We start from the raw sequence: 288,358 nt of genomic DNA, 5'->3' as shown, positions 1-288,358 counted from the left end.
CCAGTTGTCTGTTAAATCTGGGATCTGCGAAATATGGTCGACTCACATTCCATTCCATGTTTCAAGTTTACATGTTTCTATAAATGTTGATCTGGCTGCCGCTAAGGCAGAGGAAGCAGAAACTTCTGGTGAATCAGGGCCTATCTGGCTGAGGTTTATGGAGGGGCTCTTTCAGCCTTGCATTTAAATCCCTCCCTGCCTTCCTGTAGCACAAGTTGTAAAGTGCTTCGTAACCTCGTGACCAGGAGAAATGAGAGGCTCTGCTGAGACTGTAATCTCACTCTAAACAGGTCTCCGGCGAGGGCTGGTGAGTGGTGATACATCACACGGCTCTCTCCTCTAAAGGCGCCCAGTGTCACCTCTACGGTGCTCCCGCTCGGGCTGGAAGATAGGAGAGCTTCCAGGGAGCGTCGGATTGAGGTCTCCCGCGTGTAGCGGGCACAGCGCATTAGCTGCTGAGCAATAGGCCTGGCCCGCAGCCTAATTATTAACATTTGAAAGTCGGCTGCTGGGCAACTGCAGGAATAGCTTCTATGACATTTAAAAGTATAGATTTTTCTCTTCCTTCTTACTGGACAGGCCTATTGCATATTAGTTTCTGGATATATTGTCAGTGGGATTGAAGAAGCCGACTCCACCATGGCTACTGTGACTATTGATCACAGCAAGGATGAGTTCTTTCAGGGACAATCATCACTAAGCACGTATTGGAAAATGAGTAAAAGAAATACTCGTATGACTATCATTATTTAATACGAATACTAATACAATATTTATTTAAGCATGTGGAGGCTAGGTTTTATAAAGGCAAAACCCTACCAAGACCCTGTCACTACAGATGCCACCCCTGCCCACAGGACATTTTATATTCTGATTGGGTAAGGCGGACGGATGTATTAGAACTGTATCCCACACGTTCAATCAATAGGCCATAATGATTCATCAATAGAGAGAAAGAGTTCACTTAAAAGTATGACCTTCCAGCCTCTTCAAAAGCGTTTGTAGTTCCAAGGATTGGCTAATATGCATTTAAGAGAGTATTTCAGGCTGGACATAGCACTGAACGCTGGAGAATGTGGGTTACCTTTCAGAAAAAGACATTTTCTCCAGGCCCTGTTCGATAAATGAACCTCGACTGAATGTGGCTCCGGGGAGAGGGAAAGGGTGACTTATGCTAGATCCGATATTTTCCTGCAGTCACTGGCAGATTCTGAGATAAGTCACATCCTGAGTACGGTGAGCGCTGTTGTGTGGCTCCGCTCTTGAGGGAAGCCAGGGACCAACGCGTCCAGCGAGTGCTCAGCAGATCACGGGAGGGAAGCATCTGTTACAGTGATGTGCCCAGTGAGAAGGTTTGGAACCTCTCTTCTTGACCCCAGATAATCTTCTCATTAAGGGCAGGTGTTTGCCTGAGCGCTAGCTCACTGATTTGGGTCACTTTGTACCGGGGCTGTGAGGGGAAAATATACATGCTTGAAGCTCTTTACTTCATTATCCCATGTCTCAGCCATTTCACCTAAAAAGCTACAAGAATAAGAATACCCAGCACAAGGTAGCTGGAGAAAGTAATGAGCACAAATATTCACAAAGCACTTTTAAGTAGTAATAATAAAAATACTGATTTACATCTATAGAATAATTTATAACTAGGTAAGGCTTTGTAAATCACTTTGCATACATTATACAGGACATTTAAATCTCAAAGCCAACCTACAAAGTGTACAAATACTTTATAAATACTAAATAACTAAGACCAAGAGCAAATTAGCTTAAAAATTAACTTTACAGATGACATTATTTTAAATGAATGGAAAATCATTCTTTTAGTAATTTAACATTGGCACCAATACCCCAGAAAGATAGACGATTTGACCTCGGCTTTAAAGTTGTCTCCATTGTTAATTTCCATAAAAACCTTAACATTTGTCTAATTATAGGGTTCTGCATTCATTGATCTCACTAATTCAACTGTTTTATCTGAGTGCCTCTCCTGAATTGATAAATCTAAATTGCACATTTTCTAAACTGCTAAGCTCAGGAGAAATCTCGAAGGTGGCCCAAATGACTGTTGGAATCTTTTGCACCCGTCTAGCACCATCTACTGTAACTTTGTAATAATGGATTTATCGTCCTTTTCTCGAAACCGCGATGTTCAGATTCCTTTGCTTGGTCCAGGCATTACTCATTCCACCAAAGGTATGTATTCACGGTGAAACTACAAACCAAGCAATTTTGGCGGCAAACCATATAAAACGGAATCTAACCTCCATGGCGTTGTTCAATTTAATCATCAAGGAATGGGTTTCTCAGATATACTGGCTTATCTTGAAGTCCGTGTTGCATAAGCTATATTTCTGCTAGAGACCTTTCTAAAAGGAATGAGTAGTTACATGTGAAAACACTGTGAAGCCCTTGCAATTGCTTCCTTTGTCCTAGAAGAATGTGTGTTCACATGATTCACACAACTTATTGTTTTATCATTTATCTGCCTCCCTGGAAATAACAGGACATAAAGAGAATGAAATCAATATTCTTTTCTACTTGCCTAGCACAAATGGATACTTACTTAGGGGTCAATAGTCCTTTTTGAGGGTTTTATGTAATATTCAAAACTACCTTTACTCCAGGTAGGGAGAAGCCAGAGAATGGAATGATGAGGGAAACATAGAGTTAGCTGGAGTTATGACCAAGGTCCAGGCTTTTGTTTGGGGCTATGGATTTTGCAGGTGATTATTACATTATTCAAACTAACCAAATAAACAGAAAGAAAAATGAATTGAAGTAGGCCACGAATGGACCAATGATAGAGTCTATCATGGACCAAGGATTATGATAAATCTAATCCCTTGATCCTACACAATCTAATGTTGAAGGAAAAAAAGAGAGAGAGAAGATAATCCTACTTTGGCTTGGATATTGGAAACCAAAGACTTTCTGCCTAGGGAGTTCTTGACCAGTGAGGTAACATCCTGCGCCAAGCCTCAACACTAGTTAGGAGTGCCTAAGTAGTTTCCTGATCTTCAGAAGAGTTTCCTTGTCACTAGTCTCTCTGCAAGCTATTCCATCCTCATGTGTTACTGCAATGCTGCAAACCCTGAGAGATAGTATATGCATCAAGAGACAGGTTCAAGAAGGTTCCCAGTGGCACTGTTCATGATCACCCCAAACCAGACACAATCCAAATATTTGTCAACAGTAAATAGATATATGTGGTACAGTCACACAAAAGCATACTCTAGAGCGACCACAGCACATGGACGAAACCCACAAATACAACACCAAATGTGAGAAGCCAGACAAACAAAAGAATGTCTAATACATTATCATATTTATGTAAAGCTCAGAAAACAAGCAAAATTGAACTGTGTTTAAGGAGTCATGCCTGGATGTATACAATGGAATATTCCTCAGCCATTAGAAACGACAAATACCCACCATTTGCTTCAACGTGGATGGAACTGGAGGGTATTATGCTGAGTGAAGTAAGTCAATGAGAGAAGGACAAACAGTGTATGTTCTCATTCATTTGGGGAATATGAATAATAGTGAAGGGGAATATAAGGGAAGGGAGAAGAAATGTGTGGGAGATATCAGAAAGGGACACAGAACATAAAGACTTCTAACTCTGGGAAATGAACTAGGGGTGGTGGAAGGGGAGGAGGGCGGGGGGTGGGGGTGAATGGGTGACGGGCACGGAGGGGGACACTTGACGGGATGAGCACTGGGTGTTATTCTGTATGTTGGTAAATTGAACACCAATAAAAATTAATTTATAAAAAAAAAAGGAGTCATGCCTGGATGGTAAAACTATAAAGAAAAACAATGATGTCATTGTCATAAAAGTCAGATTAGTGGTTACCTTTGAGGGGGTGATAGAGTGACTAGGAGGACACATGAAGAGTGGGCCTCTGAAGCACGGGCAGTGTTCTGTTGGGTGGTAGGTCCATAGGTGTTTGCTTTATGTACACTTATGTTTGCCTAGCTGTACACTTACAATTTATATACTTCTTAGGATTTCCGGTATATTTCAGAGTTATAAAAACAGTTTACAGACAAATGCTGAAACCCTGCTATGTGACTCCATTGGCCATCCAACCCCCCATCTTGTCAATGAGAGCTCCCCACATCTGCTTCCAGCTCCTGGTCTTGTCTGGTTCCCTCTTCTCCCCATCATGTACACTGTGTTCTGATCATATTATTCTCTTCGGTGACTTTGTATTGCTCCACATCCATGCCTAAACACCTACCCCCTTCTCTCAGCCCCATTTACACATTTGAATTCACATCCCTCTTTCAAGGCCTAGCCAAACCAAGACTTCTTCCACGAAGTCATCCCTGAGCTCCTTTGGTCAAAGTTATATCTTCTAACTCTGAATTCTCATTTCCATTTGAGCCTCTTTTACAGCAGCTATTATATTCTCCTTGGTCAGGTGTGTGTGTGTGTGTGTGTGTGTGTGTGTGTGTGTGTGCGCACGCGCGCACGCACGCACGCGCATGCCCTTTTTGTCCATAGACAAAACACAGTTTTGAGCACAGTAGGTACTCAATAAATGTAGAATAAATTCATTCTTCAATAGATGAATGAGAATTTGGCTGTTTGGGACTTAAAATACATTTGCAAAGGCTTGACCACAGAAAAAGGGTCTTTGCTTATTAGGGGCACACTGAGGAATAACTCAACCCAGGCAGTAGAGTTTACTGGTTGTTATAAGAGTTGTGTTGGGCTATTCTGGGAACTAGCCTGCAGCCTCGAGCTAGGTCACTCTATGCTGCTGGTCCTGGGGTTGTGACCCAAATCAGTTTTGTGGAACATATCTGGAAGGCTCTAGAAGCTACTGGGTAATTCATAATACATATATGAAGATGCTCCACATGTGAGTAAACATTGATAGAGATCATATATATAGTCACCATTTTGTGAGCATGTGTATGAGTGTGTGTGTTGGTGGGGATGGGCAGCAGCATGTGTAACTACTTTGTAATTTACTTTGTAAATCCACAACTTACAAATGTACATGTTATCTGGTGGAGTTCAGAATACCTCACTCTCTGCTTCCCAAAGTCTGTGGGTCAATCTAAGTAGAGAATGAGATGAGGAAATAGACAAGACTCTTAGGGCTACTGACAAAGTAGTTGATACCATCACTTGTTAGCTGTTTGTTTACATAAGGCCATTCATAAGTTAGGCGTGCCCGAGTCACAAAGTACCTACATTGTGAGTATGCATGTTTGTGTGTATGCGTTATGGCCTATATTTGGGAGCCTGTTCATTAGCAAATGATTAGCTCTATTTTGGTTGACTTCACAGAACCATGCAAAAATAACTGAAGTGTCACCAGATTTTGAAGGAGGGATTATAGTGATACAAATGTTGACTTAGGTAGGAGCTAAACAGAAAAAAAATGAACCATTTAGAGAAGATTCTGGAGAACTTTGATTGGGTGACTTTGAAAGGCACAGAACATATCTTTGGGTGAAGAGCCTGTTAATCTGTTTACCTCAAGTCAGAAGTAATTGTACAGAATGGGGGGGGGTGGTGACCTTAGTGGTTATTGGGCAAGGCCATTAGTAGAGTTATAGGATCACAAATAAGTTGGTTTTGCATGTGGACTCTAAAATGCATTATACACATATGAAGTATTAGATGCAAAGTGTAGTTAATGGCTAACAAATGTTTGAAATCCAAAGCTATTCCAGGAAAGAAGGAATGAAATGTGTCCATGTTATATTCATTAGGCTAATCGTCTCCAACATTTGATATGTTACCCAAACATTCTGTGAATTGCTAGCTTTAACATGTTGCAATTTTCTTGGTGAAAAAAATATCAAGAAAAGTCAGTAGAAGTCATTGAAATGATGGTCTAACAATGATCTGTGAAGAAGTATTTTTAATTTAGGAATAGGAGAACACTCCCTATTTCTGAAGGCCCTAGATGAAGTATAATCCAGGAAATGAAGTCATGTGATTAGAAAATATCATTAACTTCCTTCATTATTATGTCATGATCATTTTTTATGGTTTGGATAGTTTCTTTACAAGTCCCTTATGCAAGCTCTAAACTCAAATTGTTGTCTCTGTTTGGGAAAAATTTGGAACTGTCAGTGAATTTTATCTAGTTGTCCATAAGGAGATGCAGCAAAAAAATAGGTGGCTGTTTGGTTCTACCCTTGAATTTGCTAGCTTAAAAGTACTGCAGCTGCATTTTTCACTGGGGTTCTCTGAAGAAATGTGGAGTTTTGATTTTGAATGTCAAGGCACTTTTTTTAGCATTGTCATTGGAGGTTTACAAGTGTTTTTCAGTTGTGGATGCTGGAGAAAATGAAATAAACCATAATAAAAATAATTTTGTCCAGGTGGTACATAAATCAGTTGAGGAAATACAGTTCTTTGTGGCAAATAAAAAACATATGTATTACCAAGTGCACTGAAATGTTATTATTCATCAAATGAATGTTATAGATGTGTTAGGGTTTAGAGATGTGAGGAAGAAGAATATTAAAGTAGAACTAGAACATAGCAATATTGCATATTTTTGCCTAATTGTGGAATAATTGGAAACAAATACATGAGGACTCTTGCATGAATTCAGAAGAGTTGAAGTCCATTTCTGGGGTATCTGGGGATCTCCCCATTAGGAAGACTATCTGCTATTTTCTTTTAGTTCACCATTTGTTGAATACTGCTGATTTACTCTCCAACTCCAACTAGAGAATTGGGAAATAGAGGGGCAGTTGGATAAGCAGTTGGTTTTGGCTCAGTTTGTGATCTTGGGGTCATGGGATAGAGCCCCTTGTTGGTCTCCATATTCATCTCAGAGTCTGCTTGGGATTCTCTGTCCCTCGCCCACTGCCCCTCGCCCCACGCACACTCAATAAGTAGATAAATAAATAAATAAATAAATAAATAAATAAATAAAATCTTTTTTTAAAACTTAGGAAATAGAAATCACAGTGGATACGGTGTTAGCTAGAAAAATAGCTGGTTGCAGTGTAAACTGAAAGCAACAGGCACGTTCAATGATGTGTATGTGTGTGTCTGTGTGGATATTTAGAGTATATGTGTATTCATCTTTTTGTTATTTGATTAACCACTAGAGTTTGTAAATTCTTCTTCTAACCCGAAATCAGACACTTCCATCTATGTCTTTTCTGCATATATGTATGCAGATTATGCTATATTATTTCATTCATCCTCACTCATGTGTTATTTTATAATTTTCAGATCATTTTCTGTGTATTGCTTTGCAATTTAATTGCAACTTAGAAACGGTTTGTAATTGCTTTTGTGACCCCCCTTTCAACAGTTCCCATAAAGTGCTTAATACACAAGATATACAGGTACTTAAAATTGCTTTTAAACAAATGAATGAATTTATTTATTCACTATTCTCTATCATTGAGTTATTTCAAGAGATTAGGCTGAGAGTTCAAGGAATTGATGTGGGATATAAAACAACTGTAGAATGTTATACTTTCTTGGCTTTAGTAATAGTAAGCATTTTCATAGTTTAATATTTTCTTCCATTCCTTATATGTACCTTCTATTTTCATGCCAATTTTGCACCAAAACCTAGGAGTTTCAGGCTGAAGGGAAATGAAAACATAACTTTGCTCCTTTTCTATGACATTTACTAAGTAGGAATTAGCTATTTCAATCTTAATTTTTAAAATACTTTTGATGCAAGGGCGCTTGGCTGGCTCAGTCAGTGGAGTGAGTGACTCTTCATCTTGGGTTGTAAGTTTGAGCCCCTGTTGGGTATAAAGATTGCCTAAAAATAAAATCTTAAAAAAATACTTTTGATGCATTATTTTTGTACTCAAACAACTCTTTGACTTAACCAGAATCATTATAGCCTATCACAATGTCTGGCATTTGATAGCAACATTTTTAAAATGGAAATTTCTAGTTATGTTTCTCTTAAACTCAAACCTATATATTATTGGTGATTAATTTTATATAGATTAGATGAATACTACCAGCATTTACTTCTTTAATGAACTTGATACATTTATCACTTAAAGTGGAGGTTTGACCTAATTCATTTGTTGGCTAAATGCACATTTGTTATGCACAAATTATTTCTTCTTTGATAATAAATTCAGTCTCTTTAAATTTCTTTCTCTTCCTCCTCCTCCTCCTTCTTGACCTGCAAATCATAAAGAGGGCAGAGGCAATAGACATAAATTATCAGAAGATTATGAACATTTTGAAAAAATAGTATGAGTTAGAAAAGATCTGTGTGAATGATGACCTAAAACAAAACCAGGATGTTCTTTCTCAGGTAAGAGTGTTTTACATTAAGACATACGTTTATTCATCGCCACACATGGGCAGACTATGGTTAAAAAAAAATCCCACGATTTAATGCAATCAATTTACACAAATTAAAATTGTCACAAAAATCCTATCTTACAGCTTCAGAGCTCTTGATAGGAACCTACCATGATGTTAAGGTTCAGATTTAAGGAACACATGTAGCTCCCATGGTTTGCCTGAACCCGTGAATGTGTCACATGGTCAAATATCAAATGGGGACTTGATTGAAATGGTTGCCCTTGACATGTCATGTAGTCAAATTTTATTTAATACTGGGTTTTAAAAGTGAAACCAACTGGTGATTAGGATATGTTGGCAGGAGTGCTGATCCTGAACCTAGCTTAGCACTTAGAATGGGCAAACATGCTGAATTAATGAGTTAATGTTTGGATGAGGCATGAATCATTTTTTGAAGAATTGAGGTTGTCCTGTTGCCTTTCCCAATTCCGGGTCCCCGTTTATAAAGAGAGGATAAAATTGATTTTGGAAGTGCTTTAGGAAGTCTTCAGTCACATTTGGTACAGATTTTGTGGGATATGTCTGGACAGGGCACCTTCTCCATTCCATTTACATTTGGGACCCAAAAGGCAGTGACAAGTGCTTCGAGGAACTTGGGAAATCAAAGAGCTGAGAGCTTCTTGGTGGGTCTGGGCACTCAGGTCTTACAACATTTTTGACATCCACTAGTTAAACACGAGAAATGTCACTGGTGAACAGTAGTTCACCAATCTTGTGTCCTCTGTGAGAAGGTAATACCACTCCTTTGTAAGGATGTGGAAACTTGCATCCATGACATCATCTTCAGAAGTTAGGGATGTAACTTGAACCTGCCTAATTTGCCCTTACTGAAGTGCTGAGGTTCTATGATCCATGAATTGATCCAAATTCTCCCTGAGCACATTCACCTTCTCATCCTTCCCAGCTTTGTGGGTGTAATGAATCCCATGTGTGTACTAGACACTGCATAAACAAATTCTTCATGTTTGTTCTAAAACCATGGCCCATACATTTTAGGGTACACTGGACATTCTAGAGTTATTTTCAATAAGCTCATGTGCATGTTGGCCATACCTTCTTGGTGTCTTACATTGTTGATCCTATCCCCTCTATCTTAGGGGAGGATCGTTGTACAGAGGAATTAAGTTATTTCAATACCTTCACACCTAAGCCCAAATAAAATACTCCCATGTTTTTAAAATTCTGAAAATTCTTTCAGAATGAAAGTTTTTCAGTGTTAGAGTCTGGAAACTCCCAACTCTCTTCAACAGATTGGTTCTATGACAAAGAAAAAGATTTGGTATGCAAACACTCCTAGCCAGAGCACATACAGACTTTCATAATTCACTCAGATATACCAGTCTAACCCTCAATATGTGATAAAAATTGATTATCCATTTAAACTTGTTTCATGGTCCATGCATGTGTTTCCACTGGTGTTTTAAGTGGCTTTACACAGAGTGAAATAGCATTACTTAAACAGTAAAGTATAAACATAATATGGCTCGTTTATTAAGGTCCCAATGCTGCAGCTGGAAGGCATCCCAGGCAGTCCTGATACATAGAAACTGTCAGTGTCCTTGGCTTCATAAGCTGCTGAGACAATTGAGACACCTCGATGTGGACTATGATGATCCTCTCTCTTTCCTCTTTAGCAATAGATGAGACACTGTGCTTTTATCTTTCCTCCTGATCCAACCATCTCTTGTCAGTTGTTCATTGTTCACATGAGTTGTTTGGTAATAAGTGTTGCAGCTGAAATTTTAGAGTGGATTGGAATCCATTTCAATGTAAAAGGTTGGAGTTGTCATCTTTGTTGATGGTTGTCAAAGGAGTGTAGTCAACAAGGTCATGGAACAAAAGGTAAAAAAAAAAAAAACCCTACTGAGTTTTGCATAAAATCCTAGTGAGTCTTCCCAAATCTGGTCTCTTTTGAGCCCTGACTGTGTCCAAAACACCAGGGATGCTTGTTGCAGCAGACAGTGTTAGTGCCCACCTGTATCTCCTGGACATACCCCATCTTTGTGCAAGCCAACCAGATGGCCTCCAGCTGACCACATCTGCCGATCTTTGCCTTTGGGCTTTCTCTGGTTGCCAGAGCTCCCTTGGTTTATCTGTAAATCAGGCTGACGGTGCCCGGGAGTTAACAAATGCAAGTTGATATATGCCCCAGCTTATCTGTACCTTGGATGAAATATTTCTAAGATCTCATCTTTACTGTCCCCACAGTCTTCTAGTGGAATTAAGCCATGGTTTCTCACTGTGGTAACCTGCTCAATAACATGCCTTATTGGACATTTCCCCTTCCTTACACCCCTATCATTACTTTCTGGAATTATCTCCCAAATAAACTTGCTCTCACGTTTTTGTCTCAAGGTCTGATTCTGAAAGAGTCCAGCATTAAATGATTTTTTAAAAACTATATGTTCCCTGGCTCAACCTCAGATTAACTGAATCAGTACCTCAGGTGGATAAGGCCCAGGAAACAGATTTTTCACACATGCAAGTGATCCTCATGTGTGACTGGTTGGGAGACACTGAGAACCACTTCACCACAATCCTTCTCTCCCCACAGACTTCAACAGTAAGAGGAGGAGGCAGGAACAGCTTCTAGAACATGTTGGCGGCGAGTGAGGTGGGACTCACAGTGTTTAAGCATGGTTTCCATCGCTTTCTTGCTGGAAATCCCACAAACTCAAGGAAATTGTATTTGGAGTTTGGATTAGGGCAAACTTCCCTCATCCTTTTAGACTTTTGGGAGGTCATTCTGTTTGTTTAATTCCCCTCTCGGATGCCATGGATTAAGCAGAAAGTTCTGAGTTGCCTACAGACCCAAATCACTGGGATGTACTTAAAACCAGACTGCATGTTTAGAATTTCCTCCGGTTGATCCCAAGCAAAAGGATCATCTTTTACTATGTCTTTCAAGACAAAAGCCCCTAGTTCTTAACAATGAAGAGTAAATTTAGGGACAAGACCCTCATTGTGCTTATTAATAATGCCTTTTAGTAGCTAGAAGGAAAGACTCTCCAAAGCCAACCCCACACCCTTGCCAAACCTGAAGTAATGAACCATCAGTGATTCAGAGCATGATTTTGAGAAGTCAAAACAAAATTCCCTTGAAACCTAAAGAATGAAAATACATTTTCTGGGGAACCGAGTAGAAGGAAGTGTGTGTATTTAATCTGGAGAAGATACTACTAATGGGGGTAAGAATACATTGTCGTTGGACTGGGTCTTGAAGAATCAGTAGGCTTGTTTGAAGCATATGTTTTAGTTATTTTTCTATTTTTTTATTTAAGTATGTATTTAAAATAGTTTCATTTATTTAATACAACCCATGTCTTTTTGTTTCTATTTTTTTAAGATTTTATTTATTTATTCATGAGAAGCACAGAGAGAGAGGCAGAGACACAGGCAGAGGGAGAAGCAGGCTCCCCATAGGGAGCCAGATGAGGGATTTGATTCCAGGACCCCAGGATCACGACCTGAGCCGAAGGCAGACACTCAACGGCTGAGCCACCCAGGCGTCCCTGTCTTTGCATTTCTAACACCAGCCAGGTGCTATGCTGGGCACAGGGGTTCCAAAGGTGAGTCAGGTGCAGCCCTAGCTTCTCATAAACTCCCTGTCATGGAGGTTTTCTGGGAACTGATAGAGCGCTACAATCCTGTAATGAATAGAGTGTGATATAGCTACAGAGGAGAGAGTGGCTAATTGGGATAACGTATGTAAGAAGAGGTATGCGTAATTGCTTTTAAGCTGGAAAGTGATGCAGAAATGCTATTATTCTTGAGAACAGCTGTACCTGGGGAATGGTGAAGGAGGTGGTCCAGGAAGATTTCAGAGAGCAAGTATCTTCTGTCCTGGGCCTGGAAGACCAGAAGGCTTCCACCAGGCAAGGTAAGGAGCAGAGGCAGTATGGGCAGAGGGCCCCAGGTGGATGGAGCCTGGAAGCTGATATTTGGAGCCGTTTGCTCAGATTCTGCGCTGGCCAAACCTTTCCCGTTCTCCCCAAGGCCACCACGGCCGTCCTGCTTCCATCTACCTGTCCTCAACATCACAGACCTCTCTGTGAACTTGTGGGCTTCTCTTTCTCAGCACCTCAACATCCCTGGGGCTTTTTCCACCTTTCCCTCAAACCATAAATCCAGCCCACCTGCTGACACCTCTGAGCCAGATCCTCTGCTCCTAGACCAGCCCCTTCCTCAGTCCATGACCTCCTCCACCCCTGGTCTTTGTGAGTTTGGAGCACTCCCTTGACCTTTCTCTGTCATCTCAAGTCTCTTCCTACTCCATTGATTTTTTTTTTTTGCTTTTTCTTGAATTGGACACTCACGTTTCCTGTATCTTTGACAATCCCCCTCTGTACCCTTCCCTTTACCTCCCTTCTCCAATGAAACGCTAGCTCATCTCCTTTCCTTTCTTCCTCAGTCTTCTAGAAGGCTTTATCTATATGGGCTGCTTATGCTTCAACCCAGTCCCTCTATAATTTCTTAGAAGACACTTCTAATCTTTCCCTACTCACCCCCCCCCCAGGCTGCATGCACTTGGAGCTCTACCAGGGACCTGCCAGGGGTTTTGCAGCCTCCATGCCAAGGGCCATTGCGTGCATCTCTGTGCTTTCTCCCTCAGTTTGGAGGGGGCAGGACTCACTCCTTCATTCACTAAACATCTGTGTTGTGCCCCATCCCGCTTCTCTGCTGGGTGCTGCTCTGGGCATATACTAATGAGGCCCATCTTTCCCTTCAGATGCTCACCCTCAGATGCCAACGCTCATGTCTATGTGTTGGGATGACAGTGTGTGCCCAGGACTCCTGGAATGCGGAATAGGGGGTCTCGGGGTGGAAGGAGCTTTGGGGATGACCCCAAAGGCAGTTGTAGCCTAAATAAATGGAAGTATAGGCAGTCTTGCCATTAGCAGAAGTCTGGAAGGCAGGAGAGGGAACTAAGATGTGGGCAATGAGCCCCGATCTGTCTGTACTGAGTGGGAGAAGGCAGCTAGGTCATCCAGATGGTTGAGCCAGTCCACTCCACATGAAGATACAGACCAAAGAGGTTTGGAAGTCACGCGCCAATGGGGGTGACAGCAGGAGGGCTCCCCGGGAGCTGAGGCCAGAGAAAAAGCAGAGAACCAGGGGCAGAGCTTTGCAGTGAAGGCAGAAGCAAAGCTAGAGATTCCCTGGAGGAGGGCTTCTCTCCTGCCCCCTCCTCCACGTCATCCTGTGTCTGCTGCGTTTGAAGCACACATCTGTCTGACCACGCCCTTGCTCAGAAACCCTCCGTGGCTCCCATATTGCACAAGATGAAACAGAAGATACCATCTCTGTAGCACAAGGCCTTTCGGGGTCCAAGCCTTGTGTAGCTTACTTTGTCTAGCACCCCTTCCCGCCAAGGGCCGCCCTGTGACCCAGCGGGGCTGGATCTTGACCACACAGCAGCACCACGTGGGGGACTTGTTAACATACGGGTGGCCAGGCCCCACCCCCGAACTTTCTAAGGGAAAAATAGGCCTCATTTGTATCTATACGCCTGGAACAGGCACCCAGCAGAGCAGTAGTTCTGGGGTCGCACCTGAGAGCTCGCTGTTCCTAACAGTTTTCTCGGGGATGCACCTCTGCTGGCAGGACCGCATCCAAGGACCACGGCTTTAAACCCTGCAGGCTCCCCTGACCAGGACAGGGGTCTCTGCCTTTGTGTCTTTGTGGATGATATTCCACGCCTGTAATTCCACCCTCTTTTTGTTGCTCAGGGCCGTGTTCTAGAAAACTTCCTGGACCAATTCTCCTCAGTGGCTGCGCACCAAGATTCTCTTCTCCCTCCTGCTAATAGGTATTCTGCGCCTCTGAAGCGGCAGGGACTCTGCTAGATTTGATTTGCCAAGGCAATTCCGAGAGCAATACTACAGACCCTGGTCCCCGCTGGATGGGGCCAGTCTTGGTATGTTGACGTGCTGCCTGCCCCGGTCAGGACTCTGGGTGGTCCCAAGGCTTGCAGGGTGGGGGAGAGGAGAGGGGCCAGCAGCTCTAACTGGGAGGCGCTGAAGAAAGAACAATTCAGGGGCCGATGTTGGCAGTACCGTGCATGTCTTTTGTCCCCCTCTAGAACACAGATTTCTTGAATGCCAGAGTAGAACTCTCTTTGTATTCTGTGCTGCCTGCAACTGCCGCATACACAAGAGGTGCTTCTTCTTGAATGAATGAAATGAGAAGCAGTGGCATGTCCAATTTGTTATTTGCTTCTAAGTTTATTTAAACAGAAGAGGCCATGACAGATGACATCTGTGCCATATACATTTGTCACATTTATGTCACATTTATGTTAACATGCAGCTTTTGAAAGTACATTTCATACTATCTCCATTATCTTCTGTTATCCTCCCGTTTTTATCTGATCAATTAGGAGGTAGCTTTTGACCAGCTGGCCATTAGGCAAAGAGACATCTATTTGCCTATTTGATAGAGCCTAGGAGACTTGAACAATGCAAAATAGGGCATTTCTAAACAATGATGGAAAAAATTAAGATATTAACCTCGTATAGAACTTTGTTTTCCAAAAATAAACATTCTTTTTTTTTTTTTTTAAAGGACAGCTCAGTGGATTCGGATTTTGGGGGAGACTTTTTTCCAGGCTATTTCGGGTCCCAGCACAGTAACATAGCACCATTTTGCCATCTAGTGCTGTGGGGCGGTATTACCCGGGATGGAAGCGCCCTGCAGTTTTCATGAGCCTTTAGTAAAGCTTGCAAGGACGTCTGCGGGAGTTAATACATCTTAGGATCCCAAGGATCCCAATTTCTTAAAAGTCAGGCTTCTTTTTCATCCTTCCTTTTTCAAAGCCTCTGGTAAACCACCGAACTGAGCTAAATTCAGAACATATTGCACATGCATCTGCTGGGAGATTTCCCTCTGGGTGGAAGTGGATGGTAGAGAGGACAGCATCCTTAGAAGTGAGTCCAAGTCGCTCAGCTGCAGCAGCCAGAGAATTGAGTGTGGCTTCAGAAGCAAACCTCAGTTCACGAGGAAGCGTAGGTTAAGGTTACAGAGACGGCGTCCGGGGCAGTTACCACCAGGGTTCTTCAAATCCTGGTTCTGCCATTCACAGCTGTGGGTCATTGGGGAAGTCACTTGGCCTCTCTGTACCTCAATTCCCTCATCTGTTAAATGAGGATGATGATACCACCCACTGGTATGGTTGTGCTTAATATGAGTTCATAAATATAAAGCACGCATGCTGTTGACTGTACGATATTTGCTTGAATCCTTGGCCTATATTGAGTACTTCTGCAAATTAAAAAAAAATTTCTTACCTTTGAGCCTCAGTCTCATTATCTGTGAGGGTAAACTTCTTGGTCATAAGTGGTCGCATCCCTAGTGTGTTTGCCACCCAGAGCAAGTAATTTTTAACCCTTTCTTCCCCCATATGACAAAATCTTTTCCAGGAATAATCACAAAAGGAAACAAAGGATTTTGATCGTCAGCAAAGAAACAGTGAAAAATTTCCTTTTCCTGAACTTCCATTCTAGTAAAAATATAAAAGTAGTGTCATCCTAGCAAAGAAGAAAAAGACATTGGATTAATAGGTTTTTATCTGTATTCATACACTTTAAAGAATATTTATTTATTTATTTATTTATTTATTTATTTATTATTTATTTATTTGAAAGAAAGAGGGAGAGAGCATGAGCAGGGGAATGGGGCAGAGGGAGAAGGAGAAGCAGTACCCCCGCTGAGCAGAAAGCCTGACGTGGGGCTGGATCCCAGAACCCCGGGATCATGACCTGAGCTGAAGGCAGATGCTTAACCTACCGAATGAGCTATCCAGGCGCCCCCGGATTCATATACTTTTTAAAGCTAGGGAAACCCCATAAAGAAACACACCCGCCAGAGTGAATGCCACATGGTTCAAAGAAGGATTTGAACCTAGAACAGCAGATTGGGGCATTTCAAGTTCTGCTTGTTTTTGCCGCCACTGTGTTAGCTGTGCGTGACCGACCTACCATCTGAAAGCAGGAATATGTAGTGCCACCAGAACTAGGGACACAAGCTGCACCCAAGGGAGCACAAATGATGTGCAATCAATGTGAACTTACTGTTGAAGAGAATGTGTGTGGCTGAGTCCACATGTGCCAGCAGTCTACTATGTACTTGAGGGCCCTCTGCACTGTCTTCCATGCAGAAAATAATCTTTATTAAAGGGTAAGTAATGACATGCGCTCATTGGAAGCTCACATATATAGCATTTAAAACTCAACAGTGGGGGCTCCTGGGTGGCTCAGTGGTTAAGCGTCTGCCTTCGGCTCAGAATATGATCCCCGGGTCCTGGGATTGAGTCTTATTACATCGGGCTCTCCACAGGGAGCCTGCTTCTCCCTCTGCCTATGTCTCTGCCTCTCTCTCTCTCTCTCTCATGGATAAATAAAATCTTAAAAAAAAAACTCAATAGTGACCTTGGCAATTTTAGAACTGAGCCCCATAAGATATTTGGGAGGGGGGTGGTGAGAGGAAGAGTATTATCACTGACCTTGTTTCAAATTACTTGTACATGTCTATAATAAAAGGTACCAATTTGTAGTAGGTTTTATTATTGTGTTAAATTTGCCCACCAACAGTGCAGGCCCCCATTGCCTGCACCTGGGGCCCACTGCGCCCACCACCCTGCCCTGGGTACACAATGCCTGCAAGAATTCAATGAGAAAGGCTGCCAGGGAAATTCATTCAATAGTAAAGATATGACGTATCCAATGTTCTTTCTTGAGTTATCTCCTCCATTCTCCTGCTCCTACCAACCTGAAGCCTGGCTCTCCATCCTCCACTCTGCCCAAAGAAATGATCTGGAGCTTTCAGGTGACTAGTGAATGACAAGCTAACCAACAAATCCTGTGTTCTATGTTGGTTGCTGATAACAGCTTAGACCTTCATTGGGAAACGTGAGTTTTCTCTGGCTTCCCTCTCAAGACATCTCTCAACACCAGAAGACTAGAGTTGGTCTGAGGTGTCTTGGCAGTCGGGTGTGGAGGTAGCACTGGGGGGTTTGGCCCACAAGCCTGTCATTTGCCTCTCTGCTCTCAGATCTGTTCCCAGCCCTACGTCTCCTCCATTCTGTGTGACAAAGCACTCCATTCCCCCCGGCTTCTGGGCAGGTTAGGCCAATAGGGGGCCCAGACAGAGACCAGAGGAGAGAGGTCTGGCCTCACTGCCTCCAGCAGTGCCCACAATAGCTCTGTCTCTTCCACTGAGACGTTTCCTGAGGAGTTAATGAAGCTTAAGCCCCAGGGCCTCTCACTTACACAGGCTCTTTCTCATGCCCTGTGTGTATAATTTGTTAACAGCTTTTTTTGAAAGATAATTTACAAACCATAAAAATCACCCATTGTAAGTGCATCAATGGTTTTTAGTAAATGTATTGAGTTGTGCACCTATCACCACAGTCCAGTTCTAGAACGTTTCCATCGGCCCCCCAAAGTTCCCTCATGTCTTTTCAGTCAGTCTTGGCTCTCAAGCCCAGGGCTGGTAACCACAAATCTACTCTCCATCTCCATGAATTTGCCAATCCTGGACATTTCAGATCGATGGAATCGTGTGGCAAGTGGTTCTTTGAGATAAGTTTCCTTCACTGAGTGCCATGTTTCTTGAGGTTTACCCACACTGTAGCGTATCAAGAGTTCTTTCCTTTCTTATTGCCAAATAGGATTCTATTGTACAGGTAGTCCTCGTTTCTTTTGTCCATTCACCAGCTGCTAGACCTGAGTGTGATTTTGTTTTTTGTTTTTTTACATCTGAGTGTGATTTTGTATCTGCAATTTTGCATTGTTTATCTTAAGAAGGGTTCCCCAGATTGTCTAAGCTTTTGGGACCCCCCAACCTAGAGCTGCCTCTGTCTCTGTGGCTATAATCTTGTGGCTGGTGGCCTCTAAGAAGGCCCCCCCACGATCCATCTTCCTGGTATTCCAGCCCTTGGTAGTCCTTTTTTCTTGAGTGTGGGCTGTCCCAAGTGGCTCCCTTCCAACGAATAGAATATGGCTAAAGTATTGGGATGTTACTTCCAAGATTAGGTCAGAAAAAGACCATCACTTCCATCCTGCTCTCCTTTTCTCATCTGCTCTTTTCTCTCTCTCTCTCTCAGAGCCCTTCTTGCCCTACAGGGAGAGAGCTCCATATTGCAAATGGCCCTATGGGGAGGCCCACTTTGCAAGTAACTGCTGTCTTCACCCAACAACCAGTGAAGACTGGAGGCCAGTCAACATCTGCTTGAAAGCAGAGATCCTTTCCAGTCGAGCCTTGAGATGACCATAGCCCCAACTGACACCTTGATCACAGCCTCCGTGGGAGACCCTGAACTAGAGCCTTCCAATAGCTGCTCTCAACTTCTTGAGCTGCAGAAACTGTAAGAGAATCAATTTGTTGTTTATCACTGCTAAGTTTGGGGGCTGACCTGTAAGTCACCTATAGACATCCGGCTGCCTTCAGCTTGTCTCTAGCTCCTGCCCCACGAGCATAGCTTCTGGGGTCTGGCAACACCACCTCCTCCCACAGCCCCCTAGTCCTACGGGTAGTGGCACCTTCCTACTGTGGCTAATGTCTGTGTTGCCTGCAGGCCTTTCCTCGCCTTCCTACCCTCTGACCCATGTATCCAGCTGCTGGTGTTAACCCCCCTGTGTTTTAAATACCTAGAGTGGTTTCTGTTTCCAGCATTGCAGGGTAAAGCAGTTCATCTTCTGTGACACGTAGCCTCACTTGAGCCTTCACGAGTCTGTTTAGAGAAAGAAAAAAATTAGCGTGGGACCGACCAAGAGTCTTGTAGGTCCTAGAATCAGTCTTCAGAAATAAAATAGGCCAAGACAGAAAGCCACCCACTGAGCTACCAGGTCGCACACCACAGTTCCGAAAGGCGATGACAGGGTGACGGAGCGGCCCTCCTCACCACTCCGGTCCACTGCGAGCATTTGGAGCAGGAGGAAAAGGTGGGTGAGCGTGAGTGGGCATTCTCCCACGGCAGCGGCCGTCCTGGGGATCCTCTTTGTGCGGTCTCCCCGGCGCCACAGCAGCAGGAGGGGCCTCTAAGGCCGACCCGGGGCCACACGTGATCTGGAGCTGAGGGCCAAGCTCACCTCCTCTGGGGCTCAGGCAGTCTCACCTAGGGGGGCTCCCCACTGCTTACGTCAGGGCCTGGTTGCTCTGGGAATGGAGCGCAGCCCTCAGCATGGTGAAGAAGTTTCTAGACTGCTGGAGGGCTGGTGCACCAGCAGACACCGTGCATCCTTTCCCCAGCTGGACGAAGAAGTGGCTCTTTCCCAGCCCGACCTGGGAAAAGAGAAAAGGAGCCTCTGGGCTTGGATCCTCATCTTTCGATCTCTTGCTTGGTTGGGAGCAGGGGCTGTTGGCTGGGGAGCTGTTTTCCTCAGAAACTCCGTCTGCTTCCAGCCCCCAGCCCTGTGATTGCCTCTTGCGCGTGGGGCCAGAGAGGGAACCGAGCCCGAGATTAGCCTCTGGCATCTTTTGGCCCCTTAGGAGCGTACTGTCCTGTGCAACCAGCCATCATTCTTCATTCCCCCTCTAGCCTGCGATTCCCTCTCCCCTGCTTCTGGCACCTTCTCCCTTCCTCCTGTGTTATTTCATGGACCAGCACCTCCAAACCCACCCCCGGCTCTGACGGAGGAATTGGCAGGTTCCTCTGACACAGGCGGGCTCCGCAGCAGTCCGCGCTCCGAGAGGTGATGAATTGCCTCGGAGTGACCGTGCCCCCCTCAGCAGCGCGGACACCCAGCTGACAGAGGGACGGAGAGGACGCTGGCAAGAGGCAGGCCTGCTGTCAGGAGCCCTCCGCGGAGTTGGTTTCCGAGCGCCCAGTCTGAGCAGAGAGAGGGGTGGGCAAACGAGGGAAATTAGGAATGAAATGGCTAGGAGGATTAGAAGATTGATTTCACTCGAGCTGCGACTGTCAGCTGTTCGGGGAATCTGGGCCAAGGCCTCAGCCAGAGCTGGAGAGAAGTTCAAGAACAATGGCTCGTAAGAAAGACAGTTCCCCTCTACAGACCGCTGCTGCTTTCTCTTGCTGCAAGAGATTTCACCAAGCAGCTCGGTACTGACGCTCATCGTCTACATCTTCATTAAATATTAATTTGATACCCTGTAATTGTTCATTACTTTTCAATCTGGGCTGGATTCTGTGAGGCGCTGTGCCGCTTTGCTCTCCTCGTGTTCGGGCTCCCAGTCTCTTTGGGATGTCATCACCAAAGGCGGTGGGCTACCGGGCTTGGATCCAGGGCAGGGTACAAGCTCCGAAGCAAGGGAGTCACTCATTGCCCACAGTGTGTTTGATGGTTATTACTCGTGTGATGATGGGGAGGAACGTACATTATGCAGCCTCTCAGGGCTCTGCTGGTGAATTACAGATCACTTTGTCCTTTAGCCTGTTAGCACATCCATAAATTACAGCCCAGCCTGGGCAGGACTCCCGTGGAAAACTAGCATTAAAAAAAAAATCTTTGCTAGTGCCTTTAATTTGGGGACTGCAAATCAATTAGGTTACCAGTCGCCATAAACACTCAGTGGGTTCAGAAACAGGAACAGGAACCACGTCCATCTTGTGGATGACGACGATCTGAGGACAAGTAGTGAGTGGATGTTGAAATGGGCTTGGGGCGGGGAGGCGGTGGGGGGGTCCGCTCCCCCCACTGGGAACTCATTGTCGGACATTTTATCAGGTAGGTTAAAGGAAAACTGAGTTTCACATCTACTGAGATGGTTGCAAAGGAGAGAGCTCCCTCAGTATATGGGCTGTGATGCTTTGGGCTGCATGGAACGAGATACCCAATGAGCGTTGCTTCGCTATCGGGCTACTTCTCATTTAATATGCCAAACCAAAAACAAATCTAGAGGTGGGAGGTGTCGGGGTCAGTTGGGTGGTTCCATGGTATCACTAAGGATCCAGATCCCCTCCATCTTTCTGCTCTGCCCTCCTCAGGGTGTTAGCTAGGCACTTAGGCCAGTACCCGTTCTACCCAACCCCTCCATGGTTGCAAAGTGGCTGTCACGGTCCCAGGCATTGAATGGAGACACAGCGATGTCCAACTGGAGCAACAAAGCTGTTTCTACCCATGACGGATGTCTTGTAAGGGAGGAAGGTTTCCCCAGCAGCCCCTTCCTCAGTTCTCAGTGGCCAGAATCAGGTCACATGTCCATGACTTTGCTGTGAGGTGAAATGCTGCCATTTTCAGTGTCTGGGACGGGAGGTTCTCTGCCATCAAGAAAGGAGGCAGGAGCACCTGGGTGGCTCAGTGGTTGAGCATCTACCTTTAGCTCAGGTTGTGATCCCGGGGTCCTGGGATCGAGTCCCACATCACGCTCCTCACAGGGAGCCTGCTTCTCCCTCTACCTATGTCTATGCCTCTCATGAATAAATAAATTAAAAATCTTGAAAAAGAAAAAAGAAAAAAAAGAAAGGAGGTAGAAATGGCCTTTTTGCTTGTAATCAGTGGTATCTTCCACACCTAGATTCAAGAACTACTGAGTTCTTCGCATAAGTTTAGCACTCTGTGAGGCACCTTCATGTGCATTACATTATGTACCCAGTGAAGCCGTCATAAAGTTAGAATTCTCAGTAAATCACCTGGGGTCCATAGAAGCCACTTGTTCATCTGCCCACCTCTGCAGCCCTCGAGCTGTTCATTGGCAAAGAAGACTTTGACCCAAACTGACTCTCCTAATCAAGTGGACTGGAAGTTGGTATTAAAAAGAAAGACTGATGGGACACCGAGGTGGCTCAGTGGTTGAGCATCTGCCTTTAGCTCAGGGCGTGACCCTGGGATCCAGGATCGAGTCCCACATCGGGCTTCCTGTGAGGCGCCTGCTTCTCCATCTTCCTGTGTCTCTGCCTCTCTCTCTCTCTCTCTCTCTCTCTGTGTGTGTGTGTGTGTGTCTCATGAATGAATAAATAAATAAATAAATCTTTTTAAAAAAGACTGAAAAATCCTATCAACATGGGTTCAAACCATCTGGATTGTTGAGACTTGGATTTCCTTTGTTTCTGGCGGAGAGTTAACAAGGACACTGAATGCACCACTCCGAGCATCCAGGGTAAAAGGCACACGCTAAAAAGTCTTAATCCTTGTTCTTTCAAGTGATGCAAGAACCAACATTGGCCGTAGATCCAGACTCAGTATAAGAGATGGCTCAGAAAGAAGGGCCCCAATACTGCTGTGTTCCAGTTTATTAGCTGAGGTCAACCCCATTGGCTGAGCTTATTCAATGGAGCCCCCTGAGAATACATCTCCATTCACCTGTGTTTTGCATTGGAGTTTCTGTCAACAAGTAATCAAGTCTCTCCAGATGTTTCACTTGCTGTAACAAAGCTCCTGTCACAAACAATAATGCACAGATGTTCCCTTTGAAAAGCAGATTAAAAATGTTTTTGTTAATGTTTTTGAATTATCAAATGAATTGTGAAGAATATGAATGCAAAATTGGTTTTAGGAATATCTACTTGAAACTGGATTTTTAAAAAATTAATTATCTGTAACCTCTTTGGGTAAGATTAATCAAACTTCAATAAATAAAGTAGGAAAATAAATAAAGTAGAAGAATAAACTTGAGTGCTTTTTGGGCAAGATTCAAGTGGCTAGAGATTATGAAATTTGCTTTTCATACAAGGATTTTATTCCTGTTTGTTCAGTTTTCTTTTTCTGTCCTCGACTTCCCTTACTGCACTTCACATGGAGTGTGTTCGCTCTCATGTTACTTTGAGTCTTTGTTTCTGACATGGTATTTTCTTTATTTGCTAATTCTCCCCTAAATCCCGAAAGCTCTTTGAACACCCTCCTGTCGCTTAGCCAAAGCATTTCAGAGCTTTGCCGTTTCTGATTTATGCTGTTCTTTGATAGCCTGCTAGTTTTTTAATTTTCTTTTAACCTTATTTTGTATTATTACATACTAGGTTTCATTGTTTTTTTGGTTTTTTTTTTTTTTGGTTTCTTTTTTTTGTTTGTTTCATTGTTTTTCTGCTGTGCCTTCATTATCTGTTGGTATGTTATTTGATTCATCCCACTCTTTCCTGAGACCACCATTGTAGAGGGTTTGCTCACAATCTGATTCTATTGCCCATGTTTAAATGAGGCAGGTTGTCCTGTGCTTTTACGAGAAGGGTCCTGCCTAGGGTGGGGGCAAACCAGAGCTGCTTGCCTGCTCCAGGGCTCCTTCTCTGCTCTGCAAGGCTGGCTTCATGGGTGTGAACCTCTTGTTACACGGGGTCCTGCTTGGGCCTTCACGCTCTGCTCTCACCTTGAAGTTTTTAGTGGTTTATGAATAAGGGGCCCTGGGTTTTCAATCTGCACTGTGGGGTGCACAAGATGTTGTTGGTCCTGCCGAGGAGTATTAAAGACACGGCATCTCTGGGTAGCCACCTGCAGAGTTCTGAAGAGCCTCTGGACCTCTCCTGCCCACTGTGTGAAACTTCTCTCTCCCTCCAGAGTTTCTAGCTTGCTCAGTTTGGATTCCACTGCCAACAAGATTTTGTTCTCGGGAAGGGTCTCCGTTCTTCAGGATGGGGAATATTATTGGGTATTTCTTTTTTTTAAGATTTTATTTATTTATTCATGAGAGACAGAGAGAGGCAGAGACACAGGCAGAGGGAGAAGCAGACTCCCTGTGGGGAGCCTGATGCAGGGCTCAATCCCAGGACCCTGGGATCATGACCTGAGCCAAAGGCAGACGCTCAACCACTGAGCCACCCAGATGCCTCTATTATTGAGTCTTTCTGAGGTTCCTGCAGGCTTACATCACCTCAGTACCCTGTGACTTTCCTGCAGCCTCCTGGTGGGGACTTGTGGTCCTTTCCGGAAGCAATGAAGACATCACTCAGGGGTGTTCTTACATCTGCTTGCTGAACATTTCTACTCAAAGTAGAATACCTCTTTTGGAAGCATTTCTTGGCAATTTTTGTGTCCTTAGTCTCAGGATAATTAGAATGCCCCCTTATCCTGCCTCTATTTCCTTGCACAGCTACTAAAACCCATTGGGGTCCTGCTGCTGTCAGTATTTGGGCTCCCTGCACCCACATTCTGGAGTTCCTGGGCATGCTGTCAGTCACTTTTGTTGAAGATGTTGTCCATGGTTTGTAGCTTTTGCTATCCTACCTGTTATGAGAGGATTTGGAGAGATGAAAAAGTATGTTGCCATCGTGATCTTGTCCCAAGTAGAAGCTGCATAAGAACTTTTAGATTTGATGCACTTATTATAGGACCATTAACCATGAGCTAAGTACTACATGAGATTTTCAAAGGCCACTTTCTATAACCGTTCTTATCCAGACACATATTATCTCAGAGGCTGAAGCACAAAATAGGAAGAGAATTGATGTCATTGTCATCAGCAGGGCACATGGGGTCTCGTTTAAGCACTAAATATTAAAAAATAAATTTAAAATTTGGCTTAAAAAGTGAAAACCTTCACAAAATGAATAAAGCTCTTGTTAGCTCTTGAGTCTTGTTAGCTGGGAACGTAAATATGTCCATTACAGCCTTCGAATCTCATAAGGTAGAAAACCCTGTGATGACTAGAGCAGATGAGAACCACCCAATCAACACCTGGAAAAAAGACACACCATTGTTTTGTTTGTTTTTCTTAAATCATTTGTCTTGTAAATAAAATGAGGCAGTAATGTTCACTCGGTGTATGCAGCATTGTTTTGGCAGACAAGACACAGTAGCAGAGCACGTAGCAAAAGTGTTTAGAATAATAATACATGGTGCTCCAGCAAAGTCCTTCTACAACTCAAGTGCACCTGCCATTCGTTCATTCACCAGGTATATGTGAAATCTACCAGGTCCCAGAGGTGTCTAGATGAGACGACTGAGCCCCTATTTGTGGGAAACTAGGCAGGCAGCCTCATCAGGTCTCAGGAAATGTGATGGGTACTCAAACAAGAACCAGAAGAGAGAAACCTGTGTCAGTTTAGGAGGCCACAGAGGGCTCGGTCCCACACTCTGACTCTGGCTCCTGCTGTTTTCCGAAGGCAGGCCGCCCTCCTAACTGAACTGAATCATTTTGTCAAGTCATTATGATTCTACATATCAGTGAAGCCTTGCCTCCTGAATACCATTTTATACTGGCATTTTTTTTCTAATTCTGAAGTCCATCCCACATGGTCTCATATTTGTCTCTATATTATTGTAGGGTCATTTTACATTGTTTTGTCTTTAAGGACCTATTTCTTTACTGCTTTTCTCTTGCTGAATTTTAAGCTTTTCATGATAGCAGCCATATCTTCGATTGCCTTTTATCTTCTGAAAGATCTTTTTTTAAAAAAAGATTATATATATTTATTCATGAGAGACACACACAGAGAGAGGCAGAGACATAGAGGGAGATGCAGGCTCCCTGTGGAGATCCCAATGCGGGACTCCATCCCAGGTCCCCGGGATCATGACCTGAGCCAAAGGCAGACACTCAACCACCAAGCCACCCAGGTGCCCCTCTTCTTTAAGATCTTATGTGATACTGGGCACACAGTGGATCACAAATGTTTGCTACAGAAGGGAACAAAGTTAAAAAAGTTATAGATCCCATTTGCTGCCAACGAAAACATAAGACATGTTTATGCTCAGTTTGCTACACGAAATTCGATAAAACTGGTATATCCGCCCATAGCTGACGGAGCTGCTTTGGAGACTCCAATGATACAACTATATTGGCTATCTTTTGCAAGGTAGATAAGGATTCTGTTGCTGATGCACACGGTAACTTTAAGTGACTTAAGCTCTTAGTTCAAAGTACACAGTTTGCAGAACATGGAGTGGAATTGTGGTGGGAAGAACACAAGCTTTGGGATAAGCGACAGCTAGAGTCAAATGCTGAGCTATCATTCACCAGCTGAGTGGCCCTGAAGAGATGAACAAGCATCACCCAATCTGCATGTCTCCACATGTATTGTGCGTAGAATTACAGGTCTACATTCTTCTTGATATATGCTCAACTTGGCCCAATAGTATACGGTCACGAGTCTCAACATTGTGTTATCAATTGATACAATAAGCTTTGCACTGGTGTTCTAAAATTCCGTCAGTGTTCCCAAAGCTTCTACAGTTATAGGACAGATTTAGAGACTAAGTCTTTAGCTTCCTGTCGCATGGGCAAGATCTTTTTCATCCCAAGCCCTCGTCATGTACAATTAGGATATTGTTTGGAAATTATAACATCTGAAACTTAAGAAAAAAACAGACCCAATTCTTCCACTTGTCATACATGCAAGGCAGTAATAATAGGCTTGGGAACTACAGATTTTTGTACTGAGCTTGATGAAAGAAGGAAGAAAAACAAAGACATCTTTCTACCATGCCAGTGGAGCATCTCAGACTATGATTAGAGAAAGAGGTCAGACTCAATTCATTATTTGTTTGCCACCATTCTGCCAATACAAGTTCTCTTCTGCTGTCAGGTTCACAGGACTAAGGTCACGGGAATGTTTAATAAAGCAGTGAGGCTCTATATTTCAGCTATTTTCTTGTAAGTCTGCAAAACTCATGAGAATGTTTAAATATGTTCGCCAGAAAGGGAAAAAAATCTTTCTAAGAACTCTTATTCTGTCTACTGCCCTAGATTTCATCCTTTCCACCAAAACCTCAGGTGGAGCTCACAAATTCCATTCATAGATGTGGAGAACAAACATCACCAATTAAATATTGCCCTTCTGACGGACAGCTCAATAACACAATGAAAAATAGCACACGTGGATGATGAAATCATAGGAGACAGAATCTCCAGCAAACAGGAAAAATGACCTTTATTTCTTTTTAGGAAGCTTTCACTCTTCATTTGTTCTCCAAAGATGTGTGCATTTGGTAAGTTCACACACACACGTGAGTAAACACTAAGTCAAATGATAGATGATGTCAGGCAGCGAAATGATTTCTAGATTGTCATTTTTGCCTGGTAGTGAGGTATTATTTGAAATTGTTAAGGCATTTTTATAATTATGTATGGAGTCAGTTTTTGTATGTGTTCTTAGGTGTTGTTGAGAAAAATATCTATATACAGGTTGTTGGACTCAGTTCTATACATTCCATTAAGTCCAGCTTGTGAGTCGTGTTGTTCGATTCCTCTACACACGTACTAACTTTTCCTCTTCTTGATCTATGTCTTTCTGAAAGAGTTGTGTCAGAATTCCCACTAATTATGGACTTTTAGATTGGTCTATGCAGTATTATTGACTTTTTGCCTTATATATTTTAAAGATGTATTTTTGGATACATAGTAGTTTATGACTATTATATATTCCAGTTCTATTATTTTACTATGTTATAACCTATTTAATCTCAAATAATGCCTTTTTGCCTTGAAGATTATTTCATTTACATATATATTGCTATGTCTGGCTTCTTTTTGTTATTCTTTGGTTAGCATGTCTTTCTTCTTCATCCCTCTATTTTTAGCCCCTTTCTGTCTTCACGTTTAAGGAGTTTTTCTGGGTTAAAAAGAATCCATGGCAAGAAACTATTTTAGAACTTTTGAGTTGAATTCATACATATTCTTGTAGTTACTAATGTATTTTTATTTATTTCCAACAGCTGATTTTGCATTTCCCTTGCACCATGCCTTCTCTTGGTTTCCTGGGGTTTTTTGTTTTTGTTTTTGAATCAATCTTTTAAAAATTGCTTTCTCAAAATAAATAAATAAAATAAATAAATATAAAAATTGCTTTCTCTGTTTTCATTTTCTGGTTTGGAAGTTATTATTCCATTTCTGTTCTTTCATTGGGCACCCTTAAACACTTAATATCCACATTTGACCTAAAAAGTTGGTATCGCCACCCTGTTCCTGAACAAGATAAGACCTCTGAACACAAACTCCAAGCATAACCCTTCCATCTTCCATGTTTTTGTTGTCTGGTATTTAGTGGCCCTTTGTTTTAAATTTTCTATCACTTACCATCATTGTTATCGGTCTATAGCTAACATTTATCTAGATTTGACTGCCATGTGGAGCAATCACCACTCACCTTGCCTCTTACATCCTGCTTCTTCCTTCTGGGTTTTTTCCTTATTAAAGTATATTCTCCAGAGCTTTTTCAACAAGAGTCCATAAGTGGTCAAATTTCTCCTGCTTGTTCTTCTAAAAATGTCTTTTTTTTGACTAGATCTGGAATACAAATCTAGCTGAGAATAGAATTGAGGTTCATGATTGAAAATAGTGTTCAGTTGTCTTCTGACATTATTGTTATTGATGAATGGTCTGTTTTCAGTCTAATTTTTGTTCCTTGGTCTTTTTCCCCTGATTATAACTTCCTCCTTGTTTTCTGTATTCTGCAGTTTCACTGTGATGATCTTTACCTCATTCTCTCTAATATCACCTTCTGGAACTCTTAAATTTCTTTGTTTTTAAAGATTTATTTACTTATTTTATATTATTTTTATTTATTTACTTATTCAACTTATTCGTGAGAGACACATAGAGAGTCAGAGACATAGGCAGAGGGAGAACCAGGCTCCCTACCAGGACCCTGATGCAGGACTCGATCTCAGGACCCTGGCATCATGATGCTCAACCACTGAGCCACCCAAGTGCCCTATTTACCTATTTTACAGAGAGAGAGAGAGAGAGAGAGAGAGAGAGAGGAGGGAGGCTGAGAGGGAGAGAATCTCAAGCAAACTACTCCTCCCTCCTGTCCTGAGCACAGAGCCCAATGCAGGGCCCAATCCCATCATCCTGAGATCATGACCTGAACTGAAGCCAAAAGTCGGACACTCAACTGACTGAGCCACCCAGGTGCCCCTGGAACTCTTGTTAGAGATACACTGGATCTTCTCATTCTTGCCTCCACATTTCTTAAATTCTCTGTCCTGTTTTCCACCTCTCCATCTCTCTGCTGAATTATGAATCATTTGCAGAGGTTTGTTTCCAGCTGGAAATAACATAGGCACTGAGTTTTTAGTTTTAATGATTCTGTTTTTCATTTTCTTTTTTAAAATACTCTTCCCTTTTCGGAGTGTCTTTTTCTTTCATTATGGCTTTGACTCCTCCTTTTATCATTTTAAAGTGTCTCATTTGAAGACTCATTGTATTCATAAAGCTTACAAATCAAAATAACGTATTCCTCCCTCACCAAGTAACTTCATGTATTAGTTTCCTGTATATCCACACCATGTTTCTTCATATGAAATAAGGATTTTTGAATATATATTCTGATTTTATCCCTTTCTTAGCATAAAATAGCATCCTATACTATATAGATAGTGTCCGGTTTTACCTTTTGCAGTGAAAAACGTAACCTTATTCTTTTTTTGTGATGGCATAGAATTCCATTGTGTGAGTACCATGGTTAATTTAACTAGTACCCTGCACTTGGGTTGTCTAGCCTTTTACTCTTATACATAACACTGGAGTGGATACCTTGTCACTTTGCATGCACTCAGGCATATATATGGGACTGAGTCACAGAATAGGATCGCTGGGTCAAAGGGTAACTACATTTGTAATCTAGGTAGATGTAACCCAATTGTTCTGCATAGAGGTTAGAACATTTTGTGCCCCACCAACAATGTATGAAACCACCTGATTCTCTACAGTCTCATTAACAAAGTGTATGTCAAACTTCTTTAATATTGTTAACACAACTGACATAGTCTCTTTCAGAGTATTTCATTCTTTCCGGTTCTCAGTATCCCCCTCCATGTTGTCTGTGGCCTTTTCCCTCATGGAGGATCATTTCTTCTCATGTTTAGAATTTGCCTTAGTGAGCATTTCTTCACCAGAGATTTACCTCCCCCTTCTTCTGATTAGCCATTGCTACCAACAGATGATTCCAAAGCCCAGTGGCTTAAAATGACTATTTTATGTCGCTCACAATTCTGCATGTCAGAAATTCTGGAAGGGCTTGACTGGGCAAGTTCTTGCTTGATTTCTTTCATGTTGTTGCAATTAGATGCCACCTGGGCCTAGAGTCATCTGAAGGCTCAACTGGGCTAGGCATCCAAGATGGTTCTGGCTGTCAGCCCAAGAGCTCAGCTGATGTGTAGGTGGCAACACCTACATGTGAACTCTCCAGCATGGCAACCTCAGCATGGTGACACCTCTTTATGTGGAGGTTTTGGGCTTCAGAATGTTTCAACAGACAAGGTGGTAACTTCAAGGCCTCTTAAAGCCTAGCCTCAGAAATCATGTAGCATCTCTTCAGCTATATTCTGTTGATCGAAGTAATCAGAAGCCTTCCTGGATTAAGTGAAAAAGCATAGACCCCACCCTTCAGTGCAATATCAAGGATATTTTTTAAACCATCACATTTCTGAAGACCCAAGGGTGCTGGACTGTAGAAGGATCCCTACAGGATGTGTTTCCATCTCCCTCAGCCAGGTGGCTCAGAGGTTTTGTTGGTCTAAAACCAGTTTTTATATTAATTTCTCAGCTTAGAGATTCTCATACCATATGGGTAGTGAAAATTCATACTCCCATCCACTTGCGGCACAAAGCTGTGGTTTAATTTTCTTACAAAGAACTTTTTTTTATAAAGGTTTTATTTACTTATTTGAGAGAGATAGAGCACAAGCAAGGGAAGGGCAGCAGGAGAGGGAAGCCTGCTCCCTGCTCAGCAGGGAGCGGGACACCATGCCCAATCCCAGGACTTGGATCATGACCCAAGCCGAAGGCAGACACTTATCAGCTGAGCCACCCAGGAGCCCCCAAGAAACTTTTTTAAAAAATCCATTTAGAGTTATGGGCAGATGACATGTCATTCTTGTTAAGTCTTTGGGCCAATCAGGAGAGTTTTCTAGTCTACCTTCACTGAGGGGACAGCTCTTTTGGAACTCTAGCTTTATGAAATGAAGTAAATTCTAACTTGTCTTGTATGGCCACATCTTTTGTGGACATTAAAACCCAATACTTGGCCATGAGGCCCTATATCTGGGTCTGATGCTGCACCCTATCCCCACCCCAAACCCATGGGACCTTGCTTTTAATTTCCTCTTAATTTTGCACTTGTAGGGATTTGCTTTCCTTTATTTTGAATGAAGCTATATATTTAAAAGTTATTGTTGATATAGTCTATCCAGCATCTTTATGCATTTGTAGGAAGGATTATCTATAGTAACTCAGTCCAAGATAGTCCCAGAAGTCCTCAGTTCTCAAACAACTTTTGAGGGTAAAAAAAGAATTTTTGAGTGACTGCCTTTGAAGGTACATTTAGGGGGCCATTATTAGTGAGCAAGAATAAATGTTTTCCCTTCACTGGCATGCTTTCCTGTAAGGGCATCTCTTTCGTATTCTCTGATCTAGATCCATGGGCAGCTGCCATTTTAGCCAACCTCCAATGGCAGCTGAAGCATGTGTAGTCACTGCCTTTTTGCCATCCCGCACAGCTATTCTTCTTGTCGTAGATTTGGCAGGATAATCAATAGGACCCAAATGGCAATCAATTTCATGTGATTGCACTTGGTTTCCCATCGATTTCAATGCTGACTCTATGGCAGAATAATGAGGGAAAGCTGATGCCAATCATTGCCTGTGAATGCCACTGCACATCTTTCTAGGTGACTGAACAGCATCAAAGAGATAGGGAGAGAGAGACGTGCTGGCAAAAAGACAGAGGGAGGACAGAGCGAGCTTCAATGATGAAGATGAAGAAAACGATGTTAATAGAGTTGTGAAGAGGAAAGCTTGAATTATGACAGTCCTCTGATCCAGAACACCACTGAAAAACCGGGGGTTCGTACAGCAGAGGATAAAAATCAGCCTCGGGGCCATTAAGCTGGAAGAAGATTCCAAGGTATGTTTCCCTAACAATCATGATGTGTAACAGCTTCATCGTAGTGAGGAAATCATAGTTGTAGGTTCGCACTTGGAAATGATTAGTCTAATCACTGTTTGATCATCAGATGTCATTTTCTCGAAGCCAAGAACCACATTTTTATTTACCCACCAAGTACTCAACCATCCTCCACCATATGGATCCTCAATGAATAATTGATGGAAATATAGATTGTACCTTTTATGGATATCTTCTTCTAATCTGTGGACCTAATAATGTATTGTTAGTATTCTCCAGCGTTCGCTCAATGTTGACATCCTAGTTTGACATATGACAGAGCCATCACACCAAGCGAATGATTGCAGTACGGGCTAATTAAGAAGGCAAAGTTAACAATACAGAAAACCACATTGGACTTAGATTTCTTCTAAGGCATAAGCTCTACTTCACTCTTGTGTTATTTATCTCTGCCTTTGGCAAAAGTTTTCTGTAGAGTATATTTTTACATTTTATTTCTATTTTTTTTTTTTTGAGAAGGAAGTATATTTCTAGTAGCCAAAAGTTAAAGTAAAATGGAAAGACATCGGCAACCCGGGTGGCTCAGCAGTTTAGCGCCGCCTTCAGCCCAGGGTATGATCCTGGGGACCCGGGATCGAGTCCCACGTCGGGCTCCCTGCATGGATCCTGCTTCTCCCTCTGCCTGTGTCTCTGTCTCTGTGTCTCTTGTGAATAAATAAATAAAATCTTTTAAAAAAAATGGAAAGACATATATTGAGGCATATCCCTCTTACTTCTTTCTCCATCCACTTCTATTTCTCCTGTCTTGCTTTGGTAATTAGTCATCATAGTTTTGGGGGCTCCAGTGCTTCCTTACACAAATAGAAGAAAATATGAATAATTATTCTTATGGTTCCCATTTCTTAGGCAAAATGAGGCGTCCCACAGATGATGTTCGGCACCCTTTTCTACCGAGTGCACCCTAGTGCTTTTTTCCACATTGGTACCTAGGGAAGAACAGCTCCATTCCATCTTGGCAGCTGCATAGTATTCCGTCGTGTGGCTATGGCAGGGCTCGTTTGTTCTATTAACGGACAATCGAGTCGCGCCCAATCGTTTGCAATTGCAAACAGTGCTGCAATGAATAATCATGAACATATGTCATTTCTGATATATGTGCAGGTGCATCTGGGCAATAGGTTCGAAAGGTAAACACACTTGTAGTTCTGACAGCGTCAGTTTGCCCTCCATACAGGTTATAACATTTGCATTTCCACAGGTAGCTAGGAGAGCGTCTTCCGCCCCACACTCTACCAAGAGAACATGCTGTGATGTGTTTAGATTCTGGCCAATCTGAGGTGCGAAATAATACCTCGGTGTAATTTTAACTTGCGCTGCTCTAATTATAACTGAGGCTGGGTATATTTTTACATGTCTTGGGGGCCGTTGATGTTGTTTTTGTGTGTGCGCGTGAACTGTGTATATTCTTTGCCTGTTCACCCATGTTCTTTGAAATGCTTTTACGGTTTCTTTCTTACATTTAAATCTCTGGTTCATTTGGATCTTGTTCTAGGGTACCGTCACACAATTTGAGGTATGGATTCCACTTTGTATTTTTTCAGATCACCACCTGGTTGTTTAAAGCGTTCATGAGCCTCCCAATCAGAGAGGCCATCTTTTATCATATATTAACATCATGTACTTGGCATCATTTCTGGACTTTCTAGTCTCTTCCAGGGGTCTCATTCATTATTCAAGTTCCTTTTCAATTGCCAAGCCATCCCTGTATGTTTTCTTTTCTGAGAGGGTCAGCGTCCTTGTATTGTTTTCCTTTTTCAGAATTTCACTGGCAACTCTTGCTTATTTTGTACAGAATATCTCTTAGAGTTTTGTTTGTAATCATTTGATCTTGGGTGTGAGGACATGAAGGCTATGTTACAGGAACTTCTTCCTATAGATGGTTTTTCCTCTTCTTATGAAAACTGAAACTTAATGAAATCACCAAGTTTAGATGGAGGGGTTGCTTGTGAATCTGAGATGGACGTTGCATGGGTCAGCATAACCCAGAAGCATCTTGCTCTGGAGAATTACCTTATCTCACCAAGTAAAATAAAGTAGGTGAGCTCACAGCCCCGTCCTCCCAGGTTCTAGGATGAACCAAGCCAGTAAAGCATAAGCCGCTGGCTTCAGATCTAGCAGCCTTAAGGGAAAGCGTCCAGGAAGCTGCTATTTGGCTCTGGTGGATGAAAGCTGGGAGAGGTGCCATGACATTTGTGAGTGAACCCTGCACCCAGACTGGGGCAGGTGTTACACGTATCCCATACCCTACATTAAACCACTCCTTCCTTAGATTGGAAAGTGGTGGCCCAAGCCAGGAGGAGCCATTCACAGCACATCAGCGGAACCACAGGTGTTCATCCCAGGGAACAGCACTCCTGGGCATACCTGTCTGGAAGGGGCTGGGGTTTGGGGAGGTCAGGAAAGAAATCTGACAGGGAGGTGCACTTGAATTAGATCTTGTAGGAAAGCAGGGCGTTTTCTGCTAGATGAGTTTGGAAGGGGCATTTCCAAGAGAGGGAACAGCATGGAAGCCCAGAAGCTCAGGGATGCATGGTGCATTCTGGGAAGAGCAAGGGTTTGCTGGGGCTGTAACCAAGGCACACCGGGGCATGGGCAGTGCCCATGTGGACAGATCCTTCAGCGTTCTCTAGGTCAATACCTGGATTCGAACTCGCACTGCTTTCTCTCTCGTCTGTGGGAAGTCACCAAAGGATTCTTTATGTAGCCTGTTTTTTATCACAAAAATCCTACCATCACATAATAAAAATTTAAATGGCACACATAAGTCTTTTTGCCCCCACTTCTCTCCTCCAGAAAGACCACTGCTACAGTTTCTTACACATGTTTTCAGAATTTTCTCTCCAGAAACATGTAATTATTATGGGTCTTTGTCCTTTTTAAATGGCGTTTGTACTACATTGTACTGCAACTTGGATTTTTTTTCATTCAATTACCAATCATTTTTAGAACTGCTCTTGAAAAGCCACACCACTGCGTGTGTGGGGACATTACATTCTTTTGGATTGGCAAAATGACTTTTCCTCTGCAAAACGTACTAAACAGCTGCACTATCATGAGAATTTTGACACTACGTTTTCAGGCAAAGACATACTGATTTCCTTGATTAGTGGTTTCTAGTCAGAGATTATCATACAGAACTCATTTGAACTGTGCACCATGTTTGAATGAAGCCCAAGTGTTTTGTTTTGCATACGCAGACCAAGCAAGAGCAATGAAGTCTTAGCACCCTCCACGCACCTTCAGCCTGTAGTTCACAGTGCTATTTCCACTCAGTTTACTTTACTTTACCCCCACGATGTTCTTCTATGCTAGAACTTAATTTTCAAGAGCAGTTTCAGGGCAAGATAACCACGAGCCCACATAAAAGTGAAGAAAATGGCCCAGAAAGCAGAATTCACCTTCCAAGGAGCAATTCTCTTGCACCCCATTCCACCACCCACCATCCACTATTAAATCTCTTCTCCTTTGGGCAGGAGCACCGGACCATCATTATGTGCATACTTGGAAACTGATGTTTGTCACTTACTTCAACTTGTTTTCATCATTCGACTGATTTCTTTTTCTATCTGCAAAACATTGTGGAGTATTTGAGATTGGATTAGAGCACGACACAATTTTCCCGGTGAAATGGACGTACGTAGTTTTTCATGAAACAGCTCTTTGCTTAGTGGCTAGGCTTTCAGGAGCAAGTCAGAGTCTTAAGGGAGGATGTAGAAGGTCTCTCAGGGTACAGATAATGGCCACGGCCACCCTAGCACACCCCAATCTCCACCATTCAGTTTATGACTTCCCAGTGTTGAGTGTCTAGATACCACAGTGGCTCTAACCAGACATCTCTTACCAGATGGTCTTGAGTTAGTTTGTTAAAAAAAAAGGGGGGGGGGCGGCTGGGGGAAAGAAAAATCAACACCAAAAATACTGAGATGGAGACCCATCTATACACATCTTGAAACACTTTCGCAAGCATATCTGTAGGACAAATTTCCAGGAGTGAAATTGCTGGGTCAAAGGAGTTTATGCATTTACAACGTGAAAGCGAGTGCCAAATTGTCCTTCCCAGAAGACCTACCAATTTACACTGCCATTAACATTGGACAGGAGGCCCTACAACCTCATCAACAGAGGACCATGGCGAACATTATCGAATGTGAACAGCAGTCATTTATCTGTTTTTATATGTATTTCTTTAAATGTTAGTGAAGTCTGAGAGTGAAGGAGAGCATTTTTCATGTACTTATGGCTATTTGCAATTCTTTTTCCTTGAACCGCCTCTTCGTGCTCTTTGCCCATTTTTCCATTAACTTGTTACCCTTTCTTTTATTGAATTGTAAGATTTAAGGGTTTTAAATAAGGGTGAGATACACTCACATTTCAGAAAATTCTTTTGCTATCTAGTGCCACATTGATATTACCGTTTATTCCCTTGACTAATGTGCCCATATTTTAGTGATTTCTGACGAATCTGGACATAAGTGTCTCTGACGCTCTCAGGAGGAGCAGAGCTACTGTGAAAGTGTGAAGCTTATAGAATCTCATAGGCTAAGTCTCACTGAGGAAGAGTTTTATTCTTTCCTGAAGTTTGTGGGTTAGGCAGAAAATGACATTGCCAGGAAATTTGACAACAGAAAAAGAGCAGATAGATTATATCTTCCGAAAATAAAATAAACATTGGATTTTTCAGACTATTTCAAAATTAGGAAATAAAAGATAAACCAGCATTGTATTAGTTTCTCTAAAATGCTGCTTTCATTTCTCTCTGAAGGTCGGAAACATTTCTTCTCACTCCTCTTTGGAGAATTCACACTTGGTTAATGAAGGCAATCCTTTTCCAGCACTGAACTTCCCATTTTCCCTTATACACACTCTGAACTCCCCAAGTGGGCATTCATGCCCTTTCAGACCTGGCTATGACCTACCTTTCCAGGAAGATTTGTCCGTGTTCTAAAATGCGACATCGCTGCTCTATCCTCAGTAGACATTAGCCTGTCCTCTTCTTGGGCTTTGTGGTCACATCCTCATTCCTTGGAGAGTTCCCCACCATGGCCCGTCTGGCCCCCAAGGTCAGCCAGGTCCTATTTCTCTTTGAAGTCTTGATTCCTTCACTCCCACAGGGTATCCTAGATCCCACCCTCCCCAGCTGTTTGCCTTTTCTTTAGGCTTTTATTTAACCTCTTTTATGAGTGAATTTTGTTTCCCCAATTGGTTAGAAGGCTCTTGAGGTCAAGAGTCCTGTAGTAGAGTTCTTGTGCCCCCCCCCCGCCATAGCATAGCTAAGCACCCCCATATTTACTAACTGAACGACATGAATAGGACATTGGGATGCTTCCAGTACGTGATGTGAGGTCCTTCTCAAAACTTTCTACTACAAGGTGCTTGCTTCTGGCCATTCCTTCTCTGCCCCAGCCTGGTGACCCATATCTTCCATCTATCCTTCAACGCTGGGGTACTCCAACCGCTCAGTCCTTCCCCTTCTGCTCTGGAAAAGTCTCCTCCATCCCTTATTGTCTGCCATCAGTTACTTAAGAGTGTAGCCTGAACAACCTCTGAAGCCAAACCCAGGCTCACCTGGCTGATATTCATATGTCCTTCAGGCATCTGCACCTACATGTCTCTGAGACAGCCAGACTTAACCTCTCATACTTATTGCTGTCTGCCAGCCCTGTTCCTGTTCATGTGTCTTCCATCTCCATGGTGGCCCCACCACCCTCCCTGTCATTCAAGCTAGAAATCTAAGAGTCGACCTTGATACCTTGTTTGGCCCCCTTTCCTACATCCAATCAATTGCCAGACTCCACCAAGTGTGACCCTCTTCCATGACAACTATCATTGCCTTAGCTAAGGTTTGCATCATGCCCAGATAATCGTAGCCACTTTTTCCTTTGTCTCTCTGGCCTTAATCTCCTGACCCTCAAATCCTTCTGGAATGATTACTTTCCCCTACTCAAACGGTTGTCCAGCTCCTTGTTCGCTACAGGGCAAGGTCCCTGATTCTTAGCCTGGTGTATAAGGCCCATGGAGCTCAGTCCCTGTCTCAGCTCCTCCTGCTGTGTCTTACAACTCTCACTGAACACGGCAGCAACACAGCGCCACTTATGCTACCTGCCCACCACCCACCCCAGCACCATCCTATTCTTGTCTCCTTGCCTTTTACTCCAAATGTCTGCCTTGGCTCTAACATTCTTCTACCTTTTCTCTGCCTGGCTGCCTGTATTCATCCTTTAACACTAGACTCAGGGTGCCTTTCCCCAGGAAGCAAAGCATTCTCTGATATTTGATTCCCCCCATTGTGGTTCCCACTCTCAGCCTAAGCAATACCCCTTCCAAATCACTGCTTTCACACAGAATGTAATATTCTATTTATTTATGATATTTTTCCTTTCTTGTATTGGGCTTCCCACTTGATTGAGAGCTCTATGAGGACAGGGTTCATATTTTATGCATCTTTAATCTGACACATATTAAATGCCCAGTTTGTTGAATGAAACAACATAAGTGTTTATTTCTCCTCCGTGTATAGACAATCATAGTGATATATGAATGGAATTGTTGAGGGTATTTCACAATCCAGCTTCTAGTGTGTACTCTACAGAAGCTGGTACGTAGTGTGTACGTCTTTGTGCCTTTGCGTGGGGTAAGAGTTTCAGAAATTGGTATGAATGCCATGATTTATTACACACATTTGATACTTGTTTATTCGTTCCTTTGCAACTTGGCTAAACATCAACCTGGTATTACAGAGCCGAAAAAGCAAACTCAATCCTGCTGTGACATGACTAGAAGAGATTGAGTGTGTGTGGCAATGGGTGGCCTTATAAAACCAGACTTGTTTGGATATCACTTCTGGGATCCCAGAGACCAAGAGCTGCCCCATGATGAGGTAACCACAAGCATAAGCCAGAGTAAACCAAGCAGCAACAAGGGTGCAGGAGCCAGTAAGGCTGGAGCTGGAGGGGAACAGAAAAGGAATCGGGATTGCAGTGTACTTGTGCAGCTGCTACCTTTGGCACCTGCGGAAATATTTCTTACCAAATGGTGACCGAAGCATCAGAACAGATGCACAAGAAAAACTGGGCAATTTCATCTTGGTTTCCGGTTCTTGGTAAGGAAAAATGATAAACTCAAATTCCGGTGAACATGTAGGAGGCAATTATCTGCAGTCTATCTCGAGTCGCGGCAGGGGTGAGTGGGTTCTCAGGGTAACCTGGGGGTCAGCTGGTCTGCTTCTGTCCCCTAGCGGTTGCCTCAGAATCGTTGATACACCTTAACCTTGCGCAGTGCTTGGCTTTCTGTACAGGAAAGGGGAGACCATGGTCTCTAAAAACGAAGAAGAGGGAGTATCTTTGCATGCTGGCCCGCACCTTGTAAAATTGGAGCTTCCAGAGTGTCTTTCATTTCTCGTGTAGCTACCTAGTAACTACCTAGAGGCTGACCTATAAAGAACTTCACCAACTCTTACTTTGCTTAAGTCTGGCCATGCCCTCAAAAAATATCGTGGCTTCTTTATTCTGGTAAGAATGATTGACACATTGATTTTATTACCTTCATCCTGTTTAGAATTATTAATAGTTCGTTGTTCCGCTTGATCTTCCTTCCCTGTTAATCTTTGTGAGATTTGTGGTTTGTAATCGTTTTGTAGCCGGCATTCTCAAATAATGTAGTTTTCGTTTTACATTAATCTGAGATGGAATGTTATTGGGCAAAATACCCCTTAGGAGTATAATGAAAAGGACCTATTAATTTTCAGGCCAAGAGGGCTAATTACTCCCCTCCCCCTTAAGTCTGTATTAATTGCTAATAACTTTTTATAGAATTGAGTACATGAAGCTAATTTTGATTTCTTCTTTCCAATGTATAGCATATCTGAAATACTTGGCCGGAACAAGAAAAGGAGCTTTAGAAGGTCAGGTGCTTAATAAATATGCTTTATGATATTGCAGTTTGTAAATGAGTCAAAACTGAAAGAAATTGGGGGCTCCGAGAGGGAATGCTCATGGTTTTAATTAAAGCGGACTGCAGTTGGGAGGCCTGAACATTTTATGGACCCTCACATGGGCAATACTTTATGGGAGATACTTTGTAACACCATTATGGAAAAATTTTAAAAGAGGCAGTGTTCAAGAGGTGATTTTTTTAAAAAAATATGACAATTTATTATTTTTTTATAATTCTGTGGATTAAGAATTGAAGTAAGGGTCAGCTGCATGGTTTCTGTTCCCATAAAGTTGGCTGGAGTGGTCCATGTAGCTGTGTTCATCCGGGATCTTTGCTGGGGCTAGCCAGTACAAGATAGCCTCTCAACTACAGAGCTTCTCTTTTGTGGTTTCTAATCATTCAGTTATCTTTCCTGGGCATTGTGACAGCCTGATAACTGGGATCCGAGAATGCAAAAACAGAAGCCACCAGGATTTCTGTAAGGTTTAGGTCTAAAACAGAGACGTCACTTGGACCACATTATACTGGTTGGACCAGTGTAAAGTAAGGCTCATTTAAGAAAATATAGAATGGGGCAGCCCGGGTGGCTCAGCAGTTTAGCGATGCCTTCAGTCCAGGGCGTGATCCTGGAGACCTGGGATTGAGTCCCATGTCGGGGTCCCTGCATGGGGCCTGCTTCTCCCTCTGCCTGTGTCTCTGCCTCTCTCTCTCTCTCTCTCTCTGCGTGTGTGTCTCCATGAATAAATAAATAAAATCTTAAAAAAAGAAAATATAGAATGTAATGATCACTATAAAGTTATTCAGGTAACACAGAAATATATTTATTTATTTTTAGCTTCCCCCCACTCCTGCAAATAGAGGCCACATAGTGTGGTAGAGGTGGTTAAGTGTGTAGCCCTGGGCTCAGTCCCATTCAGTGATAATCCCAGCTCCACTGGTGTGACCTTGGGAAAGTTGCTTAAACTTCTTGTTGCTCAGTTTATTAATCTGTAAAATGAGGATAATGAGAGTGCTTCCTAATTCATACTGTTCCTGGGAAGATTAAATGAGATCATGTCCGTAAAGCCTTTAGAACAATGCCTGACATTCATGTCATAAATGTCTGCTATTTTTAGTATTAAAAGAAATTCTCATATTTGCACCCCTGTTCATAGCAGCCTTATTCACAGTAGCCAAGACACGGAGGCAATCCAAATGTCCACCTTCAGATGAGCAGCTCCACGGAATGTGATATATCCAGACGCTGGAACGTTATTCAGCCTTGGAAAAAAAGGAAGGAGATTCTGAACGTGTCACAACATGGACAAAGCTTGAGGACATCATGCGGAGTGACATAAGCCAGTCACAAAGAGACAAAAAAATCTTGTATGATTCCACTTACATGAAGTATCTAAAGTAATCACACTCAGAAAGAGAAATGAAACAAAAACAAAGTCAGAATGGTTATCAGGGGCTGCCAGCAGGTTGAGAGAGAGAGTTGATTTAATGGGCAGAGAGTTCCAGATCCGCAAGAAGGAAAAGTTCTGGAGATTGAAAGCACAACAACGCGAATATACTTAGCACTACTGAACCATGTACTTGCCAACAGTTAACATGATAAGTTTTTTTTTTTAAAGATTTTATTTATTTAAGAGAGACACACACAGAGAGAGGCAGAGACACAGGCAGAGGGAGAAGCAGGCCCCATGCAGGGAGTCCAATGCGGGACTCGATCCCGGGTCTCCAGGATCAGGCCCTGGGCCGAAAGAGGCTCTAAACCGCTGAGCCACCCAGGGATCCCAACATGATAAGTTTTATGTTATTTTCCTTACCATAGTTAGAAAAAAAAAAAAGACGTTCTCTTCTGAACGTGAGGGAGTTTCTAGGGCGCTGGGAACATTCTATATCTTGATCTGGGTGCTAGTGATATGAGTAGGCTTAGTTTGAGAAAATCCATCAAAGCCATGTTTATGATCCGAGCACTTTCTGTGTGTCTCTTACACTTTAACAAAAAAGTTTAGAAACAGAGATACTCCCTTCCTTCGGTGACTTGGCGCTTGCAATCGCAGTGCCAGGAAAAGCACACGATTGCTTATAGTAACAAAATCTTAAAACGTTAGCATATACAGAGATGACTATTCCGTCAAAGGGAAATGACTCTTAAGCCACAGCGGGTGTGTTAAGAATTCAAGGAATTCAAACACCCTTCATACCATGTCACGACCTGAATAAACTTTATTTTTTTATTTTTTATTTTTTTATAAATTAATTTTTATTGGTGTTCAATTTACCAACATACAGAATAACACCCAGTGCTCATCCCGTCAAGTGTCCCCCTCCGTGCCCGTCACCCATTCACCCCCACCCCCCGCCCTCCTCCCCTTCCACCACCCCTAGTTCATTTCCCAGAGTTAGGAGTCTTTATGTTCTGTGTCCCTTTCTGATATCTCCCACACATTTCTTCTCCCTTCCCTTATATTCCCCTTCTGAATAAACTTTATGTAGGAAAACGTGACACAGTTCCTGCTAACCTGCACAAGAACTTTCTTCACTTTTTAAATCAATCATCATGCTTTGGGGTAGACTCGGAAGAACTCAGTGACACAAAATATACCTTTTATTTATTTATTTTTGCATTCTTGACATTTTTTTCCTTTTTTTTTTACATATTTTTTAAATTGGAATTCAATTTGCCAACATGTAGCGTAACACCCAGTGGTCATCCCATCGAGTGCCCCCGTCAGTGTCCATCACCCAGTCATCCCCACCCCTGCCCACCTCCCTTTCCACCACCCCTAGTTTGTTTCCCAGAGTTAGGAGTCTCTCATGTTCTGTCCCCCTCTCTGATATTTCCCACTCATTTTCTCTCCTTTCCCCTTTATTCCCTTTCACTATTTTTTCAAAATATACCTTTTAAAGAATAATGAACAAAAAATGGTGGACATAAAGATTTTTATAACAGCTTGAGATATAATTCACTTCCTACAATTCACTTATTTAAATGGACAATTCAGTGATTTCAGTATATTTGCAGAGCTGTGCAACCGATTCTAGAACATTTTTATCATCCTCCAAAAGAAACCCTGCACCCATTAGTAGTCACGCCTTATTTCTCCACAATATCCACACATTCTCCCCAATCCCGAGGGAACCAGTAATCTACCTTCTGTGTCTATACATGGGGCTCTTACTTATATTCATGGAAGTAGAATCATACCAACGTATGATCTATTCTGACCGGCTGTTTTCACTTAGCATGTTTTTCAAGCTCATCCATGTTGTAGCATGTGCCAGCACTTTCCTTTTGTTGTCCAATAATATTCTATTGTACAGACATACCACATTTTCTTTATCCATTCATCACTAGATGGACCTTGGGGTTGCTTCTACTTTGGGGCTATTATGAGTAATGCTGCTGTGAACCTTTGAACACAATTTTCTATAGAACAGATATTTTCCTGTCTCCCCCGAATGGAACTGATGGGTCTGTACATACATTCGGGACACAATACATTGCAGATATTCAAAATGCACAACTTGATAACTTTTGACATAAGCTACACCAGGGAAACCATCAGCACCATTGTGATCATGAACAAAGCACCCCCACCCCAAAATTTTGTGTCCCTTTGCCCCCTCCCTTCTGCTCCACCTTATCCCCACCCCTGGCCCCAGGCCATACTGATCTCATTACTGCCACATGGTGGAGCTTGTATTTTCCAGAATTTTCTATAAATGTATCACACAGTACATGTTTTCCTTTGGTCTGGATTTATTTCACTCAGCATTTTGAGGTTCATCCATGTTAGTGTGTGTGTGTGTGTGTGTGTGTGTGTGAATAGTTCATCCCAATTTGTTTATCCATTCACCTGTTGATAGACATTTGTGTCATTTATAATTTTTGGCTATTACAAATAAAGCTATTGTAGCCATTCATGAACAAATATCTGTAGGGACCCATGCTTTCATTTCTCTTGGGTAAATAAATACCTAGGAATTTAATGGATAGATCATATGATAAATGTTTCTTGAACATTTTTTAAAGATTTATTTATTCATGAGAGACACAGAGAGAGAGGCAGAGACATAGGCAGAGGGAGAAGCAGGCTCCATGCAGGGAGCCCGACATGGGACTCGATCCCGGGACTCCAGGATCATGACCTGAGCACTCAACCTCTGAGCCACCCAGGTGCCCCTGTTTCTTGAACATTTTAAAAAATTGACAAAATATTTTCCAAAGTGGTTGTGCCGTTTTGCATTCCTGCCTGCAGCGTATGAACGTTCCAGTTAGTGTGGTCAATCAACACCTAGTATGAGTAGATTAGTTTAATTTTAGATTTTGCAACTGGTAAATGGCGATAGCTCATTGTGGTTTGAATTTCCATTTCCCTAATGACTAATGATATTGATCTTATTATCATGTACTTTGCTGTCTGTATATCTTCTTTGGTAAACGTCTGTTCAAATATTTTGCTCATTTTTTGGGGGAGGTGTTTTCTTACTGAGTTTTGTGAATTTTTAATACATCTGGTATACAAGTCCTTTATCAGATTCATGGTTAGTAAAGGTTCTCTTCCAGTCTACAGCTTGTCATGGTATTTTCTTTTCAATGGCTTATCTAAGAAATAACCCAACCTAAAGCAAATATTTTCTCCTGTTTTTTTTTTCTTTAACTTTTATGGGTTTACATTTTATATTAGGTCTGTGATGAATTTTGAATTAATCTCTCTGTGCAAGATGTGAATAGAAGTTCAGTTTTTTGCATGTGGATATCCAAGTGTTCCAGCACCATTTGAGGCAAAGGCTGTCTTTCCTTTATTCTATTGTTTTTGAGCCTTTGTGAAAAATCAATCGTCCATGTATGCATGGATCTATTTCTGGACTTTCTGTTCTACTCTGCTCATCTCTTTAACTGCCTAACTTCAATACCACACTGTTTTGATTACTGATGCTTTTATAATATCTCTTGAAATCAAATAGTGTTAACCCCCCAACTTTCTTCTTTTTCAGTTATTTTGGCATTTTCATATGAATTTTAGAATCAGCATGTCCTTTTCTAAAAAAAATAACAACAACAACAACAAAAAAAAAACAAAAAGCCTGTCAGGATTTTGATTAGGACGGTACTGAACTGATCAGTTTGAGGGGAACTGACATCACTGTTGAGTTTCTGAACCATTAATGAGATCTCTCTTATTTGGCTCTTCCTTAATTTCTCTTAGCCATGTGTTTTTAGTTTTTAATATATGGACCTGATACATATTTGATAAAATTTATCACCAAGTATTTCATATTTTTGATGTTGTAAATGGTATTTTTCAATTTTTAATCTCTGATTATTCATTGATGGCTCATTGATTCACTTTTCATTTTTGAAATTCCATCAGATTTTTTACATCAAAAATCTGTGAATAAAGGCATTTTATTTCTTCCTTTCCAGGCTAGAAGCATTTTATTTCTTTGTCTTGTCCAATTGTCCTGGCTAGAACTTTCAGTATAAGGTAGAAGAAAAGATGCTAATTCCTGAGATAAAACCTATGTATTAAAACTTGTTATTGTTTTTATATATTGCTGGGCTTCATTTGCTGCCATTTTGTTTAGCATGTGTCTATCTGTTCATTCTACGAATATAATGCGGTTTATTCATTATGCTGTTGATGGATATTTGAGTTGCTTCTGCTTTCGGGCTATTGTGAATAAAGCTGCTATGGATATTCTTGCTGGACCTTTTAGTGAACATATGCACTCAATATCTTGAGACATATACCTAGGAAGAGCATATTATGAACCATATCTGAGTGCTCTTAACATATCCATTTTAACAGTGTTGGTGATTAATTTTTGCCCTTCTAATCCCCAGGGCGTTATCCTAGCTACCACTAAGCAGAGGATGCCTTTCATGGCCTCCTTTTCTTTTCCTCAGGGAGAGTCCCTTCCCCTCCAAAGGCCATCAGAAATGAGGATCACTTGCAGCAGGAGGGCCCTTGCACACGTTCCAAAGCTCCCTTGGAGGGTTTCAAATGGGGCCCTGGTCATCCTTCCCCTGAGCAGGGTGGTGGTACATCAGGGGATCCTCAGAATATGCCATGGGAAAAAGCAGACTTGTCTTCCTATGGAGAAAGTCGGGAAAAAAGGAATGTTTGATCTTCTTCAGCTGAACTGGTGATGGAGAAACCCCAAATTAGGCAAAAGGCAAGAAACCCATCAAAGTGATTGCTTTTTTTCTCTCTAGCGAGAGCACCTTTCGCAAAATAGGCAGATGGATTTAAGGAGCTCTGGCCTCCTGGCTGTGGTGGTTTTTCTACATGAAGATACAAAACCCCCAGGTGAGCTCCCTTCAGTCTGTGCCACAACCTTTATACACTCAGCAGAAGATATCACTGCATTAGGATAGATGTCCCCGTGATCGCCAATAACTTCCATAATAATCCGTACCTTTTTATGAAAAAAGCTGCAGACTGTTTGCCTGAAGGGCAGCAGATGTGACAGCCTCGCACCTTCTTGCCTGTCCAGATTCATTTTAATTTATAGTTGTTTTGAACTTTAAATAATAGCTGCCACAAATCTCATGAGACTCTGTGAAAGGACACATTTATCCACATGGCTGGCCCTTGCCTGCGAAGTTATTGAAGACCCTTCCTCTTTTTCCCATGAAACTCTGTCGGAGTTAGTCTGTGCTAGGTCGCTGGCTTGAAAGGCAGGGGACAGCCTGTGAGTAAGTTTGGAAGAGATGTGGCGGTTACCCTTGGGCTTTCCTGGGGGAATGGTACTTTTCTTAGAATGTAATTTTTAGGAGACTACAGAGGTAAGCATGGTAAGGTTGCATGGAAGTCAACTCACTACCAGCCTTTAGGCTGACAGCTCAGACTTGATCCCTGTGTTTCAGCTGTGATCTAGAAACCAAGCTGTGGCGAACAGCAGTCCAGAGAAATGCCCTGGCCCCAAGAATCTTCCTCCCAACATAGCCCAAAGTCATAAACACCTCTTTGAGGTTGCCAGTGGGACTTGACTTCCGTCAGACTCAGGAGAAAAAGCTACAGGTGGCCTGGAACATGTGATCTGAGAGAGCACTACGTAAAGGGAATTTTTAAAAATCTGGTTTTCTCATTGGTTTATATTATGATTTCCAAGACATAGTGACTTCATTTTTGGAAATTTTCTATTGGCAGTGATGCCCAGTACTTTAGCTTTATGTCTCTTTCTACTCTTAGTCACAACTGCCCATCACAGGAAAATTGTTACATTAAAGAATCTCTCTTTTGAAAGTTTCAACATTTCTTACGATTTATTTTTTGGAGGGCACCTGGGTGGTTCAGTGGTTGAGTGTCTGCCTTTGGCTCAGGAAGTGATCCCAGGGTCCTTGGGATTAAGTCCCACATCTGGCTGCCCACGGGGAGCCTGCTTCTCCCTCTGCCTATGTCTCTGCCTCTCATGAATAAATAAAATCTATTTTAAAAGCCCTATTTTTTTGTCTCAGCATTTTAAATTGATGTATAATTAAAATAGTGTGATATTAACTTCAGGTATACAACCTAACATTTCAACAATTCTAAACGTTATTCAATGCTCACCACAATAAATGTAGTCACCAGTAAGCCTTGCAATTTATTTTTAAATTTAAAATTTGAACAAGGCTAGAGATTGCCTAGCCTTAATACCTACCTTTGTAGTCAGGTTCCATACCCCCAAAGCACCTCTGGCCCCCAAATATCTTCCCATTTCTTGCACTCAGAATTCAGAAGTGAACATTTGAAAGATTAATAAGCAATGTTGACTCCCAAAGATCTACATGGTTAACATAAAATTATTTCGGGGGGGGGTATTGTGATAAAGGTCATTGATTATCTGAATCCTTGTTTTAGTTGATACAACAACGATGTTACTGTCTCTCCCCTTCCACCATCTTGACTCCTATGGGAGCATGTCTTCCTTACAACAGTGAAGGCATAGAGACACTAGAATCAGGAAGATAAACAGAAATTAGAGAATCCTCAAACCAAATACTGATTTCCCATGTAACAACAATCTTATGGCAGACAGACATTTAAACTCGTAAAAGCTTAAAGTAGGGTGGTGGTTTCCAAGGGCTAGGGAGCGAGGGAAATGGAGAATTGCTGTTCAATGGATATAAAGTTTCAGTTAAGCAAGATGGGTAAGTTCTAGAGATATCTGTACCTCGTCATGCTTATACACAACAATACTGTACTGTTAGCTTATAATTTGTTAGGAAGGCCGATCTCATGTTATATGTTCTTGCCACAGTAAAAACAGAATGAAGATTGCTGAGAAGATTAAAATCCTTAATTCAGAACAATTTCATGGACTAAGGGTTGTTCTGGAGCAAACAGCCAGGTTTGACAGATTTCCTGTCTCTTTCCTTGTATGAATGCCCAGCACAAACCTCTAACAAAGAAAGATCAGAGTCTCTTTTGAAATGAAATGCTATTATGTCAAAGGAACTGGGTGGATATAGAATCACTTGTAGGAATTTATTTCCAAGTGGACTAGCTACTCTGAATTTAACCATTGATCATATGTGCACCGGTAGATAGGCAATGGGTATTTCCGTGATGAATTTTTTTTAAGATTTTATTTATTCATGAAGACACAGAGACATAGGCAGAGGGAGAAGCAGACTCCCTGCAAGGAGCCCAATGCGGGACTTGATCCCAGGACTCCAGGATCTGACCTGAGCTGAAGGCAGGCAGATGCTCAACCGCTGAGCCACCCAGGTGCCCCTCCATGATGAATGTGTGTGAAATGGTACTCGTATCTGGAGTAGGAATGCGAGCTTTGCAATGTAAGCACACTCTGGTATTTTCATCTGTCATGGACACTGGGTTTGGAAGATCACGACTCTTGGAACCCTTAGTACCTTCATCTACTAAACAAAAAGAATTACCTACCTCCCAAAGGTACCGGCTTAGATTTCTTGCACGTTCCAATGGGCCAGCATGTGTGTCCCACAACCAAAAGCTCAGTGTAGCCTGCTTCTTGAGCAAGAAAACAGAACTTCACACACATCTTCTCTTAGCTTACTGCCACTTGTTCTGCTAAAGCAATTGTGGAACCACAAGAATTGAATTCACTGGAATTTAAAGAACAGAGCCTGTGCTCGCTCGTTTCCGTGATTCAGTTTTCATCTTTCAAAAATCAGAAATGCCTAATGCAGATTGAATCTGCATATTTCTGGGTGACAGACGAGGGTGAAAGGAAGAAGTGCCCCCCTCCCCGCCAAGGTATCCTCTTCTGAATGTTCGGGCACCTTCTCTCCCCTCTGTCAACAATCCCCTGCTATTTGCTTTATGACTTAACAAACGCATAAGGCCATTCTGTTTACTGCCTTCAGCGGTTTGAGCGATCCATGTGGCTTCCTCCCCTGGAGGAATCTCACAGATAAATTATTGCATACAATTACATAAAATAAATTTAAACTGGATAGGGTGAGTAGCAGGCAGGCTAGTCTTTCTGAGTGTTTCTACTGAGTTAATCCCTGGTGAAGAGGGAAAATCGCTGCATATAAATGAGATCTTGCTGCTGTCTCAACCAGCTGATAAATGATACCATCTGCTGGAAAGGAATTCTCAATGCCCTCGCCACTCCCCCCCCACCCCCCACTTACAGGAATAGCCATTCTCCATTCATTATGTACTGGCTTCCAAGGAGGATGTTGGGCTGGGGTGCAGTGAAAGGTTGTCACCTTACCCCAGTGGTAGAGGGTTCTAGCTGACTGAGTTACACTATAAACCTGGTTCTCCAGGTGGCCAAACAGCCCACATTTTCAGGACACTGAGCATTCTTAGGGTTCAGTCTGTGGCCTACATCAGTGTTCTCAAACTTGGCTGCGCATCAGAATCCTCTGGGGAGCTTTCACTCAGGTGATTCCAAAGCACAGCCAAGTTTGGAAACCAGTGGCCTAAATTAGTACCTCTCAAATTTTTGTGAATATGAATTCCCTGGAGATCCTGTTAAAATGCCGATTCCGATTCCAATTGGGGGCAGGGCCTAAGATCCTGCATGTGTACCAAGCTCCCAGCGAAGCCCTCCACTGCTGACCTGGGCCACATTTTGTGCAGCTGATTCTTCTCAGGAGATCCTGGTCTAACCCGGTGATTTTCAAACTTTCTTCTTAAAGGTATGAAGCCCTTTCTTCAAATCCAATCTCACAGGAAAGGCACAACATGTCGGGCTGGTGTGGTTCTGCAGGGGGAGGACCAGAGCTAGTCCACAAAGCTAATCAACCATGCTTTTAGCATGCATGCTCCTTGATGTGCGTGCGCACACACACACGCTACGTCTTCTTTGTAAGTTCAAGTTAACTCTTCTTTGTCAGGCGAGAACTTTGATTAGACAATAATTGAATTTCTGGAAGTGTCTTTAGGGTTCTTATTTGGGGGAGGTTTTCAGCCTTGTTTACATAACCATAAACGAATGGTTTCCATACATATACACAGCCACCTGGCAGACACTGCCCAACCTAAAGCTCCAGGGGGACTTCAGCCCACAACTAAATTAACTCAGGGGAGATGGTGTGAGAGCTTGACTGCCCAGACTCAGAAACAAATTCAAACAGATAGCAAAAGCTGGACTGTTTAAGGCCATCAACAATGCCCACTTGCATTTTCTTTCCAAAATATATCACTAATTTTATTCATTCATACATTTTTTTTCACCTGTCTGCTTCCATCAAAATGTAAGTTGCATGAAGGCAAAGTCCTGCTCTGTCACCACTGTTATCCTATATTCAGAACTGTGCCTGGCACATCGTAGGTGCTCATTAAATATCTATGAAATTATTGGATACATAAAGTCCACCCCAAATTCTCATTTCTCTTAATCCAAACCAGACTGATCCAGACAGTCCCTTGATTTGCTGTCCAAGTCAGCCTCACCACTGCCACTACTCTGGGCTTCTCATCTTTCGGCCCTGTGGTGGTTGACAGAGGAATTGTACAGATCTGTAGCTCCAAAGATATATGTGAGCTGGCTAAATGAAGCTGGAAGTCACTCGCATATACATGGCAGCTGAAGCCAACAGGGATGGATAAAACCGCCCAGGAGGAGAGTGTGCAGATGGCTCAGGCTTGAGTTCTCATGAACTCAATCTTTAAAAAAAGAACATTTTTTCCCATACCTTCCCAACATGTCCTACTCCCCTACACACAAACCCGCACAACTGACTATCACAAATTCCTTCAACCCTGACATGATTTCTAGATGCTTACTATTCTGGAGAGCACTTTGGACACATTCATTTATCAGTTTATCAACGTCCTCTTAAAAATGTAATCTTTTGGTTACCAAAAAAATTACAAATAGAACCAGTATAACCCCACCACCCCTGTACCACCACCACTTACCTGTAGCAAGTATCATTTAAAAGAATCCTTGTAACAGGTAACAGAAGAAAGGGCTGAAAGTCAAATACCAAGCCATTTATTGTTAATGACTCCTCTTCAGGGTTATTTTCCAAGAGGTGTGTGGCAGTACAGAAATGAGATAATTACTAGATTTTTTTTTCAAAAGAGAGTAGACACACACAAATTAGAAAATCTTCCAAGAGAATGAAACATAGTTCTAATATTTGGAAACTTGCAGCATTTGATGCTGCTAACCATCAGAAATTCTAACTCCTATATGAAAATATTTGAGGAAGTGGTGACAAACAAAAAATCACAAGCTTTGGACAGTCATGAAAAAAATGAATGACAAACACGAAGCTCAATGACAGTGGCACATAAGTCTCCCTGTACAAAAGTCCTCTTCCTTAGTTTAGTTACTATTATGTTAACTGTGTGTGTCATTCAGGAAGTCCCAAAGGGAGGCGAATCCAGTTGTGGCAGGCAGCCTCAAAGATGGCTCCCAATGATCAGAGCCTGCTGGTATTCGCACCTTCTAGTAATCCCTTCCCTTTCTGCATGGACTGGACTTATTCACTGACTTCTAACAAATAGAGTTTTATTTTATTTATTTATCCATGAGAGACACACAGAGAGAGGCAGAGACATAGGCAGAAGGAGAGAAGCAGGCTCCCTGCGGGGAGCCTGATGTGGGACTCGATCCCAGGACCCCAGGATCATGTCCTGAGCCGAAGGCAGATGCTCAACTGCTGATCCACCCAGGCGCCCCACAAATAGAGTTTTAGAGAAGTGATGGCATGTCACTTCTGAGGTTAGGTTATAAGAAAGTAGCTTCTGTCTTAAACATTCTCTTACTCCCTCTTCTCTTGGACCTCTCTCTCATCCCGGGGCAAATCAGCTGCCAAGTTCCCCTATGGAGGGACAGGGCAGCCGTGTGGAAAGGCCCCTGTGGTGAGGTACTAAGGCCTGCCAACAATCACCTGAATGAGGCCAGAAGTTGATTTCCCTCCCTCAAGCTGAGCCTTTAAAGGAGACCACAGCCCCAACCAATAGCTTAACTGCAATTTTATTTATGAAAGACCTTGAGAACCAGAGGCACCCAGCTAAGCCACACCTGGATTCCTGAGCCACAGAAACTGTGATAATAAATGTTTGTTATTTTAAATTGCTAAGTGATGGGGTAATTTTTCATAAAGCAATAGGTGACTAATACATCTGTATTCAGAGATGTTATATTGACCTTTTCACAATCAACTGTACAAACCTAAATTATTCCAGTAATAAGATTAGTAGCTTGCATGATCTGCTATAAACGTGGAGATTAATCAACACTGCTTGAAAACATTTTCTTCTTCACATGTCCCATGGTCTAAATCCAGTAGGTCTCCTATTGATTTTCTTTGAATTAAATTCTATTATTCCATGGAAACATCATACAATGGATCAAAAAAAATCCAAGAACAGATAAAGGAATTCCTCCAAGCCCTGGCAGCTCTCTGCAGCAAACAGTACTGAGTAATAGGTCAAATTTTCTGTGCGTATGTTGAGTGTTTATTAGCCTATTTATACAGATTATCTTGAAGGTTCTATTAGGTGACAGAGGCCATCACTTCTCCTCTAAGAAACAAAAATCACAGGATTCTAACTATAAGTCTAACTAAGAATCCAGGTTGGATCATACCAGTACTACTCAAGACGTGAAGAGTTATTTATATTGAGGACAGTGAGAGAAACTATGACAAATCCAGGAGATAAAAATAGTAATACATTAAACGGAAAACAAGACAGGAGGCAAAAATAGAATGCCATAGAATTCTAGAGATAAAACAACAAATAGGACTCAAGCAACAACTAAAACAAACTAAGAAAACATATGTACCTAAAATCAGTTAAGCTCCTGGCACATGGTTTAAGGACTTAGAGTTCATTTACTCATTATTTATGAAGTCATCTGAGAGCCTAAAACGTCTTTCTTCTTTGCCAGTTACTGTGGGGACATACAGACAATATTGACATTGTCCTTGCCCTCAAGAGCACTATTACAATATCCTAACCAACTGTGAGTGCAATTATTTACACATGAAACAATTAGAGAACAAGGAGGCAACATGTAATGCATTGCAAATAATAGAATATAGGTCATGGCAACATGAAGAGCAGAACAACAAATGAAGCCATACACAGTAGGCAGAACCTCAAAGAGTGGATAAAAGTATGTGGAAGAATTATCTAAAGATGTATCACTAAGAGAAAGATGAATCACCAAGAGAAACAAAGAAACTTAAAGCTAGAGCAACAGAATCATGGGTTGTGTTCCATCAATGATTGGGGTAGAGGGGGTGGTGGGATATTGGACCTAGTATACTCTTCAATGCCTTGAGAGTTAACCCCTACAAAGGGTCAAGAGACAATTCTTGGGCTCACACTGAGTAATGATCTGTATCTGTATCTCATGACCCTTCATAAATCCAGTGAAGGGGAAAGTAGAAAAAAACATACAGAAATAACAAGCATGTACAGGTGTGGAGTTGAAATTTATACCACCTATGTTGTGTATGATTCCTCAAGCTGAGAAGCTAATATAAAATCTGGTTCTGGATCAACAAAACTTCTGGGTGCCTGGCTAACCGAATGCAAAATTTCTCTGCAGGGACAATTCTATAACCCAAACAGCATGGTACTACAGAAAAAACAATCCGTTCTCTAAATGTAACATAGTATTATCCAGGATTGGATCCTAGAGCAGAAGAAAGACACTGGAGGAAAAACTAGTGAACTCTAAATAAGATCTGGAATTCAGTTAAGAGTAACATACCAGTGTTGGTTTCTTAGTTTTGACAAATGTAGAAGGGTAATATATGGTGTTAACATTAGGGGGGCTGGCAGGAAATCTCTGTATTGTCATTGCAACTTCTGCATCAATCTAAAATTCATCCAAAACAAGAAGGTGTTTTAAAAAATCCTCACTGGAGAGAAGCTGACTTACAAAAACTAAAAATACAAGAAAACAACCTACCATGAGTGACAGTCAGCAAATGCAATGTCCAAGAGAACCAACACCAACAAATTTTAGGTATTAGACTATCTGAAAGAAAGGATAAAGACAGTTGAGGACTGGTACAGACAAGATGATAAGTTAGTGAAAGAAAAGGCCACTAAAGAAAAAGGACAAAAGATTTTTAAAAAGAAAATGAAAAATAACTTACAGGATATTAAAAATAATTAGACAAAATTGAGAAAAGAACTGGAAGACATAACTGAGGAAATTATCCAGGACTCTCTATAAGAAATAGAGACATGGAAAAAATGAAAGGCTCCAAGAGACATAGAAGATAGAAAGTCCATTATATATGGAAGAGAATCATCAAAGGCAAAGAGAAAGTCTTACAGTGCTTTAGTGAGTTGTTTTCTCATAAATATTTAGAAGAAAATTTGACAATTAGAGTGAAAGTATTAAAACACTCAATCTGAGAGCACTGGACTAGACCACTATATTGTATTAGGCTTAAGATGTGCATCATTTCCTTCCAGCTGCTTTATATGCAGTTATGGCCAGGGCTATCTGGTATTAACCATGATTCAGCTATCCAGGGGAGGTCAGCATGTAATTATCCTTTCCAACATCTATTAAAAGAACAAGCCCTCGTCCTAGGAGGTGGAGGAAATGGGGAGATGTTGGTCAAAGAGTACAAATTCTCATTTATAAATTCCAGGGATTTACCATACAGCATGATGACTATAGTTGAAAATATGTATTGTATACTTGAGAGTTGCAATGAAAGTAGATCTTTAACGCTCTCATCGTGACAATAACAAAATTGGGAATTATGCAAAGTGAAAGATGTGTTAACCAACCTTATTGTAGTAGACATTTCACAATGTATATATGTATCACAGTGTACATCTTGAACTTACACAAAGTCATAGGTCAATTACATCTCAATAAAGCTGGGGAAAAAAGGGACAGTCTTAAAAGGCGACTGGGGGAAAATGACATTACAAGGACCCAAAAATGCACAATTAGACTTATTATTAATAATAGTAAAAGGCCAGAAACACCTTCAACTACCAAGCTAGAATTTTAGCCCTAGTTAATTCAAAGATTGAGATGATTTAGCACATATAAACCCCTTAATGAAATAACAAACCATACATTTCAAAAAACCACAAACTGAACGCCAATGGATAAGATGCAAGACACGATGTTTAAAAAAAAAACAAAACAGGGATCCCTGGGTGGCGCAGCGGTTTGGCGTCTGCCTTTGGCCCAGGGCGTGATCCTGGAGACCCAGGATCGAATCCCACATCGGGCTCCCGGTGCATGGAGCCTGCTTCTCCCTCTGCCTATGTCTCTGCCTCTCTCTCTCTCTGTGACTATCATAAATAAATAAAAAAATTAAAAACAAAACAAAACAAAAAACTGGTACATATGTAGGTAAATCTAAATAGACTATAAAAACAGTGACAGGATTCATTTCAAGAGATAGTAGAAATACAGCATCTGGGAACAAAAGCATGGAAGTTAAGTGAGAGGTGCTTGGAGTTAAAACACCCCAAGGCCTTTGTATTATTTTGGGAGAAGATGGAGATTCTAACTTTCCATTTCAAGTATGCACGGTAAGAGAGTAAGATTAACCACTGAAAGAATAAGCATATAACACATAAATTTAAAAAAAAAGCAGAGAAGAAAAACAAGAAAAAGTAGACAAAAAAACTGTGCTAGAAATAAAACCACATATATTAGTAATATATAAGTGGACTAAACTTTTCAGTAAAGACTTTCTCAGATTGAGCTAAAAAAGAAAAAAAATGAAGCCATATGCTGTTTAAGAGACACATCTAAAATATTACATAGAGAGGCTGAAAGCAGAGGGATCTGGAACAATACCCTTGGCAAATACTCATCAGAAGAAAAGTACTTGTTACAACTATAATATCAGACAAAATGAAGGTTAAAAGAAAAATCATAATTAGGGATAATCATGGGTCAGTCCATAATGCCAAAGGAAATAATTCATCAATGAGACACAATCTTGAACCTGCACGTCCCTAACAATATAGCTTAAAAATACACAAAGCAAAAACTGACAGAATCTAGTCCCGTGAGGATTTCAGGCAGCATTCTCAGAACCAGACAAGTCAAACGGACAAAATATTCCCAAGAACACAGACAATTTGAACAAAGTCCTAAAATTTACCATTTGGATATATTTACAAACTTGTTCTCACCCTCGTCTATCTTTAGAAAATACTCCTACCTCTCAAACACACACAGCACCAACACAGACCACATACTAGGGCACAAAGCAAGTATCAAAAAAAAAAAAAAAAGAAGCTTTATCTTACAAACCAAGTTTTCTTGAACAAAAATGCAGCCTCAAATTCTACACATTTGGAAATTACACACACACACACACACACACACACACACACTCACATGCCCAATTCCTATTTGGTTTGGTGCATCAATTCTAAAGAAAACTGCAAAATGTCTGGAACAAAGGACAATAAAAATTGCAAACCAAAACTGAAATGCAGCTAATAGCACCACTTTTTTTTTAAAAGCACAGATTAATGAACTAAGAATGCAACACAAAAAGTTAGAGAAAAACCCAAGGAAACTCCAAGAAAGATCTCCTTAATTCTCTAAAAATGTTGACCCTTTGAGGAGGAACTGTCTGAAGTCGTGGGGCAATGCCTTTTGTGGACAGCATGCAGTGTTCAGACTCATACATGTATATGGTTAGAAGGCCATCTCCATCCTAATTATAGCCTGTTCTACAGAGAAGAGGGAGCTCTTTAGATTCACTTATTTGGGAACAGATCAATATATGCTTTCACGAGTTTTTTTTTTAAGGTGACTCATTAAGAAGGAAAATGCAGATCGCAAATAATCTATCCTGCACCTATTGCTAAAATGCTTAAAGCAAGCCTAAGGATTCCATACTTTAGTACAAACCAGGGCATGGGTCCGACTGCCTGGTCTGATGTCATCTCTTCTCTGGACCGAGTTTCTTCAATCCAGACAAGAAAGAAGGAAGGGAAGGATACATGCTCATTAGAAATAGTGAAAGAAAGAATAGATGCTCATTTCCCTGTTTTTTTTTTTTTTTTTTTTTTTGTAAATGACATTCACACTTCAGAAAACTTTGCTGAAATCTTTCTGCTGCTAGTGTGAGATAATATGAAGCTTCTATTTTTGTAGCCAACAATACATTCTGTTCACAATAAATGATTCAACTTTCTGAAATGTCCATAAAAACGTCTAACCCTTGGGCTTCTGCACTGCCTGAGGCTATTTCAGTGGGGTGGAAACATGCACACAGGGATGTGCCAGCCTGTGAGGTGGTCCACTTCCAATCCCCCGTGGAACAAGATGAAGTAGAAATAGGAGTTTAGAAGCTTGCACAATAACCAAAGAACAAAACACAACAATTTGTAATGATTCTATTTATTAATACATGTATCACAAATGTTCACAATATCAATGCATTCCTGTTGGCATGCTAGACAGAGGCATTGTTTCTTAAGACCTTCTAAAAATATTTTGACTTTTGTTCCCCCTTCACACTCGTTTTTAAATTGATTTGATGAGGTCCTCGATGTCTGTAATGTCGATGCAAAGAAAAAAAAGTACATAAAGAAGTAAAATAATGCAACAGCAATTAATTGGGGAAGAACAGAAGTAATATTATTTCCTTCACAGGAGGCAACAATACAGCTTGGTAACAGGATTATACAGGTTTCAACTGCGTGGGGGGGGCATGGGGGCACTAAACTGTCTATACACGCCCAGGCACGAAACAATAATGAGCAAGGAGGCCACCTAACCCTCAACAATTTCCTTCATGCATGACACAGGCTTTCTCTTCTCACTGGTGATTACTGCTATGTCTCTTTACATATCCTAGGCAGCCTGAAGAAGGTAGGAAAGAGCCTTAGTAAAGGGAAAACCAAACTGAAGGAGATTAAGCCAAAAGAACAGATCGCTATCAGCTTATCTACACCAAGGGGCAAGGCATTTACCGATCATGACGAAGGGCTTGCAGGAGCCTTCCACGCTACATGCAGGGCCCAGCGGGGCCAGGGACGGTGCGCTAACCAGTCATCTACAAGGAGCTAGAGTCGGATCGAGTACAGATGGAGGGGCCGGCACGCATGGGGCCTCAGGAGGGGTCCACTAGGACTGGATGCAGGGAACCCGGGTACACTCTGCATGACGGGGCTTCACCAAATGGAACGCTACACAGGATGCGGGCTGGAAGGTGGAGCAGAGACCGTGTGGGCGGGTCAGTTGCACGCTGGCTGGGGGTTAGGGAGCGTGGGGCAGGTGTGTTATGGACTGTGCTCTATCATCCTCGGGAAGTCTCTCAAAGATTGCTGTGGTTCCTTTCGAAAGCAGGTCTCTTATTCCATCGTTCTTGAAAGACTGAGAGAGAAATTAAAACCTGTAAGTGAGTGACCCGTCACCAGGACTTAAAAATAAGGTAACAAGCTAAAAGGAGCATTCTATACACTTTGCACAGCGAGGACCACACCTCCTCCCCAGCACCACAGAAATGAGGTTTCTGCACGGGCACAGGTGCCACTGAGATCGAGTGAGTTTAGTGGCCAGGTGGTACCCTCACCCCAAGGGAGGACCCCGAAATCAAACGTTGCCCACATCCACTCACCTGCCTTACACCATCTCATACTGGTTGGCCGTGATGAATCGGGACAGACAGCAGGCCAGCAGCATGCCGATCAGCTGTTGCCAGAAGGAGAAACGAAGACCACAATCTTAAGTCACTGAACTACACACTTCTTTGACCCCTGAAGATGTAGTTTTTAACAACTGAGGGCTTTTGTATGCAAATAAGATAAAGGGCACTGGAGAAAAAGATCAAACGGGATTTCAGGGGTGAGATATGAGACTGCTAGGACAGGACAACTGAAGCTTCTAGAACTGGCCCTAAGGTTCCACTCTAGCCTGCTCTGGCAGCTTCAAAACAACTTTTGACACGTAAGCTTTTTGAAAATTTATTCATTTTTTTAATATTTTATGAGAGTGGTGAAAAAATGGAAGCAGCAGAGAACTAGCAAGGTATGTACCAAAAGGCCAAACATACACATTGGGAATATACCTCAATATGGTGTGATCCCTCAGCCATACACGGCCGACAGGGTAATAGTTCTTTCCTTGAGGCAAAGAGACACACTATTTCTTGACTACGTGAGTTTGCCAGTTGAAGTAAGAAAGTCATGGCTTGTGAGAGGTAGGTGTTGGGGAGGGAGAAGGGGAAATCAGGGCCTTACTTTCTCTCTGTCTCTCACCATGCAGACACTGTAGGCCTAAACTTTGGTTTCCACCTCAGTTGGGTGGAATCCAATGCTCTGAGGGGTGGGCCCAGCACTGGGGTTTTAACAAGCCTTCTAGGTGAGAGAAGCACTCATGTGGCCCACATGGTTGCCCTTATCTTTCAGGTGGGACACTTGCAGCCACACCAGGTCCCACTCATTGTTGGTTGGGGCAGCCCCTGAACTCAGTTCACCTGGCTTTCTACCCGCCCATTCGGATACCAAGTCCCTGGCTACCTTTCTTGCTGAAATCCCAGATTGTTCTCTTCCTTTTTAAAAGTAAAACTATGCTGTGACATATAAAAACTGTAAGTTCTGTCAGGTGAGGAAAAATCACCACGTTATTGGACTCAGCCTATCTCCTACTAAGGCTCTGGCCAACATCATTTTGTGCCACAAAATACATAGTATCATGCCCATACCACCAAATCACCAAAGGAGCTATGGCTGTAACTGCCACAATTCTCTACCAAATGACACGAATTATAATCCCCTCCTGACTATAAGGACTATGAACCCTGTAGCTTGTCCCTTTTCATTAGAACTGCCATTTCCTAGGAACAACATATACCAGAACATACTTGATATTCTTTTTTTTTTTTTGAGAGAGAGCGAGTGAGCAGGTAGGAAGGGAAAAGGAGGAAAGGGAGAGAGAGAGAGAGAGGAGAGAGAGTGAGAGAGGGAGAGAGAGAGAGAGAGAGAGAGAGAGAGAGAGAGAGAGAGAGAGAGAATATCTCAAGCAGGCTCCACACCCAGCACAGAACCTGATGTGGGGCTCAGTCTCACGATTCTGGGATCATGACCTGAGCCAAAATCAAGAGTTAGATGCTCAACCAACTGAACAACCCAGGCACCCCCAGAACACACTTGATATTCTTAAAAATCAGATTTTGGCCACCAAACAGGCAAGCATTAGAGGTATAACATATTCAAGTGTATCAAGTTATTTAACCCTTACCACATCCCTGTATAATATTACCATTCTGACCTTCCAAATAAGAAAATGGGCTCAGGGGAGGTTAAAGAATTTTCCCTCAAACCACACAGGTAGCTCACACAGAACTTAAGATTCCATCCTCTTCCCCTAGCAGAGGACAGCCTCTTTCCTTGCCTCCCACCCCTACAGCTCAGCCTAGACCCTGTCCTTTCCAGAATCACTCCTCTGTCTCACACCATCAGGGGTTCCTTTCCTGCCTTATACTGCAAACTTTAGAGGGAGGGTTTTCAGTGGGCAACTCTTCATCTGATCTCGAGTTCCTAAACTCTTTTTTCTTTGTAAAGCTGATCAGTTTAGTGTCTCCTTGTTGGGCTCACATGTGCTTAAAGCACGTACGCTAGTTAGCATTCCATTTCATGGTTTGCCACACTGCTATAATTCAGTGCTTGCCGATGCTCCTGGCCTCCGTGGCAATTCACAAGCCACACAGCCAGAAGATTCTTTAGAATGCCTATTTCTTGTTTCTAAAACTTCTGCTTTCAGGGAAATATAGCATGTGCCTCCACTTTTTTTTTTAAACAGGAACAGCATCATTCTTAAGCACTGGGCATACTTTGTCACAGAAACAATAACTTCTAAAAATATCGGTATAAATAAAAGCTACTTGATTTGAAACTTACTATATTTTATCCTGAAACTAATAATACAGTACATGTTAACTAAATTGAATTTAAGTAAAAATTTTTTTAAAAAGATGATTTCAAAAAAAAAACACAACAACCAAAAACCTTACTGTATTTTATATTTCTGGGGCAAAATCATACCTTCTGTTTGCCCATGGAAAAAGATATATTTTTTTAAATTAATTTTCAACATCTACTAAGAAATTTGCTTTCCTTAAAAAAAAAAACAATGCATCCTGAACTAAGGTTTATACAAACTACGTGAAAACAATCTTTTGTACATACTTGCTTTTATTTTAGTTAATTCTACTATAAGAAAACTAGGATTTGGGGTATAGTAGGTATTTTGGATTATTCACAGGGTTATGGATTTCAAATCTGCTATGGTGTTTTTACCATGTTTGAAGGAAAACTTTGACTTCTACCCTCCATAAGTACCAAGTCAATGGAAAGCCAGGGGTTATGTGTGTGTGTGGGGAGCATCCTATACTTCATAGCAGCTGTTACCAGGTGATTTCTGGGTATATAACAGGAGCCTGTTCAGCCAATGCCAGAGCCTCTGCCTCAGTGTGAGTCAGGACAAACACTTGCTTGCCACTAGACTCAGTTCATCTGTACACAGAAAAGTCCATCCTTCTGTAAACAAAACCTTGTTCCAGCCTAACTATAAGTAAAAAGCACTCTAGGAGCGGAGGTATGTGCTGGGCCCTGAGAAGCACACTGCTGATACGTGTCCTGGCTTCAGTAAATAGGCCCTGGAACTTCTGCTTTAAGCCCTGGATGGAGAGAGCTAAAGGAGAGCTGGTCTCTCATGCTGGAAACCCCTCAGGATGGAGACCCCCAGAACCACCAGTTGCCATTCCATGGCCGGTGAAAGGCCTGGTGCTGTCGGGCCTCTGGCCTCTGGTGTTTTAGATCAGATTATTTATATTTGGTTGACTAAGACTTTATAATTAGTCTTCATCTGTTTTGTTTTTTTTGAGGCATTTTTACCACTGTCTGCCTTGACAGTACTACATTCTGCTTTCTTTTGGGTCATGGAAATCTCAGGGATGCTCTGTTGCTTCAAGAATTGAGAAGCTAGAAAGGGCCTCTAGAAGGCTGACTCTGGGCCCTCCCGCAGAGACAGCCTGAGAGGTCTGAGCGCCATGAAGCTCTAGTGAGTGACATGGGCTGTATCGCTGGGGCTCTGTCAATCTCCGGGATAGGGTGGATGCCAAGAGGTGGGAGAGAGGGGCTCAAGAGAGGTGGAGGCCAAGGTCAGCAAAGACAAGACATGCAAGGGCAATAGGCTGAGGGCATCCTCCCTGCCATCACCATGGGAGGCAGATGTAGCCCAATCCCTGGTTCCTGAGGGGCACAGAGAGGACAGCAAAGTCATAAAGGCAACTTTCTTAACCAGCCAGCGACAAGCAATAGGTCAAAAGCTTAGGTCCTTATAATGCCTGTGGAGATGGTATAGCTAATGACTGAAGTGGTAAACTAAATAAAACTTCCATGTCTTTGGGAAAGTGCTGAGGAATCTGGTTTGATATAAAACTGCATAAATGCTCTTAGGGACCATCTCAGGCCCTGCAGAGACCAGGGAAATAAGTAAGTAGTTCCGTTAGCCTTCTTTGGCCATGTCTCATCAAGGCTAGAAACAGCTTTGTCCTGTCCTTTGTACAGAAAAGGTAAACAAGTCCCAGAAGAATTCCTGGTTCATAATAAAGCATCCCAGCAGCCTGTGGGCACTGGGGGAGGTCCCACAGGGGTGAGGGTCAGGGGATGGATGTGTAGTAGGAAGACCTGTGTTTTTTGATGAGTACCTTTCTCCTTTCAATTTCATAGACTCAAACCCTTTCATTATAAAAGCACAAGATGAATTCCCTGTAGTTGCTATGTGAGGCAAGAATGAGGGTGATTTCTGGCCCAAAAGTTTAAAACAGCAGGCCAGGCGGGGAGGTCAGAATTGTAAGCCTGGATCTAGAATAGCAGCCCACCCTTAAGCAAACCACTCAACTCTCCTCCCTCTTCTAGAAAACAGCTCTACCACCCCCACTCAGGACTATAACATTCTGTGGTGTGGAGGGTTAATCCATCCTAATGCATTCCAAGTGTAGCAAAGCCCTGACTGTTTGCATTGGATACAGAAGTGTTTCTACTCCCAGCCTGCAACACAGAGCAGAGAGCCAACCAAGGTGAGAGGCGATGTCACAAATGGAGTAAGTGTCCAGACTCAGACACCCTCAGCTTTGGCCTTCAGGCCATGTTAGGGGCAGGGTAGTCCACATTCCCATTCTCATTCCCTCCCTGCCTCTCCCTCTCATGCACACATGTGGGCACACACACACACATACTCTAACTCCGCTTGGGTTTATGTCTATCTCCAAGCTCTCTTGAGTAAAAGAGTAGCTGCCAAAGATGCAGGGAGGTACACTATCAAAGCACACTCAACTTTCTGCTATGAATTTATAGGGGAGCAGGACCTGTCCATCGAGTCCAGACAAATGGGCTCTCCCTTGACAGGGCCTAGGCAATGGGGGTTTGTGAAGAGAAGCATTAAAGGCCTGCCCAAATCCTGCTGCCCCCAAAGAGAACTCAAGGGCTTTACCTTGGCTGCATTAGCTAACTTGGGACAACGTTTTTGCACAGTCTATGAAGAGGCTAGACGCGGCTTAGTTTTCCTTGTACATTACATCACCTTTAGTTTCTGACACAACAAAAGTACAAGGGAGTTAGTCCCACAGATGACAGCATGGATGTGGATGTCACAAGAGCAGGCGAGGGAAAGGGCAAGGAGCAGATGGAGGGCGGGTAAGGAAAGGGGAGGAGAGAGAGCAAAAGAGAGAGAGAGTGAGAGCGAGTGCTCTGTTCTTTCCTACCTCCTTTGGCCTCTACTCAGTAGAACCTGCTTTAGTATAGGAAGGCCAAGACAAACCAACATGATTGATTCCCCTAAATCAGCCAACATTCTCTAAGTTTTACTCTGACACTGGTCCTAAAAAATTTGAACATGTGCAGCTAAAGCTTTGGTTCTGGGCCACTGACCAGGATCAGTATGGCTAGTTCTTCTTCAATAGGATCTGGTAAGTCACCACCACCGTCCTGGAGAAGCCTTGGCTCTATTGGTATCTGGAAGCCAACTTCAGCTTCCAGGAACCCCAAGGCTGCTGGCACCATTAAAAGCCGCAGCTCCTAACACATCACGCTAGTAAAAGCCAGCTACGGCTCTTTTTCTCCCTGCCTCAAGCTGAGCATGCCAGGTCTCAAGTCTCTGCCCCACTGCACCCGTCTGCTCATGTGGGTGAATGGTATTGGCTAGGCGATGGCATTGGGCTTTGCGTTTTGTTGTCTTATCCCGACCACTATGTGGTACCTTGATGAGACCTACAATCTCTGCAGAGAGTTTCTGTTCGGAAGTTCCCTCCAGGGCTTTGGCTCCTCTCTCAGTGCCCCAGAGGGCCACAGAGCAAACTCAACAATCCCCATGTCGGGGATTTCTTTCAAGGTTAGCACAGATTAATGCTCATCAGGCATTTTGTCTAAAGCCTAAATCCTTGCATCCACCCCCCTTCCTAGGGAAGCAGGAGAGAGAAGCGAAGAGAGATCTTAATCAGATGCTTTATGACTTGTTTTACTCCACTAATGAAAATGGGAGAATCCTCCATGCCCCTCATGGCCGGACAAGGAACGTTCTTGGATGATAACATGCTTTATCCATGAGATTCTGGGCTCTGCAAGGCCCTCTTCTCCCCATGGAGAGTATTGGCATCATGTCCCTTTACAGTTCTAGGAGAGCCAGAAGGGGAGACCTTCACCTATATTCCTTCCCCCAAGGGGACAGTCATCCTTAGCCACCAAGCACGAGTATGGCCTGTCAGTGTCATTAACCTGACATTGCCATCTTGTACACAGCTGTATCGGACATGAGTCCCGGATCCTCTAAAATGTTTCCAGGCCATCACAGACATGTCACTGAAGTGTTACTACTTAAGTGTGATAGCAATTGAAAGAAAGTTTGGGGCAGCAACCTTTTGCAAAACGTCTCTGGAGATGAACTGGCACTGTCTGTGGTGCGATTGGGGTTTGTGTGTTGGTGTGTTGCGGGTTTAAAGTCACTTCATGAGTTGCAAAGAAATGAAGCAGCATGGCAAAAGAATGTTGAAACTGCCCCAAGGAGCATGCACTCCTGTGGGATGAGTCCACATGCTCTTGTGAGATGAAATGTCACCGTGGGTTTCTGTAACTACTGAATAAGCAGTTTGTCAACTGACCTGGGGCTACACCCTCTCTTTGCAAAAAAAAAACAAACAAAAAAAACTACCAGGGCAATGTTCTAGTCTTTGATCCAGGTACAGATTACATAGGTATGTTCATGCTGTGCTGATCTATTAGGTTGTGTGTTTATAATTTATGTACTTTTCTGGATATGCCATATTTCAGTGAAAAAAGTTTTAAGAATGAACTTGGCTACAAGGAAAGTGTGTCTATATTGCTAGGCAGGCAGGAAAGAGGTGTGGGGGTGGGTGGCAGGGAAAAGGTAAGGATAGTCTAAGAGAACAAATAGAGAATTCAGGCCAGGAAAAATTAGAGGACTAGAAACATTACTGCAAGAATGTTAATTGGGCTTTGTTGGAAAACCAATCTGTTGGTCAGAAAAATTCAGAGTTAAACATACATCAAGTTTTCATTTGGTTGTTAAATATACATGCCAATCCTCTCTCCCACAGCAATATCAGAGCAATAATATTATCATTTGGCTGGGAGCTCAGAGGCTTGTGGGACACTGCACTGCCCGGTGAGGGTGGGCTAAATTTGAGAGTTAGCTTGATCTTGCTCTACCCTTGAGTACGTGGGGCTCACTTCGTTTGCAGAATTACTTCTCCCGTTCTTTTATAGAGGCTGGGTGGAGATAAAGGGATATAAGATTTAACATACCAAAAATTAAGTTTCCTCTTAAGGAACACTCATTAAACTTAGGATTCAAATAATGATCGTGAGATGGTGTTTGCTAAGTGTAGGCTTTCTGTGGAAGGAGACCCCTCATGCAGAATCGACAGGAACTTAAGCACAAAACAGGGCCAGGCCAGCCAGGGAAAAAAGCCTCCCCCAAATCCAGACCAGCCGGTTGATGTTTGGAGTTGTTTCTGCTCCAATTAAGCCGGCACTTTGTTCAGTTAACCTCCATTTGACCTACAGAGAAGCAAGTTGTTTTCTGGAGCTAGTCATTAGGTGAACTGTAACCAATATTCCCTTGATGGCAAAACTTCATTTAAGTTGAAAAAGGAAAATCAATAAACAGATGACCTGAGGACTAATGAGCAAGGAGCCCTGACCCCATCTATCAGCCTCTCCCAAGGCCCAGGGGGGCAGGTGGGGAATCCAGAGGCCAGGGAGGGAAGCTAGGCCAGGCCTGACCACACAACTACACAGTCTACCTGGGAGAATGCGATTCCAAAAGCCACTCCAGCGATGATCCCCATGTTGGTCTCCATGAAACTGGTCACCAGATCGTAACAACCCTGCAAACAGAGAGAGAGAAAGAGAGAGAGAGAGAGAGAGAGCCAGCCTCAGAGACGTGTATTACTCCCAGGCCAGACTGGGCTGTGTTACCTTACAACACTCCCAACATACAGTCCCACTCCCAGTCAGCAAATGCAACTGTGACTCACCCTAGGAACTCGCTAGCATGCTTTTCAAACTGAAAAAAAAGAAAAATTTTGAACATACAAAAAGGTATAGAGAGTAGTACGGTGAACCCCCAAGTGACTCGTTCTCTAAGCTCACAGTGAACACGTGGCCGATCTTGTTTCATTGAAATCTGCTCAACTCTCCTCCCCTGGCTAGATTATTTTAAAGCAAGTCCCAGATATATACTTTCAACCAGAAATGTTTCAGTGGTAGGATTAAGGGTAGCAGGAGATCTGTCAGACCTAGGAAGTGAACCTATAGAGGTACAGAAGGAGACTCCAACCATACAAAGGCATTCCACATCCTTGCACAGAAAGACTCGGGATCATAAACATAGTTACTAGCATTTTGACAACAAAGATACAATCTTAGAAAAATAAAGTGAAATCATCAGGTTAGAGGAGGGTGTTTGAATGCCTGCCACCTTTACAGTGTTTGAGGGTTCTTCCTAAGGAGACCAGTAAGTTAATTTTTTAATAGGGAAAAACCTATGTTTTCAAGTCATCTTTTCCACAAATTTACTATGTATAAGTCACTTCTCCTTTCTAGATATCAATGACTTCATCCATAAAATGAAATGAATTTCCCTTCAACATACTATGAAATCTCCAAATGTTGTGATTAAAACCAACATCGATTTTACCAATTTCAATGTTAGTTTAATACTGATAAAATGAATCTCCTTTATTTAAAATAAATAATCTGGCTGGAGTTCAACAAGGATGATAAACAAGTGTTTTTACTGTTGTTATCCAGGATTACATTTTATCACCCTAATCCAGGGAGGAAACATCAAATTTTGCATATCATCCATAATACAAAGGCAAAGGCCGATTCTTCTTGCTAAATGCCTGACAGGTCGAACTGTGTGTGTGTGTGTGTGTGTGTGTGTGTGTGACTGTGAGTGTGGGTCTGTCTGTCTGTGTGTTTAGATGTATTATTTATTTGAAACCAGGCCAAGTGAGCCTAGATTTCTGAACTGACTTCTACAGTCTCAGAAAACATGGTCTTTTTCCAGTTTTCTGAAAAAGGGCTTCTACTTGAATGTATGAAGTCTGCAGAAATCAAGACATTAATTTCATAAGCAGGGTTAAAAAGGATTCTTGTTTATCAAGGCATACTAAATTGCAATAATATCTGAAGAACACAAAAAACCACGTCTCCCATATTTAAATTCGAAATTTAGCAATTTAATGTTTCTCAGAGCTTATGAAAATTCTACCAGCACTGTACCTTCTAATAAGTGATATTTTATGCGTCTGCAGTCTGTCTACAGAGGAGAAATGCATTAACTTAGCAGCAGTGCTTTGACACGTGTTTTCAATGCAATGGGCCAACTATACTCCTTGGTTAGCTGATGCAAATTTGAAGGCTGGGGGCGGGTGGGAAAGGAAATATGTTTCTGCTCATGAGGAATTTTGAAATTTGATTCTCTCTTTGTAGTAGAAGACTGCTTGCTGATTTCATTTTTACTAGGGAAAGTATATATTACACTACTTTTCAAAAGGTAGTGGAAGGGTGAGCAGGTTGGGTTAGGAAGATTTCAAGGTAAGAAGAGAAGAGAGAAGGGACGGATATTCAAACACTTTTCCGATGTGTAGCAGCTATGACCTCATTTTGCCGAGGTGGCCATCATGACCGTATCTCTCCCCCCACCCATGATGGTTGGGCAGAGGAATGAAGTTCAGCCCAACACCAGTGGTAGGTCACCTCAAGCTATGGAATCCCAAACCCAACAATAGAAACCAGAGAGAAGTGAGGTGGGTGATTTTTTTTTACTCTGCAATATATTTTGGCATAAATATTTTTTCTATGAACTTTAATTCTGCATGTAAGTGGAATATATTTTTCTGACATATGATCTCTGTTCCATTGTAGGAGATTCCAGAATCAACTACATTTTTAATAAGCCCACTCCAGCCAGCAAGAGAAACCAGAAGAATGAGGTCCCCACTGTTAGTACAACTGTGACAAAATCATTTTAAAACTTGCTCCTCAAAATAGGCTTTTCCCAGGGCAGCATCAGCAGCACCTGAGAGTTTTCGAGAAATGCAGCAACTGAGGTCTCCATCCAGACTTCCTCCATCAGAATCTGCCAAATCCCTGGGTTATTCATTTTTAATGAATTTTAATGAATATGTCCAGTATCTCTAGATGTTTCAGCTGCCCATTAAAACTTGAGGAGCCCCCTTCTAGAAGAAAAGTTCTCCCATGGTTTTTCACTCCAAAGAAGAAAGCAAATTAATGAATCCTATCTAGTAGGGGAGGTTACTTAAAATGAGAAGATAAAAGTAATTTCACTTCTTTGTTGTTATCTAAACAGTAGATGAGCAAGGGTGAGTTAAATGCTTTCCATCTCCGGATTCTTCTCTGTCACTCACCAGGCCGCCCTGCAAGCCCATTCTCCAGGTCTCAGCACAGATCTGCACACAGCAGGGCCATGTTTGCATTCTACCTCATGTTCCCTCCTATATCGTGATCTGATCTGCCTACAACGATCTCCTTTCCTTTCCTCAGATGAAAGCCTGGTGGTCAGGTGTGAGATAAACTTAAGGAGACCTGCTAAGTAGCCTAGGAAATATCCAGAAACAGAGCCGGTCCTTTGCTCACCCTCTCAGCATGTCGAAATGAAGACAGTTACCAACAGGAAACATCTGTAAGCAGTGGACTTAGAACCCTAGGAGTAGACAGCTAGTCCCAGTTGGGTTCTGGGAAGAGGTGTCTCAGTGGCTGCCAACCAGAATAACCATCTCTCTCCCTCTTGCCCTTGCACTTAAAGAATGTCAAGGATTCCAATGGAGTCAGGGGCTCGGTCGGTGCTGTCAGCCATGTGAACTTGCAGATATTTCACCATCCTGCCGGCAAAGCCAAAATAAATTCCATCCCTTGAACAAGACAATAAACATCCTGTGTAACTAGTCTCACCCTCCAGCCGGCTCTCTCCCAGTGACTTGCACAGGGCAGGGTTCTCTGGCTGCCACGTGGGAGCCAAGTGTCCTCTTTCTGTGCTCTTAAGTCATAGGATTTATTTTTTTTTATTTTTTTTTAAATTTTTTTTTTATTTATTTATGATAGTCATCACACACACACACACACACAGAGAGAGAGAGAGAGAGAGAGAGAGAGAGAGAGAGAGAGAGAGAGGCAGAGACACAGGCAGAGGGAGAAGCAGGCTCCATGCACCGGGAGCCCGATGTGGGATTCGATCCCGGGTCTCCAGGATCGCGCCCTGGGCCAAAGGCAGGCGCTAAACCGCTGCGCCACCCAGGGATCCCAAGTCATAGGATTTAAGACACAAAAAGATCTACAGGGATTTTAGAATGTGTGTAGATAGATAATAGGATTCTGCAGAACTACTGTGTGGCTGTAGTCAAGCCTCCTGGACAAGGGAGTTAGGAGAGAGGGTGTTAACACAGATGAAAAAAAAACACAGATGAGATTCTACTCTTAGCATATTCACCACAGCTCTCTCTCCTGCCTTGTACAGGGGAGGCATCTGAGACTCAGACCCTGGACCTCATTTGTCTCAGAGGTTCGTATGGGCATGAAATGGGAATATCTGATGGGACTCACTAGACAAATTTCAGTCTTTACTCACTTTTTCTCTATGGATCAAGCCAGGTTGGAGATATTAAGTAACTTTCCCAGGGCTTTGAAGGGCCCAGGAAAATGTTAAGCAGGATGGCAAGGCGATAGCGTAGTGGGTGGAGGAAGGCAGTAAGGTAAATTTGTAGATTATCAATGACATGAAAAAAAAAATGCCATCCTATCTTTTTTTCTGGAAATAATTCTAAGGATCATAGAGATACACTATGGGATAGGACTCTAAACTTGCTTTTGAAGACTAACAAAGATCCTCCTTCCAAGAACCTGCCACACCATTCCTCATAAAGGACGCAGTGTGGTGTAGTGGAGGACGAGCGTCACCGTCATCCTGCTGCTGTTTACATTGCAGTTAACACTGCACATCACAGGTAACGTTTCTCTTGTCCTTACTTGGGGCCAGGCACTGCGTGTTAGATACCTGAATCTCACTCAGGCCTCATATTGATCCTGAGAGGCAGGAGCGATCATCTCCCTTTTATAGCTGAGAAAAATAAGACCAAGAAAGCTTAAGTGACTTGATCAGGGCTGTACCACCAGTGAGCAGCTGAGTTGGAATTTAAACTGCAGGTGGATGCCAGAGCCCACACTCCTGACTTCTAGATCCCCAACTTTCAGAAAAGGAAGTTTAGGAGTAAAAAAAAAAAAAATACTGCATCCAAGTTGATGGTTACTGCTTCTACAAACAACCCTCTGAGGCTTTGTCATGCCAAGACCTCACTGCCGTGATGTGCTTCTTGTCTTTATAGATAGGAGTGTCCATGGGATCCGGGACTGCCTGGTGCTTCATAAAATGGCAGCATACAATGGAATATTCCTCAGCCATTAGAAACGACAAATACCCACAATTTACTTCGACGTGGATGGAACTGGAGGGTATTATGCTGAGTGAAATGAGTCAATCGGAGAAGGACAAACATTATATGGTCTCATTCATTTGGGGAATGTAAAAAATAGTGAAAGGGAATAAAAGGGAAAGGAGAGAAAATGAGTGGGAAATATCAGAGAGGGAGACAGAACATGAGAGACTCCTAACTCTGGGAAACGAACAAGGGGTGGGGGAAGGGGAGTTGGGCAGGGGGTGGGGGTGACTGGGTGACGGGCACTGAGGGGGGCACTTGACGGGATGAGCACTGGGTGTTATGCTATATGTTGGCAAATTGAACACCAATGGGAAAAAAACAAACAAATAAATATGCAAACTACAGTAGTCATTCCACCTAAAAAATAAAAATAAAAATAAAAAAATAAAATGGCAGCATAATGACACCTCTGGGGGCTCAGTGGGGAGGTCCATGAAGAAACCAGAAGTCACCTTACTGACGAGAGGCAAAAGAAGCCTCAAACGTGGAGTTCATAAGAAAGTTCTGAGAGGTACAGATGTCATCTTAGGTAGGACAAGAAGCAGTCAGTACTGAACATCTTACCTTGCCACACCAATAACAAGTAATAAGCCCAGAATGACAAAATGAGCTTCTAGAATGGCAACAGTGCCCTGCAGCATTTATGCTACAAATACCGACAATAAATGGGCAAAACATAGAAACCATCTCTTAACATTCTAATTTTGAGAGTATGAATTATTCAGTAGTTGGCCCAGATCACATCAAGTTTTGAAGACCTTGGAAGAACAGAATTTTGTCTGAGTAAGAAAAGAATATTTACCTGATGGCTGCCTAACAGAAGTTAAAGTCAACAGTAGGGTTGTTTTTTTGTTTTTTTTTTTCCTCCCTTCTGTTTTACCAAAACGTATTTTCTATGTGGCATTTCTCTAAATGTTTAAGGATACAGACAGCCTTCATACACGTTTTATCACACCTCCATCATATTCTCTGTGAAGTGGAATACAGAATTGGTCTTCCTTCTGACGACTGAAATTTTATTCTCATTTTCACTAGAATGTACTACCTTTCACATTTCTTTTAGCCAGTTCTCTCTCTCTCTCTCTCTCTCTCTCTCTCTCTGATTTCTTTGGGAGTCAGGATGCTGACAGTGAGATGAGGTGGAGTTGTTGATTTATTTTCCTAGAGCAGAGAACACCCTAAAATAAAGGCCACCCTCCTGGCAGAAGCAGATGCTGTCTGTCAATTGTCGTCCCCTTCCTGTTGTGAATCATTCCATGTTTAGAAGGGAGATTAGGCAGCAGAAAGAAAAAAGGCAATATTCCCTATCTGACATCAGTACCAGGTGAACAGGAACAGGTGCTAAACCTCCCTAACTGTGTCTGGAAGCTTCTTGCTGAGTCATGGCTACTCCTTCAGAGGTGGACAGCCTTGGGTGCCTGTCCCAGGCAATAAAGGGCCACGGGGAAAGATTCTGCACTCTCTCTTAGACCACCACTCCTGACCCATTTGTCACAGTTTCACAGAAAGAGACAAACAGCCCCCTCAAACATTCACCACGGATCTCATCAGGGCTGAGAGGAAGCCTACCTTCTGGTTCACTTTGGTGGCCGCCACAGTCAGATTGTGCAGATCCTGGGGATTGCAGTCGGTTTCATTCATGCAGCAACTCGGGGGGATGCCATGCTCCAGGAAGTAGGGGCTGGTGCTCCAGTTCGTGTAGTTCTGCACACCACAGCAGCTCAGCTGTTAAGGGGGAAAGGGAAAGAACCAACGTGTGTAGATCAAAGACACTGTGGTCTCTTCCCTCACTACCCTGAGGCATTTAGAGAAACACAGGCCAAGGCCTCAGGTCAACAGGCACAGCTTTGGTGAGTAAAGGTAAGCAGAGGCTCTACTATCCATTATACTCACTGGGAGAAGGAAGAACTGAGAGAAGGAAGTTAGTCCTAGATCACATGTTGTGTCGCCCTTCTTACCACTTTCATAAAGGGAAGCGGTGGTTCTCTGGCCTGGCTCAGCATCAAAACCACCTGCGTGGCCTGGGTGCTGTTAAAGGTACAGATCAACAAAACTGGGCTTGTTGATGGGGAAGGTGAGACAAAAATGGCTTCAAAAAGATCTTTTTTTTAAAAAAAAATGATCTTTTAAAATCTTATAGATCACAGGATCTCTACCAATAAGTAAATGGCTTGGGGGGTAGGTGCAGGGGCGTGGGGGGAGAAGAGAAAGGAGAGAAGAAGAAGAGACAGCTGGTGTTGGTAAACTATAGCCCCCCTCCCCAGCTTTCTGCTTTTGTAAATCAAGTTTTGGGGGGACACAGCCAAGCCTGTCCCTTTACATACTATGCCTGCTTTTGTGCCACAAGAGTAGAGCGGTGTAGTTGTGACAGAGACTGATTGCATGGTCCTCAAAGCCCAAAATGGTTACTGTTTGACCCTTTCCAGAAAAGGTGTGCCAACCCCTGACATAGAGAGTAGTAGAGGAAATGGGGCAAAAGTAGAAATGAATTAGTGAGTCTGGGTAAAAGGTATACAGCCCCTTATGCTCTTCTTGCAACTTTTCTGGTGAGTCTGAAATGTGATCAAAATACCAGGAAAAATAAAGATAAAAAATACTCCTTCTTAAGTAAAAAAACAAAACATTGAAAAAAACACCCTCCCACCCCAAACCAGGAAGCTACCCAGGTGACCCAGATGGGCCCTGAGGCTTGAGCCCCAGCACTAATCCCCCTGAGCACCCCCAGGCAGCTACTTCTCTCAATCTCCTCTGCAAAGCACCGGCCGCCTAGGGCAGTCTCACTCCTGCCAGACCCTCAGCTTTTCCTAGGCCCGCTGCCCACCCCCACTATGCTTCCCAAGCCGGTAGACACGGCTCACTGGTGCTCTCCACTAAAGACACTACTTCCAGAATGCCAGCCATTTGGAGCCAATGCTAAAAACTAAGCAAGGCTGCCATACATTCACTGCCTCCTTTCCAAGGCTTCGGATTTTAAGGGCAAGCTAGCTTTCCTTGGGATGCTCATAATCCATACTGATGAAAAGCAAGCTGCAGGAACTGGTCCTTCTTGACGCTAATTACCTGGATAACTGGACCCTGGACAAGTACTAGGTATAAACTTGAGGAAATGGAACTGGAGGCCAGGAATCAATAGCAAATTCTGATGGTCCAACACCCCCAGTGGCCCTCAGGTCTGAGGCCTGACGTCACAGGCAGTGACCAGCCCAGTCTCCTTCACTGGAACTTACACTGCGCTGCACATGATCCACAGCCCGGCTCCTCTCGTCATTGCCGTTGTAATTCTGCATGGCGTCCGTGTAAGTCCTCAGGAAGGTGTCCTTGATCTGTAGAGGCAGGTAGGAATGTGGTCCCGGTCCACCACCACCCAAATGGACTCAGATTCATACTGACTTCTACTCCCAAATGGCTCTTCTGAAAATCTCTGAATAAATGTAGGCCAGGGAGCGAATGGCCCTGTTTTCTGAGACAAAAGATCTCAGAAAGTTTGCTGAGGGATTTATTAGCTCAGGAATGTAAAAAAGGAAAATGTTTTCCTCCTCCTCAATCCAGAGGAAGAAGCCTGCCTTGTGAAATGACCCACTGATGTAGCCAGTTTCTGCAAGAGCTGGGAGAGTGAGCCCCAACATCAGGCCTGGCTTTTCTACTTATTTTCTTCACATTGATTGATGGCCTTCTTCTGTCTCTAACTTTTACTGCCCTTGCTCTGAAGAATAGCAAAGGGCAGGTCACTGGAGGGCAGGAAGATGGATGTTGCCCTGGCCAGGAAGAGACCCCTATTCTAGCATGCAGAAGTAGGGCAAAACCAACCTGCACTGACCTGTCTTCATCGAGGCCAAAAAGAGAGGTGAAAGGACATGAACTTTCCTTGTTGCTAAGTAATTCACAAAACCCTTTCTGCTCCTCTGTGAGTACATTCAGCTGTGGGTTAACTTTCAAGCTCTGTTCCCCTGGAAACCTGCTGAAGGTGGGGTGTCAGGTGTGTTACCAGGCAACTCCCCACATATGGTAGGACTGCCCCCGGTTGCCAAAATGACTCTGGAGTGGGAGGACAGCCAATGACACTAATTGCCTGGTGGGAAGCTTGGGGCGAAGTGTGGTGACTCTCTTACATAGGCATGCTCCTTGCTGAAATACTGGGTGCTCTGCCCATGGACTGCTTACAAGAGATAAATGGACATTACTCACACGGAGCTTCTAAGCCATGGTGGGTGCTCCACTTGGCTGTTCATTTCGTTTCATTGCACCTGCACTGTCTCTGCAGGGTGGGCAGGTGCACATGGAAGAGACCCTGGACCATGTTGAAGATTTCCACTGAAGAAACAAGCCCCTTGCTGGTGGGCCATGGGTGGTGTTGTAAGCCCCACCCACCACTCCTCTAAGAGTTTCAGATGCACAGAGGTGAGGTAGATAAGGGTGTCCAGGCCCTGACTATCAGGAACCATGGACTGATTCCTCCCCACCTCCCCCCGGGGACCCCAGTCATGGCAGCACGTGGGAGGAAAGTGGGCAAGGGCTCAGCTGCATCTGGAGTTCACACATGTGCACACACACACTGGGGGCACCTCCAGGGCTGTGGAAGCCAGGACTTCATCAGGTTTTACCTGAGAAGAAGAATGTGGAACCTAATTCCAGACGCAGCACCCATACAAAATGGGCTCTAGAAGTCGGCCTTGACACCTGCACTTGTAGCTCTGGTAAGGGGAGAACCAGAGCAATGGGGAAGGGGGGCAGAAAGCACATGTGCAAGCTCCCCGGGAACGCAACGTGGCCAAGCACAGAAGCGGGGTCTGGGGCAGATCATGGCCAACTGTCCACAGCCTATCTATCAGATAGCCTATGTCTATCTGGTTAGGAATTTGTATTCCTTTCTAACATATGCGTATCTAGTTCTGGCTTTACCGTGATTTATAGGGTACGATAACAGGCTGTGGGGGAGTTAGGGTCAGTACTTCATTGTAGTGCACACTCTGACCTATCACCACTGTACACATCTGACAGGGGCCACCATGGTAGCTACAGACAGCATGAGGACGTCTCGTCTCTGCCTGAGTGTCTACTCATTGTCTAAACAGAGCAGCCACAGGGACAGTGCAAGGGAAGAGGGTCACACATGATCTGAGACAGCCAGCAATGTCCTTGAAACCACAGTTATGATCACAAAACTATTCAGAATTCTTTTTCTCCAGCTTCCTAAGTCTCAACTATTACATGTCAATTAGAAACAAAGTGCTGTAGGGGTTTCAGATCATGATGGCCTTCTCTCTCTCCCCCTCACCACCACATAGAGCAGCAGGGCCCCTCACTCCTTGGGCTTGGCTTCTACCCCCCAGTTGGTGGGGGGTGGGGTGGGGGCAGCCCCCAGGGCTCTGGGGAGGAGACAGGGGAGGGCAGGCTTTTTGGGAGTAATCAAGCAGTCACAGAAATCTTATTATATAGACATCCACTTGTGCCTTGCTAAAGCTGTGATTTTTTTTAAAGATATTATTTATTTGAGAGAGAGTGAGAGACAGCACGAACAGAGGGTGGGGGTGGCAGAGGGAGATGCAGGCTCCCCACCAAGCAGGGAGCCCAACACAGGGCTTGATCCCAGGACCCCGGGATCAGGACCTGAGCCGAAGGCAGATGCTTCACCGACTGAGCCAGCCAGGTGCCCTGAAGCTGTATTTTAAAAGGAATATTTAATCTACATCGAAGGTCACTGCTTTAAGACAAGGTGGAAAACCTTTCATGCAGGAGCCATCTCAAGGAAGAAAATGAGGATCAACAACTAAGGTGTTAAGTTTGGTGAAATTCCTGCATTTAGATTTTTCTGGGCATTTCAGCCCATATGAAAGGACGTTTCGAAAACAGCCATACCATTGGAAATGCCAGACAGCCTACATGTGGCCCCTTGTACATTTGAAGAGGTTTCAAAAATCCTCCTCCCAAAGACCCTCTGAGTTCTCTGCTTTGTGTATACCCACCTCATGACGAAACACAAAGCCTGAAATGCCAGCGACCAGCTCAGCCAGGAACACCAGGGACAGAAACATGGCATACTGAAAATTAAGCACATAGGGACAAAGGAGGGCACGTTAGGATCAGAAGGAGTGCTCCTCTAGGGGAGGTTACTTCTCATCACAGGGAATCACACAAATGCTCATATCCCCCAGACAAAGTTGAGAAAAAGTTTAAAAATACTCTTGTCCAGATTTCCCCACAGGAGCCTCAATATAGAAATGTGTCTATTTAATATGCATAAACGTTCTGGGCCACACATGCTGAGGAGAGCTCATCCGGAGACTCAGCTCAACCAGGAGAAATCTGGAAGGGCTTTTTATAACTCAGGTAGCCCCTATTTTTGATGTTAGAATGGTTGAGCCAGAAAGCACTCTGGGGAAAGAAAAGGATTCTGGAGGTCACAGGTCTGCCTTGGCTGCGAATCCTTCATATGACCTCCTTCATGATGGTCAACTGGCATCTGCGTGCACCCTTCATGTGGTTTCTGCAAGCCTAGACTAGTTCCTCCACCTTCGTACCCCTAGTGGCCCATTCAGTTTTCAAATTGTTCCCGTTGCTGGAAAGCCTTCCTTTCTCTTGGCCACAGTTGGTCTACTTGTAACTTCCACTCCTTGGTGCTGGAACTGCTTTCAGGAGATCCAGCCTTGCTCCTATGCAATGGTCCTTCATATGCATGAACACAGCTATGATGTGAACCTGCTGCTTCTCTTCATTTGGGTAAATCCCTCCAGTTTTCTTGAGCACATCTCCTAAAATGGCTTCAAACCCCATTCCTTTGCAACTGTATCAAGCCCATGCTGACAGAAAGACCACAATGCACACAGGTCAACACGCTTCCTCAATATGGTGATTGGGCTTGGATGTAGCACTTAATTAAGGCAAGGGCCAGTAGGCTACTTATCTCTCTTGTTTCACACAGTGTGTAGAGTTGATAGCCTTTAAAAAGCAAGCAAGCTACACTACTAACATTGTTTGTAAGTCTCGAAAACCCTTATTGCTTCTTACTCATTTCATGCTTCCTATACTTCCCAAGTGTGTGCATGTGTGCATGCACACGCGGGTGTGCACCCGTGCCTAAGTTCAGGGATAAATTACACGGTACTTAGAAGACATTAAGGGTTTCCATTTTTGTGGCTTTGAAAAGAAGATAAAAGGAAAGAGAAGTGATTCTTTTCCGACAAAGCATATGTCTTACAATCTGTTTCTTCACATCTCAAAATGAAACACAACAGTCCTGAATGTTTGGAAGGGTCCTAGGTGATGCTATAGAATTTGGATAGACTATACATGGTCGTGTTAGTTACTTATAAGTGTACATATGTGCATAGGATCATAAATTATTTTTCTTGGTTAGTGGCACATATGTTAAAAGGAGGAAATACTCACCTAAAAGGCCAGTTTTGTTTGCGATATTAACAAAAGTCTCTACATGCACTTAAAGCACAGCCACTAAGCAAATGCGGTTGTGAGTAGAATGCCCCACGTACATGACATCTGTCTCTCAACTTGGTTGACATTCTGTCAACTCAACAGAATGCAGTGAGAAGCACATTTGACTCTAGGGAGAGTCTCACACCAGGCCTAGAATCCAGCAGAACATCCTAGGGGGAGTAAGTGTCAGGAGGCAGGTGGGAGCAAAGACATTTGACTATGTGTGGTCAGAAGGCCTCCTATGTTGGAATCCTCACTTTGTTGTGGGCTCCTAAAGAAGAGGCAGCCACTCTGGGCCTCCATGAAATGGCAGTAGTTATTTTCAGTTGTTTTGCAACTAATGAGGTTAAATGAGAACCATAAAATTCTAGAATGAGAGTTAATCAAGTGACTTCCGCTCTTGTCGGCCAGATCAGCAGTTTCCTGTCTCTGGGAAGTTCCCTGTTTCCAGGAGCTTCCAGAGAACAGCTGCTTCTCCTTCAGAAGGCCTTGGCCAAAAGCCTAGGGGGGAAAGCTTGTACTAAATACAGGTGGTAGGGGTCGAGATTTCTCCACATGAAAAGACTGTAGTAGAACTAGTCTTGGCTTTGGAAGGAGACATCTAGGGGTTCTAACCCTAATTCTCCACACACCAGTCATGTGAAGCTGGGCAGGTTATGCACCCAGTACAGCATCTAGCACATAAAAGGAACTGATGGGTTTTTAAAAGACCAAGACAAAAACTAAACAAAACCCCCAGCAATCCTCCCCAAAGGCTCACCTGCTAGTGAGCTCCCAAGTGTTAGGGGGAGATGGCAGAGTGGTCGGAAACCAGCTTCAGCAGAGCCACAGAGAACTGTTCCAGTGTTGTAGCCCCTCTGCCATCCCCCTTTAGGTGGAGCATTTGGGCTGGAAGAAACCTTGCTGAGTTAGTCCAATGCTATTCTTTCATAAATGGGGACAGTGGCCCAAAGAGGTTACATCCCTGCCGCTAAAGACCTAAGCCAGGCCTCCTCCCTTCTTGTTTGGACACAGGGATTCTTAGCCATCTTTCTTTTCTATGCCTCTGAAGTAAATTCTCCCCTTGCCACTCAGTGAACTAAACGGGAGGTTCTCAACCCCTGCTGTACAATCGAATCCCGTAGAGAGCCTTTGGAGAGTGTGATGCCAGGGCCCAGCAGCCACGGATTCTGGTTCAGCCAGCTGGAGGTGGGACCCTGGCAAAGGAGTTTTTAAAAAGCTGCCCAGGTGATTTAAGCAGGCATGCAGAGTTGAGGACTAGACCAAAAGAAATCCTAAGTCTTGTAAGAAGTCCTGGAAGGGCAGACTCCGGGTGCTAGCATCGAGTGGCAGGTGACAGCAGCAGAAATGCCTCCATGTGGCTTCACTATGGCTTTTACATCAACCCAGAAGAATCAGTGCTGGCCAGAGCATTGACCTCCTGCATGGTCTGCAGGACAGAAGTGGCCAGATCAAACACTCCCTCCATGAAGTTGTCAAGAGACTCATCAGTGCCACTTTGGAAGGTGGTTCCTTTGGAGTGAGTCACCTGCACACTTGTATCAGTCACTCGAGGGGAGTAAATGTCACCCTAACCTAGGGCTAAACCAGGAAGTAGAGGCAACACAGCACTGAGGGACCCTCCACTCTCCCCTTTCACAAAATGAGGCCTCTGAAAGAAATCTCTTTAAACAGAATGTTCTTTTGAGGAGAGGTCCTTGCTACATCTATAAAATCTTTCAATGTTAATGCTCATTAAAGAAGAGCATGAGCAATGAGTGGACAATTAGGCAATGAGTCTACCAAAAATTAAGAATTGTGGTAACAGCCTTGCAACAGCCTGCCCCTTACCCTTTGGGAAACATCACGCCATGTGTGCTCTATTACAGTAAAGGTGCCAAGCACTGGGCCCAGTAGCCACCATTTGGCACTACATCAACCCTCCCTTGAGTGAGGGAGCTCTGGCTTAGCTCAACTCCCATAGCACTGAGCCAGGGTGTGCAGGTTCAGAGCAGAGTGTGCCCACACAGCCAAGCATGGCCAAGTTCAAGGAGGCAGAAAGTATTTCTCCAGTGGGAACTGGAAGCTGAAAGGCTGCTTATGGTCAGGATGCTGCCTTGCCCACCAAAGCTGTGTATTACATACCTGAAGAGCTTTCTAAGAAAGAATTCAAAACTGGGCCAAGGCATCTTGCCATGAAGATACAGATGGCTTCTTGCAACCACAGGCCACTGCTTTGTCACTACCTACCCCAAGGGACCAGAACTGGATTTTTTGTGCCAGGCTGTGTTTGGGGTTGTTTAGCCCTCTAAAGGATTAAAAGGTGGATTAGGCAAGAGTCTGGACTAAAATTAGAGTCAAGGCATATTGACTTGTGTGGGGCTTTTGGAAGGACCATGTTGCTTTCATGTGATCTATATTTTTTTTCAAAAAGTAGTTGAAAGAGCAGTATTGTGTTGTGACAGACTCACCAGTTTCAGCATCCACGGGCTACCACGGCAGGTTGCGAAGCATCCAAATAGGCCAAAGACCACAATGGTGGTGCCAGTTCCAATGAGCACATAGGGAGCATTTGTGGAGTTCTCAGCAATCAGGGAGATGTAGGTGCCCAGAGTAAGTTTGCCCCAGACTCCAACGGCCAGCAGGATCACCCCAGTGATCTGAAAAGGGATGGAGGGGGAGAAGGAACAGTGAAACTGTGAAGGTGAGAATCGATATTGTGATGTGGCCTGGATCTGAAGACTCATGTTCCCGTGGGCAAGTAGCACTTGCTGCAGGAGTCCCGAAGCTGCGGGGAGTGGCAGAGGCCAGTCATTCAAGCCATCAGAGGGTAAAGACACTTTGGTTTTGTACAATTAGATCTGGCCCTTATGCAAAACCATATGTGGCTATCATATGGATTGAAAGTCTAGCCGACAACAAGGAACCTTTTTTTTTTAAAGCTGTCTTTTTAAAAATGCATGTTAATACAGGTCTGAGAGCCCTCCCAGGCCCGGTCAGAGAGCTGCTGCCCAATGTTGAGCTGGGCATAATGCCAATAAGAATGTCGGCTGTCCTCTTCAATGCCACGTGTGGATACAGTACATTTTAAGGATGTTCTGCATGATAGTTTATGGAACAGGATGATTTCCTTTCACTATTATAACAAAAATCTCTACAAAAGCAAAAATTCAAAATATCTTTGAATCCCTATCAATATACTACCTTATTTACAGTGCTTTATTCAATATAAAACAACAGAAGAATCTGAATCACTCCTGGAATTAGCCGTAATGCGATTTGGCAAATCCTGCTGATAGGTCCAAAGGAAATCCCCACAGCATGTCTAAACTTCAGACCCTTGCATCAGTCAGACCCTGACTTTAGGGGACAGACTTGGGGCTACAAGCTATGCCTTGCCCTCCATCCCATGCAGGCTACATGACCCAGCGGCAGACTTTGGTCTCTACTTCCCTGGCTGGTCCCTCTTTCAGTTTGCCAATAGCTTAGCAACTCATTCAAATGGACATCCCTCTAACTGCCACCTCTTCTGACATCTCATGAGTCTTGAAAGAAGCCTGGATGTCCAAGGGAGCCCTTCCGCAGCTCTGCCCCACCCTATGGCCCAATGTCCTATCCCAGATGCCTCAGCTTCCTGTTCAGCCTGGCTATCCAAATGAGGAGGCATAATGAGAAATAGGAGCAAAACAAGATGATACACATCAATATTCACCCTTGCCAAGGTCTCCCCTGTCCATCAACACACTGTTCTAAATATGTCCTACAAGAGGAACCAAATGGCAGGGCCAGTGAAGATGCCTGGGCCTCTCTCCTGTACACTCTGAAAAGCCCCGCAGTCTGGAGCCACCAAGCTCCACCATCAGACTGTTTCTCTGTGCAGGGCGCTCCACCCATGTGGAGGAAGGGATCAGTGGGAAAAGCAAGAGCTTGTTGATATTCCCCTGACCCCACCCCAGTTACCTCTCTACTCTGTAGGGCCATCTGCGAAAGATACAATTAAAGCTTTACATCAAGGATGCCTGGGTGGCTCAGTGGTTGAGCATCTGCCTTTGGCTCAGGGTGTGATCCTGGGATCCTGGGATCGAGTCCCACATAGGGCTCCCCACAGGGAGCCTGCTTCTCCCTCTGCCTATGTCTCTGCCTGTCTCTGTGTCTTATGAATAAACAAATTTTAAAAAAAAGCTTTACATCAGAAAAAGATTGAGGGACCAGTGCTAGTTTCATAAGGGGAAGGTGAATGAATGTGATACAATCTTGAGGAGATAGCATTTGACCCTAATATTTGGGAGAAGGTGGCCCAGTGGAGGTCTGCCTGCCTTTGAAAAGTTCCTATGGGGGTTGGCCTCAGTGAGTTAAGAAAACCAGCCACTCTGGAAAACTGTGTGGAGGTTCCTCAAAGAGTTAAAAATAGACCTGCCCTACGACCCAGCAATCGCACTGTTAGGGATTTACCCTAAAGATTCAGATGCAATGAAACGCTGGGACACCTGCACCCCGATGTTTATAGCAGCAATGTCCACAAGAGCCAAACTGTGGAAGGAGCCTCGGTGTCCATCGAAAGATGAATGGATAAAGAAGCTGTGGTCTATGTATACAATGGAATATTCCTCAGCCATTAGAAACGACAAATACCCACCATTTGCTTCAACGTGGATGGAACTGGAGGGTATTATGCTGAGTGAAGTAAGTCAATTGGAGAAGGACAAACAGTGTATGTTCTCATTCATTTGGGGAATATGAATAATAGTGAAAGGGAATATAAGGGAAGGGAGAAGAAATGTGTGGGAAATATCAGAAAGGGAGACAGAACATAAAGACTCCTAACTCTGGGAAATGAACTAGGGGTGGTGGAAGGGGAGGAGGGCGGGGGGTGGGGGTGAATGGGTGACGGGCACTGAGGGGGACACCTGACGGGATGAGCACTGGGTGTTATTCTGTATGTTGGTAAATTGAACACCAATAAAAATTAATTTATTTAAAAAAAAAAAAGGAAAACCAAGACCTGGATGCTGCCAAGAGTTTCAAGTCCTCTGCTGCCACCATGTGGCTGCTCAAGAAAAGTAGCTCCCTTGAACAGCCTCTCTTGCCATATGGAAGCATAAAATGGAAACATAACATGCCTTTCATCCATCAGAAGCAAAATAGAAGATTCAACTCTCCACTCATTAGGGGTAGGAACACAGTGAACACTGGGGAGGAAGGAGAGTGCCTGGGCTATCTTTTATGACTCAATGCGTAGCATGGTGCCAGGCACAGAGGAAACATTAAATGGGCACCAATGAACATACATTTCACTTCTCTGGGTCTTTGAACCTCTACCTCATTAAAAGAGTCCTTCAAATGTCATATGCTTAAAAAACTTCTTCATTGGGTGGATGTTGTGAGGGGCCCTAAAATGGAACCAAAGAAAAACTTCTTCCCCTACTTCCCACTTCTACCATTATCTGCCTAATGCTATAATGTCACAAGGTCAACGTACTGAACAAAACCAAGAATTCAATTAAGCCAAGCACTGTTTAGGCTGAATATACATCTCATCTACAGACTTGCTCTTTCAGGTGACTAACTCCCCCGTCCCCTACCTTGCTCGCCCAGAGACTCAGTAACACTTAGGACATACACTGAGTAGCTGTATTGCACACACTGATGCCAGCTGTCATTGGGATGCAGTGGCTTTAGTGACCCAAAATAAGAGTCTGACGGCTTAGGTTTCTGTGACCAGTCATTTCATAAAGTTCACTTACCACCATAACAAATATTATGTGCAGTATGTTCAAAGTTAACACACATCCAGATTTTAAGGCTAATGTGTATTGACATTTTGATTCCCATTTCCTCCTTTCAAAAAGTCATTTCTCTGAACACCACCATTGCTTTGCATAGCACAGCCCTCTCATGCAAAGCACAAAACCTGTAACATCCACTTTTTAAAATGTTCATAAAATGTAAATTACACTAAAATTAGAATACTATTTTTGCAGACCTTAAAGGTGCCTCTTAAAGCTTGCCAGCAGAAGCAAAGAAACACAACACTGTGGATACCACATTGTATGGGAGAAAAGCCATCCAGTATCTTGGTCTTGACCAAGCCAAGTCAGCCTCTAAGGAACTATTTCTCCTAATGATGTGGAGACTGGACCCCATCTAGAACCTATCTGCTGGGAATCTAAGAACAGCCCAGAGAGAAAAGGCCTTCTCCAATGCTGCTCTTCTCACATTCAGAGATCCCTGATGGACCAACTCTGCATTTGGAAGCCTGAACCCCACATATGCAAGGCATTTTGCACACATTGAACCCACCTCTGCAGCCTCATCTCTCTCCCCCTCTTTATGCACTCTATGTAGTTCCAGTAAAACCAGGCTGTTCTCTGTATTTCCTGTGCTATCTTACTTCTCAGCCTTTGCTCACGACGATCCCAGCTAGACTTCTTCCCCTTCCTATCACTACCTGTCTATATCCTAAACTCGTACGGCATACCATACCCACTCCTCACAGCCTCCTTACACAGAACTTACTCTGTAGTATGCCCTTGTCATGCAGCGCCCTATCCCCATCCCATGCACCTCCAGGACTGCAACCCCCTTGAGGGCAGGAGCTGTGCATCATGCACATGGTCAATGTCCAGTACATGTCTGCTGAGTGTAATGAATAAACACCTGATTGTAGATGTGAGAAGGAGAAAGAATTTTCTTATCAGCTATCTATCTGCTATACTCCCTGAATCTCTGTGAGGAACCTGCCAATCCAAGCAGGCATTGTAGTCTGGGGAAATCACGATGCTAAGGACAAAGACAAAGAACTGATCGGGACAAGGGAAAGGAGGTTGGGCTGCAGTGCGCCCTATGGTGATAGAAACCACAGTGGGTGGTGGTAGTGGTGGTAGACTTGGGGCAAGTACTGGATGGAACTGCCAGGCAGTTGAAGGAAAAAAAAACCCCACAAGCTAAGGGCTGAAATCCATAAAACAAGCTCGTGCTTTCTCTCATTTTGTCTACTATAATAACACTTTTCAGCAAAGGTAAGAAACATACAAAGATCAGCCAAAGTCAAAAGTCACTGTTAGGGCAGCCTGGGTGGCTCAGCGGTTTAGGGCCGCCTTCAGCCCAGGGCATGATCCTGGAGACCCAGGACTGAGTACCACATCGGGCTCCCTGCATGGGGCCTGCTTCTCCCTCTGCCTGTGTCTCTGCCTCTCTCTCTCTCTCTCTCTCTCTCTCTCTCTCTCTGTTTCTCATGAATAAATAAATAAAATATTTTCTTAAAAAAGTCATTGTTATCTGTGTGATTTTCTTCTTGGTTCCTTCCAACATGCATGTGCACACACATGCTCACCCCTACGTGTACCTTTACAAGCACCCACAGGGTGACAAGCAAGGCACGGGTCCCTTTGACACATCTCTTCTGCTTTTGGTCACAATGAGGAGGCTCAGGGCTCACCAAAGCAATTTTGTGTCTGAGCTCCTCAGAGCCCTGCAATTTCTAAACCATTCGGTGTGGTCACTGGGTTTAGCTTTCTCATGGAAGTTTTGCTTCTTTCCCAGAAGGCTCCATTAACAAGCAGCAAACAGTGTGGCTGAAGACGGGACAAAGCAGAGCTTACAGTTCAGAGCCCACATGAGTGGCCTAGGTAAGGTGCCGCTCTCATGTCAACCACAAGCTGGGAGCGCAGGCCCGCCAGCAGTAGGTAGGCTGAGGCTCAGTCTCATCGCATTCCCGGCCACTCGACATTTTCTGTGTGCTTCCTCTGCAGCTCAGAATACATGGGCAGCAGAGTGCCTCCGGCTACTTCTAATTTGGGCTTGGTGAGGAGGCTGAAAAAGCTATAATGGTAGCATCAGAACAAGTAGATCAGAACTAGAAAATGAGATGGCTCACATTACCTTAAAATCACATTGAAAGGCTCTACAGGTAGGATGGGGGCCAATATACCACGGGGTGTCCAAAATGTCTTGGAAGAGACATCCTGAGGTTTGTTTTCATCCTGAAGTGAATACTGGGGAAGCAGGAGCTAAGATCAGTACTGTCCTTTGCCCCCCTGCCAACCAGGTCAACACAGCTAATGCTGGGAAAGCTCTCTACCGTCCCTGCAGCATCCTGGTCCTCAGCGAGGAGCCAGAGAGATGGTGCTTCTATCTTTCCCACATGCCTGTGGGCATTTCACTGGAACCCACTGCCTCCTCTGCACAGAGACCACAGCAGCAGCTCCTCTCATGCCCATGAAAGGCTGTCCCAGGTTTGGGTCTGACAGAGCCAAATCCATGTATTCTTTATTTCCTTAATTGCATAAGATATGAAGTATGCACCTGTGTCACCATTGGCATAATGTGTATCTGTTCTTATAGGCGGGGCTGATGAACCCACGTATTATGCAATTAAAGGAAAAAAAAAAGACCATGAAAAGCTGAATTATAGAAACACAAGCTCTCTCGAAGGCACCCCATCCTAAGAAGCCATAGGGGATAGAAGGCACAGGAACTAAAACCAGCCTAAAGAAACACACAGAAAAAACTATAGGCCAAAATCTCAGCCAGATGGCATGGTAGGTGAAGCCACAGATCAATCATCCCAGAGGCTTCCAGGTTCATTCACCCCTGGTGACTCCACGCAGAGGCACTATGAAAAGTTCTTCCTCAACTCCAATTCTCTAACTCAGAAAAGGCACAGGACACAGAAACTCCATACATATCATAATTAAAATAAGTACAATTAAATAATTAAAGTAGTCATGAAAGCATTAAAATAGGGGGTCCTCAGCAGTCAGATTTTAAGCAGCAGCCAGCAAACTATGCTTTCTGCCCACTCTTACTCGAAGTGTGATGCTGAGGAGACTGCGGGGCAGGGTGCTTTGCCCAGTGCTCTGACCTGATTTTGTACACAGGGATAATAAGGCAACCATAAAGGCAGACAAACCAGCAAGCTTCCACCATGTTGAGGTTTTCTCTTTGAAGTTGAAGAAGTAACAGTGTGAATCTGTTACATTTACAACTTAAGATCTTATTATAATTTTTTGTGAAAATACTGCACTGGACTAAGAGGCAGAATTTATTGGGGTTTTCTAGTAATCCTGAGAACCCACTCCAGATGAGGAGCAGGAGGGGAGCCAGTATTTTTAAAAGGTAGGTGAAGGGAAGAGCTCTGGGCTGGGAGTTAGAATCCTAGGGCTTCAGTTGCAGTTTATCACAAATTAGCTGTGTGACTCTGGGCAGATCACCTAACCCTTCTGGGCCTCTGTTCCCTCTTCTGTAAGATCAGCAGGTGGAAAACACTGATTTCCAGTGCCTCCCTCCAGCTCTAACATTCTGATACACCAAATCAGAATCTCCAACTTGACATGCTTATTCACTCTGAAATCTATTTAGGGATGTGCCCACTGGGAAAATAAGCACTAGAAAGTTTATTAGGTCCTTCCTGTGACTGACAAACTGTCAGCAGTGGGAGTAGGAAAGTCGGCTCGGCTCTGGACTCACTGCCCACTGTTCTGCCAGCTTCCTGAGGTGACAACTGGCTGCTGGGAAAGAGAAGGAAAGAAATGCCCAGGGGGTCAGGCATTGCAGTTTTACACAGATGCTCAAAAATTCGTTAGGTCACTAGCTTAACAACAAGCTTTACTTCTTATACGAAGATGACATGTCATCTTAAGAGCAATAAGACATATGCTTTGAGCTGCTTCTTTCTAGGAGACTATGTTAGCCAACCCAACCTTTTTGCTCTCTTGCTTTTGTGGCTATGGAAGAGAGCACATGTTATAGGACAGGGAGATTAGCGTGATCATTAAAAGGGGACATGGAAATTGAGAAGAGGGAGAGAATTGATATGATCTTAAACACAGATTGTCTAAAACTGAGTTTGAGGGCACCTGGGTGGCTCAGGGGTTGAGTGTCTGCTTTTGGCTCAGGTCATGATCCCAAGGTCCTGGGATCAAGTCCTGCATTGGGCTCCCTGTGGGGAGCCTGCTTCTCCTTCTGCCTGCATCTCTGCCTCTCTCTGTGTGTCTCATGAATAGAAAGATAGAATCTTAAAAAAAAAAAAAAAGAAACAACTGAGTTTGAGAACTATTAGGAAACCCAGAGACTGTCTGGTCCTGGCCCTGTTTTCTATTGTGTTTCACATGACCAAAGGCACTCAGAAGGGAACATTCAGAAGGTGCTCATGGATGTGAGGCCACAGTTTGGGAATGAGTCAGAGATGCAGGTGAGGGCTGAGGCCGGAAGTGACAGTCAAGGGAAAGAGGTGTCTCAGGAAACAGAAGCAGAGGATGGTGGGAAGGACAGGGCTAAGGCTTGAGGAAGATAGTCACTAGAATGGCGGGGGATGATGCTGGAATTTGGGGAACAGTGAGGAGATGCGGCAGAACCGAGTGGACAAGTCTATGAAGGTGGCTGCCAACAGGAGAAGTAGGAGACACACAAAGAAAGAGACTTGTTTTTCTCCTAAAGACTTACTGGAAACAAAAGGCCAGTGCAGTTGGGCTCCAGGTATGCCAATGGGCAGACAGGGTACTCTTTATTTATATACCCAGTAAAGCCCACTACAACTGTGTTTTACATTTGAATATTATTCATCCCGCAGCCAATTCATAGAATTCAAATTCCAGGAGCTACGGCATGAGCCCAGAGTGATTTGTCAAAAACTCTAGCTTCTATTTGGATTTTACCAGTGAGCGGCCAGGATCTGATGTGCACTGTCTAACAGATCATACATAGATGCTTCTGAAAATATGAAAAGGGCTTTGAACAGCACTATGAAAAGCTAAGGAATTCCAGCTCCTGCTGTGGGCTCACCACAGGCCTTTCTTCACATGTGTAGTAGAGCAGCTGACCGTGTCATAGGAAACGGCTCCAGGGATGCTTTAAGTCTATCAAACAACGCTTCCGTCCTCCCAGATGTCTTAAATATGCAACCACCAGCTTGCGCCCATCATGTTGCAGATGTGCCTTCGTTCCTCATCTATGAAATGACAGGCCTGGCCCCATAACATCTATAGGAGACCTTCCTGTGCTCAAGTTTTTATGTGTTTCTTTGAGTTTCCCAGTGGTCCTCAGAGGGGCCAAGATCAAGCCCAACTGTTCCCTAGGATGCAGACCTAGGCGTTCACCAAGAGCCTGTGCTGGCTGGGCTTTGTACTCAGCCTGGGGGAGTCTATCTGGGGAGGGGCTCAAGCGGTGGCTGGTTGGACGCTGAATCATCTCTAATGTCCTAAAGGCCCAAGAAGCAGTAGAAATTGATCAATATGTTGGCAGTACTTCCTGAATCAAAAACTGGGTCTGAACATGGTGGAGACATTGGAAATAGACCTCTCACAGAAAGTCAGAGCTACACAGCTGCTCAAATCATAATCAAGACCACTTTACACAAATAGCCTTTCACTACTTGAATTACTAAATGCCTTCAAACGAGCCCAATCGGTTCTACCTTCTACTTAATTCCATTATTCAACAAAGGGTCACAGGAAATTTCCAAATATGTTATTAGGGACTCTGCATATCCTACTAGGAAACGAGAAAGAATGGGCAGCCTTGAATTGGTTTTGCATTTCCTGTATATCACCCTAAAAGATTCTGGACTTTGGGTCTCCTCCCTCTTAAATAAAGTCCATAAAGAAAGGTCCCCAGAAGCAAAAGAGAATTTCAGCCTGTGTTTATTAGGACATTGAAAAATGTCCCATTATATCCAGGAGAAAATTTTAAGGGCAGCTTATTCTGAGTTTCTCAGCATTACTTTTCATCTAAGTATTGCTGAGTTCTGCTTGAGAAGGTTCAAAATAGGACTTAGGTTTTTGATTTACACCAACAGGGAGTGTTGTTATAATTTCAAGCCTCTAAGAGCATGTAAAAGAAAGAAGTGAACAAACCAGAGGTTAAGACTGTTGGGCCATAGTTCACACTTCTGGTTTCTCTGATGACCCAGATATATAAATAGATGGCATAAAGGTGAATGCCTACTAAGAATTGGGGCAGCAAAGCCACTTATGGGGAGATTTGGGTACTTAGAAATCAGGACCAGCTGTAGCGGCTACAGTGACAGGAGCTTAATGTCTGGGGGATTCCCTCTATGCCACATGTCTTCCATGGAACCCCCAAGTTGATTTCACTCATATTTTTAAGATCTTTTGGCCCGGCTGACACACACGCAAAGTCAGGTGAGTGCCAGGAGCACCAACAAACAGCCTTATCACTTTCGTTAGCAGGTGGCCAAGCAACTGAAGGAAGTGCCTTGGGGAGAAACCACTTCCTTGGCTTCCCCTCCTCAGGTGACCTAGGAGCGGACCAGTGCTGTGAAAAGATGTATCAGATTCCACACTAATAAGAAGAGCTATTTTAAAAGGAGATCGTGTCAGGGTAAGCTTATAAACAAGAGCTACGACCGTATTATTAATGCCCATTGACAGAAGGTTTCTGCTGACTGCACGTTTATCCTGCCCTGCATTGTTAATTGTGAGCATATCAAGATTTGAAGAGTCTTGTGGGAAGAAAGAAGGTCCTTTATCTCCTCCGTATCCACCAAAGCCTCACCTGAATCCTGTGCCCGATCTTCCAAGACAACAGGTCATTCAGAAATTCCGTCCTGAAGCGCATTTAATAGAATCACTGCTTGTCTGAGTATGATTCTCAATTTTCAATTTGAAAGCCACTCACTGTGCCCATGATGAGCACAGGGTGGGAGCTCATAATGCACAGTGAATCTTACTGGCAATCTCTCGTCTTCAAATTCAGCTCCCTTCCAGTAGCCATGTTCTTGGGGGCTACAGGATAGGAATGAATGTGGATAAACTAGTCCTATTAGTGATTCCATACATGTGAACTGAAATGCCAATCTGTGACTGAATAGCACATGTCTCCCATGATTATGTTGTTGAACAGATTTAGCTTTCCAGGGGTTCCATTATTTGCAAAAGGGAAAACTTTCTTTGCATCATTTCTATATACAACCATCATCTTCAAAATACCAAAAACAAGCCCATCATCCTCCACGTATACTTATACCTCATACAAACATGCATAAACAGGATGAGATTAGAACATAGTGAGGTGATCCCTGAAGGCCTGTGCTCGATCTGGCTATGTGTTGATGAGGGCTGAAGGGGTGGGATGTTTAGGGGAGCTCATGTCTCTTTTCAGATGAACTTGGCATTGATTAGGGATAAAAAGAGGGCCTATAATTAGATGAGTAAAACAACCTGTGGAGGAAACACACAAGCAGCACTGAATAACCAGATTCTTACACAAATAGTAAGGTGGTCTTCTTTCAGTGATCCTAAATTTATCCTGAGATCATTTGAGGGGGGAAAAAAACCCTCACTTCTATTAGCGATTTTTTAAAAAAGATTTTATTTATTTATTCATGAGAGACAGAGAGAGAAAGGCAGAGACACAGAGAGAAAAGCAGGCTCCATGCAGGGAGACCTATGCGGGACTCAATCCTGGGACCCCAGGATCACGCCCTGGGCCGAAGGCAGATGCCCAACTGCTGAGCCACCCAGGCTTCCCTTCTATTAGTGATTTAATTAACTTTCCTTTCAATATTCAAATATCCATATCACACACATATGTGATACCACCACCAAATAAAAACACAGGGACAATTCAGATGTCTAATATGGACAGGGTATTGCAGGAAAAAAAATTAACTTTAAGTAATAACACATGTTCTTGGCCAAAAAATAAATGTTATTTCAGAACAGCACAGAGGGTACTTCACCATCTCGACCACTACCACTTGGGCCAAGCCATCATCCGTGGCCTCTCTCCCTGCCTCTACCTTTACCCCCATGCTCTGTTCTCAACCCTGCAGCCAGGACGATCTCATTTAAACCAGAGTCCAATAATATTACTCGTTGGCTCAAAACCCTTCTACACATCCCACCTCACAGCGCAGGAGCCAGTGTTCTCAACCCTGGCCCGCAAGGCCCCACTTGCCCTGAACTCCACCACCCAGTTCCTCCCATGTGACCTCCAGTGGCACCCTCCTTGGTTACTGGGCTCCAGCCCTCATGGGCCTTTTGGCTGCGCCCCAAGCGCTCCCTGCCTGGTTCCTGCCCCAGGGACTTTGCAATTGCTCTTTCCTCTGCCTGGACTTCAGAGACCCCTCGTTTTTTCAAGTCTCTGCTCCTCAATGAGCCCTTCCCTCATGACCCCATTTCCAACTAGAACCCTGCCCCTCCAGCATTCCTTATTCCCTTTCACAGCCTGTTTTTCTCTACTGCACTTACCATCTGCAAACACTATTTGATTTACTTGTTTCGTCTATCTCCCCAAGTGAATTTCAAGCTCCATGAGGTCAGGGGATTTTGCCTATTTTATTGATGTATCCTCAAAGCCAAGACAAATTCCTGCCCATAGTAAGTGCTCAGTAAATATTTGTTAAGTGATGGGATACAAGAGGACAGGCTGGTAGGTAAGTGGGAGCGTTGGAGGCCAGGAGATCTACTACGGTCATGGGCACTGCACTAAGGAAGCCAAACAATGGACTTGACTCTCCTAAGGTCAGGCAGTTGCACTCATAAAAACCTCTTCTCTGGCCAATTTGCTTCTAATCCAGCACTTGGTTCATAAATGTCTGCTTTTGACCACAAGGGGGACTAAATGAAAAAGCGCGGGAACAGGCTAGGTCTAATCCACTAATGGAAATGTAATGCGAAGCTCTAACATCCTATAACTCCATGAGGTCCATAATTAATGGTTAGGAGTCAAGAGAATGAGCAGTGCTTATACCAGCAAGCTTTCTGTCTTGAAACATGTACAACAGTGTGGGGTAGAGGTGGGGAGGTCTGGAGGGGGTGCTTACTGTGTGCTGGGCACTATGCTAAGTGCTTTAATGCTTTGTCTAGCTCAATCTCCTAATAATCCTATAAAACCTGCCTGAGGTCATCACCACTAAGCGGCAGAATAGGCACTCAAAGCACTGGCCCTCAATCACTGCCTTTCCTTAATGTCATCCCAGGTAGCCTGCCCTGGAGAAGGTTCTTTTTCCCTAACCCTCTGCCCCTGCTTCCTCTGTTAAGAGAAACCCAGAAGCCAGCATCGTCCATCCTGGAAATTATGCCAGGTTGATTCTCAACTCTGAGAATTTGGCTGCCACAATTAAAAATAAATAAAACCCCAGGGCGTGGTGCTGATTTATTTAAAAACGCTGTCCAGTATTTCTCCCCTTCCAAGCAGGAAAACCTAGAGAAATGGAAATATGTCCTGTTCTAAGCTACAGCTTGATACTTTAAATGAACCAGGATGGGGAATAAATATCCTGATGTACATGCGGGGATGAGCCAGAAATGTTAAGTATCACAAACATCACACCCAAGTTGACATGAGGACCAATCTGAAGCATCAGTACAGCTTGGCATGCACACCGAAAACTAGCACATTCTGGGAAAAGTTTAGGAAACTAAAGCACTCCAGGTCTCAACCTGAGAAAACAGCTAAGTGTGTAGCTGAAATACATATGAGGGGAGTCCACTCTGTAGCTGGGACGGCTGGAGCAGCTCTGACCCAAAGTGATGGGCTGAGTTGCCAGCTAAGGTGGTGGCGACATAATCTGCCTGCCGCACAGCCTGGCAGGGGAATGTGACCCGTCCATCACAAACTAAGGGCATAGTCCAGAAACAGTTACCTGTGTGCACGCCTGTGATAAGTGGTATTTATTGAGTGGTACTGTGCTCCTTACATGCCTCATCACATTTATCCTTCATTTCTGTTCTGCAGATGAAAAATACACCTTTAAAAACTGAGGCTTTTGTAGGGCACCTGGGTGGCTCAGTCAGTTAAGCATCTGACTCTTGATTTCGGCTCAGATCTTGATCTCAGGGTCATGAGGTAGAGCCTTGTGTTGGGCTCCCCACTAGGCGAGGAGTCTGCTTGAGATTCTCTCTCTCCCTCTCCTTCTGCCTCTTTCTCCCCTCCGCCCCCCCCATCAAAAAAATTAATTAAAAAATTAAAACTGAGTCTTTGAAAGGCTTGGCAATTTGCTCGAAGTCACAAAGCTAATAAGGGGTACCGTCCAGAGTTAAATTCACTTCTGTCCAACTCTAAGGCAGCTCTCCCCCACCCTACCATGACTCTGCATTCTGCGGCAGTGTAAGCAATATGGGCCAGCTCCCAGGGCCTGAGGTCCAGAAAAGGCAGTGATGTAGCAGGAAGTCCAGCTTTCTCTACACTGTCTAGGTAACTCTTTAGGATGGGTTTTGAGGAAACCAGCATTCTGAACCAATTTCCACAAGTTTCTTGGGCAGTTTCTAGTTGTCAACATGTAGAAAACATGGGGAAGGGCAAGGGCATGAATGGATGGACTCTACAGCCTGACCCTGTGAGCACCAGTCTTCTCTCATCTCCTTTGCTGGCACATGCCTCCCGTCTCCATGACCGGGCATATGCCCACTTATGAATGGCGTTGTGTTCCAGAGGATTATTTATACATTACTTGTTTGGAACTCTGAATGCATTTTCTTTTGGAAGCAGTGTTTGATGTGGTGCCTGTGTTTCTAGGTCAGTCCTCAAGTCTATATTTAAGCCAGTATTGGGGAAAGTTATAGAGAAACAGATTTCTGTCTCAATACAGGGAAGAACTTCTAATAATAGGCCTTGTCCAAAATGGAGTGGGTTGCCTTGGGAAGTGTGACAACAGAAGGTAAACAGCTTTCTGGGCACTCCCACAGAATCTCCAGAGGCAACCGTGGGACAAAAGTCCTGTGGATGGGAAGCCAGCAGGAAAGGCACAATTGCCTGAAAAGTCATCCTGTTCCTGACTATTATCCTGGAAGCTCTGTGCATTTCCCAGCCAATGATTTCCCTGGATTTTCAAACATGAACGAAGAGGAGCATTAGCAACACAGGAACCAGGGAAACCATTTTCCCAGACTCCAAGTTACGTTGCCTTTAATCTCCAAAAGGAAGTAATAGGTCACATAATTTTGCCACATGAAGAGCAACAGAAATCCCTGTTTAGCGTAATGAGGTTGCAACTCAAATGAGCCATGTTCTTGAAAAGGGGATATGGCACTTGAAGGAACACTTGCTTCAATATTACGATACCTTTATTTTCCTGAGGCAAACACGCTCTCGACCTTGTCTCACCTAGTCAGAAATCCTAGCTGACTTGGAAGAATCAGGGACACTGGTTAAAGATAAATTTATAAAAGCTGTAGAGGCAGCCTTCCTGCTCTTTCACATATAGACGATTCTGTCAGAAACCTGACGTATGCTGGAAGTAAAAAAAGAAAGTATCTAAAAAGCTGCTGTAAGTAATGGTACATGCACCAGAAATCTGTTCGCTATCAAACAATTCCATAGCTCCTTAGAAAAGCTAGATAATTAGCCCTTGGTCCTGGTTATGGGGGCAAATACAGCTCTACTTTGTACCCATGAGGGGACATGGCTGCCACTGGCAAGCTCTCTCCTGAGTGGCATGTGCTGGTTCCATATGCTCTGCCCTCCTGCCCCACGGCCACCTGGCCAGGTCCTACCCACCCTTGCAAGCATAACTCAAATGTCCTTTCCACCAAGAGGCCTTTACCGACGCTCCAAGACAGTGATCATTTCATCCTCCCATGAACGTGTTATGGATTTTCCATGGTGCTCTTATAAACAGCATTTTACCTTGCGCTCTAACCTTTGGTGGACACCTTGCTGCATCCCCATAAGCCACGCCCCAGCAACAGAGGAGTGCTTCGCGGGGCTATGTTGTTAACTGTGTACATCCTCTGGTACCTCGTGCTCAGTTTGCATAACTACATGTGATCAAAGGGAGTCCTCCCGAAGCAAATAGGGACACATCTAGGACACATCAACGGGCTTTGGACCTTGAGGTTGCGGAGAGGGCACAGGATGGGAGAGGCAAACAGGACTGGAGAGAAGCCACCAGTCAAGTGTGGCAGCAGCATTTCAGACTGCCACACTGCTTCCGTTTCTTGCTTAGAAAGGAATAGGGCTGCTGTGGTCTAAAGCAAGTGAGCACTTTGGAAGAGTAGGACTTGGTAATTGGGTGCCCCCGACTCACAGGTCACAAACGGAAGCCCCTCCTCTCCTTAAAAGTCACCATCAGCAACTTATTTTAGAAAGCTAGGCTTCTCGGGGCACCTAGGTGACTCAGTGGTTGAGCGTCCTCCGCCTTTGGCTCAGGTCGTGATCCCGGGGTCCCGGGATTGAGTCCTGCATTGGGCTCCCCAGAGGGAGCCTGCTTCTCCCTCTGCCTATGTCTCTGCCTCTCTCTTCTCTCATGAATAAATGAATAAAATCTTTTACAAAAAAGAAAGAAAACGAAGCTTCTTGGAGAAAAGCAGCAATTATTCCTCACTGGTGGATGGTGTTTGGTCAAAGTGGCCAGCCCACTGACCACTCCTCTTAAGGAACCTCTCAGGAATCATAACTGAGAAGCCCTCCCTGTACTGCACACAAGCTAAGGACTAAGGACACTTCTTCCCACCATGGGGGAAGCCACCGGATCTTATCACATGCTTGCACTCAAAGCCAAGGGTCATCCGAAGGCCTGGAACATGCTGTTTGTGACTGTGACCATGGGACTACATTGACTTGCTGACAGCATGGACCAGCAGGCACCAGGGTATATTCTGACCCCTGAAATCGATGGGTATTGTCTTCTTTGCTCGACTGTTCTTCCAACCCATTTTGCCTTAGGTTGTTCAATCAGAAAGTATTGTAACTGTGGGCTGTGTGGCTTTAGGGAAAAGGTTGGCTGGGCCATCCCTGAGCAAAAATGGGGTGCTTCCTGAGGGCTGCAGGTGTCTTAACGGGCAGCAGGTGGCTGGTAACTCCGAGGATAGGAGCCAGGAAAGTTACTCTTTCCCGCCCCCACAGTAAGGGCTCTGGGATGTTCTTCTCTTGCACACCGACCACATCCCTCTCCTTCTGTGCAGTGTAGCTCTCTCTACACAGTGATAAGAGCATCCCATTTGAGCACCTCCCATTAGAGCATCTCTCAATTCACATATCCAACAGAGACTGACAAGCAGCCCTGGGTACTGATCACCAATTCGTGGAGGATGGAATCTGATGGGCTGATCTTGGGTCAGGTGACTTTGCTGATGCAATCAGCCATGACAGGGCCTGGACCACATCCCCATGCCCCATCTTGTCAGCAAGAGCTAGGAGAACAGATGCTCAGAAAAAGCTTGGGGGAGGGTGACCCACTGATTACCCTGACGGCCACTGAGAGGCTGGGCCATCCCTCTCTTCCTGGAATAAGGAAGAGACTGTGAAGCCTCAGTTAAACACTCTAGTCTATGTGGCACTGGGGGGTTCTGATGAAAGACCAAGTCAAGGAGCCAGAACCAGTTTCTATGAGAAAGCCCTGACCACTTAGTTAGGGTGACCTGGGAGTGGGTGTAGCACTTGGCAACTCCCTGGGAGGCCAGATCCTTCCCTCAGTTCCTCCCCTAAATGTGGCTCAGGTCTTTGACCACAGGTGGGCCTTGATGCCAAGTGACTTCAAGTAAACGAAGACACTCTCCTTAAGCAAGTTGCCTCTTGTAGAACTCACTCTACTTTATGGACCATTCAAAGTAGTTCTCTCTCAAAATCCAATGCAGGGGTCACCTGGGTGGCTCAGTGGTTGAGTGTCTGCCTTCGGCTCAGGTCATAATCCCGGGGTTCTGGGATCAAATTCTGCATCAGGCTCTCTGCAGAGAGCCTGCTTCTCCCTCTGCTTATGTCTCTGCCTCTCTCTCTGTCTCTCATGAATAAATAAGTAAAATCTTTAATAAAAAATCCAATGGAGTTGGCTGGATCCTTGGAATACCCTCATGCCTACACTGAGCATCTGTCACATTTGGTTAAATACCAGCCTTCTTCTGACTTGCCAGCTCAGCCAATGGTGGCTTCCAGTACCGCAGCAGGGACTCCAACAACCCTAGAATGAGGGCCTGGCTCTTGGGAGAGAAGTGGGAAAATCTGGATAATACAACAGAGGAAGAGTTGTCATACTGTGTCAACTTGTCAACATATTCATTTGGGGAGTAGAAAAAGTCTGAGGATCAAACACATATGAAACAAACATCTTCCACAATGCTAGGTGGTAGTCGTAAAAAGTTTTTAAATGATATAGAAAATTAAAAGAGCAAGTCTGGGATTACACCAGAGTCCCTCCTTACACAGTAGGAATAATGTAACATTGGCATGTGTTGATTCTTAATTCATTTAAACTGCAAAAACCTAAACTAACCTAGAGTGAGAGAAATCATGAGTGACTATCCATGGAGGGGATGAGACTGATGGGAGGAGCAAGGGGGTGGGTAACGGAGGTGACTCTCACCTTTCACTGAGGTGTGTTTTCAGGGAAGACCTCAAAACACAAGCAGGAAAGAATGAAGAAATGTTATTATATAACCATGAGACAGCAGGAGGAAGAAAATGGTGCCTGAGTTTTATGTAACAAGCAAGATTAAAATATCATCACATCTGTAATGTGCTTTACAGGGTTGTTTTTTTTATAAAGTATTTTCATTCATAGAATCTACTGAATACTTGTAAGAACCTCAGTAGGGCCACATGATCAGCATGCCCCCTTGCAAGATGAAGCAGCAGATTCAGAGAAAATTGCTAACCTGAGTCCCACAGTCTCTAAGTGACCAAGACAGAACTAAAACCCAGTGCACTGACTCACAGGCCAAGTCCTTTGGACTATACCAAACCACAAACTTGTATCAGCTAGCTCTCCTTGGTTTAATTCATTTTATTTTGTGTATCTGACTTGTGCCTGACCTGGTACTCTAAACTGTGAAGTTCCCCAGAAAAATGACTTTATTAACATCATCCATATGTAGAGGAATCAGAGTGGGCAATCTGCCACCAACCACAGGAGTCTATGGGTGCCTAACATCCAGTGTCTAGAGCTCTTTTGTATTCATACCCTGAGAGCAAAGAGTGAAAACCAGAGTTAAAATCAAACCAAACCATCAATACTGCTACAATTTTATCACTTTGCAGACTGTAGTCTCCAAGTGTCTTGCACTTCACAGGTATCCATCTTGTCATCTTGATAGCACACAATCAGGTCAGGTTGGGAACCGAGCTACTGTGTTTTATATTTCCAGAGGCACCCACTGTGGTGCCCGATTTAGCACACCAACTCAAGAAATGCTTATTTTCTCACTCAATTTGGTACTTTCTAGAAATTAATAGTGTTAAAAACTGAATCATGTGACACAAAAATCTGTATCACAGAAATATATTTCAGTAAAATTCAGGACAAATTTAGTGTAATGGTTTATGTATTAACCACGTGTGTTCTCTTCCCCTTAATCCACGTGGGGGAATAATTTACAGAGCTTAACTAAAGGATGCCAGCTCGCAAAACTGACCCACAGCAACTTCTGTCAGACTAGAGAGGCAAGGATAATTTTTTAAGTGTTCGCATTTCTAAGAAGAAAATCTAGAGCCAGCCCTTTCCAAACTTCGATGTGTACCTACTGCCCCAGAGCACCCTTAATTCTCCCCAAAGGCTAGTTTTTATCTGCAAGATAACAAGAACTGTTCTTTCTAAGTGGAACACAGGGGACTGTGAGCACTGACCTCAGTGAAGGACCATGAATTGAAACAATCTGTTCTCTCAAATGGCCACCATTTACTGGCAACCTGAAGGTACAAATATCCCAGAAGTAAAGATAAAAGCAAGCAAGTTGCTCCACTGCGCATGTGCTTTTGCTCTCTCAAAGGCAGAACTTTCAAAATTGAATTGACACCCAATCATTTTAACACAATTTTTTAAAATTTAGGGGCATTTCCATTCACATGAACGCATATAATTATAGCATAGAAATCACACACCATTATGCAATGGAACGGTGAAGTCACTAGAGCTGCTTACTTTTTTTTAAGATTTTATTTATTTAAGAGATACAGAGAGAGAGAGCACACACACAAGAGGGGGGAGGAGAACAAGGAGAAGCAGACTCCCTCCGCTCAGTGGGGAGCCCTACATGGGAGGGGCTCTATCCCAGGACCCTGGGATCATGAATTGAGCTAAAGGCAGATGCTTCACTGACTGAGCCACACAGGCGTCTCTAGAGCTCCTTACCTTGAAACTTATGCTCCTTCCAGTCAGTACAGAAAAGCCCTCCTTTAAGATTACACGGAATTTAAAAAACTTTTTCAAGCAATGGTCATTGTGAACACACTTTCTCTAAAAACACCCACCTCTTTTGTGTCTGACATCCCCTGTGGAGAACCCCTGTTTGACATGAAACCAGCCCTCTCAATATGGCTCCTCAATTCCACTGCCACCCTCCAGGGAAAGAATAAAAACAAATGCCATCTCCACAGATTCCCATTGCTAGCTGTGTTAATTTGCATGAGTCAAATTGCCAAACAAAATTCACTACTCGAAGCCACAGCCAACAACCCACTGGCCCCCCAGATTCCGCGGCTCTTCCTTTCTTTAGTGAATGTGTGATGCAAATGGCTTTGGAGAAGAAGCTCTGTGGTACCATCTATATTCTTTATAAGAAGACTTCTCCCTTATATCTTTACAGGCTCCACTAGAAAGTGCACCAACTAGGGACACCAGGGTGGGTCAGTCGGTTGAGTGTCCAACTCCTGGTTTTGCCTCAGGTCATGACCTTGGGATTGTGAGATCGAGCTCTGAGTTGGGCTCCCCAGTGGGCATGGATTCTGCTTAGGATTCTCTCTCTCCCTCTCCCCCTCCTCTCCAACCCTCACTTGCATGTTCTCTGTTGTAAAAAAAAAAAAAAAAAGGTGTACCAACTATTAGCAGGTTAAAAACCAGAGTTTTAAGATTTTTTGACCAATTAAAGTCTGGAACTTGCCAGTGCTTGCCAGTAACTCACTGCCAAGTGATTGACAAGAACTACTCTAAATTTCACATAAGTTGGGCAGACACCAAGAAAACAATCCTTCACTTCCAGGTTCTTCGTGTGTATGATGGCTCTACTTGTACTCTTCATAGGGTTGATGAGTGGTTTAAATAGATAATATGTCTTACATTCTCAGCAGTCATTCAGGTCTGGTAAGCAGAAAATGTTAAACAAAAACTGCGGTTACCCCCATTGCTATTTTATGATTAATACTGTTATTATTAAGCCTGTCCAAATATTTCCACAGACATGAATGCTACCAAGATTCCTCACTTCCTAGGATCCTTTTAAGTTCTGAAATGCCTCTTGGGAGAGTCTGTGATTCTGTTAAGCATCTAGATGGTTATGAATCCAGATGTCTGCTCTGGCTTTTAGGAAAATAAACCATACTATTTTGCAGCTAGAAGATATCCATCTCCCTACTTTCTGCATGGCCATTTCTGCCTTCTTGAGAAGGGTGTTTTCATTCATTTTTAAATCCATGATAACAAGTTGTTTTAAACTGAGCTCTTGGAAGGGCATGAAGTTTCTCAGCTCCTTCATCGGCAGCTCTGCCTCAGAATGTGAGACCCAGCCAGGCAGACATGAGCTCACAGAGCAGCAGGACTAGAAGCTCCTGGGAGCCAGAGAAGGCTCCTGTGTGTGCCCTCCCTGCCCCACCTCTCCAGCCATCTCAGGAGATTCCACACATTATAGGAGTGATGCACGGCCTGAGTGGGGAGTGGAGCCCACCTGGAATTGTCAGAGTATGAATACAGATGAGTGGGCTGACTTCACTGGAAACACTGAGGTCATGACATGTCCTAAACCACCACTGGAGAGTGTATCAGAAGTCACCCACTGTCGGGCAGCCCCGGTGGCACAGCGGTTTAGCGCCGCCTGCAGCCCAGGGCGTGATCCTGGAGACCCTGGATCGAGTCCCACGTCGGGCTCTCTGCATGGGGCCTGCTTCTCCCTCTGCCTATGTCTCTGCTTCTCTCTCTGTGTGTGTCTCTATGAATAAATAAATAAAAATCTTTAAAATAAAAAAAAAGTCACCCACTGTCAGTGGAGAGAGCTAGAGGCAGGAGTCAGTGGAGCCCCCGAGAACAAGGTACACCTGGGTTAGAATAATGGTGTCTATGGCACTTACCACCTGCGAGACATTTGGCAAGTTACCTGAGTGCCTTCCCTCATCTGCAAAATGGGGTCAGTGATGACAGTACCCACCCGCCCTGACAGGGCTGGTGGGAGGGTTGGTGGAGTGGACATCGATGAAATCCTTGGAATGCTGCCTGGTGCCTCAGGAACATTCAGCCCATATTAGCTACTGTCTTCATTGGCATCGTTACCTAGCTCCAGAACATCCTTTCCTGGAAGTGTTTGAGCTGCCAGGTCAACACCAGCGCTTACCAGGTACCATGGGGGGCACAACGCATGTCATTCATTGACATTGGTTAGCTTCAGCCTCTGAGGAGGAGCTGGTTCTGCGCATGCACCTGGGAAATGCTTACTTCTCAGCCAGATCTAGTCCGGAGGGGTCTACCGCTTCCACTTACCCTGGTCTTTAACAATTGGTAAAGTTCTCATTACTTTCTACCACCTTTGCAAGTCTTTGGAAATCCTTCCTGCCAATGAAAACCTTTGCTCCTGGCATTGGCCTTTCAACTAGATTGAATCTGCCCTCTCTCTGCCATCCTCGGTCCCCCAGAAACTGCACTGTCAGTAGCATAGATAGTAACCACCACAGGCCTGCCAGCCTTCACCACAGCAAACCAGGCCAGCTGTCTGCCACTCACGTCCCCTTCATCTCCCAGGGCCGGGCCCCATGCAGGATCAGCAACCCACAGTGGTGGCACAACCTCTCACCCCCAGGAGTCAAAGAAATGGGAAATAGTGGGTTAAATGCCACTGAGTCCGAATCTGAGAGTAGATCATTGGCAGACATGTCTTTCAGGTGATCCTCAACTACCTCAGGTGTGAAGGCCCTAAATGAAGCTGACTGTTACTCCCAGGAACATCCGAGGTGGTTCGGATAAATCTTGCTGATAACTTATAACAAACTCCTACATTCACATTTGCGGGGATAGCTTGGGTTTGTTTTTGTTCTGTTTTTAACCTTTTCCCCAATTTCCCATTAGAACAGTTCCTATCAATGAATTTCATTTTTCGCTGGGTGCCACCTTCCCAGGGCAGGTAGCCACTGGCTTTTGTTCCCTTCCTACAATACCTTTATGGTATTAAGACCTTTCTTTGGGGATCCCTGGGTGGCTCAGTGGTTTAGTGCCTGCCTTTGGCCCAAGGTGTGATCCTGGAGTCCCGGGATCAAGTCCCGCGTCGGGCTCCCGACATGGAGCCTGCTTCTCCCTCTGCCTGTGTCTCTGCCTCTCTCTCTATCATGAATGAATAAATAAAAATCTTTTTAAAAAGGCCTTTCTTTGTACACTACGTTGAATCTGTGTTTTCAGTTTTTCAAATAAATATTTCAATCTGGCAAAAAAATTTTTTATACAGTTTTACACATAAGAAGACCGAGGCCCAGGGAAGCAGAATATTTGCCTGAGAGCACACAGCTGGTCAGAGGCAGAGCCAGCACTAGAATCCAAGTCATTCATTCATTCATTCACACAGACTCCTTCAAAGTGTCCCCTTGAAAGGTCTCAAAACAATTTCTATTAGAGGAGGGTGTAAGAGTTTCTGGGGGACATGGATAGATTTATCAGGACTGTTTAGAGAGACAGTATGTAATTCATTCTGAAATTTGAAAATTATTAAGGAAATGCAAAAGATACACATCAAAAGGGACACTTGTTAAATTACTGAAAAACCATGACACAGTATATGTACTGTATGAAGATTTATTTGGGGGGGCACTTGGCTGGCTCAGTCTGTAGAGCATGCAATTCTTGACCTTGGGGTTAAGTTCAAGCTCCATGTTGGGTGTAGAGATCACTTAAAAAATAAAATCATCCCCCCAAAAAGACTTATTTGGATATTAATGTGCCTTCTCCCCATTCCCAATCACTGTCATCTGGTCATACAAGGTTGGAATAAAGAGTTAATACCACAGAAGGCCACCAGAACAACACTGCTACTGTTTCTTAAACTCAAGGTCAGAAGCATCAGCACTTCTCAGCAAAATGGTCCTCAAAATAGGTGACTCAGAATAATTTTTAGCCTATACATCACCCTATTGAATCAAAATCTCTCTCCTGTGCATAGTTCACTGAGGTCAGCACAGTTTGGGAAGAACAGGAGTTTGGGCTTCACTAATTTTATCACACTCACTGGAGTGATCCATCGTATGGTGAGAGCACAATTCACACCACTGGAGTCAGAGCAGGACAGAGCATTCATGGGGTGCTATGAACTCCAGTGGGTTAGCTTATTGGGTTTTTTTTTAAGGGCAAAGATCCCAGCCTTTCTGCCTGTCCTCATCATCTTGCATTCACTACCACCAAAGCAAAACTGGTCTACATTCCCCAGTTTCCCTCCCTAACCTATGTTTCTTTCGTCTCCTTGTCACTGATTTCTTTCCTCTCACGTCCAGCTCCATCCCGACATTTTTCCTTTCCTTAGTAAAATCAGGCAAACTCCAGCTTATTTCAGGCTAACTCTCAATTCCATGTTTTAGTATGAGGACCTTTCCTCCAAGTCATAGCAACCAACCACATTGCTGAAAATGACCCCCTTGTGACCTTTTTTGCATACTCTTGTATAGCTGTCTGAACAAACAGCCTTAATTCTGTACCACTGCTCAGACAGTTCTCTCCAATCTGAAAAGCACTCCTTCAGATCCTATCCTGGGTCTATCCATCCCTTCCAGTCCAACTTGGGTCATATTTTCTCCTGGATTGCAACCCCCTACACTCGAATCTGCTGTTGCTACAACACCTACCTTGCTGTAGCTCCCTATAGCCCATCAGGCCATTTTATGTCTACTCATCGTCTGCCTGGACATCTTAGGGACATTTTCAAGACCCTGTGGTGAGGACCTATTGCACAACTTGTGCTGACCTCCACCCTGTCCTCTTCCAGCACATGTTTCTTCCCCACCACTTACAGAGCATTGCCATGTGCCAGAACTCATGCATATGTGCGCATGGACTTAGCCCATCCTCATAACAGTCTTACCTCCCATGAGGTAGATACTGTTATTATTACCCACTTTGTAGATAAGAAAATGGAGGTAAGCATGCTGAAACAGGCTGTCCAAGGTCACACAATCAGTAAGTGGCAGAGCCAAGATTTGAACCCAAGCCATATCATTGCAGTCTACGTTTTTAACCACTGCCCTACAGCTGCCTACTCTTGTATCCATTTCCATTACATGATTACACTATATTTTAATCATTTACATGTGCACCTTCTTCATAGAGAGAGGCTTCCTCAGATCATAGGGGGTATCTTCTTGAACCTATTTTCTTCTCAGCCTTGCTGCACAAAAGCTGGTTCCCCTGAACACCCAACATCACAGAGGCCACTCTGCACTTACAGTGAGATGCTTACTCTTGCCTTATTTGTTGAAGGTTTTAGGTCTTAGCTCTGCAAAGAGATTGTAGCTGGAAGGTAGAGGAAACCTGGCCTTTTCTGGGTCTGCCAGAGACCCCAGCAAGCAGTGAGCACAGTGTAGCTCTCAAATGAATGCCCACTAGAAGATCGGGTGGCTTGTCCCCCCATGGTGGTATGGTCCACTTGCCCTATTCAACATCATTTTGCTGACTTCTATTACCTGCGGCCACCCTGAGTTTAGTCCTGAGACAGCCTAGCCTTGGCTGTCCAATTTAATGGTCCCTTGAACCTGGAGATGTGTTTCTGTTAAGCCCTAGGAATCAATGCAGGCAGGACTGAAGACAAGTTACAAATTCACTCTTGCAAAACAAATGCACACACCAGGGCATGCCCGAGATAGAACAGAAGACACTGCTAACAGCTTTCAGGGGGAAAAAGTGTCAAATATCTACTCTAACAAGTGGAGGACTCATCAGACCTACTGGAAATTCATATTTTATGCTTCGTGAGGAAAATTAAGTGGTAGCAGCAGCAAGAGGTGGCAGCTACTGTGGGCTGACCTTACAAATCCCAGGATAAAATGGTAAGAGGGCTTTCCAAAGATCAGAAGGAGATGATTTAGGGAAAAAGCATTTCATTTCTGTCTCTTCCCTTTTTCACCTCTCCTTTTACATCCTACCTCTGACACTTTGGGTCTGAGCCTTGACCTCCAACCTGCTAAATGAAGGCAGTATCTGTGCCATGCGGACAAAATGGCAAACCCTCTGGAACAAAGTGGGCTGCCATCTCCTTCACAGAGGGGTTTTGGCCGCCTCTTCCCATCGCTAACTGCCAACATCATCATGAAGATAAAAATTCAGCCGGGATATGGGTTCGGCAAGTTGAGAAGGAAGCTTGTGCTTTCACAGGGACAGTTGTGCTGCTAGTTTCATATAATTCTCCATGTCCTTCCACTCTGAGCAAACATCTTGAAGGAACAAACCTTCGCTTGAGAAGGTTCAAAGCCTTTCTTCAGCAAGAGCAGGGACTGCACTCTGAGTATCGATCATGCTGCAAACATTATATGCAACCTCTCACCAGGAGGTTGTGTCTGGTCTCCAAGGCCAAGAATTCACACACCAATCCTCTAGCACCAATTTTGATGCAGGACTTGATCCCAACACATGAAACTTGGCTCATTGGACTACCTAACCTTGGGTGTGACCTTGGGCAAAGCCTCCCTTACTTATCTCACGTGCCAAATGGGGATAACACACTTACCTCGGGGAGGTATGGTCAGGATTAGGTGAAATATAACTAAAATGTTTCATTTTAGTGCCTCACACTTGGAAAGTGCTCCATAAATTATCGTTCACTGCTGCTACTTAACCTCTGAAGCAGGTCCAGCCTCAACTCACGGACACGTCTCCTGCTTCAGGTAACTTGAGAAGAATGAGATGTGATCTCACTCCCATCCTGCCTTCCCATATAAATGTCAGAGTCTCTGAAATTTCACTTTAAAAAGCATACTTTATGGTTAAATTTTAACGTTTTAAAAGAGAAAAATACCCTTAACAGGCAATAAAATAGCAATTCATCTCAAAGTGTAAGTGATTTAATCAAATCAGCCTTGACAAAAGGAGGGGAGAGCTTGTTCAGGAGACACTCATCAAAAGAGTGGCTCTCTTATCCCACGTAGAAAATTCTAGGGCTTCCCCTTGAACAACAAGTGCTGCTGACAAAGAGCTCTGGGGGCATGGTGGGCCTGGGTTCTCATCCAACCTTTATCAGACAGGGAGTGTTATAACTTTGAGCACCACCTCCCTGAGCCTGTTTTTCTATCTGTAATAACAGTGATGAGCTGCAATCTTGGGAACTGCCCATTTGTTCCCATCTTTTGCCATTATGTTATTTATGAGGGTTTTTTTTAAAGATTATTTGAGAGAGTGAGTGAGAGAGCAAGAGCACTAGTGGGAGGAGGAGAAGAGGGAAAGGGAGAAGGAGACTCCCCACTGAGCAGGGAGCCCAGTGTGGCACCCAATCCCAGGATCCTGGGATCATGAACAGAGCTGAAGGCAGACACATAACTGACTGAGCCACCCAGGTGCCCCATATTTATGAATTTTCAAAGGGGTTGCAGAGGAAGCCAGGAGTAGAAACATGTTGAATGCAGAGCGCAGCACAGAGCAAGTGCTCAAGAAATAGTAGTTTCCTTCCCCTGCAAGGAAGGCACCCTAGACATCCAATCTTGGTCAAACCAAGTATCAATTTCCTTCAGACTTTCAAAATGCAAGAAAACCCAATTTTGATACCAGCAGGTTTTAAACCTATTCCTCCTGGCTTCCTGTCTGTCCCCTTTCAAAACTCATGAAGGTGTGTAACAGCAAAAAATGTAACAGATATTTTTTTTAAGATTTATTTATTCATGAGAGAGAGGGGGGGGCAGGCAGAGACACAGGCAGAGGGAGAAGCAGGCTCCTCGAAGGGAACCCGATGCAGGACTTGATCCCAGATCCTGGGATTACGACCTGAGCTGAAGGCAAGCACCCAACTGCCGTACCACCCAGGCATCCCTGGAACAGATAGTTTGTCAAATAAAAGCTGCCATTTTTGCTTGTGTACATATCTTCAAAAAGCCTATCCTGTTCATGGCTGAAGGTTCTGAAAGAGTCACACTGGCAAATACAGTCACAATCAGAAAATAAGTGATTCTCATATAATATTACTTCACAGTGATTACTATGAGGGTGAAGGAAAATATTCTTGCTCCTCCAGGACAAGAATCATTGCTCAGAGATGAGGGAAAGGTTGAGACTGAACTTGAAATTGCCAAAGCTGACCCCACTGGCAAAGAGACTGTACCCCCTCACCAAAACCAAAGGAGTACCAAGAGAGGGGCTCCTGGGTGGCTCAGTCAGTTGAGCATCTGACTCTTGGTTTTGGTCATGTTCTCAGGGTCATGAGATTGAGCCCCCACGTTGGGCTCCATGCTCAGTGTGGAGTCTGCTTGAGATTCTCTCCCTCCCTCTGCTTCCCCTGCTCAGTTTGCATTCACACACACACTCTCTCTCTAAGTAAATTAATCTTAAAAAAAAAAACTAGCAAGAGAACCATCCATCAAAAAGTACAATGCAAGAACAGGTAATATTGACATCTGACAACAATAAACCAATATGCAGCTGAATGTGACCTGCCACAGAGGGCCAATCATGTGCCACATGAGTACAGAGACCAGGAAATCACTTCTCACCAGGAGAAGCAAAGAAGATTTCCAGGAAGTCAACATTCAGTCTAGGAGCCTGCCAGATGGAATGGATTCTCATGGCTCAGAATGGATAGGAGATAACACTCCAGGCAGGAGGGGATATACAATTCCCTAATGAAACAATGTGGTAGGTGAGCGCCGGCTCATGGTGTGGACTTATTGGTATCCCTTCTCCATCACTCAGTTATGTGACCTTGGCTAAGTTACTTAACTTCCTTAACACCAGTTTTCTTCTCTGTAAAAGGAGGATGATGACAGCCACCTGAGAGAATAAGCAGGAGGAGATAAACTATAATCCATTAGTCTCATGCCTTCTAACCAGTGCCCAATAAACTGGAGCTGCTACCATTCTCAGCTCATTCCCCTTCTAAAGACTAAATATGCTTTTAAGGAGACTTTGTAGATATGGCTTAGAAGAGCTTTCTAGAACAATTCCTTCCTCATGCCATAAGTCAGGGGCAAAGGGTGTTGTGTAGATAGCTAAATGCATTCTCCATGCATACTGGGAGTCCCTACCTACTAAAGCCTGAAAATGCTAGCTACCAAAGCCTACCCTTTCAACCTTCAGAAGGCCTCTGCTTGTTGTCCACTCTTAACTCCTGGATCTAGGGAGAAGCATGGATGAACCAAAATGCTTTCCAAGTGTTATGCTGGGGTCCAGTATGTTTTCTTGGTAATGGAGAATTACTACAAAACCCATTTGTTTTAATTCAGAAGGAAATCTTAAGTCCATGAGTATATCCCTTTGCTTTAGAAAGTGCAGTGTCGTCATAATTTAATCCATCTTTGATGGTTAAGGACTTAGCAGTGCCCCAGGTCCACCATATAATTAGGGAGTGTTCCTCACCACTGAGGCTCAGCAGAGCAGGAGTTGGGCCAATTGCAGAAGCAAGCTGATGGGAGTGGGAGGCGATGTGAGACATAAGACAGGACATGGGGACCGCTAAGTCAGGGGCTTCATACTTGAACACCATCCATCTACAGGGTTTATACTGAGACCCTGTAAACATAACGTAAATGATGGCTTCCCAAAGCAATGCTCGCCCTCACTGCAAGCACACAGGCTGATCATTTTCTCCTTTGATGAGAACTCTTTGTATAGGTAGCACTTAGGTTGCATCTAGAGAGCCTGCTTTGTGTTTTTGGGAAAGCACCACACATAGAGAGGTGGAGATAATTAATATAAGTTCAATTAAAAAATGTATGTGGGGGTTAAAGGCTATAGCATTTTGCCAGAATTGGGGAGTTAGCAGGGAGGGAGGTATATAGTACCTAAAGTTGCAGCTCTAGAGAGCTACCTCTTCTTCACCCCCTCAGAGTTAGCCAGGGACCCATGCCATGCCCAGTAGAGTCAGGGCACATAGTGGGGGAATCCTTAACCTTTTCCTTCAACAAGCCAGTCCAGGGTGAGTGGCTGTAAGGGACTCTCTGTTGCCTCTAGGTCTGATGTAACAGTCAGCCAGCCCTCCCAGGGTCGAGGCAATCCATTACTTCTTGAGGGGCCTACAGTATACCCTCATCTTGACACATCCTGTGCTTCACAATGAGCCAAAAATGGATCCAATGTGGAACTTTTGTTTTGTTTTTACATCACTCAAGTGCCACAAATGTCTCTGGGAACCCCAAGCACACCAGGGGCACCTCTCTGCAAAGAAGCTTCTATCAATGAGGAGCCTACTGTGTCGCAGGCCACCTGGGTGGCACAGCAGTGTCACCCAGGGAAACTAAACTCGCAACTAGAGAAAACTATTGGCAGCCATCCATGCTGGCAAATTGCTGCGTACATGTACACACGGAAAAATTTCCTATCAGCAGGGGCTTGCTCTCCTGTGAGGAAAGATGGCTGTGTTTCAAGAGGTGCTGGGAAGGAAAACTGAGTTCAGCATCCCCAAAGGTAACTCAGCAGCACAGGAAGGAAAGCAAGTTCTGCTGAACGAGGCCACTCAAAGGACCTAGTGTGGAAGGAAGCAATGACCGCCATGACATTTCTGAGACTAGGATCAAAGACACAAGATTATCTCTCTCATAGATATGTACATGACCTTGAATATGTAAAATGGAAGTCAACCAGGGAAGGATTCTTACAGGAAGCCAATATATGCCATGGTGCACAAGGCTAAAGCAACATCAGAATAACTGTATTCACAGGAATTCACAGGTCATATGAATTAAAAACAGTGCTTTTGGAATTTTACAGGAAGGAAATCTGCTCATGGGAATACCCAAAGGCCAATTTGCAAAATACCAAAAGCAGTGGTAAGCTGAAATCCTAGGAGGACAGGGGGAACTTCCAGCATGGCCAGCAAAGGCAAAACCTCCCAGAAAGTCAAGATGCCATAATAAACCTGGATTATGAAGGGGTACATTCTTTTTTTTTTATGATAGTCACAGAGAGAGAGGGAGAAGCAGAGACACAGGCAGAGGGAGAAGCAGGCTCCATGCACCGGGAGCCCGATGTGGGACTCGATCCCGGGTCTCCAGGATCGCGCCCTGGGCCAAAGGCAGGCGCCAAACCGCTGCGCCACCCAGGGATCCCGAAGGGGTACATTCTTAAAGCCATGTGCTTTGTGATACTTGGCAATTTGCCTGTGATGTCACTTCAGTAGGACAATAGTTTTAGTAGAGAAAAGTACTGGGAAAAAGTCCCTGCCTGGTCCTCCTACTGACTGTTGGTCACAATGGGCAAAGAAAGGCCTATGGTTCCCTGGCTTGGCCCATCCCACCAGGTGCCTCCGAACTGTCTTCTGTTGTGGGTGTCATCTTTCACTTCTGCTCCTCATGATGGTATTGGGGTTGAGACCCTACTTTTTCCCTGATCTACTCTTTGTGCTGATTCTCCTCCAAAAACTATGTGGGGAACTTGCCTAATGCCTCACTGTTCCAGAGTGCAAGAAACTTGACTGTAAACAGGGACAACTGTTTATAACAGAGGGTAATATGCAATTTTAAATGTTTCTCTATGAGAAAAGAATGAATAAGGTCTTTTACTCAAAGTCAGGGTAATGGTCAAGAAGCAATTTGAGCAAAAGAAAAGAAAAATAATAAAAGAAACACTAAGTATCCTACTGCCAAGTGGTTTAGCTTACTAGAGAGTAGAGAGGGTAAGTATACTTAATGATTCTAATAAATATTAAGAGGTTTTTGCACTTTTTGACTCAAATGTAGCCTGTCTTAAAGCTGGAGTACAACCCACTTAAGTCTTTGCAAAAAGCATTTTCCCCTAATTAGCAAGTGCATATGAATTAGTGGGGCTGCCAGTAAGGAATTTCAAGTTTTGTCTAAAAATGAGTAACTGAGGGGCACCTGAGTGACTCAATGGTTGAGTGTCTGCCTCTGGCTCAGGGAATGATCCCAGAGTCCTGGGATCGAGTTCCACATCAGGCTCCCTGGGGGAGCCTGCTTCTCCCTCTGCCTATGTCTCCGCCTCTGTCTCTCTCATGAATAAATAAATAAAATATTTAAAAATAAATAAAAATGAGTAATTGAATCCTCTGCCAGAAATAGGAAGTCTGCAATGATCTTCATAGGGTACTATTCATAAACTCAGTCCTATCTGGCAACCTCTGGAGTTTGCAATGGGGTGGGTCACACTGATTGACCCACAGCCCATCTCCCCTGGAAGGGCCCACACAGCTAGTCTAAGTTTTAGAAAAGGGGATACAGTTCCACTCTGTGATTTACTGATGTGGGACTTTGGGTAACTTACACTTCCTCTGCTTCAGTTTCCTTATCTGTTAAATGAAGGTGATATTACTATCTTTTTCACAAGATTGTACTAAGGACTAAATGAAGTAACACACAGTGTGGGGCATATAGTAAGTGTTCAATAAACATTTAAGTATCAGCATCCGTATTTTAGATTATTCCAAAGCCTGCTTTCTTTTTCTTCTCTTTCTGGCAAGGACTTTTCTAGAAATGGAATATTAGACTTCACCAAGAAAGAATGGGAAATGGTGACTATTTCATAAGCAATTTAACCAAATGCCTATATCATATTCCTCAGGAAATGGAAATAGTATAGAAGACCCTTTTAGGGTATTGTCTCTGCCTTTGAAAGTCTTGGCAAAATGTAACATAAGAGTCATTCCATTCTTCCTTCAGAGGCATCTCAGCCTCTACTAGAAAACCCCTTCACTCAAGTTAAAGTAGGAAATTCAAACTAGGCCTTAGGGTGTGTTTCCCTTAACATTAATTTAAAATTGATTTCATTGACTGGATTAATTAGCTCCTTTCTCTTCCAACCTTCAGAGTTCCAGATGAAGATGTCATTGACTTTCATGGAGGAAAGTCACAAGGCATAGAAGTACCTTCAGATGCCTGCCTGTATAAGGCTGCTAGCAAACAAGGAGAGGAAGGAGAATCTGAAATGCCAGTAATAAGAGTCTGCATAGCGTCCAGTCAGCAGATACTGAAGTTCCAGGAAGAGGCAGAGTTCACCACCTGGAAGTTCACCATGGAGTCAGAACCAGGGCTTACCACCCTGCCTGGTGGACCAAATGCTGCTTCTCTTGTGGCCTTTGTCCTAGATAAGTGTCCTCACATCTGTTCACGGGGGAAGGGCTCATTTCCTGGATCCCTCCTGACCATGGCTTCTTATCAGCTTATGCACAAAGGCAGCAGAGAGGTTTAGCAACATCGGACAGCTGAGGTTCAAGTGCTAATTCTTGCACCTCTCAATTTTCTCATGTCCTGAGCCTTCTATAGAAAATTTTATGAGGACCCTCTGGATGCTTATGAAGAGCTGTGGCAATAAATGTGAGATCCCTCATGAAGGAAAGGGGAAAGTGGGGAAAAACATCTGGATGCTGAGAATAAAGTCCCTAAGAAGATGGAGGAATTGGTAAGGCTGCTACCATGACAGCTCCCTCCTGATTACTTCTAGAACTCAGCTGATCTGAGAGAGAGAGAGAGAGAGAGAGAGAGAGAGAGAGAGAGAGAAAGTAGAGCCAGGGGCTGTGTCAGATGAACTGGATGGTGATCTATTGGGTGAAACATAGAAACAGGGGAGTCACAGCCCTAATAGGGGAACAAAGCAAGTGCCAAGTCCCAAAAACATTGGCTCTGTTTTAAATCATCTTCAAGAAAGAGCTTCAAAATGATGTGGACAAATTTTTTCCAAACTCCTACAATTAGTCACATATGCACATGAGTTGTGGAATGATAGAGAAGTCCTTTGATGGTGGTTATTTTCTAAAGCCTTATGCTTTAAAAACAGGTCCATTGGAGCTTTTGGATTCTAAGGGCATGTGCCAATTTACCTTTTCCTTACCCCCAACTCTTCAAATACCCCAGGAACCTTTGTGATCAGCTACCTGGTTTCAAGGGGTTTTCTGTCAGTTACTTCTTTGCATTAGGAACATCTCTATATATTTTTAGTAGGCAAATCAATTTGATTTAAAAGCGACAATGACTGATTCTAAATATTTTCATTTATATACTTTCAAGTATTAATGACAAGGAACTAGGATAATAGTGTATCTTACATCAATCTTTCAAATGATATAACAAATGATGGTTATGAGGTGGACCACAAAACCAATACACTCATAGATGGTAATAAATTTAATTTTTAAAGGTACCTCACCTCTAGTTAACTTTTTCAGCCAAATAACATTACATCAGAAATATTTAGTGTTGATTGAGGTAGAACTATACAGTTACTTTCCCAAGTAAATCAGTCTAACTGGTTAACTTAACATACACATTCACAGAGAAAGTACTTTGTACTTTTCTACTTCATAACCATCTTTTGTATACATAGCTTCTATTAGTGAACTACTCTCCTTTTTTTTTAATTACAGAGAGGGGGTGGGCAGAGGGAGAGAGAGAATCTTAAGCAGTCTCCACGCCCAGCACGAGCCCGATGCAGGGCTCGATCTCACGACCCTGAGATCATGACCTGAGCAGAAATTAATAGACACTTAACTGACTGTACCACCCAGGCGACCCTGGACTATTCTTGAGGCCAAATCCAGGCATTACTTAACTTTATAAGGCCTTATTCAAAATATATACTCAATAGCTATCTGATGGTTGAATGAATTAAGAGAACCAGCTTCTTGGTTTAAAAACAAAAAAACCAAACTAGAATCTTCTCCTTAACAAATAGCTTAATCAAGTTGACTTGAGCATCCAGAAAACATGATAAATGCCTTTAAAAATATTAAGGTTTAGCATGCATCAGTACAAATAGACTTATTTTGCTTTGTTCCCCAAAGCAAAGCCATGACCAAAAGGATATGTTTTAAGAAGGCATATTTAAGAAAACTTTGTACATAAACCTATACCACATTGCCTTGGACTACTTGGTGGGGTCTATGCTCCCCATTTCTAGAGGTTGGATACTCCTTGATTCAGGGAATGGCAACAGGACTTCTGTAGTCAAAAACAAAAACAAGAACAAAAACACCCCAAAACTAGACCAAATGACCTCTAATCTTCTTTCCCTATATGGCTGCATATCATCCCAAGGTTTACCCTCAAAGGATCATCTCTCTTCCTCCTCATCAGTTAATGCTCTGGTTTGTATTCTGAAGTACTAGGAGAAAAAATTCTTCTCATTAATAGTGATGACAATAATGAAATCATCACTCAATATTCAAGCCTTAAAGTGTTCCTCTCTGATAAAAGCCATTTTGTAGATAGTCACATTTGTAACACTTGCAAGAGATACCTTCCTGACAGTATAATGCTGATGAATGATAGTGAATATTACAGCATTAAGTCCTGAAATCAAACTGGACTTCAACTTTTTCTGAGATTAATTAAATGCCAGAAGGCCAACCATTTCAAACCTTCACTTCCATTTGCCTGCTGGCAACCAGAAAGGAACTCTTGATGGTACGGTAGCTCAACAGAATTAGAAGCTGAAATTAACTCTGGTTCCACTTATTAACACAATTCTCTTTGCCCCAGCTCAAACTAAATATTTTAATGATTCTACTTTTTAGAGTATCTTTGTTCGAAACAAAAAATTTTCTAAAAAAGGTTAATAGCCACTGATTTTGGAGGTGGGTATAAGAGAGTTTTATGCAGACCGAACAAATAAATAACTAACTCAGAATCCTACAACTCTGTCCAGTGGAATTTTACCAATTAGTATCATAAATGCTACAGATAAAAAATTAAGTCCAATTGTCTGGAGGCAACTTCAGAATGCCACACTGTTGAAATCTTAATGGCATTAGCACAATTAGAAAGTGAGCAGTTTATACCAATTAAGACAAGTACAATTTTAGAACCAATCCACTAGAGAATGTTCTCTAAATGATGTGTCTTCTCCGGAGTTTAACACAGTCACAAGACCTACAAACATAATTGCATAAGATATAACAAAGATCTACCAGAGGTTAAAAAAAAAAAGGCTTTTTAAGTTTTGAAAAGTGTTGAAAGTACTGCCTTGGAGAAGTAATGTCACAGCATGAAAGCTGAGAATTTAAGTGAGTATATTCAATTTTACACTAAGGTATAATAAATCATAGAGCGAAGTAACTGCTCTTTCTTCAATCCACATCTCCCAAATTAGGGGAGAAATAGAGGTCTTGAAACTGTAGCAATTACTCCATCTTAAGCCTGGGATTCTGGAAACACATCAGAACAACACATCAAAACAGAGTGAGGCAATGCTATTCAAATGATCTCTATGCAAAGAGATGGGGAACTGAAATTCCCAAAAGGATAGCCATTTAAAGACCCGTCCGTGACACCAGTTTGTTCTCTGTACTTATGAGCTGTTTGTTTTTGTTTGTGTTTGTTTGTTTTGTTTTTCAGATTCCACATATAAGTGAAATCATATGGTATTTGTGTTTCTTTGACTTATTTCATTTAGCACAATACCCACTAGGTCCATCCATGTTGTCGCGAATGGCAAGATCCCATCCTTTTTTGTGGCTGAGTAACTTGCCAGTGTGTGTGTGTGTGTGTGTGTGTGTGTGTGTGTGTTTGTATGCCCGTATGTACATCACAGGGTTCTGGGATGGGCAAAATAGGTGAAGGAAATTAAGATGTACAAACTTCCAGCTATAAAATAAATAAGTCACAGGGATGAAAAGCAGCATAAGGAATATAGTCAATAATTTTGTGATAACTTTGTTGTGGTGACAGGTGATAACTACTGTGGTGAACATTCATAAGGTATACAATTGTTGAATCACTATGTAGTGTACCTGAAACTACTATAGCAATGTATATTAACTACACTTCAATAAAAAAACACATATCCATGACAATTATCACCAGTTTTCCTTTAAGTTGCTCCCAAACTGGGGCACCTGGGTGGCTCAGTGGTTAAGTGCCTGCTTTTGGCTCGGGTTGTGACCCCGGAGTCCTGGGATCGAGTCCCGCATTGGGCTCCCCACAGGGAGCCTGCTTCTCCCTCTGCCTCTGTCTCTGCCTGTGTGTCTCTCATAAATAAATAAATAAAATGTTTTTTAAAAAGTCTGCTCCCAAACTCTCTGCCATAAAATGCATTGAGACCACCACTATTAGGATGCCAGAATAAAAAGAAAATTCATAACTGATGTCTAAAGAATTGGATGGAAACTATTTATTTTTAAGCTTGGTGGATTAAAGAAATTAAAGAAAATAAAAGCAGTTCATGTTCCAAAACTTACTACACCTATAAATAATGAAGAATTCTAGCAAACCAGTCATTTATTACCCAACTTAGAGAGAAAAAAAAAAAAACCTATGTTCTGTCACACTTTGTCCCCAGAGAAATGTGTAAGTAAGTGAGCAGCACAGGCTAAAAGGCTATTCCAGAACCATCCAGTTCTTGGCATTCAATTTCTGCTCTTGCTCTGTGCAGATGTGAATGCGACCAATGCTCACTTGTCATCACAGATGGGGCATGTTTGCACAACTGCGGTGCTGTGTTGCAGGAGTCTTCTCAAGGTCACTTGAAAGTAAAAACAGAGTATGTAGAATCTATCCTAGACCACCAAAAAGACAGCTGTAAAAGTTGAAAGAAGAAATAAGTAGGATGAAAAAAGAAAGAGATGAGGGTGCCTGGGTGGCTCAGTTGGTTAAATGTCTGCCTTCAGCTCAGGTCATGATCCTAGGGTCCTGGGATCGAACCCGCATCAGAAAATCTGCTTCTCCCTCTCCCTCTGCTCCTCCTATCATCCCACTTGGGCATGCTCTCTCGCATACGCACACACTCTCAAATAAATAAATAAAATCTTAAAAAAAAGAGAAAGATATTCTGCCCCCCACCGACAATGATCTAAAATTGTACTGTACACATAGGACATCATTACATCAGAATAGAAGAGATATACACAAAAACTACCCCATGTATGTTTGGTCCCCATTTGTAAACATGTTTGGATTTTAAGTCATATTAAATGGAGGATATTGCTATATCCATAAAGAGTCTTTATCTGGGCGTACCAAGGTGACATAGTCCACTATTAGATCCAACTTTTGAGTCTAGATGAAGCTAAATCTGGTCCTATCATGAGAAATAGAAACTGAAAAAAAAACCCTTTTAGAATAATATTTATTAGGAGAGGCCTATGCATTTACCATTCTTGAAACTCGTGGCTCCAAAAATCATAAATATGAAGATAGCTACAGACCAGAGAGGTATACCCAACGCATATTTTCTCCTCAAAATTTGTACACATTTGGAAATATATCAAAATCATAAATGTAACAGTGCATGGGAATACTTTTGAGACTATGTGAAGGGCACAACCATTTTCTAAATTGACTTGGACATTTTGGATCATAAAGAGGCATAAAATACATGGAAATGGGTAAATTAAAATGATCATTTGGTGTTCTGTCTTCCTTTGCAATGTTCTAAATTTTGAAAATGCTCCATTATTCTTCTTCAGCATGACCATAAGAATCCTAAACCTTCCATAGTACAATACTGTGGGCTGGAAAGCAAACTCATTCTGGCTGCAGTTACACAATCAGGCCAATTCCAGAGTCACTCCTCCCTCTCCCTGTGCAAAAAGAAAAAAAAAAAAAAAGCCCACACCATTTAGATGAGAATGGCCTGGTTTCCAGAGTTTGTAGACAAGGTGGTAAAAGCACTCTATCATCATTGGACGACAAATGCTAAATTAAGTAAGGACCTAAAGATGAAATAAGTCTATGGGAAACAAGACAGTGAGAAGGCCACATTTCTCAAAGTCCTACAAACACGTGCCATACTGGCCACACTTCAGGGCACCAGAGGCCTTTGGGTCATATAGCATTAAGCTGCAACAAAGCTCTAATGTTCTTAGCCCTGAGCATCGCACCTGCTCTTTTCCATAAGCAGAACAGACGGAAGCAGCAAGTCTTGAATCATGCATATGCAGCCACATGGACACTGTCCTAACATCACAGTCAGGCGAAATGTTTCTGCTCAGCTGTGCTATTCTCAGGCTCTTCCGGAAACAGCAATGGTTCTCCACAAGTTCTCCAATGCTATTCAAAACTCAAGGTGCTGAAGGGTAATCAAATGAATGATGTGGTAACTGTGGATGCAATCTAAGCCCTTCAAATGTATTGCCCCAAATTTAATCAGAATGCTGCTGTAGGGGCACCTGGGTGGCTTAGTTGGTGAAGTGTCTGCCTTCAGCTCAGGTCATGATCCCAGGGCCCTGGAATCAAGCCCCACATCGGGCTCCCTGCTCAGTGTGGACTCTGCTTCTCTCTCTCCCTCTGCGTGACCCTCCCCAACATTCGTGCTCACTCACTCTCAAATAAATAAAATCTTTTAAAATTTTCCTCAAAAATGCTGCTATTAACAACAACCACAATAAGGAACTGTGGCAGAGGATTCTCCACACCGTATCACATCACCTCCTTAATGCTGTAGGTCTGTGCTCTGCATTACGATAACCGCTAGCTACAGTGGCCACTGAGCACTTGAACTTGGCTAGTGCAAACTGAGATGTGCTGTAAGTGTAAAGTGCACACTGGATTTCAAAGATTTGGTGCGATACATAAAAAAACGCAAACTATTTCACTCATTTTCCCTCTTTCTTTTTACTTTTTAATGGGGGCACCAGAAAATTAAAATAACATCAGGCAGGCTCACATTATGTGTCTATTGAACAAAACTGTTGCAGGATTTCTTTAGAAAGTAAAGGAAAATATCAAAGGAAAAAGTATTTGAAACACATGGCCTAGTTCTTTGCTCTATCTATTCTACTTTAGCCCAAACCCAAAGACTATCTAAGACTGAAAAATTATTGGCCATTAAAAATAGCTATCAAAATGCAAACCATCCTGCACTGCACTAATTTCCTTAGGTCAGAGGTTCATGTCTTTACTTGGCAATATGCAGGAGGTAGTCTTGATATCTTTTTCTCAATGTAAGTCCCTTTCCTGCAGCTAGCCCCACATCTCAAGAAAGCCACTAGGCAGGCAGAGAGAGGCAGCAGTTAGGGTACAGATTGAGGAAGGAGAAGAAATGCTGGGCCTAAGTCAGAGCTAGCCCCAACAAGAGGAGGCAGGGACAACGCTTCAGTGTCTCACTAGAGCTGTGATCATTGTTCCCAACCCCTCGGGACACTGAAATGACAGTCCCCACCCTGATTGTGATAAATCCTGCTCCAGGCACCAAAGCTCAGTGGCAGAGGCATTTCCTTAAACAAATAGGCAAAGAACTGGCTGGTTATACTTTCTGAGCTTCTGAAACTGCCAAGTTTCCGTAATATATCTGTGTTCATGTAAATCCCTAAACAAGTTGGCCTCTGGTCAAAATTTAAAACCTCACAGAAGAAATCTACATTGTCAGTGCTGGGCCAGGACTAAGCTACATTACAGATTGCTAAAATAAATGGGCAGTGATTTCTGATTACAGATCTCAGGTTTTTTTTTGACATTTCCCATATGTCAGTTTTACAAAACAAACCTAAATATACCCTACTGAAGGGAGCTTTCTTAATGATGGTGCCATCAAATGCCAAACAAACAAACAAACAAAACACAAAGCAAAATGAAAACCAAATACTGCATAAATGTAAAGTGAGAATCAAGTTAATACATTGACAAATATAATGCTTGAAATAGCCCAGCATTCCAAATCCATCAGGGAATGATTAAGAGGGCAGAGGTGTTAAAAACAATCAGAACAGTTAGCTGACAGCTGAATATAAAATGAGAAGCTTTGACATTCAGCCCTAATATTGACCTGAGCTGAAACAGAGCAATATGGCAGATAATAAAACCTTGCATGCAAAGATTTTTATTGTGCTACTGAAGTCAAGATGCATGACATTCATCTGGAAGCCTCCACAGATGGACACCATGTACCTGGGCCACACCAGGTACATGGTAAGGGCTATTTCCCTGTTCAGTAAAAGATTGCAGATTTTTTTTATAAACAGAATTTCCACTGCAAGTGCTTCCAGAATAAAAAGCTCATGTTTGCTGCAGTCCCTCTGTAGTCACAGATGGGTCCTCATAGATGTGACCAGGATCACACCAGAGTCATTTGTATAACTGGCTTGGGAACTGCAGGACACTTACCAACACAGTCCCCCTGACCCATGGTGGGCACCAGGGAAGGGCACAAGAAGAACAGAATTTGGGATTAATGCCAATGGACCCCTATTTCTGGACACTGCCCAGGAGGAGGTAAAATGGTCTAGACTAGGCTTGTTTTTCCAGATTCCTGCCCAGAGGGCTCTGAGCAGGTTCTCTGAAAGAGCTATAAAGTCCTATTGTGGCCCCTAGAGGATGTAGCAGGGGCTCGGTGGAGGGCATTGCTCTCTAGAGGAGCCATGCATTATTACTGATTCAGGGTCTGTATTCTTCTGTGCCACCTGGTATCAGTCATCCATGCCATCCATCCAAAAGGCAAAGGTTACTCGGTTTGATAGTCTCCTAGGGATAAAGGAAAAATATATTTTTTCCCTTTAGCAGACCTGTGGATGGGGTCACTAAAGAGTTGGTGGGAGCTTGAGACATCTATATAGACTTTACATGGTAATCTGGCCCCAGCATTCCTCTGTGGCTTGGAGGATCTTGGCTGGGCTTATTCATGTGCTGGGGGCTAGCTAGCTGTCAACAGATTATGCACATCTACCCTCACATCTTAAGTTGGTCATTTACAAAATGTTTTCCAATGTATGACCTCATTGTAATCTTAATCTGAAAAATGCTAACATCCCCATTTATATACGGAGAAACCAAGGCTAAGAGGGTATGTGGATCACACTCTTCCTGAGAGAGTTTATATTTTCTACCTCAATCCATCAGAGACCTACTGGAACCAATGCATCTACTAGCCATATGCCATACCTCCTTTACCTACAAGTCATCCTTGCTCATCCCTAGTTATAACCCTTCTAGTCAGTCTCTTCAATTCCTCTCTATATCTATTTTCCCAAAGTGTGGCAGATTGCATAAACAGTCCTGTTTTTTTTTTTATCTCTCTTCAAATCCTTACCCTTTGCCCTATGACTTTATGACTTACTCTGAGCTTAGCTCTGTGACTTACTTGGACCAGTAAGACGTTAGTAAATATGACCCAAGCAGAGACTTGAAAAACACTTGAACACAATTGTGCTTGCTCTTGTTCTTGTCTGCTGTCACTATGATAAAGCAATGCTCAGGGTAGTCTACTGGTCCCAGAAGGAAGATAAGAGATATACAGAACATAGCCAAGTTACCCCATCATAGATCAGCTGATAGCCAACTAACCCCCAGACATATGAGTAAGCCCAACCAAGATCATTAGAGCCACCTCAGTGATTACCATCCGACTCTAGAAACATGTGCAGTAAATACATACCACTCACAGCCATGAAGTTTGTTAGTACTTTTCTCATGACCCAATCCCACTTCCAGACCACTGCCCTTCTACTCACAAATGGTCATCCCTTCTCCCCTGATGCTCAGGCAATCTGGCTATTCCACATACTGCACTGTACCTCTTCCTATTAAAGCACCAATCCCTTTGTAGTCTTGAAGATTGAGAGCTAGTTGATGGTTTTACTCTACACCATGCCCTATAGCCCAGAGTGACTTCATGTCTTTAGCATCTCAGTCTTGAGGTTCCCCCAATGTCAATGATCTTCACCTCCATTCCATGGATACCACCTACTCCCCTGACCACCATGTAAAATTTGTCAGCACCTGCAAACAAACTACCTCTAGAATAGTAAATTGAAAATCCTACTCTCTGCCCATACCTTCCCATTTTTCCAGCTCTCACTGTAGTGTCACCGTATTTATTCTTTGACTATTTATTTAAAATCTGCCATGTCCCAGGCACAATGCTGAGCACTGAAGAAATAGCAGTGAACAAGAAACATAATTTTCACACTGACAAAGTCACATGATTTCCATCCTTAATGAATTCTTTTTTTTTAATTTTTTATTTATGATAGTCACAGAGAGAGAGAGAGAGAGAGAGAGAGAGAGAGAGAGAGGCGGAGACATAGGCAGAGGGAGAAGCAGGCTCCATGCACCAGGAGCCCGACGTGGGATCCAATCCTGGGTCTCCAGGATCGTGCCCTGGGCCAAAGGCAGGCGCTAAACTGCTGCGCCACCCAGGGATCCCCCTTAATGAATTCTTGATGCTAACCGCTACTACCTCCCTCGTATTTCTTTCCCACTCTTCACAGGGCTTTTTCAAACATTATCTCCTCAAACCACCTACCCACCCTCAAGAAGTTCCCAGAGATGAGTTATCCCTTATACATCACAAAGAAAATTGAAGCCATCAGAAAAAAAGCATCTTCCTAACTCCCTGCCATATTTTGAAATGCGCCAGCCCCCACACTTGCTGCTGCTTCTTTCCCAACTGTCAAAACCAAAGACGTGTCCTTTGACTTGTTCAAGACTAACGCTTCCACTTGTGCTCTGGATCCCACACCCCAGGAACTCTACACCATTATTTACTCCCCTCTCCACTTAATCTCCAGCCTTTCCCTTTCTACTGAGTCATGAATGCACAGTAGCTATCTTCGAGTAGGACTGACTAGCTGCTCAAACACATAAATACCAGATCGCTCCCTTGATGCCATTTTTCTTGTTGATGTAGAATTATACTGTGGCTGTGTGGCAGGTGGCATCCAAAGATGGTCTTCACTCATAGCCAGGCAATGGGGAAAGAATGGAGGATGATCTGGGGAGTCCAGGCATTGAAGTGACTGATGTTACTTCCACTTTCATTGCATGGACTAGAACCCAGTTACACACCACAGCTAACTTTGAGGGAGGCCATGAAAGGTAGTCTAGCTGTGTGCCTCGCAAGAAGATGAAATGGGTTTTGATGGATCCTAATAGGCTTTGCCCTTTGTCCGTAAACAAAGGAATTTGGGGGTCAGAAAGATCAGGGTTCAAATCTCAGGCCTGCAACTTACTGGCTAGGTGATGGTGAGCTGGTCTCCAGGTTTAGATACATTGAGAGTGACACTAATGAGACTCCTACACTGAACAGGGTATGAAACATATCTGTTCCATGTCCTGTTAACTAGCTACATATGTGTAGCTTAGTGGTCTAGATTTTGGAAACGGATAATGTTTAAAGGCAAAAGGGCACTGTTGTTCATTTTCATGTCTTCCACAAATAAGTAAAAGATAGGGAAAATTCCAAGGAAGTTCTTGTCTCTTCCAGAAAACAAAGCAAAAAAAAAATTGGGACAGAGGTCTGTGAAGTATTTTCAAGTCCCTACTATAAGAATTCTCAACCCTTGGCTGCACATTAGAACCATCTGGGGAGCTTTGCAAAATCCCAATGCCCATGCCATACCCAAAACCAATGAAATCAGAATCTCTGGGAGTGAGACAAGGCATCAGGATTCTTTATGTACCCCAGGTGATACCAACATGCAGTCAAAGTTGAGAACCACTACCTTAGAAGACTGGGTGCTCAATATTCTATTTTTTCTTTTTATGTAAGAAACAGAAATATTAAATATACTACTTATAATCAGGCAAGAGCATTCTGCCTTGATCATTTGTTTCTCTTGCCTTCATCTTTAGGCTCTGGGAACTATTTCTAAGAACGGTTTCTTAGTATACAGAATAACTAAAACTGAAACCTACTTCTAAGGACCTATGACCTTACTAAGCCCTATTAAGGCCATCTTAAGTCAACACTTATTAGTCAAAAAGCAGAGAAGTTACCCCACTCCTAGCATGAAAAATTTGATAACTGAAAAATAAATATAGTAATTTGCCCTTCCATGACACCTTTATCATGAATTTGGCTTTACACATCTCAAGAGATGTGCATGGTCAGAACCAATCTGGCAGCAACGTTTCCTCTAGCTGGTAGGCTTCATGCAGCTCTATGACTCAACATTTTTAATAACAGCACTCTTGAGGGCTGAGTATTGTGGCTGACTGGGTAGAAACCAGAAATGCTGAATGGAAAATCACGGCTAATATATTATTTGCTCATACCTCTAGCCTAGAGCCAGCTTGGGCTATCTCATCTTTATAAAAAATTATGTTGCATGGCTCTCCAAAGACAACAAAACAAACAAAAACAAAACAACACAACACACCAAAGCTCAAAACAAAACAACACACCAAAGCTCTCTCTTGGCCAAGAGAACAAGAATCCATGAAACCTGGCAGTGACACTTTGGGCCTATATCCCCAGCTTGAAAATAAAGTGGATGACCACGTATTTCAGTGCTAACAGATGCTTATTTCTCCTTTATGTGACTCGACCACAGGCACTTGGTAGGGAGGAGGAAGAGCTTGGAGATGTAGCTAGAACATAATTTGGGAAAGAAAGGAGTGAGTGGGTGCTTAAGGATGAGTGCAGCTGTAGGTGGAACTGGTTGTTTTCTTTGAGAGGAGGAGATCAGTTCAGACTGGGGATATTCTGATTGGAGATATCTATGTAGACAAAACTGTGGGATAGGAGTTTGGAAATCAAGAGAAAAGTCCGGGAGTTTTCAGGATTTCGGTGGTATTTAAAAAGTCATTAGGTGGGATGAGGTCACCAAAAGAGTGAGTACAGAGAAAGAGGAAGAACTAGTATAAAGGGAGCAGAGAAAACCAGTGAGTTGTAAGGAAAACCAAGTGAATGTGGTGCTCCGGAAGCCAAATCAAGAAAAAATTCCTAGAACACATGACGAGCTTCAAAACCCTCAGCAACTGAAATTCAATCCTCTTCATGCTTAACTGGAAGAAGGGAAGCTGAGATCCAGAAAGGTCTTTGATCTTACTTACCACATGGCATTCGCTTCAGCAGCTTGTCTCCTCACGCCAGGGAGAGCCAAGTTTCTCAGAAATCATAGGGTCTGCCAGTAACGCTTACAAATGGGAATAAATAAAACTGAGGATGATCACACTTCCATGTTTACCAAGTGCTGTCTTACACATGGGCTCTCCTTGCATAGAACTCTACAGCTTCCCTATGACAGGAGGGGGTGGCTTCGACAGTGCAGATTTAAAAACCCTACAACTCAACTAGCACTTGCTCAGAGCCAGTCATCTAAGACTGTAGAGGAGCTAGCAGAGAATGTGGCTCTTTGGACCTCAATTCTTTGCTGTCTTCCACACCCTATCACTTATTATGTGAATGAGGAGAAAACCAGCTTCTTACCCTCAGTAGACAAGGTTATCCCAAACACAGGGAAATAGGTGCCACTAAGATCTGCACACCGCTTTGTGGATCACACCATTATACACTCTTCATTAGGGAAAGAAAGAAAACCCAGTCTGAACTGAACAAGTTACAGACACCCAAATCACAGGCTGATGAAATAGGCCTGTTTTTCTTTGCCTCGCCACTGCCTTACCCTACACTCTACTGAAAGTGAACCTGCCAACATGGTTCTCGATCCCTTCACCTTTCAAGGAGCACTCTGACCTGATCTAATGCAAGATACCACATACCAGTCCAGTCAGAGTCTTAAGCAAAGTTATAGCTTTTCTTTTAGAACAAAGGAAATTCAGGCCCCAGGCAAATCAAAGGAAGCTTAGATACGAGACCTAAGCATGAAAAATTTCAAATCTTTTAAAGAATGAATCTTAAAACCAATAATCACTATACTGAAGTCTTGCCAAAGCCTGGCAACCTGAAAATTTTCAGAATCACTTTAGAAAGGATCCAAAAGCAGAGTACTATATTATATTAATTATTTTGCCTTTATAAATTACAAATGTATGGACTATATGCTATACAAAACCACAGAGTAGACTGTGGATGCAGAAGTTTCTTCTCTATATAGCATAGCCTGGGGTAAAATTCTGTATCTGCATCTGTTTGTGAAGTAAGCCCGGTTGGAAAGTAATTACATCAACAAAATCAAGTGGGATTGGCCAGCAAAACCACCATCAGAGCTTGGCTGCTAGGTTTCCAAGAGTCAAATGATGCAGCAGTTATTCCCTTTTCCTCAGCAGAAAGCTACCATGTTTTGTTTTTAACGGATTTTTGAAAGATCATAAATAAATGTAATACAAAAATTTAAATGACACAAAAGGATTATATGGTGAAAAGAATCTGCCGTTTACCCAGAACCCCTAAGCTCCTCGCTCCCTTTACTGGAGCCAATCACCATTATTAGTTTGTGCACAGGAGGACTGTTTGAAATACATATTTTTGAAAGATTTTATTTATTTGAGAGAGAGAGCAAGAGAGCAAGCACACAAGCATGTGTGGAAGAGGGAGGGACAAAGGGAGAGGGAGAATCTCAAGCAGACTCCCCACTGAGTGTGAAGCCCGATGTGGGGCTTGATCCCAGGACCCTGAGATCATGACCTGATCTGAAGTCAAGAGTCAGACTCTCAACTGACTGAGCCAAGCAGCACACCCCTGTTTGAAATAGTTTGATGAGAAATCCTCTGACCTTCTACTCTTTTGCTTATCATTTTAGATCTAATTACTTTAATCTTTCTGTCCTTTCTCTGGCTGTGTTTCTATTTTGTTATTCATTTAAGATATAGCATTCAAAATAACAGCATGAAAAGCTAGGGTCTACCAATTCTTCCTATCTAGCTGTAATGACAGACATTATCTTATTCAGAGGCTCAGGTTTGGTTTACTGGGGTCATTTTCTAAAACTTAAAAAAGACTACCAATGACAGAATAACCAGGTATATCTGCCCAGGATTTTTATTTTTATTTTTTTTAAGATTTATTTATTTATTTATTCATGAGAATGACACAGAGAGAGAGAGAGAGAGAGGCAGAGACACAGGCAGAGGGAGAAGCAGGCTCCACGCAGGGAACCTGACGTGGGACTCGATCCCGGGTCTCCAGGATCAGGCCCTGGGCCGAAGGTGGCGCTAAACCGCTGAGCCACTGGGGCTGCCCTGCCCAGGATTTTTAAAACTACTGTGTCAAGTGAAGGTTTAAAGAAAAGTGTTATCTTTAAAAATAAAAAGTAAAATTCTATAGGAAGGCTTGATCTTGCTTAAAACCAGTGAAGTAGTAGGTCCTAAGGGTAAATTAAAACGTCTAAATGTCTTTTGAAACCTACGCAATCCTTGCTGATAGCCAACCCTTTTATGTTAAGCCTTCTTGCATCAGACTTGTCTGTTTCTTAGAATATAGCCGGTAATTTTTTGGTGATGAACTGCCACAGAATCCAACACCCTTGGTTGCCCATGTCATGCCTCTGATATCTATAGGCTGTCCCAATCTATCCAGAAAGCAAGCCTCCCTAATTCTGGCAGGCTTTAAGTACCTATCCCCTGGGCTTCTATGTGTCAGGCATCATGCTTAATTTGGGGAAGAGAGTGATGAAAAGCACACGCCCTGCCCTCCATGAGTCAGCAGTTTCAGGACACCACCGGGCAGAGACCAGTCACAAGTTTTCCCACACTCTTCATTATTTACCAAATGTCATGTCAAGACATACTCAGACCCATCTTCCCCCTGTCTAGTGCTCTGCCTGCTGGTGGGTTTCTTCTGCTCTGAGAGCTTGTGGATTGCAGACTTCGGGGGGGCTTCTTGGAAGACTGACAACACACAGTGGAGGAGCTGCCCACACCTCAGAGCCAAGTCTTTACAGGCCACTTCGAGAGCTGAGGAGGAAGGCTTCTGATCCTTCTCACAACTTTTCTGTAGACAGACATGGTAGGTCCACAGCGACAACTTCCTTGCTTCATTGGCAACACAGGATTAAGAAGAATCTGGTTGTCAGTGTCAAACAAAAAAGGCAAGCAATTTCTAAACCAAAGGCTCTAAGAAGGGGCCTCTGAAATGCCATAGTATCCTGTATTGCAGATTCAGGGCCTATCTCCCAGGAAAGAACTCAGAGACTACAGCAGGGCCTTGCCTGACGCCAAAAAGCAAGAGTTAGGTCCAGCTGTGCCATGTGTTTCCATGAAGAGGAAAATGCTTTTATACTTGGTGGTGGTCAGGGTAGTGAGACCCAGCAAGAGGGTTTTCCTGATGGCCTGCCATCACGAACGGGCTTGAGTTGCAACTGAAGAGAGAATGTCAGAACTGTGTTCTTACTGAAATTAGCCTACCCTGCTCTTGGCTCCACTACCTGCCTTTCCTCCGTGTCCCATCATTTCTCTCCTAAAACATGGCTTTCACCTTGCTACACAAGCTGGCAGGTCCATCCACGCCTGCCATGTCCCTCGGGAACTTCCAAACGGGTCCGTGAAAGGATAAATACATCATGCTCATTTCTGTAGCACAGAAGATAATGGTCTCAGAGAAAAGAATGGGAAAATATATCATCTTTAAATTAGGAAAGTCTGAATGGCTTCATGTTGGGTTTGGAGAGCTCACCACTTTAGAGATTTTTCCTTTTCATGTCATCTCCCAATGTAGGTTTTTTTTTAATTTTTTTTAATTTTTATTTATTTATTTATGATAGTCACAGAGAGAGAGACAGAGAGAGACAGAGAGAGAGAGGCAGAGACACAAGCAGGCTCCATGCACCAGGAGCCCGACGTGGGATTCGATTCCGGGTCTCCAGGATCGCGCCCTGGGCCAAAGGCAGGCGCCAAACCGCTGCGCCACCCAGGGATCCCCCCAATGTAGGTTTTTAAAACTTCTGTATTTATGACTATCTACAACCGCCTCCCCTTCAATAAAATTATGTATACAATACAAGAAAGCATTCCCAACAATCCTGAAATTCCATTCTTAAATTGTACAGAATTTTGCAGTTTAGTTTCAGAATGCTCTCTGTTGGCAACCCACGAATACAAAATAGAGCATGTCGATACTGTGGAAGTCACAGTGCTGCTCAGATTTCTAGTCTAAATTAGGAACTCCGGGTTATAAATCTAAAATGACAATATGTTCTGCCTGAAAGCAGGCTCCTGCCTCTCACCCAGCTATCAGCCCCCTTAAGGCTCCTGTGGGTAACTCTAAAAAAATAAGTGGCAAAGGATCATTTCAGAAATGATATGAAGGGCACCTGGGTGACTCAGTGGTTGAGCGTCTGCCTTTGGCTCAGATCATGCTCTCGGGCTTCTGGGATCGAGTCCTGCATTGGGCTCCCCACAGGGAGCCTGCTTCTCCCTTTGCCTCCGTCTCTGCCTCTTTCTGTGTGTCTCTCATGAATAAATAAATAAAATCTTTTTTTTAAAAAAAAAGAAATTATATGAAGACCTTTTTAGCTAGCTTTCTGAGAGGGACTCCAGCCTGAGGCTCGGCCTTAGCTAATCAACACTGGTGACCTTTCTCATCTCAGGTGCCCGTAAGAGTGTAAACAAGGGGAGGGCAGGAGGAATGGTTCCTGCAAGAAGAGAACAGCATGCCATTGCTGGATTCTTTTGGAGAGGCACCAAGCACTCCAGGCTGAGTGAACACAGCAGGGGCTGGGCAGGCATGTGAGATTCACGTTCAGGCAAGGCAGACGCTGGTGTTAGGTCTCTGGTGTTAGTGAGACTCCAACAGCTGCCACGGCTGCTGCCACCTCTGCCTCCTGCTCCAGCAGGACACCCGGGATATCTCAGGGGCAGCAGTGACTGCCTCCCGGACCTTCTTTTCATTTCGGCTCTTGACACTGGCAGAAAACTGCATTTCTGAGCTGCCTAAGATTTCAGAATAAGAGGTGACTTGACCATGCTGGCCAGACAGGCAAATTCTGAGATAGAATCACAGAGTGAAGACAAGATAGGGATGGAATCTTCAGTAAGACACAGATGTCAAAGGAGCACATGTGCTCAAGGCCAGCATTTCAAAGCCAGGAAGCGAAGCCACCCAGCTTCCAGTATAATACAACTATTTGCGGAGTCTGTGCCGCCAGACATGCCTCCCCATCTATCAGGATCCACAGGAGACAACAGACTACCCACCCCCAATTCCACACGGCCAGGATCTGTGTCCAGTGTCACCTGAAGCCCCTGGACCTACCTAGCTCAGCATCTTTTAGGGAATTACATGATGGAAAAATGTCTTTCCTTTAAACTGTGGGACTCGCTGAGCAAGGGCATTCAAAGGGACTCTCCCACTAGCATGAAACAGTACCATTTTCAAGGCAGCCCTGTGATTAGGGGTACAGTCTAAGCTGGAACTCTTCAAGTGAAAGACCTGGGGGGACTGAAACCTCCTTATATTCCCACCCTCTCAGACACAAAGGACAGCAAATCAGAAGGAAATTATGTTCCAACCACCTTGACTTGATGGTAATTTCCAGAAACCTTGTATCAAGGACACCCACCCATCTATCCCCTTTATTTTTTCACATAGACAGAAAACCTAGTAAAAAGGAAGTCAGTTGGCTGACACCCTGGAGCTTTTCTGAACTTCCTCATCCTCTGGAAATGCACAAGCCAGGTTCGCTATTCTGTCCAGGGAGGAACAGCATTTGATAGAGCAGAACAGCTGTTGGCAGTTAAAGATCTGCAAAAAAGTGAATGCATAATGGATTGCCAACTTAATGAGTTTTGACTTCCCTAATGTGCTTATTGAGATCTCTGTGCTCCTGATGTTTAACATTCAGGCTTTTCTGCTTTCCCAGTCTATGCCTACCTGACTGTCCTTCCTGGGCTGGCTTGATTCTCCCTTCCTCCCCTTTTGTAAGATCACATGGAGAGCTTTCAAAGTTCCTTTATCCTCTGTTGCAGACACCCGTTCCTTAGTTCACATAAACTACTTTTATGCTCCATTTGGGCTAAATCTCCCCAACATCCCTTTGGTCCTTCTCCCTGATGTGAGCAAACAAATGGTAAAAATAGAAAATGAGAATGAGTTTTTCCCAATATCCAATCTCCCCCTCTCTCCACCACTCTCTACAACAGAGAAACTACTTGTCACCCGGCTGATCAAGTGGATGGGTGAACCTCACAGGGCGAGGGTTGGTTTCCCTACATCAGGAGAGAAGCACTAAGCAGGAAGGAGTATTCCAGAAAAAAGAAGAGCACACAGACTAATAGACTTGCATATGGTGTTCCTCAAAGTGCAGCAGGAGGCCTTCTTGCTTGACCCAAGTTTGGTAGATCTGTTCAAAATGCAGATTTCTGAGTATGACATCAGACCTATGGAACCAGTCTCTTGGGGGCATATAAAATATGTGTTTCAGAGGAAAACTCTGCATTGTCTACAAATAACACAACCCTCCAGATTATCAGCCTCCTCACTTTCCTTGCCTTTGAGCGATTTTACCGCTGAGTTGTAGGTGACTGAGTGACAAAAAAAAATTCTGTCACTGTCCAGTTTTGACGGATTTCCCTCCTCCTGATAGAAAAAAAAAATCCAGTTTGTCTCCATTTGTAATTCAATTTCTTTACTCAAGGTAAATTTATGCTTTTTTGCCTTTTCCCCTTTGCATTGCCTAAAGCATCTGCCGGCTTCCCTCCTATGAGTAAAAGAAAATCATTCCCATGTGTTCATTTTTATAGGCACGTGAAAGAAACGACTTTACCTTTTTCTGACTATTATCTTTTAATGGTGGTAGCGCCCAGGATCTTTACTTAAAAAGGTATACCCGAGGTGATTCTTTAGCACTGCGAAGTGGGAAAGCCAGCATTCTGTGACAGAGTTGACAAAAGACAAACAGCCGGCTTCTTTTTGTTAATGAAGTTTTTAGGGGGTTTTTTTGGAGCACAGCCACACCCATCCATTTATGTCTTGCCTGTGGCCACTTTTGACCTGTGAGGAAGAAGTTGTGACAGAAACTCTGTGGCCTGCAAAGTCTAAACTATTTACTATCTGGCCCTTACTCTGCCAACTCCTACTCTAGGGGAATCGCTTCCAAAGATGGGTACTTACCAAGCAAAATTTTCAGTCATTTTAAGGCAGTTAGGTTCCAGGCTGGTTGTGGAGGTCAACCATGCTGTGGAAAGCTTACAAGAAAGACTGACAGAGGGTTTGGCACCAGTACCCCCAAGGTCAGAGGAAGAGCATAGTTGCTCAGGGAAATTGAGCAGGCTGGCTCTGAAGAACAAGTTTTGTGCAGCAAGAGTGGCCCACCTCAGTCTGTTTGAGAGGTTTCTTCATGAACTCATTCGGCCAAGACTTACAAAGCACCTATGACCGCACATGGCATGCAACGGCTGCCATGAAGATGAATGAGACAGCAATTCTTCCTGACAGATGACCACAATTCAACATATTTTCAGCAGCCACTGTGCAGCAGTTAAGACAGAGGCTCTGGAGTCAGACAGCCTGAGTTGAAAGTCTGACTCCACCACTTAACTAGCTGTATAACTTTCTGTGCCTCAGTTTTCACATCTGTAAAATGGGGCTATTGATAGAGTACCTAACTTAGAAGGTTGCTATTAAGAGTTAATACACAGGGCAGCCCGGGTGGCCCAGTGGTTTAGCGCCACCTTCGGTCCAGGGCGTGATCCTGGAGACCCGGGATCAAGTCCCACGTCAGGCTCCCTGCATGGAGCCTGCTTCTGTCTCTGCCTCTCTCTCTCTCTCTCTCATAAATAAATTTTTTAAAAAATTAAAAAAAAGAGTTAGCACACATAAAACCCTGAGAACAGAGGCTAGCAGGAAGTCAACGCTGTAAGTTCATACTGTATCATAACTAGAGCCCCTAGTGATACCCCAGTTGCAGCAGCGTGTCCCCCCATGTGTGCTCTCTCTAAACCTTACAAGAACCACGCAGGTTGGGATTTATCCCCATTTTACTGAAGCAGAAACAAGTCCAGAAAGGTCAAACGGTGTTTCCAAGAATGCAAGGTGCGCACAGAATTGAAACCTACATCCAACTCCAAAGTCCAGGCTTTTTCCAGTATTTTCCCCCTCCCACAAGGTCTAAAGGGGTGATGACCTTGGGACTGCAGGTCTATGTTGATAAGGTTTTCTGAACTTCTCTTTGAGCTCAAAATCTGGCTCTGGTATAGCAGATTTTTCTGATATGAGACACCTAAATATTTTCCCTTCGGTAATAAGATTGAAAGAGACCATATTCCCATGATGAAAACTGTTACAAATAAAATAGAAGGTAAAGCCCTTTATTTCTTTCAAATAAAATACTCAAGGCATATGTTACCCATCATCTTCTCTCCTAGGTAAAGATCTAATTAAATATGAAAGCCAATACTGCAAGCAGTTTACAGAGTGTCCTTAGCATAGTCTTTTCTTTAGAACTTGGGGGAACAGAAAAAGGCCCCGAATGTGCATTTTAAAGCAGCTGAAACAGCTCCAGCACTCTTTAAATCCCTTTAAATGAAAAGGGTTCTCTCTAGAGAGACTAAAAATAATTTGGCTCAAAACACTATATTCCAATGGAAGCCTAGCTAATTTCAAGGGTTCATAGGCAGAGGCAGGCTGATACTACTTTGCACTTTTAGAAATCTTATTTTCAGTTATTCGTAAGTGGTTTATATTACATTCTTCTAAGCAAAGGACTAGCCACAGTTATGGGCATGAATATAAACAGAATCTTATTCTTAACAAGCAAGCAGCCATGCTTAGAAAGCTCGTTGAAGCTGAAACCTATTATAAGAATGATAACACTCTCCACATTCAGGGCGAAAAAGGTCTCATTGTTTACCAATATTTCCCATCCTCAAATATTCAAATCTCCCTAGTGCATACTTAAGGCTATAGACAACTTTTTAAGTTTGAAGCATAATTTTTTTTTTTGGTCTGTAATATGGTCTGAAAAATTCGGTCAGAAAAAAAGGTTTGCAAAATATCATCATCATAATTAAATCAGTAAAGCCTCTAAAGCTCCCATTTATGGCTATATTTATTTTGCAAATCAATGGCTACATAATACTGCAGCAAAAAAGCAAAAATTTCAATAGGGAAATGAAATGCTGGTGCTCACTACAGTGAATGGACGAGGAGATACCTAGCTTTGTGGCCATATAGAAAATAAGTCCTTCATTCCAACACTGTCTGGCCAGTAGGACATACATTCTACTGGGTGGGCTAGAGAACCATGCATGCTTTGTTCCATGGACAGCCGACGGCCGCTGTGAATGACCTTCAGCCACACACCAAGCTAGCAGGGAGGCGGGAGACGCTGCAGCTGGGGAAAGCAGGTGCTTCTCACGCTTTGTGGGTGCCCCATTCAGTTTTCAAAAGCCCAAGCAAGGTTACTCAACCCAATATATGCCAGAATATTTTTTTCTCCTTCAAAGTCCAATTAACTCAGAGATCCTCATAGAATTCAGAGGCATTAGTTCAAATCAGCTCCTGGTCTAAAGGAAAGCACTGGGTGTGTTAAAAACTTTCACAGGGTTTCAAAACCCAGACCTTGGACTGGATTCACGTGCCAGCACTGCCACTTTTAAGCAGTGACCTTGGGTGCACTGCTTATCTGAGTGTCAGTTTTGTCTTTGGTAAGCTAAGGATAACATCCGTTCCTGCTTGCATGTCTACACAGGCAAAGGATTCACCAGCACCTGGCACAAAGGTGTTCTGATAAATGGCCAGAAACTGTGATGTGGAGAAAAAAGGCAAAAGCAATGTATATAAAATTAAATGTCCTTATAACCTGCAGCCCATTGACAAATACTTGGGGCTAATGGAGTAGGACATTCTTCCAGGCACTCCCAATCTTAATGTCAATACCTTGTTGGGGTGGGGGGAAGCCCACAAAACCTTAGCTTGACAATAGCAAGCCCTCCAGTGTCCCAGGAGTCTTCTCTAGAATATGAAAATCCTTTTGTTATCTTCCCAACTCTTAACCTTCCCCAACTCCATAGTATATAATTAGTTGCTCCTCACAACCCCAGGACAGCAGCTCTTTCTGCTCATGGATCCTGTCCCCATGCTTTAATAAAAATACCTTTTGGCACCGCAGACATCTCAAGAATTCTTTTCTTGGCTGTCAGCTCCAAACCCCAACAATTCCACATCACCTTGTTACTGGACTTGGCCTTTGGCTTCAAATAGTCAAAAAATGTGTTGGATCCAATAACGTTAAAAAAAGAAAAGAAAAGAAAAGAAAAGAAAAGAAAAGAAAAGAAAAGAAAAGAAAAGAAAAGAAAAGAAAAGAAGTTCCCGCTTCCAGGTAAGCTGGTGGACTAAACACGTGAATATCATTGCACTGTCTTGTAATCCACAAAGATCACCAAGGAATTGGTTTCTTAAAAGACAAACTCGGGAGAAAAGGAGACAGGGTAACAGCAAGAAAGCTTTAGAAGCCGCAAAACAGATGAGAGTAACCAACTCCACAGGTGGCAGGCGAGGTGGAGGGGAACTGATCTCAAACCAGCAGGGAGGAAAGCTGACAAGAGGCCTCAGGCTCCTCTGGAAGGCGGGAGTTGGGGGGAGGCAGATAAAGCAGATGGTGGAAAGAAAACAGTCTTAGAAGTTGCTCCTACTAGCTCCTTGCTCCATTCCACTGTCCTTTATCCACTCAGGTAAACATCCAGGGGATTAGGTCCTGAAGAGGTGAAAACAGGGCATGTGGCTTGGGAGGCATAGTTGGGCCATGGGGTTCTCCGGGGCAAGTGGGGGCATTAAGTGACACCAGATAAAGGGGCACCGAGCCCTGGATGCAGAAACAGCCCCCACCCCAGGGCTCTTCCCCCAGGAGCCACTGGGCTAAACAGCAGACCACCCCTTACAGCAGGAGACCCGGAAGGCTTCTGGGGGCATCTAAGCAACTCAAGGGGGAAGACTTCAAGATATCAGGCATTCCCCCAAATGCCCAACCTAGATCTCTATCCACCTAAGCAGAACTCCATGACAACTTTCTCCTCCTCCAAACAACCCAGGATTACCAGACATCTGTGAAAAGATTCTACCAAAGGCAACCCAGAGATGAAAACAAGCAAGTATAACTTGGTGGGAATAGAGATTTCCAAGCTCACAGAAAACTCAGGCAAATATCTATCAGTGATATCCTTGGAGAGGTAACATACTATGTCCATGAAATAAGATAAAAAACAACCCCCACCCCATGAAGAAGCCCAAACATTCTCGGAATCCAAAAAACATCAATGGGACATTAAGAATAGCAGAAGTGTTAGAAGGTATCGTCCACAGGTGTGAGCTGTGCAAGGAGAAGAGGAAAATGGGGAGATGAAAGGAATATTCAAGAAACATTTCCCCAACTGAAGGAGCTGAGGTATCCGAGAGAGATGGCACATAGCATGGCCCGAACCACCTGGCAGAGTGGATGAAAACAAATCCTTGTCCTGGCCCATTAGTGGGACATCGCAGGTCCTCCGGGACAAAAAAGACTTCATAAGCTTCCAAGTGAAAAAAAAAATCAGGTCACCGGCAGCCTATCAGGAATTGGGATGGCTTCACACTTCCTGACAGCAAGTGCGGTAAAATTGAGGACAAGGGAGCAACATGTTAATTCAGAACTTTGATTTCTAACTTGGAATTCTATGCCTAAACTGTCAGTCAAGCAGGATGATGGAATAGACATTTTCGGGCAGCAAGGTCTCAAAAAATTATTTGCCATGGAGCCTTTTGCACAAAGTTGCTGGGGGGTGTGCATCACCAAAATAGGAGAAGAGGAAGGCACAGGAGAGAGGTCAAGGAATGTACTGGAGGAGGCTGAAGGGCAACCCCAGGATGAGGGCTGGGCACCAAAAGAAGATGGCAATTAATTGGGGCTGGAGTGAGGGGTCTGTAGAGATGGGCACAGTGCGGACTGTCATCACAAGCTGCCGGCTGCCACTGACCTGCTGGACAGGACTGCCAGGAAAGCAGGACCCAAACCCCTCCTGTGTTGCTCTTCCCGATCGTGGGCTACTGGCAGTTCTACCTACCATGCTCTGCTGCCTCTGTGGGCAGTGGACTCTCATTTCACTCCACGGAAGCACGCTACATTCACCTGTTTCTGAGAGCTAGAGGTGGGCAATGAAGAGTCACCCTCACCTCCTGGCCGTCTTCCTGCTGGGTCTCTAGTACCTGACACTACCCTACAGCACCATCGCATGCCCTGATGGTGGAGGGCCCCGTTCTCTGGTGGACTTACTCGTGCCCTTGCCCCCGACTTCTCCAGAATAACCTCAGGGGACCTGAGGCCAGACTTCTCCCAGAGACTTGGCTTAGATTACTTTCTCTTGGGACCTTCGCTGAACAGAAGCAATGTCTCCCCTTCCTTACACAGCTAGCTTTGCACTAGAGCAAATATACTGCTTAGGGATGCACACATCCATGAGGACACTTAAAAAGAAGAAAAAATGGCCAACTGAATGCAGAGTAGTGGTTATCCCTGGAGGTAAGGAGTTTCCTGCAAATGGAGGAAGGTGCAGGGGAAAAGTCTTTTGGGAGCTAATGTCCTATTTCTTAAACTGGACACTGGACACATAGGTGTTTTTCATATTCTTCATGCTGTATTATAAGTACAAAACATTCTTCTGTATTTTGGATATGTTTTGCAATGAAAAAAATTATTTGGGTCACAGATTACATCACAAATTCCATAGAAGCTGTACCATTTGTGTCTATTGTCCTCCAAAACAGCAGTCGCCAAGAGTCTATTCCAATCATCACATTCCTTTTATGTGCCCCAAGATAGCAGTCACAGAAATGCAATTGTACAAGACACTTTACAACAGGAACGAACAGGAATGGGACCCTCCATAATTAGCTTTCATGTACAGCCATAATGAGAAATGCCCTAGTGCTCCTCTACCAGTGGGATTCCCACCCCTGGCAAGCTTCTGAGACAAACTGAAGTGTCAAGTCAGAAGAGATTGTGTTCACCATTTCCCCGACATGTTCTAGTCTTCTTTGGACAGATGGGCAATTTCAAAATAAATACCCTAAACAACTGATTCACTTTCTCAGCATGATGCAGAAGAAACAGGAAATATGCTTACCATTAACTACTAACCCATGTTTGGTAGATTTCCTTAAATGCTACGTAGCTGTGCTCAGGATGCCATGACTACAAATCATTTTTCTTGAAAGGCCTCCCTTCCCTACTGTCAATGATTTTCTGTCACCTCTTGTGGGGTTCACCTGGACGTGCAAGGGTACAGGATCAATGCCAACTGCACTCTGACTTGGGCAAGGGCATCTATTCCACTTATCCAAGCAATAAAATAAAACATGGTGAAATGGTGAAATGATATTAACACAAATGGATACACAGCCCCAATTTTTCTAAAATATTGTTAGAACCAGAATCTTCAGACAGAATCTCTTTTCCTCCCACTTAAACTGCTTCCACTGGAGACAAGAGTGATCCTTTACAAGTAATTTCACCTCTTAGAAGACTCAATGAAGTGAATCAAGACATGGCACAGTGCTCTTTTTCATCAATGTTTCTGATCAAGTAATGGCCATCAGTAATGTACTTCTTCTGTATCAGAGCTTCTCAACCTTGGCTGCACACTGGAATCACCTGGGCAGCTTTCAAAACTTCTGCTATCTGGGTCTTACTGATTTACTGGGCCTGGGGTGTGGCCAGGGCTATGAGAGCCTAAAGAGCTTTCCCAAGTGATTCTGATGTGCAGCCAAGGGTGAGAACTCTGGTCTATCACAGAATAATGGTGACCGGTTCCTTCTTGTCAAAAATGTAAGTTAACCTTTCCTAAAACTCATTGTTGCTATGACAAAGTGTGTATGCTTATATATACCAGGCAGAACAGTGAAGTGATTAAGAGCTCAGAGTCTTGAGTCAGGCTGCCTGAGTTTGACCACCAGCTTTGTCACTCACTGGCTGAGTACTAGACAATTTATATAACTGATCTGTGCCCCAGTTTCTTCACTTGCAAAATGGGCTCATATTAGTACCCATACCTTACAGGATGGGGGGATGTTAAATCAGTTGATACTTATCAAATGCTTATAACAATGGCTATGACACAGAACATGCCTTAGAAATGTTTGTTAAATGAAACAGTGAACCAGTTTTATTAAAGATCCAAAGAGAAACTAAAAAAGAAACTGGCAATTGTATTAACTACAATAATTCAGAATCAGATAAAACTTTCTTCAGGATGCCAATTGTACATTTTTGGGATGGACATCCCTCAAATTTTCTGCACTACCTTTTATTTTTATAATGGAACTTTATCCAGCTCTGGCAAAAGGGGCATTTTTGAGGTCCAAGAGGGAAATTTAACATAACATAGCAACATTCTTTTTTGCTGTGTTCCACCCTTCTCTCCATCATTTCAGACATCCGTGTCTTTGTTAACCTGGTGTGAAATCTGAGGGCTGTTTTGCAGGAATTGGCAAGAACGGCTTTAGAATTCCAAGTTTTTCCTTTCAAAGGAATACGTCCCTGCCTCCACTCAGAAGATAAAGGAGTATATTTTTCAAAGGGTTCTCTGTACTGTTGTAGGAAACAGAGGTCCCTGAATTTTTCTGACTTTAATTTAAAAAAAAAAAAAGCTGTATGCCAAGTACCATGCACAGAAATCCATTAATTCTAAAAGATATTTAAAACGGAAGATCAAAACTGAATATAGTCTTGAAATGTACGTGTGAACAGATATTTGGCTGTATGAGCTTTTCAACTGTAAGAATAAACATAAAATAGCATTTGAGGAAAGATATTTTCATACATGCAGCTCCTAAATACAGTTGTGTCGAGAGAGCTCTAAATAATATTCACTAGCAACACTTCAAATATGTTCAGCTTGCTAATGCTTTCATTCAAAAACCAACACTTAAATTCTCTAACGCCATGAAATAGCCTCTTAGAAAGAATAAAAACTCATTTTGAAACATGCAGATTACTAATCAGACACCGCTGAGAGAGTGTGTAAACAGGCCCAACATCTCTCCATGGGTATCAAAAGCATTCACAGAGTGTTATATCCTCTGATCCAGGATTCTGCATCTAAGGACTTATTCTTGGAAATTAACTGGACACACATGCAAAAACATGCACACAAGAAAGGTCATCACATTGTTTAAAGGCAAAAGAAGAGAACAAAAGTATCAGGGAGCATTGGTTACCTAAAAGATGGTATATTCATGAAATGGAGTCCTATGGCATGTATTGAGTGAAATGGAAAAGTATCTGCAATAAAGTTAGTGGGAGAAAAAAGGTGGTTAAATTATTTGGGTAGCAGGACTCCATCTGTGTAGAAAATAAAGATACTAATACTAGAAAAATGCACGCAAGGCTATATTAAGTTAAAGGAAGTTATCTCTAACAGGATTGTGGGGATTTTTCTCTGGGGGAGTAATGTCTAATTATTTAAGTATGTATGGCAGATACAATTAAAATAATGAACCAAAAATTAAAAAATTCAAAACTAAAATGCAATAAAGACATAGTAAATAATAAAATATATATATTAAAAAAAAGAGAGCAGACCACTTTTTAACTTTCCCCCCCATTTCTTGAAAGCTGTATGTAACAAGCCTCAGGAGTTAACACCTAGGAAAGGAAACTATCACACAGCTCTTTATCCACTAAGAAATGGCCAGAAAACAAGGGCAATAGGACGGACCATTTAAAAACCAAATACTGTCTTCTCAAATGAGGGATGCCCATCCTTGATCCTGCTGTCACAGTGGCCGGGAGTCAAGTTATTTTGGAATGGTAGATTCTCAAGACCCTACTTTGTTCTCTCTAAATGGCATCTCAATAACTTTCCTGGAAATGTGAACTGACTATAAGGGACAAATGTTTAAAGGAACTAAGAGCTTAGTGTCCCGAATTTACTTGGACTTATTTCTTACAACTCTCTGCCCTCTTCATCTTTCCTCCTGTTGCTTTATTCTTCCAGTTCTCCTGAATTTCCTAAAGGCTGGGATCCTTCCCCACCAGGGACAGGCAGGCTAAGTCAGTGAAGATTCAAGGGATGCCAGAGGTTGGGAATACTTGGGAAGCCAAAAGATTGAGCTTTGAAGCAATTTGAGACTCACTTGGTAATCTTTGTTCCAATTCAGATTTGGCTTCTCTTCCCTGCCTTTTTCTCTCAAAACTAAAATGAGAGCAAAAACCTGTCCTTCTGTAGACACTAAACATGGCTATGATCTGGTTTTTGCAAGGAGAGTCAGGAAGAAAGTAAGTCCCTAAAGACTCGCAATTCGGGGTTCACTGTTCACTTCTGGTTCCAAGTATATGCCTCAGATGTCAGAACATGAAATCACAGAATTGCAGAATATTAGAGTTGAAAGTGGCTTTCTAAGTTTTAAAGATGAAATGCTACTAACAGTGTGGTTGCTCAGGGGCATTGCATGGGTGCTTGCTGGAAATGCAAATTCTCTGGCCCCCGCGTGCACATACTGAATCAGAAGCTCTAGGGGTGAGGTCCCGGTATCTGGAGTTTTATGAGCTCTCCAGGCATGTAAGGCCAACAATCTAAGTGAAAACTACTACATAGAGTAAGAAACTAAAGTACGCGAGAGTCTAACTTTTGTCTTCACAAAACTAGAGGGAAAAAGCAGTTACTCTAAGTGAAACATCTAAATAAAGCTACCTTATTTTCTCCTGTTTCAAGATCTGCAATATTGTACCTTCAGGTCTCTGGATTATCTTTCATTCCTAGCTGTTTTTTCCTTTTTACATCACTACACTTGGAGAAACTGTGGCAACCAATACAGAACAACCTAATACAGTCTCTGGAGCATGAAGAAGGGTTTAACTCAGACTCTTTTTACAAATCACTGGATTAATGAAATTCATCACACACGAGAGTCCTGAGAGGTCGACTGCATGCAAATCACGTTTAACAAGCTAAAGTGCAGACTTCAACCTTAGCTACCAGAACATTGAGACAGCAAACACTGGAATAGGAATTTGACTATGCATGAATCTACAAGAGGAACTGGAGCTCCTTATCTTATTTTCTCAGGCTGTCTTTACCTATATCCACACCAAGACTCAGAGAGGAACTCTGAACTGTAGGTAGTTCTATCTCACACACATACAAAAAAAGCTGGCTTCCCAAAAGATTACTTTTAAATTATTTATTTGAAACCTGGACACATTTCCTCATACAATGTTATAAATGGTCTTAGCTGTCTATCGCAATAGATTTACAATAAAACTGATAGTATAAAAGTGTAATAATTTAAAATTTTCACTCATATGTGGAATTTAAGAAACAAAACAAATGAGCATAGGGGCAGTAAAGGAAAAATAAAAATGGAGAGGGAGGCAAATCATAAGAGACTCTTAACTCTAGGGAACAAACTAAGAATCACTGGAGGGGAGGTAGGCAGGGGAGTGGGGTAACTGGGTGTTGGGCATTAAGGAGGGCACTTGATGGAATGAGCACTGGGTGTTATATGCAACTGATGAATCACTAAATTTCACCCCTGAAACTCATAATACAGTATATGTTAATTAAATTGAATTTAAATAAAAAAATGCTGCCACTAGGCAAACATATTCCAAGTTCTGATTTCAGTGAATCTTCACAAATGGGTCTTCTCTTGTGACAATGGCTCCCCTGGGTAGGGGTGGAGGTGGGTCACAGCAGTAGCTTCTGGTGAGAGAGACATGTTGGGGGCAGATTTTTTTCTGCATTCATCACCTCTAGGTTGTAAACTACCTATATCATGGACTTTGGATTCAAGATTCCTGGTCTAAAACTCCAAACTAATTCCTTGCAGAAGGCTGCAGCTCTGGTTCTTATAGGTACCAAGACAACTACCATCCCCCTCTTCAGCTGAGCTAGGTGCTGCCTCTTTAGATTTCTATCCTCCATTTATCACTGATTTTTCTACAACATTCCTATTTATATTTCCTTTTTAAAAAGATTTATTAAATGCATAAGATATGGATGTTTTTAAAGCAATATTAAAGAAACCCCCTCCCCTTAGCTGTTGCTCCCAAATCTCCCCATTCCCCCAACTCTAGGCAAACACTAATCTACATTCTGTCTCTATAGATTTGCCTGTTTTGGACATCTTATATAAATGGAATCATAAAATATATGATCTTTTACAACTGGCTTTATTCACTTAGCATTATGTTTTCAAGGTTCATCTGTGTTGTACCACGAATCAATACTTCATGCCTTTTAAATAATATTCCATAGTATGCATAGATCACATTTTATTTATCCATTCAACAATCGATAAACATTGGGGTTATTTCCACTATTTGACTATTATGAATAATGCTGCTGTGAATGTTCTTGCACAAGTTTTTGTGTGGAAGAATGTTTTCTTGTGTTATTTATTTATTTGTTTGTTTTTAGAAAGAGAGAAAAGAGAGTGCAAGCACAGAGAGAGGCAGAGGGAGAGAATCTTTCAAGCAGACTCCTTGCTGTACTAGGAGCCCCACATGAGGCTGGATCCCATAACCCATGAGATCATGACCTCAGTCAAAACCAAGAGTTGGACACTTAACCAACTGAGCCACCCAGGTGCCCTGGAAGTACATTTTCATTTCTCTCGGGTATATGTATATAAATGGAATTGCCTGATCACATGGTAAACTCCATGTCTAAATGTTGTAGGAACTGCCAGACTGTTTTCCACAGTGGCTGCACCATTTTACATTTTTATCAGCAATATAGGAGGATTCCAATTTCTCTACATCCTTGCCAACACTTGGTATTTCTATTATAGACATTCTAGGGGGTGGGAAGTGGTATCTCAGTGTTATTTTGATTTGCATTTTCCTAATGGCTAACAATATCAAGCCTTTTTCATGTACTCATCGGCCTTTTGGGTATCTGCTTTGGAAAAATGTCTACTTAGACCCTTTGCCTATTTTTAAACTGTATTATTTGCTTTTTTTTTTTTACTATTGACTTGTTAGAGCTATTCATATATTCTTGATACAAGTCCATTTTCAGATACATGGTTTGAAAAATCTCTATTTCGTAAGCCCTGACATTCACTTTTTAAAAATCTTATCACACAGTGTGTCTGATTGCATCATTATATATATATATATATCATCATCATCATATTCTCTACTACTCCCCCACTCAGGTGGCTGCAGCCACACACTAGCTGGCTTTTCCACTGCTTCCTTCCACCTCAGGACTTCACCATCACTCTTACCTCAGCCTGGAATGCTTTTTAAAGCACATGGTCTACGCCCTCACTTCATTTAGGCTTCTGCTCAGATGGCACCACCTCCAAGAGGCCTTCTCTAAAACTGCAACTCCCTCTACCCGTCTCTCCATTCCCTTATCCTTCTCTTATATAAGTGCCATGAAAATATACCAGCAGTTGACATTTGTCAGAAATTTATATTTGTTTGCCTTTCTTTGATTACTGGTTAAATTGAATGCTTTCTTAAAATGTTTATTGGCAGCCATGTGGATATTGATATTTCTTCTTTTGTAAATATCCTCTTCATGACCTTTGCTGATTTCCCATTGGTGTATTTGTCTTTGTTAATTTTAAGGAATATTTCCCCTTTGTGTATTATCAATAATTTCCCCAGCTGTGTTTTCCTCATTTGTTCACAGTGTTGTTACTCTTATATAGAGTTGTTCATTTTTATGTAGACTGATCTATTAGTCTTTATATTTATTCACTGCCTTTGGTGCCTTCTCTTCTCAAGGATTCACAAAAGTGAATGGGCTTTAATACTAAAGACACTTTTCATAAAAATCTCTTTGCTGGCCAGTCTTACAATTTCTCATTCAGAAAGCCCATTCATCCCACCAACTACAGAAACTGGGTTTTCTTCCACCCTCTGCTCCCCTCCTTCATCCCAGCAATGAGCAGCTCTGCTTCCATTTTACTGAAAGCATCTGGCAACTCAAAAGTCCACCGTGGGAGACTCTGACAGTAACAGACCCATTAAAGTCATACCCAGTAAAGTCATACCCAGTAAAGTCATACCCAAGCCCTTGTGTCGTATCCTGTCTCACAATGACTCTGGGCTGGGTGAGGTGACTGCTTTTGACTAGTGGACTCTGGCCAACATCATGTAAATAGAGGCATGAGGCGTGCACATGCGCTACTTCTGGGAACTCTACTGCTAAGATGTGAAAAACCCAGGCTGGCCTTGGGAGATGTGAGACGACAGATGTGGAGATAATACCTATTACTATTAGAAAGCATACAAAGCATGATTAGCTTTCCTGCTAATCTGGCCAAAAGAATATCACTTTTAGTTCAAAATTCCCCAAATTCATTCAGGTAATAAGTCTCTGGCACTTGCCAGCTGCAGAGACAAAAGAAAGAGGCTGGGGAAATACACAAATATGGCTCAATTATACTCAGACCTCCTATTTATAGGTCAGCACAGTACGATGCCACTCTTGGCGGAGTTGGACAGACATGACACAAACAGCATAGTATCTATGGAAGTGACAAACAGCTGGCAGAGCTTAAGAGCTTCCCTTGCAGATGGGAGAAACAGAACAAAGGGCCATAGAAGAGAAGTGGGGGGGCAGCAAGCCTTAAGTGAGGTGCTTTTCACAAGTGGGCCTTCCATTTCTCTGCCTTACAAAACAAGAAAGTAGGGGGTTGGGGAGAAACAACGAGATCAAGGGAAGTTTGAGAGCCTTTGTGTACTCAGGCTTTCCAGCTGGGTACACAGCTCACCCAAATATCTGTCCTCTCCTGCTGTTACTAAAAATACATGGAATAACTCTTCCCAGAAGAAAATGGTCACATATCACCAAGGAGACAGGAGACCCTCATGATAGAGGTTTTTTTTTTTTTTTTTTAAATGACTCAGGAATCCAAGCAACGCTCGACTCCTCTCTCTGGACTCCACCAAGAGGGTAACTAAAACTCCTGCCAAGAAAGAGAATTCACATAGAATTTTGTCTGTTCACATCTGACACTGGGAATCCACTGAAATCTAAAGTGCCTTCAAACTAGCTCATTGTGAAGGCAGACATTCTGGCATGAAAACTAGAAAAGGCTGCCACCAAAATAAATGCACATTGTCTTGCACCAACTGCTACTAGAAAGTGATTTCAAGGATTCTAGCAGAAAAGGAAAGGCACGATTGACGAGAAATTGAGCAGGAGAGTGAGTGCTCTTGGGATAAATGTAAAACAAAATCATTCTCCAACTGAGGGTATTTCTCATAAAACTGGAAGACAAGAGTCTTTTTCTGTAGTATGCAACAGGGAAGAGATAGGATGCATATTTTTCTCACGGGCCTCACAGAGTTGCTTTTCTTTCAATAGCGCCCTGTGCTTTCTTCTTGCTGCCAAGAAAATGTAGGACAAGCTAATACGAGCACCACAAAATGGGGGACTCCATTAAAGCTGATTACAATTCATCTCCGCATCTCCAGTACTCGATTGACTCAAACAAGATGGGTTATTTGTGCTTTGTTCCCACTATTTTCTCATTTTCACCATGCCTATTGTCTTTGAATTTACCATTAATATTACACGTGATGTTTGGCCATTTTATTCACTTTCTTCCCCATATGCAATACTTAACAATTCTTACATATGTGCTTGGTTCACTTGAAGAGAGGATGAAGGGGTGGAGGCTCCCCTAACATTTCCAAATAGGGATTTTTTAAAAGTGTGGAATGCAGGTAAAGAGAATTGGGTAAGTCATATTAATCAAAATCTTTGGCTCATGACCACTCTTCATAGCCCTGTTTGTGGTTAATTATAAACACACACACACACACACACACACACACACTCTCTCTCTCTCTCTCTCTCTCTCTCTCTCCATAACACAGAGACTAGACTATGAACACTCTATGTGATTAATATGGTTATCCTCATTCCCTTCCCCTGCCTCCCTCCTCCCAAGGTAACCACTATCTGGAATCTTGTGTTGAATATCAAAATATTCCCATCACAGAATCTTGAGGGACCGACTTTCGTTTGTTCTATTAATAAGATTCATCCATAGTGTTCTTCATTGCAATAGTTATTTATTTTGACTGCTATATATTACTCATTGTATGAATCAAGAAAAGGAGGAATTCAAATCTAGAGTATCAATATATTATTGTATTAATTCATTCAATGTTTGTTTCTTAACAAAAAAATGCCTCAGTTAAGGATCATTCACTTGTTTTAAAACAACTGACTGCATAAAACAAGTTGTTATTGTACTTCATAGCTAATCTCTCAATTTTTTTGTATTTTCCAGGATTAAATGCTCATTATGTATATTCTACACTTGATTTTCCTGAAGATTAGTGATATCAGAACTGGTGCAGATCAGGGCTATTGATACAAAACCAGTCTATTATGACACTAATCAGCTCATACTCACCCCTAAATTCTCATTTATTCAATACTTCCAGTGACTTCATGGCCACACACTTCTATAAAAGAAATCTGTGACACCGACACCGAACTAAACAAAACCATTCTTTTCCATCAAGGTTCTCACTGCCTAATGGAGGGAGAAAAAATTTTTTTAAAAATCTGCAATCCCAATTCAAAAGGTAATTCTCAGCATCTTAGACCTAGAGGTAACTGCTTGGTAGATGAAGAAGAAAGGGAAGCAGAGGGACTGCTCATTCAAAGGCATAGGGGTGGGAGATTTTCAAGTGGTCAGGGATCTTCAAGCACAGTAGAAGTCTGAGGTCAAATCTCAGAGTATTGGGAACTTTATCCCAAGGTAAGGAGCCACTGAGCAATTTCACACAGTGGAGGGATAGGATCAGATTTGCTAGAGTAGAAAGTGGGCTGTTACTGGAGGGTGGGATAGAGGTAAGAGCAGCTGGAACATTAGTCTAGGATACAGGAAATACGTGATGTAGACCCGGACTGACACAGCCACAAGGACCCAGGAAGGCAGGACACAGATTTCGGTAATATTTATGGAGAAAAGGTGACTGAAAAAGAAGACACAGAGCCAAAAGAAAATTAGCTTAGCACACAAACTGGTGGTCTAAAAGCAACTGGAGTACAATTGTTTCATATGCCATGCCTAAAAAAATGCAACTTCATTCAGAGGAAGAGAAGAGCCTCCCTATCATATTGTTTCAATTCCGAGAAAGCCTCCAAATACCGGTAAAGTATTTTTTGTAAATTACCAGATATCTTTATTTGAATTTGTGCTCACAGAATACAACTAATTTCTTTTTCAAAAGATTTGAAAAAAAAAAAGATTTATTTGAGAGAAAGAGAGAGCACATACGCTAGGGGGAGGGGAAGAGGGAGCTGGAGGCAGGCCTGGATCTCACAACCTGTAATCACCACCTGAGCCAAAATCAAAAGAAGGATGCTTAACCAACTTGGCCACTCAGGTACACCACAACTAAATTTCCTATAACTTGCCTCTCCATCATCTATAAAGGAGACAATGTTGCCCAGATGGGATGCTAGTCTAATTGTTTTTTAAACATACAGTTTAGGGGCGCCTGGGTGACTCAGTCAGTTAAACAGTTGTGGGATAGAGCCCCTCCTTGGGCTTTGCACTCAGTGGGGAGTTTGCTTCAGATTCTCTCTCCCTCTCCCTTTGCTCCCCACTCCACTGGCTTGCCCACATGGTCTAAAATAAATAAATAAAACCTTAAAAAAATCCCCATACAATTAATTCTCATTATTTACAGCACTCATGTTCTATAAAGTCACCACAAACATTGAATTGACAGAGACCTATTACTCCTAGTGGAAATACAGAGATAGATTCCTGAGCACTTTGGGTGGCCACAGAATTTTGTCAACCAGTCAATACGTAACCTTGCTTTATGTATGTTTCTGTTGAGAGGCACCTATTTAATATATATTGTTGGTTCATTAACACAAACTCATGGCCAAAATCACTATAACTCATGCTTAAATTAAGTTTATCTAACACATGCATTTCCTCTACAAGGCACATCACACATAGCCTTCTTACCCCTGGCAACACCAGTCAGCCCTTAAGCACTACATTTGGGGATCATTTTAAACACTACAATCATCAATAAAAAGAACAAAAATGGAAATAACGTGACACTAAATAGAACATGAAAAGGACATTTGTTTGCAGTATAAGAGTTTAAAAAAGAAGCCAGGGATCCCTGGGTGGCGCAGCGGTTTGGCGCCTGCCTTTGGCCCAGGGTGCGATCCTGGAGACCCGGGATCGAATCCCACGTCGGGCTCCCGGTGCATGGAGCCTGCTTCTCCCTCTGCCTGTGTCTCTGCCTCTCTCTCTCTCTCTCTCTCTCTCTCTCTCTCTCTCTCTGTAGCTATCATAAATAAATTTAAAAAAAATTAAAAGAAGCCAGAGCATTGTCATGTTCAACCTCAACTGGGAATGTGTGTCAGGTGAATCAGATTTTTTGCAATTCTGTGCATGATTGCAAAGGCAGTACTGATTTGGGGGTTACAAGTGGATTTTTAGCATGTAGGGAAATTTGCAGCATGAATAACGAGGATTGACTATATAACTAAGAGATCCTTCCTTGCCTGAAGTTATCAAAAGGTACTTTAGTAGGTAGGCAGAGTGAGTCACTAATAATGCCAAATTTTTAGTTATGTGCTTTTCCCTGAGGAGTTCAAAAGTATCTCTTCAGACATCATATCTAAATGATCTCTTTGCTCATCTCCTGTGAGCCTGGGAAAATCCAGTTATAAATCAGTTTTTAAACGTGAGAAAAAAAATCAAAGTTTTAGAGAATTAAGATGTTCCTGTTTCAAAAAAAAAAAAAAAAAAGAAAGAAAAAAGGAGCAGGAATAAATTCTAGATGCCCTGATTCCTAAACAAACTGCCCATCTTCTAGGTTAGCAATTCTCAAACTTTACTGTGTTCATGAATCCCTAGGGATCTTATGAACAATGGAAATTGATTCAAGAGGTCTAGGGTCGGACCTGAGGATTTTTCATTTCCAACTAGTCTCAGATTATACCAATGCTGCATATACTTTGAGTAGAAAAGCTACTGAAGAAATTCGTCAGCCCCAACGTTGACCTACATCCAATAGACAAGAGTTCTACAGATTAAAAAAACAAGCACTCCAGTTTGAGATTATGTAATAGATACTAACAAGTAACTAAGCTTTCCGAATATCAACAGTTCCACATGTAAAATAATCTAGAGTAAACAATGCCATTCATTTTTCTACCTAAGTCTATTAGTGTCGTAAAGAAATTAAAGACAAAATATGTTAGGATCTCAATATTATTTTCCAAATAACACGTCAGATTTATGATTATTTTTCTCCTCTCCCAGTGGACCATTCACAGCATTAAGGAAGTAAAGGAACAAGCATCTGAAAGGTACAGACTACTTCATTTGCAGGCAGCTGACATAAGTAGCCAAAGCACCACTTGTCCATTTTAACATGCAGATAAGGACTATGATTATTCGGAAGCTGTTATCTGAAAATAAAGGCATTTGCTTCTCTTTTCCTCTGTGCTCTTACCCCCAGATACACACAATAAATCAAAGATGACTTTGGGAAATAAAGGGCAGTAGAAGTGCGTATCCGGCAACCTGTCATTTTGGAAGGAAATCTGGCACCCAAGAGCCTGTGAGAAGAGCAATTTGATGTAAAAGCCCCAGTGGAAATCTGACTTCCAAGATATAATCCAGAGGAATGATGGTCTCTCACAAAGTTTTGCAGAACTACAAAAATAACAGATCAGATAAAAAGAAGAATATGTTCACTGGTGCTTCAGAGGGGGAGACATTTGTGGAAGACAGAGAGTAAGAAAGGCCTCTGGAATACTCAAGATTGATCCTTCCAGGCCACTGATTCCAACTTGAGAGTTTGTGTTTAACAAAAAGTTTCATCTGAGACCAAACATTGGGGGGGGGGGGTTCTCCACCACTTCAGCAAGTTTGATTTTCCACACCACTTGAAAACTATCCACAGTTATCTTCTTTCCTTAAAACAAGATTCTTCAGCACACATGGTACCAAATGCAGTTAAGAAAAAAATAACTGTCCTCAATTGACTATGTATCATTAATGTAATACCAGTTTTGTTGTATTTTTAAACTTGGGAAGATAAAGATAAAATGCAGATAATTACATTTCAGTGGGCAAATCTCAAGCTACAAATTAAGGACATTTCAGAACATATGGAAGAGTGTTCTATGAAGAGAGATATTTAAAGAAAGAAGGGGGAATGACTGTACAAATCAAATGTTCACAGGATAAAGGCTAGATATTAGAAAAAGTGTATTTAAAGTACCAGACATGTTGGGAAAAGTTCTTACCTGCATTCCTTTGCAAATTTATTTTTGCTTCACTCAAAACCATGGGAGGAGGGAAATGCAAAGAAAAGCTTCTATTTTCTTTTAAACTTTTTTTTTAAGATTTTATGTATTTGTTCATGAGAGACACAGAGAGAGAGGCAGAGACATAGGCAGAGGGAGAAGCAGGCTCCCTGTGGGGAGCCCGATGCAGGACTGGATCCCAGGGCCCCAGGATCACGACCTGAGCCGAAGGCAGACACTCAACCACTGAGCCACCTAGGTGTTCCAAAAGCTTCTGTTTTCTGATAGAGATCAGAAATTCTTCAAGTGAACAGAGGGACAAAAAGGGCTATCTGTCCCAGGAATCCCACTTCTAGGAATCTATACTAAGGAAATATCTCCAATACAAAAATACTTACAGGATTATTCACTGCAAAGTTATTACCAATCACAAAATAATTGGAAACAATCTAAATGCCAACATAAAGGAGAGTGGCTAAATAAACTATGGTACAGCCACACCATGGAGTGCTTTGCTACTGTAAGAAAAGAACAAGAAAGATCTCTATGAACTGATATGGATATGGAATGATTCACAGGATAAGCTGTTAAGCAAAAAAGGCAAAGTGCAAAAAAATGTATCTATGGTATGCGAACTTTCATTTAAGAAAAATGAGAAAGAGTAAGAAAACATTCATGTATCTTCTCATTTGTGCAAAAGACATACATGAGGGTAAACTAGAAACTAAACAAAATTGCACTAGAAACGAAAGAAACTGGTTATCTAAAGAGGTGGATAGGACGGAATGGAAGAGGACGCAATGGAAAGGAATAGTAGGGATGAGAAAGGAGTGACACTTGCAAATATACCCTTTTGTAAAGCCCTGACTCTGAGAATCAGAGTAATGCTTCACATATGAAAAATATAAATAATTAAAACCAAACAAAATATGTGTGTTTTAAGGTAAGAGAGCAAAATGAAATGCAAACACTAACAAAACAGCCCAACTGTAGCACAAGCAAATAAGTAACCACACGGAATAGAATGGGAAAGAAAAGAACTAGTCTTAGTAATTGTGGAAAACAGCATCTTGATTTAAGATCAAAAAAGAATTGTACCGAGAACTGTACTCTAGCCAGTAGATGTGTTTCTCACAGGGTCTGGGTTAGGATTTTTTTTTAATTTATTCATGAGAGACACACAGAGAGAGGCAGAGACAAAGGTGGAAGGAGAAGCAGGCTCCCTGCAGGGAACCCAATGCTGGCCTCCATCCCAGGATGCCGGGATCACAACCTGAGCCAAAAGGCAGGCACTCAACCCCTGAGCCACTCAGGCATCCCTGGGTTAGCAATTCTAAAACTACTTTAGTTTATATTAGGATTAAAGAAGTAAGTGAATATATTTACATATGCCATAGACAATGAGAGCCAGGTTTCTCACTGTCAGAGAAAGAGTAGAATGAACTATGTATTGTTGGATTAGAATGAGAGGTTCAGTATGAGCTCATAACTTGATGGATAGAAAGATGGCAGATAGGAAGGACGAAAGATGATAGAATGAAAAAAGACAAGAGACTAATATACGTGTTTGCATAATTAGTATACGTTTACATGTATGTCCTAACCACTGGGAAGGCCTAGAAGCAATCACATCCCAGTACCAAATGAGCACACCTAGGGCATAGGGCACAGGTCCTAATTTCTAAGTGCCATTCTGCAATAAAAGAAACCAAGAAAGAGTGGGACAAAAAAAGACTGGCAGAAATATGAGCTTGAATTTCCCAAATTTTGTGCAATCATTAAGCCTACATACTCAAGAAGCTCAGCGAACCCCAAGCAAAACATGATATACCAAGGTATATCATAATTGAATTGCTCAAAACTAATGATAAAGAAAAAAGTAATAATAATAATAATAATGATAATAATATCTTAAAACCTGGCAGAGAAAATATAGAGAGGAATAAAGATAAGGATGACTTTTTTCTCATTAGAAATAATACAAGCAAAAAGACAAAGGAGCGACATCTTTAAAATACAGAAATTTAAAAACTATCAACATAGAATTCTATAGCAGCAAGGTATCTTTCAAATGCAAAGGTAAAATAACCTTTCAGACACACAAAAGCTGGGAAGAATTCACCACCAGCAAAATTATACCAAGAAAAATGTTGAAATAAGTACTTAGAAATAAAATAATACCAGGTGGAAATATGGATCTGCATAAAGGAATGAAGGGTACTAAAAACAAATACTTGGGTAAATCTAAGATTTACTCTTATCATTTAAGTGTTTTAAAATAGGACCATTTAAACAAAAATAACAATAATGTAGTGTGGTGTTTAAAGCATACAAAAAATAAAATGTCTAAAACAAAAGAAGAAAGGCTAGAAATGGAAGTACTATATATATACTATTGTCAAATTCTTATAATAATAGTGAGATGGTATACTATCCTGGCAGATCTTGATAAGTTAAAAAATGTATACTATTAACCCTAAAGCAACCAATAAAATCACAAAACATGGAATTATAGCTAAAAATATAAAATCATGAAGAAATAATCAAAAATAAGACAGAAAAAAAGGAATAAAGAAGAGGTGGGACAAATAGAAAACACTGAAAAACAATAGATTTAAACCTAACCATATGAATAGTCTTTTGAATGTAAGTGATCTAAACATCCCAGTTAAAAGACAGAGATTGTCAAATTGGAAAAAAAATAAAGTAGGACCCACTTATATTCTGAATATAAGAAACACACTTTACATATAAAGACACAAAGAGCTTAAAAGTAAAAGGATAGAAAAAGATATATTAACACTAGTCAAAAGAGAACAGGAGTAGCTATATTAATATTAAAGTACATTTCAGAGCACAAAATATTACTAGTGATAAAGAAGTTCCTTTCATAATGAAAAAGGGCTCAATTTACCACAAGAGCACTTAAGAACAGAACTTCAAAATACATGAAGCAAAACTGATAGAACTTTAAGGCGAATTTGACAAGTCTAGAACTATAGGTGGAGATTTCAAAAAGACTCTTTCAACTGATAGAACAAGTATTGATAAAATTTGTTAAGGATATAGGAATTTTCAACATAAGCAGTATTGATATACACAGAACACTCTACCCAACAAAAGCAAAATACATATTCTTTTCTAGCATGCATTAGAACATTTGCCAAGACCACATTCTGAGCTATAAAATCTCAATAAAAGGGGGATCCCTGGGTGGCGCAGTGGTTTGGCGCCTACCTTTGGCCCAGGGCGTGATCCTGGAGACCCAGGATCGAATCCCACGTCGGGCTCCCGGTGCATGGAGCCTGCTTCTCCCTCTGCCTATGTCTCTGCCTCTCTCTCTCTCTCTTCTGTATGACTATCATAAATAAATAAAATTTTAAAAAAAGCTTTAAAAAATAAAATAAAATCTCAATAAAAGGGATTCATGTCATATAAAGTATGTTCTTCCCACAAAGAAATTAATTTAGAAGTCAATAAGATAAAGATCTCTGGACAATCCCTCAACTATTTGGAAACAAAATAACAAACACACTTCTAAATCACCCATGGGTTAAAGAGAAAAATCAAAAGAGAAGTTATAAAGAATTTTGAAATGAATGAAAATGAAAAGACAACATATTCAAAATTTGGAAGGCAGCTAAAACAGTATTTAGGGGATAATGTATAGCATCGAATGCTTATATTAGAAAAGAAGAAAGATCTCAAATCTATGACTTCAGCTTCTCATTTAAGAAACTGGAAAAGCAAGAGAAAATTGAACCCAAAGTCAGTAGAAGAAAGGAAAAAAGACCAGAGCCAAAATCACTAAGACCAAAATCAATCAATCATCAATCAAACTAACAAACAACCCACAGAAAAATCAATGAAACAAAAAACTTGCTCTTCGAGAAGATCAATAAAATTGATGAACCTCTAGCTGGACTGATCTGGAAAAACAGAAAACACAAATTACAACAAGAAGTTTGGGGGGGAAATCACTATAGAGTTTACAAATATTGAAAGCATAATCAGGGAATATTACTAAAAACTTTATGCCAATAAATTTGATAACCTAGAGGAAATGGACTAATTCCTTACAAGATACATATGACCACAGCTCACTCAAAAACTAGAAAAGCTGAAATAGATATCTATCTGTTAAAGAAAAGGTTAAAAAACCTTTCCACAAAGAAAACTCCAGACCCAGATGGCTTCAGTGGTGAAATCTACTAAACAGGTAAGGAAGAATTAATGCTAATTCTATAAACCACTTCCAGAAAATGGAATAAAAAGAAGAACAAAGTTGGAAGACTAATAGTACTTGATTTCAAGAATGATTATAAAGCTTCTGCAATCAAGACAGTGTGGGACTAAAGTACAGACAAAGAGATGGATGAAAGCAGAGACTGTAGACATGGACCCACACAGACAGAGACTTTCAACAAGAGTGCAAAGGTAATTTAACAGAAAAGTCTTTTTAACAAATGGTGCCGGAATAACTGGATGCCCATATGCAAAAAAAAAAAAAAAAAAGAACTTTGATCCAAAGTTTGTACTATACACAAAAATCAAATGAAAATGGGTGGTAGACTTGAATGTAGAACATAAAAGTATAAACTTTTAGAAGAAAACTTAGGAGAAAACGTTTGTGACCTTCAGTTAGGCAAAGGTTTCTTAGATATGAAACCATAAGCATGATCCTTAGAGGAAGAAATTGATAAATTGCACTTTATCAAGATTAAAACCTGTAGCTCTTTTAACGACACTGTTAAGAGAATGAAAAGCAAGACACAGACTGGAAAAAATATGTGTAATCATATGTCTTATAAAGGACTTGTATCCAAAAAATATAAAGACCTTCAACACAAATATTAACAACCCTCCAAAAAATAATGGGCAAAAGATCTGAACTGACACTTCACCAAAGAACATACAGATGCAAATAAGCACATGAAAAAAAATGTGATATATACATAAAAGGGAATGTTATTCAGCCTTAAAAAAGAAGGAAATTCTGACATATACTACAACATGGATGAAACTTGAGAACACTGTGCTAAGTGAAATAAACAGTAGGACAAATACTGTGTGATTCTACTTATTATGAGGGCCCTAGAGTAGTCCAATTCATGGAGAAAGAAAGTAAGATGGTAGTTGCCAGAGGCTGGGGAAGGGAGGAACAGGGAATTATTATTTAATGGGTTAGAGAGTTTCCATTCTGCAAAATGGAAAGAGCTCCATAGATCAATGTAGTGATGATTACATAACAATGTAAATGTACTTAATGTCACTAAAATGAACACTTAAAAATGATTAAGACAGCAAATCCTATATTATATGTATGTTACCACTATAAAATATGGATAAGAACAAAAAACACTCAACATCATTAATCATTGGGGAAATACAAATTAAAACTGCAACAAGATAGTACTGCACACCTATTAAAATGAGTAAAATTTAAATACTTACCATGCCAAGTATTAGTGAGGATATGGAGAAACTGGAACTGTAGATGTGGATGTAAAACAGTACAACCATTTTGGAGACCAGTTTGGCAGTTTCTAGAAAAGTTAAACAGATACCTACCATATGATTCAGCCATTGCAGTCCTAGGTATTTACCCAAGAGAAATGAAAGCATATGTCCATAGAAACACTTGTATGTAAATATACATAACAGCTCTATTGCAATTGCCAGAAATTGGAAAAAACACAAAAGTCTGTCCATCAACAAATGAATGAGTAAACAAACTGAGATATATCCATTTAATGAAAAACTACACAGGAATAAAAATGAATAAATTAGAAATGAAAAAAATGAAATAAATATACAACATGAATGAATCTCAAAATAATGGTGTAGTAGAAAAAAGCCAGATAAAACAGTACATCCTGTATGATTCCATATCTATCAAATTCTGGAAAATCCAAACTGTAGTGATGGAAAGTAGATCAGCAGTTGCCTGGGAATGGGTAATCGGAAGTGGCATGATGGTAGATTACCAAGGGCACAGGAAGCTTTTGGCAGGATGGATGGGCTCACTTTCTTAATTGTAGTGATAGTTTCCCAGGTACGTACATATGCCAAATTTCCAATTGTACCCTTCAAATATGCTCAGTTTATGGTATGTCAATTATACCTCAATAATGTTGTTAAAAATCATCAAGCAAGCAAGCATATGCCTGGTAAAATTCTACCTTTTCTTTCCATGTTCACTGCATGCTCCCCACCACTGGAATATAAACTCCCTGAGAGCAACAACTATCTTAAGCATTCATGGCCAGGCTAAGAGACATGAGCCATTCCTAATAAACATACCTGTGACATTGCAAAACTGAGAAAACTTCTTAGAAGCTAAAAGACAGTATTAGGAAATTTGATCAAGAGTCTTAAATAGCCAAGACTAACAACTTCCTGCAATTAGGAGAGATGACCTTTGTACAATAAACTAACACACCAACCCAGCTCAAGAGGTGTGAGACAATTAAGAAAAAAAGGGGCAAAGGGGTCATAAAAGTGCTAAGAAAAGCTGACTCCAGATCAGATCACAAATTCTCAGCCATGATACCTTTAGGATTATGCCCAGTCAGGTCCTTATAGAGAAGTTAATAGGCATTAATACCAACCTTTTCTATAGTATTATAGCTATATATGAGTTTGCTTTTTATTTTCTCAAATTCATAATTTATATAGCTCCTACCTAATAAATTACAAGAAGAATGACCTAGTAGGTAATGTGCAAAACGCAAAAAAAATAGACAGCTTTAATGTATAAACACTCTTACAAAATGATTAAACATCACTAATAGAAAAAGGGCCAGAGTAAAAGAAAAGACAATTCAAAAATACAGATTTTAAAGTTTTACCTTATAATTAAATACATATATATATAATTTACTCATTTTTAAAACTATGAATTAAAAAATGTTTTTAAATCTTTGTCAATGGCAGGAGTGTGCTGTAATTAACATTTTCTTATGCAATTAGCAGGAGGATATTGGCAAACATCCTTGCTGAAAGCTTTTCTGGCAAAAATTTTCAATATCTAAAAACATTCATAGTTAATCCTTTCATAAGGAAGTTAGCTTAAGCAAATAATGAAATGCAAAACCAAAGATTTAAGTTCAAAGTTACTAATCACAATCTTATATTAGTGAAAAAACTAGAAACAACCTATATATGCTACAGCAGGAAAACGGCTTGCTATACAAATGAATCTCAGGATAGAAAAATACATGACCATTTAATGCTATTTTGAAAGGATTTTTAAAGACGTGGGAAAATTCTCGTTGAATGAAAAACATCAGGACACAATCTGTTTAGTACAGCAGGATTCCAAATCTGTTGTGCTCCTCCAGATTTTGAGTCTTACACTGCTTCTTTAAGCACTTTCACCAAATTGTTATCTCTTAGGGGTTCATTGGCAATCGTGGCTAACCAACTAAGAGGCGTGAGCACCATCAAACAGAAATTCTAAACTCAAAAAAACCAATCTGTCCTCACGCTAACCTAGCCTCACCTGGGTGTTAAAAAACCACGTATCCATTAGCAAAATACCCTCACTGTCAAGAGGGCCAGTGAATGTACATAGTAGAGAATGGTAAGTAAGCAGTGAACAGAAGCAGAAACAATGGGGAATTTAAATGCCTGAGATTCTTGTCCGAGTTCTTTCTAGTCCATTATTAAAAATAAACTGGGATCATTCTATCAATGCCTTTTTTCAAAACAAAGATAAAGCCACTCCAAAATATCACTTCTTCCAGACAAGATGCTCACTCTTGGAACTCAATTGCCATGGGTAAGATGGCACCCCAGGCTAACAGGCCATGGAAGAAGGGACTGAGGACAAACATACATCCAAACAGAAAAATCTTTTCTTAGCATTTGAAATAGTAAGAGTCCTGATTTTCTCAAGTTGGAAGACTCTTCATCATGAGTGTTCCGAAATACTCAGGTTACCATAAGGGGTGACACAAATAATCCCAGGATTACATGGGGGAATTGGCAGATTGTTCAACATGACTTCTTTCTCCAGCAATTCTTGATTGGTGCATAAGGCCAAGAGAGGAAAACCAGCAGACACAGCATTTTAAATTTGTGGGTAGATTTTTGTTTCCTTTTCACAGAGTATCATTTTGGTACTGTTGATAGTTTGCCTAAACTCAATCCACAAATAAAACCAGCAATATTCCTATGGTTACACTGAGCCATAATCTATAGTACTTAAAATGTAGTTAAAAGCCTCTAAATTTTGCAATGCTCCAAACCTTACCTCATTTTTTGCTATTATATAAGAACTATTATATTCTCATTACAGGATAGTAATATGAACACAAATTGAGAGGAACTGCTAACCATCTTCCCACCTAACTTCTCTGTGTTTCTCCTTGAGACACACTAACAAACTCCCTATGAAACCTGGAATATGAATACTACCTTGCCTGGAAAGGGAACTGAAGGGAAAAAGAGAAAGCACCTGCTTTCTCTCCAGATTCACACAGATCTCCAATTCTCATCTCAAATCATCTCCCACACTCCAATTACAGCGGTCCATGGTAAAGACAAAGCTCCCCCTCTAAGAATGTGGTTCAGCAGTGTAAGCAAAGGTTTCCATTCGCTTTACCACAGACAACTGCTACTACTTACCAAGGTTAAATTTAACCACCAAAGTAACCAACATTCTGGAAATTATCCTTTAGGACAGAAGTATATATTCTGGGTTTGCTTTCAAACACTCAGTTTTATTTTAACCTGCATGAACCAAAAAAACCCAAAACAAAACAAAACAAAAAAACCTAGAGAGTGCCAAGGAATCCAGTAATGTGTGGACCTAAAGGTACTTTATGATAGAGGCTAATACAGGTTCCTATGTTATACTGTAGCAACTGACCCTCAAGTCAATCACTCAGATAACTAATAAACATGACCCTCCAAGTAAAATGAAGCACCCACCAGATTCAAATTAAAATGGAGTAATACTCAGCTGAAGGGCATCACCCTTCACAGATTACCATATATGTTCTATGTTATCAGTCACAGGCTACCCATCAGTACCTGAATTTCGTTTAAGTTTCCTTCTGCCCCATAATATATTTATTTAATGAATGCATATTTGAAGCTACAGAACTAAAATTTAAACGTATTAGAAATGATTATAGTGTGGTTGCACAACAGTATGCTTTCATCAAAATTCATCAAATCACACTTAAAACTGGCAAATTGCATTGCATAGAAATGGGACATAAATGTGAATTCATAATAACTCATAAAACATGGAACCAACAGTGACTGGGGAAGCAACTGAGGGAAAGAAACTTGCTTAACCTAGAGCGGGTTTCTTAGCCTCACCTTCCTCTTTTAGCTGTGACAACCAAAAATGTTTATAGACACCACCAAATGTTCCCCCAGGGGCAAACCTCCCCCCTCCCGCTGAGAACCTCTGCATTATGTCGTTGTAACAAGAATCTATTATATATAAGGATTTATTATGTAAATTCAGTGAAAGCTAGTGGTGAAAGGTAACAGTCCCAGAAAAAGAAAAAAGAAATGGAGAATGTTCAAGACTTCCCAGTTATTTTGGATACTTTCTTCTTCTTTTTTAACAGGTGAACTCTATCAAACATTTATTTACTTTTATGTTTAGTTTGTAATTCCAGTTAATATACAACGTTCTATTAGTTTCAGGTGTAAAATATAGTCATTCAACACTCTATTTAGGACATTTCCAGGTACAGGTGATCAATACTATCAATGCTCTCCTCCACAGCTATTAAGGTTAATCCGGAAATATCTTAAGCACATTTCTCTAAGAATTGTCTTTAATTTATATGTTAGGTTTCATAGCCATAAATCTTCACCACTGACCGACTCAATAATGTCACAGATTGGTCATTTGTTCAAATAGAATACAAAGGAATTAAAGAACTGATCATTTATTCTGAGAACAGGATGCAAATATACACTGGGCTTTCAATAAATGATTTTTCAAGGAATCGGCTTTTTTAAAAATCAAGTCCCTAAGTTCAATGTTTAGTCAAATTAAAAGAGAAATCTATACTACTTCTGTCTACAAATTAAATTAACAAAATGCATATGAAATAAGGCTGTGAGACAGATTGTAGGTCAATAGCTAGTTTGATCTGTTCATCTCCTAACATACAAGGTACCAGGTTAAAATAAGTTTAGGAATTCCACATTTGGAAACATATTCCAAAGAAATAACCCCCAAAAGAAATTAGATTAAAATATGCAAAGGATTCCTGATATTCAATACTGCATAGCTCCCAAATCTGTGAATGGAGGCAAAGCAACAGACATTTATGCTTTATCAAACACACAGACGATGGTTGAAAAAAATCTGAGTTTCTAGTGCAATCCCTGATTTCCAAACCACTAAGGGGGAACTGAAGGTAGCAAAAAGGGCCCAATGGATATTTTCAGAACTTTTTTTAAAAAAAGTGCCTAGGTCAAGGCTCCAGGTAGTGGTACTCAGCAGCAAGGTTTAGAAAAACAAAGAAAAAAAAAAAGAAAAACGAACAAGCACAATCAGATGAATAAATGGCCCAATTAATAATTACATGTTTTTGTATTATATATAAATTATTTGTATTCCAAAATCATATACAAATATATTGCATTCAAATACAAGCAATTACATTTCTAAAAACATTCTTATAAATGCAATTAATCAAAAGTCTTTCAAATTAGTGTTTTCATTTTCTTAGCATAAATACTCAGTAGTAGAATTAATGGATCATATGGTAATTCTATTTTTAATTTTTGGAGGACTTCTACACTGTTTTCCACAGGGGCTACACCAATGTACATTCCCATCAACACTGCAGGAGGGCTTCTTTTTCTTTGCATTCTTACCAGAGGGGAGGAGGGTGTTGTATGGTGTCAGAAAGTAGCTACACTCTTGGTGAGCATAGTATAACATATAAAGAAAGTGTATCACTATGTTGTACACTAAGGTAACAGTAAGTGCCAACTATACTCAAAATATTGAAAAAAAACTTTAGATCTTTCAAATCATAGGAATTAGGGAAAAATAAGATGTCTTTTTATGGGACTATGAAATATGGCCCCCAAATTGATTTTAAAATGGGCAACAAATATTTGAAAGTATATACTTCCTTGTTATTAACCAGAGGAACACAAATTAAAAGCACCATAATACTATAAACATCCACCAAACTGGAAAAACATTGAGAAGTTTAACAAGTTCAAGTGCCAGGGATGATGTGAAACAACTAGAATTTTCACCAATCCATAACCATAAGAAAAAACATTTAGCAGCATTTTTTAAGCTAAAGATGCATGTACAACTTCACAGATGTTCAACAGGAAACAAAAGAATATTCATAGCAGCATTATTCATAAAAGCAAACTGAGTACCACCCAAATGTCCAATAACAGGATGCATAATTTGTGGTAGTCATATACTGAAATATAAAGCAATGAAAAAGAATCAACCTAGCTCCAAGTAGCAACATGGATGGACCTTATACATTAAGTGAAAGAAATCACAGAACACATGGAGTATTACTCAATGTACATAATGTTCAAAGATAGACAAAAACAAAGACAGAGAAGTACCAGGTTATTTCAGGGTTTGTTCATATGTGGTACAACTATTAAAAGCATGGGGATGATAAGTCTGTATAATTTCCCTACAGAGGAGAGAGAGGAAACCATGATAGGGAGGGTCACTCAGGAGGCTATAGGGGGTGGTACTGATAATGTTCTATTCCTTAACCCTGGAAGTTAACTAGATGAGTATTTGCTTTTTAATTATTCTTTAGGCTGTACGTGTTTTCCCACTCCTTTGTGGTTTTCCCATACCATAAAGACTTAGTTTTTCAGACACACAGTAATACAACCATTTCAACACATGCAAGATGCAGTCCACATGTGAATCATATTAACTGGGAAAAGCAGAACTTTGCATTTAGGGTGATTACAATTGCACAGATGTGAAGATCCAATGACATAGCCCACAGGCTAATTGGAAGTGATGTGATAAAGTCATGTTCATCAGGGGCTTTTCCTGTGGGCGTGCTTAGGGTCATAATTTCAAAACTATTTGACTGCTGTCACACAACAGATTAAGTTTAGAGCTGGTGGTATCAAAAAACAATATGCAAAAAGAAGTCCAACTGACAATGAGTTTAGAATGACCATGAGCCCCTGAATTGATGTTCGATAGGCACCTTCAGAAAGGCAAACATATGAGGCAGGTACAAGAGACTTCAGATTGTGTACACAAGTCTACACGTCTGCTGACTGTACAACTGATATTCATCAGCCGTGGAAAAGTCCAGGTTGACAATTCAATTTCATGGCAGAAACTCTTTGTTGTCATTAGAAAGCAGGGTACTGGAGTTTTCTTGCTATTTATTGAGGAGATTAACAACTGGCCAGGTTACAGCTTAAAAGCAAGTTTAAGGGAGGAAGTAAGTGACAGCTTGCAACCTTTTAGTTGGCAATTGTGCCAGTGAGCTGAACCTGTATGTCCACCTGTGGATTAGATAACTGTATTTAAACTAGTGTCAGTTCCATAGGAAAATGCCTGAGGAATCCTGCTGCTTTTGGCTTTGTTTCTTTAAAGCAAAGAAACAATTGTGTCTCTCGAGCAGCTTTACATGACTTGGCTTCTGTCTTGTTCAAGGGGGTTGGGAGCTTATAGCCATAAGAGACAAGCTCACATCCTTACCATACTTCACAGCGAGAAAAAGGATACCCATGCAGCTTGGGACAGTAATTTAGTCTTGTGGGCATGTTGGTTGGTTTAATAAGAGTAGCAAGACTATCCCTGTGAAAGTTTTCAGGATTCCTTACGTATTGCCCACCCTGGCCATAAACCGAAGCGGGACAAAGACATTTAAGAGTTCAGACCTTTGAAAGTCTAAGGGCAGTTGCCCAGTTGTTCAGGAAGAACTCTGTGTCGGACATTAGTATCCCTTAGACAATCTTCGACTTCCACTTACCTGTGGTACAGTATAATGCCCACTTGAGAAAGTGGAGTTTTGAGCTGAGAGGACAAGAAAAAATGGCCCTGACCTCAGTTTTCTACAAAAGAACCACATGAGATCATTACTCTCACTGAAGTTGTAAACTTTGACCTTTCTGGAAAACCAAGGCTACTTCTTCGCACAGGAAGCCTGGGCCAGCTTAAAGGAGCCAAGACTGGCACTGATGAGCACTTGTGCCTCAGAGCAGTGTGGATTCCCATAGTATCCGCTAACCCATCTTCAAAGGTCTACCATGGAGAACCGTGTTCCCCTGGACGAGCATTGCGCCTAATGCTGGTGGAGAGGTCCAACCTCACTTAAACATGACCTTGGGCCAAGCTCTGGATCCCAGATGCCTCTTCTCAAAATAAGGAACAGTAATTACTACTTCTACAGGTTGTTATGGGAATAAAATAAGATAATGCACATGAAGTGTTTAATACTATCCTTGTCCAGGGCACCTGGGTGTCTCAGTTGGTTAAGCATCTATCTTTGGCTCAGGTCATGATCCTGGAGTCCTGAAATCGAGCCCTGCATAGAGCTCTCCACTCAGCAGGGAGTCTGCTTCTCCCTTTCCCTCTGCCCTTCTCCCTGCTCCCATGCTCTCGCTCTCACTCTCTCTCTCTCTCTCTCTCTCTGAAGTAAATAAATAAAATCTTCTTTAAAAAATCTTTAAAAGGGGATCCCTGGGTGGCGCAGCGGTTTGGCGCCTGCCTTTGGCCCAGGGCGCGATCCTGGAGACCCGGGATCGAATCCCACATCGGGCTCCCGGTGCATGGAGCCTGCTTCTCCCTCTGCCTGTGTCTCTGCCTCTCTCTCTCTCTCTCTCTCTCTCTCTGTGTGACTATCATAAATAAATAAAAAAAAAATTAAAAAAAATAAAAAATAAAAAATCTTAAAAAATACTATGCTTGTACTTTAGTAAATGCTCAATAATCAAGTTGCAGCTCTAAATAATAACATCATCATGACCTCATACAGTTAACTGCCTATAGGAGATACTCCCTTGCAGCTGACAGGATCATTTGTAACTCTCCCTTTGCTCCATATGGATCACTCGGTACTTTTCCCTCTTCAGCAAGAAAAATCCACTTTGAGAAAAAGCATTTAAATCAACATTAAAAATACCTTCTCTACCTCAAATTGCTAAATAACATACCTATACCTATTAGCTAACAGGGCCATTGTCTGCCTTGGATTTTTTTTTTTGGCTAAGTATGGAAAGCAGTACCAAAATATAAAAAAGCTTAATTATTTCATGATCAATATGCTATACTGGAAATGCTGTCACCCATCTGGTTAGAATATATATATATCAGAACTCTCCTTGTTTCCACAGGGCCCGTGTGCTTTTGTTTGCCCCAGCCCCCACCCTGCCTCCCTCCCCTTTTTGTTACATTGGTGTAAAAAATGTGAAACAAAAAAATTTTATGAACTAACTATGGTATGTGAAAGAGAGAAGAAAAACTGGAAATCTGATTCCACGTGTTTGGGAGTTGCTTGGGGTTGGGGCTGGGGGGACAGGGGATAGCTCCTGGAGAAAGGAGGTGGCCCTCATCTTCGTCCTGCACAGATGGCTCCTGTCCCACGGAGACCACGTGGTGGGGGCGCAGAGTGGGGCCTGCTGACTGTCTGCTCTTCTGGCCAGGTGCTTTTCTGTCAATTTTTATGGAATGCAAAAGGAGTTTTTTGTTTTGTTTTTTTTGTAGAGCTTAAAAAAATCTACATCTTATACTTGAGCTTCCATACTTAAAAAAAAAAAAAACAGAAACTGGGATGCAGTTAAAAAAAAAAACCCATATATACATATGTGTGTGTGTGTGTGTGCACGCACGCGCCAGTGTTCACCAAAGCATCACTTCTTAGAAGTAGGAAGTAAGTGCCCCCATTGGGCAGGAAAACAGATAAATAATGACATGTCCATACAAAGAATGAACTAGATCAGAGGTCAGCAATCTTTCTATAAACAGTAAATATTTACTATTTTACGTAGTAATAAATGTAGTAAAATATTTTCTGTAGACAGTAAATATTTTGGGCTTTCTGGGCCATCCAGTCTCTAGTGCAACTACTCAACTCTGCTGTTTTGGTGTGAAAGCAGCAATAGTTTACATACAATACCTAGCTTATGTACAAAAAGAGGTGGCTAGCTAGATTTGGCCCATGGGCCATACTTTGTCAGCCACTAAACTTGAGCCACATTTATCAACCTGGAAACATGTCAAACAATGATGAGCAAAAAATGTAAGTCTCAAAACAATATCCATAATGTGGTTCATTTATACAAAGTTTATAAATCTGAAAGCAATATTTTATGATGATAGATATGCATCTATTAATAAATGTATGAAATTTGTATTTACTCAACTTACAAACTCTGAATTTATGACAGAGAGATGTAGAGGAATCAACTGTAATATTTTCATTTTTCTTTAAAAACTAAACACCCAAAGCAAATAAGCCATAATGCCAAGATCTGATAAAGCTGGGGGGTAGATACAAAAATATTATGCCCTGTCTTAATAGTATACTTGAGATTTATTAAACAATAAAAATTTTGTATACAAAGCAGTCATTTTCTTTTATTTTGAAGAGACAAGCCTTAAAAATCAAGTTAAATGTGTTTTTGCTCTGCATTAATTTAATCCAGTGGCTACAATGGACTGGGTCGAAAAACTGCATTATAAATGACCTGATGATATAAAAATAGGTACTCCATCCTTGAGAAACAAAGGAAAAGCGCATGCTATAAAATGCCCAGAAAATTTTAAATATTTGTACATAAGTTTTATTTTATATATATGTATATATATTTTAATTCTATGCTACATGTGGGGCTTGTACTCATGACCCTGAGATTAAACATTGCATGTTCTACTGATTGAGCCAGCCAGATGCCCCCCAATTTTTTATTTGAAAACAGCACTGTTTTCTTAATTGCAAATGTGATTCATGCTATATGTAAGGGGAGGGAAGGAGCCTCAGAAAATAAAGCACAGAAAAAGAGTAACCCATGAATCATCTTACCATCCAGCTATAATTATTAACATTCTGAGATGGGTCCCCCTCCAGGATGTACTACATGCATTTTCTTCCTTACCAAAATGGTGTACCACATACACAGTTTTGTAGACAGCTTATTGGAACAGCTTTTCATTAGAATATTTATTCATTTATGCCCCTCCCTTTTCCTGGATTTTTCTCTCAAAAGAATTCACATGCTAGATACAGAGTTGGCTCCTGACATCTTGGTTTAAAAGACTTTGATCTGAGTTTCCAACGATGTGGAGAAGTGTATTTCGCCTCCATTTGTCATCTAGACCAAATCAAAGGCCCCAAAGCACTCATTGCGCCACCATTCAGGGCTGCCTGTTCTAAGCCATTTATAAAAACTGTCAGGCTAGCTACCTCTGCAGACCAGGAGGATCCTATGAAAAATACAACATACAAAGCAGTTACTTGTTTGTTCTCAAAACATCTCTGAAAGATATAAACAACGGCCAGCTTCACGTCACAAACAGCACAGCTGCTGTTAAGAGATTAATAAGTAACTTGCTCCAATAACTTGCTCCTACCCTGTGGCAGAAACTTCATCCCTTAAACGAGATTTACTGGAAACTTGGGCTACCATCAGTGCTGAAGGCTGGCCAACCGCTTTGCTGCACCTCACTACACCTACTACCAGCAAGCAATTTAGCATTGACTACATGCAGAATTCTGGGCTTACCATGCAGTTGAAAAGAATCCAGTTTAGGGTCTCACACTTCTTACGTGAACAAATTGACTTTCCTCAATTTTGCATCTCCATGCCAACCTCCTCTATTAACTCTGAACCCACCTTTTTAACAACTTTAAACATCTACCTAATCACTCTTCTTGGTTAGCCAAGGAGCTTTACTGTTAGGAGAAAGGAGAGAATAAGGAGGCTAGGCATCACACCTGCTCCGCCATACCTCACCACAACCACGAAAAGCCATTCTTCCAGCCCAGAGGGAAAAGTATGGGCTGCTACAGAGCTACTCAGGAGCCTGCAGAGCCTAGTGGCCAGGAGTTGGTTCACCAGGCCCATTCAGTGAAGTTTTTCCTTTCTCTGCTACTTGCCCCTGTTTCTCTCTCCTTCTGTCCCTACAACAGCCTTTGTCTCTTTGGATCTTGAGTTTGAGTGTTTCCAAAAGAACTTGCTCCATCCAGATCTCACAAGCTTAATCATCTTAAGTTCCACTGACCAACCAACAAGCCAATAACCAAAGGTCAGATCCTTTTTCCTGGTCAATTCACTGTGCTCATGGTGGACAGTGGGAAGGGTCAGGAAGTACAGAGATGCCCAAATGTAAAGAAGTGCACAGGGCCACTTTTGTTAGCAAAGAACACAAGCGAGCAACCTTCTGAGAGCTGGCCTATCTCTTAAATGTACTGGTGTCTCCAACGAAACACATGGAAAATGGAGCACATATTAACCTCAAACCAACTTCTAAGGTCTGCATTTCTATGAGGGCATCAGCATCATCCAGGTTTTGCAAGCACATAACACTGGGGTTCTCACTCATTCAAAAATATCCTTGCCACTTCATATAGTGGTTGTCCATTGTCCTCTGTTCTTCACTCTCATTGTCACCCTACAGAATACCTTTATGCCCTCCTAGTTAACCAGGTTTCACCACTTCTTGCCTCTTTAATTCCAACCCAACTAACTTACTATGTCTAGATTAGACCTATAAACAGCTTCCAAAGCTACCACTCCCTGATTGAAAATGTGGTCTAGTCCTCCCACTCCACCAACAAAAATAGTTCCAAAACTCTAATCTACATAGTCAACCCACAATAAGGCCTATACCTACTTACCTAGATGCACCATGTTTTGTCTCTTATAGCTAAACTCACTTCTGTCCCAAACACAGAAACCACTCTGCTTTCTACAAACCTTTACTTATGCTACTTCATCTGATAGCCTCATGATCCTCCCAGAGAACTACTTGTCAAAATCCCATCATTCTCCAAGGTAGATTCTGTCCATGTGACTTTCCCAAATTCCCCAGCTAGCAGAGCTCTCTCTCTTGGCCCCATAGCACTTAATTTAAACTTCTAGTACTTCTAGTCCAGTGCTATCCAATAGAGATCTATTGATGAACTGCATATTTAAATTTCCTAGTAGCCACACTGAAATTAAACAGAAACAGGTGAAATGTTAATAATGCTTTAACTGAATATGTCCAAAATACTATCATTTTGACATGTAATATAAAAATTGAAGATATTTTTTTCATATTGAATCTTCAACACCTATGTATTTTACACTTGGAGCACATCTCAATTTGGACTATCCACATCTGAAGTGGCTGCTTTATTGGATAGTGCATGACTAGCTCTTTCAAGCCCAAAATTGGGAAGCTTGCTTCATTGCCACTCCTATATGCCCATTTAAACTTTAATATATGAGGCTAAGGATTATTTCTTCCTTATATTGGTATCCCCTAGAGCAGGAGTCAGAAAATCATAGCCCATGGGTCAAACCTGGCTGCCCACCTCTTTTTGTAAATAAATTTTTATTTGAATATAGCTTTGCTTCTTTATTTACATTTGTCTATGCTGATTTCACATGACGATGGCAAGGCAGAGCAGTTGCAACTGGAACCATAGGGCCCATAAAGCCTAAAATATTTATTATCTGCTCCTTTATAGAAATGGTTTGCTGACCCTTTTCTCAGAGCAGTGGTTCCCAAAGTGTGGTCAGTAGGCCAGCATTGATCAGCACACTGTTATCAGTCCAAAATGAGAAGAAGCTTGCATCAGAATGCAAATAGATTTTTTTTTTGTAACAGGACTTTTTTTCTTAAAGATTTTATTTATTTATTCATGACAGACACAGAGACAGAGGCAGAGACATAGGCAGAAGGAAAGCAGGCTCCCTGTGGGGAGCCTGGTGTGGGACTTGATCCCAGGACCCCAGGATTGCAACCTGAGCCAAAGGTAGACGCTCAACCGCTGAGCCACCCAGGTGCCCCTATAACAGGACTTTTTAAATGAAGAAAACAGTATATTCGTTAATGGCCTCCACTAGCTCCTTATCTCACCACAACTATTTAATTGACTTTATTGTACCTTTCACCATGTAATTTAAAATTTTTTATAAGTAAATACAATTATTTTTCAATTGCTTCTGAGTCTTCAGCTAGGTTAAGGCAGTCTCTCTGACTCATGTCATGTGTATAATCTCTATATTTTCTTACAAGATTTTGTTTTGGCTTTATATTTATGCATTTAAACCAATTAGAAGTTTTAATATTATTTAAGTAAGGGCTCCAATTTTATTTTCTCCCATATATCCATTTAAACCTAACTTTCTCTCACTAAAATGAATGTTTTTTCATATAGTAAACCATATACTCTAGAATTTATTTCTGGATTCTCTGTTGTTCTGCTGACCTATTTGTTTCTAAGCCAATATGATACTGAATCAGTGACTTTATAGCTGTATTCGTTATGTATTATCACAAATGCAGAGGCATAAAACATCATACAATTATTACCTCACTGTTTTTGCAGTGTCAGGAGTCTGGGCACAGCTTAACTGAGTCTTCTGTTTCAGAGTCTCACAAAGCTTCAATCAAGGTGTCAGGTGGCTGCAGTTTCATCTGAGGCCTAAATGGGGAAGGATCTGCTTCCAAGATCAGTTGATTGTTGGCATCATTCTGTTGCTTGCAGGCTGCCAAACTAAGGGCCTCAGTTTCTTGCTGGCTGTTGGCCAGAGCTGCCCTAAGTTCCTTGCCATGTGGCCCTCTCCATAGGGCAGATCACAATATGGAAGCTTACTTCTTCAAAGCCAGCCAAGGAAAGAGTCTCTCAGGAAGATAGACATTATAGTTTTGTCTAATGTAATCGTTAACATGTATTCACATATATCTGAACACCTCTGTAGTATTCTATTAAGAGCAAGTCACAGGTCTTGCTCATACCCAAGCCAAAGAGGTTACACAAGGGCATAAATATCAGGAAGCGGGAATCATGGCAGCCGTCTTATAGTCTGTCACAAGAGTATATTCTTATAACTGGTAAAGCACATACTTCCTTTTTTTTATTTTTTTTTTACATACTTCCTTTTTTACCCCAATTTCTCTGGAGTTTTCAGGCACTTGTTCTTCTATAGAAACATTATTATCTTATCATCTCTACCCCTCAAAAAAGTCCTGTTGGAATTCTATTGGAATGGCACTAAAGACATTTTCAGAAAACTGGTATTTTTATGATATTAAATCTCCTTACTCAAGAACACAGTGTTCTTTAATCTGTTTGGATCTTATTTATGACCTTCAATAAAACTTTAGTTTTCTTTATCTAAGAGCCTTCCCTTTCTTGTTAGCTTTATTCTAAAGTAGTTACAATATCTGTTGCTACTGAGACTAGAATTTTCCCTCCCTCTCCTTTTCTAAGACTTATGCTAAAATAATGAAAAGCAAGTCATTTTTGTATTTTTATCTTATATCCAACCTCTTTGACAAATTCTTTTTTTTATTTAGTTTTTTTTAATAATAAATTTATTTTTTATTGGTGTTCAATTTGCCAACATACAGAATAACACCCAGTGCTCATCCCATCAAATGCCCCCCTCAGTGCCCGTCACCCATTCACCTCCACCCCCCGCCCTCCTCCCCTTCCACCACCCCTAGTTCGTTTCCCAGACTTAGGAGTCTTCATGTTCTGTCTCCCTTTCTGATATTTCCCACACATTTCTTCTCCCTTCCCTTCTATTCCCTTTCACTATTATTTATATTCTCCAAATGAATGAGAACATATAATGTTTGTCCTTCTCCGATTGACTTACTTCACTCAGCATAATACCCTCCAGTTCCATCCACATTGAAGCAAATGGTGGGTATTTGTCGTTTCTAATGGCTGAGTAATATTCCATTGTATACATAAACCACATCTTCTTTATCCATTCATCTTTAGATGGACACCGAGGCTCCTTCCACAATTTGGCTATTGTGGACATTGCTGCTATAAACATCGGGGTGCAGGTGTCCCGGCATTTCATTGTCTTTGCCAAATTCTCTTAGTAGTCGTTTTTTCCACTAGAATCTATTGGGTTTGTATACAACAACTGCACCCATGAAAAGATCCAACATTAAGGGTTTTTTGTTTTATTACATTAGCTAGATAAACCAAAATGATAAATAATCATGATAAGCAAGAATCCTTGTGTAGTTCCCAACTGACTCAAACTGTTAATATTTTACTATTTTTTGAAAAAACACTGTTGATTTTAACGTTTATTTAGTGAAAATAATCTCTGTTAATAAAAGAGTAATGACTGATACTCTACTCTCAAGGAAGTGGTACATAACTCCCCACTCCTTAAATGTGAGCTAGGCATGGTGGCTTTCTTTCAAAGAATACAGTATGGAAAGGGGAAAGAGAGTAACTTTACAGTGAGAAACCTAATAAACTAGATATCCCAGCCAGGTAATCAAGGTCAACAGCAATAGCAATAAGTCATCTTGATAGTATGCACCCATCACATGATATGATGAAAATAGTACTTAACTTCTGTAGTCTTCTTTTCTCAAAACACATAACCCCAGTAACCAAGAGGGAAAAAAAAATCAGACAAATTGCAACTGAGGGCCTTTGTACAAAGTATATGGTCCCTACTCTTCAAAAATTGTCAGAGTCATCAAAACAAGGAAAGTCTGAGAAACTGTCATAGCCAAAAGAAGTCTAAGGAGACATGACTACTAAATGTAATAGCCTAAATTGGATATTAGGTAAAAACTCAGAAAATCTGAATGAAGTATGAACTTTAGTTAATAATGCATCCGTTGGTTCATTAACTGTAACAAATGTACCATACTAATATAAGATGTTAAGAATAAGAAAAACTGGTTATATGGTATATGCAAACTTTATACTATCTCCACAATTTTTCTGTAATTTTAAAACTGTTCTAAAATTAAAAGTTTATTAAAAAATAAATCACCAATACTTTATTTAATTTTAAGTGACATATTTATATTTATTTATCTTACATAAGAATACTTATATCTCAATGACAGAGCTAAACTCATTATATCTTTGGTTCCTATTCAAACTCTTTTGCAATCTCAACTCTTTTTCATAGCAATATAAAATCCAAAAAATTAACCATCCTTGATTTTCAGGATATGGAGTGTTCTGATCAATTTACTCATTTAAAAAACAGACGTACTATCTCCCATGTGCAAGATATGAAGAAAAAAGCAACACTCTATACCATAAGGAAATATGTTGCCAAAAAATGTATGTGTCCCACTTTACAAAGTACTTGAATGTCATTTAACTTTCAAACACCTGACTACAGTGGGTAAGTAGTGATCCCAATTCTGAAGAGGGAACTCAGGCTCAGAAACACTTATGTGACTTGCCTAAGGTTATACAGTAAATGTCCAAATCAAGACTTCACATGGGACTGATTTTTAATCCCCTACAGTAAAAGATAATAGTTAAAAGGATACCAAGCGACTGATACAGTTTAAAATATGAAACAGAAATTGAGAAATCCTCAAAAGTTCCATCAGAAATAGAGAATGAGCATAAGTAGTGATGAAGATATGCAGGTAACATTTACCACCCGAACTCATATTATCAAGCTTTAGGTTCCTTTTCATTTTTTAAAAATTTGAGAGAGAGTTGTGTGCATGTGTACAAGTGGGGGGAAGGGCATAGGGAGCAGCAGACTCCCCACTGAGCAGGGAGCCCAATGCAGGGGCTCCATCCAAGAATCCTGGGATCATGACCCAAGCTGAAGGCAGACACTCAACCAACTGAGCTACCGAGGCACCCCTGGGTCCCTTTTCAATGCAATAGGGTCTGCCTTTGGGAAGTCCTGAAACAATCTTTGGAAATCATAAATTCTCAAATAATCTTTGTGGAATGATTAGAATAATTAACTGACTCAGGAATTCTATATATCACCATGATGATGTTTGGAGAATGGGACCTAAAGTGCAGAAGTAACTTCATTTCACTAAGAAGCAAGAATTGGTAGTCTGAGGCAAGACTAAAGTCTATACTTCTAAGGAAAGGAAAATTAATTATTCAATAGGCATGGCAACTGGTGACCACCAGCACCGACTTTTAAACCTATTTGATCTTCTCCGGTTACTGTGGCCAAGTTCAAAAAGGGTGTTGCCTGGGAAGGGAGAAGAAATGTGTGAGAAATATCAGAAAGGGAGACAGAACATAAAGACTTCTAACTCTGGGAAATGAACTAGGGGTGGTGGAGGGGGAGGAGGGTGGGGGGTGGGGGTGAATGGGTGACGGGCACTGAGGGGTACACTTGACGGGATGAGCACTGGGTGTTATTCTGTATGTTGGTAAATTGAACACCAATAAAAATTAATTTATAAAAAAATAAAAAAAAAAAAATAAAAAAAATAAACCTATTTGATCAATGGCAATTCACCTCACTCTAATTATCAATGACAACTCAACTTGCTTCAGGGAACATACTTCTGAAAGCCAATTACAATGACAGTCTCACACAATTCAAGGTCAACCAAGCAGTAGATGCACTGCAGTCAACACACTTTTCACATCATCAACAACAGCCTCATCACCCAAAGGGTTCTAAGGCGAAGGTCAGTCACTCATGCCTCTGTAACCAAAGCAACCCCTAAACATGACCACACTCCTCAAAAAGGTTAGAACTCTGCTTATAAACTTCTCTCTCCTACTTTGCTTTTTGTTTTATATATTGGATAATAGTCTCATCTTTTGACAGAGGGCAAATCAGGACTCTTTTTAATGTCTAAGTGCAACTGTGAACAGAAAGAGTCACCCTGAAGAAAAGAAACTACCCCAGACTCCAAGAGTGCAGTTGGAGACCCTTGCCAGACACCAGTTCAGTGGGTAAGAAAAATACTAAATGGGCTACCTCTTGCTTGTGGAATCTTCTCAAACTAGCTTTATGGTACCACAGATCACATCACAGGTAAGCATTAATATTGTAAGAATTTATTCACAGCAAACTGCATCATGGACCACAGAATTACACCCCAGGAATCAGAATCATCTAGTAATGATTTTAAAAAATACATACCCAGGTTGCTCTCCAGATCAATTAAAACTTCAGGAGATAGGATCACACATGTTTTAAAAGTCCCTTAGTGACTCTGATGAGTTAGAAAGGACTAGCAAGGTCTCCTGAGAGTGACAAGGACACTTTGATTTACTGAGACACTGGAAACCTAGCTTCAGACTTTGGAGCAAAGGAGAACAAATCAATAAGCCAACACTAAATATTCAATAGCTAGATATTCCCTAGCAATCTGCAGATCCAGGAGACTAAAGATGAACCAGACCTGCTATTATATATTGAGTTCTCTTAGAATCAATGGTTTTCCATCCTAGACTTGAATCACCTGGGAGATAATTTAAAAGACAGAAATACTGGTACCCAATTCCAGGCCAAATGAATCAGAATCTCTTAGGGTGGAGCCTAAGCATATATTTTAGGTTTCCTTAGGCAATTCTAATGGGCACACAGGGTTGAGAATCACTTATCTAGACTGCTCAATTAGTATCTGTACCTGACCCACCCCATCCTCTAGTAAAAGACACCTGTAATTTCTAAAACAAGATTATGAAAATGACCTAATGGGCTTACAGAAAGCACTAAAGAAAATCTTCCACAAAGGAACTATGATCCTTAATTATACCACCAAACTAACATGTTTTCATGTTCAACTGATCAAATAGAAAACAAAGAAAAACCCTCTCCTATTTTTCCCCCTACATCATTTTCTTTCAAGCCCCTTGAATATTGGGGCTTTATACAAAAGAGGCCAAAAATACTGAGCCAATAATGAAAAGCCTTCTGTCATGGCAAGGGGGATAATAACCAAAAAAAATTTTTTTAAGTTTATTTATTTTAGAGGTGGGGTTAAAGTCTTAAGCAGACTCCGTGCCGAGCGAGAAGCCTAACATAGAGTTTGATCTCACGACCCCGAGATCGCAACTTGAGCCAAAACCAAAAGTCAGACACTTAACCGACTGTGCCATCCACGCACCCCCAAAAAAGTAAATTTAAGAGTGGTAATCCAATGACCTGCTTGCCATGAGGAGATAACCCAAATCAGAAGCTGCTGTAATGGGAACAAAGGAGGAAAAGACATAAGAATATATTTTTACAGTGTGCTTCAAATTGGTTTAGCAGTGCATTAGTCACCCATGTCAAGGATTTAATACATTTAAACAAAGAAACGCAGTCAGATATGACTTTCAATTCTCAGCACCTTCTGAGGTGCTTGCTTAAAACAGTATATAATGCTGAACAGTCGATGAATCATAAGTAATGTAGCTCATGGTAGGGTCAAATCAAGAACTCCAGCTATAATTAAAATTGAGGAAAGTATTTCATTCTAATTGAACAAAAATTCAGCTAGTTTCTAAGCAACTACTAGGTGGAAAAGACTTAATGTTCCCCAAATGCTATAAAAGGTAGTACACATATCCTAACTACATATTACATATGGGAAGTAAAGTTGATTAAGAAAAGACTCTTAAGATTATAATGTATGAGTCCTATAATAAACACGAAGGGTTATCATTGTAGTAACAGAAAAACAGCAGAGCAATAACCCATTTAAAATCATACTTTGAACTCTGCTGCTTCCACATTAGATTAATACAGCAAGGTCTGAATTGGGTCAGAAGGCACATGGAGCTTCACCTGGTGGGAAGAAATTAGAAGAGCAGAAAACGTAGCAACAACCTTCAGAGCTTCATTCTCATTTATCCAACTCTAGTCCCTGATAGCCATGTGACCTTAAAGAGGCTGTGCCTTGGTAAGCCTGTTCCAACCTAGAATATGCCCCTTGACATTCAAAAGCTTTTTATTTCTTTTTAAAAAGATTTTATTCATTTGAGAGAGAGAGAACAAGCATGAGGGGGGGAGGGGGGGAGAGGGAGCAGCAGACTCCCTACTGACAAGGAGCCTGATATGGGGCTGAATCCTAGGACTCCAGGATTGTGACCTGAGCCAAGGGCAGACACTTAACCAAATGAGCCACCTGGGTGCCCCCAAAAGCTTTTTAAAAATTGAAAAGTAGATACCAATATCTACTAGAACAGCCCAACCATTGCCTTTTTAGATGATCTAGTCAATCACTCACAAACAACTATGTATTTAATTAGTACCATGCAATGAAGAGATACAAATATAAAGGACTTTCAGTTAAAGATGATAGATTGAACACATCCATTTACCTTGGCTATCTCCCAAAACTCCACTGAAATGACACTAAGAGGATTTTTAAAACCCACAATAACAAAGAGAATGGAAGACAAGACAAATGCAATGACATTTTGGAAGCTGAGAAAAAGACAGATATTATGGCAGCTATGAGAAAATCCAAGAACAAAATATTTGCACACAAGGACACCTAAAAGGCAGCTTCATGCACACCTAGAACTGGGGATGAAAAGGGGCTAAAATAAGGAAGATCTGGTAAAAAAAAAAATCTTTTTCAAAAGTAATTACATCCCCGCCAACTTCTGTCTCTGGCCTTTCCTCATTCCAGCATAGGCTTAGATTTATTTTCTAGGGAGGGTGAAAAAGAGGGTCTCTGAACTGAGAAACAAAAGCACAGTGGACATAGATTCTATATTTCAAATAGGGACTTAACAAAGGTTTATACACTGCATGTGAAGACATCCAAATTCCTAAACTTTTTCATTCAGAGAGGATTAGAAGATGCTTCCATAAGAAATCTGACCAGATCAAAGAAAAAGAACTAAAGATATTGATCTTGGTTCCAAAACTCAATAGTCCAGTCAAATCACCCATCCTAAATCAACAAACTCCCACTTCATATACTAGGAGCTTTCGATCAGCTTTTTAGTGCTCTACTCTTAAACATGTACAGAACAAAGTGCAAAAGTTTACCAGAAACTGGAAGTCTGTAATATGCCAGAAAACAGAGAAATTTGAAGAAAACTATATGGAAGAAGCAAACTTAAAAAAAATCATTAATATTGCCAGAGGGATTATAAAAAGATTACATTTTTGAAACAAGATGCTAGGGAAAGGAATATTCAGATCTCAGAAAGGAGCTCTAGAAATCAACATATAAAACAAATGACAAATACAATAGCAAGCAAAATCAAGTGGGAGAGATGTCCCATAGAGTAGAGTCAAAAAGATGAAGAGGTAGGGGTGCCTGGCTGGCTCAGTTGGTGGAGCATTTGACTCTTGATCTTGGGGTCATGAGTTCAGGCCTTATGTTGGGTGTAGAGATGACTTAAAAATAAAATCTTAAATAAAAGTTGGAGAGGTAAAAACTAGGAAATAAAATTAGAGAATCTAAGAGGTACAGCTTTGAAAGAGAGAATAGGGAGAATGAAAGGATTCAAAACAACAATTCAAGAAAATTTCCCCAAACTAAAGGACCTCAGTTGCCAGATTGAAAGAATCTACAGGAAATAAATGAAAATAAACATACAAGACATATTCTGGTGAAATTTCAGAGTACCAACAGCAAGAGTTTCCAAAAGGTTTCAGAGAAGAAAAAGGAGAATTTAAGAAGAATGAGAATATCATTTGATTTCTCAACAGTAATAAGACCAATAACACTGGGAGGAGGGGAGGAGACAACAACATCCTGAGGGTAAATGATTTACAAACTAGAATTCTATACTCAGCCAAACTATCAAATTAAGTGCAAGAGCAAAATAAGATTTTCACACCTTCAAGACCTCAAAATATTAACCTCCCATGCATCCTTTTCCAGAAAGTTACTAGAAGATTTGCTCCACCAAAATGAAAGAACAAATCAAGGAAGAAAAAAAATAGGACATATAGGAAACTGAGGATCAAACATAAAAGGAGACTGGATTCTCCTGGATGATAGTAAAGGGAGATTAACATGATGTTGGCTCTTTCAAAGGCCCAGAGAACACTAGCCCAGATTGAAGGTCAGAATGCTCTAGGAGAAATGTCTCCAATTGGAACTGATAGGATTCATGAAGTGTTTGAACTACTGAGTGAAGATACCCAGCTCTTGGGGAGAGTATGGGGATAAATTAGGGGGCAAACATGGAAAAGTAGCAAACAAAGGATATAAAACAGGGCAATTTTTAACTACAGGGAAAACAAAAGGCTGTGCTAGTATTCATAATACACATACTAAATGGTTCAGCTGTGCATAGGCTTACCTGGTCACATTAATGTAATCACTGACTAGTGCCCTAACTGGAATGATATATGATAAGGATAAATGATATACTGAATGATATATATATTCTATATACCCCAATATAGAAAGGATGTGAGTGTGAGAGAAAGGAGTGGGAGAGCTGAATCTTCATCTTCCCTAGTGGGAAGACAATATATAACACCTAATACCAGAAAGCTGAGAAGTAGTAGAACAAGTACATTACTTTAAAATGAAGGTAAAATGGTAAAAGCAGGAGTTGGCAAAAGTTGGTAAACGTTCTATTGAGCTACCTGGCATATAAAAACCATTTAATGAATGTTTATTGAATTACACTGATATGCAAAATAGTAAGTATAAACTTTAGTATGTGCCAAGATTCCAACACTTTGTAAAACATTGGGGAATGCTCTCTAAGATATTTTTCTCCTCTATTTAACCCAAGGACCTAAACTTTATGAATGACAAATGAAAAAAGAAAAACATTTTAACCGTTATTCTCTTAAATCCTCCTCCAGAAAGGTTAGTGATGCTTACCAAATGAAAAAAAAAAAAAGAATCACTCATATTTTGCCCTAAGAGAATTTGATAGCACTATTTGATAAGCTAATCAGGTCCTTGGATATTCAAAGAAGAAATCAAATCCAGTATACGCTGGAATGAAGTGAAGGATATTTCTCTTCATATATTATTTAGTGGTTTTTGATGTGGATTTATAACTCACATGAGTGTCTAAAACACATTAAAAATTACATATCAAAACAGAATTTACCTAATAAGTGGTATATTTATAAAGTATCCTGCTTTTTGTTGAAATTATATTTGTCATGAAGAGATATTTTGCTTTGTATTAGGACAAAATAGATATCTTTTTTGATTCAAGTTTAAAACATTAAATTCCAATTAAAATTTTAGGTACTAAAATGTCTGGCAAACTAGTTGATCTTTTATGATCTTTTACTATATTTTTATACATGGTAACTGAACTACCATTAGGATAAGCAGTTCTTTATAAAGTCCTCTATATCCCATGTTTGTATACATCAATGTCAGGAACACATTTAAATCACGGCAGGTAGACTGGAACAAGCAGTGTTTTTAGAAAGCCTCTCAATTAAGGTAAATTGAAATAAATGAGCCCAAGAGTAGTCAATAAAATTTCATTTATTCATTCATTAAGTAAATACTTCCTGGGTAACATATTATGTGCCAGGAACTGTTTGCTAGTCTTTGAAGCACAGAATAACTTACTCCTAGATGTGTTTTTTCCTCCTCTTCTATAAATCTGAAAATGAAACATACAAATCAGGGAAAATAAAAGGATCCATTTACCTAGCATTCAGGTGAAGTCATTTACTGGAAGACAAAACATCTTAGCCATTTAGACACTAGTATATAGAGAAATACCTACCTTTTATCCCCTCAAAATGATTACAGTACACCGTAGAGATTGTTTTACTTCTCACTTGGGATTGTGTTGAGCATGCTCTGGCATGGTGGTTCCAAACATCAGTAAACACAGTTTTGCACAAGACTCTCTTTCTCTTCATAGGACTTAACTGCTATGTAAATCTGATAGTATAGAGGTTGTAAGGACTGTTAACATTTTGAGCCAGATAATTCTTTGCTGTGAGGGCCTGTCCTGTGCTTTATAGGATGTTTAGCAGCACCTGTGGCCTCTATCCCCTAGATGCCAATATTGCTCCATCCCCAGCTGTGACCTAAAAGGTCGCCAGACATCGCCAAATGTCAGGGGATGGGTGGACAATAATGTCTCCTGTTGAGAAGCATTGCTTTAGAGGAACACCTCAGGAGAGGAGAGTGATTGTAGACAGAAGAGGAGCCAGATAAAACAAAGATCTCTTCCATAGCATTAGACTTCTGCTTTAGTAAACACTCAGTTACATCTACCTCTTGATGCTACTGGTCTACCACCATTTTAAGTCAAATGTCTTCTCGTCCTAAGTCTAAACTGAAGCAAGGGATGAGAGGTAGTCTTATTAAAACAATTTACAAAAAACACAAAGCAAACAATTCTGCCTAATATTCCCACCATATTCCATTTAAAAGAACACAAATTTATTTTATTTTTAAAAGATTTTATTTATTTATTCATGAGACACACACACACACACACACAGAGAGAGAGAGAGAGAGAGAGAGAGAGAGAGAGAGAGAGGCAAAGACACAGGCAGAGGGAGAAGCAGGCTCCATGCAGGGAGCCCAACGTGGGACTCGATCCCGGGATCCAGGATCACGCCCGGGGCTGAAAGTGGCACTAAACTGCTGAGCACCCAGGGATTCCCCACAAGAACACCAATTTAAAGAACATTTTTGTTAATTACCTAATCTAACCCCAGAAGTTTTGACAGATATTGGAGTACCTACTATGTGCCAGACGTAGTTCTGGGTTCTAGAAAAAGATAAATTTCTCAACTGTATTTACTGAATTGATAAATCATTCTAATAAACAGCATTTTCTTCATGATCATGGATTTGGCAAAAGATTCCTAGATAGGACACCAAAAACACAAGCCACAAAAGAAAAATTGGTAAACTGGACTTTATCAAAATAAACTTTGTACTTCAAAGGACACCATCAAGAAAGTGAAAGGGCAACACACAGTATAGAAGAAATATTTACAAATGATATATCCAATAAGAGCCTAGAATCAAGAATATATAAAGTACATTTGTAACTCAATGATAAATAACCCAAATAAAAAATGGACAAAGGATATGAATAGACATTTCTTCCAGAAAGATATACAAATGACCAAGAAGCACATAAAAAGATGCTTGACATCATTACTCATCAGGGAAATTCAACTCAAAACCACAATGAGATACCTATGAGGATGGCTAGAATCATAAAGTCAGATAATGACAAATGTTGGTGAAGATGAAAAGACATCAGAACCCCCATACACTGCTGGGGGGAAAACAGTATGGCAGGTCCTCAAACAATTAAGCATAGAGTTATGATATGACCCAGCAACTCCCAGCAAAGAGAATTGAAAATAGATGTTCATACAAACATCTGTACGTGGGATGTTTATAGTAGGGTTATTCACAATATCCAAAAGTAGAAACAACCCCAATGCCCATCAATGGACAAATGGATGAACGAAATGTGATCTAGTCATACAACAAACAGTTTTATTAGGAGATAAAAAGAAGGAACATGGAGGAATCCTGAAAATATTACATCAAGTTGAAGAGAGCATTCACAAAAGACCACATACTATATGATTTATATGAAATGTCCAGAATAGGGAAATGTACAGAGACAGAAGGTAGATTAGTGATTGCTTGGAGAGGGAAGGTGGGAGAATGATAACTAAATGGTATGGAGTTTCTTTTTCAGGTAATGAAAAGGTCCTAAAATTGACTGGGGTGATGCTTGCAGCTATCTGTGAATACACCAAAAACCACTGAATTGTACATTATTAAAAGGGTGAATTGTATAGCACGTGAGTTATATTTTAATAAAGCTGTTAAAAAAAAGCAACCAGCATTTAAAGTACCGTGGGAAACAGGGCATTTGGACATTTTATTAATGAGGATGTCATATTTAAAATATTCTCAAATCTGGAGAGATCTCATTCTTTTGGTTGTGAAATGATTAACTGAATGCTATTTAAACTACTGAAAATGCTCCAGGTAAAATTTTAAGATTATAAAAAAACTTTAAACACATGCATCACGAACTTCAGACGACATAAAATGCAGTGCTTGTTTATGATGTATTAGAGGGCATTAAGTAATTATATACACGGGGTGGGGGTGGGAAGTAAGCAAGCAGAGTTAAAGAGATCAGATGAAAAGCCTCAGTCTAGAAGACTCCCTTCTTCACCAGCCTGCAGTGATGCTGGAAGAACAACACTCCATATATACTGTAAATCTAATTTTTCAGGACGCTAAAAATAATCACCCATATGATTTACTCCAGTAACAAATAGGAAGTCAAGTAAATACTAAAGTGCCAAACACAGAGATTTAAGGAATTAAAAAAAAAAAAAAACTAAACCAGTTCCCAGGAATGGCTACGGGAAACTTTCGGCAAAAATTTTCAACCTGTGTCGTTTTCAGACCAAATAAAGTCCATTTCGGTGTCTGCCTTACGTGATATACCGGTTAATCTAATCCTATCTCACTGCAGAGCTCTTGGAATGTCTGGTCCCCAGAGCCCACAGTTTCCCGACCTGAAGAATCACCAATGCCAGTGACAAGAAAATACCAGCGCGCGGGGGTTGGGGGGGGGGAACGCATTAGAGATTTTTTTTTTCATCCTTAATAAATCTCAGATCCTGCCTTTATCATTAGAAACAGCCGGTTCGCCATCAACCCAAGTCTGGGTACCTCACACAGTACTGTGCCTGGTTTCGAGCCAAAACTAGGGCTAATTGGGGTGGGGGGGGGTGACACAGAGGAAAAAAAGCAAAGGCGGGATTAGCTTCTTCTACAGAGCCTCAGGTTTCAAAATGACTGCCTTGGAAAGGTGAAATGACCCAAATTATTGGGGAGGGGGCAGGGAGAGGCTGTAACATTCATTCTCCTTCTGGGTGGTTGTGGCTTGGTGTGGAAAATGGGGAACTTGAGGAGGGAGGGGGTTTCTACATGGAAGGAGAAACAACCGGGAACGGGTCTTTAGGTGCCACCCACCCCTCCAAGTGAATCACTGCAGTGTCAGCCCTGCACCGATTCCACGAATTGCCAAACAGGATGAGGTAAGGCACAAGCCTTGCCCCCCCCTCTCCTCCACCTACCCCCGCGCGCAGAAGGGCGCATCCCTCCGCGAGGTGCACCACGCAGCCCCCCGAGGCCTCAGCTGAGGGGTTGACGTCACCCTTCTGCATTGAGCTTCAAGGACTGGGAGCAGCACTGGTTAGATGGGAAGTAGAGTTGGGGCGCTATTGCTGTCACCAAGTGGCGGGGGTCCTCCCCCAGGACTCTGCGGATTAGGTTCGCGCAATGACAGAAAGACCAGATAAAGACCGGAGAGGGGTGGGAAAAGGGTCATAAGACCCACCTCTCGGGTCGCCGAGGAAGCTCAAAGATGCCCCTAGTTTATGTAAGACCCTCTCTTCTCAGTGCGTCTCTGCGCGACGGCAGTTCCCTCTCCCCATCGGAGCGCTTTGGGGGCTCTGGTCGCCCTTGCCCAGCCAGGCAGGCACAGGGCTCCTGGTGCCTCCTTCTCGCAGCCCCGAGGGCTTGGGACTAACCAGGAATCTGGGATCAAACCCAGTGCTCCCGCGCCCTCTCCCAGCCAGGTTAGCTCCTGGAGGCACAGCGAACAGGCTGATATGGAAGGTCGGGGAGGGGTGTCCAGAGAGGGGAACGGACGAATAAACCCGCAACTTTCCCTAGAGGCTGACCGTATCCCGCGAGCTTAAAAAAATAAATCCGTGCATTAAAACAAATTTGGGAAATGTCGACAACCTGCAGTCACCGCCACCACGCAGCCCCTTGCAGCCTGCGCCGGGCGGGGTCCAGGGTCCGAGCAGCCCCAAGCTTGCACCTCGCCATCCTGCAGCCCCAGCCCAGCCCCCTGAGCCCATCTCCTTAAGGAGGAGACCGGGATGAGATTTTTGGTTTGGGTTTCTTCCCACTCTTCCTTTTCCCCGAGCATCACTAAAAGGATTGACAGCCGGAGGCCCGGCCACCCGCCCAGCGTGGCCACTCACCCAGAAGACGAAGGAGTAGATGATGAGGAGGGTTTTGAGACAGGTTATCACAGGTTTGGTCTCCATTCTCCTCGATGCCATACTACAGAGCTCCGGCGGCGGCGGCGGCGGCGGCGGGCGGCGGGCGGGCGCGCGGGAGGGGGGAGGAGGCGGGGCGGGGCGGGGCGGGGGCGCGTGCAGCGAGAGGCCCCGTGCGCGCGCAGACGAGCCCGTGCGCCTGCGTGAGCGCGCACTCCGCGGGGCTCCGATTTAAGGAGTCGGGCGGCCAGCGACTGCGCATGCTGAGAGGCAAGCCCGCGCAGGCTCAGGTCCCCAGGCGCAGAGCCGGGCTGGGCCGCGGGGAGGGAATGGAAGAGCCTAGGGCGGGGTCGGAGGTCAGCGCCAGCCCTTCCAGGCCGCCGACGCACGTAAGTTTCTGCTTGATGCACCGTAGGGCTTTACGTTTCTAGGCCTGTCTGCACCTGGCGACGCGAGCTTTATTGGTATCCCCGAAAAGCAGTCACGTTTCTGCATTTAGGCGCCCCACCAGGCCTTCTCAGATGGAAGTGGCCCAATAGTCGTGTCCTTGGAACGAGCAGGCCTTGTCTGTGCCAGAAACAGACTGTGACAGGTGGCCGGAGATACAGCCGGAGGGATGGTCAGGAACCTGGGAACTCAGACACCCCAAACCCTCGCCACCACAGAAATGCCATTTTTTAGAGGTCCTCACATTTTGAAATGATGCCCAATGACAAGTGTATGCGTGAAGGTACCATTCTTCCTGCACATAAAATGTTTAGCGGATAACAGAAAAAAATTGTTTAAAGTGCCTGAGAACCATATTTTCCCACCCTAACAAGTTCAGACCACCTCACACCCACGCAATACAGTTGTATCAAGGTCAAAAAATAATGTTCAAAAACAATTCAGAAGTTCCTCAAAAGCTAAACATTAGAGATGCCATATGACCCAGCAGTTCTCCTAGCTATATACCCAAGAGATTTGAAAACATGTACATGAAAAGCTATAAACATGGATGTTTATAGCATTATCATAGCCCAAAAGCAGGAACAACTTTAATGTTCATCAGCTATACATGGATAGACATAGTAAATCCATATGGTGGAAAATTATTTGGCCACAAAAAGGAATGAAGTACTTATACATGCTACATGTATGAACCTTGAAAATCTGCTAAGTGAAATAAGCTAGACACAAAAGACCAGTGTTGAATGATCCACGTATAGGCAAAGTCCAGAATAGACAGATCACAGAGACAAAAATAGAGGTTGCAGGGGAAGTGGTGGCAGGAATATGGAGTGACTGTTAATGAATAGGGGTGGTTTTTTTTTTTTTTTGGAGTGACAAAAAGATTCTGGAATTCGATAGTGGTGATGGTTGCACAATTTTGTGAACATACTAAAAACCACTGAATGGCACACTTTAGAAGGGTGGATTTTATGACATGTGAATTATATCCCAATAAAAGAATTATGTACACTCCACCCAGATTTCCTGTGGCTGGCTTGTAGAGGAAAATACAGTACAGATTCTGTGGGAGATTTAGCTTGATTCCTGAGAGATTCTGCAGTCAAAACAGCAACACTATCACAGGCTAACTCTATCGTGGATGATGTTAAGGACACCTTCTGAGAAAGAATAAAAAACCGGTCAATAGGCTTAAAGAAAGCCTGCCAAGATCAGTTGTTGCAGGAGTAATTATTACCTCCAGTAAGTTTAACATGGTCCCAGGTCAGTGAGGTCATTGTATAAACAGGACACAAACAGGAGGAAGAGGAGAACCCGCTTAAGGAAATGATCAGCCATAACAAAAGAATATGTGGACATAGAGGGGAGTGGAGAGGAATATGGGTGCAAGTGAAAAAAAAGATTAGGAACAGATTGGCAAGGTTTCTGTTATAAAGGAAGTTCCTGCACAATTATTCTCAATGCTGGTTAGTCATTTGGATCACCTGGAGAGCTTATATAAAAAAGCAAAACCTATGACTGCCTATGCCCCATCTCTGGTAGCTTGAATCATTTGGTCTCAGCAGTTTCTAAGTTCTTCAGGTGGTCCTAATAGGAATCAAGAGTTGGGGAATGTTATCTCTATTGCAATGAGCTTAAGCCCAACTTCAGAAAGGAGCTTTCTCCTACATTTTTATAGTACCTAGGCAATAGCAGGAAAAGAATACTGAATACTTCAAACCCAGTATCTATGCTTAGCCTCAATAGGTCTTGCCTATGCATAATAACTCTGTAAAGGAGTCAGAAATCTCAATTTTCAACCTAATCTATGATACTGCTGAGTATCATAGATAATTTTATGAGTTAACACATGATCTTCACAGATGGTGCCCATCAGCTCAACTATTTTACAGTTTGGAGCTTTCTGAGGATTAGGTCCAGATTCTTGAAAACTTGGACTGTTCTAGCAAAAAACGATTATTTAAATGTAAAGATAAATGAATATTCAATAACACAATTCATGGGTAAATTAGCAGAGCTCATCGTTAAATCCTTGTTACTCAGATTGTGGTCTGGGTGATTTCATAGGGCGACAAACCATTCCAGTTTTTCCAGGACTGAGGGGTTTCCTTGCACTCTGGATTTTCATTGCCAAAGCCAGGAAAGTCATTGGCAAACCAGAACAAGTCGGTCACCCTATCCTTGAAGCAGCATCCACTGGGAGAGCTTATTGAAAATGCAGAACCTCGGGCCCCACTCTGAGCCCATGTTAACAAGATCTCCTGGGTATTCACATGCACAGTAATGACCTTCGGTACCTGAGAATGTGATCCTACTTGGAAATAGGGTTGTTGCAGATGCAAGTATTTAAGCTGCAATGAGGTCATACTGGAGGAAGGTGGACCCTTAATGCAATATGGTAGGTGTCCTTAAAAGAAGAGACATGAGGAAGGTCCATGTGAAGGCACGTGGCCAGAGTGACACAACTGCAAGCAAGCCGAGGATACCAAAGAACTGAAAAGGCAAGAAACAAATTCAGTCTCGGAGGGGCCGTGGCACTGCTGACACTTTAATTTCAGACTTCTGGCCTCCAGAACTGTGAGAGAATAAATGTCATGTAAGCCACACATTTTGTGGGACTTTGTTAGAGCAGCCACAGGAGACCAATAACATGCCTAAGATTCACTGATGTACAGTTGCTCCAGATATAATCACAGCGACCAACCATGTCACCCAGCAGTTCCACTGCCAGGTATATAACCAAAAGAATGGCAAACAGGTGTACAAACAAAAACTTGTATGTGAATGTTCACAGCAGCACCAGTCACAGTAGCTGAATGGTGGAAGCAGCCTAAATGTCTACCAGCTGCCAAACAGATCAACAATATGTGGTCTATCAATAATAATGGAATATTATTCAATCATAAAAAGGAATGAAGTGCTGACACCTGCTACAACACAGATGAATCTTGAAAACCTACTAAGTGAAAGAAGCCAGATACACAACCCACATATTGTATTATTACATTTGTATGAACCATCCAGAACAGGCAAGTCCATCGAGATAGGAAGCAGATGAGTGGTTACCTGGGGCTGGAGGAATGGGTAGTGGGAAATGACTACTTAGTAGTTCCAGGGTTTTCTCTTGAGGTGGTGAAAAAGTTTTGGAGCTAGACCGTGGTGATTGTTGTACAACATTGTTAATGTACTTAATGCCACTGAATTGTACACTTTAAAATGGCTAAAATTGTAAACTTTGTGAGTATTTTATCACACAAATACAACAACCACAGCAAGTCTAGAGGCCCTGGGGCCTGAAGGAATGCTGCATTTGGGGAGCTGGCAAAGTCATCAAGGCTTAATAGTAGGGGCAAAGATGGTATACAGGAGGCGGGACAGAGGTCAGCCCTTCCAGGTTCTATTAGCTGATAATAAGAATTTTAATACTTTGCCTAAAATAAGGGAAGCTTTGGATTTTTATTTGCCTTAAATTCAGCAGTACTTCCAGGAGAACTGGACTGCCACCAAAGCACCTACCTGGTCCCTGCTACCAACACCCCCTCAATCTGTTGTTCACACAGCCACCAGCATAATCTTTTTCAAATACAACCATATCATGGCACTCTCTTGCATAAACCCTCCAGTGGCTTCCCATCATTGTACAATGAATTAAATTTCAACCCTCTACCCTGACTTTGCAAGCATTCAGGAGCTAGCTCTGACATCTTCCATTATTCTCCCTTTACCACTGCACTTTAGCTGCTCTGGCCTCCTTTCTGTTCTTTAGTCAGACTTCCTTCCACCTGAAAGCCTTCACCCTGGCCGGTCCTATCATTAGAATGCTTACTCCCTTCCTTCCTGCCATTCAGATCTCAGTATAGTTGTCACCTCAGAAAGACCCATTTCAGACGAAAATAGTCACCCAGTCCAAAATAGCCACACAGTACCTATCTGCTCTGATTGCCTACATTACACTCAGCTACCATTTTCTTATTCGTGTTTTTGTTTTGTTTGCCTCTCCTGCCAAGCTCCCCATGGCAGGTGTTTTTGTCTAGTCTATTCACTGTCATATCCCCCACCACCTAGATGCAGCAGCAACTCAGAAAATGTTGACCAAATGGATGGTACATAGTTGTCCCTCAATAGATGATTGCTGACTCATTTAAGAAGGGTGGACTTTGCAGTATGAATAAGATAATGGTGTTGTTTGGGGAAAGGAGAAGGATATCATTATAGGCCAGGGCGCAGCATGAACAAAAGCAGAATGCTTCCTGCGGAGAGTGGTGAGGTGCACCAGAGGAACTAGAGTAGGACAGGTTGCAGAAATGCAAGGCTGTGATGGAGGAGGGCCTTGCTAAGGCCAAGTTACTCTTGCATAGGCAGTAGAGAGCAGTGAAGAGCCTCTCAGTAAGAGTGACATGATCTAACCTGTGCTTCAGGGAAGTAATTTTGGGGTTATGAGGTAACTGCAATCACCTTCCTGGCAGTTGATGAAGGCTGGACCTCAGGAAGTAGCAGTGAGGCTGGAGGAGGTGAAAGAGCAGCACATCTCAACTCAGGCTGCATAAAAATCCACTGGACAGCTTGTAGACTCGCAGATGCCTAGATTCCATCCCCTAGAGATTCTGACTGACTCAGTCTCTGGTGGAGCCACAGGAATCAGTATTTTGTAAAAGCTCCACAGATGCTTTAGCTGGGATTGAAAGCCCTAGGGCAGATAAACTGTTTAGAAATCGAATAGACAAGAGGCACCTAGGTGGCTCTGTTGGTCCAGTATCCAACTCTTGATTTCGACTCAGGTCCGGATTTCAGGGTCATGAAATATAGACCCGTGTCAAACTCCACATTAAAGCCTGCTTAAGATTCTCTCCCTCCCTCTTCTTCTCTCCCTCTCTCCGCACCTCTCCCTCTCTGGAAAAAAAAAGGGGGTCAGCCCTCAGGACTGAGTGGATTTGGGTAATGAAGGAAAAGGAGGAACTGAATATGACTTTTAGTTGGCATAAAGTTGGAGGGCAGTTTCTAAAATGCATAATCCCAAAATACAGTCCATCCAAGCAAGAGACTGCTTTATAGTTACTACAAAGTATGTGTATGAAGAACTTTTTAGTCCCAAAGGGAATTTTTTTCTGATAAGAAAGAAGTCATAGGAAAATATGCAATATGACCTCAACTATGTAAGAATATATAGAGAAAAAATTAGAAGAAGATGTGTATAAAATTGAGACACCTGACTGGCTCAGTAGGTAGAGCAAGTGACTCTTGATCTTGGGGTTGTGAGTTCAAGCCCCACCTTGGGCACAAGATTACATTTTTAAAATGTGTATAAAATTTTCACACTGGTACCTCTGGATGGTGAGGTTATACATGATTTTTTCTTTTTTAATATGTACTATCATTCCTAGAATTTTGAAATGATCAGATCTCACATTTTTAACAGAAAAGGAGAATATTTATAATGGAAGCCCTCTCAAAAGATTAAAACACTAAAGTTGTAGGACTTAATAAGGGGGGAAGAATCTTGAACTGTTTGAAAACTTGCTTAGATGAAATTTGTATGTGTATTCATCTAAATTTCTATATTTATTCATATATCTGTGTGTTTCCAGGGTCTCTACCTGAACACAAAGATGACTTTTACTCTGAGTATCAGAAACATCTGCAGGAGTGACACTGCACCTGCCGAAGGTATGTTTGTAAAAGCCACTCAGGAAAGCACTCAACCAAAGAGAGGAGAGAACTGAACTCTGCAAATTTGATTCAAGTAGGCTTCATAAGCATCAGAGGTTTAGGTTTGTTTTGAGGACAGCTCCATAGGACATGGATGAGGATGTAGAATGAATGATGCCTTTTCCTCATATGGATTTACCCCTGAGCCTTGGGAAAAGCATGTGTTAAAAAAAAAAAAAGCTAAATGAGAAAAAATTTCATAAAGATACTGGGAGCACAAAGTTTTGTAGCCAATATAGCCTGCTGAACAAAATATTAACAGGGACAAAGGGTACTGTTCTCATTTCAACAGACTGGCAGTTGAGTGTCTCAGAACATGGGGTGGGAACACATTCAGACAACTTCCTCAAACAGCACAAGCTAAAATGAAGGAAAAGGCCAATGCCACTTATTGACAGGATTATATTTGTGAGACTCCAGTAGCAGCAGTAGGTAATAGGTAGGAAGACTGGGTTTATAAATTCAAGTGCTGCCTCCTTTTACATTTGGGGACTCCTGAATATGTTGGGAGGAATTTGAGAGGGATTGAAGTTCTTCAGTTTTAGAGGGTTTTTTTCTTTTCTTTTTTTTTTTTTTTTTGACTGAGCAATTGCTTCCCTAGGATTTTGCCCTACAAAAATAAATAGGTGCACAAAATACACTATAAGGTTACTAATTGCAAAATTCATGATTGGAAGAGTAAAAAATGGAAACAACACAAATACTCATAAATAGTATCTTGCCAGTTAGTCATTTATTCGACAAAGTTTTTGAGTATCTGCTATTTGCCAGGCACTTTTCTAAGCACTGGGGATAACTGTGACCAAACCAAACCAAGTCCCTGTCCTCAGAGAGTGTGCACTCTACTGCGGAAGATGAACCATAAAAATTTTAGATGTGTACTGAGGGGGGCACTTGACGGGATGAGCACTAGGTGTTGTACTATATGTTGGCAAGTCGAACTCCAATAAAAACACACACACACACACACACACACACACATATATATATATATATATATATATATATATATTTGGTAAATATGAAAACAATAGAATTGATAAAGAAAAAAATTTTTTTAGCCTATCTATACTATAGAATTCCATGATAGAGGTTTTTAATATTAGATACATTTAGCTGTATTAAAACAAAAGGTCCTTCAAGATATAATACATAATATATAATTTTTTACTTATAAAAGCAAGTTATAGGAGAGAATTATAATCCTGTATAAATATAAGAATAAAATGTAGTAGAATGTTCATATGAAAAAATCAGAAGGAAAATACATGACAATCTTTGAGCAGTGAGTTGTATTATGATGGAATTTCAGCAATGAAAATGATCATTTGATTTCTTTACAAGCAATATTACATTTATAGTAAAAAATAAATTATTAAAAAACACTGTGTATAGAGGATAAACCCTAGAAATGCTTTTTGAAAAATTATTATTGGGATCTCATATTTATCCTGCAGCAACTGGATGTAGGGAAATGCAGATAAAACTTTTGTGTATCTGGCATACAATACAAAAATGTATAAATGTGACTTAAGAATAATCCCTTCAGATCTCAACCAAATGGCAATACATAGTACATCTTCTTTATCCATTTATCTATGGATGGTCACTTGGGTTGCTTCCATATATTAGCTATTGTAAATACCGCAATAAACGGGTGCATGTATCTATTCGAATTAATGTTTTCATTTTCTTCAGGTAAATGTTCGGTATTGGAATTACTGGATTATATGGTAATTCTGTTTCTAATTTTGGGGGAACCTCTATACTATTTTCCACAGTGGCTGCACCAATTTGCATTCCCACCAAGAGTCCACAGGCATTCCTTTTTCTCCACATCCTCGCTCAAACTTGTTGTATCTTGTCTTTTTGATATTAGCCATTTAGACTGGTATGAGGTAATATAGCTCATTGTAGTTTTGATTTGCATTTCCCTGATGTTGAGTGATGTTGAGCATTTTTTCATGCATATGTTGGCCAGTTGTATGTCTTCCTTGTAATAATGTCTATTCAGATCTTCCCTTTTTTAACTGGATTATTTGGTTTTTTGGTGGTGAGTCGTAGACGTTCTTTTTGTATTTTGGATATTAATCCCTTATCAGATATATCATTTGGAAATCTCTTCTCCCACTTAGTAGGGGAGAAGAAACTTCTCCATTTTCATTTTGTTGATTGTTTACTTCACCGTGCAAAAGCTTTGTATTTTGGTATAGTCCTAGTAGTCCATTTTTGCTTTTGTTTCCCTTCCTGAGGAGACAGATCTAGAAAAATGTTGCTAAGAACAATGTTAAAGACATTATTGTCTATGTTTTCTTTTATGAGTTTTATGGCTTTTGATCTCACATTTAGGCATTTAATGCATTCTGAGTTTATTTTTGTGTATGGTGTAAGAAATTGGTCCAGTTTCATTCTTTTGCATATAGCTTTCCAGTTTTCCCAACACCATTTATTGAAGAGAATGTCTTTCTCCCACTGTATATTTTTGCCTCCTTATTTTGCCTCCCAGAAATAGATATATCTATGAACATATAGATGTGGGTTTACTTCTGTCATCTCTATTGTTCTATTGTTCTATGTGTCTATTTTTGTGCCAGTACCATAGTGTTTTATTATAGGTTTGTAGTATATCTTGAAATCTAGAATTGATACCTCCAGCTTTGTTGTTCTTCCTCAAGACCATTTTGGCTATTTGGGTTTTTTTGTGGTTCTATATACATTTTAGGGTCATTTGTTCTATTTCTGTGAAAAACTGCTATTGATATTTTAATAGGGATTGCATTGAATCTGTAGATTGCTTTTGGTAGTATGGACATTTTGACAACATTAATTCTTCCAATCCATGAGCATGATATATCTTTCCATTTCTTTATATCAATCTCCGTTTCTTTCTTCAGTGTTTCATAGTTTTTAGAACACAGCTTTTTCACCATCTTGGTTAAGCTTATTCCTGGGTATTTTATTCTTTTTGTTGAAACTGTAAATGGAATTGCTTTCTTAATTTCTCTTTCTGCTACTTTATTATTAGTGTATAGAAATGCAACAAATCTCTGGGGTACCTGGGTGGTTCAGTTGGTTAAGCATCTGCCTTTGGCTAAGGTCATGATCCCAAAGTCTGGGATTGAGCCCAGTGTTGGGCACCCTGCTGAGCAGGGAGTCTGCTTCTCCCTCTGCCCCTCGCCCTACTCGTGCACTCTCTCTCTTTCTTTCTCTCTCACTCTCAAATAAATAAAATCTTTGAAAAAAAAGAAGTACAACAGATTTCTGGATATTGATTTGTATATTGAAACTTCTACATATTAATTTGTATACTGAATTTATTCTAATAGTTTTTTGGTGGAGTCTTTAGGTTTTTCTATCTCATCTGCAAATAGTGGCAATTTTACTTCTTCCTTACCAATTTGAATGCTTTTTATTTCTTTTTCTTGCCTGATTGCTGTGACTAGGAATTCCAGTATTATGTTGAATAAAAGTGGGGATAGTGGACATCCTTGTTTTGTTCCTGATCTTAGAGGAAAAGTTCTCAGTTTTTTCATCATTCTGTATGATGCTAGCTGTGGGTTTTTCATATGTGGCTTTCATAAGTTGAGATATGCTCCTTGTAAACCCACTTTTTTGAGGGTTTTTATCATGAATGGATGTTGAATTTTGACAAATGCTTTATCTGAATCTATTGAGATGATCATATGATTTTTATCCTTCATTTAGTTAATGTGGTATTCACATTGATTTGCAGATATTGAATCATTTTTGCATCCCTGGAATAAATTCCACTTGATTGTGGGAAATGATCCTTTTAATGTATTGTTGAATACAGGGTACTAATATTTTGTTGAGGATTTTTGTATCTGTGTTCATCAGGGATATTGGCCTGTAGTTTTCTTTTTTCGTATTGTCTTTGGTTTTGGTATCAGGGTAATTCTGGCCTCATAGAATGTTTTCTATTTTGTGGAGTAGTTTGAGGAGAATTGGTAGTATCTCTTTTTTTAAATGTTTTGAGAATTCGCCTGTGAATCCATCTGGTCTCAGAACTATGCTTGCTGGGAGTTTTTTGATTACGGATTCAATTTCACTGCTAGAAATTGATCTCTTCAGATTTTCTACTTCTTTCTGATTTAGTTTTCAAATATTTTATGGTTCTAGGAATTTATCCCTTCCTTCTAGGTTGTCCAATGTGTTGGCATATAATTTTTCCTACTAGTTTCTTATAATCCTTTGTATTTCTGTGGTATCAGTTGTTCTCCTCTTTTATTTCGAATTTTATTTATTTTTGGTCTTCTCTCTTTTTCTTGACAAATCTGGTTAAAGGTTTATCAATTCTATCTCTCTTCAGAGAACCAGCTCTTTGTTTCATTGATTTTTTTTAATTTTTATTTTTTTAGTCCCTATTTCATTTATTTCCGCTCTGATCTTTGTTTCTGTCTTCCTTCTACTAATTTTGGCTTTATTCTCCTTATTCTAGTTCCTTTCAGCGTGAGGTTACATTGTTTGAGATTTTTCTTGTTTCTTGAGTTAAGCCTGTATTGCTATAAATGTCCCTTTTAGAACTGCTTTCGCTGCATGCCAAAGATTTTAGACTGTTGTACACATTTTCATTTGTCTCCATGTATTTTTTTAAAGATTTTTTATTTATTCATGAGCGACACAGAGGGAGAGAGAGAGAGAGGCAGACACACAGGCAGAGACTATTTTTTTATTTCCTCTTTGATTTCTTCATTGACCCATTGGTTGCTTAGTGGTATGTTGTTCAGCCTCCTCATATTTGTGTTTTTTTCCAGTTTTTTTTTCTTGTAATTAATTTTTATTTCATACTATTGCAGTTGGAAAAAATGCATGACATGATCTCAATCTTAAACTTATTGAGACTTGTTCTGTGGCCTAACATGTGATCTGTCCTGGAGGATGTTTCATGTGCACTTTTAATGGCATTAGTAAGGTTATGGACTCCTAGGTTTCTATTCAGTGGCAGCAGCACTTCAAAAAGAGGCAGCAGTAGTACCTTTCACAGGTCAGCATCGAGTGTGAGTTTCTGGCCTCCAGCCAAAGAGTAGTAGCAGCTTCCTGGTCTCTAGGTAAGACATCCTGTGATCACTTGTTTGTAAAATTGGACAGAATTCTTTCTCTCCCTAATTCTGTGCCCTTTTGCCATGTGATTTTGAAGTTCTTTCCATAAAAACTAGAATCTATTTATCCACTCTTTGAATCTGGGCTGGCCTTGTTCCTTTTCTTGAACAATAGGATGCAGAAAAAATGGCATTATGATAGTCACAAGCCTAGGCCCCTGGGTAACTCATAGGCTTTTGCTCACTCTCTGGAGCCTCAGGACTGCTAATGGCATAAGTCCATGCTGGCCTGCTAGAGAATGAGAAACCATATGTGTCAGTCTAGCCAGCCCTCCTGCCCCAGATGACATCTCAAAACTGTAAGGGAAGCCCAGTCAAGGTCAGCAAAGCCAATTTACAACCAACCACAGATGTATAAGGGACCTCAACTGAGACCAGAGAATGGCCAAGATGAGTCCAGCCTAAATCGCTGACCACAGAATTTTTTCTTAAATAACTCTGGTTTTACACCTATAAATTTGCAGTGGTTTGTTACATAGTAATAGCTAGCTAATACACACCTTTTTCCTTTTTTTTTTAGAACTTTTTATAATTTTGTAGCAAATCACAAGCATTAAGTTGTTTCCACACTAAACATATAGAGTGATATTATTACAAATGCTCATGTCTATAGGATAGAATTCTATGCAGCCATCAAATTAATGTTGTAGTAGAAGACTTTGATACAGGAAATTTCCATAGTATGTTTTCAGTGACAAAAAATGAAATTATATATATAGTATGCCAATTGGGAGACACACAGACACAGTGATAATTATACCTCATGATCTGATATCTTTTCATTGTGTAATTATTTTTTATTTTTTACATTTTCTGCTTTTACTATATGTTCTGTGAAAGCAAATATTTCTTTTATATTTGGAAAAAAATTAAGTTATTAATTTTTCAAGACATCTAGATAATTTCACTTTGGGGAGCCAATGATACCTTTGTAACTCCCTCTTTAGCTGTATATTCAAAATGAATTTTTTCTGTTTTCAAAGAAATAGCTGATAAGAAACCAGTGTCTTACCCCTGCTAACAGCATTCCAAGCTAGGTTGCAGTCACTCCTGTTGCCCTGTAATCCATAATCATGCAATAGCATCTGAAGTGGGACATAAACCATTTTTTTCCTTTTGTCCTCTTCCTAAATACTGAGTCACCTTACCACACAGCAGCTGGCGAAACATCCTCCTGACACATATCCCCTATACATGTCCAGCTTTAGGTAATTTACTCAGCAGATATATGAATCCTTCGTTACTGATAATCTTTTATTAAAAGAATTTCATGCTTTTATGCTGACTCCAATAGCTGTGATAAATACTGTGTTCCTGTGACATAAAAGATATAATTGATAGAGACATGGTTCAGAAGAATTCAGCCAAAAAGATAATAGTTGCAGGTATCCCGGTTCTGTGCAGTTTTGTAAACCATTTTTAGTCATTTATTTATTTATTTTTAAAAAATTATTTCTGAAATAATAGAGCACAGAAGAGAGCACTAGCAGGTGTGGGGAAGAAGCAGAAGGTGAGGGAGAAGCAGAGGCCTCACTGAGCAGGGAGCCCCACAAGGCCTTGATCCCAGGACCTGGGACCATGACCTAAGCCAAAGGCAGATGCTTAACCAACTGAGCCACCCCGACGCCCCCATTTTTAGTCAAATTTTTAAAAGATTTTATTTATTTATTCATGAGAGACACACAGAGGGGGGCGGGCAGAGGCATAGGCAGAGGGAGAAGCAGGCTTCATGCAGGGAGCCTGATGTGAGACTCAATCTCAGGACTCCAGGATCACACCCTGGGCTGAAGGCAGGCGCTAAACCACTGAGCCCCCCAGGGATCCCCATTTTTAGTCCTTTATATCGTAATGTTTATTGGACCCTATTTTTGAAATCCAAAGATTAATTAATGTTTATTGACTCTTATAGGAATATTTTCTACTTAATGGTGATTGATTTATTTTAATTTAGATTCATTTATTAGAGAATTATCTTTGAACCTTCATAAACCAATATATAAAAATGAATTCATTGAAATTCCTTCTATCTAGTTATAGTGATATGGACTTTAGACACTCAAGCATGCAGATGTTATATAACCCAGGCCAGAGGCCCATCTTATTTAAATGTACAAGTAGTGACATTTAAGGTGAAGACTGGGCCAGCATGGCTAAAGCAGAGCAGAACATTGAGCTGCTTATCAATGTGTTAACCTCTGAATTCAGTTGACATGCATAACCCTGGCTCTAAAATTTTTTGTTAGAATTATCCCCATCAGTAAGCTGCTGGCTTCTAATAATTGGCTTATATCATGATCACAATTAGAAACATGTACTGATCAACTGTTTGGCATCAGGATTTGAACCCAAGCAGTCTGGTGTAGGAGCCTGAACTCTTGACAGTAGATTTTGGAGTCAGGCTGCCTGGGTTTCCTTCTGGCCTCTGCCATTTACCAGTCTTAACATTTGTAAAATGGGGATATTAACAGTACCTACCTTATTGTCTTTACATGAAGCAGCGTATGTGAAGTGTTTGAAATGGTTTTAACATAGTGGGTATTCAATAAATGCTGGTCATCATTGTAAGAACACTGCACTGTCTTCTAATTCTGAAAGTTTAGATCTAAAAGAGACCTCAAAGATTATTAAGTTCATTGTTGTTCAACTGCAGTTCACAACCTCTTCGTGGATTTTGAAATCAGTTTAAGGGCTTACTTCTGTCATTTAATAAAGCACATGAGAATATAATAAAATAGAGATTATCCAAGTACACTGCATGCAATAAGGGGTAAGTGTTGTTTCATGAAACATTTGTTTTAGAATGATAGCAGACATGATTGATGCTCTGCCCACATCCCCTCAGGTCTCTTGCTGGTTCTGCCTATGCCTCTGTGTCTTTGTGCTTCTGTCCTAAAGAGTCTTCCCTATGGTTCTTCAGAAAACTACTTTTCTGCTACTGGAGACACATTAGCCTAATGTATTTCTATTATTTATCTGTTGCTGCATAATAAATTTTTCAAAAACCTGGTGACTTCAAATGACAAACATTTATTATCCTACGTCAGGAATCCAGGAGCAACTTCACTGGGTGGTTCTGGCCCTGGGGTGTCTCGTGAGAGTACAGTAAAGCTGTTCAGTTGAGGCTGCAGTCATCTCAAGGCTTGAGTGGGGCTGGAGACTCTGCCTTCAAACTCACTCACGTGGCTGTTGGCAAGCCTCAGTTCCTTGATGCCTGTGGGCTGGAGGCCTGAGTTCCTTGTTATGAGAGGCCTTGTAATAGGCCTCTTCATAGGACTGCTCATAAAATGAGACCTTGCTTCCCCTAGAGGCAGTGATCCAAGACAGACAGAATCCAGGATGGAAGCCATAGTCTTTTTTTTATCTTAATTTCAGAAGTGACATACACTTCTGTGTTTTATTGGCTACCAGACCAACCATGGAACAGTATTAGGAAGCAACTATACAAAGATGTGAATACCACAAGACAGGGATCATTGGGGGCTACCCCAAGGCCTGGCTACAACAGGTACCCTGGGCTGAAATGCCTGGAGGTTACATCTTCCTGATGGCCTGTAATCAGTGATTGGCTAGGAATGAAATGTGAAAGCACTGTTCAAGGCTAGTCAAACTCTGTGGTGTATTTTATGCTCCAGAGGTCCCCATGGGATCAGGCTGAGGCTGAGACTTCACCTGAAATCTTACCCTTGGTTGATTTTTATCCCTTGCCTGCTGTGCCTCTCCTACTCCCATACCAGTTACCAGTTGCTCCTGGAAGCACATCCTTGATAAATCACTTGCCCTTGAATCCTTATCTCAAGGTCTGCTGCTAGGAAATCCAGCCTAGGGTAAAGTGGTGTGTGTGTGTGTCCGTGCACACGCATGTGCACGGTTCTTACTTGTAGTGATGGTCAAAAACATTGAATTAAAAACAGAAACCCAACTCTTATCTATAGAAGTCATTTTATTTTACAACTGAGTAAACTGCTGCCCAGACAGGTAAAGTGATTAACTTGAGATTGCCCAACCTTGAGTGGCTTAGATGAGCTCTTGATTTTATTTTGACTCCCTGTGCTTAGCCTCTGGTTGTAAAATCATTTCCATTGGGTTGAATTCCAACTCTGACACTTGATAGTTCTGTGACTTAAGTCAATTCAGTCCTTCTGGGCCTTAGTCCCCTGATCTGTAACATGGGAATAATAATCGCTCTGAGTAGAAAGAAGAAGTTAGACAGAAATGAAATCAGGGGTGCCTGAACAGCTCAGTTGATTAAGTATTTGACTCTTGATTTTGGCTTGGATCATGATCTCGGGGTCCTGGAATTGAGCCCCATGTCAGGTTTTGCACTCAGCAGTCTGTTGGAAATTCTCTCTCCCTCTCCTTCTGCCCCTCCCTACTGTTTTCTCTCTTTCTCTCTCTCTTTAATTACTAAATAAATAGGTCTTTAAAAACAAAACAAAAAGAAATCAAATTCAGACTTCACTATTCACTAGCTTCCCCCTCCAATTTTTTTTATTGTAATAAAATACACATAACATAAAATTTACCACCATAGCCATTTTTAAGTATATAGTTCAGTGAATCTTGAGCAATCATCACCACCATTGTCTCCTAAACTCTTTCATCTTGCATATCTAAAACTCTATACCCATTCAATGCTGACTCCCCATTCCTCCCTCCCTAGACCCTAGCAACCACCATTCTACTTCCTGTCTCTATGATTTATAGTTCACTGGCTTTTTTTTTTTTCACCTTAAGCAAATAATGCATTTTCATTCTTTATCTGGGTAAAAAGAGACTAATACTTTCTAGTGTATAGTTTATCAAAATACCTGATAATATACAACCAATGGTAGCTAGAATTACTATCATCTACATGGAAGTGCTTTGTAAACTATAAAGCATAAAAATGTGTACTGTGGTTATTGTTATTACACTTAAACAGGAGCCCAGATTCTGCTTATTCATCTGGAGTTATGTATCAAAGCATTATAAATTTTTGATCAATCTCATGTCATTATTTAAACAAAACTATGTTATCACCAAGCTTGTTTTCCTGTTTTTCTTTGGAAAAAAATCAAATCAGTGTTTCTTTATGGGCAAATTATCTGAAAAACCTTTTTTCTAAATGAGTGATTTTATATTTTAAGTAATTTTTAGATATGTGGAAAGCATAAAAAGATAAATGTGTGATGGTTTTAAGTTCTTTGTATCTCACAAACTGGTAATATTTTTGAAAATAAGGTAGAATTTGATAATGTTCAGCCTCAAGGGACCCTACTTCTTTGAGTAAAGAAGTGGAATGATTTTATAATATGTATTAACATGAGCTTATCTCTCCATTTAGAGCTATCACTGCTCTATCCTGGTGAGTCAAATATTACAGACTTTTAAGAAGAAATAGTTAAAGGAAATGTGTCATATAACATAAATTAAAGCAGAAACCAGAAGAAAAGATGCTTAGAAATGTAATAACTTGAGGCCTGTGTTTAGAAGGAACCTATTTGCACATGGGTTAGCCTGTCTGCAAATTAGAAAAATGAACTTGGCTACACAGGGATAAAAATAAAGCCTGATTCTGGCTGAGGGACTATAAACCTAGATTTTGTTTCTTTGTGTGTTTTTAGTTAAAAAACAGATCATTGAAAACTGTGTCAAGAAACAAGCACACATATACATTTCTGGTGGAAAATAGTATATATGTCTTATGAAAGGCAATGTGGCAATATTCATCAAAATTACACAGGCAATTTGGGCCCAGGAATTATACTTCTGAACATGTACATGTGTGCATGTACTTGCCACTTAATCTGTCAAGGGTTTCCTTCATAGCTGAATACATTAAATAGGTAACAAAGGCTCTCTAAGCAGTTGGGGAGACTGGAAAACCTTTTACAGGCATCAGAATGCACATTCATCCATCACGTGTGTACATACACGTATATAGGAAGATGTAGGGACGCATGGGTGGCTCAGTGGTTGAATGCTGCCTTTGGCCCAGGGCATGATCCCAGGGTCCTGGGATCGAGTCCTGCATCAGGCTCCCCATAGGGAGCCTGTTTCTCCCTCTACTTATGTCTCTGCCTCTCTCTCTGTGTGTCTCATGAATAGATAAATAAAATCTTTAAAAAAAAGAAGATGTATATGCAAGGCTGTTCATTGCTAATTTTTTATTTTGGTAATTCTTAAAAGCTTGGAAGCCACCCAATGTCCATCAAATTAGAATAGGTTTAAGAAATTGACACATCTATACAATAAAATGCTATGCATATGTGGAAAGATTAAGGATGCTTTTATGTGTTACTATGTTACAGATTCTAAAATATATTATTACTTTTTAAAGATTTTATTTATTTATTTGAGAGAGAATGGAGGGATAGAGGGAAAGAGAGAAGCAGACTCCCCGCAGAGCAGAGAGCCCAATGCGGGGCTTAATCCCAGAACCCTGGGATCATGACCTGAGCCAAAGGCAGATGTTTAACCATCTGAGCCACCTGGGCACCCCTCTAAAATATATTATAAAGTATAATTGGCAAGATGCAGTACAGTGCATATGCTAACTTTTCTGTGAAAAAGGAGGAAATACAAATATTTATGTTCAAATACTGGTAGGATAAACAAGCAATAAAAAAAATACCCACTTTGTGGAAACTGGAGGTAAAACAATAAAATGTGTATGTTCAGTTCTCCCCTTTGTATAAGTAAATCTAATGGGGAAAAAAAAATCCTGTTTCCCAACATTTGGACTTGTCTCAGAGAGTGTCAGACATCAGTCTCCCAAACCCAGAGGCACTTGCAAAGCTGAGCAGCCCCCTTGCAGCCAATTATGTGTCTTCAAGATAGATGATGTGGTAAGGTTTGAAAAACATTACTTTTATTCCATTCCTTTTGCAAGTCCTCAGGCACATGAACATATTTGGAATTTACTGGTTTTTCTTCTCCTTTGGGTATTTAGTCAAAACTGAGGTAGAAAGACTTTCATTCTTATATCCCCTTATACAATTTTACTCTTCACTAGCAGCATACAGAATCAAGCATATCATAAAATTGTCCTGCATATCTCACCACTTAAGTTAGAGAGGTTAGCTCATTTAGTAAACCACAATTAAGCAATTATTCTCATCCCGATATTCCCTGCCATACCTAGCACAGGATCTCATTTAACAGATGCTCAAAAAATGTTTGCTGAATTGAGCCACCTGCTTTATTATACATTGATAAAACCAGCCAGATGCAGATAAAATGTTAAAATGATTTACATTTCAGTTGTGAAATTAGAATCCAGAACTACTGTTTTCCTTTTGAAATAAGAAATGCTTATTTCAAAAGACCTTTTAGTTTATCATTTTACAAAATATGCTCCTATGCTTTGATTCTCAATCCCTGGATAAAAGAGGCAACACAATTTTCAGTGCTACTGGAATTTAAGCCAGTGGCAGAGACATGTATTTGATGTATTGATGGGGCGTAGGGAGATTGGTACCTGGGTGGCTCATTTGGTTTAAGTATCTGCCTTTGGCTCAGGTCATGATCCCAGGGTCCTGGGATCGAGCCCTGCGTTGGGCTCTCTGCTCACTGGGGAGTCTGCTTCTTCTTTTCCCTCTACCCCTTCCCACCATTCTCTCGCTCTCTTGTTCTCTCTCTCAAATAAATAAATCTTCAAAAACAAATAAATGTGTTGATTTGTTTTTTTTAGGATATATTTAGTCATCTTGTATATTTATTTTTTCTCCTTGATGCAAGTTGGTAGTCAAGATATATAATTGTGCAAGCTTTTCTAAAGTGACTAAATTGGTGCCAGCTACTAGATAACTGTGATTGCCTTTTCAATTTCAAACCTTAGAAACAGAGCTCTTCCTGAGCACACCTTCTCATTAACTCAATTTGCTTCAAATTTGGTGTGTTTCATGAACAAAATCAAATAATTGGTGATAATTGTACTACTAAAAGCTTAAAATCTAGGTTCCTGACTGGGAAAAAGGTTACATACTAGAAGAAAATATTTGCATATTATATACCTGATAAAAGTCTTAGATCTAGAATATATAAAGAACTCTTACAACTCAATAACAAGACAGACAATTAAAAATGAGGAAAGGATTTGGATATTTCACCAAAGAAGATATATAACTGGCTAATAAGTAGATGAAAAGATGTTCAATATCATTAGTCATTAGGGGAATGCAAATAAAAAGCAAAATGAAATGTGACCTACATCCACAAGAATGGCTACAATCTGCAACAGACATTAAAAAGTATTAGAGCCAATATGAAGAAATGATAACCTAAAACAGATGGGCATATTAAATGGTACAGCAACTTTGGAAGAAGTTTGGCAGTATTTTAAAAAGGTAAACATGAAAAAAAATAAAAAGGTAAACATGTATTTTTCATTCTACCCAAGAAAAATGAAAGCAGTGTTCACACAAAGACTTATATGTGGACGTTAATTATTTATAGTAGTTAAAAACTGGAAACAATCCAAATGCCCTATTTAACTGCAGAACAAATGAACAAATCGTGACATATCCATACAATGGAATTTTATTCCACAATAAAAAAGAACAAAGGACCAATATATGCTACAACACTGATGAACCTCAAAAACACTTTGCAAAGGGAAAGAAGCCAGACGGAGAAGACTACATATTGTACAAGAATTGGCAAACCTATAGAGACAGATATTAGATAATGGTTGCCTTGGGCTGGAAGTAGGGATACACTGAGAGGAGAGGGTCCTCTTGGGATGGTGGGAATATCCTAAAATTGGATTCTGGTGATGGTTATGAACTATAAATTTTACTAAAAAACATTTAATTCTATACTTAAAAGGAGTGAATTTTATGATATAAAATCGTATCTCAATAAAGCTGATAAAAATGTTTTAAAATTTTAGGTATTTTGTCCTGAATTATTTCTTAACTATTAAACTTAGATTTGAGAACATGTTTGCATATCTTATTTATAAATTAAGGATTATGTGTTCATTGATGAAAATTCAGAAAATATATGCAGGAAACATCCTTCTGTAATTCTATTCACTAACCTGAACACTGTCGATATTTTGATGGATACCTTTTGTAGAAGGGATCCATTATAGTCCTCATATTCATAGCTGCCCATTAGCTTTTGGATAGTTTTTCCATAGTTGGGGAATGTGATGGCTTAAAACCTATCTGGGGGCACCTATGTGGCTGTTGGTTGAGCATCTGACTCCTGATTTCAGCTCAGGTCATGCTTTCAGGGTTGTGAGATTGAGCCACAGCATGAGCCTACTTAAGATTCTTTTTTTCCCCTCTACCTCTGCCCCTCCTCCCCCCCCTGCTTTCTCTCTCTCTCTCTCTCTCTCTCTCTCTCTCTCTCTCTCTCAAAAAACAAGACAAAAATAACCCAATTAAATTATTACCTCTGCTTACTAGGAATAACATGCTCATTTTGGGTAAGGTTCTGAAGGATGTAGGGGCAGTCATAATAGAATTATATGAAAGGCCTAAGGAATTTAAAATATACAGTATAAATTTCTTCTAGCTGAAGTTGACAGTTTAAATAAAGAGCTTGTATCAAGGCAAAAGCAGAAATTTGTGGAATTTCTATGATTTTATACAAAGAATCTCTTATCACTTGCTGGTACTGGGTTCAGATAGCTAAAACAAAACACAAATTTTGATTCTTAGGCTGCTGTATAAAAAATATTGGTTTACTAGATATTTTACATAAAAGTTATATTTGGCTTGGGAGAGAGTAGGATCCCCAGAATTAGAATAGATACATGTAGGATGCAGATAACTCAGTACCCCAAGCCCCACAGAGTCTGCCTTTCTCTTGGTTGATGAAGCTGTTCACTCCTTGAAGACTCTGTAAAACCTTGCTGAGAGTGTTAACTTTTTTTAAAAGAGTTTATTTATTTGACAGATAGAGTACAAGTAGGGGGAGTGGCAGGCAGGGGAAGAGGGAGAGGGAGAAGCCGGCTCCTCACTGAGCAAGGAGCCCGAAGTAGGGCTCCATCCCAGGGCCCTGGGATCATGACCTGAGCCAAAGGCAGATGTTTAACTGAGCCACCAAGGCACCACCCAAGAGTATTAACTTTAAAAGGAGAGAAAATTCCTTTTACCTTCTTAGCCAAATGCTTCTGATTATTGCCACACCTAAACTAGGATTAGGTCATGGCAGGCTCCAGTGGGCAAATTGTGAATTTACTAATGTATGTTGGCAGTTTATCCCAATAGATTCAGTAAGTGCTATGCCAAGGAAAGCAGAACAAAACACTAGATCAGTCTGGATTCATTATTTAGGAAGTACTTACAAGGAGATTCTGATTTCATTGTGTTAGCTTCAGATGCTAGAAGTGATTCCAATGGTTTGTTCAGCTGGACTCAGTAAGGGGGCCAGGGTAAAGAAGGTTGAAATGCTAGAAGTTTCTTGGTATGATACAGGTGAAGGAGTCCAAAGACAGGAAGATAGAAATTTTGTAGTGGATTTGTTATGTATTACCCATTCTTTCATTCATCATGGTTTGATACTTGATACTTAGAGTTTGTGCCATAATCTCCTCTGGTAGTGTGTGAGGTATATAGGCAGTGAACCAAGTGCTCAGTTTAACATGTAGTTAAAGCTGACAATGAATAGCAATAATCCAGGGCTCATTTCCTGACCCTTTCCAGATACAAAGTAACTAACACACTATTTCCAAAGAAAGAATGCAAGACTCTCAATGATTTGATGAAGTGTAATTCATCAGTGACTAGAGAGACAACTTAATACCCACTGGCCTTGGAAGGTGGTGGAAAAGTATTCCACAATACTTTGCCTTTGCTGGCCACATGAAGTACCAGTCAGTTTTGGTTACATATTAAGCCACAGCCTGCAAGATACATAAAACTATCAAGTCCCAATAGGTGAGATCAGAGGGAAATTATAGTTTACACCAGTGATTTTCAACTAAGGGTGATTTTGCCCACCAGAGGATATTTGGCAATGTCTTGTAGACATATTTGGTTGTTGCAAATAGGATAGTGCTATTGGCACCAAGAGAGTGGAGGCCAAGGATACTGCTAAACATACCACAATGCCCATAATAGCCCCCTCTTCCCCAAGAAAGAATTATCCAGCCCCAAATATCAGTAGTCTCAAGGTTGAGAATCCCTTGATTAGGTGTATATAAAATATGTACAGGAAATAGAAGTTGACTGGCCTTGCTGTGTTACATAGAGATCAGATGTTGGCAAATAGTTTCTTTAAAGGGCCAGAGAGGGGGATCCCTGGGTGGCTCAGCGGTTTAGCACCTGCCTTTGGCCCAGGGCGCGATCCTGGAGTCCCAGGATCGAGTCCCACGTCAGGCTCCCGGCATGGAGCCTGCTTCTCCCTCCTCCTTTGTCTCTGCCTCTCTGTCTCTCTGTCTCTCTTTCTCTGTGTCTATCATAAATAAATAAATAAATATATAAATAAATAAATAAATAAATAAATAAATCTTTAAAAAATAAAGGGCCAGAGAGTAAATATTTTAGGGTCTGTGGATCATCTGGTGTCTATTTCTACCACCACAGACAACACTCATAAATGAAAGAGTCTGTGCTCCAATAAAACTTTATTTACACAAATAGGTCATGAGCTGGATTTGGCCCACAGGTGGTAGTTTGCCAACCCCTGATATATTAGTTTGAATATTATATACTACTTTTGTGATTTATTGTATGATGCTAAGAAACAACTATTTTACTGTTTAATGGTGCTTTTTTATTTTGCAATAAACCGTTTAGTTTCAATGAGCTTAAAAAATGATTACTGATGACAAATGAACTACTGAATTTCCATTTGTCAAGAAAGTTCATCATGGGCATATAATTTGCATGAAGTTTTTGGAGACATCATTCACCTTGGGAGCCAAAATAATATAATTGTATAAAATTTAGGGACATAAATCTGTGGGATACATAAATATCTCTTTTGAATTTTAGTACTTTATTTAAGAAGTCTGAGTCTGAGATATCTGTTTAACATGTGCATCTTCAGAAGATGTATTTTTATATCACTGTGAGACATGACTTTTCATTTAGATCAAATAATCATTTTACTAAATTAATGTCATTTTTATTCTAAGTTTCTATGTACACATATTAAAAATGAAATGATACATGTTATTGTAGAAGAACTGCAAAAAGAATTGAGGTCAGTTTTATATTAGTGATATTGGAAGCTTCAAATGGAAAACCTGTTCATAACAATGATGGTTCAATTTTATTTGCACTCAATTCATAGAATCAAAGTAAATCATTCTATCAAAGGGAAAATATGAGGTTATTACTAATTAAATAGAAAATTCAGTGAAAAAGTTCAACTTTGAAGATACAGTTGTCTTGTGATACAATATGGAAATACTATTTTGTGAAGTTTGGCATCATAGTAAAAACAAGTTTTTTACTACTTGAAGATGCCTAGAGAGCAGAAGTATATTTTGGAATTGATTGACATACACAAATGATTATAAACTAAGTCAAAAAATATGCTATTATAACAATCAAAATAAAAAAGGCAGTGGTCGGGATCCCCGGGTGGCGCAGCGGTTTGGCGCCTGCCTTTGGCCCAGGGCGAGATCCTGGAGACCCAGGATCAAATCCCACGTCGGGCTCCCGGTGCATGGAGCCTGCTTCTCTCTCTGCCTGTGTCTCTGCCTCTCTCTGTGTGTGACTATCATAAATAAATAAAAATTAAAAAAAGGGCAGTGGTCAACATTTACAGAGACTTTATAACACACACACACACACACACACACACACACACACACACACACACACATATTGGGGCACCAGGGTGGCCCAGTTGGTTTAGTGTCTGATTTTGGCTCAGGTCATGATCACAGGATCCTGGGATTAAGACCCGCATCAAGCTCCATGCTTAGCATGGAGTCTGCTTGTCCCTCTTCTTTTCCTCCTCCTCCCACTCCTCACTCGTGCATGTGCTCTCTCTCTCTCAAATAAATAAAATCTTAAATACACACACACATTAACTGAATTAAAAAACTTTGGTGATAATGAACTATTGGGACTTCATCAAGATAAGAAGCTTTTGCACAGCAAAGGATACAGTCAACAAAACTCAAAGACAACCTACAGAATGGGAGAAGATATTTGCAAATAACATATCAGATAAAGGGCTAGTTTCCAAAATCTATAAAGAACTTATTAAACTCAACACCAAAGAAACAAACAATCCAATCATGAAATGGGCAAAAGACATGAACAGAAATCTCACAGAGGAAGACATAGACATGGCCAACATGCACATGAGAAAATGCTCTGCATCACTTGCCATCAGGGAAATACAAATCAAAACCACAATGAGATACCACCTCACACCAGTGAGAATGGGGAAAATTAACAAGGCAGGAAACAACAAATGTTGGAGAGGATGCGGAGAAAAGGGAACCCTCTTACACTGTTGGTGGGAATGTGAACTGGTGCAGCCACTCTGGAAAACTGTGTGGAGGTTCCTCAAAGAATTAAAAATAGACCTGCCCTACGACCCAGCAATTGCACTGTTAGGGATTTACCCCGAAGATTCAGATGCAATGAAACGCCGGGGCACCTGCACCCCGATGTTTCTAGCAGCCATGTCCACAATAGCCAAACTGTGGAAGGAGCCTCGGTGCCCATCGAAAGATGAATGGATAAAGAAGATGTGGTTTATGTATACAATGGAATATTACTCAGCCATTAGAAACAACAAATACCCACCATTTGCTTCAACGTGGATGGAACTGGAGGGTATTATGCTGAGTGAAGTAAGTCAATCGGAGAAGGACAAACAGTGTATGTTCTCACTTATTTGGGGAATATGAATAATAGTGAAGGGGAATATAAGGGAAGGGAGAAGAAATGTGTGGGAGATATCAGAAAGGGACACAGAACATAAAGACTTCTAACTCTGGGAAATGAACTAGGGGTGGTGGAAGGGGAGGAGGGCGGGGGGTGGGGGTGAATGGGTGACGGGCACGGAAGGGGACACTTGACGGGATGAGCACTGGGTGTTATTCTGTATGTTGGTAAATTGAACACCAATAAAAATTAATTTATAAAAAAATAAAAAAAAATAAATAAACAAAAAAAAAAAAAAAAAAACTTTGGTGATAAAGTTGTTGAACAAAACATTTTAGCATGGCAGTACTTGGTTTCTCTCAAGCTGAGAAAATGCATATAGGAAAGACTGGGGAGAATTTTTTAAATTAAAATAAACTTTAGTAATATTACAATTTTCAAATTTGTATTTTGGCCTCCTTCTCTAAAAGGCCATAGTAGGCAACACCAAAGTAATATTTCTATGAAAGTGAAATGTTTATTCTTGCAACAGTTACACAAACTGAAAAGTCAATTTCTCTGCATTTCCATCTTCTGATGATAACTGTGTATATCTTGCTAGTACAGTTGCTTTCCTATGATGTGGGCAAGAAATCACCCCAATCTTTTAACTTTTATATGTGTAAAATATATACCACAAAATGATACTCTTCGATATTTGTTCTAGGCTTCTTGCTGACCTTCTCAGAAAGCACTTAGACTTTTAAGAAATAGTGAGACTATTGTGGAGACAAATGCATGGGGATCCCTGGGTGGCACAGTGTTTTGGTGCCTGCCTTTGGCCCAGGGTGCGATCCTGGAGACCCGGGATCGAATCCCATGTCGGGCTCCCGGTGCATGGAGCCTGCTTCTCCCTCTGCCTGTGTCTCTGCCTCCCTCCCTCTCTCTCTCTCTCTCTCTCTCTCTCTCTCTGTGACTATCATAAATAAATAAAAATTAAAAATAAAAAAAACAAATGCATGGTCCCTCTCTGCTGCTCAGAGCTGTTGTTGAGGTGAATTTAATAAAGGAGTGACTGAAAAAGTCATTAAGCTCCAAATACATCCAGTTAAGCAGCTGAGAAGGGGAAAAGGCCCTTCTCTGCCCTCCACTGCTCTGCCGTGTGTTCTTTCTGGTAGACATTTGTTGGTTTCAGCCAGCAGTATCAGCTGCCACTTTTCAGGAGTTCTCCAATTTTATTTTGGGGAATATTTCTCTCTCATTAAGGTGGTCTTGGTGAAACAATGCAAGATTCTTGCCTCTCCCTCTGAAAGTCAAAGGCATTTATTCCTTCCTTGCTTTGCCCACTTTAAGAGCCAGGATGGAAAAGTTGACCTGAACTTAAGCTAATATAATGTTTCTCCTCAGATTTTGAATCTTGAGCAATTGATGCCCCCAAACAATTAGAGGTCATGCACTAACTAATCACTTCTTGCATGGAGTTGGTGGGTTTTGATTCTATGCCCTAGGCCTATGGAGTGACCTTGATTTCTGTAGACCTTCAAATATGACTTTCTAACCTTCTGCCTTCAGTTAAGTAGAGCACGTGTAAACAGGGAACCCTAAATGACACATCCTCCATTAGCTGTGCTTTCCCGTATACCTACCCCAAGTAAGTTACTCTACAACTTACCCACCCTTCTTTATGCTGAGGAAGTCATTTCATACTGAAGGTAATTTGCACTAAGGTATGAAGGACTTGGTGTGTTACTCTTCCTAGGAGTCTTAGGATGGTGAAAGGATCTTAGGGAGAAGGCAGTAGACAAGCCTTGAAGATTAAATGTTCAGACATTTGGTTCTCTTAAGACTATGGAGTGAAATGCTACCATTTATTAAATACTTAACTATGTGTGTGACATTGTGCGAGGTAAGCACTTTTGAAAAAATTCCCCATGGCAACACTTTGAAGAAGGTATTTTTGTATTGTATCTATTTTATAGATAGATGTAAAATAGGAGGCTGCAACTGGCCCAGCATAGGCACCAAGTATAACATGCAGGCTGACATTTTTTTCCTGTATGAAGCTGTATAGATTAGTTGGGCCAGGCCAACGGTGTTGTTCTACAGTTGTTTCTATCAGGACTGAGCTATTATTTTAGTATACTACTGAGGTATAATTTACATATAGCAAAATACAAGGGTCTTATATATATAGTTTGGAGAACTTTAACAAATGTATCATGTAACTATCACCCAGCTAGAGATGCAGAACATTTCCATCTTCCAGAAACATCTACATCTTAATCTTATACTCTCCCTTGTAGTCAATTCCTCCACCTATAGAGACAACCAGTTTTTAAATTACCATCCGTTTTCTTGTTCTTGAATGCCATATAAGTGGAATCATATATACAGTCTTTTGTGTAAGACTCCATTCACTCAACCTAATGTGTTTTTTTAATGATTAATCCGTGTTGTTGGATGCATCTTAATGAGTTCCTTTTATTGCTCATTAGTTATATGAATATACCATAGAGTTTTCTGTTTATTCATTTGCCTGTTGATGGACATTTGGGATATTTTCAATGGATGGCTAGTTGGAATAAAGCTACTCTGATCATTCTTGTATAAGTTTCTCTGTGAATTTGTGCATTCATTTCTTTTGGCTAATAAAAATTTAGATGTGGAATTGCTGATCATGAAGAAGGAATATAATACATTTTAATAGAAACAACAAGGATATAAAATTCTGCATTCCTATCAGCAATGTTGGAGAGTTCCAGTTACCTCACATCTTTACCCACACTCTGTTTTTGATATTTTTATTCTGGTGAGTATATAGTTTTAGCTCATTGTAGTTTTAATTTCTATTTCCCTAATAGATAATGGTGTTGAACACCTTTTTCTATGCTTACTGGCAATTTGGATATCTTTTGTGAAGTGCCTGTTCAAGTCTTTGGTTATGTTTTATTATTGTTGATTAACTACAAAAGCACATGATACCACACTTCACCAACAACACAATCTGTATTTTATACACATGTCAGCATGTGAACCACTACTCAGTGATGTTCAGTATTTACCCAAAGCTAAATTGAGAGAGGTCATATTTATAGGGATTGCCTTGCATAAGATAAGATGTTCCTGTCTACTTTTCCAGGCCAGAGGTTTTCAACTGGCAGTGGTAGGCCAACTCTGGATGGCAAAAGCGTTTTGTTCAGCTGGTATTTTTACTGACATAGTTGTTAATATATTAAAAATCAGGAGATAAATCCCTACAAATCTGACTTTGTAGTCTCTTAAAAAATTGGAAAATCTGGAAACACTGGGCCTACTTTTTACTTTTGGTAATGTCAGCTAAAGCTGAATAATGGTTCTCCTTTAGACTATGCATGCCCTTTTCAGTTTAGGACGGCTTCATTCTACATCTCCTTATTGACTTATTCTCAATCTGCTTCACTCACAACTGGCTTAGTATTTCCTAATGAGTACTGTGAATTAGATGACTCCCTACATTGTCCTGTACTCTACAAATGCACAGATTTGTGACTCAATGGCAAGAGACCTTATGTGTTTTATATATTTAATTTTATTACAGATTTAATCTTTTACCTTTCTTTTTCTTAAATTCCTCATTCCTTTTTAAGATATCTTGTTGTAGAAAATTTATTTAATTTTTTTCTGGAAGCAAAGCAATGTCTGTCTCTGCATATGTATTAGGAATGATTTCTAAGAAAGTAAAGCCAGCCATTAGCTATAGACCCTAAGTAACTCATTCTTTTCTCCATTTTGAAGAGGATGTCCAAGGGAAAGAGGTGGTAGTAAAAAAAAAAAAAAAAGTCCTCCCAACATTTGACATGGGTGAGAAGTTTCTCAGCAGGCCCTAGGCCTAGTGACTCTGAACAAAATGAAACCCCTGGGGTAAACAAGAATTTAGATGCATACAGAATTTATGCTCATCTGGTCCAATCATATAACAAAATGTTGGTCTGTCACTATACACTATTAGAATTGCTGAAATTCAAAATAGCAATGTCACCAAATGCTAGTGAGGATACAGAGGAAACTGAATCACTTATACATTGCTGATTGGAATGTATGGTACAGATACTTTGGAAAAAGTATGACAATTTCTTACAAAACTAAACATCGTGCTTACCATATAACCCACCAATTTCACTTTTGTGTGTTTATCCAAAAAAATTGAAATTCATTTTCACACAAGAGCTATGCATGAATGTTCATCTAGCATTATTCATAATATCTCTAATCAGAAAACAACCCAATTGTTCCTTATTGAGTGGATGCTTAAACAGCTCTGGGACATCATCCATATCATGAAACATCATCCATATCATGAAATACTGCTTAGCTATAAAAAGGACTGACCTACTGATATGCACAACAACTTGGATGGATTTCTTGGGATTTATGCTGAGTTAAAAAAAAAAGGTCTCAAAAGTTTACATACTGTATAATTTCATTTAATGACATTCTTGAAATGAAAAAATCATAGAGATGGATAACAGATTAATGGTTGCCAGGAATTGGAGGTTGTAGTAGTGATGGAAGAGAGGTGGCTGTAGCTCTGAAGGGTTCTCCATAGATCCTTGTGATGGAATTTTTTTGCATCTTGCCTGTAATGGTCATTGCATGAAACTACCTGTGATAAAATTGTCTAAAACTAGACACACACACACGCACACACACACGCACAATTATGTATAAAACTGGTGAAACCTGAATGAAATTGGTTAATTGTATCAATGTCAATTTCCCGGTTGTGATATTGTACTTGTTAAGTAAGATGTTACCATCATTAGGGGAAACTAGATGAAGAGTATATGTTATGTCTCTGTATTATTTCTTACAATTTCATGCAAATCTATAATTACTTCAAAATAAAAAGTTAAAAACATACCATTATTTATCCAAAAATATTCGTTAAAACTTAGCTTCAAGCCAGTGAGTTTAATACTACAGACAAAAAAGATTTAGGTAATTATATATGATTCCATATAACTATATATCAGTCATTATATCTGCTATCGGTCTGGCAGAGAACCTGTTTCGATTACTGTGGCTGTGTAACAAATTACCCCAAAACTTGGTGGTTTGAAATAATGACATTTTTGTGCTCACAAATCTGTAGTCTGAGCAAGACTCAGTGGGGACAGTTCATCTTCCTCATTTTGATATCAGTTTGGGGGCAATACTTGAAGACTGGGGGCAAGAGTCATTTGAAAACTCACTCATTTTTAGTGACTGATGCTAGTTGGTTGGTGTTGAGATTGTAGCTGGAAATATCATCTAGAACACCTACATATGACCTCTCCATGTGGGTTCGGCTAACCTAACATGGGGACTGAGTTGATGATAAGACTTTCCAGAGAGGGGTGCCTGAGTGGCTCAGTCGGTTAAGCATCTGACTTTTGATTTCAGTTCAGGTCATGATCTCAGAGTCTTGGGATCGAGCCCACTCAGTGGGGCATCTGCTTGAGGATTCCCACACTCTCATTCTGTTCCCCTCTCCTTCCCCCCATGGTCTGTCTCTCTCTATATATAAAATAGATAAATAAATCCTTTAAAAAAAGAATCTCCAGAGACATAGAGAGCTTGATGGAAATTCAATAACCTTTATGATATATCTCCAGAAGCTATGCAGCATCACTTCTGCCATAGTCACAGTCCTGCCAAGATTTAAGGGGAGCGAACAAAAAAGCACATCTGTTGAGTAGAGTTTCAGCATCACAGCATAAGACAAGCATGCTGGAAGGAATATATTGGTGTGGCCATCTTTGAAAAATACAATTTAATATGGGGCCTGACATAGAGTAAATGCTCCGTACACATTTTTAATGAATGGAAGGAGGAAGGGTGACTAACAGAATATATACTCTTTCCTCTCCTTGCAATACCTTTGCCATCTCCCCTGATGGACAGAGACCTTCATTTCTATTTGTTAGAGACTCAGAAATCTGTGAACACTTCTGTCTTCTCTCTGTGTATAGTGACTAGTATGGTGGCTTTGCACTGTCAACTTTGCTAGGCTGCATTACATATTTCAGAAATCCCTTTCCTGTATGTTCTGATTATGGTGGGCCAAAAGAGAGATTCTTATATGAGATTTGGAGGGAAGAAGAGAACAGCAGCCACTTTGTAGCTCACACACATTATCACTGATCTGCTAATTTACCTCTTTGGCGTGAGACAGCAGCTGGGCTTTCAGCTGCTCCAACCTTCCCTAATTCTTCCTTCAGCTGCTTCCATTCCTGGGCTAGCTGTGTGGGCTTAGTTCTGTAATGAAGGATCCCCAGCTTCTAAAAAAAAAAAAAAAAACAAGCATTCCATTAAGGTTAGAGACCCGAACTGACAGTTTTTCAGCCCCTCCTTGTGGTCTTCAGCTTGACATTTGTGGGTTTCAGCTCATTCTTGCTTTCCCTCACTGCATATCCATCTTCCCTTCCCCCACTGCCTGCTCTGTGGACTTTAAGCTCCAGCATCAGAAGCAAAGACAACAATCTTACACAGACTGCTTAACTAGCTTCCACAATTGTGTAAGATCAAATCCCTGTAACAAATCCCTTTTATGCATGCACTCGTGTGTGTGTGCGCGCGCGCGTGCAGTGGTTTTGTTTCTCTGAACCCTATAGGATACAAAATTTGGTATCAGAAGTCCCAGTTAAAATATGCAAGTTCCTATGAGTTAATTTGTAAATCGTGCATTGAGGTATAACTGACATACATATTGATTAATTTTTCATTCAACATCCAACAAATATTATGTTGAGCCTCTTCCATACCTCTGTTCACCTGGTCTTTTTATTTTCAATTCAGCTCTTTCTTTAAAAGTGTGACTAAGAAAAAAAAGTGTGCCTAAGTATGATTTAACATTTCATATTTTTGAAACATGTTTAAATACATAGATGAGAAAATAAATTTGAGAACCTAGACCCCATTTTTCCACAGGGGAAAAGGTTACCAGAGATATAAGTATTTATGGCTTATCAAGAATAATTTTGTTTGGGCACTCTTAAAGACAAAATGGAATGTTGGGATCTCAGGCTATGGGAGAGATGTTAGGGGTAGGAGTCTTAGGTAGGTTTCTTAGGGGGAACAGTTCTGTACATCCTATTGTTTAGCTTTCACATATGCTATGTCTTAATGTAGTACCTCCTAAGGAGCTGAAGAGAGGAAAACAGAATGAGAGAACAAAGAGCCTCTTCATGCACATACCCCCACCCATTCCTGAGATTGGGTATTCTGTATTCTTCTGCTTAGAGGAAGGGGAATTGAATTGATTAGGTAATTTGTACAAAGTGGTCGCCATCAAACAATCTTGTGATAGTCTTACTGACAAGGGCTACTTAGCTGCTTTTAAACTGCATAAATCACAATTCAAAATCTGTTGCACAGAGGGAAACATTACTGTGACTCATTTTTCCTTGAAGACGGATAAGCATCAGCTCATACATTTTTAGAGAGCTCACATTTCTGTGTAGATGTGTCTGTTTTGCAATTTAAATATTTCATCTTTGAGTGACACTGAAAGGCTGCAGTATTCTAATGGCACTGGATGTGTGAGACCCCCAGATTTTGGTTAATTATGTGTAATGTTCAGAGTGCCTGGAAGTTATTTTCATGATGCCTATATTTTGAAAGATTTACAACATATCACTTTGCAGATACTCTTTCTGAGTCTTTACACATCAAAGCATTGCATTGAAGAAAAATATATACCCAAGTTTTATCTAAATTAGACCGAAGAACTATATAGACATAAATGCTACACACCTGGGACACACTTGCATGACTGTCCCAGTTAATATATTGAAATACTTCTTTAAAGGTGAGTGAAGAGATGTTGCTGTGAGTTCTACAAGCCCTCCTACTCAGCACCCCAGTAACCTCTGTGCATCCCCTAGCAACCCACACACCATTCATTGATCTAGCAAATAGAGAGCAGCGGGGTGCCTTCAGGACCCTACCCCAGCACTCAGGTGGGTCTATAGTCTGGTGCCTTAGGTATATACAGCTATTAAATCTTTCTAATATCTCTTCTGCACATGGATGAAATGGAGACAGGACTGGCACGGAAGTTGGGAAATTTAAATTGGAGTCCTTGCTTAACCTCCCTGGGCCTCAGTTTCCCCCACTTATAAAATAGGAGGTTTGGACAAGATTATATCTAATGAACCTTTGAGTTCTATTCTGAGAATCCATGATTTAGAAACATCTGAACTTTTTTCATTTTCACCTTGGAGGTTTGATATCTTGCAGAGGGAAAAGAATGGCTAATAGGAATTGGAAGAGCTTGTTCCAAAAGGCTGGCCAGGCAGTGGGATTGTCAGGAAAGAAGGCAATGGAAACAGAACAGGGAACACTGCACGAAATCCCTGCCCAACCATGCTGAGAAAACCATTTGCAATTCTGATTCTGAAATCTCTCCAAAAAATTAATGTTGGAGCTAAACAGTGCCCAGCAAAGGGAAGCTAAAAGGACTGGGAAAACAGGGGGTCCCTCTATTAAAAGCAGATTAAAAAATTTCTTATTCTTATGCCTAGCAAGGCAAGGTTGCATAAGAGGTAGAGTCAAAGACTATACATTTGTGAAAGACACGGAGGGACAAACACCAACTTATTCATCAAACCTTATAAGCAGCTCTTGAAGGTTGAAAGACTGCATTTAGAGGACTCTCCCCTCTGCACCCCTGTTCGGGATATGAAAGAGGGACGATGAATTTATGAAACTTGTCATCCACCCCCTGCAAGAAGTACTATGAGCAATTTACACCGATTCTAATAAGATAGGTGTTATTTCATGGTAGCAAATCAATAACCTATGCAGGAACACTTACGTTCAGGGCACATCAGGGAAGGCAATTCTGACCTCCTTCTAATCTATATGGCCACTGTCAAAGAAAGAATGTAGGCCCAAATGATACGTAGGGATGCTTCCAAAAGGACAATTCACTTTTATTATCTTTCTCTTTATTTTTCTTTATTTTGTATTTTTATGTGTGTAATGAACGCTCACTTCCAAAAAGAAAATTCAAACAGTTCAGAAGACTATGAAATGAAAAGTAAAATTTTCCCCTGACAAGATCCTTCTCAGAGTTGTACCACACCAAAAGGTGCCTGTCGACTTCTCCTTGTAAAAAATATGTGTATGATAGTATGCATTACAGTTTACTTAATAGAATATCTTGGGTACCTTTCTGTATCAATACATATTAATTTACTTAATTCTTTTAGTGGTTGTATATCATTCCACTGTGTGAATGAGTCGTAATATATTTAACCTACTGACGAACATTTAAATTTTTCCAGCATTTGCCACATTTGTAATGTTACAATAAATATCTTGGTATCTCCCATATATCTTATACCTTGGTTCAATTGTTCATTAGGGTGCTCCTATGGAATAACTTTCTGGGAAAAGTACTGCTATATTAAATATCTCATGATACATTTTGATAAAATGACCAAATTTGTCCTCCAAGTTATGCTCTAACCAACTGTTTATTCCCTACACTAGTTCCATGCTTTTATGCATCTTCTCCCAGCTAAATAGAAAAATATTCAGTTAAATATATTCCTACTCTCCTAAGAGCAGATGTTATGAGGATAGCAAAGTGATATAAATAAGCTTGGGGACTTGGAGAAATGCCATGTAGAGATATCTCTACTGGCCAAATAGATTACTTATGAAGAATCTTCTGATGAATTTTATTTCCACATTCCCAAACATGGTATTTAATATGAATCTTATTTATAAAATGTACTTTATTGTATACTTCATTCACAGAAAAAATATACCATAGCAAGTATAAACACCTATGTAGAATCTTCTTTGTGGCAATGAGAGGTTAAATTGAATAGAATAATGGCATTTTTCATTTCCATTGAACTGATGATTATGGAGATCACACAATCTCCCCCTTTATTTAATCCTTCTTTGCCTAATCCTTCCCCTACCTGTATTCAGCAAAGTATAAGTGATTAATAGGGCTTATTCATTTAATTTTCTGACTGTTTTGAAGAAGTTAATTTCAATGAATGTAACGGGTTTGTTTAAATTCAAAAGCTCAGGGGTTAAGGTGTCATATATCCCAGGATAATGTGCACATTACTAAGAAATAAGACCTTATATCCAAGGAATAAATGCCTAGTTGTGATTTTTTTCAGCATTCAAGAGCAGATGGGAATGTATATGATAGAGCAGGTCTGGAGGGAGATCTAGGTGAAGGTATATGTGTGTTGGGGAGGTGGGGCAGTGATTCATATGCTTCTGAAATACACCTGCTGTTCCTGGGTATGCAAATTAATGAAAAAAATGCCAGAGCTGTGATGCTGGCTGGTGGTAAGAAATAGCTCCTTTCTCTCTTTCTCCTCGGCCTGTAGTGTATGGACCCAGAGACTGTTATAAGCAGGAAGATAATCTGGATGCTCTGTACCTGCACCAGTTCTCTCTCTACTCTAACCTAGCTGCATCCTACTACAACACAGAAACATAGGCTTTTGTGTGTCTGATCAAGAAGGAGGTGTTTTTCAAGTAGGAATGTGGAGCCAAGGGTAGAAATTTCAGCTAGCTTATGGATCTGGGCATTGGTGTGCTACTCCCTGGCACTTTGGTTTTTATTACCATGGCTACACTTCCCACACCCTGAGACCATGGGCATTCACTGGCTTCATGTTGCTTTTTCATTTGAACACCATACAGCATTTTTTAAGCCCTAGTAGTCAGAGGCATTTGTTTGCAGAACCTAATTCCCATACAAAATAAATAAATAAATAAAAATCACTTCCTCTTTTGCAAGGCTGCCAATTTGTTTTCTTCAAGGGGCAATTATGTCACTGCCAAAACCACACTGATAAATAATCTCCCTGTATTTGAATTTTAAAATGAAGCCCTCCAGAGGGTTAGGCTCAGAAAGAACCAGTGGTAGCTTACTTTGCTGGACTGAAGCTCAATTTAAAATTCACGTCTTAATAAAGAGAACTTCTTTTTTTCTATTTTGGACTGAAAGAGAGAAAATAATGATGAAAGGGAATTAAGACCTACCTCAGTAATTAGGGAGTCCCAATGGATTAGACTTACTAATGGAAACCCAATTAAAACACATTTTTGAAGGGTTTTGTTAGAACTTGTAAACACCCCAGAGCTAGTTCTAGAATGTCAGCTTTTTTTTCTTTTAAGTTTACAATTATATTTTTGTTGCATGTTGCATACCAATTAGGAGTAGAGGAAATCAGTGTCTATTAATCAATTTTTAGGCAATGCATAGGGCCCTAGCACTTTAGACCCAGATATGGTTTCATGATTTCCTTGTAGTTTACATGTCATGGCCTATCCTTTTATTAGAGAAGCCTGTCATTAATAAAATAATCTACATTGCTTCATTTATGTCTGCAGGTCTGAAAATGCTGTACTTAGTAAGTTCACAGCCTCACTGCCAACAGGCAGGCACCTGCCAGGTTGAGAGGGTATAGACATCTGGAATAGCATAGAAGAAGGTGAGGAAAGCTTTTTCAATTTGCAAAGAAAGAAATTACTACATAAAAGGAGCATTATGGGATAAAAAAAATGAATTCCCTATCTACCCACCTGGTAGCCTTGATCTGGAAATAATTCAGTCCCTTGGTTATTTTCAAGGAGCTTTGGGAAGGAAACTGATTTTCTAAGTCCCCACTGCTACAGAGATTGCTACAGTGGTTATCATCGCCCCTGACCCCGACCCACCCCCTGCCCCGGCCCCTGGATTCCTATAGGCTGTCCTGTGGTTCAACTAACTCTGACTCACCCACATGTGCTGCTGAGAAGCACCTTGATGTCCTCACTGCCGAGAAGCCCGGCAAGAGGGTTGGAGAGCCATGGACACGAGATGAAATGGCTGCCTTGGGCTTGTTGCAGGTGTTAACACTCTTGGTTTTATCTCAGGTATAAGTCAGAAGACTGGAATGGTAAAGTTTATACATTTTTAATGCACTGCACTATCAGTCTGAGAATATAATGAGAAGAGCCTTTTATTAAATAAACTCATAGGGAGAAGTCTTTCTGGGGGGGGGGTTTCATGGCCCCAAAGCAATGAACATTCAACTCAGTGATTAATCAGCCAAGCTGGTTGTCTTAGTTGAGTTTCCCCCAGAAGCAGACCTCAAGACAAGTATCCAAGTGCAAGCAGCTTATCTGGGAGGTGATTCCCAAGAATACTGTTAGGTGACTGGGGAAGCAAGATGGGGAAGATAAGGAAAGCAATGAAGGGTGAATTTTCCAGCAAGATACCATGTGGAATCCTGAGGGAAACTTAGAAAGATAACGTGGAACAGGAGTTTGCACACTACAGCCTGTGAGCCAAATCCAGCTTGGTTTTATATAGCCCATGAGCTAAGAATGGCTTTTATGTTTTTTAATAGTCAAAATCAAAAGACTAATATTTCATGTCACATAAAAATTATACGAAATTCAAATTTCAGTGTCCATAAATAAAATTTTATTGCAACATAGTCACACTCATTCGTGAATTGTTTATGGTTGCTTTCACTCTGCAACAGCACAACTGAAGAACTGCAACACAGACCATGTGGCTGCAGAATCTAAAATATTTACTCTCTGGCCCTTTGCAGAAATAGTTTTCTACCTATGATGTAGACAAGAACTTCAGGGTTATCCCACCTGGGAAGCTTGAGAGCTGGTGTCCTTGTCCACTTGCCATCCATCAGTGCATGACTGCTCCTGGAGGGCTTTAATCTTCCAGTGCTTATATAGCCTGCCCTACAGAATATCCAGGTATTCTGAATTCTCAACTCCAGATGACATACTTTCATATTTTTCCTAATGAAACATGAAAATACACCTTTTGTAAATTCCAAGAAAACTCAGTTCTATTCTGATCCCAATAGCACAGAATGAATTAAATGTTCCATCCTATGTTCCAGTCATGGGTTGAATTAAGCAGTTATACAGAAGAGCCTTAGATTCAAAACATGCTACCTCTGTGGACCATGGCTGGTGGTATGAAGTATGTTTTTTCAGTTGATACCAGTCCATGATAATGAGTAAGCTGGAGCTGAGAATGTCCTCTTCTTCCATATAACTTCACCAAGTAGATAGTTATTTCGGTTAGAATGATCTCAAGACCTAAGTGGAGGTTACATTTTTAATTCCATAATTAACAATATTTTGCTTGTAAATAGCTGAAATTGAAACAAAAGACAGAAGCATTGTCCAAGTAATTATAAGGCAAAAATTAGCATTTGCCAAGGCAAAACTTGTTCTGGTACCAGATTATAAATGCCACTTGTTCTCAAGACTGTATATCCTCTGCATAGGTGCTTTTAAAATGAAGTCTATACATAGCTAATTTTGTATAGCCTCATGCACTGATTTACTTAGATGGTCAAATACCACCAAACTCTTTATCTCTTTAAAAGTGACAATACCAGCACAACTTAAAATCCAAAATGAATAATTCAAAAACGATTAAATTGAAAACAAAATCAACTTCTTATTCAGAAACAATTTTAGGTTCATCGCTAGTCACTAAAACTAAGCACAGTAGTTTCCTCAAATAAAATTGTTAAAGCCTCTGAAGTTTTCGATATTGTTATCTCCTAACGTACCAGTATACTGTTAAAGAGAAAAACATCTATTTGGCCAAGCCCAGGTTCAAAGGTAGAACACACTGTACACTTCAGTGATGTACATGACCCTCTTATTTCATACTGTACATACTAGAAAACTCCTAGATTAAGTGCTGCCAAATTTCATCATGTCTGCATAAACTTCCCCCTGCTAAACTGTAGGTTAACCTTTCTGTCTTGGGGTTCTCCCACTGACAGACAAGCCTCCTGTACAAAGCTATCTCAGTTTTCCTGTTTTAGGTGAAGGGTGGTTGGTGATAGTAGGATAGGAAAGCACCAGTCTTATCTACAGTGGCCTGGTTTTATTTTTCTGGCTTGCTATATCTGTTTTTCCAAGGCTACAAGGCACTTTTATTCCCATTATTTAGGTGGTCTCCCAAATTCCATTCATTCATTCATTCATTCAACTATTTATTCATTTGATAAATCTTTGAGTTTCAACAAAATGTCAAGCAATATCTCCTCACTTCCCCCTTCTACCTCACCCCCAACTACCACAGAAACCCCTTTGACTAATCTCAGGTAAAGCAGATAGGAGGATGGAGGAATGTAAGCCCTATGCTGGGCTAGAGTCTTCCATATTACCATAGCCACCAAAACCACATGCAATCTCCACAAGTTTAGATGGTACAGCAGCGATCTGAGGATTGACTCCAGGATCAAGAAATTCTGGGTTGAATCCTCTGAAAGAGCTCTTCAGGAAACCAAAGTGATTTTATTTTTTTTTATAAATTAATTTTTATTGGTGTTCAATTTACCAACATACAGAATAACACCCAGTGCTCATCCCGTCAAGTGTCCCCCTCCGTGCCCATCACCCATTCACCCCCACCCCCCGCCCTCCTCCCCTTCCACCACCCCTAGTTCATTTCCCAGAGTTAGAAGTCTTTATGTTCTGTCTCCCTTTCTGATATTTCCCACACATTTCTTCTCCCTTCCCTTATATTCCCCTTCACTATTATTCATATTCCCCAAATGAATGAGAACATACACTGTTTGTCCTTCTCCGATTGACTTACTTCACTCAGCATAATACCAAAGTGATTTTACCAGCAAGATTTACCTTCTGGACCCTGAAGGCCACTAGGCAGCTGAGTAGGTTTGGCTGCCTAAAGAAATAAGTTACTAAGCATTGCAGGGGGTGGGAGTTCCAGCTGAGATTTAGGCAGTATAGCTTTGTGGTTAACAAGATAACTCTGGAAATGGATGACAACTGCAGTTCAACTCTATGCCTATAAAATCAGTTTTGTGGTCAATATTAGGAGAATATTATCTATGTCCTCCATGAGGCCAAGGAGTGTGGTATATGGCCATAAAAATATCAGTTGCTATTTCCTCTCTTCTTTAAATCATACCTAAATGTTTCTCTTAGGGTTCCAACCTTAGGCTAGTGGATTTGTAAAAAGTTTATCTATTCTTAGTGTACCAGTATTATGCCTTTTCCTCTTCTGTTGAATCTTTTTTTTTTGAACAATAACTAGCCCCTTATTGCCATATACTTGGAAGGAGTCCACTCTACCATGCATCAAATCATATATGCTTCAGAATATTAAAATATTAGATTATCTTTTTATTGCTTTTAATTATAAATACTCATTGGGTTGTTATATTGCAGAAGTAGCAAACACCTGGTAAGCACACTCTAATCCCTTCTTCCTGCAGGGTGGCATTGCTAATCAGACACAGCCCTCTGAATACAGCTTCAAAGCATTTCTCAACACAAAGTTCAGGAAACCTCTATCAAGATGAAGTCTATTTGCCATTCGTGGTATATTAGGCTATGAATCCTCTTCTTAGGGGTTAATATCAAGAAAATTACTTTGGAGATAGGTTTGAGCCAGTTTTTAATTTGGAAGGGATGAAAAGAAAGAAATAGAAGAGCAAATAGAGCATTGCTCATATAAAGCAATGTTTTTCCGAGGAGAATGCTTATTGGATTTAATTTCCATTATGGCAGATGGATTCTAACGTTTAAACAGAATCTCTTGGGTTTGAAGAGACCTCTCGTGGGTCATTTAGCTCATATCTCAGCGCTACCACAAGAAAGATCTCATTATTTTTCTTAAATCCTGTCTTAAAAATGAATGGGTGTCTAATGAGTCTTTAAATTGTGATTTTACTATCTCCTCTGGATGCAAGTGCCATAACTTATGTATTCTAATAGTTTCATAGCTTCTGTATTTTAATAGCTACCAATTATTCTCTAATATTTATTTAAAAATTTCCCATAGCATCATAAGTCCTTTGCTGCATCCTTTATGCTCACTCTGCCTTTAACCTTTCAAACTAATCCAGTGGGCAGTCATAGCTGGAAGGCACTGAATAAGAAACATGAAGCATGTATGTTATGGATAGAGTGGTCACTCTAACCCCCTCGGACTTAACAGCAATTCCTAACCAGTTCTTGTTTTGAACCCCATCTCCCCTAACTTCAGAAGCTTGGAGGATGCTTGGCAATCGGTATCTGCCCTTTTGGATTTCATACTGTTACTTCGGATCTTGGCTTTTCTCGCTTGGTTCTCCATTTTTTTTTTTTTTTTGTACCCTGGGCTGCTTCAGCCAGAAATCACTATAGTGTTTCTCCTGACTATTCAACCCAGATACTCATATAGAGGTAATTCAGACAAATTCTTCTAGAGCCTTCTTTAGAATGTTGGTATTAAGGCATGATTATGTCTAGACTGTGCATACCCAGGTCTACTAATTAGGGTCCTTATTACCCATAGATGGAGTGGGAAGTTATCTTTGTGGTATGATTTGAGTGGTTAGCCTCTATAATCAGAAATACTTCCTACTCAGGAGAAGTGCTGGAAATTCAATCACTGGAGAGCTTTTCTCTTGATTACTTGTAATGCAATCCAAGATTCTCTTTTAAAATGCTGATGAACTAGCAGGGTTAACTCATTAGGTCAAAAACTCTTTAGTATGAATTAGATATTTTTAGCCCACTTCCTTCCCAAGTAGTGATAGTTGAGCATAAGTAGTATAATGGAGTCCTTAGAAGAAGCAATGCTGAAAGGGAAGAAAGACAGCAAAGTCATTTTGGAAAAGCACTGAAGGAAAATTTTGCCTACTTTACCATGTGGTCATGGGCTAACCTGAATCAACTCTCACACCCGTATAAGTAAGACTTTTTTCATTGTGTTTCCTTAAGGCTAGGTTCCAAATCAATATTTCTTCTACTTAGCAAGTGTTCTTTATTCATTAATCCTACCTTTGGCTGCTTGAGACTTCAAAGATTATCTTCATGCCGTCTTATTACCAGGACCTGGGAGGCCTTTCTTCTTTTTCACTGTCCATCAAATCTCAGCTTCCCCTCAAGGCCAAGATCATTACATACCCTCCATAAAGCCTTCTGTGAGACTTCAAAGCTGACATATCTCTACTCAATTTTTTTTTTAGCAAAAGTTCCTCTAGGGAATGAAAATGAAGAGGAAGCTGTGTTCATTGAGTACTCACTATGTGCCAGGCACTATACTAAGCATGTTTTAGGAGGTACCTCATTTTAACATTCACAATAATCACAGCAAACAAGTGTTATTATCTCCATTATATAATGAGAAACTAAAATGAGAAAGGATCTGTAACATTCCAGAATTTAGGAAACTAAGTCCCAAATCCCTATCATTTCTCTGCCTGTAGTTTCCATGAGAAGTTAGCATACATAGCTTTGTAGTGATATTTTTATGTGTGAGGAAATCACTATGTAACATTATTAATGCTCTCTTTTACTTAAAAATGTTTGAAGTATTTAAAAAGAGAAAGAGATTAAGTACAATTAAGCTGAAGATTATGGAAATTCAAAAGGGAAATCCACAGGGATTGCTATAGCAATTTCCTGTATTTTATGCTAAAATAGTGCCCATCTTTCTGATTGCAGCTTCCACAAATGTTATAGGTGTGTCAGTATATTGGCTCCCTACAGTCTTCAAGACAGCTCAGGGCAGCCTAGAGGAGCTAAATACCTCTAGCCAGTTGCTGGCCATGGCATTCTCCTCCTGCTTGTCTCAGAATGTCACAAATATTATTATAATTTTTTATGTGTAATATAGTAACAGTAGAAAATCATCCTTCCAAAGAACTATTCTTATAAAGAAAGCTTTCAGAGTAGTATTTCCTTACTTGTGGCCATGCATAACTTTAACTGACAAATGAGACTCAAGGCAAGTGATGTTAGTTATATGGCCACCTAGTTTTCTTGTAATTTTGGAGCGCAAGGCTTTGTACTACAGAGGAAGTAAAATTAAAATGGAAAACAAAAAGATCTGTTCAGGTTAAAGGAAATAGAGATATGTCTGGAAAATTGCCCTGTATCTCACTGGGAAAGTGAAGGAGAAAGATGTTACGTCTTGTGTTCTAAAGTAAGCCACTAGATTACAGCAATCTGCAAGAATCTAATTCCAAAACAATGAAAATTTAAAAAAAAACTGTCCAGCTAGAGCTCGACAGCTTTTTAGTATCTAGAGGCTTGAAAGGTCTGTGGGTGAGATGAAGCAAACTTTTCCTGAGAAAAGCATGGAAATAATTTATTAAGGAATTATTGGTGACAACTAGCTTTAATTCAGCATTGTGCCACTTTGCCAAAGTGTTTATTGTATTTTTTACTAGTCACTCCAACTTTCCTTTTTTTTTAAAGACTTTATTTATTCATAGAGACACACAGAGAGAGAGGGAGGCAGAGACACAGGCAGAGGGAGAAGCAGGCCCCATGCAGGGAGCCTGACGCAGGACTCCATCCAGGGTCTCCAGGATCACGCCCTGGGCTGCAGGCGGCGCTAAACTGCTGCGCCACCGGGGTTGCGCTCCAACTTTCCTTTTATTAGTATTGGCATATTTGCATAAAAGTATATATTTTTTACTTTTAATATATCTATATCATTATATTTGAAGTGAGTCTTTTGTTGACCCAATTGGTTTTTTAACTTTTTAAATCCATTCTGAAAATCTCTTAATTTTACATTTAATATAATTATTGAGGTTTGGATTTAGGCTATTGTATTGTTTGTTTTGTGGTTGTTCCGTGTTTTATTTCTCTGTTTCTCCTTTTATGCCTCCTTTTTGATTATTTGAACATGTTTCAATATTTTGTTTTATTTTTTCTGTTGTGTTTTTAACTCTTTATATAGTATTTTTAATGTTCTATAGATTATAAGATACGTACCCAACTTTTCAGTCTACTCAGAATCAATATTTCACTCTTTTATTTTAAAACTTTATTTATTTGAGGGAGAGAGAGAGAGAAAGCACAAGCAGGGTAGGGGTGGGGGCAGAGGGAGAGAGAGAAGCAGACTCCCTGATGAGCAGGGAGCCCCACATGGGGCTTGATCCCAGGACCCTGAGATCATGACCTGAGCCAAAGGCAGATGTTTAACCAACTGAGCCATCCAGGCACCCCAATATTTTACTATTTTAAGTGGAAAAATATTAGCACCATATAGGTACCTTTATATTGGTACCTTATATTGTACTTGCCTTTTTTGTAGTATATCTACATATATCAAAAACTTCATTTTTCTTCAGAAAAATAAGAAAAGTTTCATCAAAAATACATCAGAAAATGTGATAAATTTTGCTTCCAGATATCAAATATATTGTAAATAACTCAACAGGAGAGAAGATATTCTGTTTACCCAGATATCTACCATTTTGTTGTTCTTCTTTCATTTCTAATGTTCCAAGTTTCTTTCTGTCTGAAGAACTTCTTTTAGCAATTCTTTCAAAAAAGGTTTGCTGGCGAGGGACTTTCAGTTTCCAGTTCCACATGTAACAAGCTTGGAAGCCACCACTCCATTCTAACAAGTGAAAAGCTGAACAGACTGAAAAAAAAATCAACTTTTCTTGGATCCATAAAAGAAGGAAGGACACAGGGCAAGCCACTGCCCCCAAGATGGGAGACAGGTAAATAAAGGGATTTGCAGCTTACTGGAGCAGAGACTCACTAGCAGAAGCCATTATAGAAACCAGTGCCATGGTAGGGAAATCTTAATTGTAATTGACAAATTGCTAGAGGTTCAGTGTTGAAAACTATAAGTATTAAAAACCCTAGGGGGACCCACTCATAGGGGAACCCCTGCAGTATTGTGAGATTTACCTCCAGAAGCTCAACCAGGTTCCCACAGTAAATACCAGAGAAAAATCCCCTCAGGCTTCCAGTAGGGGAAGGGGAAAAGGAACCATTTTGAAATATGCTAGAACACTGTTCTTAACAAGATCTGTCCCCAAAGGAAACTAGTTAACTAGAGCCTAACCTGCTAGGGGTATTTTCAGACCTTAACTAACTGTGAGAAGTGAAATACCCAACCCCAGCAAACTCTAACCATCCTGTCCCACCCAAGAGGGGAGAAAAAAAACTAAGAAACACTTGTAAAGTGCATAGTCCAGAGGCATAGGCTCACCAAAAGACTGACCTAATCATAGGATTATAGAATGCTTTCCCTTTCCCCACACCTCACTACCACATTACCAAAGGCCTATTTATAGTAGTTCTTTTACCTGTTACATACCTGGCTATCAAAAATAAAAAATAAAAAAACCCTTACAAGGTTTACCAAAAGCCAACACTAACAATTCAAAGAGACATAGCAAGCATCAGAGCCACACGTGACAGAGATTTTGGAATTATCAGACTGAGATTTTAAAACAACTGTGATTAATATATTAAGGGCTGTAATGGATAAGGTAGACCGCATGTAAGAACAGATGGGTATTGTGAGCAAAGAAATGGAAATCCTAAAAGAGAACCAAAAATAAATGTAAGATATAAAAGACACTGTTAGAGAAATGAAGAATGCCTTTGATGGGCCTATTAGTAGATTAGACCCAACTGAGGAAAAAAAAAATCTGTTGGTCAGGTGATATATCAATAGAATGCTTGAAAACCAAAAATCAAAGAGAATGAAGACTAAAAACAGAACAGAATATCTAGGGAATGTGAGACAACTACAAAAAAATGTAACATACCAGTAATGGTAATGTCAGAAAAAGAAAAGAACAGAAGAAATATTTGAAACAATTTGATTTAGAATTTTTCAAATTTAAATTCAGACATCAAACGATAGATCTGAGAAGCTGAGAGAACATCAAGCATGATAAATATTTAAAAAATCCATAACCAACCCAAACAAAAAACATCCTACAACTTGGCATATCATTTTCAAATTGCAAAAAATATCAAATATAAAAGTCCTGGAGAAGCCAGAGAAAACACCCTACCTATAGAGGAACAGAGTTAAGAATTACATCCAACTTCTCAGAAGTCATGCAAGCAAGAAGAGAGTGGAGTAAAATATTTAAAATCCTGAGAGAAAGAAAAACATCAATCTAGAGTTTTATGCCCTGTAAATTTATCTTTCAAACGTGAAGGAGAAAGACTTTCTCAAACAAAAATTGAGGGAATGTGTTGCCAGTAGACCTACCTTGTAAGAAATGTTAAAGAAGTTCTTTGAAAGAAGGAAAATAACATAGGTCAGAAACGCAGATCTATGTAAGGATGGGAAAAGCATCAAAGAAAGAATAAGTGAAAAAATATTTTTTTAATTTTTCTTATTCTTAATCTAACATAACAGTTTGTTCAATATAATAACTAGCAACATATTCAATTGTGTATGCTTATATGTATGTATGCATATATATGACTATATGCATATATATATAAATGAAATGAATGACAGCAATACTACAAGGTATGGGAGGAAGGAGTTAGAATTATTTTGTTATTATAAGGTACTTACACTAGCAGTGTAGTGGTACAGTGTTATATTAAAGAGGAATTGGATTAAATGTAAATGCATATTGCAAACTCTAGAGCAACCACTAAGAAAAGTTTTTTTTAAAAGAAGTATAACATATGCTAAGAAAGGAGAGAATCATATAAAATGCTCAACTAAAACCACAGAAAAGGAGTGGAAGACAATCAGAGGAACAATGGCAACAAATAGAGAACAGTAATGCATATGATAAACATTAACTATATCAATAATCATTTTAAATTTGATGGTCTAAATGTACCAATTTACCGAGACATAAGAGTGGATTAAAAAAACATGATAACTATATGTTTTCTACATGAAACCCACTTTAAATATAAAGACATATAGATTAAAAAGTAAATGGTATACTGTTTTCTTAATTTCTTTCTTTTTTCTTTTTTTTCTTAATTTCTTTCTGATACTTCATTATTAGTGTATAGAAATGCAACAGATATCTATATATTAATTTTGCATTCTGAAATTTTACCAAATTCATTTATTTGGTCTAATAAAACAATCCCATTTACAGTTGTACCAAAAGTAATAAAATACCTAGGGATAAATTTGATCAAGGAAGTGAAAGACCTGCACTCTGAAAACTTAAAAAACACTGAAGAAAGAAATTAAAGATGATGCAAACAAATGGAAAGATAAACCATGCTCATGGATTGGAAAAAATTAATATTGTTAAAATATCCATACAACCCAAAGTAATCTACAGATTCAATACAATCCCTATACTAATAGTGTTTTTCACAGAAATAGGACAGATAATCCTTAAATTTATATGGAACCACAAAAAAACCTGAGTAACCAAAGCAATAATGAGAAAGAAGAACAAATCTAGAGGCATCACTGTCTCAAATTTCAAGATATATTACAAAGCTATAATTTAAAAAATGGTATTGACACAAAGTAGACACAAAGATCAATGGAACAGAATACAGAGGCCAGAAAAAAAGAATAGACCAGAAATAAAACCACACTTTTATGGTAAATTAATGACAAAGGATGCAGGAATATACAATGGGAAAAAGACTTCTCCTCAGTAAATGGTATTGATAAAGTTTGACAGCTACATGCAAAAGAATAAAATTGGGCCACTTTCTTCCACCATACACAAGGATAAACTCAAAATGGATTAAAGACCTAAGTATGAAACCTGAAACCACAAAACTCCTAAAAGAAAATATAGGCAATAATCTCTTTGACACTGGCCTTAGCAACTTATTTATGGATGTGTCTCCTCAAGCAAGGGAAGCCAAATCAAAAACTATTGGGACTACATGAAAATAAAAAGCTTTGGCACATTGAAGAAAACCATCAACAAAACAAAAACGAAAATTACTGAATAGGATAAAATATTTGTAAATGAAAAATCTGTTAAGGAGTTAATATCCAAAATATATAAAGAACTTTTACAACTCAACACACATACAAGAATAATCCAATTTAAAAACGTGCAGAGGATTTGAATAGACATTTTTCCAAAGAAGACCTACAGATGGCTAACAGATTCATGAGAATGTGTTCAGTATCACTAATCATCATGGAAATGCAAACCAAAACCACAATGAGGTACTACCTCACACTTGTTAGAATGGCTAAAATCAAAAAGACAATATGTGTGTGTACATGTATATATGCACACAATAGAATATTACTAAGCTATAAAAAAGAATGAGACCTCACCATTTGGGACAACATGGATGGACTTGTGCTAAGCGAAATAAATTAGATAAAGACAAATACCATATGATTTCACTTCTATGTGGAATCTAAAAAAGCAAAACAAATAAACAAAACAGAAGCAAGACTCATAAATACAGAGAACAAACTGTTGGTTGCCAGAGGGGAGAGGGTTAGGGGGAATAGGTACAAAGTCCTACTTACAAATAATTCACAGAGATGAAAAGTACAGCATAGGGAATATAGCAACAATATGCAATAGCATAGTATGGTGAGAGATAGTAACTACACTCATTGTGGAGAGTATAAGATAATGTATAGAATTGTCAAATCACTATGTTCTACATCTGAAACTAATATGACACTGCATAACAATTATACTTTAATAATTAAAATGTAAATTATAGAGAAAAATATACCATGCTAACACCAATCAAGATAAAGCAGACAAAGTATTAAGTAATGAAAATTATCAGGAATAAAGAAGGGCATTTATACAATCAATGATAAGGTGGTCAATTCTCCAAGAAGACATAACAGTTCTTAACATGTATGTACTTAACAATAGAGCATCAAACGATACTCTGTGAAGTGCAGTTTTTTTTGTTTTGTTGAAAAGATTTTATTTCTTTATTTGACAGAGAGAGAGAGAGCGCGCACAAGGAGCCACAGGCAGAGGGAGAGGGAGAAGCAGACTCCCTGCTGATCCCAGAACCCTGGGATCATGACCTGAGCCCAAAGCAGACACTTAACCAACTGAGCCACTCAGGTATCCTAAGGTGCAGTTTTTTACCATGAAGCAAAAACTGATAGAACTGCAATGAAAAATAGATGAATCCACTATCACAGCTGTAGACTTCACCTCCCTATCAAAAATGTACAGATCCAGCAGGCAAAAAATCAGTAAGGACATAGTTGAACCCAACAACACTATCAATACACTGGATATTATTGATATCTATAGACTACTTCATCCAATAACAGCAGAATACACATATTTTTCAAGCTCATGGAACATTCACCATGATATACCACATTCTGGGCCATAAAACACACCTTAACAAATTTAAAAGAATAGAAATCATACAATGTCTGTTTTTAGATTGCAATGGAATTAAACTAGAAATCAATAACAGATAATTGGAAAATCCCCAAATACATAGATATTAAATAACACACTTCTAGATAAGACATGGGCCATAGTCAAAATCACAAGAGAAATTAACAAATATTTTAAACTAAATGTGATGAAAATACAATTTATCAAAGTTTGTGAGATTCATTGAAAACAGTGCTTAAAAGGAAATCTATAGCATTGAATTACATATACTAGAAAAAAAGAAAGATCTAAAATCAATCATCTAAGTTCCCACCTTAGGAAACTAGAAGGAGGAGAAAAGAATAAATACAAAGTAAGCATAATAAAAGAAATATTAATAATTAAAGCAGAAGTCAAGGAAGTTGAAAACGGGAAATCAATAGAAAGAATCAGCAAAAGCCAAAGCTTGTTCTTTGACAAGGTCGATAAAATCAGTAAGTCCCTAACCAGGCTAAGGAATAAAAGAAAGAAGACACAAACTATTAATATCAGAAATGAAACAGGGACATTACTACACACTCCATGACACAATCTACCAAAACTCACACATAAAGAAATAGGTGATCTGAATAAACCTATATCTATTAAAGAAATTGAATCAATTATTAATAAATGTTCAAAACAGAAAGCAAATTTATTTTAAAAAATTAAAAAACAAAAACAAAACAGAAAGCACCAGGCCTAGATGGATTTATTGGTGAATTATACCAAACATTTAAGGAAGAAATTATACCAATTCTCTGTAATATCTTTCACCGGATAGAAGCAGAAGGAATACTAGGAGCCAGCATTACCCAAATATTCAAATTAGACAAAGAAATTATAAGAAAACTACAATATATCTCATGAACATAGATTCAGAATTACTCAACAAAATATTAGTAAATCAAATCCAAGAAAGTATAAAAAGATTATATACCAGGACTAAGTGGAATTTATTTCATGCAAGGCTGATTCAGCATTCAAAAATCATTGTGATTCATTGTATTAACAAGCTAATGTAAGAAAAATTACATGATCAATCAATGGATATAGAAAAATTATAGACAGGGTGCAACACCAATTTATAAAAACTGTCAGTAAACTAAGAACAAAGGGGAGCTTTGTCAACTTGGTAAAGACTATGTACAAAAAATTTACAGCTAAGATACTTAATGGTGAGAAACTTGAATGTTTTCTAGGATCAGGTACAAAGCAAGGATATCCCATCTTTTACCACTCCTTTTCAACATTGTGTCTCAAGTTCTAGCTAATGCAATAAGACAAGAGAGTGAAATAAAAGGTACACAGACTAAGAAGGAAAGAAAAACTGGTTTATAGATGATGTGATTATCTATGTAGAAAATCCAAAAGAATCAACAAAAAACTCCTAGAACTAATAAGCAATTATAGGAAGATTGCAGGACACAAGGTAAATATAGAAAACTCACTCGTTCCCTATATACCAGCAATAAACAAGTGGAATTTGAAATTAAAAACACAATACCGGCATCCCTGGGTGGCGCAGCGGTTTGGCGCCTGCCTTTGGCCCAGGGCACGATCCTGGAGACCCGGGATCGAATCCCATGTCGGGCTCCCGGTGCATGGAGCCTGCTTCTCCCTCTGCCTATGTCTCTGCCTCTCTCTCTCTCTCTCTCTGTGACTATCATAAATAAGTTTAAACATTTAAAAAATAAAAACACAATACCATTTACATTAGCAACCCCTAAAATAAAATGCTTACGTATAAATCTAACAATATATATATATATAATCTGTATGGAGGAAAACAACAAAACTCCAATGAATGAAGAATGAATGTCGAACTAAAATGGAGAGATCCCATGTTCGTGATCAGAAGACTCAATAATGTCATGTCAGTTCTTTCCAAGTTGATTGATAGATTCAACATAATACCAATCAAAATTGCAGTAAGTTATTTCATGGATATTGACAAACTGATTCTAAGTACTTATATGAAGATGCAAAAGACCCAGAAGAGCCAACATAATACTGAAGGAGAACAGAGTTGGAGAATTGATGCTGCCTGACTTCAAGACTTACTCTAAAGCTATGGTAATCAAGGCAGTGTGATTTTGGTGAAAAAATAGACACATAGATCAACTGAACAGAATAAAGAGCTCAGAAATAGACTCAAATATAGAGCACTAATCTTTGATAAGAGAACAGAGGTGATACAATGGAGCAAAGATAGTCTATTTAACAAATGGTGCTGGAACAACTGGACATCCACATGCCAAAAAAAGTTAAACACAGACCTTACATCACAAAAATCATCTTCTCTGGATGCTCTTCATACTTTTTTTGTATTTATTTTGTAGCAGTTTGATTCTGATGTGTCTGGGCATGAATTTCTCTGGATTTATACTATTTGAGATTCATTGAAACTCTTAAATCTGTAGGTTTATGTCTTATGCCACATTTGGGAAGGTTTTAATCACTATTTTCTCAAGTAGTTTTTCTACTTGAGAATCTGTAGGTTTATGTCTTATGCCACATTTGGGAAGGTTTTAATCACTATTTTCTCAAGTAGTTTTTCTACAGTATACTCTTTCTCATTTCCTTTTGGGATTCCAATGACACAAATTAAACCTTCAGTACTGTCCTACAGGTCCCTGAAGCTATATTCATTATTTTTCCCAATATTTTTCTCCCTGTTATTTAGATTGGATTACTCCTATTAATATACCAATAAATTCACTGTTTTCTCTCATCTTCATTTTCCTTTTGAGCCCATCTTATAAATTTTTTATTTTGGCTATTACATTTTTCAGTTCAAAATCTCCATTTGATATATCTCTATATATTCTATTTCTCTGCTGAGACTTGATATTTCCATTTATTTCAAGAGTATTCTCGGAGGAGGGGCAAGATGGCGGAAGAGTAGGGTCCCCAAATCACCTGTCCCCAACAAATTACCTAGATAACCTTCAAATTATCCTGAAAATCTACAAATTCGGCCTGAGATTTAAAGAGAGACCAGCTGGAACGCTACAGTGAGAAGAGTTCGCGCTTCTATCAAGGTAGGAAGACGGGGAAAGAGAAAGAAAGAAACAAAAGGCCTCCGAGGGGGAGGGGCCCCGCGAGGAGCCCGGCTGAGGCCGGGGCGAGTGTCCCCAGGACAGGAGAGCCCCGTCCCGGAGGAGCAGGAGCTGCACCAACCTTCCCGGGCGGGCGGAAAGGGGCTCGCAGGGAGTTGGAGCAGGACCCAGGAGGGCGGGGATGCCCTCGGGCTCCCTGGGACACTAACAGACACCTGCGCCCCGGGGGAGTGCGCCGAGCTCCCTAAGGGCTGCAGCGCGCACGGCGGGGCCGGGGCAGCTCGGAGGGGCTCGGGCGGCGGCTCCGCGGAGGGGGCTGCGGGGCGGGAGCGCGAATCCAACAGCGCAGGCCCCGGAGCACAGGGCGCCGGGACACAGCCCAGGATCTGGCCTCCCCCCGGGACAGGCAGAGGCCGGGAGGGCCCAGGACAGCGAGGACGCTCCTGCCCCGAGCTGAGCAGATCAGCGGCCCCGCCCCGGAGCCTCCAGGCCCTGCGGACGGAGAGCCCCGTAGTTCCTGCGGGGGCTGAATCCAGGGCTCCAGAGTTGCCATAGCCACTGCGGCTGTTCCTCCTGGGGCCTCACGGGGTAAACAACCCCGGCTGAGCCCGGCAGCAGGCAGGGGCGGAGCAGCTCCCCCAAGTGCTAACACCTGAAAATCAGCACAACAGGCCCCTCCCCCAGAAGACCAGCTAGACGGACCAGTTCCAGGGGAAGTCAAGGGACTTAAAGTCTACAGATTCAGAAAATACTCCCCCGTGTTTTTTGTTTTTTTTTTTCTTTTTTCTTTTCTTTTTGATTTCTGATTGCTTCCCCCACCCCCTTTTTTCTCACCTTTCTTTTTCTTTCCCTTTTTCTTCTCTTTTTTCCTTTTTCTTTTCTTTCTCTTTTTTCTTTTTCTCTTTTCTTTCCTTCTCTCTCTTTCTCTCATTTTCCCAATACAACTTGTTTTTGGCCACTCTGCACTGAGCAAAATGACTAGAAGGAAAACCTCACCTCAAAAGAAAGAATCAGAAACAGCCCTCTCTCCCACAGAGTTACAAAATCTGGATTACAATTCAATGTCAGAAAGCAAATTCAGAAGCACTATTATACAGCTACTGGTGGCTCTAGAAAAAAGCATTAAGGACTCACGAGACTTCATGACTGCAGAATTTAGATCCAATCAGGCAGAAATTAAAAATCAATTGAATGAGATGCAATCCAAACTAGAAGTCCTAACGACAAGGGTTAACGAGGTGGAAGAACGAGTGAGTGACATAGAAGACAAGTTAATGGCAAAGAGGGAAACTGAGGAAAAAAGAGACAAACAAAGGACCATGAAGACAGATTAAGGGAATTAAACGACAGCCTAAGGAAGAAAAACCTACGTTTAATTGGGGTTCCCGAGGGTGCCGAAAGGGACAGAGGGCCAGAATATGTATTTGAACAAATCCTAGCTGAAAACTTTCCCAATCTGGGAAGGGAAACAGGCATTCAGATCCAGGAAATAGAGAGATCCCCCCCTAAAATCAATAAAAACCGTTCAACACCTCGACATCTAATAGTGAAGCTTGCAAATTCCAAAGATAAAGAGAAGATCCTTAAAGCAGCAAGAGACAAGAAGTCCCTGACTTTCATGGGGAGGAATATTAGGGTAACAGCAGACCTCTCCACAGAGACCTGGCAGGCCAGAAAGGGCTGGCAGGATATATTCAGGGTCCTAAATGAGAAGAACATGCAACCAAGAATACTTTATCCAGCAAGGCTCTCATTCAAAATGGAAGGAGAGATAAAGAGCTTCCAAGACAGGCAGGAACTGAAAGAATATGTGACCTCCAAACCAGCTCTGCAAGAAATTTTAAGGGGGACTCTTAAAATTCCCCTTTGAGAAGAAGTTCAGTGGAACAATCCACAAAAACAAGGACTAAATAGATATCATGATGACACTAAACTCATATCTGTCAATAGTAACTCTGAACGTGAACGGGCTTAATGACCCCATCAAAAGGCGCAGGGTTTCAGACTGGATAAAAAAGCAGGACCCATCTATTTGCTGTCTACAAGAGACTCATTTTAGACAGAAGGACACCTACAACCTGAAAATAAAAGGTTGGAGAACCATTTACCATTCAAATGGTTCTCAAAAGAAAGCAGGGGTAGCCATCCTTGTATCAGATAAACTAAAATTCACTCCGAAGACAGTAGTGAGAGACGAAGAGGGACACTATATCATACTTAAAGGATCTATCCAACAAGAGGACTTAACAATCCTCAATATATATGCCCCGAATGTGGGAGCTGCCAAATACTTAAACGAATTATTAACCAAAGTAAAGAAATACTTAGATAATAATACACTTATACTTGGTGACTTCAATCTAGCTCTCTCTACCCTTGATAGGTCTTCTAAACACAACATCTCCAAAGAAACGAGAGCTTTAAATGATACACTGGACCAGATAGATTTCACAGATATCTACAGAACTTTACATCCAAACTCAACTGAATACACATTCTTCTCAAGTGCACATGGAACTTTTTCCAGAATAGACCACATACTGGGTCACAAATCGGGTCTGAACCGATACCAAAAGATTGGGATCGTCCCCTGCATATTCTCAGACCATAACGCCTTGAAATTAGAACTCAATCACAAGAAGAAGTTTGGAAGGACCTCAAACACATGGAGGTTAAGGACCATCCTGCTAAAAGATAAAAGGGTCAACCAGGAAATTAAGGAAGAATTAAAAAGATTCATGGAAACTAATGAGAATGAAGATACAACTGTTCAAAATCTTTGGGATGCAGCAAAAGCAGTCCTGAGGGGGAAATACATCGCAATACAAGCATCCATTCAAAAACTGGAAAGAACTCAAATACAAAAGCTAACCTTACACATAAAGGAGCTAGAGAAGAAGCAGCAAATCGACCCGACGCCCAGCAGAAGAAGAGAGTTAATTAAAATTCGAGCAGAACTCAATGAAATTGAGACCAGAAGAACTGTGGAACAGATCAATAGAACCAGGAGTTGGTTCTTTGAAAGAATTAATAAGATAGATAAACCATTAGCCAACCTTATTAAAAAGAAGAGAGAGAAGACTCAAATTAATAAAATCATGAATGAGAAAGGAGAGATCACTACCAACACCAAGGAAATACAAACGATTTTAAAAACATATTATGAACAGCTCTACGCCAATAAATTAGGCAATCTAGAAGAAATGGACGCATTCCTGGAAAGCCACAAACTACCAAAACTGGAGCAGGAAGAAATAGAAAACCTGAACAGGCCAATAACCAGGGAGGAAATTGAAGCAGTCATCAAAAACCTCCCAAGACACAAGAGTCCAGGGCCAGATGGCTTCCCAGGGGAATTCTATCAAACGTTTAAAGAAGAAATCATACCTATTCTACTAAAGCTGTTTGGAAAGATAGAAAGAGATGGAGTACTTCCAAACTCATTCTATGAGGCCAGCATCACCTTAATTCCAAAACCAGACAAAGACCCCACCAAAAAGGAGAATTACAGACCAATATCCCTGATGAACATGGATGCAAAAATTCTCAACAAGATACTAGCCAATAGGATCCAACAACACATTAAGAAAATTATTCACCATGACCAAGTAGGATTTATCCCCGGGATGCAAGGCTGGTTCAACACTCGTAAAACAATCAATGTGATTCATCATATCAGCAAGAGAAAAACCAAGAACCATATGATCCTCTCATTAGATGCAGAGAAAGCATTTGACAAAATACAGCATCCATTCCTGATTAAAACTCTTCAGAGTGTAGGGATAGAGGGAACTTTCCTCGATATCTTAAAAGCCATCTACGAAAAGCCCACAGCAAATATCATTCTCAATGGGGAAGCACTGGGAGCCTTTCCCCTAAGATCAGGAACCAGACAGGGATGTCCACTCTCACCACTGCTATTCAACATAGTATTGGAAGTCCTAGCCTCAGCAATCAGACAACAAAAAGACATTAAAGGCATTCAAATTGGCAAAGAAGAAGTCAAACTCTCCCTCTTCGCCGATGACATGATACTCTACATAGAAAACCCAAAAGCCTCCACCCCAAGATTGCTAGAACTCATACAGCAATTTGGTAGCGTGGCAGGATACAAAATCAATGCCCAGAAATCAATGGCATTCCTATACACTAACAATGAGACTGAAGAAAGAGAAATTAAGGAGTCAATCCCATTTACAATTGCACCCAAAAGCATAAGATACCTAGGAATAAACCTAACCAAAGAGGTAAAGGATCTATACCCTAAAAACTATAGAACACTTCTGAAAGAAATTGAGGAAGACACAAAGAGATGGAAAAATATTCCATGCTCATGGATTGGCAGAATTAATATTGTGAAAATGTCAATGCTACCCAGGGCAATTTACACGTTCAATGCAATCCCTATCAAAATACCATGGACTTTTTTCAGAGACTTAGAACAAATTATTTTAAGATTTGTGTGGAATCAGAAAAGACCCCGAATAGCCAGGGGAATTTTAAAAAAGAAAACCATAGCTGGGGGCATCACAATGCCAGATTTCAGGTTGTACTACAAAGCTGTGGTCATCAAGACAGTGTGGTACTGGCACAAAAACAGACACATAGACCAATGGAACAGAATAGAGAATCCAGAAATGGACCCTGAACTTTATGGTCAACTAATATTCGACAAAGGAGGAAAGACGATCCACTGGAAGAAAGACAGTTTCTTCAATAAATGGTGCTGGGAAAATTGGTCATCCACATGCAGAAGAATGAAACTAGACCACTCTCTTGCACCATACACAAAGATAAACTCAAAATGGATGAAAGATTTAAATGTGAGACAAGACTCCATCAAAATCCTAGAGGAGAACACAGGCAACACCCTTTTTGAACTTGGCCACAGTAACTTCTTGCAAGATACATCCACGAAAACAAAAGAAACAAAAGCAAAAATGAACTATTGGGACTTCATCAAGATAAGAAGCTTTTGCACAGCAAAGGATACAGTCAACAAAACTCAAAGACAACCTACAGAATGGGAGAAGATATTTGCAAATAACATATCAGATAAAGGGCTAGTTTCCAAAATCTATAAAGAACTTATTAAACTCAACACCAAAGAAACAAACAATCCAATCATGAAATGGGCAAAAGACATGAACAGAAATCTCACAGAGGAAGACATAGACATGGCCAACATGCACATGAGAAAATGCTCTGCATCACTTGCCATCAGGGAAATACAAATCAAAACCACAATGAGATACCACCTCACACCAGTGAGAATGGGGAAAATTAACAAGGCAGGAAACAACAAATGTTGGAGAGGATGCGGAGAAAAGGGAACCCTCTTACACTGTTGGTGGGAATGTGAACTGGTGCAGCCACTCTGGAAAACTGTGTGGAGGTTCCTCAAAGAATTAAAAATAGACCTGCCCTACGACCCAGCAATTGCACTGTTAGGGATTTACCCCGAAGATTCAGATGCAATGAAACGCCGGGGCACCTGCACCCCGATGTTTCTAGCAGCCATGTCCACAATAGCCAAACTGTGGAAGGAGCCTCGGTGCCCATCGAAAGATGAATGGATAAAGAAGATGTGGTTTATGTATACAATGGAATATTACTCAGCCATTAGAAACAACAAATACCCACCATTTGCTTCAACGTGGATGGAACTGGAGGGTATTATGCTGAGTGAAGTAAGTCAATCGGAGAAGGACAAACAGTGTATGTTCTCACTTATTTGGGGAATATGAATAATAGTGAAGGGGAATATAAGGGAAGGGAGAAGAAATGTGTGGGAGATATCAGAAAGGGACACAGAACATAAAGACTTCTAACTCTGGGAAATGAACTAGGGGTGGTGGAAGGGGAGGAGGGCGGGGGGTGGGGGTGAATGGGTGACGGGCACAGAGGGGGACACTTGACTGGATGAGCACTGGGTGTTATTCTGTATGTTGGTAAATTGAACACCAATAAAAATTAATTTATAAAAAATAAAAAATTAAAAAAAAAAAAAAACAAAAACAAAAACTGGAAAGAACTCAAATACAAAAGCTAACCTTACACATAAAGGAGCTAGAGAAGAAGCAGCAAATCGACCCAACGCCCAGCAGAAGAAGAGAGTTAATTAAAATTCGAGCAGAAATCAACGAAATTGAGACCAGAAGAACTGTGGAACAGATCAATAGAACCAGGAGTTGGTTCTTTGAAAGAATTAATAAGATAGATAAACCATTAGCCAACCTTATTAAAAAGAAGAGAGAGAAGACTCAAATTAATAAAATCACGAATGAGAAAGGAGAGATCACTACCAACACCAAGGAAATACAAACGATTTTAAAAACATATTATGAACAGCTCTATGCCAATAAATTAGGCAATCTAGAAGAAATGGACGCATTCCTGGAAAGCCACAAACTACCAAAACTGGAACAGGAAGAAATAGAAAACCTGAACAGGCCAATAACCAGGGAGGAAATTGAAGAAGTCATCAAAAACCTCCCAAGACACAAGAGTCCAGGGCCAGATAGCTTCCCAGGGGAATTCTATCAAACGTTTAAAGAAGAAATCATACCTATTCTACTAAAGCTGTTTGGAAAGATAGAAAGAGATGGAGTACTTCCAAATTCATTCTATGAGGCCAGCATCACCTTAATTCCAAAACCAGACAAAGACCCCACCAAAAAGGAGAATTACAGACCAATATCCCTGATGAACATGGATGCAAAAATTCTCAACAAGATACTAGCCAATAGGATCCAACAACACATTAAGAAAATTATTCACCATGACCAAGTAGGATTTATCCCCGGGACACAAGGCTGGTTCAACACTCGTAAAACAATCAATGTGATTCATCATATCAGCAAGAGAAAAACCAAGAACCATATGATCCTCTCATTAGATGCAGAGAAAGCATTTGACAAAATACAGCATCCATTCCTGATCAAAACTCTTCAGAGTGTAGGGATAGAGGGAACTTTCCTCGACATCTTAAAAGCCATCTATGAAAAGCCCACAGCAAATATCATTCTCAATGGGGAAGCACTGGGAGCCTTTCCCCTAAGATCAGGAACCAGACAGGGATGTCCACTCTCACCACTGCTATTCAACATAGTATTGGAAGTCCTAGCCTCAGCAATCAGACAACAAAAAGACATTAAAGGCATTCAAATTGGCAAAGAAGAAGTCAAACTCTCCCTCTTCGCCGATGACATGATACTCTACATAGAAAACCCAAAAGCCTCCCCCCCAAGATTGCTAGAACTCATACAGCAATTTGGTAGCGTGGCAGGATACAAAATCAATGCCCAGAAATCAATGGCATCCCTATACACTAACAATGAGACTGAAGAAAGAGAAATTAAGGAGTCAATCCCATTTACAATTGCACCCAAAAGCATAAGATACCTAGGAATAAACCTAACCAAAGAGGTAAAGGATCTATACCCTAAAAACTATACAACACTTCTGAAAGAATTTGAGGAAGACACAAAGAGATGGAAAAATATTCCATGCTCATGGATTGGCAGAATTAATATTGTGAAAATGTCAATGTTACCCAGGGCAATTTACATGTTCAAGGCAATCCCTATCAAAATACCATGGACTTTATTCAGAGACTTAGAACAAATTATTTTAAGATTTGTGTGGAATCAGAAAAGACCCCGAATAGCCAGGGGAATTTTAAAAAGGAAAACCATATCTGGGGGCATCACAATGCCAGATTTCAGGTTGTACTACAAAGCTGTGGTCATCAAGACAGTGTGGTACTGGCACAAAAACAGACACATAGACCAATGGAACAGAATAGAGAATCCAGAAATGGACCCTGAACTTTATGGTCAACTAATATTCGACAAAGGAGGAAAGACAATCCACTGGAAGAAAGACAGTCTCTTCAATAAATGGTGCTGGGAAATTTGGTCATCCACATGCAGAAGAATGAAACTAGACCACTCTCTTGCACCATACACAAAGATAAACTCAAAATGGATGAAAGATTTAAATGTGAGACAAGACTCCATCAAAATCCTAGAGGAGAACACAGGCAACACCCTTTTTGGACTTGGCCACAGTAACTTCTTGCAAGATACATCCACGAAAGCAAAAGAAACAAAAGCAAAAATGAACTATTGGGACTTCATCAAGATAAGAAGCTTTTGCACAGCAAAGGATACAGTCACAAAACTCAAAGACAACCTACAGAATGGGAGAAGATATTTGCAAATAACATATCAGATAAAGGGCTAGTTTCCAAAATCTATAAAGAACTTATTAAACTCAACAGCAAAGAAACAAACAATCCAATCATGAAATGGGCAAAAGACATGAAGAGAAATCTCACAGAGGAAGACATAGACATGGCCAACATGCACATGAGAAAATGCTCTGCATCACTTGCCATCAGGGAAATACAAATCAAAACCACAATGAGATACCACCTCACACCAGTGAGAATGAGGAAAATTAACAAGGCAGGAAACAACAAATGTTGGAGAGGATGCGGAGAAAAGGGAACCCTCTTACACTGTTGGTGGGAATGTGAACTGGTGCAGCCACTCTGGAAAACTGTGTGGAGGTTCCTCAAAGAATTAAAAATAGACCTGCCCTACGACCCAGCAATTGCACTGTTAGGGATTTACCCCAAAGATTCAGATGCAATGAAACGCCAGGACACCTGCACCCCGATGTTTCTAGCAGCCATGTCCACAATAGCCAAACTGTGGAAGGAGCCTCGGTGCCCATCGAAAGATGAATGGATAAAGAAGATGTGGTTTATGCATACAATGGAATATTACTCAGCCATTAGAAACGACAAATACCCACCATTTGCTTCAACGTGGATGGAACTGGAGGGTATTATGCTGAGTGAAGTAAGTCAATTGGAGAAGGACAAACAGTGTATGTTCTCATTCATTTGGGGAATATGAATAATAGTGAAGGGGAATATAAGGGAAGGGAGAAGAAATGTGTGAGAAATATCAGAAAGGGACACAGAACATAAAGACTTCTAACTCTGGGAAATGAACTAGGGGTGGTGGAAGGGGAGGAGGGCGGGGGGTGGGGGTGAATGGGTGACGGGCACGGAGGGGGACACTTGACGGGATGAGCACTGGGTGTTATTCTGTATGTTGGTAAATTGAACACCAATAAAAATTAATTTATTAAAAAATATTCTCCATTTCACTTCTTGGAACATGTTAATAATAGTTGTCTTTAAAGCTTTCGTCTGATATTCCCAACATGTGTCATCTTGGCATTGGTGTCTGTTGATTATTTTCCCATGTGAGTTGAGATTTTTCCTGCTTCTTTGTATGGTGAGTAATTTTAAATTTTATCCTGGATATTTTGGGAGATTCTCTTATGAGTTTCTGGGTCTTATTTAAATCCTATGGAGAATGTAGATATTATTAACAGGCAGTTGGTTTGAGTCAGACTGCGCATTCATTCCAGTGAGCCTTCTGTGGATTGTGTTTCTAACGTCAGTTCAGTTTCAAAGCCTTTGCAGCACCATTCAACTCTATCTTATGTGTGTGCCACCCAGTGGCCACCTTGGGAGCTAGGCAGTGTTCTATCCCATAGTCCAGTTCTCAAAATCTTTGTTATGTTGTTTAGGGTCAGATTCACATATGCACAGCTAAAGACTGAGCTTATGTATTCATAAATAATTTTATGGGATTGTTTCCCCAAGCTATACCCTCTTCAACATTTCCTCATTCCTTTTTCTTCCCTAGGGCTCACCTTTCAGGCTCTGACCCCAGAAAGATGGGCTTTTGGCAACTGTGCTGTGCTGTGTACTTCCCACAGTTGTACTTATGTCTGAGACCAAGCAGTAGGAGGCAAGAGAGAGAAAAACAGCAGCGGGGATTCACCACATCCTGTTGGGACACAGCTCTTCCAATCAGACATAATGGTTCTCCTCCCTCAGAATTTTGGACACCTTTATCCCTCCTTGCTGGTGCTGTCTATGCTGCTGCTGCTGCTGCTGCTACTTCAGGATTCCCTGAAGTGCTAGAGAACAGAGAAAAGGAAGAAAACCCTGGGAGATTTCCCCCACTCTCTCTAAGCATCAAGAAATCTTTTTTGTCCCCTTACAGACAAAACAAGAGGGCTTCTCCTAGAGGTCTCTTTATCCGTGCCCTAGTTCCCACTTCCAGGTTTTAGGCTGCCCCAAGATTCTTACAACTTGAGTCTAAGCCAGGGATAGCCAAAGAAAAATAAACAATAAACTCATCACTAGCTAGTACTTGGATTCTGGTCTGTTTTCTTTCCCAATCTGTATGCTACTGTGTACTTTTCAGGGTTCTCAAATAGCTGCCTTATGCATTCTTTCCAGGTTTTATAGCTGCATTGCATGAGGTAAACAGGGTGTAGTTACCCCATTTTACTTAGAACCAGAATCCCCTGGGGCACATATGTGGCTCAGGTCGTGATCACAGGGTCCTGGGATTGAGTCCTCAATCCCGCTCCTCTTGGGGAGCCTGCTTCTCCCTCTGCCTGTGTCTCTGCCTATCTCTCTCTGTGTGTCTCATGAATAAATAAAATCTGAAGAAAAACCAGAGCCTTCTATTTCTTTTACATCTTTCTACAAATATGTCTGTGTATTTATTCACAGAATCTCTTTTGTTATTTTTATAACATTTTTCCCTTCAAAAAGCCTCTTCAACTTTTGAATAACAGTATTACCTTAGGTAGAGTAATCTAAAAGCAGCGAATGAGAGATTCTTTTGAGAGAGTGTTCTCAAGAGAAACCTCCAAAGAAGGACATAAAGGAAGCAGGAAAGACAGCAGCAGAACCGAAGCAAAAAGGTGGATTCAACAGAAGTCTAGCATCACCCTGATTTTATGGAGAGTTCTAGAGCAAAGATGACACCACAGAGTTGTCTTCATTGAGGCAAAGGAGTTGGTCTTTTGCTCTATCATTTCAATTAGTCATTTGCTGTGTTGATAGGTATATAACCTCTTAGGCATCTCAGATGAGGTGGCTCCCATCAGTTTAGAACATTTCTCCAGAGAAGAGTGCAGCTGTGAGCTATTAGCAGCTAACAGCTGACAGCTGCTAAATAGCAAATAGAGTCAGTCTGGGTTCTGGGTAAGATGGGGAAAGTAGCTGAGGATGGGTGCACCAGACTGGTAAAGGAGTTCTGGGTGGGGCATCAACATCATCATTTTGGTAATTAATTGAATATTTCAGTGATGATACTCACTCAATGCTGCCATTTCCTTCCAAAACACAGGAGTCACTGACTAGTGGCAGGGCAGGAAACATGCCTAGGCTGAATTCCATCTTTGGGGCAATGGTTCTTAACATTAGTGTGCATGAGAATCACTTGAGGGGGCTTGTTAAAGACACAAATATCAATACCACTGCAGAGATTCTTATCCAATAGATCTGTGATGAGAACTTCATTTTAACAAGGACCCGCATGATTCGCTTTCAGATTATGTGAGTGATCATTCAACTCAACCCATTTCAATGATGTCAAACATCGCTGTTTTCATTTTGTCTCCCCCAATAAACCTGAAGCTCCTATGGGAAGATGTTAAATTGCCCTCATTTCTCCTGTAGTGATGTTCACAGCCATGATTTTTTTTTAAATACCAAATATTTTTTAAAGATTTTATTTATTTATTTACTTGAGAGAGAGCACAAGTGGGGGTGGGGGTGGGGGTGGAGGGAGGGGCAGAGGGAGAGTGAGAGGGAGAAGCAGACTCCCCACTGAACAGGGAACCTGACACGGAGCTCAATCCCAGAATCCTGGGATCAGGACCTGAGCTGAAGGCAGACTCTTAGATTGAGCCACCCAGGTGCCCCCAAAATACCAAATACTTTTTAAAAGTCCTTATCATTTCACTGTTCAGTGATCCAAGTAACTATGGGGGGCCTGAAATAAGGTGGTTATAAGTATCTTGGGGCACAAAAGCACAATCTCAGAGCATGAGCCATAGGAGTTGTAGAATCCTAGGAGGGAACAGAGACAGCCCCACCAGCAGTGAATCATAAGTTCTTAAAAATAATCTTCAGAGAGTCCAGGAGTATCAGAGTCTGACACAAAATACCCATCTCTGCCAAATGCCCAGCACCATGAATCAAAGCATATGGTTGGGATGGGCCTGGGAGAATAGCATCTGTTTTTACAGCTGTAATTGTCCATACAGATTGAGGTCAGCATCAATCATATCATCGTTCACTATAAAGGACAGAATATTGATGAGTATCCATACCTGCCTGACAATACCAGTTCCATTTTGGATATCTAGACAGATTTTTTTAAATTTTTTTGTATATTTTTTATTTGGAGTTTGATTTGCCAACATACAGTATAACACCCAGTGTTCATCCCATCAAGTGCCCCCCTCAGTGCCCGTCACCCAGTCATCCCATCCCCCCGCCTACCTCCCATGTTCGTTTCCCAGAGTTAGGAGTCTCTCATGTTGTAGATAGATTGTAAGACAAAAAAATGAAACTATATTTCCAAATGGACATAATAAAAACTAACCTGAGAAACCAATGGATTCTCAAGTATTCTTTTAATTCCCCTTTAAGAATTAGGCTGCATCCTCTGTGTCCATTGAAAGATGAATGGATAAAGAAAATGTGGTGTATGTATACAATGGAATATTAGCTATTAGAAACGACAAATACGCACCATTTGCTTCGATGTGAATGGAACTGGAGGGTATTATGCTGAGTGAAGTAAGTCAATCGGAGAAGGACAAACATTATATGGTCTCATTCATTTGGGGAATATAAAGAATAGTGAAACGGAATAAAGGGGAAAGGAGAGAAAAAGAGTGGGAAATATCAGAGAGGGAGACAGAACATGAGAGACTTCTAACTCTGGGAAACGAACTAGGGGTGGTGGAAGGGGAGGTGGGCGGGGGTGGGGGTGACTGGGTGACGGGCACTGAGGGGGGCGCTTGATGTGATGAGCACTGGGTGTTATGCTATATGTTGGCAAATTGAACTCCCAATAAAATGGAATTTAAAAAAAAAAAGAATTAGGCTGCACGTGGGACGCGAGGGTGGCTCAGCGGTTGAGCATCTGCTTTTGGCTCAGGTTGTGATCCCAGGGTCCCAGGATTGAGTCCCACATCAGGCTCCCTGCATGGTGCCTGCTTCTCCCTCTGCCTGTGTCTCTGCCTCTTTGTGTGTGTCTCATGAATATATAAATAAAAACTTTAAAAAAAAAGAATTAGGCTGCATGCTGCAAGAGCAAAGGGTTTGCTTAGGAAAACCTGCCTAATGAGATAACATATCTTCCCACAGAAAATCTTTTAAAAAGCATTTATACTGTGCTGCATTTTTATCCTTTCTGAAACTTATCAAACACACAGTGCTGCACACTTAAATAGAGCAGTAATTTTATCTATTCTTGAAGACCAAATGGAAGCTATGTGGTTCATCCAGTGGTAGTGTAGGAAGTCTGATGTAGGGAAGCATGTTAAGATTTTATGGACCATTAAAAGTACAGATATTTTAATGATTACTCAGATAAAAATGTCATTTATAGTCATAACAAATAAGTGGTTTGGGGTTTGTTACTCCCAAAGGGGCTATCATTGAGGCTGACCCTTGCCCAAGGGCATGTTTATAAATATATCAGCTTTACAGAATGGGTAAAGCACCTAGTTGTTTATATTCCCTTAATGACTGACTCTTTCTTTGCTTCTTATAGTTAAATGAGCTTGTTGTTTGCTGATAAATCCTCCTAAGACTCATGAGGTCAAAGTAAAGAACCAGTGTTGTGTGTCAACCCATGATCATCTGTTTCATTTCCTTGAGGGAAGAGAAGCCCTGAGCTGAGGTGATGAATAGTAGGCAAAAAATTGATTAATAGGCATCAGGGAAGATCATTTTTCTGGCTTCACTTATATGCTTGTTTAAGCAGGCAGGCTAGATTAGACATATCTCAGAGGAAAAAGTAAAAAAAAAAAAAGATTGGGGATGAGTTGGGGAATTGACCAGGGAGCTGTAATCCTGGGAGGCCATTTTGTCTCCTGGGTTTAATAGTTTCTGGAAGAATCCAGAGACCATGACAATGAGTATGGGTGAATTGAACACTAGGTCTTGTATTATAGACTGGGATTTCTGGGAAGCTGACTTTGAGGGCGTAGGAGGCAGGATGCCTATTAGGGCATGCCTTTGGGATCAACACCTGGGAAAAGGAGAAGGAAGCAGGAGTGGGAACAGGGAATAACTGAGCTGTGATGTAGGCCCAACAACAGCCTCAACTGACCCACAAGTAGCTCTGGACCTGGATTGGCCCTTCAGTTGTCTTCAGTTGGGCCAGAATGGTAGGAATTTCTATTCCTGCACTGATTTGTTATTGGATAAGGACAACCTCAGAAGGTCATTCAAGGAAACTGCCTTTGGTCAAGTGGCTCTCTGTAGCTGAAGCAACCCATGAAGGGGCTGAGAGCTGACGGTTGTCCACCCCAGGGGCTCCTAGCAGCTGTAACAATAAGGACTTCACTAAAGGGGCATCTGGGCAGGGCATGAACCTGAGCACAACACCTGGTCAAATTTGGGCCATGTTTTATCTGAATGATCATACTAGGTAGTGGGAACCCAAAAGAACTGTAAGGCTAGTTGTAAAAGGCAAGTTATGCCACCTGAATTTTGTTGCTTCTGCCTCTAAGAATCATTTTATTCTGAGATCTGACAAGGAAAGGCATAAGCAAGGTGTTCTGGACCTGACCCTACATCTGTCTACAAGCGTAAGGCAAGCTAGGTTGGAGTCAATGGTGGGGTGGGGGAGGGGTGTGTGACACAGGCTGGGGCTGTCTATGGAGCATGGCGGGTGGATATATATCATCCAAGGCCTTCATCAAGGGCCATGCAGTCAATATAGGGCATCCAAAATGAAACAAAAGTTAGGTGGTGGTAATACTTGGAAGTTCATGCAGGCTGTTGGGATGCAGGGGGAAAATGACAACTACCCTTTATCAAGTACTTATGTGATCAGGGACCCTGCTGTGCACTTTACATACATCATCTTACTTCTTGCTTACAACTCCATGTGGCAGGCATTATTGTCTCCATTTTTATGGACAAACCAATTCAGAGAGGAACTTACTCAAAATTATACACTTGGTGTGTGTGGCAGAGATTATGGAGACCGACTTTCTGGGTTCAAATTCTGGCTCTTAGTAGATATGTGACCTGGGGCAAATACTTAATCTCTCTATTGTTTAGGGTCTTCATCTTTTTTTTTTAAGATTTTGTTTATTCATGAGAGACAGAGAAAGAAGCACAGACACAGGCAGAGGGAGAAGCAGGCTCCATGCAGGGAGCCTGACATGGGACTCAATCCTGGGTCTCCAGGATCAGTCCCTGGGCTGAAGGCAGCGTTAAACCACTGAGCCACCCGGGCTGCCCAGGATCTTCCTCTTTAAAAAAGGGAATAATAAGGGGCACCTGGGTGGCTTACCTGAGTATCTGACTCTTGATTTCAGCTCAGGGTCATGAGATCAAGCCCTGTGTCAGGCTCCATGCTCATCAGGAAATCTGCTTGAGATTCTCTCTCCATCTCCCTCTGCCCCTCCCTTCTCTCTCTCTCTCTCTCTCCAATAAATAAATAAACAAATCTTTTTCTAAAAAGGAACAATAATAATACCTACTTCTTATAGTTGTTATGAGCATTAAGTGCATTCATATTAAAGTGCCAAGAGTGAGGCACCTGGGTGGCTCAGTCAGTTCAGTGTCTGCCTTCAGCTCAGGTCATGATCCTGGGATCAAGCCCCAAGGCAGGCTCCCTACTCAGTGGGGAGTCTGCTTCTCCCTCTCCCTCTGCCCCGGTCCCCACTATGTGCATGCGTTCTCTCTCAAATAAATAAATAAATAAAAATCTTAAGTGCCAAGAGCAATGTAATCATGTGTGAACTAAATGAATAAGTCAACCTAACGCCAAAGTCTGTGTTCTTGACTATTATGCTTCCCTGGGCAGGACTCTGATTCTCAGGATGTGGAGGGAGAGAGCAAGGTAGTCTAAATACTAGGAACTAGCTAAGATATTAGGAGATTAATCATTCATTCATTGATTCACAAATATTTATCCTTTCTATATGTGCTAGGTATTTTTTTCTAGGTAGTGGAGATAAACAAATGAACAAAACAGGCTAAAGTCCCAGACATCATTAAACACATTCTAGTGGGGAGATAGGCAATACGCAAAACAATAAATAATATCTACATTATGTCAAGTAGTGGTAAGAGTTATGAAGAAAACAAAAGCATGACAAAGACACAGGGAGCTATGGAAGTAGGGCTGCAGGGAAAGGGGGAGTGTGCACTACTTTAGGAAAAATGATCAGAAGCCTTTCTGATGAAGTGACATTTGAGCAGAGACCTGAATGAAGTGAAAGGAGTCAGGCAATTATCTGGAAGACAGTGGCACCTGGGTTGCTCAGTCGGTTAAGTGTCTGATTCTTGATTTTGGCTCAGGTCATGATCTCAGGGTCCTGGGATTGAGTCCCATGTTGTGTCGGGCTCCCCACTCTGTGGGGAGTTTGCTTGTCTCCCTCTCTGCCCCTCCCCCCACTTGTGGGCACACTCTCTTTCTTTAAAATAAATAAATCTTTAAAAAATATGATCTGGAAGATAAGCTCAGGCAGAGAAAATAGCGGGGAAAGTGGGCTCCTCAGAGTTGTCCAGAATTGGGATATATGGGCTACCCTCAGAAGGAGATGAGTCTTAGGTGAGGCAGTTATTTTTTTCAACAGAAGCAATCTCCAAAGTGGGCTGACAGCTGAGGGCCGCCCCCCAGCAGGACTCCAGGCGGCTGGGGAAATAAGTGGTTCATTCCTGAAGGGCCATCTGGGTGGTACATCCCAGCTTCTACCCCATTGTGTGTGCCTCATTTGCTTGGTCTATTTGGCTTACACATAGAGAAACAGATCCTTGCCACCAAAGAATATATGCTAAACATTTTGAAAATTTCATTAAAGTTCTTGTGCAAAAGTACAAAGGTTGAAGTGGGACTTTGGATGTAAGTAGGTAGAAAGACAGTGTAAATATTGGAACACCGATTCCTGCATAACACAGGGGGAAGGAACAAAAGTCTAAATCTGAAAGTTCTTTGGAAAGGAGTACTTGGCAGATGGATGATTTTAAAATGTGATGCCATGGATTCTTTTGCAACTTGATAACACATCAGCACTGCCCACATGCTCTAGAAACCATGTGAATGAAGAAGGCTGTCATTAGAGCTGGAAATTGCTTTGTGATTTTGGCAGTGGTTTGCTCTTAGTCCAGGTTCAGATTTCCCCCTTTCTGATTTCTAACCAGTAATTGCCATTACAGTGTGTTTGGGAGATGGTTGCTGGAGATTGTGGGGAAAAGACAGAATTCTCTGCCTTTTAAGGCATCTTAATCACGATTTTGGCAGCCTAGGAGCCTTCAACTTAGTAAACTGAGCAGCCATTTCCATAGCAGAGAAATAAGCTACTGTTTGACCCAGAGAGGGAGCTTTCAGCTGTTGTTTGTTGACCTGAGCCAAGGGAAACAAGATGACAGATTGGACAACCAGCACACCATGCAATTTATGCCCTTCATGGACTGTCAAACATTAATTTAATTTAATTTTAATCATTACCATCTGGTGCTTATATAGAGAGTCAGGCCCAGATAGATATTTCGTTATCTCGAACTGGTGAACAGTGCTGTGTTTTGGCCTGCAGCCATGTGCATACACCCTGAGGAGGGGGCATTGGGACCCTGGGCGGGGAGACTTGTACTGATGCCAAACATGCAGCCATCACCAGTTCCAGAAGCTGTAGATGGGACCTGTTGTTGGTGCTGGTCCCACCACCGGTCAGTGGCCCCTTCTCCTGTCCCACTCATGGAGGTATAGATGCCGAGTTATATCTTCATATTCCTGGAACACTAACAGAGGGGACTGGCCAGGGATGGTGTCTGAGTGAATTGGGGCATTTGACTCTGTGGCTCAAACCTTTTGAGCAACTGAAGTGACCAGTAGCCACATTTAATTTCATCAGGTGACTATTAAGCATTGACAATGGGGATAAGGACTGGAATCAAATGACCTTTGAGGCTTCATTGTCCCTGAGAATCTGTGATTCTTTGTGTCAATCATACTGCCAGGCCAGCAGGGAATAAGGAAGAAATAAAAGGCAATGTCTCTGCCCTGTGGGCCAACTTAGTCCCAGGAGGGATTTTGTTTTCTTCCCAGCCCCCAGGCTGAACCTTGGGTTCCTGGTGGCTAGTAGGGGGTAGAATGATTACCAGTGAAGTCTCAAGGGATTGGTGGAAGGGACATGGAGAGAGAAACCCTTCATTTTACTGAATTTTAACTTGTCACTTATAAAGTACCTTGGTGCCCACCAGACTGGAGGATGCTACTCATCAAGCCAGCTCTGGCTTCAGGAGACAACACCCTGTCCTGTTGATTGCTTTGTGGACCAAGATCATATGACCTACTTGAGACAAGGGAGCAAGTTTTCCTTTTCTTTGAAGGTAGAAACAGGTCTTGTTTTTTGGGGGGGATTTTTCTGCAGTAATTTTAAGTATATGCTCAGTGCTGCCCCAAAATCAGATAATATAGAAAACTAAAAAGTAAATTGGTTAAACAAAATACAGACCACTATTAACATTTTGGTATGTGTCTTTACACACACACACATACACACATATCTACAAAAACGAGATGTTTTAGGTAATGAAAAGCAAAATCTCTTGCTGGGTAACTCTGTTCTCCAGCCAGATGTCAGCATGACCAGAAGGAACAGTGAGGGGCTTCAACTAGGGAAAAGGAGAGTAGCACTGCAAAAGTTGCCACATCGGATTTCAAGGCTGGATGTTCTTTCCAGCTCAAGCTGGGTCTATCCAACCCACCTCTTGGCAACCACTAAGGGTAGATTTGCAATCCCTTCTGAAATATGACACCACCTCTATTTGGAATGTGAATCTTGTTTCTTTCTATGAAACATTACAATTTTAGTTTTAAAGTAACAGAAAATACTTTTTATCTGGGAGGGCTAAAGAGCAAGCACAGTTTGGAGGAAACATTTGCAAGAGTTAACCTGGAGCAAGATAAGGAAAGAGAAACTCATTTCCTGCCTTGCTTTCCTAACTAGACAGATTCTGTTTTTTATGTTAAAAGAGAACATTATTCCATAAACAACCCATTTTGATCCACATGCATACAAATTAAAAGGATGTGATTTTCAAGTATATTTCATCCCATGTGGTTGAAGTTGTCTCCCTGTGGGGGGACTCCACTTCCTTTTGGAAAGTGACCAGAGAGTGGAGACCCACAGAGCCAGGGTGAATGAGGAGTGGTGGAAGAAGCAAGGCCCATGGTGGAGAAGGGAAGTCTTAGGTTAGTGGAGAGGTGGGATGAATTTATTTTATATTCTTTTGGAAGTTAGAGCCAGAATGAAAGGATCAGACTTATTGTGAGATAGATAGCTGACACAAGAGATTTGAGAAGATGAGAAAGGAAAAGGAGTGAAGGCAGCTGATATTTATTTAGCAGCTACTATGTATCAGAGGTGGTATTAAAATCCATGTATTCTCTTATTGAATCTTCACAATAATCTTAAGAGGTAGAGAATATTACTGGTATTTTACAGCTCAATGGAGTAAGATTCAGAGAGGTTAAATAACTTGCCCAAAGTCACACAGCTACTAAGTAAAAGAGGTTCAAAACTCAGGTCTGCTTGGCTCCCAAGTGACTCTCTTGAAGATAGAATGGGTAGCCCTTATGAGCTAACATGTTTCTGGTAACCTGGGTGTGTTCAAGCAAAGACTAGATGATTAGTTGTTAGAGATGTTCTTAAGGATATTCATGCATTGGTACAGAGCTGGAACACATAGTTTCTAAGAGTCCCTCCAACTGCATGTTTTAACAAGGTCTCTCTAAAACATATCACCCTTGCTTGTCATCTGTGACACCTACTGTGGTCATGATTAGAATTATGTTTTTGGTGAAAGCATCATCTTCAGAAAAAGCAACTAAGATATATTTCCATGAATGTTTTCATGGAGGACCACCTACAGGCTACATTGTTGGTACCCTGTCCCTACTTGCTCAGCACTCATCATTCCCCTATGTGTCCATGGGCTCTTGCCACAAGTACCCAAAACTCTCTATCTGAGGGGGCAGTCTTTTGATTCTTAAAGAGTAGTCTGGAAGTACCAGAAAGTTAATATCCTTAGGGGCAATCCTCAGGTAATGACAGACGGTATTTGAAGGTAAATATTACAACTTCCTTGTCCTTGTTCAGGATAACCCCAAGGTGTGCTTCATATAGTCCCCCAGAGTTCCCCAGTAGCATTGACTCCTAGTTGTTCATAGTGCTAACTAGGTCTTTAACACACACCGCTTATTGGTTTTCTTCCTTGTCCTTGTCTCATTTACCTTCAATGCTTACTGCTGCTTTCATGGATCACCTCTTAAATAAACTAGTTGTACTCAAGTCCTTGTCTCAGGTCTGCTTTTAGGGGAACCCAAACTAAGACACCAACATTATCTACCCATTAGCCAGGAGTTTCTCAACCTCAGCACTATTGACACTTTGGGCTGCATGGTTATTTCTTGTGGGGGGTTGTCCTGGGCATTGTAGAACATTTAATAGCATTGCAGGCCTGTCTGTACCCACTAGACGCCATAGTCTCCTCCTCCTAGTTATGACAACCAAAATTGTCTATAGACATCAAATGCTTTCTGGGGAACGAAATTAGTCCTAGTTGAGAACCACTACTTGTTTGAGGTGCCCATGGGAAGCACAGGAAGGGTAAGTTTTGTGAGGTGGATCTGTTGGGCTAGGCCGTGATAAGCTTCTCAGTGTGCTTCAGAGTTTAGTGGGGGTTACAGGTGGAATGAGGTCGCGGCTGTGTGTGTGTGTGGGTGTGTGTTGTGAAGAAAAAATGATAGACTTTCAGTTTTATAACTGTGCCTGGTGTCAAGCTGTCCCTTGTCTACAGTAGGTGAACAGCTCACAACTAAATTGTACCCCTTACAGTCCCTTTTTAAAAAATGACAAACACTCAGAGACCATTTTGCTGTTTGTATAACATCAGTTTTCAGGTGAATTCAGTTTGGATGACAGGTTCTTAAGCAGCCATTTCACAGCCTGTCAATTTCTAGGTTCTTAGGAATGTTTTCACTTTTAAGTACTTCTGTGCAACTATTAGACAAATCAATATATGGTTCCAATATAGGGAGTCCTGTCAGTTACAGCAGAGGGTCAGATAAAAGATTCAAATGCTTTCTTAGCTGGATCTTTGGGTCTGCTTTGGTCTTGAATATGTGGCCCCTGAAGGGGAAATGAGACCCTGAAAAGAGTTACAGATCTTCAGTGATGGCAAAAGAGATTTCAGAGATAGACTCCAAAACTCCTGTATTCCCTGTAAATAGAAGTAGCAAAGAGATGTACATATAGATTAATACCTATGATGTCTTCATTTCATCAATTGGATTCATGGTAAAAATGTATTAATTGGAGTTTCTTGTTTCCACTGTACCCTCCAAGGTCAAGTAGGGAAGCAAGTTGGTGGTGGACTGATATGCAGGCCTTGCCCATATCATAGGGATCACTGGATCCCTTTTACCAGTTTGGTGTGCTCAGCACCCGGTTCCAATGTGCTTTTTTGCTAATGACTAGCACCTGTGACCTTTGGCTTTCCCTTGGGCTACTGGAGTTGCCTATACAAAGACCATAGGAATTTATATTTTCCTGGGAACACCCATAGCCAATGGACAGGACTATGAACATCCAGTTCCCTTGCCTCATGTTGAAATAAGCACTAGTTGTAATTTGTACTCCAAAACTAAGCCTTGAGATTATGAGGAGGCTCAGACTTTTCCTGAAATTGCAACCTTGCTTCTTGGCCTCCTTTCTTTTTCTGTGCTGTTTTCCCCACTCTCTTTTGGTCTCCCCTGGAAGCACTTTCCCAATAAATAACTTGAACAGGAATCTTCATTTCAAGGTCTGATTCTGGGGAATCTGACCCAAGACATAAGCATTCCAAAGTCTACATCTGAGTGGGAGAGGACATGAATTTATTATTCACATGGAATGTTCCATAATCTTACCCTCTTCTATAAAGTAGGTGTTCATTAGATGTTTCTTGCTATAGTGGATGATAATCTTGGGCTGGAGAAATGAGAAAACAAATAGACCTCTGTCACTGAGGCACTGTTTCCCTTGCCTCCACAGCTGAGAAGGCCACAAAGGCAAGGGAAGGGAATCTCACTTAGGCAAAGGAAGTAAGAGAAGCTAGTTTTGCTCATGTTTTAAATGAATTAGATCTTTGACATCCAAGGCTATGCATTGGTGCTTTCATACTTGAAAGGACATTGCCACTGAGCATAGTGATTCCGTCAAACAGGTCTATGGTGAGGAAACTGGGATATGAATCTGATATTACTAGGGTTTGAGAGGATCCCCACAATTTTACTGCAAAATTCATTGATGATATAGCCCTCAAAAAAAATTGAGTGCTTTCTACTTGTTTGGCAGTGTTTTCTCATGCATTATATTATTTAATCCTCGTGGTATACTTGTGAGATATTAACAGTCCCATTTTACTGGCAAGAAAGCTGAAGCTCAAAGAGCTACCTAAGGTCACACTCATAGTAAGTGGCAACGCTGGGATTTGAGCCTATATTGGTCTGATTCTGACAGTTATGTGCTTAACCACCTATCAGAATACAGTTCCAACATTGACTCTTTTCTCTCTAATGAGGGAAGGATTTGTTAACGTTTTCACAAGGCAGAAAACTATCTCATCTGAGGTTTATATAGGCATTTTTCTTTTCCAAGAAGAATAAATAAATGTATAGGAAATAGAAATATATTAAATGAGCCTGATATGCTATAATACAGATAATATGTTATATGGTGAAGCTTTCTCTAAGCTTAGCATTTTCTTATCACAAGGTTAGTATATGCTGATTAATGGTTTATGCGCAAGGTAGAAAATGAACATTTTCTTTGCAATCATTTGGAGACTATTCAATCTTGTATAATTTCCTATTTGAGTACGTGTGAGGATTGTTCTTGGGTTTGAATTTTTGTTTTTCTTCCTTCTCTTCACCCCCGGTCTCTTTTTTGCCCTAGAACCAAGGCCAGAAAAGCTGCAGAACTACTCCTTTCTTACCCAGTTCCCTCCAGGATCAAAAAATATGCCATTCTTGAATTCTAACAGTTTTCACAAACCTCAAATGCAATATGAGAACACTTTTGGACAACAAACTTCTATGAATAAAATTTACAATATATCCTGTATTCAGATACAGGATACGTGCTTGTATTTTAGCTTAAGCAGTGAGCGGAGATGGCAGAGTTCTTTTTGGAATTTTAAGATGTTGGTCTCCAGCAACCAACAAATAGAAAATATTTGAAAGTAGTGCAAAAAAATGAATTTGAATTTTCATTTAGAAGTAGGTCCAAGGGACGCCTAGGTGGCTTAGTTGGTTAAGCATCTGCCTTCGGCTCGGGTCACGGTCCCAGGATTCTGGGATCAAACCCTGCATTGGGTTCCTTGCTCAGCAGGGAGCCTGCTTCTCCCTTTCCCTCTGCCTGCCGCTCCCCCTGCTTGTGTGTGCCTGCTCTCTCTCTCTCTCTCTCTCTCTCTCTCTCTGCCAAATAGATAATCTTTTTTTAAAAAAGTAGGTCCAAGTTTTAGAGCAAAACTTTTGTGTGTTCAAATATTGTTTACCCTGAATAAGATATGCCTTCCTGTTTGATAGAAGACACATGAAAGTGTTCTAATTGTGAAACAGCCCCAGGCAAGTGGTATTTGGGAAAATAAGATGCTAAGCATGAAATCACAAACCTGGAAGAGACCCTATGAGAACATCTCGTTCTGCCCTCATCTTCCAACTGAGAATAGTTAACGCATCCTGTGTGGGTTATTTTCTGGTTTGGTAGGATTCATAGGTCTACATTTTCATCCGTGCCACCCTTTCACATGACATGTTTCATGGTGAAGTATCTGGGTAATCACAGGAAGCTACCAGTACCCAACAAAACACCTGACACATAAATAGTATTCAGGAGAACTTCTATTAGAAGGAATATATGTGGGTGTCTGGGTGGCTCCGTGGTTGAGCATCTGCCTTCAGCTCAGGGCGTGATCCTGGAGACCTGAGATTGAGTCCCACATCGGACTCCCCACAGGGAACCTGCTTCTCCCTCTGCCTGTGTCTCTGCCCCACCCCCCGTGTTTCTCATGAATAAGTACATAAAATCTTTAAAAAAGGAATAAATGCATCAACACATGAAAGAAATGAAGGCTGAATAGTAGAAAATTTATGAGGGGTTCTTCGTGGTATGATTAATTAATAAAATGGAAATGAATTGTGCCCAAATTTAATGTGTGGATTTTGACCTCCTTAATAAGTAAGATGACTGTGTAATGTATATTCCTAACAAGGACCCTTTTGAGTGTGAAAGGGGGCACTATTTATTTTATTTATTTATTCAGGGGCACTATTAATAATTACATCAGGACAACAAGATTGCCCTGGGCAAACTGGAAATAACAGTCACCCTCTCAACGAGGGATTAGGAGCTGGAAACAACATATTCCTTTAGACACTAAAATAAGAAAACCAAGGGAGTTTTAAATCACAAATGAAGTGAAAATTGGAGGTGTTTTGCTATCAATATTTAATGTTCTTACTTTGGACATTCTTACCTCATTTTGGAATTATGGTAAGAAATGGGGCAAAATGGGAAATAAAGACTCATTTCTAATAATTAGGAAAAGAAGAATTAAATCCTTATCAAAAGCTACACTCAGAGTACATCCGGCAGCCCCTTTTTAGTGTCTGTTGGGGGCAGCCTGGGTGGCTCAGTGGTTTGGCGCCTGCCTTCAGCCCAGCGTGTAATCCTGGAGTCCCCAGATGGAGTCCCACGTCAGGCTTCCTGCATGGAGCCTGCTTCTCCCTCTGCCTGTTTCTCTCTCTCTCTCTCTCTCTCTCTCTCTGTGTGTGTGTGTGTGTGTATGTGTGTCTCTAATAAATAAAGTTTTAAAAAAATCTTAAAAAAAGTGTCTATTGGATTGAACAGACTGGGTATTCCCACCCCTTCCCCATCTCCTCCTATCTCTGCCAAGCTCTCACCATCCTCCAGCCCCTCCCCTTCCAATCACATTTTCTGGTGGAATCAGCTGTCCTCAACTTCGACTTCCGGGGCCTGTGGACACCATACTTTGTGCTTAGCTCCTCATTGCAAACCAACCATGAGCACCCAGATCAACCAGAATTATTCCGCCAAGGTGGAGGCTGCACTCCAATACGTGGTAAACCTGCATCTGCAGGCCTCCTACACCTACCGCTCTCAGTGCTTTCATTTTGAAGATAACAATGTAGCTCTGAAGGGCATGGGCATCTTCTTCCAAGAGTTGGCTGAGAGGAAGCGTGAGGGTGCCCAGCGTCTCTTGAAGATGCGAAACCAGTGGAGCGGCGACCCCCTCCTCTCGGATGGGCAGCTGTCTGAGGATCCGTGGCGTGGCGGTGTGGATGCTATGGAAGCCGCAATGGCCTTGGAGAAGAACCTGAACCAGGCCCTTCTGGATCTGCATGCCCTGGGTTCTGCCAACACAGATCGTCGTCTCTGTGAGTTTCTGGAGAAGCATTTCCTGGATGAGGAGATGAAACTCATCAAGAAGATGGGTGACCACCTGACTAACCTCCGCAGGCTGTCTGGCCCCCAGGCCGGGCTGAGCGAGTATCTCTTCGAAAGGCTCACCCTGAAGCACAACTAGGAGAATCTGGTGCCCAGCAGCCTCTGAGGAAGCCGTCTGTATTCCCCTGGTGTCCAGATTTTGGCTTGCGCCTCTTTCCCCAGCTACACCGAAACCTTTGTCCAAGCTGTGAGTTCAAATGGAGACATAAAAGGTTCTTTTTGCAGAGGGGGGAAAAAAACCTAGGCTACTGGGGGATAATACACAGACTAGGGTGAAGGATTTGTAGTATGTTTAATTCTCTAGATTTTCTAAAGAAATTATTGCTAACTGTTGTGAATTGCCGGTGTACCTTGAGGATCTGATACACTATGTTTTCTCTCTCAAGAAAAGTGAGCTTACCTTTTCATTTATGCATATAATCCTAGAGGTTTTAGAATTTCTGTGAAGCCATTCTTGGTACTGGATTAATCTCTTATTTTAAAATGTATCTTTGCTGTTGCATAGCAGAGGAGAACGGAATACCTTGACCATATCATATTATGCCCACCCCTAACCCCCAAACCCATGATTTTTAAGTTGCTGTAATGCCATTTGCTGTATTGAATATAATCAGAAAAAAGCCCTGCAAAATTCATTTTTGTATCTCTAGTTAGGTTGCTACTGAGCACACTGATTATTGCGTCATACACTGACCTCTTTCTGAAGTCTCTCGAGAAATTTCTTTCTGGTCTTAGTATTAGGAATAAGAGTTCTTTGCTTGGGTAATTGGTTTGTTTTTGTTTTATGGACACTGTAAAGTGATGTAACTAATTAAGTTTCCTTTTCTGACTTTCTGTGAGAAATCATAGAGCCAAATTTGTGGTCCACTCAGAGTAAATGAGTAGGATTGTATAAGCATTTTTACTCAAGCTTAATTTCTGATTCTTTTGTTAGTTATTTCTTGGTGTATGTTATGGATCCTTTTAAGCCACTTTAAATGCTTTTTAGAACAAGGGTGTGTATAAATAGATAAATAAACTTTAAATATGTTGATTTAAAAATGGCTCTGCAGTTTATTTCAGAGAAAAGAGAAGATGACTTTAAGGAAGCACTTAGAGAGCCAGAGTGATTAGTATGGAGGTGGGTCAAGTGGAGGTTAAATTCCAAAAGCCAAAAGAAAGAGAAGCAGTAAAATATAGCATTCTTTTAGAAACATACTTCATTTTTCTGGTGAGTTCTTTTCTACTAAATCCATACATTTGTGTCTTACAGATAGCTATCTAATAATTGTGTATTATTTTCCTTGCACTTTGAAGAACTGGAGTTATAACTTGTTCTCAAACCACAGAAGTGAAGAAAATCAATTCTTTTCCTACAGCACCTCTCCTTCCTGGAGCAGGAAGACCAAAAGCATACTATCATTTCTTTTATCTTACATGGGTCAGAGGCATAGGTAGAATATTTTACAGAGATTGGGACAATTGTTTTGCTCAGTTAAGGAGAAAACCTTATCTTCCTGTTTTCATGCAAAGTCTTTTTTAAAATGATTTTTTATTTATTCATTTGAGAGAAAGAGCGGGGGTGGGGGGGGTGGGGGAGGGTCAGAGGGAAAGGGAAAAGCAGACTCCCCACTGAGCAGGGATCCTGTGGGGCTCCATCCCAGGACCCTGAGATCATGGCCTGAGCTGAAGGCAGACACTTAGCTGACTGAGCCACCCAGGCACCCCTTTTGATAATAAAAAATATATATACTGGAAAAGTTATTACTGAAGAAAGGAATTCTGCCCATTTGCTGGTAGTTGGCAGTAAGAAACATAAGGAAGCAGTTAACAATTTTCAGGTTTGAATTAAAAGTTGAATCTCTGTACTTAAAATATGTGCTTAAAATCATTTTCAAATTAGCAATCAAATACAAACACATAAATCAGAATGAGAAAAGATCACCTAATACTGTGAGATCAGTTGAAAGACTGTAATTTAAGGTATATTATTTAGGAAGAAATATGCAAACATTTAATTCCAAATAATATTGTATTTGTAATTTCTTATTAGTGTCTTTTAATGTCAGGAATGGGGCCATAGGAGAAAGTTTTATGAAGTCTCCCAAATAGGCTACAGTGTTCTTTGGTCATCACACAATTCTTGGAAAACAGCAACTTGCAGGGCAGACAATAAATGACTCAAACACATATGGACAGCATATTAGTTTGGCTTTCAAAAAAAACTTAAGGTTCATGGCAAGTTTATTTGTAGAAAAATGGGAGCTTATGACATTAAAACTCTAAAGATTAATTTGGAAAATGTCCCACAGTGATTTCCTTTATGGCTAACCACTGTGTGTGTGTGTGTGTGTGTGTGTGTGTATGTGTGTGTGTGTAGTTGCACAGAGTTATAATACATGATTCCTATAGGCTATGACTAAATTCTTTATACCAGGGGCACCTGGGTGGCTCAGTTGATTAAGGATCTGCCTTTGGCTTAGGTCATGAGCCCAAGGTCCTGGGATGGAGCCCCACATCAGGCTCCCTGCTCAGCAGGGTGTCTGCTTCTCCCTCTCTCTCTGCCCTCCCGCCACCCCCTGCTCATTCTCTCTCTCAAATAAATAAAATATGTTTTAAAAAGGTAGTATGAGGGATCCCTGGGTGGCGCAATGGTTTAGCACCTGCCTTTGGCCCAGGGCGTGATCCTGGAGACCCGGGATCGAATCCCACATCGGGCTCCCAGTTCATGGAGCCTGCTTCTCCCTCTGCCTGTGTCTCTGTCTCTCTCTCTCTCTGTGACTATCATAAATAAATAAAAATTTAAAAAAATGAATGTTTAAAAAAAATAAAAATAAAAATAAAAAGGTAGTATGAGTGAGGCCTAGGAGATAAAGGTCTCTTGCAAATGACTGCAAAAACTCCCTGCCAGAGCCAAAGGTTCTGTTTGTTGTCCCGATCCTCAGAGTTTTCATGTAGCTGTCATTCCCTGGAAGGCCCTTAATACCCTCTTCACCAAATCAAACTCAGTCTACCTTTCAGCCTTGTTTAAATCTGCCTTGTTTTGGGAAATCTTCCCTGATGAGCCTAATCCACTCATGTGGCAAGGATTCATCTTTTCTTAGTTGTCTTGTGATACCCCTAGATGGTAGGGAAGTTGGAATATGAAATACAGATAGCATGGTGGTTGAGCCATTCTCTGGACCAGAATGCCTGTGTTCCAATCCTGTCTCTACTCTGACTCTTCATGATCTAGTCTCTTCCCCTTTCTTGGTCCCAGCTTCCTCATCTGACAAACTGGACAGGATTATAATACAGACAGTACTATCCAACTCATAGATTTTAAGGAGGATTAAATAGGATGAACCATGTAAAATCTTGACATCATGGCTCAGCACATAGTAAATGCACAATAATTATTAGCAATCTTTATCAACTGACTTTGTATCCCAGCAGAGCTTCATAAAGAGCTATGATAGTAACATCTCAAAATAAGTTTGCTTTTCAGTTTTAGGAAAGTAGACTTGAGATTCCAGAATCTTCCTTAATGATCATTCCTCCCTCTAAATAGGCCCTACGTGAAGAAGCAAAATGTAGGAATTGTCTCATCTCTTGGATGTGACATTCAGTGAGTAGGAGGGGAAAAAAATGAAGGAGGACCATTCTCTCTTTAGCCAAATAAGTGAAGCCACCTTATTTAGGACCTGGGATTAATTGTTTTAATTACCACACTGCTAAAAGCAGGCATCACAGCACTGTAACCTTTCTCTCAGGAAGGACAAGCCACACAAAGGGGTCATTTCAGAGCTGATACTAATTAGCTGCTGGCTGCTACTCTTTGCATAGTTTCCAATTCTTGGGAGTCTTCTCTGCCCACTCTTCACCCACACATCCTCCTCCTGCCACTTCATGGTAGCCTTGGATATTCAGCACGAGGGAGCAGAGACTGAATAGACACAGGCAAAACTTTAGGGATCGCTGAGGCCTTGAACTTCTTTATTGCAGGGCCGGTTTAAAGCTCTGGCTTCTGAGGAACTGTACAGTCTAGTGTTTTTCTCCAGAGAGATGTAGTCTTAAAGAGTTGGGTTAAAAATGCTCCTTATTTAGAAAAGAGAAACCTTTTTTACTGCATTCATGGCATGTTATTTATCTTCCTAAGCCATCCATCCACCATTTGATGAATAATTTACTCTTCATAATAATAATGAAGCAGACCTTAATACATGGGGAATTTGGGAGGGGGCCACATTTTTGGAAAGAGTTTTGAATTAATTTAAGGTTTCATCTAAGTATAAATTCTTCAGGAAACAGACATCCTCCTCAGGATTTTAGCAATTCTGATGGCTAAATTAGCAATCTTAAGAGGAAGCAGAGAGAAATCTGCATTTTACTGGGAGACCTCAAAGGTCCCCCAAGTATGCAGGTGTCTGGTCAAAGTGTGGGAGATGCGGGTAGAGGTAACTGCTGGTATTTAAAATCAAGCACATATTCCTGCTAAAAATTCATACCCTGAATCTAATAATGAGAGAGTATCAGACAGATCTGAATTGAGGGGCAATCTACAAAACAACTTGCCTATAATTCTCAAAAGTGTGAAAGTCCAGAAAGGCAGACAAAAAGAAAGGAATTGTCCCAAGTTAAAGAACTAAAAAGCATAACAACTAAATGCGTGATCCTGGATTGGATCTGTGTAGGGTAAAAAAACAATAAAGGACATTAAGACAATTTATAAAATTTTAATTCGATAATAGTACAATATCAACACTAGATTTCCTGATTTGGGTAACTGCATGGTAGTTAGGTAGCAGAATGCTTTTCCTTTTATTTTTTTGTTTTTAGATTTTATTTATTTATTCATGAGAGACAGAGAGAGAGAGTGAGAGAGAGAGAGAGAGAGAGAGAGAGAGGCAGAGACACAGGCAGAGGGAGAAGCAGGCTCCATGCAGGGAGCCCGATGTGGGACTCAATCTCAGGTCTCTAGGATCACACCGTGGGCCGAAGGCGGTGCTAAACCACTGAGCCACCCGGGGTGCCCTGTTTTTCCTTTTAGAAAATATACACTATAAAGTATTTAGGGATGTTTGGATGCAATTTCTCTGATTTGCATAGGGTGAAGAAAAACAATTGGGGAGTCTGTATGAAGGGTAGACTGATGTTACAATGTTTCTCTAAGTTTGAAATTATAGCTAAATAAGAGATTGTTCCACAAAAGTCAATCAGATAATTTAGACCTTGAACTACTGCATCTCGCCTAGTGCCTAACTAAGTACTCAAACATAATTTGATAAATAAAATATGTAACAGCTTTCAAATGACCCTGTGAACTTTGATTTCTAGACACAGGGCTTCATAAACAATTTAACTACCAGAAAATTCCAAATTCATTATTCTTCCTTAATATAAATTATACACTTACATATTTCTTTTTTTAAAATTTATGATAGTCACACACAGAGAGAGAGGCAGAGACAGGCAGAGGGAGAAGCAGGCTCCATGCGCCAGGAGCCCGACATAGGATTTGATCCCAGGTCTCCAGGATCATGCCCTGGGCCAAAGGCAGGCCCTAAACCGCTGCGCCACCCAGGGATCCCACACTTAACATATTTCTTATCTAACCCTCATCCCCAAAAAGGATGTCAATAATTTTTTTAAGAGAGTGGCTAGAACAGGGAGGCAAGGAAGAGGAAATCCTATTATTTTATTACTACACAAGATATACTGCTGCTGGATTTAGTATTTTAATTCTTCAGACCTTATGGTTTTATATCTTCAAAAGAGAACTTGTGCTACTTGCTTTTCTGCTGAAAAAAATTCTTTTAGCTATTATATGCCTTTAGTGCTGTGCGGAGCTTCGGGATTTAAAACTCCTGTCAACCTGAAAGGTCACAGAGCATGATAGAAGATTCAGTTTGATTTTTATTTTTACTTCCTTTTTTTCAATTCTCATTCCACACTAGTGAATACTATCAGCACCTGTACTTATAACCGTTCTTTTGGGCCTTCCTTTCCACTCATCACCACAAACAAAGAATATTCCCTGTTCATCCAAACTCACCTGATGTTTATACCTAGACCTCAGTATTATTACAAGCTGGTCAAATGATATTCACAGCCAGGCCATTTTGTTCTGTTGGACATAAACAATCTCATAGAATATCAAACTCAGATAAAGTTACTCTGAAATCATGATAAAGTGAAACAAAATGAGGTCATTTCATAATTTTGTCTAAGCACAGACAAAATCAGTTACCATACCTTCACAAAATGCTCAACTCATTGCATTGCCCATACTTTCTGACAGCATCTAATCTAGAGAAAATCTGTGCTTCCTTGGTTCTTCTGTAAAAATCAAAATCCCAAATCTTATCATAGTTTCTTTCAAACATACTTTTATTGAGATATCCCAAAGTCCTTCAGGATGTGTGATCCTTCTGCAATGAGTAAAATTCCAACTTGTTTAACTACAAATGTGTTTTTTATTTTGATTTTTAAAAAATTTATTGTTTTAGTTGATATACAATGTCATATTGTTTCAGGTGCACCAGTGATTCAATAATTCTATACATTATGCAGTGCTCACCACAATAGGTATAGTTACCATCTGTCACTATAGTTATAGTATTATTGACTATATTCCCTATGTTGTACTTTTCATTCCCGTGGCTTATTTGTTTTAGAACTGGAAGTTTGTACCTCTTATTCCCCTTTACCTATTTTGCCCATCCCTCACCTCTTTCCCCTCTGGTAGCCATCAGTTTCTTCTCTATTTATGAGTCTGTTTTTGTTTTTCTTTGCTTTGTTTTCTACAGTTTGTTTTAATTTCCACAGTGAAATTATATGGCATTTGTCTTATCTGTCTTACTTATTTCACTTAGGATTATACCCTGTACATCCATTCATGTTGTTGTAAATGGCAAGATCTTGTTCTTTTTATGACTGAATAATCTTTCAGTGTGTTTGGGGGTGTACACCACATCTTTATCCATCCATCAATGAACACTGAGGTTGCTTCCATACCTGACTATTGTAAATAGCACTGCAATGAACATAGGAGTGCATATAGCTTTTCCTGATCTATCATGTTGGGGGATCCCTGGGTGGCGCAGCGGTTTGGTGCCTGCCTTTGGCCCAGGGCGCGATCCTGGAGACCCGGGATCGAATCCCGCATCGGGCTCCCGGTGCATGGAGCCTGCTTCTCCCTCTGCCTATGTCTCTGCCTCTCTCTCTCTCTCTGTGTGTGACTATCATAAATAAATTTAAAAAAATTATCATGTTGATTGTTTTACGAGTGTTGAACCAACCTTGCATCCCAGGGATAAAGCCCACTTGGTCATGGTGAATAATCTTCTTAATGTACTATTGGATCCTATTGGCTAGTATCTTGTTGAGAATTTTTGCATCCGTGTTCATCGGGGATATTGGTCTATATTTCTCCTTTTTGGTGGGGTCATTGTATGGTTCTGGAACTAAGGTGATACTGGCCTCATAAAATGAGCTTGGAAGTATTCCATCCCTTTCTATCCTTTGGAACAGCTCTAGTAGAATAGGCATTATTTCTTCTTTAAATGTTTGATAGAATTCCCCTGGGAAGCCATCTGGCCATGGACTTTTGTGTCTTGGGAGGTTTTTGATGACTGCTTCAATTTCCTCCTTGGTTATTGGCCTGTTCAGGTTTTCTATTTCTTCCTGTTCCAGTTTTGGTAATTTGTTGTTTTCCAGAATTGCATCCATTTCTTCTAAATTGCCTAATTTATTGGCATATAGCTGCTCATAATACGTTCACATCAACAAGAGAAAAAACAAGAACCATATGATCCTCTCAATAGATACAGAGAAAGCATTTGACAAAATATAGCATCCGTTACTGATCAAAACTTCAGAGTGTAGGGATAGAGGGAACATCCCTCAGCATCTTAAAAGATATCTACAAAAAGCCCACAGCAAATGTCATTCTCATTGGGGAAAAACTGAAAGCCTTTCCCCTAAGATCAAGAACACGACAGGGATGTCCACTCTCACCACTGCTATTCAACATAGTACTAGAAGTCCTAGCCTCAGCAATCAGACAACAAAAAGAAATAAAAGGCATTCAAATTGGCAAAGAAGTCAAACTCTCCCTCTTCGCCCATGACATGATACTGTACTTAGAAAACCCAAAAGACTCCACCCCAGATTGCTAGAACTCATACAGCAATTTGGCAGTGTGGCAGGATACAAAATCAATGCCCAGAAATCAGTGGCATATCTCTATACTAACAATGAGACCGAAGAAAGAGAAATTAAGGAGTTAATCCCATTTACAATTGCACCCAAAGGCATAAGATATCTAGGAATAAACCTAACCAAGTATGTAAAGGATCTATACCCTAAAAACTATAGAACACTTCTGAAAGAAATTGAAGAAGACACAAAGAGATGTAAAAATATTCCATGCTCATGTATTGGAAGAGTTAATATTGTGAAAATGTCTATGTTACCCAGGGCAATGTACACGTTCAATGCAATCCCTATCAAAATACCATGGACTTTCTTCAGAGAGTTGGAACAAATCATCTTAAGATTTGTGTGGAATCAGAAAAGACCCTGAATAGCCAGGGGAATATTAAAAAAGAAAACCAGAGCCAGGGGCATCACAATGTCGGATTTCAAGTTGTACTACAAAGCTGGGATCATCAAGACAGTGTGGTACTGGCACAAAAACAGACACATAGATCAATGGAACAGAATAAAGAACCGAGAAATGGGCCCTCAATTCTGTGGTCAACTAATATTCAACAAAGCCAGAAAGACTATCCACTGGAAAAAGGACACAGTCTCTTCAATAAATGGTGCTGGGAAAATTGGACAGCCACGTGCAGAAGAATGACACTGGACCATTCTCTTACACCATACACAAAAATAAACTCAAAATGGATAGAAGATCTAAATGTGAAATGAGAATCCATCAAAATCCTAGAGGAGAACACAGGCAACACCCTTTTTGAACTTGGCCACAGCAACTTCTTGCAAGATACATCAATGAAGGCAAGGGAAACAAAAGCAAAGATGAACTACTGGGACTTCATCAAGATAAAAAGCTTCTGCACAGCAAAAGAAATAGTCAACAAAACTAAAAGACAACCTACAGAAGGGGAGAAGATATTTGCAAATGACGTATCAGATAAAGGGCTAGTGTCCAAGATCTATAAATAACTTATTAAACTCAACAGCAAAGAAACAAACAATCCAATCAGGAAATGGGCAAAGGACATGAACAGAAATCTCACAGAGGAAGACATAAACATGGCCAACAAGCACATGAGAAAATGCTCCGCATCACTTGCCATCAGGGAAATACAAATCAAAACCACTATGAGATAGCACCTCACACCAGTGAGAATGGTGAAAATTAACAAGACGGGAAACCACAAATGTTGGAGAGGATGTGGAGGAAGGGGAACCCTCTTGCACTGTTGGTGGGAATGTGAACTGGTGCAGCCACTCTGGAAAACTGTGTGGAGGTTCCTCAAAGAGTTAAAAATAGAGCTGCCCTACGACCCAGCAATTGCACTGCTGGGGATTTACCCCAAAGATACAGATGCAGTGAAAAGCCAAGACACCTGCACCCCAATGTTTATAGCAGCAATGTCCACAATAGACAAACTGTGAAAGGAGCCTCAGTGTCCATCGAAAGATGAATGGATAAAGAAGATGTGGTCTATATATACAATAGAATATTACTCAGCCATCAGAAAGGACGAATACCCACCATTTGCTTCAACGTGGATGGAACTGGAGGGTATTATGCTGAGTGAAGTGAGTCAATCGGAGGACGAACATTATATGGTTTCACTCATACTGGGAATATAAAAATAATGAAAGGGATCATAGGGGAAAGGAGAGAAAACGAGTGAGAAGAATCAGAGACGGTGAGAGAACATGAGAGCCTCCTAACTCTGGGAAACGAACAAGGGGTAGTAGAAGGGAAGGTGGGTGGGGAGATGGGGTGACTGGGTGATGGGCACTGAGGGGGGCACTTGATGGGATGAGCACTGGGTGTTATACTATATGTTGGCAAATTGAACTCCATTAAAAAAATATACCAAAAAAAAACCCCTAGTATTTTCATGGTATTTCTATTCTTAATTTTTTGAGGAACCTCTTTACTGTTTTCACAATGGTTGCGCCAATTTGCATTTTGCATGGGGGTTCACAACAGTCAGTAGGAGTTTTTTTTTTTCTTCACCTCCTTGCCATCACTTATATCCTGTCTTTTTGATTCTCATTCTGATGGGTGTGAGGTAATATCTTATTGTGGTTTTGATTTGTATTTCCGTGATGATTAGTGATGTTGAGCATCTTTTCATGTGTCTGTTGGCTATCTGTATGTCTTCTCTGGAAGAAAATGTCTCTTCAGCTCTTCTGCACGTTTTTAAACTGGATTATTCTCCTTTTTTGGTGTTCTTTATATATTTTGGATATCAACCCACTAGCAAATATCATTTGCAGTAGTCATTCCCCATTCAGCAGGTTGGCTTTTCTCATTTTGCTGATAGTCTCCTTAGCTGTGCAAGAGCTTTTTATTTCACTGTAGTCCTAGTAGTTTATTTTTGCTTTTGTTTCTCTTGCCTCAGGAGACATATCCATAAATATGTTGCTAAGGCCAACATCAAAGAGACTACTGCTTATATTTTCTTTCAGGAGTTTTAGAGTTTCAAGTTTCACATTTAGGTCTTCAGTCCATTTTGAATTTATTTTTATATATGGTGTAAGAAAGTAGTCTAGTTTCATTCTTTTATGTGTAGCTGTTCAGTTTTCCTAAACCATTTATTGAAGAGACTGTATTTTCCCTATTCTGTATTCTTGCCTCCTTTGTCATAGATTAATTGACCATATAAGCATGGGTTTATTTCTTGGTTCTCTATCCTGTTCCATTGCCCTATGTGTCTATTTTTGTGCAAATACTACAGATGTGTTCTTGGTCATCTTTTCCTGAAGGGCAATGACACATTATTCTGGGAGAATATTCTCCATTCAATCCACAGATATTTGAGAGGCATGATTAGAAGTGTCCAAAGCAGGTATGTCCAGCATCTTATTTCACATAATCAGGAAGTATTTATTGGTCATGTTCATTTACTCATTCAAAAAATTTTTTGAGCGTTTACTCTATATCAGGCACTAAACTAAGGGCTGCAGATAAATGTATGATACTGTTTACTTTCTCAATGAACTCATACTCTGGTAGGCAAGAATAATACATAAAAATGTAACCTCAGTACAGTGTGATAAATTGTATAGTAGAGGTGAGAGCCAGGTAGTGGTTTGCAAGAGAGGACAGGATTACTCTGCTTGTGTGGAACATGGAACTCTTTTATGAAAGAAGAGTTACTTAGCTCATCTTGAAAGATGATCGGTGTTGACAAGGGAATAAGAGATATTCTAGGCACTTGAGGTAAATGGAATGACTAGAGTGCCTGAAATGAGAAAATGGACCACAAAGAGAAATCTGGAGAGGACATCTGGCCAAGGCCTACACGGTGGGCTTAGTGGATTTAATCTTGCAGTAGCAAGGAGCTAGCCAGAATTTATAGAGGAAGCAATACAAATATAAGCTGTGGCCCATGCATTGAGAGTTTCCATTCCTGCTGATGAATGAAACTCACACATGAAAAACAATCACAAATGGTATAGAATTAAAGTTACCTCTTCGTCTACCCTGGAAATTGCTTATAAATAATTCCCATACAACCTCTTGCCAGAGGGCACTCCACCCATGAAAACAAGCTTGGTCTGTATGTGGGAGAGTGTAGAAGTGCCCAGTGTTAACTCTCATCCCTTCCCTCACAGCGACCTTGAACTGATATGAGATGGAAATTAGCATATAAATATCTCTGTGTCCTCAGCTCTCAGTAGGACTGTTCTGAGGCTTGCTTTACCAAATATGTCAGGAAGTACCCAGTGAGATGAAGACTTGGGCTTCCCACAGCAGTAATCCTTTCCTTCCTTCCTTCACCATGCTTCTGGAGATCACACCTTTTCTCCCAATAAACTACTTGTACCCAAATCTTTGCTCAGGGTCTGCTTTTTCACAACCACAAACTAAGACAAAAAGGAAGGAATAACTTACATGTTATAGTCTCTTTTGACTCTAGGAACTTCTGGAAAACCCCATTATTTTCTGCTTTCATCCTCTAGCCAGTATGACTTACTCTTCTGCCCCCACAACCTGGATCCATATATTGCTCATTACCTTCCCCCTAGGTCACAGTCTATCCTCATGGTATTGATGGCTCTGGGAGACACAGCCTGGAAAGCTCTGACTCCCATGCTGCTCTTATTCTGGTCTCAGCTAGGCAAGTGAGTTGGCTGCCTTTCAACTTTCAGATAAATTGTCACATTTGGTGTGTATGTGGGGGTGCACTGAGACCATTACCAGTCACTGTAACTTCTAAATATTCATAAGCACAACAGCTGGGGCTTGGTAAACACATTTTTCCAGATAGTGGTCACTTGGAATTCTCTGAGTAATGGCAACCTTAGTATTGGAATCAACTATAAATTTATTAATCTAAACATCCAGGTCATGGACACACTGAGACTTGAGAAGAACATTTGAGCCTATTTCTCTGAAGCAAATATTAATGAGCAGGATTTCTATTCTTGAGTCAGCTCACATTCCAATTATTATTAGCTGCTTACAGCTGTAAACTTGTATTTAGCATGACACCTGTTGCAAAGAGGATTGTGTTTCTTTATTCTTGTAAAAAACAATTTAAATCTCTAGGAGCAGTCAAAATTTGACAGTAAATCTGTTCCTATAACAGCATTGACTGGAAAATCTTTGTGGCATGATGGGATAGAGTGAGAAGTAAAACTAAAAAAAACAAAATGGAATATGATGTCTTTTAAAATGACTGGCCTAAAGCTAGTAAGACCTTTTAAAGTATATATTTAAAAATAGAATTTAGTAAGTTAGCAGATTATAAAATCAATGTATAAAAATCAATAATGGGAATGGTGGTTAAATCAGTATACACTTTTATTAAAACTCATTGAACCATACACTTAAAATCTGTGCATGTTGTTGCATATAAATTATACCTTAATAAAGTTGATCAAAATTAATAAACTTGAAATATACCAACAGTAACAAGTTAGAAGATATAACGGAAGGGAAGACCTCATTTAAAACAGCAAAGAATAACTGGAATCCTGCATCACCTGGAAGTAATGTTAATGTGTGTCAACTACTCAAATAAATAAATAAATAAACTGAAAACAGCAGAGAATAAGCCAAAATAAATAAAATATAATACTTAGGGGAAAACTTATTTTTAAAAGTCCAAAATCTATATGAAAAAGTTATAACATACTTCTGAAATACACAAAAATACACATGAACAAATAAAAAGACATACCATGTTTTGGGTTAGGAAAATTTATTGTTACTGTCAGTTCATCTTAAGTTAACTTCTAAGTTTGCATACTGACTGAATATTTAATAGTATTAAATAATTATTGTTAATTTTTATATGATAGTGATACTGCAATTAAAAAGAATTCTTTTAGAGATACATTTTGAAATATTTATGAATAAAATATAATTATCTGGGATTTGCTTCAAAAAAAATCTGGTGGAGAGAGGGGAGAAGTGGTTTAGAATATATGTGAAACAAGATGGCCATGTGTTGCTGTTGACACTTTGTGATGGTATAATGGGGTTCATTATACTACTGTTCTTACTTTCCTTATGTTTTTAAATTTTCATATTAAAGAGTTAAAGTATAAGGTAATTTTTTAAATAAATCAAATTGTATTTATAGATATCATTATAATTTTCCATTTTCTCCTTTTAGAGTAGTTGGTCAAACAAACAAAACCTCAAAATATAAATCAATGTTTCCCAAGACCAAAATGAAACGAGGGAGAGAGAGGAAGGAAAAAGGAAGTGAGGGACAGAAGGAGGGAGAGAGAGAGGAAAGAACACACACATATATATAACTATTTATATATATGATTAAATTAGTATATTTTACATAATTTTTGTTTTTATTTTTCATTATTTCTATTGAAGTATAGTTGACACACAATATTACATTAGTTTCAGGTATACAACATAGTGGTTCAACAACTCTGTACGTTACACTATGCACTCTATAAATGTAGCTACCATCTGTCACCATACAACACTATTACAGTATCATTGACTGTATTCCTTATGCTGTACCCTTTATCCCTGTGACTTACTCATTCTATAACTGGAAGCCTATTCCTCCCACTCCTCTTTTTTTTTTAAATTTTTATTTATTTATGATAGTCACAGAGAGAGAGAGAGAGAGAGAGGCAGAGACACAGGCAGAGGGAGAAGCAGGCTCCATGCACCGGGAGCCCGACGTGGGATTCGATCCCGGGTCTCCAAGATCGCGCCCTGGGCCAAAGGCAGGCGCCATAAACTGCTGCGCCACCCAGGGATCCCCTTCCCACTCCTCTTTACCTATTTCGTCCAACCTCCCACCCTCACCCCTCGGCAACCACCAGTTCTCTATATTTAAGAGTCTATTTCTTGGCTCAGCAGTTGAGCATCTGCCTTCCACTCAGGTCATGATACTGGAGTCCTGGGATCAAGTCCAGCATCAGAATCCCCACAGGGAGCCTGCTTCTCCCTCTGCCTATGTCTCTGCCTCTCTCTGTATGTCTCTTGTAAATAAAAAAAATATTAAGTCTATTTCTGCTTTTTGTTTGTTCATTTGTTTTTTAGATTCTACATGTAAGTGAAATCATATGGTATTTGTCTTTCTCTGCCTGACTTATTTCACTTAGAATGATACTCTGGATTTATCTGTATTGTTGCAGATGGCAAAATCTCATCCTTTTTTATGGCCAAGTAATATTTAATTGTGTGTGTGTGTGTGTGTGTATCACATTTTCTGTATTCATTCATCTACCAATGGATACTTGCATTGCTTCCATATTTTCTTTTTTAAGATTTTATTTATTTATTTGAGAGAGAGAGAGAGAGAGAGAGAGAGAAACAGAGAGAGCATGAGTAGGGGGAAGAGCAGAGGGAGAGGGACAAGCAGACTCCCCACTGAGCATGGAGCCCAATGTGAGGCTCAATCTCAGGACCCTAAGATCATGACCTAAGCTGAAGTCAGACACTTAGCTGACTGAGCCACCCAGGTGCCCCTGTATCTTCTTTATTGTAAATAACACTATAATAAACAGGAGTTCATAAATCTTTTCAAATTAGTGTTTTGTTTTCTTTGGGTAGTAATTCCACTACTGAGTAGTGGAATCAGTACTAGGATCACATGGTATATCTATTTTTAATTTTTAGAAGAACTTCCATACTATTTTCCACCATGGCTGCACCAATTTACATTCCCACTAACAGTGCACAAGTATTCCCTTTTCTCCACATCCTCACCAGCACTTGTTATTTTTTGTCTTTTTGACTCCAGTCAATCTTTCAGGTGTAAGGTGATACTGTGGTTTTGATTTACATTTTCCTAATGATTAGTGATATTGATCATCTTTTAATGTGTCTGTTGACCATCTGTATGTCTTCTTTGGAGAATTATCTATTCAGGTCCTCTGCCCATTTTTAATCAGATTATTTGCTTTTTTTGGTGGTGTTCAGCTATAACTTCTTTATATATATATTTTTTTAATTTTTTTTATTTATTTATGATAGTCACACACACAGAGAGAGAGAGAGGCAGAGACACAGGCAGAGGGAGAGAGAAGCAGGCTCCATGCACCGGGAGCCCAACGTGGGATTCGATCCCGGGTCTCCAGGATCGCGCCCTGGGCCAAAGGCAGGCGCCAAACCGCTGCGCCACCCAGGGATCCCTCTTTATATAATTTTGATATTAATCTCTTATCGTATATATCATTTGCAAATATCTTCTCCCATTCAGTCAGTTGCCTTTTCATTTTGTTCATGGTTTCCTCTGCTGTGCAGAAGCTTTTTATTTTGGTATAATGCCAATAGTCTATTTTTGCTTTTGTTTCCCTTGCCTGAGGAGGCATAGCTAGAAAAATGTTGTGACAGCTGATATTGCAGATATTTTCTTACTCTTGTAGATTCACAGAATGTGTTAGCCAGTGATTCTTAATCAGGTGAATGTCAGAACTATCCAGAGAATGATTTTTTTTTTTTCTCGTATTCCCTAGATCTGGGTGGGGCCCAATCATCTGGTTTTTTTTTTCATCTGTTTTTAAAAGTTCCCCAGGTAATTCTAATATGTATTTTTAAGAGCCACTGTGAGCATATAAACTGCCTAGAAAATTTCTGCAATCAAGAAACTTGTTTGATATTGCTTACTTTGATATTTCCCAAACTTATGTGACCAAGGAAGCCTTTTATCATATGACACCTGTTTAGATCTACCCAAACCAGTGTCAGTAACAGCCAGCAAAGTGCAAGTTTGGGCTTCCTTGAAGGCTATCTAAACAGTAGGTGTTTGAATTGGATTACCTCCAAGATATCTTCTAGCTGTAAAACTTGCAGATTTTGAGGCCCAGATCTCTTGGGATGAAAAGTGACTACCAACATAATTAACTTGTGCCTTTGTATCCAGCCAAATGATTTCATCAATCAATAATATACCGATAATTTAAGTGTGTTCTTAGTCCATATTTTTGACAGTTTTCTGTCTTCTAAACCCACTCCCATATCTCATCCCCCACCTTTCAGCTCTAATACTTCATCTGAGTAAGATCAGTAAAATCTTTCCAATATCTTTATCACTTTTTAGTGGAAGAAATCGAATTTGTGGCACTACCTTAAAAAAAAAAACCTGCCAAAAGAATATTTATAGCTTTCAAAGAGAAAGTTGAGGAAAACTGCTTTATATTGACCCCCCCAATTAAAAAGCAAATGTCAATGGGAACAGAGCCTTTTGGGAATTAATGGTTGTTGCTAGGGTGACCAGCCATTCTGGCTTGCCAGTAACTGAGCTGTTTCCTGGGACACAGGATAGTCAGTGCTAAAATGAAAACAATCTCAGACAAATCAGGACAGTTGTTGTCAACCACTTAAAAGGATAAAGAAAAGGATGGAGAAGATGTGTATTTTTCCCCTGTAGGTCATTATGCAATTGCCTTTATGTTCTGGACTTTTTCTACTCCTACCATCATAATGGCTAACTGTGCCTCAATGTCATCCATTCCATTCTTGCTGTGAAAGTCGGAGGGCTGCATATTTTTCAATTTTACTTCTAGCTTTTCTGAGTTTTCATCTGTCATCCCATGGTAACGAGAAGAATAAAGAGTTGGAGAAAGCATCCTTAGCTAATATCCATTTATATGACAACCGTACTATATGTAGGTGGAGATGCAGGGGCAGAGAGAGGCACATGTTGGAAAACATGATGTTGACTGGGAGATGCTGAACATCACTTATTGCTGTGTAATAAGCCAGCTGGAGCCTGATTTACATTGTCCTGCATTGATTGATTAATTGATCAAAATAAGCACAAAACCAAACACCTATTTTGAATACATTAACAAATTATTTACCCAGTCCTCAGTCATAATTTATTTGTTGTTTAGTCGGCTCTAAGGATAGCAAGTACCAATCACACTGGAAAGTTAATGCTTTTCAAGCTGTTGATTGCTACCACCCTAAGCTTCGCCACCTAGCTAAGTTTATTGGACCGTAAAATCACCTGAGGTGACAGGCTATTGGTTAGCATTTCTTTTGGTGAATTGCTGAGCCAGAGGTTGCAAGTGTTACACAGAATAGTAAGACTGACTCTTTCTCTGCTTTCCGGGCAGCAGGTTTTTTCCAACATGTTTTAATACCACACATGTATTATCTCCCCATTTCTGAGAGTCAGGAACACAGGCATGGCTTGACTGAACCCTCTGGCTCAGGATCTTTCATGAACTGCAAGCAAGATGTGGACTGTTGCCATCATCTCTCTGGGGAAGGACTCACCTCTGAGCTCACTCTGTGGTTGTCAGCAAGGTTCAGCTTCTAGCAAGTGTTTGGACTGAGGGCCTTAGTTCCTTGCTGGCTCCTGATGGAGGCTGTCCTGAATTCCTTGTCACATGGGCCTCTCCAGTATGAGAGCTTGTTTCATCAAAGATAGCAAGAGAGTCTGTCAGCAAGAGGGAAGTCACAGTCTAAAATAACTAATCATGGAAGTATCATCACTTATGCCATATTATCTCTGTTGGAGGCAAATCACTAGGTCCAGTTCACTCTGAAGGGGAAGGGATTAATACGGGTGTAAATACCAGGAGGGAGGAATCTTGGGGAGCCACTTTAGATATATACCTTCCATTGAGCAGTTTGGGAAGGAACATGGCAAAATGATTGACTGAGCTGCCTTTGAATCCTTGTTTGTATTTCTGTTATTGCCACCCACTAGCTATATAGCATTGAAAAAGTCACTTCTTGAACTTTAGTTTCCTCATCTAATTCAGCATAATAATAGTACTTATCTCTCAGAGTGGTTAAATTTAAGTGAAATTACTTACATGCACGTTTAGCATGGTTTCTGGCATGTGGCAGGTACTCAAAAATGTTACTTGTCTTAGTCAGGGTTGCCTAGCAGCACCCTTAAGAAATGGACCAGGGAAGGAAAAGAAAGCAAGCAAGGTTAGAATCTCAGCAAAGATCCTACAATGGGTAGGATTTATCCTGATCCTGCAGGGAGTTCTTAGTGTGAGTTCATCTTCTGAGTTGTATCATCTTGAGGTCAAGCTACTGTGCTTTAATACTCCTGTGATCTATATCCACTACTTAACAACTACCCCACTCAGGGTAGAGGGAAGGATGGAGACTCTCAGCACTAGCCATCTGACCTTGTGGGCAAAGCAGGTCCAATAGCTGGAGGGCAACTCTCTGAAGAAGAGCCACCACAGGTGTTGGCCTGGCAATTCATAGAATACTGATGTTGGTGGAGGAAGGGCACATAATAGTAAAATGGCAAAAAGGGATCTTGAGCACATTGTCCAATATATTACTCAATTAAAAAACGAATGTTCCACTCTGAGCAGGGGGAATAAAACAAGTTCACAGAAAACTATAATTAGATGCAAGATGTAATAATTGACGTAATTGAAGTTTCAGACTGGGTCTTGAAAGAAGTTTCAACCAAGTCTTTACTAGAGAAGAAGACATCTGAAATGATATTGAATATTGGGCAGGATTTTATAAGTAGAGATGGGGGAAGTGGTATGAACAAAAGCATAGAGAATCTAGGGACAGGTATAGGGAACAAGTAATTCAGTTTTCTTGTAGAGTATAGTAGGAGTAGAGGGGGAAAAGCCAAGCATAGATGGGTAGGGAATATATCACAGAAAAGCTTGAATGTAGGGACGATAAATTTGCACTTAATTCCTAAAAGGAACCAGGGAGCTATTGAAGGCTTTTGAGCAAGCAAATGACCATTGTTCTAGTTTTGGAAATTAATTTGACCTTTCTGAAAATGATGGATTGGCATGAGAAGGGAAGGGTAGGGGAAGAGAAATTAAAAGCTTATTACAAAAGACAATAATGAGGGATTGTGAGGATTGGGAGTAGGGCAGTGGTGTTAAGAATGGGGTATAAGGTGTTAGAAAGTAGTCCAATTTCATTCTTTTATATGTAGCTGTCCAGTTTTCCCAGCACCATTTATTGAAAAGACTGTCTTTTCCCCCATTGTATATGTTTTGTCATAGATTAATTGACCATATAAGCGTAAGTTTATTTCTGGACTCTCTATTCTGTTTCATTGATCTGTGTGTCTGTTTTTGTGCCAGGATTATACTGTTTTAAATACTATAGCTTTAGAATCTGAAAAGAATAAAGAAAAAGCAGAATCAGACCTATAAATACAAAGTACACACTGATGGTTGCCAGAGGGGAAAGGAGTAGGGGGTTGGGTGAAGGAGAGTGGGAGATACAGGCCTCCAGTTGGGGAATGAGTAAGTCACAGGAATAAAAGGCACAGCATGAGGAATATAGTCAATGATTCTGTAATAGCATTGCAATGGGACAGATGGTAGCTATACCTGTGGTGAACACAGCATAATGTATAAACTTGTCAAATCTCTAAAGTGTACACTGAAACTTATGTAACATTGTGTGTCAACTATACACAAATTTCTAAAAAGCAAATGGCAAAGAGGAAAGAAAAAAAGAGTATAATGGGCAGATGTTGATATGGTAAAAGCAGGAGCTTACCGATTTCATAATTGATTAGATATAGTAAGGAACAAAGAACAGGCTTCCAGCCTTTAGGAAAGGAGATAATTTGTGGGAGAACATAATGAACTTACCTTTGGATCTGTTGAGTTTGAGATATTGTTGAATTATCCTGGGAGTGATGTCCATCAGGAGGATGTTGTGAAAATAGGAATAGAGTTTGAGGAAATAAATGAATTGAGACATAGGTTTGGTTAAGATGAAACCACAGACATTGATGAACTCATCAAGGTGCAAGAGTGACAATGACAAGTCTTAAAAAGCCTTTAAGAGCAAGAAGAGGAAGAAAATCAGTGCGGAAGACAGAGAAGGAGCATTCAGAAGTAGAACAAAGAGGCTTCTGTGTCATAAAAGTCAGGAGAAGAGAGAGACTCAAGGAGTACAACATGAAAAGATATAGATGGAGAGGAATAGGGAAAAGGAGACAGCTATGTGATTGATAATTAGCAACTCATCTGTGACATTGGTAAGTGGTTTTAGTGGGGAAGCAAAACTGGAATCCACATTTGAAGGGGATAAACAATGAGCAGGTTATGAGAATTTTTTCAAGAAGTTTGATTTCAGTGAGTTTGGCAGCTTGTGGGAGGTAGGATATATTTATTTTTAATACCAGGTAGACCTAAAAATGTAAGCATAGGGAAGGAACAGTAAAATGGGAGTAATTAAAAATATAAATCGATGGAGCTAGATCTAAAGTGTCACCAGAAGAGATTGAGGTGAAGAGAATATAAATATTCTTCCTGTCCTTGCAGGCACTGGTCAGGTAAATAAACTCATTCATTATAGCTTCCTGTGGTTGATGGAGTTATCATTCCCCACCCCTTTCCCTTTAAGCTTAGAATATTTCAAATTGTTACTCAAATGATGTCTCTAGTAAAGTGTCTAATTTCAGATGAAGCTTGCCATTTGGAAGAGTAATTTGCAAAAGATGACTATATCAGGGTGAGGAATAGCGGATGCCTGACTAGCAGTGAAAGCTCACAAATCCACCCACCACACTCATCATTATGGAGGAGAGCAACCACCCTAAAACAAAATGCAATCTCCACATCTAATTTGTGGTTTCTGTGTTAACTAAAGGTTGCACACAGATAAAATATCTTTCAATTGGACTTTATGTGCCAGTCACTCTTGATACTTTCAAAGGTAAGGATTTAAGGACAAGTTTGTTAGTCAAAAGCTGTAAATGGAACGAGAAAGGAAAGAATCTTAAAACTAGTCACTGTATTATCTGTATCTTCAATATATTTGGTTTTTATTGTCTGGATTTCTTTTCTCAGACCTCAAGAGAAGGGACTTGTAGTTCTAAACTTGACTGGGAATGAAGAAAGTAAAATTATCTCTGTGATATTTTGAGTATTTTTCCAGAGTATTATCCTGGATTACAAACATGAAATTTAGCCTCTTAGATGCAGCAAGGTCCTACCCTGTGCAGATAGTGACAATGGCAACTGTGTTTCCATGTTAAGGACTTAGTGTTTGTGGTGGTGGTGGGGACCTCTGAAAGCTGTGCAAAGCCATGCTGTACAGTGTAGCCACTTTCCTCCTGCTAGATTTATATATGCTATGGTTAACAAACTGGGAATTAATTTAGCCATATGGTATGTGCATGAGGAGGTTTCTTTTCACCAATCTATAGCCCACAAGAAGAAAACCTAAGGACCAAATAATGGAATGAAAAAAGTCACAAATATAAATTAAGAAAACATTACTGAAACAAATGGAGCCTTGAATATACAGATGGGAATGGCATACTGTATCCCAGGAATATTTGGCATTTAATGAGTATGCCAGTTATTAATCTCTCAGCTCCAAATATACCCTTCTATATTCCACTTAAGGATGCTGGGGCTGAGACTCTGAAAATTATATTTTTCATTTGTCAGCTTGTTACTTGTTAGACTCTGCTAATAGGGTGCAAGAATAGAGAACATCTTTCCTTCTGTTTGCATGATAATCCCCATCAGCAAAGATCCAGCAGAGGTACTTTGCTGGTTCTTGTTTCCAGCTGCTTTTGGCATTCACAGAACTGACTGATCTTGCTCCTTTGAGATAACAGCAACAGTTAGAAATGCATACTCTTCAGAGGTGGGAGGTTCAGCTCTGCATGGTCTCTTCAAACCTGAAGTGACAACACCAACCAGGCAGCAGCTTTTCCTTGGGGATTGGAGTCCCTTCCTCCAAGATTCTAGATTCTGGTCATCACTTCCCTTTGTTTTTCCAGTCTTAGAAGGGATAGCTCTTTCATGCAGGTATTATCTTTGGGTTCCTCCCATTGTTCTCCTTTTGTTCTTTCAGATCTCTCACATCTGTGAAAATGTCCCTGTATTAAATTCCCTCTGTTGAAATACTTAGTATGAGGTCTCTTAATGATTGGACCCTGGCTGGTAGAGTGAGCAAGAACATAACCTATCTTAGCACGTTTTTTTAAACCTCAGAAATAAAGATGGTGTCCTTTTGGCCTTAAGATATAAAGATAGGGGCACCTGAGTGGCTCAGTGGGTTGGGCATCTGACTCTTGATTTCAGCTCATATCATAATCTCAGGGTTGTGGGATCAAGCCCCAAGTTGGGCTCTGCTCTCTGTGGGGAGTCTGCTTGAGATCCTCTCCCCCTGCCCCTCCCTGCAAGCACATGTGTTGTCTCTCTCTCTCTCTGAAATAAATAAATCTTAAAAAAAAAAACAAAGATAAAGCCATCTACAAGGGGGGAAAACCAGGTTTACTTCTGACTCTTACACAGTAATATTCAACCCTAGAAAATAGTAAGTACAGTAGTGTCCATAAAATTCTAAGGAATAAAGATTCCTGAAACTATTACAACCATCTAAAATATTGTAGAAATATAGAGCCAACAGATAAATATTTTCAGATATACAAGAATTAAGAAATATACTCCTTTGAAGTCTTCTTGATGAAACTAAAATAAATTTTCCTCAAAAGTGAACAGAGATTCCATGGCAAATGAACTGGCAGTAGGCACTAACTTCACACTAAAGTAAGATGGTAGACTGCAAATGTAAAATACGGAATGAAGCAATAAAATTACTAATAAAACTCAATAAGTAGAGGAGATAGATCTTCTAACAGATTGTTGATTGTAAAAATGCAATTGACTTTTATACTCTTTTATTAAATTCAGGAAACCTACTAAATTCTTCTTAACTCTAATAAGTTATAAATTCTGTCAGATTTTCTACACATATAATTACATCATCTGCCATAATGACAGCTTTTCCTTCCTTTTCAATTCTTATACATTAACATTTTTTTCTTATTTTATTGCATTGGCTAGGATGTCCAGTACAAAGTTGACTAGAAGTGGTAATAGACGTCTCTCGTCTTTTTTTTTTTTCTGATCTTTTTTTTTAAAACTACTTTTTTTTAATTTTTATTTATTTATGATAGTCACAGAGAGAGAGAGAGAGAGAGAGAGAGAGAGAGGCGCAGAGACACAGGCAGAGGGAGAAGCAGGCTCCATGTACCGGGAGCCCGATGTGGGACTCGATCCTGGGTCTCCAGGATCGCGCCCCGGGCCAAAGGCAGGCGCCAAACCGCTGCGCCACCCAGGGATCCCTTTTTTTCTGATCTTAATAGTAATCCTTTCATGTTGTCACCATTAAGTGCAATAATTGCTATCAATATTCATAGATGTCCTTTATCAGGTTAGAGAAGGTCCCTTATATCTTAAGTTTGCTGTTATGATCATGAATATATATTGACTACATCTATAGTCATCAA

General features: G+C 41.0%; 2 protein-coding genes across 2 annotated transcripts; one reads left to right on the top strand and one right to left on the bottom strand.

The window, feature by feature from the left end:
* Positions 1-57,832: 57,832 nt before the first annotated feature.
* TSPAN7 (tetraspanin 7) lies at positions 57,833-186,688 on the bottom strand. Its single transcript, XM_055337300.1, has 8 exons — positions 186,562-186,688; positions 81,375-81,563; positions 77,457-77,531; positions 74,721-74,816; positions 73,063-73,218; positions 66,775-66,858; positions 59,071-59,144; positions 57,833-58,826 (listed from the first exon to the last, which is right to left on the bottom strand). The coding sequence occupies exons 1-7, from the start codon at positions 186,640-186,642 to the stop codon at positions 59,076-59,078; spliced, it is 750 nt and encodes a 249-aa protein (XP_055193275.1). The 5' UTR covers positions 186,643-186,688; the 3' UTR covers positions 57,833-58,826; positions 59,071-59,075.
* Positions 186,689-264,033: 77,345 nt separating this feature from the next.
* LOC129518432 (ferritin light chain-like) lies at positions 264,034-264,558 on the top strand. Its single transcript, XM_055338565.1, has one exon. The coding sequence runs from the start codon at positions 264,034-264,036 to the stop codon at positions 264,556-264,558; it is 525 nt and encodes a 174-aa protein (XP_055194540.1).
* The last annotated feature ends 23,800 nt before the right edge of the window (positions 264,559-288,358 follow it).

The sequence above is a fragment of the Nyctereutes procyonoides genome, unplaced genomic scaffold (assembly GCF_905146905.1).
Source record: "Nyctereutes procyonoides isolate TBG_1078 unplaced genomic scaffold, NYPRO_anot_genome, whole genome shotgun sequence".
Lineage (NCBI taxonomy): Eukaryota > Metazoa > Chordata > Mammalia > Carnivora > Canidae > Nyctereutes > Nyctereutes procyonoides.
This window is presented reverse-complemented; position numbering and strand designations above follow the sequence as displayed.

Bases quoted from the DNA above. Each gene is read 5' to 3' on its own strand.
- LOC129518432 (XM_055338565.1), top strand. From the start codon at position 264,034: ATGAGCACCCAGATCAACCAGAATTATTCCGCCAAGGTGGAGGCTGCA.
- TSPAN7 (XM_055337300.1), bottom strand. From the start codon at position 186,642: ATGGCATCGAGGAGAATGGAGACCAAACCTGTGATAACCTGTCTCAAA. The intron at 77,532-81,374 runs GTGAGTCTGTCA...CTTAATTTTCAG, and splicing joins GCCCGTGGATGCTGAAACTG to TATGCCATGTTTCTGTCCCT. The intron at 66,859-73,062 runs GTAGGCTTCCTC...CTCTGTTTGCAG, and splicing joins CCACCAAAGTGAACCAGAAG to GGTTGTTACGATCTGGTGAC.